At 42.8% G+C, this 230,339-nt stretch overlaps 1 protein-coding gene and 2 pseudogenes across 3 annotated transcripts; 1 reads left to right on the forward strand and 2 right to left on the reverse strand.

Moving 5' to 3' along the window:
* Positions 1–37,268: 37,268 nt before the first annotated feature.
* Positions 37,269–218,563, reverse strand: RNF144B (ring finger protein 144B). 3 transcript variants are annotated; one of them, XM_060614710.3, is made up of 8 exons: positions 218,408–218,563; positions 105,980–106,177; positions 78,751–78,855; positions 66,117–66,177; positions 47,779–47,983; positions 45,600–45,744; positions 42,143–42,232; positions 37,269–40,991 (listed from the first exon to the last, which is right to left on the reverse strand). In XM_060614710.3, the coding sequence occupies exons 2-8, from the start codon at positions 106,142–106,144 to the stop codon at positions 40,851–40,853; spliced, it is 912 nt and encodes a 303-aa protein (XP_060470693.1). In that variant the 5' UTR covers positions 106,145–106,177; positions 218,408–218,563; the 3' UTR covers positions 37,269–40,850. The 3 variants fall into 3 exon arrangements, with proteins under 3 accessions (XP_060470693.1, XP_060470692.1, XP_078302726.1); XM_060614709.3 differs by lacking the exon at positions 218,408–218,563 and adding an exon at positions 117,629–117,973; XM_078446600.2 differs by lacking the exon at positions 218,408–218,563 and adding an exon at positions 117,389–117,582.
* Positions 51,010–59,026, reverse strand: LOC132666518 (large ribosomal subunit protein eL32 pseudogene; annotated as a pseudogene).
* A 381-nt stretch (positions 218,564–218,944) lies between the features above and the next one.
* Positions 218,945–219,048, forward strand: LOC132668156 (U2 spliceosomal RNA; annotated as a pseudogene).
* The last annotated feature ends 11,291 nt before the right edge of the window (positions 219,049–230,339 follow it).

Below are 230,339 nucleotides of genomic sequence, written 5' to 3' on the forward strand. Positions count from 1 at the left end.
ACTGGGATACAGGCTATGGACTTCTCATAGGTTTTGTTTTTGTAATCACTCTCCTCCCTTAAGATCAATCATAAGCACCTTAAGTGCGGAGACCACATCTCATTTATTTCCAGCCTCCACAAAGCTTGGCGTAATATTCACCATGTAACAGGGAATCGATATGCATACAATTTATTGGTCAAATAAAAAGCAACAACTTTGGTGGTCTGGTGAGCCATTTGTTGCTTGTGTCAAGAGAAGGTCCGCCTTCTTTTGCAGAAAAGGTAAAGATCTCTGCTCTTCCTCATCTTTACACCTAATAGCGATAATTGCTCCTATCACAGCACGCACACTACCTTCAGACATTCCCGAAGGTTTCCTCCCACAGATCTGACAAGCACGATCCTCAGATGGGAGACTCTCGGGGTGGAGGGGATCATCGAGCCCACTTCACCAAACATCACCTGTCTTTCTCCAATCCCCTCAAACGTTACAGGTTTGAGACAACCAAAGCTAGCAAAATTTCCATGGTTGAAGCAAAAGAGTGCCATCTTAAAAGATCTACCTGCTCACGGGTAGGAGTCCTAAGGGAGAATCTCTAAGTGCCTTAACAAGACTTTTTCTTGCAGGCGCGGTCAGGTTCCTCACATTCAGAACTCCTTGGTTGAGGGCGAGCTGGAGTCCTTGGTCCCCAGGAAGGTTCCAGAAACAGTCAATCCTGGGGTATAACCCTGCCTGCAGATTAGAGTGAAAATCTACTGGAAACCGATAAATTACCTATTTCTTTTATAAATAGAACCAGCTTTTATGGGAAAAGTAAGCCATGAAAGAATAATATCATGTCCTTTAGGCAAAGGGGTTGTATGCAAAAAAGGAAGGCGGTTGTCAAAATTCCTTTGTCCAAAGCTACGAACAAATCTCCAATTTGTTACACCCAGTGAGTGCTTTCACTCTGCAGGCAACCTCCAAATTAGAGGGTCAGGACCAGCATTGTTTAAAAGTTGAACAAACAGAACAGATTTACTTCAATAGGACAGAGCACTTCACACTTAGGAAATGGGAAATGGCTTCATGAAATTTTATGTATGAAACTGTCCCAGGTCTTCCTGTCAAATCCATTTCTTGCCACAGCAGTGGGCAAAAAAGTGCAAAAGCTCTGCCCTGGCAGCAGCAAGGTTGTTGGTGGCATAGTACTGTTTGCACTTTCTCCTTTCCCGGTATCAGCACAATGAAAGAACGGCATTGTTTGTTTTCTGATAGAACAGCCCTCGACCTGCAACAGAGGAGGGCGGTATGAGCCCTGGATTCCGGCCTGTGAGTCATGACTGCATCACTGCTGAGCAGAGAGGCCTGGGGCAAGTTACTTAACCTCTCCGAGTCTCCATTTCTTCACCATGCTCTGGGCATACTGCCTATTTCGTTTAGGAGTCCCGAGGACTAACTAGAATAGTGCCTGCAAAGTACTGAACACGGTGGGTCTCAGTAGATATTCAACAGATGGGACTTCCTCCTCTGTCCACACTCCCCACCCCCAAACCAGCATTTCTGTGGGCTTGTGGGGTCACCTCTGCATTTCTCCACTTTCCTTAGCAAGAGCTCTGCGAACCCTGAGAATGCCACCCTAACAATCCGACCAAGTCATCTGAGGGGCAGTCACTGAATCAAAACAAGGCGGGCATATAATTTACTCGAGCTTCTGGAAACACATTTCTCAAAGAATATGTGACACAAGACATCGAGAGCAGGTATTTGTCTTGGTTGGCACAGACGAGAAGCCTAAGGGAAATATTTCGTTTGATGGTTTCGGTGCCTTTGGGGGGGGGGGGGGGGGGGGGTCTCTAAAAAACATCAGGGTCCTATGCTAAGCACTAAAATGACTCTGCATCACCTGCATCTGGGTCTATGCTCCCTGTGATCAGAAGGTTTCCACAACACCCAGGAAGGACTCTCAATAAATATTAACAAATGAAAACCGGACCAGTAAAACTCTAATCTTCTTTCCTGGCTTAGCCATTAAAGCAGAGACTTTTTTATCTGTTCCTATGGAAACCACCGGCTGCCATTGTGCCACGCCCCCCACAAGCCTACCATAAGGATCAGGCACTACTTAGCTGGTTTCAAACTCTGTCAGGTGTTAAACTTCTTTAACTAGGAAAGAGCAGCTGTCCTGAATTCCAGAACCCTGAGGGAAGCAAGTTAATGCTAGGTGGTCAACCACCCTGGCTGAGTTTGCACAGAAACACCACCCTCTCCGAACCTTCTACTTCCCCGCCAGCAAGAATACTATCTGTTCTCACTGTTGCTAACTTTCTCTCACACTCTCTCCAAGTCCATTCTTTCCTGAAACCTTCCCCATGTCTCCTGTGCAAATACTTGTATTCGTCTTTGCACTGCCCGCTATTTTGTTTATACCTTTCCCAGATCACTATATTAGTTTTTTTTAATGTTTCTTTTTATTTTTGAGAAAGAGAGAGCGCTAGTGGGGCAGGGAAGAGAGAGAGGGAGACACTGAATCCAAAGCAGACTCCAGGCTCTGAGCTGCCAGCACAGAGCCTGACATGGGGCTCGAACTCACGAACCACGAGTTCATGACCAGGGCTGGAGTCGGACGCTTAACCAACTGAGCCACCCAGGCACACGTAAGCCACCCCCCCCACCACCACTATGTTCTGACAGGTGAAACAATTACTTAGAAAGATGCCTTCACCCCCGCCCTAGACAGTGGGCACCCTGACAGCAGACTTGATCTCGTTTGTTATCACCCTTCCCATGACCTTCAGCTGCAACACAATGCCTGGCCCATCATGAACATCCAATATAGGCTGAATTGGCTTGATCAGAATTCTCCAGCTGTATCTAAAAAGCAAGTCTTGCTTCGCCCCAATCAGGAGAGAGCAAATAATAAACAGCCAAGAAACAGAAAGGCTGGGGAAGAAAGGAAGCCAGAGAGAAGGCTGAAAAGCCTTCTTCTGCACCGTTCACAGCCCTACTTTCTATCTCTGCCTGCTGCACCCACCCGTCTACCCATTCAGCCAGGATGGAGGGACTGGTTTTACCTGAAAAGCAGCTCACCCACACTGGAGCTTTCAAAGGCTTCCTGGATCTCTAATGAGAATGACAACTGCATTTTAATTTAGACTCCTTTTTACCACGGTCTCAAAGCATTTTCTAACTAAAGAACTAACCTTTACTAAATCATCGGTTCCGCCCCCCCCTCCCCCACCCACAATTCCTAACATGCTGGTCTTTGGAGCAGAGACCCTGGAGGAGGAGAGGGTGTCCTGCAGGGTCGTGACTGCCCACACGATCTCGGTGCATCGACTGGCCCAGCAGCTGCTAGTGCCACCAGTCTAACGCAGAACGTTGTCTGGGAAGAAACGCTGGGAGCCCTTCTGCCCCAGTTGCAGCAATGTTTTTGACAGATGTTCTCACAGCCACAACAATGACAAGGCTCCTTTCAATTCCCTTTCTTCCCCCGCAGGTCTGGAGAATGCTCTTTATGAGGCTTGGCTGAGTCCCAGATGGACACAGGGCTCTGGACTGGCCCCCTCATGTCCCTCACCCATTGGATGCCTATAGCATCTGCATACAGCGAACCCGCAGGCCAGGCTCTTTACTAAAGCACAAGAGAGCCATTTTTTCCCTCTAGGGCTGATGGTGGCTCTGGCCATTAGAACATGTTCCATTAGCAAGTGCAGCCAGAGAAGATTAGAGAGAGAGCCCAATGTCCCTCCACAATGATCCCACCTAGTAGTAATCTGAAGGGGCCAGCACCCTCTGTTTCGCAGAAACAGCAGGAACCAAGACTATAACCTGGTTACAGACACTTGCAGAGAGACTCCCACTCCCCGCCCCTCCAAACCCCCGACTTGAACAAGTAGGAGACTATCTGGGAATTGTTACCTCTATTACAGTTCCTTTCATCCCATAGGAGGATACACCGTACATCCCAGATTGAAAAATACACAGTTCCTCCGACTCCCAAAACAAAGGTGCAGGAATAGGTCTATTCCCCCATCACGGTTGTTGTACCATGCAGCCAGTTGCTAGAATAGAAGCCCACCAGTCATTCCCGTGGCTTCACTTTTCCCTGTATCCAGTGGGTTAATTCCACCTACGTGACTCTTACTCTTCCCTCTTCCTGCCTGCCACTGCCACATCCAGCTGACCATGTTAGGTTCACTGCTTTTCTCCCTGAACCTCCTACCACAAAGCTGTCATGGTAACTTTCCTAACATTCAAGTCGGATTTCCTCACTCCCTTGCTCAGTGGTCTTCAGCAATCCCCCATTTAACGTAAAGACTGACTTTTTCAGAGGACTTCGGGATTCAGTCCTTCCCTACCTGTCCACCCACCTCGTATCTCCCATTCTCCTGTGACTGCAGGGACTCTAATTGGTTTTGGGCAGAGCATAGCTGCAAGACTCATGCACACCTCCAATGGGGTTCCCTTCCCCAGAATGCACCTCCTCTCTGGTTTGTTCCCGGTTTTTAAGACCTCCTAATACTCAACCGACTTGCCTAGTTGCATTCTTATTCCCCACATGCAAACCAGGACACGTCAGTCCATTCTTCTCGGTTTCTTTAGCCAGCCGAGGTCAGCAGAAGTTTGAGGAGAAGTTCATTTTCCCCACTCCACCATTCCCAAGCAAGAAAACTTTAAGGGGTGTCCCACAGAGTGGAATCTGATAGCGAAGATTAACATGGTAGGCCGAACAAAACAGCAAAGCAGAAGTGGGTTCTTGGTAACTTTGAGTGGCTAAGCCACGCCTGAGTGGAACATAACCTATATCTAGAAGTTTTAATGATGTCAGCCAACAAATTCCTCGTATTGTTTAATGCTGTTTGGACTGGATTTTCCATCTCTTGCCAGAGCACCTTATCTGATAAAGCAGAAATTAATAGTATTGTCTTCAAAAAAATCAGGTTTCCTTAGAATAAATGACAAAACCCAGGGAAGTTAGTAAAGGCAGTATTAAATACAGTCAAGAAGCTTGAATTCGGGACACCTGGGTGGCTCAGTCGGTGAAGCGTCCGACTTCGGCTCAGGTCATGATCTCACAGTTTGTGGGTTCAAGCCCCGTGTCAGGCTCTGTGCCGACAGCTCGATGCCTGAAGCCTACTTTGGATTCTGTGTCTCCCTCTCTCTCTGCCCTCCCCCACTCATGCTTTGTCTCTGTCTCAGAAATAAACATTAAAAAAAATTTTTTTTAACATTTTAAAAAAGAAGCTTGAATTCTACCATCTGATTTCATTTGTATGTGGTATCTAAAAAAAAAAAAAAAAAAAAAAAAAAAAAAAAAAACCAAAAAAACGAATGAATAAACAAGAAAGAACAATCAGACCCACAGACACAGAGGACGAATCGATGGTTGCCAGGAGGGAGGGAGGTGGGGGGGATGGGCAAAATGGGGGAAGGGGAGTGGGAGATACAGGCTTCTAGTTGTAGAAGAGTAAGTCACGGGGATAAAAGATACAGCACAGGGAACATAGTCAATGGCACTGGAATCGTGTTGTGTGGTGACAGATGGTAGCTATACTTGTGAGCACAGCATAATGGACAGAGTTGTCAATCACTATGTTGTCTCTCACTATGTTTATTTCTCAGAACAGTGATTGGATTTCAAGAAACTATAGCCTAGGACTAGAAGGGAAAAATAAACACCAGCCCACTTCTAAGTATTAACGCAAAAGATGAAATCTAGAAATTAAGTCCCTGGTCTATGGTGGTCTATGGTGGGTTTTTTCTATGGTGCCCCAAGGTTAGCTTCCACCTGAAACTAATGTAACATTGTGTGTCAATTAAACCTCAATTTTGAAAACTAAACAGTAAGGCTAAAGTGTGGGGGAAAAAAAACTAAAAGCAGCTTGAATTCTAAATGAAAATTCGCCTACAACTTTTGGGGTCCTTCCTACTTTCTCGTGCTTCATTTTTCTAACTATAAATTGAGTTTCTTCCTACCAACTCCTAATTTATAACACAGGTAACAGGAATAAACTCTGGAAAGATAGCTTAGTCTGTTTGGTCTGCTGTAACAAAATACCACAGACTGGGTGGCTTATAAACAACAGAAATGTATTTCTTACCGTTCTGGAGAGTGGAGGTCCAAGCTGGCATGATCTGGGTTCTGGTGAGAGCCTCTTCCAGGCCGCAGACCACCGACTTCTTACCGGGCCCTCACGTGGTAGAAAAGGCAGGCATGCGTTCTGGGGTCCCTTTTATAAGGGCTCGAATCCCATTCGTGAGGGCTGCACCCTCATGGCCTAATCACCCCCAAAGGCCCCACCTGCAAATACCATTGCTTCAGGCATTGGGTTTCCAACACACGATTTCAGGCCATAGTCAAAGAGTTCTGCTGCTCCTTCATATATCTGCATTTGGTCCTTTAAAAACCTTATTGAGTGTTCATTATGTGCTTGGCAGTAGCTGTCACATCTAGGGACAAACCTGAGATATCCTCTAGGCTAGGGTCTGACAAACTACAGCTCATATAGCTCAATAGGCCCTCCTATTTCCGAAAGTAAGTTTAATTGGGACTCAGCTGTACCCATTTGTTTACAAATTGTCTATAGCTGTTTTTGCCCTATAACAGCTGAATTGAGTAGTTGCCATAGAGACCACGTGGCCTGCAAAGTCTGAAATATTGACGATCCGGAGCTTTACGGAAAAAGTTTGCCAACCTCTGCTCTAGGCTATTCACCACAGCTGAAAGTTCCGGTTACCATACACCTTCCTTCCCTGTAGTGAAGTATATACCTCATCAACTTTTGTGTAACACAGTCCCAAATATCAAATTGCACACCTCAAAAATAAGCACAGGGGAGAAAAAAAGAAAGTGTTTTTAAACAAACATTCGCTCGAATGAACTTTGAGTTTCCAGAATTAACTGGTACCGCAAATGAGATGCAGGCCCCGTGAACGATCATCAGGATCCTCCTTGAGAGACAGGCAAAACCCATCCCCACTGGTATCAATGAGAAACCAAGTGTGGACAATATGACTCATTAACAAAGAAGAGAGGTTTGCTTTTTCTCTCCTCCATCTTTTCCCCTGGTGCAGTTCATTTCTCGGAACAGTGATCTGATTTCAAGAAACTGTAGCCTAGGACTGGAAGGGAAAAAGAAACACCAGCCCACTTCTAAGTATGAATGCAGAAGATGAAACCCAGAAATTAAGTCCCTGGTCTATGGTGGTCTATGGTGGGTTTTTTCCATGTTGGTCTATGGTGACTCACAGGTTAGCTTCCACCCTAAATATCCTGATTTCCATTGTGTCCTTGAGGCTTTCTCAAAGCTCATTTCAGGTTCCAAAGGGATTAACACCAAAATCACTCACGTTATTGTACAGTGGGGTGGAAAGAGCACAGGCTGTTGAATCCAACAGACAGCTGCGTGAATTTGTTTGGCCACTTATAACGTACACAATACAGAAGAATGTATGTTTCTTCTCTGAACCGTGGTTTCCTCAGCAGTATGCAGAACACGAATTCCGATTTTCTCGCATTGTTAGAGAATCAAATGAGGTCCCACCCGACAGCATCTAACACAGTTGCAGGCACAGCGCTGCATTTCAATAAATGCGGCTTTAGGGGCGCCTGGATGGCTCAGTGGGTTGAGCGTCTGACTTCAGCTCAGGTCATGATCTCACACTCCGAGAGTTCGAGCCCCGCGTCGGGCTCTGTGCTGACAGCTCAGAGCCTGGAGCCTGTTTCAGATTCTGTGTCTCCCTCTCTCTCTGCCCCTCCCCTGCTCATGCTCTGTCTCTGTCTCAAAAATAAATAAAAACATTTTAAAAATTAAAAAATAAATAAATGCGGCTTTCCTTCTCTTCCCGTCATCCTTCGCCACATGAGAAAATAAAAAGCACACCCCACTCTGAACAAGAGAATCACAACCTCCTATTGTTGTGAGTCTTTCCTGTGTTAAGAGAAAAACAAAAGTTAAGAGTTGAGAGGTATAAAGAGATTTAATTGTGCTTTGGGACCTTCTCCTCCCCATTACTTCAACTCCCAGCCCCAACATTAAAGATGGGAATAGGTTTCTATTTGTAAACGAACAGAATGCTGCAGGCATCAATCAGTAGTAACCACTAATGGAAACTTGGCCACTAGTACCTTCTCCAAGGCCGTCTGACACATTTGGATCTAATTGGCAGTCTGCTTCAGAGCAGCCAAAAAATATAGTGTCATACACATCACAGATCAAAGCAGAGACAAACTTGCTATAGCAGGCCACAGGGCTTGGATTGCCAAAATCAGGCGAGCAGGTCTGTGGGTTTTGTTTGGGGACAGGTAAATGCTCACCAGCTTATTTCAAGAAAACCTCTAAAAGACCCTGTTTTAGCTAGCTTGGACCCAAAACATGAAGGAACAAGAAAAAGCATTCAGGGTAGCTGGCAGCTTGGGTGGCCAGAAAGAGAGACCGACTTATTTCTATCCCGCCACAAAGTACATTGGAAATTAATTAATATTCTCTTCTGGGCTTTGACATAATGAGTGACTTAGACTTTTCAATAAGAACTATGCCCCAGCCTGAAGCCCAGGAATGTCAATTATACTGAAAAGTGCTCTTGAATCCATTATCTGTAGGAGAAAACAAAATTTCTCCTTCTACTAAAACCCAACAAAAAGAATGCGTCTCTCTAATTCCAACATTACACAAAAATACCTGCCCCCAAGAACTTAAATGATAAATGTTCCCATTGAACACTGTTTATCTTTTTAGTGTCACAGCCCCATAAAATTTACAGAACTTTATTTTCAGATAAATACATGCACAACACAATTTTGCACACAATTTTGGTATTCACAGACTTCCTGAGGACCTCCCAGGGATTCCCCAGGGCTCTATACCTCCTAGATTTTACTTCCTAAATTAAAGATTCCTGTATCAAATATATTAAACAGAAGGACAAAACTATTTGCTAAGTGATGGTTTACCTATGTAGGTCTGTCATTACTTCCAATTTATGCCAGTCATTTTCAATTGCCTGCTAGTACAAGGACCTCCAGCTCACCAACCAAAGATTATTACCTTCTTCTAGTACCTTCCCAGCCTCAGAACCCCATGGAATATCTGCTATACAGAACTAAGAGGGCTATGGCCCAAACTCCTAGATAACCTTGATACAAAACAATGAAAAGAAGATAATGGAAAGCATTCACATATGGGAATTATTCATTCACTCAACAAATATTTGCTGTACACCCATTATGTGAAAGGCACTTTCTTTTTAATTTTTTTTTAACATTTATTTATTTTTGAGACAGAGACAGAGAGAGACAGAGCATGAGCAGGGGAGGGTCAGAGAGAGAGGGAGACACAGAATCTGAAACAGGCTCCAGGCTCTGAGCTGTCAGCACAGAGCCCAACGTGGGGCTCAAACTCACGGACCGTGAGATCATGACCTGAGCCGAAGTCGGCTGCCCAACCAACTGAGCCACCCAGGCGCCCCGTGAAAGGCACTTTCAAGGTACTAGGGGTACCGAGTGATTTCTGCCTTTACAGAGCTTCTATACCCAGGTTCAAAGCTTGGCCCTACATTTGCCATATCAAGTTATCTGAAGATATTCTAACACTTCGTTTTGTCATAAAAAATGCACTTGGATTATAATTTCCACCTTGTTAAATGGTAGTAAATATTGTTTCAAATGGTCATGCCAATGCACCTGGAACACAGTGGACATCCAAGTATTGTCCATTACTATTATTATCACTACTGTTAATAATGGGAAACATTAATTAATTAATGTTCAGAAACATTAATTCTGTCACTGCTAAAAGAGCTTACAATATCCCCACCCTTACTAGATTCATACATATTACCAAAGTATTGCACAAGCATTGGGGGAAATGCCAAAGAGGAGGTTTGGGCTCAATTCTGTAGTTCTGGACCTTCTTCTAACAGCCTCATTTGGGTCACTGTTTCCAGGATGGGCTTTGATTATTAGTCATTCATCACTATGCAATTTCTCCTTGGTTAAGAAGGTTCTTTCAGCATGAATGCCATTCTGTTTCTCTTTAAAGTCTGCCATCTTCCCTCTTCCAAGACATCAATGGCTTGGCTCCTATATTTGTTCAAGAAAGCCCTTTTGAATCAAGTTGCCATTGCATATTTTCCACTTCAATCTCTCCATCATTGAGATATCCTATGTCACAAGGTAGCTTTTAACACATAGGTGACTCCATACTAGATCACATCACCTGCTAAACTTCCTTGAAACCAAGAAATGGCAAATTTATACCACAACAAAAAATCCAACTGCCAGGAAATTTACAGTATTTTGACTATAGGAAGTAAGGCTGTCTCATATCTATATTCAACACCAGACACCACACTTAGAATGTGTTCCATTCTATAAAATACTTCCAGAGAAGTAAAGTCAATCCTGAGAGACTATAAACTAATTCTAACTCCTACCCATGAGAAGTCCTGGGTTTTTTGGACTGTTGAGATGACTAAGGCTACAAATACGAGAGGGGAAAGACCAAAGAAAGATAATGACAACCAGAGTTACAAAGAAGTGCTCAGCGAGAAGTTGGACAAGCTAACCAAGGAACCACAACTCTAGGATTATAGAAATAGAAAACACAAAATCCCATCATTCTATGGGGGCAGAGGATCAGCACCTTGAATTCATACATGTCTCTAAATTTTAGTCCTCAAGGGAAATGCCAAAATGGAATGGTTAAAATTTTTCTAAGCAAATATTGGAGGAAAGTAAAAAAGTAGACCATCTGTAGAACATAAGGGATGAACACTGAAATGTGATGTGAATTTTCAAAGAGATGATCCATGTCAGAAAGAGTCACAAAAATCTATCCTATTGTGTCAATTATCAATGTACTTGCCCCTAAGCTCCAAATTCATCCTTCATTGTCCGTTCTACAGAAATGGATATGGGCCCTTTAAATATTTCTTGTCTGCCAGTTGGCACAATATCAAGCTTTGCCAGTGGACGGAGGTGGAGGTCCAATGAAGGAAGAGAGATATTTTTCTCTTCATGGTTTGGTAAGCTCCTTTTGCCAGGCTCCTACAGCTCCTGATTTCTCCAGCACGGGCACCTTCAGTGCCTGGCTTCTGCATCTCCAGCTCGTACAATGAACTGTTCCTACAACGAATGGCTTTTTCAGCACCTGGCTCCTACAGTGCACGGGGGCAGCCAGCAGCACTCAGTGGCCAGTTGCTTTCCTAGCACTCCCTCAGTTGGCCTTGCAGTGAATTGCAGGACACAGCACTCCCTTGGGGATGGCTCCCCAGCGCCTTAGAGGGCAGATCTCCTGCAAGACCCACAAGCACAGCATCTTTGTGACTCTTCCATTATCCAGGGAGCCAAAGCTGTGCCCACTCCAGAGAAGTCTGTATCTCAGCCCTGATGGAGAGGGAATGCTCCATCTCAGTCCTACATGTAATGGCTGCCCCTTATAGCTGATTTCTGAGTTCTGCTGAGTTCTCTCTACTTAGGGCCAGTTCCCCATTACTCTAATCCTCTATCGAAGATTCTAAGTCTTTATGTTAAACTTCCCTTTTTCTAATTACTGTGTGGCTCTGTCTTCTGGTTGGGTCTTGACTTATCTATTTGGGTACCATCTGTGAATTCATTCAGGTGCACAAAGGCCATTGTTTTAAGGCAGTAAGGTGCTATTTCTCCCAGGTACAGTACCACAGACCTAGCATGCCAGAAAATACAAGAATCTTTGCAATCAAGATAGAAAATTAGAGGCACAATTATGTTAAGCGACTTCTGGGCCTATTCAAGGAAAATTGATGACTCCCTTATTTGTACCATCACTCCACCCAGAATACAATTATAGTTACAACACTGCACTAAATTATTTGATTATAGGTCTATCCGTTTGGAGCAGGTTCAGGGCATGACTCATATATTACTTGTTGTATCCTAGACACCCAGGAAAGTGCTTAGTACACACCAGGAGCTCCATAAGCAATTTGTCCAAGGTAAAACAACTACTTAGTTTCAGAACCAATGTATCCTGTTCTTCTTTCCAAAGCCATATTAACATTTATCCTTTCAATTTTCAGGGAAATGGACACTCTATAATTAAAATTACTCTGGGATGGGTGATATATTAAGTCTTCTCTATTTTTTTCTTTTCTTTTTTTTTAAGTAGACTCCATGCTGGGCTTGAACTCACGACCCTGAGATCAAGCCCTGAGCTGAGATCAAGGCTCAGACACTTAACTGAGCCACCCAGACACCCCCTATTAAGTCTTCTCTATCATTAAAATTGGACTCCTCTTCCAAATTGGTTTGGGTTAATTCTTTCCTGTGAATATTATTACTGAACTTTCCCTGGTTATTTGCTAGAAACCATAGACCATCTTGATCAGATGTTGTATTTACCTTCATGTGAAAACTCTGAAGATTTAACAGTAGACGAAACTCTGTATGAGGGAGGAAGGGAATAGAAAAACTCTTTGTACCCTCTACTATACACATAGTAAATAAAAGAAACTCTAAAGATTTAAAAATTATAGCCCTTAACAAAAAGAAACTGAAAACTGCAATATTAATAGCAAAGTTAAATTCAAGGCAGACAAACCTTCACGGGGACAAAAGCTATATTATTTTTGTATGAGGTAGAATGTAAAGGTAGGTGTAACAGTCATAAATGTTTTGCAATAAACATAGTAGATGTGTGAGCTTAATTATATAAACCAGAATTTCATTTCAGAACAGGAGGCATGCAAAAATAGAAATATCCCTTCCCTTCTTTTTTTCGAGAACCCACTATAATTAAAGCAGTCATTTTTAAAAGTATAAGTCTTCCAAAATAAAGAGTGATGAGAAGAGGCCATCAGTGCAGAAGAGAGTTCAATAAATTGCTAAAGAACAGAACATCCATTGACCAATCGATGAAACAGAGCAAAAGTAGCCAATTGATATATAAATAAAGAGGGAAAGTGCTCCTGCAATGAAGGGAATTACCTTATTTGATGGAAGCCAGAGGGGATTTTGACTGAGAAGCAGCACATTTAACAGAGATGGGGTCTCAGAACTGGATCCAGATGTAGGGAAATTGGTTGCAGACCTGTGTAAGGAACAGCCAACTACAGCTTACTATCTGCCTTCCCCACTTCTGCTAGAAGCAGCTGAAGAAGGCATTTACCCTGAGGCCAAAACAAATAGGTTAGATAGATGATGATGATAGATAGATAGATAGATAGATAGATAGACAGACAGGCATATTCTTCTCTAGACAAAGTCAATAAAATGTCAGGGGAGAAATAGGGCAATTAGGGTGGAGGTTGGTACCTTAGAGAAATAACTCATAATTTAGCACTCAGAAAGTTACAATGTTAACGTCAACTCCCTGACCACTCAGCTCAGAGAAGCCTCTCAGTCAACAGAACTCAGCCATACATACCCAGCTCCTAATCATCCAATTCACTCATCCTAAGTATGAACAGACAACCAAGAAACATCAAACATTCAAGAGAAGCCTTGGCATCAGAGGCTCTGGCAAACTTTTTTAAAATTAAAATTCTAATTACCATCCTCAGAGAGATTAGAATAGATATAGCCTCCACAGCAGGATGCTATGGAAAAGGAAAGTCTGTAAATAAAAATAAGCTCTCGGAGATTAAAAACAATTGTCAAAACACCCATTAAAATGGAATGGTTGAAAGACAATGGAGAAAGTCTCCCGCGAAGGAGAATGTAGATGATATGAGGGGTAAGGAAAAGTACGTAGGGTGAACACAGAGGACTCAGTATGTGATAGGAGTGTTGGAGAGAGAGAATGGGGGCAAAGAAGTCTCCCAGGCTCAAGAAGAAGACTTGTCCTACCATCGAAAGACTTATGAACTAATAAGGACAAAACCAAAAGGACTCATAGCTACAAACATGACTATGAAAAAGCTAAGGACAGTAGAAAACAAATCTCCTGAAAACTAATGAGATATCGGAAGGTATGGAATTAACGTAAAATTCCGAGCGGGAAGAATTTATCACCTAAAATTCAGTACTCAGCGAAATTCTCAGTTAAATGTGAGGAAAGACTAAAACGAACAAACGAACAAACAAAACGAATTAAGGCAAGGAAGGGCTCAGAAGGTTTGCCTTCTGCATATATTTTCGTTGAAGATGTACTCCAGCAAAACAAGGGGATCAACCAAGAAAATGAAGACCTGGGATTCAAGAAATAGCAGATCAGAACCAGGAGCGGGAAGAGACGTCTCAACATGACAGCTATGGAACTGGCCTAGAGGTACAAGTTGAGGCAGGAAGACTTGAATGTAAAACTTAAAACCATAAAACTCCAAGAAAAAAAAAACCAGGTGGTAAGCTCCCACATGTCCATTCTGGCAATGATTTGGGGGTGGTATTTGACCCTAAAAGCAAAAGCAACAAAAGCAAAGTAAACAAGTAGGACTACATCACACTAGAAAGCTTCTGCACAGCAAAGCGAACCAACAACAAAATGAAAAGGCAGCCTGCAGAATGGATGAAAATATTTGCAACATCTTTATTCTGATAGGAGGTTATTATCCAAATATATATATTTAAAAAAAAAAAAAACTCCTACATTCAATAGAACAACAAAAACAGAACATACAGTTTAAAAATGGGCAAAGGACCTGAATAGACACTTTCCCAAAGAAGAGACACAAATAATGAACAGGTACATGAAAAGGGGCTCAACATCATTAATCATCATGGAAATGTAAATCGAAACCATAATGAGCTATCACTTCACACCTGTTAGAATGGCTATCATCAAAAAGGCAAAAGATAACACATGTTGGCAAGAATGTAGAGAAAAGGGAACCCTGATGTGCTGCTGGCAGGAATGTAAATTGGTGCAGCCACTGTGGAAAACAGTATACAGGTTTTTCGAGAAACTTAAAAATAGAACTACCGTATGATGCAATGCTCCCATTTCTGGGTAGATATCCAAAGGAAAAGAGAACAGGATACTGAAGAGATAATCTGCACTTCGACGTCCATTGCAGTATTATTCACGAATAGCCAAAATATGGCAACAACCTAAGTGCTCATTACCAGATGAATAAAGATGTAATACACACACACACACACACTGAAAATTATTCCATCATGAGAATGAAAGAAATCCTGCCAACATGGATGGATCTTGAAAGAATTATGCTAAGTGAAATAAGTCAAACAGAGACAGACAAATACCGCATGGTATCACATGTGGAATTTTTTTTAAAAGTCGAAGCTCATAGAAATGGTATGTAGAAAAGTAGTTGCTAGGGGTTGGGGAAGGAGGGAGTGGTTGGTAAGAGGGCATAAACTTTCAGCTATGGATGAAGAAGTTCTGAGTATCTAATGTAAATAAAGGGGACTATCGTATAATTTAAATTTGCTAAGAGAGTGTAACTCAAATGTTCTCTCACACACACAAAAAGATAAATATGTGAAATGATGGATGTGTTATCTGAACGGGAGGAAATCCTTTCACAATGTACACATATATTGGTATCACATATACTTTACAAATCTTGGAATTTTTTTTTGTCAATTGTGCTTCAATAAAGCTGAAATTGAATAAGTAAAAAGCTTTGTATATTTCAGAGAAAACACTTGTTTATGGAATATCTTCTAATTATTTCCCACAAAGAAATTCTCAGTAAACTCCCAAAAGTGGAGGTTGTACAGGCTACATGACCCAATGCAAAGACAATCCTAGAAATTTGTCATAATTTTAAGGAAAAACAAAATACAGCTGGAAACCAAAACTACTTTACCAAAGCATTATCGAGTGAAAATGGAAATCAATATGATGGGGCTCCTGGGTGGCTCAGTCAGATAAGTGTCCGACTTTGGCTCAGGTCATGATCTCATGGTCCGTGAGTTCGAACCCCACGTTGCGTTCTGTGCTGACAGCTCAGAGCTTGGATCCTGCTTCGTATTCTGTGTCTTCACCTCTCTCTGCCCCTCCCCTGCTCATGGGTCTGCCTCTCAAAAATAAATAAAAGTTAAAAAAATTTTTTAATTCTTAAAAAAAATCAAATCAATATGGTGACTATATTGCAGAGAAAACCAACAATGACAACATTATTTATTAAAATTTGTTGGATTCTATTAAAGTTATATGGAAAGGAAAATTCCTAGTTTCAAATGCTTTTAAAACTAAACAAGAAACAATAAAAATAAGTGAAAAATTCAACCCAAGAAGTAAAAAAGAAAAAAATTAAAAACTTAAAAAAATAAAGCAGAGGGAAAATTACAAAGATTTAAAAACAAATTAATGAATTAGAAAGCAAAATAATCCAAGAATTCATTGTTTGAAAAAACTAAGAAAACAGACAAACGTCTGATCATTAAGCAACAACAGAGAAGAGGGGTGCCTGGGTGGCTCAGTCAGTTAACCATCTGACTTTGGCTCAGGTCATGATCTCATGGTTCATGAGTTCGAGCACTGCATTGGTCTCTGCACAAGTGCAAAGCCTACTTGGGATTCTCCCTCTCTCACTTGTGCTCTCTCTCTCTCTCCCTCAAAATAAATAAATGAACTCTAAAAAGAAAAGAAAAGAAAAGAAAGAAACTACAGAGAAGAAACCAGATAAAAGCATCATTCTGAGAATCAGAGGTTTTTTTAGTTAGAAGACTTCTGTTTTTAACTTTTTGACAACCCAGCAATTACACTACTAGGTATTTACCCAAAGGATACAAAAATACAGATTCAAAGGAGTACATGCACCCCAGTGTTTATAGCTGCATTACCAACAATAGCCAAATTATGGAAAGAGCCCAAATGTCCATTGACTGATGAATGGATAAAGAAGATGTAATATGTATATATTAAGAAGATGTATATATGTATGTATGTATATATATATATATATATATATATATATGCACATATATATATACACCCACACACACGCAAACACATACACACAATGGAATATTACTCAGCCATCAAAAAGATGAAATCTTGCCATGTGCAATGACGTGTATGGAACCAGAGAGTATTATGCTAAGCAAAATAAGTTAGAGAAAGACAAATACAGGATGATTTCACTCATATGTGGAATTTAAGAAACAGAACAATGAACATAGGTGAAGGGAAGGAAAAATAAAATAAGGCAAAAGCAGAGAGGGAGGCAAACCACAAGAGACTCTTGACTACAGAGAACAAACTGAGGGCTGATGGAGGCAGGTGTGTGGGGGATGGGCAGGATGGCTGATGGACATTAAGGAGGGCACCTGTGATGAGCACTGGGTGTCATATGTAAGTGGTGAATCACTAAATTCTACTCCTGAAATCAATACTATATGCTATATGTTAACTAACGAATTTACGTAAAATCTTGGAAGAAGGAAAAAAGTCTTCTCTGTATGCCTCAATTCTTCACCCTCTCACTACAACGACAGTATTAGCAGGATTGACAGAGTGACGTTTGTGTGTGCCAGTATCTACGGATGACCTTAGGATAAGAGTCCACACATTCCTCTGCGTTACACCTTTCCTCCCTGCTCATCAACTGATCAGCACAGAGGTACGGGGAGCTGAGCTCTGCTATTTGTTACATGGAAGGGCATGTAGGTCTTCGATCATTTTATGCAACTATTCCCTTTTTTTTTTCTCCTAAAATAATGGGTATTGATTAACAGAATCCAAGTTGGCCAGAATTCGGTGTTCCTCGTCTCTGTTCTCTGATCTCTGTTCAGCTGTAATTAAACAGAGCTCCCAGAGCCACTATGTCAGACGTACAGACAGCAAATGGTTTAAATGGGCAAAGGGCAAAAGAATACTCTAATGAGGATGGGCTCATCATCAATTATAAAATAGAATCACCGAGTTAAGAGGTTTTGCTATGGGGAGCGCCTGGGTGGCTCAGTCAGTTAAGCGTCCGACTTCAGCTCAGGTCATGATCTCACGGTTCATGGGTTCGAGCCCCACGTCAGGCTCTGTGCTGACCGCTTGGAGCCTAGAGCTTGCTTCGGATCCTGCGTCTCCCTCGCTCTCTGCCCCTCCCCCATTCATGCTCCTCCCTCTCTCTCAAAAATAAATAAACACTAAAAAAGTTTTTAAAAAGAGGTATTGCTATAAACTTTAGTTTTTCACATACAAGACAGACGTATATAACCTAAAATTACATCTGTTTATCCTATTAGCAGACAGAACGGCAGCCATGTAAGGGGAAAGACACACTTTACTGCACTTTCAAAGGGAATTCCTTTCCAAGTAAATGAAAACAACATGGTCAATTGACTTCCTCAGAGCACTTGCAGAACTCAGCTCCGTTTCCGGTCTTTGTTAGGCTGGTTGTGTACTACAGTGTTCCCAGCTTTCCCCAAAAAAGGAGAAGGTAGCTGGGTTGAAAGCCATTTCTTAAACACTAGTGAATTCATTAATACAAGAAATTTTCCTGTGCCCCTTACTTCGTAAGAATCAAGAAAAGTTATGAAACCAAGTAGAAATCCATGTCCCACACAACTGTTCTACGTTCGATCAGGTTGCCCCGTTCTCATGCCTCACGGGTAATTTTATTTATTCTCTGCTTTGTTCCAAAACGGACGTAAGAGGTAAAACCCATGAGTAAGCGTCACAGTAACAAAACCCTTCTAACTGGGCTCTGGGTGAAGACTGAGAGAAACTGCATGGGGACTTTCAGATTTCATTCAGTAATATGTGCAAGCGAGAAAACAGGAGTAGGTGCCCTTAAAAGGCACCTATCTGTAAATGATATGATCACCAAAATGCTATTAAATGTTATATGTATGGAACATCTTTCTCATTTGCTCCCCGCCCCCGCCCCCCCCCCCCCCCACCTGCTGCCCCACCTTTCTCTGTGGACACTACTTTGGACCAGGCCTCAATTAAATAATACCTGCATGACTGCCATAGCCCTCCAACTGTTCCAGCTACTCCCTGAAAATTCAACCAACACGCTGCTGGCAGATTAACCGGCAAATGTGTACCTTTGCACAAATCACCCCTCAAGCTTACAGCCCTTAAATGGCTCCCACCAACTCCTGAGTCTGGGAGTCAAATCTCTTTTCTCACCTGCATCTAGCTCTCCTGGGCCCTACAAGTGCTTTGTTTCACCTTAATTAGGCTATTTATCAAACCCCAAACCACCTTGCTGTCACCATGCCCCCTCTCTGAAATGCCCTGTCCCCTTCTTTGCAATCACGATCCTAACAATCTTTCAGGGCCTTGACCAGGTATCAGCTCTGTGAACCCCTGACCAAAAAGCTTCAGCAATGTCTGTGCCCCTCCACATGTGTGCTGCCGTATCTGCCACTCACCTGGCATTTATCAGGCATGACCGGTGTGCTTTTTCTCCTAAACGAGTAAGCCACCTGAGGCGAGTAATGGCCACACATTGGTCTGTACAAAGAAGGCTCTGAATATGTGCTTCATAATTAGAAGGGGAGTCTGAAAGACTTGCCTTCTCCAGTGGGTTCGGTCATAGGTCCGTGCTTCTCAAACGGGCTTTGGTGCAGCCCAGGGATACATAGTGGGTACCAGAGGAAACAAGGTAAACATGAGGCATCTTCAAGAAGTTTATTTTATTTGATAATTTGCAATGTTATCTTTAAAATGAAATCAAGGGGCGCCTGGGTGGCTCAGTCGGTTAAGCGTCCTATTTTGGCTCAGGTCATGATCTCGCGGTTGGTGAGTTCCAGCCCAGTGTCAGGCTCTGTGCTGACAGCTCAGAGCCTGGAGCTGCTTCGGATTCTGTGTCTCCCTCTCTCTCTCTCTGCCCTTCCCCTGCTCACACTCTGTCTCTCTCTCAAAAATAAACATTAAAAAAATATTTTTTTTTAAAGACGATAAAATTAGAAAACAAAACCGGAGATGTTAAGTGAGTTTCTAGGCCTCAGTGATTCACTTTGGACAACACTTCCGGGTCCCCTCCTCTTTCTTCCAGGGGTGAATTTGTGTTCCTACACCAGCTAAGGGTGTTTATGTGGAAACATCTGAGAAATACCCTGCAGATTATGAATGCGTAATCGGGAAAGAATACAATCATTTCCCTTTTTTTTCTAAATTGTTTCCATTTTAGGATGCAATCAATACAGATTTTTGTTTTCATTAAAAGGGGTAGATAATAGAGGGGTGCCTGGGTGGCTCAGTTGGTTAAGTGTCAGACTCTTGATTTCAACTCAGGCCATGATCTCACGTTTGCATTCATGAGTTTGAGCCCCTCATTGGGCTCTGCACTGACAGCATGAAGCCTGCTTGGAATTCTCTCTCCCTGTCTCTCTGTCCCTTTCTCCTCTCTCTCTCTCTCTCAAAATAATTAAAGTTTAAAAAAATTATGTATGAAATTAAATATGAAGATTTTTTTCAAGTCTTTGTTTTACTTCCTTGGTTATGGCATCAGCTAGACCCTAAGACCCCAAGACCTGACCTTCACTGCCCAACTGCTTGCACTCACCCACCTTTGTCCCCCAGATTTCCTTAAGCTCTTCTTTCCAGCTTACCTCTGAACACAGGCAAATGCAAAGTAAAACCATCCCTCCCTGCTTCTGCCCTAATGGGACCTCCCACACCAGTTGGTGCAGAACCCCTGACTCGCACCTGTGCAGATGGACCAAACAAGGAATGACCTTTAGAAGACCAGTGACCACCTTTACCTTGTCATAATACTAAAATCTTCACCCAAGGAGGAGCGCAAGCCTCATTCACATAACGGGCCACGTATGGGTAAGCACATTTCCTTAAGGCGCATGCACGACCTTCCACCTGCTTCTGCATCTGAGTACAAGGCTTCCCGTCTAAATATTCACCCTAACCCTCTACAAGAGGAACCCATACAGCTTTGCTCGGGGAGTCCCAGCTTTGGAAGGTATTCTCGGTGATCCTATTTGCTGCAAATAAAGTCTCCTCTGTGGGACAACTCCACCTGCTGTGTCTGTGACTTAGCAAAGAGGGAAGTCACAGTGGTTCAGTTACAAATTGGTGACCCAGATGGGACTGTTGGTCCTTCCGAGGTTCTGACCTCTGGCTCCCTGGCTTCCAATGGAGGGAGCAATGGGCAGTGACAGCTCACAGGGCATAACCAGTTCAAGCTCCAGGGTCCAAGGGCAGCTTCCTTGGAGAGGACTCTCCATTCTCAGTGCTTGTGACCACTGGCCTGGAGTTCTGTCCTCACCTGAAATCCAGTGGCCACTCTGATTGCTTTTACTCAGAAATATTTCTTTTGGGATAACTTACACCAGATCTAGGGCACAGCTTTTGGAGATAAAACTAGAGAAGTCTCACAAAGTCTGAGCAAGCTGGCATAACAGAATACTCCGGGTACACAGGGCCTCTCTGGTAAACACTCTGCCAGATGAACACTCAATTAGTATAGAGTCTAGACAGCCCTGGGGTGACCCAGGGTCACACAAGACCCAGCCGTTCAGAAGCCTGGATGTTCCATCCTGGTGAAATGGGAATAATCTAACAGAGGCTAGTCTAGGGTCTGGGAGATTGAAAGAAATCTCTGTCCCACCTAGTTGTCTGGTCTGTTTGTTGTTGTCCTGTTTGTGCTTGTCCCCTGTTGAAATGTCCACGCTGGCTGCCTGGCCTTGTGCCCTTTCTCCTTCCCTTACAACCCCAGAAGAAGGAGGCAACAGCTCTTTGGATAGCATGCACCAGGAACAGGTAAGAGCTCTATGTCATTGGTTACAAGATAAGCACTTGTAACAATTGGGCATTCTAAAATTCAGAAAGGTAAAAACAAACCCAAGCATTTTTCAAGTTCATCTGATCTGGGATAATCTTTGGTAAAGTAAAATAGACATGGTTTTGTGTGGTTTCAGCTTTTGGTTGTTTGTTTTGTATGTTGGATTTCTAGTAATCTGTACATCCAACATGGGGCTCGAATTCATGACCCCAAGATCAAAAGCTGCATGCTCTACTAACCGAGCCAGCCAGGCACCCTCCAGCAAAGCAGATTTCAAACACTTATATGGTCAATCACTATTCTTCCCAAGCTTATATAAATAATTAGGCTAAGTTTGCTAAAACTGGACTTGTTTTACAAACAAATTAGTCTTCATTTGGCTATCTTTGTTGGAAATGAGGGCGATTTTAGAGAATTTATGTTTCAATAACACGTCTTTTTGGACATTAGATTCTAGTTCTGATTATCTTACTATTTGTTGTTTGCCAATAAAACTGGGTTGGCTCCTGAATTCCCCTAGTTTCCTTGAATATCTGGCTCTGACTCTGCATTCTGATTCCATCTGAGTTGGAATCACTGACAGCTAAAACTGCCCTTTTTCCCGAAGCCCTGCAAACTGAAGCTGGAAAACACAGAGCCCTACTTAGGAAGCCTCCAGTCTTAGCATCACCTGGTTTTGACAAGCTGTTTGATTTGTATGTGCATGAAAGACAAGACTTAGCTGTCGGAGTGTTAACCCAAAGGCCGGGGACCTGAAAAAGGATAGTAGCTTATTTTTCTAAACAACTGGACACAGCGGCCAGGGATCGGCCCCCTTGTCTAAGAGCTGTGGCAGCCACATGCTTCTTGATAGAAGAAACAGAAAAACCATCAGCCAACCTATGACTATTTGGACCCCATGCCGTGTTTCAAGTTTGTTGGAATTAAAATAGAATGTTACAACAGCAGGCCATGCTGACGGATACCCACCCAGAGAGAGCTGCCACCCTACCCCCCACTCATGAAGTACTAGATCAAATTTACTCGAGATCTCCAGAGTGAAGCTTCGCTCAAAGCAGAGGAAATCTGGTGTATAGATGGCAGCAGGTCCATGGAAAATGGACTAAGGTCAGGATAGGATAGGCACTAATATCACTAAATGTTCTCACTGAGACAAAAAGACAACTCCAGGCACCTGAGCCCAAAAGGCAGAAATAATTGCACTAACCAGAGCATTATAATTGAGTAAGGACAGGGTGTTCACTGTTTAGACTGATGCTAAGTGTGCCTTCTCCGTAATTCAAGCCCATGGAGCCACATGGAGGGGAAGGGTCTGCCAGGTCTGGGGGGACTCTGCAATTGCCACTAATTCCCTCTCTACTGCTGTGGACGTTCACTCCATCCTACTTCCAGGATGAGATTAAAAACAAAAAAGGCTGTAAAATGGGGCTATTAATGGCCTCCAACAGTCAGCGGATTAATGATAAGCAACAATAGAAGAATCTGGGTACATAAGCAGATCACTGAGATCCTTAAGAGTACACACGACTCAACCCATTAGGGTAAGGAAGTTTCATACCCACTGTCAATAAAGATTATGAGCACCCAGCAACGAAGGGAATTATTGAGAAAATAACAAACCAATCTGCCTACTGTAGACCAAAGTACAAAGCAGACTGCCAGCACCACTTGATTTACAGCAACTCAAATCTGGGGGTCAAATGCCAGGGGAGGATTGGTGAACAGGCTGCACAGTAATGCCAAAGGCCCCTGGAGGGTTCAAATACCTTTTGGTGTTTGTAGATATATTTACGGGATGGAGAAAGGCCTTTCCCTGTAGGACAGAAAGAGCTAACAAAGTAACCAAGGCCTTAAACATCAAGTTGACATTACACTCTGCCTGGAGGCCTCAGTGTCCTGGGAAGACAGAAGGTGCTAACAGAACCCTGAAAAACACCCCTGGAAAAACTGTGCGGGGAAACACAGGAAAATTGGTTAAAGTTACTACCAATAGGTCTCACTAGAATGAGAGCTGCCCCAAAGGGCAACTAAAAGCCCAGCGCATTTGAAATGACTTACGTGAGGCCCTTTCCAAAAGGCTCTGACTCCTTCTAACCTCCAGAGATTTCTGTGGCCATTAAGCATACAATTAATCTCCAACAGCTGGTGGGGGCATTCAACAAATACGGAAATTTTTTTTGCCTCCCGAAATTAAGTTTCACCTGTATGGACCCGCGATATATATCAAAACGTAGATAAAGGGGTCACCCCAGGATCAACTATATCCTATATGGACAGGCCCTGCCTAGTGCTATTAGCCACACACTCTTCCTTAAAATGAGAGAGAGCTACACCTTGGATCCACCAGACTAGAGTAAAAAGTCACGTATCTGCACCAGAGGCCCGGGAGGAAACGCCAGCACCACATGGCAGCAAATACTCCCGTGAACCACTCCCCGGCGTGAAAACTTCTATTCCGGAGCCAACTCACAAGGTAAGTAAAGCCTCATTAAATAAGGATCGTCAGATTTAAACTAAGAGTCGCTACCCGTGTAATACTCGTTCTCCTATTCTGGTTTCTTCGGACTTATTGTTTGCTGCCAGCCCCGTTAAATAGATTAAATCATTGTCTCTTGACCCTTCGGTAACACACGCCACCGCTTACTGTCAGTACGTGGCAAAACAGACAATACTCTAGTCCCCTCTACCTTGGTCTGATTTTCCAATGAACACCTCCTTGATGTTAGTCCTGGTCACTATTATCCTAGAGATGCAAAAAGCTATGAACACGCCAGAGCATGCTGGCGAACTAAATTCCCTGGTAAATCTCAGTAGGACCACAGCAAAGGGAAACAAAGTAAAGATGGCCCTTACTACTGATTGGACCTCGAATACTTAACTGTTCTGTAGCGTTTGGCTCTGGCGCATAGAGGCTGTCAAATCACTAACGGTGGTAACACAAGCATATGAGCATCTTGGGGTGAAACCTGGTGACCCCGAGACGTATCTAAAGCTGGCCGAGGGGTAATCCTGCTCCTTTGCCAATTCCTATGACCCTGTCCACGTCCGGCACGAAGTAACTACAGAAAACAGACCCTCCCCTCGAGCCCCTCAAGAACGAGAAGCAGAATAACACCACAGGAGGAATGTGTCACCAGCTAGACGCCAAGACCTGACTTTTAATTCCCACCCACCTCTGTCCCACTGATTTCCTTACCCTCTTCTTTCCAGCTTACCTCTGAACGCGGGCAAATGCAAAGTAAAACCGCGCCTCCGGCGATGGCCTCCGCCCTGAGGGGACCTCCAGCTGACCCGGGCCTCCCACCCCAGTTGGCGCAGAACCCCTGGCTCGCGCCTGCGCAGATGGACCAACCAAGGAATGACCTTCAGAAGACCAGTGGCCACCTCTACCTCGTCGTAATACGAAAATCTCTGCCCAAGGAGGAGCGCAAGCCTCATTCACATAACGGGCCACGTATGGGTAAGCACGTTTCCTTAAGGCGCATGCGCGGCCTTCCACCTGCTTCTGCATCTGAGTACAAGGCTTCCCGTCTGAATATTCACCCTAACCCTCTACAAGAGGAACCCATACAGCCTTGCTCGGGGAGTCCCAGCTTTGGAAGGTATTCTCGGTGATCCTATTTGCTGCAAATAAAGTCTCCTTTGTGGGACAACTCCACCTGCTGTGTCTGTGACTCAGCAAAGTGGGAACTCACATTGGTTCGATTGCAGTTATGATATATTTGTGACATCGGATATAAAAGCTACAAAGAAGTTTAGTGCGACCACTCTTAACAACGTTACTGTCAAATGTTAAAAGCCCTAAGTGGAAACATTTTGTCCCAAAGAGAATGATCGTCTGTTAAGAACAGCTTATTGCAGGTTTCAAGCAACCCATGGAAAAAATAAATACATTTTAGTTCAAAAATCAAAATGTTTTTTAAAGCGTTTAAAAGTATTTGTGTAGCTTTTACTTCTTAATTTACTGTCTGAAATCCGGAAGCAGTTTTGTGTTCTACTTTTGAAAATAAAATGTATTATTTTAGCCTGAACAAAAATATCATTGTACCTAAGTAGATGTAGATGTGCCTATCCATCCATGTATTTACTACTCATTCACACACACACACAGTATCACATACTATCCTATGCATTAACACATGTACATGTATACCTTACATTTAATTCAATTCACGGAACATACAATGTGCACCAGAAACAGAGAAAAATTAATCAACAGCAAGCAACTGGATGTTCAAAATCTCCTCAGACTGACACACTCAGAATAGATAATCCGTTGTATGCTTCAAATAAGGATGAGGTTCTGATGTTTCTAATATAAATACGAGAGGAAACACGTCCCTGGAAATTCTGCCAGCAACTTTTGTTGTAAGCCTTTTCAGCCATGGAGAGCTGTAAACAAACCATGAAGTTCAACCATTGTTCTTTAAATCTGCTTATTTTAAATAAACTGGTAATATTTTTCCCATGCTTCTGGAACTATCCACCATTTGGTGCCTGGAAGCTTCTTCTGGCAATTACCAGTTCCTTGTCTATAAGTTCCCTTGTTGGGGCGCCTGGGTGGCTCAGTCGGTGGAGCTTTTGACTTAGGTCATGATCTCACAGTTCGTGAGATCAAGCCCCAAGTCGGCTCTGTGTTGACGGCACTGAACCTGCTGGGGATTCCCTCTCTCCCTCTCTCTCTCTGCCCCTCCCATGCTCGCTTGCTCTCTCGCTCTCTCTCTCGCTAAATAAACTTTAAAAAAAATAACTAAATTCCCTTGTGCTAACTACTCTCAAGCATACGAGGCTCACAGCAGGTGCAGGTGATCTCCTCCACCTTACACAAAAAGTTAGATTTGAATTGGACCTAGAGAACAATCACTTCCAATTTCCTAGATGAGGAAACTGGGGCCAAGATAACTTGTATATTGTCCAAAGCTCTCACATCTTCTACTCGTCCATCTCCACTCAGAAGAATGGCCACTCTGGCTGAAAACATCTAAAGCACTTGCTTGGGGTCTGCATTCCTGCACGGGTCAGGAAAGGGGTGGGGGGGGGGGTGATGGCCTTGACTTCTGGCACAGACCCCTCAATTACAGGCAGCAATGGATTCACTCCAATCCCTTGCTTTCATGGTCTGACTTGAGTGAAAACACCATCATGTAGTTTAAACCAGCTCTTACTAGGCATTGTCCCTTCTGAAACCAACACAAGATTCAATCCAATCCTGGATTCTGAAGCTTTTTTGTTGAAAAAGATGAGATCGGGGTTTCCTCTAAGTCTATTTGGGAAAATCTGTGTCACATAAAGGCCAAATGGCCCTCCCAGCCACAAGCAGCGATGCCGTTCACACCTTGGCTGCATCAGGTTTTCAACTGAAACTTTGGATCCACGGTCCCCTCACAGGAAGCTCCCTATTGCTCTGAACTCTTCCCTGAGTTTGTGGATTCTTCACTGGACACCATCATATCTGCAGACTGTGTGGCTCCACGGAGCAGGGAAACCGAACAGCAAAAGGCTAAATTTCCTACTGAGAATGACCAACATAAAAACATGTTCACCACTTTCAAATTTGAAATGATGGAAGTCAGAGAGACGCAGCAGAAGAGAAAGCCAAAGAGATCTGGAGGATGAGAAACAGTGGGTTAAAACAAAATGCAAATGGAAACCAGTCTTGAAAACTCCCCTGAGCAGATAAAACCAGTTTAGTCATACAAACAAAGCTTAATTTAGCTTATTTTGCAAGGCTAATTTGACCAGGGTCATTTCTTGCTTATGCCTCTGAAAGTCACAAGCAAAACTTAAACCGTTTCCTGAGGTTGATATGAGGTAACCACTGACCAATTCCCTATCATTTAAGAAAATTCTACTATTATAACCAAGCACTGCTTTCTTGCTCTATAAGCTTCCTTATAACAATATACCACTTAGCCTCATTCCATGTTTTAGTCTAAGTGCTCCTGGTGTGCAAATTGTCTTTTCGGCGTGTGCATAATAAACTTTTACTCATGACTACTTTGGCAATTCACTGTTTTTACTTCTGTTATTTCTAAGCTTTTGCCACTTGGTGGCATCAGAAGTGGGATCCACAAAAGACCTCTGGCCAGTGAGCAAACAGGAGGGGGGACCCAGAGAGCCCACCATCAGCCCTCTGCTTTCTCATCAACCCTGGAATTTGAAGGTAAGTCTCTCTTGGATCTGAGCTCCACTATCTTTGCATTCTGAGGCTCCGACTTTACTGTGCATGCTTGCTTTCTGATTTCGTTTGTTGAAGTTTCTTGGGAAGTCACCCTTTTCTGTCCAGAAATGGGGGAAACACGTGATTCCCTGTGTTTTGTAATAGCTGTTGGAAAACAGGGCTCCTCGTACTTAAAACATCGTAGGGTATCTAAAGACAGAGACGGATTCCACCTGTCGATGGACCAGGATCTTGTGCCTTTTTGGAAAAATGGGTGAACTTTTGGGTACATAGTAGCTATTCTGGGGAGTCTTTAAGTAAGTCCCCATAAAGATCATTCTTTTTTTTTTTGAAACGTTTATGCATTTTAGAGACAGAGTGTGAGCAGGGGAGGGGCAGAGAGAGAGGGAGACCCAGAATCCGAAGCAGGCTCCAGGCTCTGAGCTGTCAGCACAGAGCCCAACACGGGGCTCAAACTCACAAGCTGTGAAATCATGACCTGAGCTGAAGTCGACGCTTAACTGACTAAGCCACCCAGGCGCCTCTAAAGGTCATCCTTAAAAGATAGAATTCAAACCTCTCAGAGACAATGAAATGCAGTCTTTGATTGGTATGGAGGTTTCTAAAAGACAAAATAACTCTAAAAACAGCTCTAAAACCTTACAGTGTGAAAATAAAGCCAAATAAAACCTTACAGCATGCAAATAAAAGTAGTAAAAAAAAAAATTTTTTTTTTTTTTGACCATCTAAGCAGGTAACCATAACTTAGTCTACCTGCTGGAAAACAATTTAAATACAACTATTCTTTGGAGTTTTATACCTGGGACATGGCTAAAACTTTTAAAACAAAAGCTATAAGATCTCTGTTTGCATTTGTCTGTATGTTTAGGTATGTCTATATATGTGTGTTATAGATATGATATTTTTTTAACCTCTAGATGACATTGCCAAAATTTATTTGTAAAGAGCTCCACCTAATTGGCTTCAAGAAAATTAAGTGTTTATATAAATCTAGTATATTCTCAGAAATACAGAAACTAGCCCAAATGTTTTTCAAGTTCATATGATCTGGAATAATCTTTGGTAAATAAAAGGTAGTTTAACTTTATTGGTTTCATAAAGCAGGCATGTCTTCAAAATTTGTCAGTAAGAAAAATATCTTAAGGTAATGGTTAACTGTTTAATGTCTAATGCAAACATAATTATTAAAAGCAAGTAATTTAAAAAATGCAAGAAGAAAAACTAAGTTGAACCAAATAATATATCTCTTTTGAATATCTAAGTCATTTAAAAATAAAATGAACAATGGGGAGGCTGGGTGGCTCAGTCGGTTGAGCAACTGACTCTTGATTTCAGCTCAGGTCATGATCCCAGTGTCGTGGGATCGAGCCCCACATTGGGCTCTGTACTGAGTATGGAGCCTGCTTAAGATTCTTTCTCTCTCTCTCTGCCTCTTTCCCCCACTCCCATGCTCACTCTCTCTCTCAACTATAAATAAATAAATAAATAAATAAATAAATAAATAAATAAATAAATAAAAGATTAACAGTAAATGATAAACATTAGTATATTTACTTTTGGTTTAATTTTTTTTTACAGAGAGACAAAAGATATTTGAGTTTATTAATAAACATGTTTTATGCCACACTGAAAATGTTATTATGAGAAAGAACACACTTCTAGAAATTATGAAATGTATTTATAAATTGCTAATCTACCACAGGATGCTAATATATGATAGTGCACAGTTGCTTGCTTCTAAGGTTTCTCTGGAAAGTGAACATTACTAAGAGTTAAAATTTATAATCAATATGTAAAAATAAGATCACTAGAAACAATAAAAATGAAAGAAAACAATTATGTATGAAAAGCAGGTGAGGAAAGCAGACCTTTTTTTTTTTATAAGGATAGGTCTGAAGGACGTGAGGTTTGTTTTTTGTTCTTGCTTTTTTTTTGGCAAAGGAAAAAAGAAAGCAATTTTGTTCTAAAGTGAAATGATTGTTCTACAATAAGAAAAGAAAAAGAGGACAAGAGCTGAATGGATAGAAATGGATAGAATGGATAAATGGATAGAATGGATAGAAAGTTGTAGAAAGTTTGTGGAAAAGGAATCTTGAGAAAGGAATTTTATGTGCGGTCAAGTCTGACTAAGATTTGAATGGCTTTATTTAAGTTAAAAAAAAAAAGGAGAGTTTTAATGTTGAAGGTACCCTGCTGTAAAATTAGAATTTGGTTTTCTCTCTGTTAAAAGGACAAAATTTTCTTAGATTATTGGTCTTCTCTTAATAAGAAATAATAAACAAAGTTTTTTTTAATAAAAAAAATTTTTAACATTTTTTTATTATTGAGAGACAGAGGGAGACAGAGCATGAGCAGGGGAGGATCAGAGAGAGAGGCACACACAAAATCTGAAGCAGGATCCAGGCTCTGAGCTGTCAGCACAGAGCCTGGCGCAAGGCTCGAACCCATGAACAGTGAGATCATGACCTGAGCCAAATAGGATGCTTAACATTAGACTGAGCCACCCAGACGCCTCACAAAGTTTTTCTTTACCTTTAATGTCATCTGCTAGAAAGCCAAGATTCTGTGTTCTGTCTTTGTCAGCTCTTTGATTACTTAGGAAAACGGAGTCTTCTCTATTAAAAGAGCTAAAAAAATTTTATTGCAGCTATGTAATTTTTTGTACATGTTAAATTTGATAGGAAATAAATAAGAAGTGATGCTAAACTTTCTGTAGGGGGTGTTTGTATGAAATTCCTAAAAATCTGATATGTCCTGGTATAATGTTATCAGTCATAATGTTAAGATGTATGTCACAGAAACAACCAAACAACTGCATTATACTGAACTCTCATCAGATCTTTAACCGTGGTCATTTTTAAGTCCTTCTGTCCTTTACTTATAGTTATTGTTTTACTCTTGATTCTTCTCTGAAAGCATATACAATGAGCTAAAAAAAAAAGTATGAGTCTTCAAAGAGATTCATGGAAAAGACCCTGAAAAGTACTCTAAAGGGCAGGATTTTGATAACTTGAAGATCAGAACACCAAACTGGGTAAGAATTTCTAAAACTCTGATGGAAAACCGATTCATAAAGCTGCTAACCCAAAATGAAGCAACACAAGAATGATTACAGGAGACAGAATAAACTGATGAAGATGGTTATAACTTTTTTAGGATTTTACTTAAAACATCGCCAGTTCTTTAATGGCTTGTTTTCCAGATTTATTTTACTTTCTTATTTTAGAGGGTGAGAACTCGTGAGTGTGCACATCAGCGGGGGAAGGGCAGAAAGAGAGAGAGAGGGAGAGAGAATCTTAAGCAGACTACGTGCTCAGCACAGTGCCTGTTACAGGACTCAATCCCACGACCCTGGGATCAAAACCTGAGCAGAAATCAGAGTCAGACACTCAACTGTCTGAGCCACCCAGGTGCCCCTGTTTTTACAGATTTAAAGGACCCGTTTTTCTCCTCTCTTCTAAGCTCTCTAGAACTTACAGCAATTTGGTAAAGCATATCTTTGCAACAAAGGTTGAAATGTTTATCTCTTTCTCCCTACTTGATCCATGAAGAGTTCAGAAACTCTTATTATATATTCTTATTTTCATGACACAATGTATTATATAAATAAAAATAAAAACAATAGGCACCTGGATGGCTCAGTCAGTTGGGCATCCGACTTCAGCTCAGGTCATGATCTCACGATTCGTGGGTTCAAGCCCCACATCAGGCTCTGTGCAGACAGCTCAGAGCCTGGAACCTGCTTTGGATTCTGTGTCTCCCTCTCTCTCTGCCTCTCCCCATCTCACGCTTTGTCTCTGTCTCTGAAAAATGAATAAACCTTTAAAAAAATTTTTAAAAATAATAATAATCAGGACAAGTTTACTGAAACGACTTAATTTGCAGACAAAGAAGACTTACTGTGGTTATCTTTGATGAAAAGAAGGATGAGTACAAAGAGGAAAATTATGTTTCAGTAATACACCTTTATGGATATCAGATTCGAAGTTGCTCATTGTCTTTGAGGTTTTCTTACCTGTAAACAGGGCTGAATTCTGAATTCCCCCACTTGCCCTCAACATTTAGCTAGAACTCGCCAAAAGTTAACATATCCAATTTTCTCCCACTCTTTTGACTTGGAAATACTATGGAATTAAAATTGCCCTTTCCCTGAAACCAGAGAAGCTAAAGCTGGACTATTTGATATAAACTTCAGAGAAAATCACCACAACAGCTTATGGGCGGACTTCATGCCTGTTGCAATGTGGCCACTCAGAAAAATGATCAGAAACATTCACCTTGCAAACCTGAAAATCTGACAGATCACCACTGCCCGCCCTCACTCCATCTGAAGATACTTAGAATCCAATATCCAGAAATCTTCTCAATGGGTTGCTCTCCAAACTCAGAAATCAGTTTTATAATTTGCTTTAACCATTAACCTTTGTTTACCTTTTATTCCCATAGAAATGTCTCTCCTTAAATTACCTGATTGCTCACATCTAGGAGCCTGGGGGGAGGGGGGCTACCAACAATACCACCTCCTGAAATAAAACATCCTCATGTTTATCCTGTCCTAAGTAATCATGAGGCTATTTGATTGCTAATACATCGTGTTGTGCCTATGTAAGTAAGTTGAAAAATTATAAACCATTTGAGTTATTTAATTGGCTAAATCTTGGCTCCTGGGAATCTCTGCTCTGGAGAATTTTTCAATCCTTGACTATTATTCTTTTTGTAGACATCATATCAACCTTTCCAGTGTGGTATGTATTCTCTAGAGCTTTAAAATTTTTTTAAATTAATGTTTTTTATTTATTTTTGAGAGAGACAGACAGACAGAGCGTGAGCAGGGGAAGGGCAGAGAGAGAGGGAGACACAGAATCCGAAGCAGGCTCCAGGCTCCCAGCCGACAGCACAGAGCCCGACGCGGGGCTTGAACTCACGAACCGTGAGATCATGACCTGAGCCAAAGTCGATGCTTTACCAACTGAGCCACCTAGGTGCCCCTCTAGAGCTTTAAACATCCGTCAACAGCCACTCACGTGCCAACTGGATCTGTCCGGATCAGACAACTGGATGAAATCAACAATAAGGACAAAAATGATGATGTTGACTATGTGGTCCCTTGGCCTGACAACTCAACTGGATGAAAACATCGAATGTGTGATTCTTCAGCCTGACCACATCAACAGTGCTAACAGGGACTAACACTGCGCTGAGAGAATGACCAATAGGGGGAATTGTTAAAGTAAAAAAAGAGAGACGAGTCTTGAAAGTTCCCTGAATTGCAGTTTAAAACCAGTTTAGTCATTCAGACAAAGCTTAATTTAGCTTATTTTGCAAGACTAACTTGACCTGAGTCATTTCTTGCCTATACCTCTGAAAATTACATGCAAACTTGAACTACCTCCCGAGGTTGGTATGAGGCAACCACTGACCAATTCATTTTCATTTAAAGAAATTCTAAGATGAGAACCAATCTCTGTGAAGATTCGTAACTGCTCTCTTACCCAAAAGCTGCTTTACAACAGTATAACCTGATTCCGTGCTTTGGTTTCAGCGAGTGCCCCGATTTGTAAACTTTTTGGTGTGCACTCAATAAACTTTTAGTAGTTACTATTTTGGCGGCTCACTGGTTTTCTTCTGCTATTTCTGAACTTCTGACCACTCAACATGGCTTGAAGGTACAAGGGACCACGAGGAAGACATGAGAAAGAACTGAGTTCTGCCAACCATCAGTGAGCTTGGGAAAGAACTCTGGGCCCCAAATGACGACATACACAGCCAATACCTTGATCTTTAGTCCAGCCAGTTGCTGAGCAGAGAGCCCGGCCACATGATGACAAACTTCCGGTGTACAGAAGCTGAGGTTAATTATTGTGTTCTTTCAAGACACTTAAAAAAAATTAAAATAAGGCTAAGAGGTTCTGGGCTGGCTCATGAAAGATGTTTCTAACTTTGCCACTAACCCATTGTACGTATGACCTTGTGCTATATCATCTAGCCTCTGAATCTCACCTCCAATCTGTCAACTGGGGGAGGGCCAAAGTAATATGTACTTGTCAGAGTAGTATAAAGAGCAGAAGAAAATGTGTTTGAAAGTACTTTGCAGGGGCACCTGGGGGTCAGTCGGTTAAGCGTCTGACTCTCGGTTTCAGCTCAGGTCATGATCTCCCGACTTGTGAGTTCGAGCCCCTCATCAGGCTCTGTGCTGACAGTGCAGAGCCTGCTTGGGATTCTCTCTCTTCATCTCTCTCTGCCCCTCCTCTGCCCACTCTGTCTCAAAAATAAACAAACTTAAAAAAATAAATAAAATACTTTACATACCACATGGCATTGTGTAAATGTGAGTTTTTACAGTAACCCCCCCTCGGCCAAAAATTATTGTGTTGATATGAATTCTGCCTCTCTTCACATAGCCTCCATTTTAATTGAGCATACAAATAGATAAATGTTTGTGAAATATTTGTGAAAAAGCAACATAAAGGAATTTTTTTTAACATTTTTTGTTTATTTATTTTGAGAGAGTGCGGGGGAGGGGCAGAGAGAGAGGAGAGAGAAAATCCCAAGCAGGCTCTGTGCTGTCAGCACAGAGCCCAATGTGGGGCTCGATCTCATGAGCCATGAGATCATGACCTGAGCCGAAGAGTTGGACACTCAACCGACTGAGCCACCCAGGCGCCCCAACATAAAGGAATTTTTTTAATCTAGAAAGACCACCTTTTTTCTGAGGAGACCATTCCTCCCTCAACACGTACTCACAAGCTTGAAATGAATTAGCCCCCATCTTCTCCTTTGGGAACAGTGTCTGGTCGCAAACTCGTCACCCACACTCACAGCCATAACACACACAGTGCAATGGCTCCCCTCCACTCACCTCCTAAAAAACAATGTCCCTCTGACATTCATGATCTCATCCGACCCTCTGTGCCTGAGCCATGACATGACATGATGTTGTAGATAAATGGTTGGCCCCGGACCACACCACCGATCCAGAGCAAAGGGACGCCTAGAACTGCAGTCATCTTCTTGCAAGCTGGGTATCTGTCCCCTAAGCCCACACCGTCTGGACCGGTAGAGGGCAGGGAGAAGAGAGGACACCACCTGCTTGTTCTGTGCCCAGGGTGACGTCAGATTTGCCAACCCTCTCCTAACTCTCCATTCACATGCCCTTGTGGTACCAAAGTCCCAGGGCCAGGCCGGAATCGGGACACACAACATGCAGGGCAGTGTGTGGATTTCTGGACTTGTTTGCTTTTAGTTAAACAAACGGGCTGGCCTCAAAAAAATAAGTCCAGACTGATCAATAATCAGTAGTCTCCAAAAAGAAAATCTGCCCCTCCAATCACACCAGATCATTAGGGAACTACAAATGGCGAACGTTAGACTTAATTCCTTTCTCACCTAAAGCCTGAATTCTACTTCCAATATACAAAAAAAAAAAAAAAAAAAAAGAAAAAGAAAAAGAAAAAAGAAAAAAAAAAGGAAAGCTGATAAAATTGTACTGATAAAATTCAAAAACATAAAGACAGAAAATGGAATTCAAAGCACAACTTTAGACACATCAGAAATTCAGTCAATAAGTTCATCATTTAGAGCCCCATTTCTCATTTTTAAAACTGCCAATTGACAGATTTAATGATAAGTCACAAATACACATTATAGCACAAGCTGTCAAAGTTAATTTATTCTGAAAAAGAGAGAGAGAGAGAGCAGCGGAGGGGCAGAGAGAGAGAGGGAGAGAGAGAATCCCAAGGAGGCTCCATGCTGCCAGCAAGAGCCAGATGCGGGGCTTGATCTCAAGAACCATGAGATCATAACCTGAGTTGAAATCAAGAGTCAGATGCTTAACCAATTGAGCCACCCAGATGCCCCTAAGCTGGTAATGTTAAAAGGAAAAAATTTGGATTTGAAATAACAACCATGTTGGGTGTTGATTGTAAATATTAAAGGAAACCGTGAGACCATACTTTCTATTGTGGAGAAGAGCCAAACATTTTGGCATCTGAGGTAAGTACACAGACCCACCTGTGATTCTAGTCCCAACGTTAGCAAGATACGCAAACCCCAGGGAGTGACTGGGGTTGGTCTCAGGGGTGGCCACCTGCCCCAGGCAGGCTGTCAGACACACCAAAACACAGGCTCTAAGTGATTACTTGAACTAATAAATAATTCTCTTACATATACCTCCAGAGGCAGGTAATTGAGGGTGGAGTTCATTCTCTCGGTACTCACAGATCCAGGAGTGAAGGCAGGCTCAGAATTTCCAACTAATGAAAGCACAAAAGTATCTCAAGGGAGTCTTATGTTCATTTTCTGGCTGCCGCTCATCAGTAGTGTGGCCCTTGACCAGACATGAACATAAAACCACTGCTTCCTTGATGAAATGGATCTAATATCTACTCCATTTATCTCATAGGATTGTTTTCAAAAGTCCTTTAAGGAACATGTAAAAAATGTATCTATCTATCTATATCGTATTATAATTGCTATTGAATTATTTGAAGAAATTCATTTCTTGCTCATAGAGTTGGATACCATCTTTGGGGTCTAAAAAAATAAATTTATTATCTTACAAATGAAAATAATTGAATTACAGAAAAACCTAATTGTAATTCTCCTTCAGATTCACTTGGCTTATAATTTACATGGCAATGAGTTTGCTGGTTGGGCACTGATTAAAATCACCACTGTATAAAGTGGTTCATTCAATAATTCTTTGGGGATACAAATTCAAGTTTAGCAAACAATGACACTTTAAAAATGAAGTAATGTTGACATTTTAGGAAATGATTAAGGAAACGAAGAAACCATAACCCAAAAATCTTTTAATATGATCTTACTGATTTCCTCAAAAGTGAATGATTACAAAGTGAAATTTGAATTGTTAAGTCAGTCCTAAGTCTTTATACTCAGGTATCCAATCACAACCATTGAACCAATGTTCAATAGAAAGGCATCAACCCCAGGAGACAGGAATGTGAGCTTTCAGTTTTGCATAAACATAAGTTCTAGTTGTTAACCAACTTTCAGCACTCAACCTTTGGTGAGTCCTGCCTTGAATACTAATCAAATGGAAATGACCTTAACACTAATGTAAATCCTTTAAAATTCATCACGAGGAAATACATTCCTCCAACAGACTTGTGAAAGGTGAGAGCGGACCACAGAGAGCAGGCAGTCCAACCCTCATTTTATAGAACTTTGATCCCTGGCAGCATTCATTAGAATGATCAAAGCCCTAAATTATTGGTTGTTTCTCTGGATAATTACCAATGCCCATGCAGTGACCGTGTGGGATATCGCACATACAACAAAAGTGTCTGCAACGAGTGAAGGCATTATACTTCTCATTTCTTTTAAGAAACAGGGTAGCAAGAATTATTTCCATGAATGGTATAACAGATTTGGGTGCTTTTTGTAAATTCAGAACCTAGGATTTAATAGTGCTTGGTGGCTCCTGGAGGATAAAATCAAACGTGTCTAGAAACGTGCAGCACAACAAAGGTTAACCACTTGCTTTCTTGCTCCACGTTTATTGGGGCAACAGAGACTGAAACAGCTATTTTCCTCTCAAATAATCGGAAAAATATAATACAACAGCAATTTCTTAAATACATAACAAAACTTTCTGGATCGTGAATCAACATGAGATGTAATAGTCTATAGATATCAACTTGACAGCTTTATAAAATGTCATTCATCTAAGGCATTATGAAATTATCTTCAGAGCTGCACATATATACATGGGTCTATATACATAAAGGCATCCATTCATGAACACAAGAGTCAAGCACTGTGCAGAGAAGGGTAAAATAAGACGCATTTAGATTTTGAGTAAGTTTTAAGAGACAATTTGGGGTTTCAAGAAACAGTGATTTACATTCAAATAAACATGTACGTTTTGCAAATCTGGATAGGTAAAATTTTCATGATGCAGGCTACAAGAAAATTCACACTGTGAATTATTTGTTTTTCAAAGGCCTCTTTATCTAAATAGAGATTTCAAGTCCAGAGCTAACACCCATCGTGTGAACAAACAGAATGCCTATGATTCTAAAATTTGCTTCCCTGTGGCCTTCCCCCTCACCTCCCTACCGGATAAGAAGAAAAAACTTCCCAGAAGGGGCAACAGCTAGTTGTCGGCCCCTTACACCTGCTAGTGTTTCCGGGTGGGGGGTTATTACATCCAGATTACAACTGGGTGAAGGAGTTTTGATCCTGTTTCAAAAAAACTACACTACTCCAAACACAAGAGTTTTTGCCACAACATCCAAACATTGTCACATAGACCCATATCTCTTCCTAGTCCGGAAAGAGAATCCCTGGAAGACAGAGCTCATGGACAGAGGAAGGAGACAGGTTAAACTGTCTCACTGGCCAGTATGCCAAACAAAAACATCAGTCTCTTTATCTAAGTTGTCAGTTCCCTCCTTTGTAAACAAGGTTTCTAGACTGGCTTGCTACTCACCCTTTGAGGCACCGGCGATGTATCTGGGTTTAACCTACCAACCTATTCCTGTTGATTCTGACAGTCTTACACAGGCCTATTCGTGTAGCTATTTAAGGAAGAAGTCACTACTTTCCAGGCACTTTTCAACATTTAAAAACTTAAATCCAGTTGTTTGAAATCTGTTTCAAAAAAGCAACCCCCACACCCTATCTTGTATTTAAAAAAAAAAAAAAAAAAAAAAAAAGGAGCTGCTTCTGTTACAGTATCTCTGTGAGAAAACAAGTTCCTTCAATTTTGCCAAGGAGACAGTGTGGATGTTCTCTCCTACCTTTAACTCCAAATTCAGGAGTTCCGCCTCTGATAACACAGGATTTTAGGTTACTTGAAATCAGCCCCCGTTTTAGAGATTCTTTGCGGAATAGAAGCTTCGAGAGTTCGCTCATGCCAGGGTAAACTGCCACTCCTGACACTCTTGATACAAAAATTCATTTTCAGCTGAGTTCCCGTGATCCCCTGAGCAGTTATAAATGCCCTGTGCTACAATGAGGCAGTGTTAAGACAAAGCAAATCACTCAAATATATGTACACTTCTATTTATACTAATAGGGAATACATTGATCGAAGAGAGTATTCTTGTTCTGACATGTTCAGAGTTTCAAAGGAAAAGAAAGACGCTTAACATTGAGAAGTTTCCAAATAAAAATGATTAAAAATGCTTTGGGTTGGTTGCCATTCTAAAGTTTTCCGAGAGTCCACATCTATGTTCTGTACAAATGGTAAATAAAAGTGTACACGACGTAGGGATGGCCTATACGTAGATCAGGTATCAACATGTATGTGGGAACCAAAGTTCCTTAAATGTACACATCCCCACTTAGGACACATTCCATTACACAGGCAAAGCATCGTTCCTTAAGAATAGGTCCAGGATAGCAGCAATTTAACAACCTAGTTACCCAGTTACCTCGGGAAAACATCATAGGTCCAGACAGTCCCAACGCACTGTCCCTCGTTCCAAGGACAGCTCTCTAGGAGCACTTTACATGTTCCCATGAAGCACCAGACTACGTTGCTAATGGCAATTATGACATCCTGTCATTGGAGAAAAAGTTACTGTCTTTTCAAAACCCGTGTATTCAAAAATCTCACTAACGGATGACGGGAAAACTAAGTCGCAACGGGGCTATACCAACCTAAACTATTTATGATACGTAAAGCAGTTACAGTTTCTTTCTTACATTTTTTTGTTGTTTGATCAGTGCCTTGTACACACAGGAAGTATCTGGCTCGCCCTAACAGAGGCTTCCAAGAGCAATATTAAACTTTGTTGAGAGCTGCTTGCACTGCGTTTGAAAATAGGTAACTAGCTTGATTATCAGTGTTTTTACACACTGACATGACATGACACCGTGCTAGGGTTGTTTTAAAAGAGTTGGGTTTACGAGTCTATACCTTTTGTTAAGTTAGGAACTTGCAACCAAAATTTACATATTTAATATGCAAAAAAAAAATCATTAGGTTGATTTCTAATAAAGTGTATTAGTCCCAGAAGGAAAGACAAAATGGCTTTGAGGAAACATTTGTTTTGTGTGTACCATGGGAAATACTCGCACGTGCCCAGTGGACGGGAGGGTCTAGGTAGGTGGCAAATTATATGGATTTCTAGATGTACACATGGGACTTTGATAGTCACTCTTGCTATGGACTTTCAGGTCCAGTCCTAAATGTGCTGGGTGCAAGAACGCAGGGCTCAGGAAAGGTCTCTGTTATCTACGGTGAAGGATTTGAACCTCTGCCCCCTGACCCGTATTTCACATCAGACAATCCTGCAGACCACAGCTACTGGCTGGAGGAGAGTCTATCACCTTCACCAAGCTGCACTTGCCCAGGGAGAGCCGCTCCGTCAGACCACATTGTTTTACAGGCTGTAGTCCTCGCACTGGGAAAAGACACCTCCCTCTGCACAGCAGTTTTGTGCTGGAAGCTGAGATCACACAAGGAGAAACCCATTGTGTTTCTGCCAAGTCACCGTGGGAATGCCGGCAACAGCACGCCCGGTGGCTGGCCGAGGCCGAAGCCAAGTACCCACTCCTGAGCTAAGCAGCCTGCTTTGCAGCTCTTACAACAATCTCCTCTTAACCGGTGTTATTCTTTCCCTCCCCCAGGGGGGTCTCTCCCGCGTATCTCTTGGTGGTCAAATTGACACAGAATGGACGCTGGTGCTCAGTTGTGATGTGTGTGGCCAACCGCGACAACACATTTATTACACTACAGGTTCACTCGGGCTCCTTGAATCTGGCCAGCAGTTGAACAGTCCGGTGGGATCCTCCGGGGTGGGGGGGGGGGGGGGGGGAGGTGGGTAAAATGATGATGGGTTAGCAACCCATTCCTTCTCAGCAACCCCAAAGCTTCCCGACGTGCTCCACAGACACAGCCTACACCGCACAGCCCGGTTCTCTTCACACGGGAACACGTGCACCAGGGCTGGGCCTTGGTGCCAAAGGCAAGTTCAAAGTCTGGACACAGGCACTTTCGAAGGTTGGCAAGGAGGAGGCAGGTGCGCTAAGTGGGGCTTTCTCACTGTGCTTCTCGTTAGAACCCCAGACATCTGTGGCACGTGGACGTGAGCAGAGACCTCTAGGTTGTGGATGGGTTGTGCTTTTTCTTCTTGCCCCGACAGGACTTGCAGACACAACAGATGATGCAGGGGGAGGCCAGGAGCAGCAGGGGTGAAGTCACCAAGGCGATGATGCCCAATCCCACCAGAATCCCCACCACCTGGAAATGTGGAAGAAAAGGCTACTTCAGCAGTTAAACCTTCTTGTATGTTTACTGTACCATCTGCTAAAGACCGAATGTGTGTTTCCCCCTCAGCCCCAGAATTCATATGTTGAAACCCTAATCTCCAATACAATGGAATCCGGAAAGGAGGGTGGTTGGGAGGTAATTAGGACACGAGGGTGGAGCCCTCACGGTGAGATTAGTGCCCTAAAAAAAAGATATTAGAGAGCTTGCTTCCATTCTCGCCACTCTCTGCCATGTGAGGACACAGTGAGAGGAAGGCCATCTACAGACCAGGAAGAGAGAGGGTCCTCACCAGAACCCAACCATAAAGGCACCTCGAGTCTCCAGAACAGGGAGAAATACGTTTCTATTTTTTTTCAGCCACCCAGTTTATGATAATTTATTGTAGAGCCTGAACTAAGACACCACCTCAGGCACGCAAAACAGTTACCAATCATAGGACCTTGTAGCCCAGTGCCTGCATGATCTGAACTGGATACTAACCAGGGAGACGGCAAGAACTAGATCGGAGGGGAGGGAACAAAACAGACATTAACTCGAGCAAAAGCTCTGTGTGACCCCAAACTGTTGCTCTTGGCGCTCTGGCTCTCTCCCTGAGTTTCCTAATAGTCTCATAGGGATATTAACAATGATTGCTAGGCTATTAACACTGGCACCCTTAAAAGGAACGCAGCCTTTAATGAATATGAAACGCTATTAAAAATAAACCAGGACTTCCTTTGAACCTGCCACGGAAACACAATGGCAGGTACAGAGGGATTTAAGCCCCAGCAGCGGCTCATGGGATTTTAGAGCACCGCCTTTTATAGAAAGTAGGACTTAGAGGGTTTTAGGAAAGTCGTTCTACCATTTTTTCGGGAGGAAAGAAGACCTGCCTTCGTTCTGCAGGTGGCTGTTAATTACCCGACTGCTCTGGGCCCTGCCCTTCCACTTATCCGCAAGGGGGTCATGTTCATGAACTTCAGGCACTTGCTGCATTCCCTTTCCCTGGCCCTGCTCAGGGGCTCCCCAGAACCTCCAGGGATGGATGCGTAAGCAGACAACAGGGTGGGGAGGAAGAACAGGTGGGCTTTCTAAGCCCTCCCAAGTCCAGTGTATCTCGTGCTTCTTAAGGGTCAAGGTACCTGTGTTCGGTTCCACATCACTGAGGCTCTCGAGTGGCCAAGCTTATTCCTACACGGCCCTTTGTCATAATGCCTGAGGAAAATGTCATTCTGAAAAACAAGGAGAGAGGTCTCAACAAACACGCTGTTTTGAATTGAGAGACAAATACTAACCACACTGGATCTAACAGATGCGAACCATATTTTGCTTGGTGGAAGCAAACGCTCTTTCGGGCGATACTGATGAACAGCCTCCCGGAATCCCGAGGCCGCGATCTTTACGATGTATCTCGGTACTTTTACAAAGCACTGAGTGAAAAGAGATTATAATCAACAAGACTCTCGACTGAGTCTTGAAAGGCTCCGTGTCCTGACCGATCCTCTTTGAAAGGCGGCTCTAGAGCAGGTGCGATGTGGAACGAAGAGCAGTCTTCCTCGGCTGGAAGGCGGCCACAGTAGAGCAGGAGAGGAAAAATGCCAGCAGCTGAGGTGGGAACTGCAGGCATGAGATACTGAGAAGGTAACTAACCAGGCGGGGGAAGAAGGAGAAGAAATCACAGGTGAGGGGAAAGGCACTGGGGAGAAGCAGGAGCCTGACCAAGAGAAATGACAACGGAGAGATGAACTTTGTTGGGACGATGACGGCTACGGTTTGGACAGGCTGAACTTGAGAGACACTTGAGCCATCCAAGTGGTACTGTCCAAAAGGCAGCTGATTCCACAGATCTGAACTTTGGGGTACTTTGCCTTGGGTACTGGCAGATGTCGGGGGGAGGGGCAGGAAACAACACAGAAGTAGATGAGATCACCCGGGAGAGAGTGTAGACTGGAGAGCAAAGAGGATGTTGGTCACAAACATTTGGGTCACAAAGAATGGGTCAAGGGGAGCCCGGGAAGGAAACGGAGAAGTGGCCAGAAATGCAGAAGGGAAGCCAGAAGAGGTGTCATCACTGAAACAGACAGTTTAGGTAGGATGAGGACTGAAATATCCCTTGCATTTCACTCAAGGCCTTAGAAAAATACAGCTGGGGAGTGACAATGTGGCACGCTGAGTGTACTTCAATTCCCGGAGGCAAGTCAGTGTCAACGACAAGAGGTGACTATGTTGTTTTGAGGCCTGGCTCAAAGAGGAGGCTGGGGGAGAATGGGAGTATGGGAGACACATAGGTTTGAGAAAAGTGTGATTCGTTTTCAAATGGGACACAGCTGCACATGTGATGTTAGTGGAAGTTGAAGTCACAAGAGAGAGAAGAGGTAACAGAAGGGGACAGGTCTCTGAGGTACCCACAGCATAAGATGAAGAACACCTCGCCCTCTGAAGACAGCAGGGATGGGGACGAAGGCAGGAGCAAACTCAACACCCCAGTAAAGCTCAAAACCACGCTGGGTGGCTGTCTGTCTCACGCTTGGCTCTCGGACAACCATCCTGCTCCCAGACCCGCTGCTCTGAAACTTTCCCACAAACAAAGATCAACACCACCATCTGACACAGAACACTTGTCGAGGGGAAAACGTCATCACCAAGAGGCCAATGCCCCTGGCTAAAACCGAGAAAATGGGATCTCAAGAAACAATGACCAGAAAAAGATGCTTCAGTATTTGAAGCCTGTGCATCAGCCTTTTAACATCTGTACCATTTCATCTCGAGCGTCAGAACAGTCCAAGTAACAGAACAGTGTGTTCTTTGCAACGCCATACCCCAGACATATTCCAGCCAAAGGATGGACAGATCTGGCACACATATTTACTCCCTTACATTCTTGCCGCTTAAAAAGAACCTCATGGGCTCAGCCTCCTTGTGGCTATGAACCCAATTAATATTCTGGTTAAACCTGAAGGAAAACAGAGAAGATTTCTTCCCTTTGTAAAACATGAGGGCTGTGCAGTCAGTGAGAACCTCACTCAGAACATCTCACGTTTGGAATCACGACAGCTCTCAAATATCACCCTTAATTGTAATTCGGGGGGTTATGATAGAATTTTTTTTAAGTGGAAACATTTCTTTCAACCTGAGCTACTGAGCTTCTGAAGTCTAAAATGTCAATTTTCTTTTCCCCAATTTATACCTCTGCTTGAAACACTGAGATCGGGCTGATTAAAATTCTTACTCACAGATGTCGTCTGAAACAACCTATCTAGTTTTCAGTTAAAAACCAGGCATGTGGGGGGCGGAACGCATCCCGTATTCACTGCACACGGACTCGCTGGGTGTGTGTGACACTAAAACCCCACACTAACTGCTGATCGAATTGAAGCAAACCAAGCCAACGAAATGAGAAGTTGAGAGAAGAAGGTCCCTGCCCCCCACCAACATGACGGAGGCTCACACGGATATGGACGCATTTTCTTCGTCTGGATTGCCAAAATAGTGAATATCTCTTCCTATTTGGGGCAGCTCACATGTGCTAGAGTAAACGCTTGAACTGAAGCAAGATTGGCTCATCCAGCCTTCACATCACCTTTTACCTCTGGGGTTACCATTAGCCTTGGCCCGGGACTGAATGAGCTGTACTCGAATGGGCAAGACGTGCTTCATGAATGGTGAGGGAACAGAGTGAGGGGGGCAGACCCCTGTGTCTGGGAAGGCAACCCTAATAAAACAATAGCAAAACTGCTGTCATGGCAGTGAATGAAGTGGTTATTGAAGACATCTCATGGATTTGAGTGGCTTTTTTCTTTAAATTCAGAAAGAAGACGACAACCAAAGTACAGTAGGCAGAATGGCGGCTCCCCTACAGACGCCCGTGGCCTAATCCCCAGAATTTGAGACTATGTTGCCCTTACGTGGCAAAAGGGACTGTACGAATGTGATTACATTAAGACCTTCATGGGGGAGTGTAGTCTGCATCATCCAGATGTGGCCAACCTAATCACAGGGCCTGGAAGGGCAGAGAAGCTTCCCCAGCTGTGGTCAGAGGGAGCCGTGAATTGGAAGAAGGGTCGGAGAGATGGGATGTGGCTGGCTTTGAAGACGGGGAAAGGGGCCACAGGCCAACGAATGCGGGCAGGCTCTAGACACTGGAAAAAGCAAAGAAGTGGATTCTTCCCTAGAATCCAGAAAGGAATGCAGCCCGAAAGACCCTGTGATTTTAATCCAGTGAGACCCATGTCAGCTTTCTAGAAGTAAAGATAATAAATCTGTGTTGTGTTAAGCCACTGTGTTCGTGGTGATTTGTTACAACAGCAGTGTAAAATGAACACACGGATGATTCTTTATGGAACAAGAGGAGACAGTGCTCCCAAAACAGGAAATGTCCCTAAAACAAAAAAAAAGCTTGCTTGCCTTTAAGGTTGAGGTGACACAGTGAAGGTAATCAGAGATTTTATAGACATCTAAAGTGGAGAGTATCACTGAGAACAGTAAATGTCTTTTACAGGACAAACAGAGGCTCATTGTTTCCAAAGGAAAGGCCATAGGGTCCCGGTGGTCACACCGATACAGAAAGACCACGTGAGAAGACTTCCGAGTGGAACTTACATCCAGGTTCTGGAGACAGTACCAGCAAAACGTGTGCTTGCAATTCTTGCACATCATCTGAGCACAGCCTTCGTTGCGTTCGATATAAACCCGACAAACAGGGCATTGCTTAATGGGGGCTTCTGTGTCTGTCCCAAAGAGGGCCCTAGAAACAAAATGGATGAGAAATTATAGGGTGCGGATCAAGAACTCTGCCTGAGTTTCTTAAAAGCTAGAACCACAAGGGGTAGACTACCAGAGCTGGGGAAGAGTGAGCTGAGTGTAAAGAATTAAATAGTTAACTAACACCTTTCTAGATTCCACTTTATGGTCACCAACTGAATTCCTGGGGCTCCTGATGGGTAGGTAGTGAACCCTTCCTTATCCGTGCTGAATTCACTTCCATGGAAGAGGGTGGGGGTAAAAATTGGAGAGACACAGATTATTAGTCATTCAGATAACTCCAAACAGAAGAGAACCTTTATTTATCTTTGGCTTGAAGTGAATTATATAATTGTATTTTCCACACCTGGCTTAACTCATTATTTGGAGTATTTCATTCCCTGAGCACACACTGTCTAAATAGGAAATGCAAGCAGTCCACTATACAAGAGAAACAGGAGCTCAGGATCTGAGAGGGCACAGATAAACCTCTTATCTAGTGATCTGTTCAGACAAACAAATGGCAGAGGTTGAGGGAGTCAGTGATCAAGACTTTAAAGAAACACCTGGGGTGCCTGGCTGGCTTAGTCGGTACAACATGCAACTCTTAACCTTGGGGTTGTAAATTCGAGCCCCACACCGGGTGAAGAGATTATTTTAAAAAAACAAAATCTTTAAAAAATAATGAAATAAAATAAATGCCCAATATCATTCAAGAGACCTGCTCCAGATGGATGAATAGGTCAACACAGGCTCACAGCCTTAAGGGGCACAGAAAATAAGTGGAGCTAATTGAGGTGGGAGGGTTAGGGAAGCCACAGCCCGGCGCTGCACTTCAGCCACTGTTCATTAAAACCAGCACCCAGCACACGGAGACATCAAGTTCACAAAGTGTTGTTAGATCCAGGATCGGAGCTGGTACTCACCATAACCTTATAGAGCACTGGGACAGTTACTATTTTAATTCCTACCCTCCCCCTTTTTTTGCAAATAGAGAAACAGACTCATAGAGGCTGAGTGACTGACATGAGGTCACACAGGCACCAAGTGACAACGTCAGATCTCAACCCCTCTCTCCTCTGGGATCTTTGCACTATCCTGTGACACCCACAGACCTTACTGCCATGGCAGTGAAAATGCAGAAGGTACTGGCTAGGAAGGTCCACGCCTGCCAAGTGCATGAAGATCTATTTTTCCTCTTGATTTGTTTGGTCTAAGATTCCAGCCCAGCATCATAGCCAGGTAGTGTTGCTATTCCTGAAGAATGGTTCTACACACTCGGAGGGTGCGGGGTGAGTAAGCCAACTGGACTCTTAACACTGGTACGTCTGTTCTCACTGATGCAGAACAGCCATAGCTTTGAGCAGAGCAAGGGATCAAGCACAAAGGTCTCTCACTCTGGGCCCTTCTGCTGCCGTAAAAAGTACTGAAAGGTACAGATTTAATTGCTGCTCGTTGTAACAAAATCTGAACCTTGGTGCCATCTTTTCAGAGCATAAAGTATCGAGAGATGAGTTCTCTTCCTCTTGGACCTAGGAATTGATTACTGCACTGTCCTGCAGGGCTGCTGTTTCTACTGCTGTGCTCTCTTTGACGTGACTGGCACACCTCACAAGCTGGCAGCATAATCAGGTAAGAAAATAATCCCAGCACCACTTTGCAAGCAAGAAGAATGAGGTCTGTCCCTAGCAGGTGGCCAGCACTCCTTGGCAAATGGTTGTGGACAAGCCGTGACTTCCTACTGAAAACCAGTGGTCTCTGTGCCTCCTGCCTAAAGAGAAATCAAAATTTATACAAGCTCTAATTTCAGCAGTGGCTGGAAGATCCTCCAGGGGTAAATACCTAAATTCCCTTTAGAAATTCTTCTTTCGTTATTGTTTGTTAACAACTTACCAATTCTGAGACGCTTCTCAGGGAAGCTCCACAGGGAAGTGACTGATCTCTACATTCCATCACCAGATAACTCCTTTGCCAAGAGACATATTTGGGGTTTCTGAGAAAACTAGTGAATAATCCCCAAGGCCATTTCCCTTCTTACCCGTGCTCTGTCGGCAGGACAACAGGCTGACTATCTCTACAGGAGACTTCTGCGTGCCAAGCATCCTTGCAACAGGAGCAGAATTTCAGGTGACAAGAAGGACACTCCACCAGTACGGGCTGTCCCGGGTCACTTGATGCAACAGGGCACACTGTCTGACAGTCTGCGACAGGACACCATGTTCGGTGGGGGTCCAGGTGAACTTCTAGAGTGTAAAAAAAGAAAATGTGATGGTCTACCTGTCTTGCGCGCAGGCTTGCGGTTTTCCTCCCCTTCACGTTTCTCTGTTATAGGCTAACATCTATGGAAGCTTGGTAAAATCAAGGGCAGCGATTTCTACCACTGGTCTTCAGAATGGATCCAAACGTACAAGGTCACTCAGCCCTGCCGCATTTCTCAAAGTAGGTACTAATGGAATGCCCTTCTGAATAGATAAGGAGTGTTCTCACCAACCAAAATCTGCGATTGTTTTTGGAATACTTCTCACCGTTCGTTCAGTACTCAAAGTAAGCAAACATCTCAAGTCCCTGCTATCGTTATTTTGGGTATCATCTTAGAGGAAAATTGGACCTGAAGGGCCCACCAAGGCAAAAGAAAAAAAAAAAATACACAAAGGATTTTGTCCTTTCAGGCACTGAGAAATAAGTAGTTAAGTTTCTTCTGTTTCTTAGAGGGAAATGAAAGAACAAGGAAGAAATCGAATAGTTTAGGGACCAAACAGCATCTGTCTGGTGTGGCTTAGCAAAAAAGTCAGATTACCTGTCAGTTTGTATATTCCATTGCCCTGCCATATGCTAGAGACATTTGCAAAAGACTCACATGCTCCAAAAACAAAAGGTATGGACTTTCACAGACCACAAAATGATAGTCGGTTATATACTACCCATGAGCTAGATCCACGTGGCATGTAGGAAAGCATATGGAGTTGGGGGTAAGGCCACTGTCATTCTATTCAAATGTTTACAAATTTTGTTCAGTCTTCTATTTTCTATTTCCTAACAGACCCCATGTTCTTGTCACATAATGTGACCTTTAAGGGAACATATCATGCAAAAAATGATGTTATTTGAGTAGTTGAGTGGCCCGTTTTTTTTTTCTCTGAACCAATGTATTCTGCAAATTTTAAACCAATGAGATTCCAGTTTTAAATCTCCCAAGGCTTGTGATTCTTTGTAATTTCCACACTGGAGACAAACAGACCCAGAGAGTGGTGCAAAAAGGAAATGAAGGCATTAAGTCTGAGCTTAGTTTTAAAGGTGATAATTTTACAAATTCAGTATCAGGGGAAATAAGTCCAAAATGTTCAAGTAAACACTGTCTGCATTAATCTCTCATCCAGAAAATGCAACAATCAGATCTATGCTCATTATTCAAAAAGAGCATCCTTACACATAGTGTCTTATCTAAAAATTGGGGGGAGCTGGGGTTGGAGAATTATAGGCCAAATATAATCAGAAAAGGGAAGCCTATTATGATTCACAGGTCCTCAGACCCCAAGAGAGATGGATCCTTGAGAAGTCCCTAAAACTTTGGGACAGCCTGGTTAGAAAGTCAAGGGGACAGTGACACACACATGCTCCAAGGTCTTGACCTTTTATTTCCACACCATTTATACTTTCTTTCAAACTCTTATTACTGCTTCACAAACACTAAACACTAACACACTAAAGAAATGAAGGTTGGTATGTAAATTAGAGCTAAGGACTCCCACATCACATACCTACTTACCACCCATTCTAAATCAGGGGTCTTTGAAAAGTCTGAAGATAAAGAAGGAAAAGGAAAGGAAAGATACATAACATAGTTAAATTTATAGCATCCCTGCAGATCAACCTAAAGAGATACAAACATACAAACTGTCCACATAACTCTAATCCAAATTAGTTGGTAGACATTATGACCTGTTTGTTCCTACCAACTTATTATTTCAGGGAGCTGGGATGCCACAATAAAAGCAGGATCAATAAATATGACAGCAGTTAGATTTCGAGAGATTCCCGTAAGGAAAAAAATCTGAGGAAGCAATGCACCGGCAGAGCCCAATGCAAAAAGCAAGGGAAGAGTCTGAGCCACAGAAAACCGTGATCTCGTGTATTTTTGTCCACTTTGACAGCACAGAAATGACCAAGCGAAGGAGCGTGGAGGAAGGGACCAAAGGGACACATTACAGCTTTCTACTTATTTCGTTGTTCTTTAAGGATAGCTTACAAAACTTAACTAACACCCAAAGTAGGGTTACCAAGAAATAGATTCTTACTCTATCCAAAAGTGATATTGGCCACTCTAGCCACTTCTAGAGTCCCTCAATATCTGCCCCAACCCCTTTCAGCCTGCTGAGAACACTCGTCTTATCTCTTCAGACGCAGAACATGGCGGACACTCGCTTTCCCAGCCTACTGCGCAACCGTAGCTTGATCACGTGACATGGTCTAGCCAGTGGGAGGGGAGGGGAGGTCCGACAAGGGGCTTCTGGGACAAGGTCTCCTTCCTGATGTGCGGGCAAGAATTGCCCTTCCATCCAGCCACCTTTGAACGCAACCGCCTGAAGTTGGAGGTCCGGGAATATGATCTGGGAAAACTGTGAGGAAAAACTACATGAGGTGGAGAAACCGAGCGGCTTCATCAGCCAAACCTGCAACCATCGACCTCTGGATTCCCTGTGTGTGAGGTAATTCACTGCCCTCGCTGTTTAGGCTCCTCGAAGTCCGGCGTTCTGCTCCTTGCGAATGAAAGCATCTCAAGTGGTAAGGCCACCTCTAGCAATAGTGAGCAAATGCCCTCTTCCAACAAGGACCGCTCCTCCTGGGGAAGCAGGTATTGTACAAAGGGGATGAACGCGGCATGTCCGAGACGACCGTTAAAGTCCTTTCCAACCCCAGGATTTTATCATCTCTGTAGGTGAGGAACGTGGAAATGTGCGTACAGAAAAAAATACACACGACACACCTCATCCTGTGGAAAACGTATGTACCATAATAAAAATTTTTTGTTATTATTAAAGTTTTTTAAAAAATGGGGTGCCTGGGTGGCTCAGTCGGTTAAGCATCTGACTTCGGCTCAGGTCATGATCCTGCGGGTGGGAGTTGGAGCCCCGCATCGTCAGGCTCTGTGCTGATGGCTCAGAGCCTGGAGCCTGCTTTGTATTCTGTGTCTCCTCCTCTCTCTGCCCCTCCCATGCTCATGCTCTGTCTCTCAATAATAAATAAATGTTAAAAAAAAAAAAATTAAAAAAAATTAATACACTATGCCAGATCCATAAGGTTTTTGTGTAGTTCAGCAGACAAGTAATGTACATCCATATAGTTGGAACAGTACGAACTTTAAAATAAGGTGACTCAAACGTGACAATATGGAAAGATCCCAAGGATATATTACCAATTAAAAAATGCAGATTCAGGATGAGTATAAATGAACCATGTTTATAAAAATATGTTTTAACATTTTCAGAAGAAGGTGCCTGGGTGGCTTAGTCAGGTTGAGCGTGAGACTCTTGATTTGGGCTCAGGTGATGATCTGACGGTTCATGACTTCAAGCCTCGGATCGGGCTCTCTGCTGTCAGCTCAGAGCCTGCAGCCTGCTTCGGATTCTCTCTCCCCCTCTCTCTGCCCCTCCCCCACTCATACTTGCTCTCTCTCTGAAAAAATAAACATTAAAAAACAAAACAAAACAACAGGGGCACCTGGGTGGCTCATTCAGTTAAACATCTGACTCTTGATATCAGCTCAGGTCATGATCTTGCAGTTTGTGGGATCAAGCCCAGCGTTGGGCTCTGTGCTGACAGCATGGTGTCTGCTTGGGATTCTTTCTCTCCCTCTCCCTCTCTCCCCTCCTCCATTTGCTGTCTCTCTCTCAGTCTCTGTCTCTCAAAATAAACACATAAACATTAAAAAATTTAAAAAAACATTTTCAGAAGAATATGTAAGAAACACGAAAATGGTTATCCTTGAGTAAAAGGCGATGGGGGGGGGGTGGTTGGGGAAGGAAGCAAAGATTTACTTTAATACTAAACTTGAATTTAAAAAACAGGAAAAAATACTACTTTTATAATTTTTAAAAGCTAGTTGGTTTTTTTTTTATTTTTTACATTCCTTTTGAGAAAGAGAGTGCATGCACACAATGGGGGGTTGGGAGGAGGGACAGAAAGTGAGGGAGACAGAGAATCTCAACCAGGCTCTGCGTTGTCAGTGCAGAGCCTGACACAGGGCTTGAACCAAGAACCATGAGATCGTGACCTGTGCAAAAACCAAGAGTTGGAGGCTTAACCAACTGAGCTACCCAGGCACCCCTAGAAGCTCGTTGGAAAAGGCTACTATCAATCTGGTATATGAGCAACAGACTAATAAAATAATTCTGCATCTAAGCTGTCCCCTGGAAAATCATCTACTTTTTGCAACACTGAAACATATTTAGATTTCCCCTTTGTTTCACATTCTCCATACATACAATTCTCATACTATGTTTTTCCTTCCCCCTAAAAATCCTCTCTCTTTACCAAATTATAGTCTACCCCCCCTTAAAGGACCTTCATTCAAGGACCTACTGTGTACTTGTCTTAATTTTGATGTCACAGAATCAGCATCTTGTAGACCCTAGATCTCCACCCACCTGGATTATGGCTCTCTGCATTTGGAAAGGCATCAACTTGGCAAAACATGGAACTTTACATACAGCACTTTCAACATTAAACCGCCTTTATGAAATGTCACTTATTAAGGGTGACAATGAAAAATTTTTCTAACTTCAAAAGGAATAATAATTACCCTTACTGGACCCCTACTTACTGTCTCTCTGTACCTAACACCCATTTCACTTCTTCTCTCATCCCAGTCCTTGGATGAGTGATCCAGAGTCACCGATTCTCATTCCTATCCCCTCCTACCCTCCTTAAATCTCTAAAGTCAAGTTTTTATTCCCAACTCATTAATAAACTGCTCTCTGAAAGTTAAAACTGCCATGCCCCTACTCATATCCAGCAAGTGGTTTTTTTTTTTAATGTTTTATTTATTTTTGAGACAGGGAGAGACAGAGCATGAACAGGGGAGGGTCAGAGAGAGGGAGACACAGAATCTGAAACAGGCTCCAGGCTCTGAGCTGTCAGCACAGAGCCCGGCGCGGGGCTCAAACTCACGGACCAAGAGATCATGACCTGAGCCAAAGTCAGCCGCTTAACCGACTGAGCCACCCAGGCGCCCCCAGCAAGTGTTTCTTAATGCAACTTGTATCAGATACTCTTGCAGCTCCCTCTTCCATTTTCCATGGCCTATTTTCTTCCCCAAACCTTCCTTCTCCTTTAGCATCAAAACTGGTTCCGTTGGTCCCATCTATGAATGGTGTCTAAGACTTGGCCCTAGATTTCTCCGTTATTTGACTTATTTACACAACCCTTGCCATGATTAAGTCTCAATCTCATTCTAATTTGTACTATTTCAAACTTCTTTTGGCCTCATGTCTTGTGATGATATGCCTGAAAACTAGGCATTGGTCATTCAACAACTGATCAATGTCAGGTACTTTTTAGAGATCATGGGCTCAAAAGAGGTGAAAATAGAGGTTTGCAGGGCGCCTGGGTGGTTCAGTCGGTTAAGCATTTGACTCTTGATCTTGACTCAGGTCATGATCTCATGGTTTGTGAGTTTGAGCCCCACATCGGGCTCTGCACTGACAGTGTGGAGCCTGCTTGGGATTCTCTCTCTCCCTCTCCATCTGCTCCTCCCCTCCTCACTTTTTCTCTCTCTGTCAAAATAAAGAAATAAACATTAAAAAAAAAAAAAAGAAAATAGAGGTTTACTTCTCAGAGATCTCAGCGCGAAAAGAACCAGAGATGTTCAAAATTAATAAAATGTAAAAAAAACACAAGCAATGTAATAACTGACAGAGCACCCCACAAGATAATATAAATGAAATTATTAACAAATAAATGTGAGCAACTCTTAGAGGTGGAGGTAAGGAATGTCTGATATACAGAAACGTTTTTTAATACAGAAATATTTTATGCTTCTCTTATCCCAAGTATCCATAATGAAGTTTCTCCTTTTAATCAGCTCTAAAATCAGGAGGTAAAACTGGTCCCTCCTAACCACAGTACAAAGCAGATGGCAAATGCTGAGATAAAACACAAAGAAATTAAGTTAGAGCTAAAGCACCACAGAAGCAAAGATGAAAAACAAAAAAAACCCAATCCCCGTAATAGCAACTCTGCAGGCAGCCAGAGTCAGGAAGGCATAAAAGGAAAAGGACAGTCTCCTTCCAGATAGTGGAATAAAGATTCTGCACTTAAGGAAACACTGAGCAAGGACACTGGCAGTCGCCTCCTGAAGAAGGGTCCCACCAGCTCACAACCTACTCCATCTCGTCCCAACGCTGCATTCAGTGACACCACATGAATCGGCTACTTGAGAAATCAACCACGGTAAAGTACTTACACCACAGAAAGCGGCAAACACTGTAAATCAGAGCCTCCCCCGCCCCCACCAAAAAACCGTTTGCCAACACATCCCTGAACACTGTCCACCTTGAGAGTAAAAACATAGACGTAGAGACCCTACCTCAGCATAGTCAAGTGTGGGGCACACAGCGGGCAACCGAAGAACAGAACTTAGCATGAGAAGAGAAGTGAAAACTACGATAGTGACAGTTGTAGCCATATTTGCTGACCAGCCTTTTCTACCTCCTGAACATCCCGCATACAGACAGGTACTTACATCTGAAGTAATCCTCTCATGTCTCCCACGGGTATACATCTTCTAAAGAGTGTTTGCTATTTGATTATATGTTCTAGTTTATTGTTGGTTAATTGCTTCTTGTACATATGTCTGGGATCATCAACTCCAGTGAGAGCTCTCCTAGAAGACAGGCTGTTTCTTCTGCTCAGAACCACGGCATGTGTATGTATGTTATGAGTATGTAGTTTTGGATCTGCCCACCATACTTCTAAGCACCCCTCGCTATGCCAGTCATATGGGATGCACTCAGTACATTCCTGACCACCCAGCAGATGGAAATTTTTTCCTTTATAAATACAAAGGGTCACGGGGGGAAAAAAAAAAAAAAACATAGAACAGATATCTACTAATTTAAACCAATTCCTTCTCTTGAACAGAGCCCCCCCTTCTCCCATCAGCCATTCTTTTAAAGAATCTAAATAAAATGGAAAGCGCTGCTAGGTAGAATCTGACATGATTAAAGCCTGGAGAAAAGTCCATCAATACAGGAGGTACCCACAGTAGCAATATAGTACCATGTGTTTATGTAACGTTTGCTTTGGGGCACAGCTATTTTTTACACAGGTACTTGAGCTTGTTCTACACCTTTTAAATATTATTCTGGTGGGGCGCCTGGGTGGCTCAGTCGGTTGAGTGTCTGACTTTCGATTTTGGCTCAGATAATGACCCCAGAGTTGTGGGATCAAGCCTTATGTTGGGCCCCATGCTGAGCGTGGAGCCTGGTTGAGATATATTCCCTCCCTCCCTCCCTCTCTCTCTCTCTCTCTGCTCCTCTCCCCACCCTCATTCTTTCTCTTTCTGTCTCTCAAATAATAATAAAAAAAAAACACATACACTGTTCTGGTTAATTAAAGGACACTCGTCAAAGAAGTTATGCCATTGTCTTCTTGGTAAAGCATTAAGAGCAAATAACTATTCTGAGGCAAAAAGACAAATCTATCCAAATTTGACAGTCCCCTCAGCTTTATATTTCTGTGTTAACGAAAGGAGCTGAATAAGTTAACAAGGAGTTAACATTCAAAGGAGTAGAGACTCAGTTTCTCACACTGGTGACGGAGACGGGACTAAAGAGATTTATCGCTTGCAAACAGTACACACAAGCCTTCTGTAGAAATTCACGAAGGACATTTGAATGAGAAGAAAAGGTATATTTATACTTCTGGGCCTGAATATATAGAGAATACCTGAATGATTTGGTTTTTCTCTGCCTTCTTCATTTTTGTTTTATGGCAGAGACCTCTCAGCTCAAATGCACACTTTCTGCTCTCTCAACTGGGTATTAATTTGGTTAGAATTGCTAGAGATAAGCCTCTGGGATTGTTACATTTGTGTGAGAACCAGATGACTCTGAGCAAACATTACTTCTGCTTTTGAGAGTTATTTATAGCTGTATGTTTTTTAAAAACACATTGAAGTCAATAGGTTAGAACCATGAACAAACAGCTAATCTACGCATGGTTTTGATCTGAAAGATTTCCAACTTACATCCAAATGATGCAGAAGAAGAGACTTAACACGTGTAATAGGGCAGGGCAATTTCACATGGAGCTAAGTGAGCAGAGGGGAGGGTCACAGGACATAATGTGGGGATAGTCATCAAGGACCTGATTCTAGAGGATGACGATAAGGCCTAAGCATGCTGAGAAGCCGCTGGAGGGGCTTTTTTTTCTTCGGTAGTATAACACAAATACGATGTGCACATAAGCTGTCTATTCACGTTCGCCACTAGGCGGCCTGGCATTGGGAGCGCTGAGTCTGATGGCCAGCTGGGCTGTGCTTTCCACAATGGCTCTATGGTTCTTAGAGAGACATTGTAAGCAATCTCTGCACAGTAAGATTTGTTGCACATCTGCAGCTCTTCACGCTCCTTGACGCTGTGGACGAGGAACTTCTGGAAGCCACCAGGCAGCACGTGCTTTGTTTTCTTGCTGCTCCCGTAAGCAACGCCGGGCATCAAGATCCGGCCCTTGAATCTTCTGCGCGCCATATTGTCAGTGCCTCTGGGTTTCCACCAGTGGCGCTTAATTTCGATATATTGGTCTGACTGGTGCCTGATGAACTTCTTGGTCCTCTTTTTCGCAATCTTGGGCTTCAACAGAGGGCTGAGGGCGGCCACGATGCCGAACAGGAGATGGCCGCCACCCCCACGGGCAGTGCCGAGGAAGAGAGGGCAGTGCCACTGTGATGAGGGGAGAGCCGTGACACGATGACCACTCTCAGAAGACTACTCTGGCGACCGTAGGGAGTAGAGCTGGTGGCGGCACAGGGTGACGACAGAGAGCAGCGATCTAATCCGAGATGACGCGCTGGATTCTAGGTGAGAAGTGGAAGTACTGATAATTCGGAGCATATTTTGAAGGTGAAACCGTCAAGATTTCCTAGTGAGGAGGCAGTTGGATGCAGTCATCCCAAGCTGACAACCACTGATCTAGAAAGCTTTCTGAAACTTCGTATTTGTTGAATAAATGAATGAAGCAATGTAACAGAAGTGTAAGAAATGCTATCTGTAGATCAATTCCCCGTGGCAATAAAGGATAATTGATGGTCTACACAGCAAGGTTCTGTCTTACTCAGCCCTGCATTCAGATATTTCCAGAGAACAGGAATAACCACTCAGAGAGACTATTGCACAGGGTTTCTTGGACTCTCAGGGAGAAGAGCATCCCCCAGCAGAACAGGGATTCCCACCCGCAAGTCTGGCCAGATTACACTGAAAAGGTATCTGAGCACAGCACGGCATCTCCCCTAACCACTGTGCTTCGGCCCAGCTCCTAGAAGAGCAGCTACAGGTAAACATCCACAGAGGCTAAGAGAGGCATTTTTATTTTTTAAGAATTAGAATTTCAGGGGCACCTGAGTGGCTCCGATGGTTAAATGTCCAACTCTTGATTTCGGCTCAGGTCACGGTCACGCAGTCCGTGGGATCGAGCCCCCCTCGGCACTGAAAGTGCGGAGCCTGCTTGGGATTCTCTTTCCCTCTTTCTCTGCACCTTCCCTGCTCACATGCGTGTGTGCACGCACTCTCTCTCTCTCGGAATAAATAAACATTTTTAAAAAAGAATGATTACAATTCCAATATGCTATTAAGAGCACAATTTTGCTTCCTATCCGTCAGGTAACAGAGTGTACCACAAATGGGTTTTTTCCTAGAGGAAAAACCACTAAAGGGGTGTCACATATTAGCAATCCTAACCCCACGCCAAAGAGGAACCGACTGATGGACACCAGTTGGAAGCCAAATCATGTCCGTGAACAAGAGCTTCTCCCCCTCACGCCTGACTCCACCCCGTTGACCTGAGAGGAGCCTGAAGGGAGGGGAGCTGTACGGGGTTAATGCGAAATTTTTAAAAACACTTTTGATTACTATTAGAGTGAATTCGATTCTAACTCCTGGCTCTTGGCCTAGGAGATACAGTTATCGTGGAGATAAACAAAATGCGCACATCCAAAAAAACATAAGATTTCGTTTCTTCCCCCTTCAAATTGCCATTCCAAAGCTGGAGGAAAATGCACTAATGCGTATTCAGCTAATTTTTTCTGCATCCGCGGTGACGAAAGCTTCATGTAGCTCTGAGATGGGGGAAAAGTTCAGGAATCTAGAAAAAGAGAGCCCAGGGGCCTGTACACGGGCTAGGGGTATTCCCAACACTTTACCATGAACGTGATTTAGCAGTCATTAAACGTAACATACTTACATCAGAGACAGACAAATTCACCAACTGGAGCCAGGATTTACTTAAGAAAATTAACACTGATCACTGAAGTAAAGTTGCATGACTGGTCTTAAGACTGCTTGTTCATAGAAATTAGGCAAGGCAGGAAATGCTATGTAAAGCTATCTCTACTTCTGTATTCTGACAATTCTTGAGAAATAGAAACATTTTAAGAGAATAAAACTGCCTTGAGCCCTAAGGAGCATGTCTGACCCCAGCGACTGTTTTCAGTTTTCAAACCCTGATCTCGAGATCCACTGGAAGCCATCAGTATCACATAGGTAGAGCTTGGTTTTTATTCTGTTGTAAATTGTCTTAACTAACATAAGTGGGTTTTCTGCCATCCTCTGCCAGTGTGAAACTGTGCCAGAAAAGAGATCCCATGATTTCATATTATGGTAGGAAACATCATACAGCCAAGCTAATTTATCAGCTGAAATAAACCAAACTGGTTTAACTTTCATGACCCTCTGCATTTTTAATTATGCCAAAGTTAATTTGCTTTCTGATATCTCAAAGAACAAAGGTCTTCTGTAGACAGTTAAAATGCAATTAAACTGATCAGAATTAACATCTGCCGTAGTAAATAAAGTGAAAGAGACGTGGCCTTTAGCAGCCCTCTGTCAAGATTGCTGAGGAGAACCAACAGAATTTCAGACCCGGAAACAACTTCTGAGGTTATCCAGTCTGACGCTCTTACATTATGACCCACACAAGCTAGGAGCGTGCATAACCCGCAGTTCATGAGTATATGCTGGGATCCGGCCTTTTTTCCTCCTAGAATACCATTCTCCATGTAAACGCATAACCATGCTGTTAAATAGATTTCCATTTCCACTATGAGCATGGGAACGTTTTCTCTTTAGAGCAGCCACTTGGCACTCTCTGGGTCAGCAAGTCATGATCTCCTTGGAGGTGCTGGAGAAGGTGGGCTCATGATTCAAGGAACAGCACACTGTATGATGGTGCCGTACGATGCTTTAGAATCTAGGACAATGTGGATGGAAACATACTGAAAAAGATACGGGTTAAGATGAAAAGAGGACAATAGTCGTATTATTGTGCTATACCCTCAGTCCAAGGTAAGATCTGGATTCTAGAAGATGCTCTTTTCGTTTGGTTTAGAAACCTGGGACAAAGGTAAGATGGGGTGGCAATAGTGACGAATAACAAAAACCACAACAACAATTTACTGAGCACACACAGTGACAGACACACAACACTGACTCATTCTTCACAACACCCCAGCTGTTACAGGTACGGGTGGAAGTGCACACAGGGAGAGGCAAGACGTCATACTGTGCCTGTCACTTGGGGCCCCTTTCAAAAAATCACCCTATCTGGTGATAAGGGTCTCTTCTTACGGACACTTTAGTTTTTCAGAGGAAAGCTGAACCACCTAGAGGGCGCTGTTTGAGATTTAGAACTGACCTGCAAGAAAGAGTTGATGGTAAAGGAGAGGAAGCAGAACGCTGGGGAGAAAATGTTACCATCTGGAGGCACAGGGTAGCTTTGTAAGGAAACCCTAGACTTAGTCATACATTTACCACAAAACACCAAAAAGCAGGCTCAAAGGGAGAACAGGTGTGCACACGCACGCACATGCATGATAAGAATGGGCTTAGGGTCAGAAACTATGAAAAGTAAGATGACTAATAAGAGACGGGAGCTGTTGAAAAATAAAACTGAAGGTTTTGGAAGGTCATGGAAGTATCGCACAGCCCTAACAAAAACAAAACAAACAAAAAACACCAGGGCGCCTGGGTGGCTCAGTCGTTGGGCATCCGACTTGGGCTCAGGTCACAATCTCGTGGTTTGTGGGTTCGAGCCCCGCGTCGGGCTCTGCGCTGACAGCTCAGAGCCTGGAGCCTGCTTCGGATTCTGCGTCTCCCTCTCTCTCTGCCCCTCCCCCATTTGTGCTCTGTCTCTCTCTCAAAAATAAAAAAAAAAAAAACATTAAAAAATAATTTTAAAAAAATGCCAAGAGAAACCAATTAACTACACACAGAGCCCCGGTGACATAAAACCTTAAATGATTAAACACAAAGGAGGGGCGGGGAGCATTACACCAAAGACAAATAAAGAAGCGAGATGAAACTCAAAGAGCCCCATCTTCAATGTTGAGACTTTTGTTGCAGTGTGGAAAGGAGGCTTGTGAAAAATGCTGAGAACAGATGGGCTTTGGAGAAAGACGGGGCCGCGGCTTACAGCAGCATCGGGAAGTGACCCTGGCACACAAGAGATTCTCAGTCCACAAAAACGTAGATATTAAATACGTGAGTGAAGGCAGTAGGATTAACAGATAACAGGAAAATAAATTCCTATTTTACTTTTTCCAACAGAGAACAGTGTGCCGCTGGCACCATTTCTAAGAGTTTCCAGCCACTCTGAAAATACAAATAGCCAAGAACAGACCAATCAACCACGAGGGAATTGAAGCAACATGCAATTACAATAAATAAAAAGGGGTCACAAAAAATAGGAAGAGTGCTTAAGGACTAGAGATGGAAAATCTTAATTTAATTTAAAAAAATATTCTGAAAACGTAGACTCCAGACAAGCAGACTCGAAAGACAAAATTCTAGCATTAATCATCAGGCACGTGCTTTGAGGACCAGTAGAAAGTACAACAGTGATCACTAACACATGCCAAACTTAGTATTCTCTTTTCTTTGTTAATATTGGAAGACTGACACGGAAAGGGAAAGCCACAAATACAGTAGTAGCCAACAGAAAGTCACAGATGGAAGGAAAGTGGATTCATCGAATAACCCATCTATGCCAAATGCTGTTTCTCTGCTTTATGTATACAGTGATGATTTAGGCTTGTTCCTATTCAAAATATTTTTTTCCCCACAAAGACTCAGATGAAAACAAAGCTATAAAAGGCAAGTTAATCATATATGTAACATAAAGCAGAAGACAATTAAAACACGGGATGACAGACTAAAAACTGAGTACTTGGTAGACAATAAGCATGGGGCAAAACTAATGGAAACGTGTATAACTAAGATACAAGGCCACCACTAATCTGAGTCTTTTTCCAGAGCAATGGCAGTCTCTACACCTCTGAGAGCCCAGTCAGTGAGTTTTACTTTCCACAAGTTAGCCCTTTAGATCATTCGCATCAGTATTTAAAGCATCCCAAGACCCCCTTGTAAACAGTTCCACATAAAATATTTTTGTGGCATAGACCCCAAAGTGACCTAGCTGGTAAGTCTTGAGTCCGAGGTAGATATGAAGTCTATTGAGTAAAAACAAGATATACAATTTAGATAAAGATTATCCCAATCAAGTAAATTCCCTTCCATAACACTGTATTGATTTAAACTTACTCTTACTTGGAATGCCTTTCTCTAATAACTCTGTATCATGGATGGATAAAGAAAAAGTGCATGAATTGATACTAAAGAATTATAGGGGCACCTGGGTGGCTCAGTCAGTTAAGCGTCTGTCCAACTTTGGCTCAAGTCACGATCTCATGGCTCATGAGTTCGAGCTCCACGTCAGGCTCTGTGCTAACAGTGCGGAGCCTGCTTGGGATTCTCTGTGCCTCCTCCACTCATTCTGTCTCTCAAAATAAATAAACTTTTAAATAAATAAATAAATAAATAAATAAATAAATAAATAAATAAATAAATATAAACTGCCTTCCCAAATCACCTCAGATCAAAATGTCTCTGGACTTTGGTTTCCTTTCTTATAAAACAAGGGAGTTGAACCAAACTCCCAGATTTAACATACTTCCAAATGTAATTGTGGTTCCATACTTTATGATAGTAAAAATATACAATTAAATTTATATTTAAATGACAGAGCTTGGGCAGTTCCTCAAACACCAAATACAGAATTCAGCACATGACCAAGCAACTCCACTTCTAAGTATACACCCATAAGAACTGAAAGCTAGGACTCAAAAAGATACTTGGTCCCCAGTGTTCCCTGTAGCATTATTCACAGCAGGCAAAAGGTAAAAACGATCCAAGTGTCCTATAACAGATGAATGGATAAACAAAATGTGTGATATCCATACAGTGGCATATTATTCAGCCATAAAAAGTGCTGATACACAGCACCATGTTTTGAACCTTCAAAACATTATACTAAGGGAAGTAAGCCAGACCCAAAAGGAATATAGTGTATGATTCCACTTAAATGAAATATCTACACTAGGCAAGTTTACAGAACAGCAAGCAGATTACAAGTTACCAAGGACCGGGGAAAAAAGGGAAATGCGAAGTTATTATTTAATGACTACAGTTTCTGCTTGGGGTGATAAATACACGGTAGTGATGGTTACACAACACTGTGTGTGTTCCTAATGCCACTGAATTGTACACCTAAAATGGATGAAATGGTAAGTTTTATGTTTTGCAGATACATATTACCCTAGTAAAAAATTATGCAATTAACACAACACACAATCTATAGATGAGGAGGCTTAGACACAGTCTATGTGAGGCTGGGCAAGTCTCAACCTCTCCAGTTTTCACTCTCTTCATCCACAAAGTAGGAATAATAAAATCCATTATCAATTCGTGGGATGGGTAATGGGACATCCACCTGGAACTTGTAAGAAAAAATAAATTCCATGTATGAGTAAAACTGCTTGATCAATTTATAATGCATCAAAGCAAAGGTATGCAAGACTACCTATAAACTGGCTCTAAGGCCTCCCCAACTTGACTGTAACTGGACCGAATATATTAACACACCTGATGAATAAATAAGCCAATCAGAAGTAGGGCTGAACACTACAAGAACATCAAAAAGTCCCAATCACAAAGTAAAGTGTGAGGACATCTATCCAAGCTTTCTGGGGGAGAATGACAGTCCTGGCCGATGATTTTCCATGTGGACCTCTCCCGCAGCAAGGCTTTTCCTACCACAAGCATGGATGTAGCACTTAAGAGCGTATTGCTCAGTGAAAGATGCCAATCTGAGAAGGCTACATATTGCATGATTCTAACTGTAGGACATTCCAGAAAAGGCAAAACTATGGGCACATTAAAAAGATCAGTGGCAGCCAGTGGGTAGTGGGAAAAGATGAGTAAGTGGAGCCTAGAGGAATTTTAGGGCAGTGAAATGCTGTGTATGATACTGTAATGGCACATGTGTGTCATCCATTTGTCCGAACTCAAGAATGTATGTACACACACGATGTGGCCAATTAACTTCACATGTTCTAATCCCACTAACAACAAGATAATCGTATTCTCTATTTCATTTTTTTTTTTAATTTTTTTTTTTAACGTTTATTTATTTTTGAGACAGAGAGAGACAGAGCATGAACAGGGGAGGGTCAGAGAGAGAGGGAGACACAGAATCTGAAACAGGCTTCAGGCTCTGAGCTGTCAGCACAGAGCCCGACATGGGGCTCGAACTCACGGACCACGAGATCATGACCTGAGCCCAAGTCGGACGCTTAACTGACTGAGCCACCCAGGCGCCCCTATTCTCTATTTCAATATGGGGATATTTCCTAGAGAATGTGAAGATTATCCCATTTGGGGAATAAGACGAGAACACTGCATATGCGTCAATGTAAAAGGTGCCCCTCTGAAATTATTAGTATTTTTATTATCAACAGCTGTTGACATTTTGAACACGGAGACGAAGTACTCAAGGAAGTGCTTTACATGTTTTAATTCATTTAGTCCTCATCCCAACCACATGGGAGGGGAACCAACATCATCTGCATGTTGCAGCCGAGGAAATCCAGGTACACAAATTAAGTATCTTGTCCAAGGTCACGCAGCTGGTAAGCCGTAAGGCCTGCGTTCCCAACCGAGGCTCTTAGCCACTGTTTTAAATACACTAAAAGCTTATATTCATCAGTGAGAACCAACTCACACAAAGTTTTAATTCCTAGTACTCTTAGAATTTGTCTCATGAATTACAAAACGACACTTCAGCTAGTAAGTAGTCTGTAAAATGTAAACAATGAGGAATGAGGCCTGCCCCTGACAGATGGGGCCGCAGGCAGGTGAGGAGGAGGTCCAGGGCAGGAGAAAGCAGAGGTGCGTATAGGCCAAGGGCATACCAACAATGGGCAGAGCCCCAGTTACTGAGTAGGACTAGTGAGACTGACAGAGCTCACCAGTTAAGAAGACTGAAAATGCAGTCTAACTTCTTTGACTTTCTCCAGGTAAGAGCCCTTAAATCATTGCACTGGCTACAGCCACATCCATGTGTGGGGTGAATAGTTGGAATGTCTGTGTTCCCACAGTAATTTATAACAGAGGATACTGGGATAAAGTGGGAGAATGGCAGGCCAGGTGTTTGACATTATCATCTCTGGCCATCACACCCAATAAGCACCCCGGGCTGTATTAATCAGCCAGCATGGCTAGATCTGAGATGTAAAGTACCCCATCATTAATTCTCCATCTGGCTGAGAATCCACACAGGACTGATTCACGGGGCTGTGTCTTCATGAATCAAACCTAAAATTCACCTGACTTTGCTGGTTCAGATTCCACATTCAACAACATCTTAACTATTTCCTCACCCGTTATCTGCATTTTCCTATGAGGCAAAAATGTAATTCAAGTAATCTAGTCCAAAAATTGTTTTAGTAATTTCCATTTTAATACTTCAGCCTTAAAAATGTAGTTAAATGATCTGCCCAGGAGAGATGAATCTGCTTTTGGCTTGCTAAAAAAAAAAAAATTAGCCTATGAAACTGGCCAAACCTTGGTCCTAGGTAGTGAGAGCCATCCCATGACTCCCCCGCTGATCTACTCTTGTCCCCTCATATTCTGCATGGTCTTCTTTTCTCATGTAAGAATCATCTGTCAGGGTGACTGCAAAAACTATATGAGGTAAAGGTAATTGTGTTTATCAAACTTACTGGCACCAGAGACATAAACGTACCTCTTTCCCCCTACCCTCACCTCTAAACTTTACTGACACAGATTTAAAAGTTATCAATAGAAAACTGTATGTTCATGCTGTATGAGAGTTTATTTGGGGTACTCAATGAGACCCAAAAGCAATTTTCTCCTATTTCTCAGATATGGAAAAACAGACCATTTAGTTCAAGAATGTACAGGGTGTCGGGGCACCTGGGTGGCTCAGTCAGTTGAGTGACTGACTTCGGCTCATGTCATGATCTCGTGGTTCGTGAGCTCGAGCCCCACGTAGAGCTCTGTGCTGACAGCTCAGAGCCTGAAACCTGCTTCAGATTCTGTGTCTCCCTCTCTCTCTGCCCCTCCCCGCTCGTGCTCCATCTCTCAAAAATAAACGATAAAAAATTTTTTTTAAAAATGTACAGGGTGTGACAGCAGGGAAAGGGCTCCTTAAAAAAGATCTGCAAGAAGCCAAAAGGAGAATGAATGAATGAATCCTACAGGTAAAAAGACAGTACAAAGAAAAAAGCCCTATCAATTACCCCAAGGCCAAAGTGAGAAAGAAAATGAGCCTGATGCATTGTAGATCGCATGGGAAGGACACACTCAGCCATCACTATGATTACTAGTATCAAAGGAATGAATGGTGAGTATCACAAGCAGCAGTAAAAATGTTTGGGTTGATTCATGTTTTGAAGTGATCTTCAGGAGGGGTAAATGGGTGGTAAAACCCATTTTAAGGAACATGTTCTTTTGTGAAACTACCCCAGCTTTTGTAGAACCTCTCTTCACGTGAGCCAAATTAAAAATATAAAGCAACCAAAATAAGGAAGCTTCTAGTTCCTGCTCGTCCGCATTTTTTCTGCCTCTGGCTGAGAAAGCTGAAATTTTGTGTTGCAATTACAGTTTTTCCCCTTTTGGCGTGTCCTTGTGGCTCTGTTGACAGCCCACAGCCGCCCCGACCTTACACGATGGTTTCAGGTTAATGCGCAGATGACATATTGTAAAGCCACAACCCACCATCGGGACAGACAGGAGCATGCATACATACCTCGTTCAAATTTTAACCGTTGATAAAGCTGAAACTGGTCCACAGGTACCAAGCAGGCAATCTGAAACCAGAGATATTAAAGAGATGAGGTCTCTGTCATCAGTGGAGCCCAGAATTCCAGCCTTCTAGGACCTCTCCTCATCTGGCTGACTTTATACCAGTGGATCTCCGACTGCTTTTTCTCCCCACAGTTCACATGGTAACACAAAGAGCAATTCCGACATCCACCCCAGTCCTCTGCCACGGATGGGAGTCGCTACTCAAAGCACCCATGACCGGACCCACCAGTCAGCTTCCGTTCTTCCGTCAACAGCTACTAAGACCAGACAACCAAGCTTTTGGACCACCTCAATTATTTGTGTACGTATACAAAAGATGCTCCTTTCCTCTCCACATTCATTTAAGAAATGTTTAAAAGATTATAGTCCTAGGGGCGCCTGGGTGGCTCAGTCGGTTAAGCGGCCAGCTTCGGCTCAGGTCATGATCTCGCAGTCCGTGAGTTCGAGCCCCGCGTCGGGCTCTGTGCTGACAGCTCAGAGCCTGGAGCCTGTTTCAGATTCTGTGTCTCCCTCTCTCTGACCCTCCCCCGTTCATGCTCTGTCTCTCTCTGTCTCAAAAATAAATAAACGTTAAAAAAAAAAAGATTATAGTCCTAGCTTCAGAACTCCTAAAAACTAGGATCAGGTAGGTAGTGCCTCAGGAATTATAAAAACCTCATTAGTTTCCTGGGGAATAGAACCTTTGAAGCAATATAAAAATCATTCCTTCAGGCAAAAATCACTTCATGGGGCCCGTGGTTTCACTGATTGCCATCCATGCCGCAGCAGAAAATGCTAAAGGGGAGCCTGGGTGGTTCAGTTGGTTGAGCATCCAACTTCAGCTCAGGTCGTGATCTCACAGTTCATGAGTTCAAGCCCCGCATGAAGCTTGCTGCTGTCAGCACAGAGCCCGCTTCTGATCTTCTGTCTCCCTCTCTCTGCCCCTCCCCCGCTCATGCTCGCTCTCTCTCTCTCTCCCCCAAAAATAAACATGTTTTAAAAAAGGAAAGAAAATGCTAAAGATGCTAAAATGCTACAGCTATTTCTTGTGGCTAGACTCCTCCGTTTCCATTTCAGATGGCAATATGAACTCAAAGGTTTACTGGTAAATGACAATGATTCATACCTGGCCAAATGACATTTCAGATTAATCTTCTTAAATTGCATTTCAAAGTCAGATGCAGGAAAAGCCAAATGCTCTTAAACTGGCATTCTAAAAATAATAGTTCCATTGACGTCAACTCTATTGACGTTGCTTAAAAGATACATAACTGAGGGGCGCCTGGGTGGCTCAGTCGGTTAAGCGGCCGACTTCAGCTCAGGTCATGATCTCGCGGTCCGTGAGGGCTGTGAGTTCAAGCCCCGCGTCGGGCTCTGTGCTGACAGCTCAGAGCCTGGAGCCTGTTTCAGATTCTGTGTCTCCCTCTCTCTGACCCTCCCCTGTTCATGCTCTGTCTCTCTCTGTCTCAAAAATAAATAAATATTAAAAAAAAAAAAAAAGATACATAACTGAGCAAACCAAAAGATGTGATACTAGGCTTCTAAACATTTGGCAAGTTGATACAGGACACAGTCTTAGCCTTAGCAATTCTGACTCTAACACACTGCATATTCTTTGGTATAAGATATATCTAGATGGAAATTCATTAGTTCAACTAATGAAAGGAAGTCTGCGTTAAGAAAACAAGAGTGAATGGGGCGCCTGAGTGGCTCAGTCGGTTAAGCGTCCGACTTCAGCTCAGGTCACGATCTCATAGACCGTGAGTTCGAGCCCCGCATCGGGCTCTGGGCTGATGGCTCAGAGCCTGGAGCCTGCTTCCGATTCTGTGTCTCCTTCTCTGTCTGCCCCTCCCCCGTTCATGCTCTCTCTCTGTCTCAAAAATAAACATAAAAAAAAAAAATTAAAAGAAAAAAAAGAAAACAAGAGTGAGGCAGTTTAAAATTGTACATAACAAATATTTTTGAAAAGGTATCCAGAATCTAATCCTCCTTCTCACACACAAAAAATCAATTTGTTTACTTTGCAAATGAATTAAACTAAGTTAGCTAAAATCTATGAAGGACCACGAAACAGGCAAGTTCAGTCTTCTCCATCCCAAGTATGGTAAAACATTAATTTAATTTAATTACAGAATTTTTTTCTCCAGCTAGGGGGGAAGGTTGCATTTGCATCTGCCGCCTTAAATAAAGCTCCTGAGAAATCACTGTAAAAAAAATTATGGTTAATTTTATATGATGGGTGTTAGACTTTTACTACATTGGAAGCCACTTTTGTTTCATCTGTTAGAATACATACCACTTGGGCATCTTTCCTAAAAGACAAAGGTGTCTCAAAAACAAAAAACAAAAAAACAAAAAAAACCCCTCTGAACTGGGGACAGAAGACATAAGCAGCCAAAGGCATGAGAGGCATTCAGGAATCTGAATTTAGTTCCTTAGTTGTTGATTCATTGTAGGCAGAGGACAAATAATCTAATATTACTTCAACTTCGGGCCAAGGTGACTTGGAGATGCTGTCATCCGGACCCAACAGACCTCGGTGAGGATCTGTGTCTCTATTTTCAACCCCCACCCCCAAAAAAGATCTCATTCTATGGGACAGTCCTGTACTCAATTCGCCTCCATCTAAAATAGTTTCTGGACTGATGAAGAACTTCTTCAAACCCCTCAAAGTCAACTCTTAAAAATTGTTTGTTTGTTTGTTTGTTTGTTTTTCAATGACATGCAATTTATGTAACAGCTAAGGTCAAATACAGTTTCTGGAAGACAAAGCAAACAGAAGATGAAGTATTTTAGACACAGATGAAATGCTAATGAAAAAGTGACACAAATTAATGCAGCAAAAAGTCAACAACAGGAGAGATGGATGTTTAATTTTAAATTAGAAAAATAAATGTCATCAGGGGACACATTACTGCCAACGGGGAAGTCAGAGGTCTCTAATTTGTTTTTGGGTTTTTTTTTTTTTTTTTGGTCACTTACTCTACTTTAAATCTATTTATCATTTTTCAGAGATCAAAGATTTTTACGGAATTAAGCCTTAGTAAGGCAAATCTAATTTTTTTCTATTGAAATTTGTGATTAAAAAAAAAAAAGTTAGTTCCATCACACCGTTCTCTTCCCAGTCCCCCACCACTTAGAGGTGCACTTTCTCCATATTCTGCTCCATGATCCAGGAAGAGTATAGCACTGGCTGGAAGCCAGGGATACAGATGAGGAAAGGAGACCCAGAAGGTCCCCTCAAGGAACTTAAATTACTCAGAAGGCAATACCGACACATAAGGTTTTTTTTAATCTGCTCCTTGGGGAACAAAAATCCACATCTTGATCTTACAATTTGTTGGATATTAAGATTAGACTAGTTTTCTGAAATGTTTCTATTATACCCATGGCTTTAGGTCAGAGAAAGCCAGACCTTGTTAAAAAAAAAAAAAAAAAAAAAAAAAGATGGCCCAAAGAATTAAAATCCTGGTTCCATTGCCATTTGGAGAAAGTCACCATTGCTCAAGCTTTTTACCTGGAAGTAAATATGTGAGGATAATTATTAAAGGCTCTATCAGGTCACAGGTTAAAGGGCTACTGCTTTAAAAACAAAACAAAACAAAACCCAAAACAATCACAATTACTCTAAAACTGATTGCAAAACTGAAACCCCAACAGAAGAGATTATGAAGAGGTGTCTTTTGATATATCACTCTCCTCTTCCTGCCAAAAAAGAAATTCCAAATTGTTCAAAATCATATCAGAATGCTCCTTTTCAACTTTTCTTTTTGGAAATAATTTTAGACTCACGAAGAATTGCAAAACTTAGGTAGAGTTCCTAAATCCCATCCTCCCAACTTTTCCTTCTGTTAACACCTTACATAACCATGGCATGCATGCATGCATGCATGCATTTATTTATTTATTTATTTAGGGAGAGAGAGAAAGCATGCTCGAGAGGCAGGGGCACCGACAGAGGGGGAGAGAGATTCCCAAGCAGGCTCTGCACTCGGGCAGCGCAGAGCCCAACACAGGGCTCGAACTCATGAACTGTGAGATCATGACCTGAGCAGAGATCAAGAGTTGAACACTTTAACCGACTAAGCCACCCAGGCGTCCCATGGCTAATAATTAAAATAATGAAACTTACATTGACACAAAACAAACAACCTGCAAGTCTTATTCAAAGGTCAAAAACTGTCCCACTTATGTCTTTTTTTTTTTTCAGTCCAAGATCCTGAATTGCATTTAATTGCTGTGCCTCTCCTTAGCCTTCTCCAATGTGTGGCAAGTCCTCAGTTTGTCTTTGTTTGTTTGACATGTTGGAAGAGTCCAGGCTAGTTATGTTGTACAGTGTTCTCTGATTTGGGTTTGTCTGATGCATTCTCATGATTAGGTTGAGGCTGTGCATTTTTGGCAAGAATATCACAGAAGTGATGTTGAGCCATCAGGAGGTACATGAGGACACCCATCTCATTACTGGCGGTGTTGACTTTTTAGCTTGGTCAAGGTGGTGTCTACCCAATTTCTTCACCCTTTGTCATCAGCAAAGGTTCTTGCAGGGATACATTTTGAGATTCTGCAAATATCCTCTTTCTCATCGTACCTTTGCTCCACTAATTGTTGTATCTATTGATAATTCTCGCCTACAATAGTTATTACTGTGGTAATTGCTTAATGATGATTTTCTATTTCTACCCTTCATTCTGTATTTGTTAATTAGAATTCTACTAAAAGAAATTTCAGAAATTAGAATTTCTACTGAAAGAAAGAGCTGTCCCTTACTTCCCCAAAGAAGACATCCAGATGGCCAACAGACACACGAAAAAATTCTCAACATCATGCATCATCAGGGAAATACAAATCAAAACCACAATGAGATACCACCTCACACCTGTCAGAATGGCGAACATTAACAACTCAGGCAACAACAGATGTTGGCAAGGATGCGGAGAAAGAGGATCTCTTTTGCATTGTTGGTAGGAATGCAAGCTGGTGCAGCCACTCTGGAAAACAGTATGGAGGTTCCTCAAAAAACGACCCACCAGTAGGTATTTATCCAAGGGATACAGGTGTGCTGTTTCTGAGGGTCACATGCACCCCAATGTTCACAGCAGCACTATCGACAATAGCCAAAGTATGGAAAGAGCCCAAATGTCCATCAGTAGATGAATGGATAAAGAAGATGTGGTGTGTGTGTGTGTGTGTGTGTGTGTGTACATATACACGCGTGCGCATGTGGGCGGGCACACACACACACACACACACACACACACTGGAGTATTACTCAGCAATCAAAAAGAATGGAATCTTGCCATCTGCAACTACGTGGTTGGAACTGGAGGGTATTATGCTGAGCGAAATTGGAGACAGACATATCATATGACTTCCCTCATATGAGGAATCTAATATACAAAGCAGATGAACACAAGGAAAGGGAAAGAAAAATAATGTAAAAACAGGGAGGGGGACAAAACATAAGAGACTCTTAAATATAGAGAACAAAGAGGGTTGCTGGAGGGGTTATGGCGGGGGTGATGGGCTGAATGGGTAAGGGGCACTAGGGAATCTATTCCTGAAACCATTGTTGCACTATATGCTAACTAACTTGGATGTAAACTTAAAAATTAATTAATTTTAAAAAAAACAAAGAAAGATCAGTCCCTTCTCTCCCATTTATTATTCATTTATTTATTCAGGTCAGTATGGACTACTGATATTTTTTTTATTCAGTGGGTTCTCATCCACTAATAACCAGACCTACATTCAAGCCGTGGAAACAAACGTTCCTAAGTATCTTCTCAACTACCAACAGGACGATTGCCTCAGATCAACTACTAAAAAATTCTTATCTTGATTTAAAGTGATTTTTTTTTTGCTATTTCTCCTTTGAAATTTATATTAATCTGCCTGTTCAATAAAAAAGAAAAACTTCTCTCTCCTCCTATGAAAAACCACTTTTTCTCATCCTCATCATTCTAGAAATTCTTTCCAAAAAGAAAGAAAATTTAATTCAAAGATAAAATAAGTTCACTTTCATTTTAACAGAACAAAAGCAGTAACATCAGAACAATAAGAACAAAAGCCACTAATTGCCCATAATCTCTATCTTTTTTTTTCTGGTAAAAAATTAACCTGAGGATTCAGGTCCTACTTTGCTGAAAGTCTTCACTTTTCCTTTCCACTCCAACTGTAGCCGAGCGTAACCAGGGCTCTCAGGATATACATACACGTCGGGGGGGGGGGGGGGGGGGGGGGGGAGGGGGCGTGCTAGAAATGTTACACATGAAGGTTAACTGGATAGACCTAACATTCGCAACTGAGAAGAAATTAAAGGTGAGGCACCCCCTTGTTTACTATATTAACTATGATTATAATATTTGAGCAGACACCACCACCTACACCGACATTAGCCCTACAAAAACCAAAGAAGAAAAAGGGGGGCAGAGAGTGGAGCCTGTTTGCCAGAGAAACATTTATGCCGAAAGCGGTGTATTCCCATAATACTGACAATTGTTCAATATCTTGCAAATAAAATACTATATATGATTAAAATACATATTGTCTTTTAGTCAGGAAAATGAAATGGTTCCAACATCGAAGCTAGGAGTGGGCTTCATGTAAGTACCTCTCATCAAGGTCTAGAAAGCCAGGTGAGAAGAGAAAAAGAAAAAAGAAAAGCCTAGTCTTTACTTGGGTTTGGCCTTTCAAATCATATTTCTGCTACAGTTGCTTTAAAAAATCAAAGAGACCTGGGGCGCCTGGGTGGCTCAGTCGGTTGAGCGCCGACTTCGGCTCAGGTCACAATCTCGCGGTCCGTGAGTTCGAGCCCTGCGTCGGGCCCCTGTGCTGACAGCTCAGAGCCCGGAGCCTGTTTCAGATTCTGTGTCTCCCTCTCTCTGACCCTCCCCCATTCATGCTCTGTCTCTCTCTGTCTCAAAAATAAATAAACGTTAAAAAAAAAAAAAAAAAATCAAAGAGACCCAACAAAGAATACAAGGGACCAGTATATTTGAAGATGGAATTGACCACGAGGAGATCATTATAGCATGTCAAGGCCTTGGCAATTTTTGAGGGGCTATGACTTGCAAAAATACCAGCAAAAAAAAACAGTCCCAGTTTTATGGATAAGTGCCTTACCACACTTACACAAAAATTACCAATGTTTCTTATCTCGACCCAGAAAATAAGAACTGCACTTTCTACCCAAAAAGGAAAAATGGCACATCCATCGAGTGTACTAACCAAGCTCACATCTCCTTCCCTACATACAAGATATGGAACCTGCTGGAAAAAACAAGAGGGTATAACTGTCCGAGAAACCAGAAGGCAGGGCCCTCTGGGGACGTGGAAAAGATGGCGGAAGCTAGAACTCCAGGGCCAGAATTATCCTCACAATTCCCTCAAGAGGGCTGCCTTTGTTACTCTTTATTCACCTGTCTACAGAGGCTTCTGTGCACCTTCCCACACCGTCCCCTGCCTCTCTCCCCCGCCTGCCTGCTCTGTGGGTAAAAGGGATACGCCCATGAGCACATCCACATGGCACATTCAACCCGTTGCTGCTTATTCTTCTTATAGCTGCCTTTAAAGGAAAAGCTCAGAATCAGAAACGTTATTCTCCATTTATAATCGGTTTTTAATTTTTTTTTAATGTTTATTTTTGAGAAAGAGAGAAGTACAAGTCGGGGAGGGGCAGAGAGAAAGAGAGAGACAGAGAGACAGAGAGAGAGAGAGAGAGAGAGAGAGAATCCTAAGCAGGCTCTGCCCTGTCAGCACAGAGCCCGATGTGGGGCTCGAACCCACAAACCACGAGATCACGACCTGCGCGGAAATCAGATGCTCAACCGACTAAGCCACCCAGGCACCCCCATTTATACGCAGTTTTAAAGCAAAGCCTTAAATACATTCTGAAATAAAATTCAACTGGGAATCTCAAGAATATCTATTAACGCCGGCACAGCAGATTTCTTTATCTGTCGCCACCCCAAGTTTCGACTCTTCTCGGGCTAACATGCATCGCAGCCAAAGGTTATGACAGACACACTTTGGTCCCTTCCCGTGCAGATCTTTCAACCGCAGCAACAGGGCTCTGGCTGCCTGCCTGGGCGTCCTCCTCCTCCCTCTCTGCCCCACCTCGCACTGATGATACGAAGGAAGAGTGTGAGAAGAGATGGCGAGTGGGGGCTGTGCTGACGGGGACTTTGTGGGGAACACATGGATCGCTCTAATTCCAGCAACCTTTACCGAAACCACCCCAATAAACATGCAACAGGAGTAAAAACCGTATTTATTTTGCAAACGTAGCTTCAAATTCCTTAGCACGCCACTGCCCCCCGTTCCTCTCTCCTGGTCCTCCACGGTGCCCCACCCTAAAGCTCCTCCTGTAGAAATTCTGCAGCCCCCATTCTTGGTGCATCCTTGCTCTGGTGCATGTGGGGGCTCTAGCAGCCAAATGCAGATGGGTCATTTCAATGCCCCAGGAGCTAGGGGGAGGGCTGGTTGTTGAGAAGCTGTTCTCGGCCCTCCACTGCCAGCTGGCAGAGAGAGGAAGCTCCATCATTCAGGCCATGTAATGGTAGGTATGTGCTCACCACTCCAAGTTTACAGGCCCCAGACACACGGCTCGGGCTCCCCCAGCAAGTGGCGGGTGCTATTTCCCTTCCACTGTGAGGGAAGGGCTCCATTAGTCATCGCCGTTAGAACAGGGCTACTAACTCCCAGGGGAGGACTTGCCTGAAGTAGAGCTATGAGCAAACAATCTGCGCCCCACCTCTCGTAAGTCCACGGCCGGAAGTACCTGATGGTGCAAGGAAGGCCAAGTTTTACTCGTCCGGGGCCCCCAGCGGGGTGACCTGTAGCCACCGCCTCCCACCAACTTGCATGACGTGCAAGCAAAGATGCCTTTTCTACTGTTTCCTCCATAAGCCAAGGGTACTTGGATGGGGCATTAAGTGTCTCGCTAATGAAGCTACTCCTGATAAACAAAAGTGCAAGGGCAGAGCCACAGCTGAGCTCATAGGAAGCGGTAGGAAGGCAGGCAGGACCCACAGCGAACAGGAGGCGGACGCCAGGAGCACAGGCAACCACGTGAGTGAGATCTACCCTGGAAAGCATTTGGACAAAAGAGCCTAAATTGCTGGCGTCCCCTGAAGGTAAAGAAATGTTACGCTACCATGCATCTTAGAAGACAATGGATGATGAAGAACCACGCACATGGTAACATAAACAGCAGCAGCACCAAGGGAACTCGAGTCTTAACCATCATTATTTTTAACATGCAAAGTATGTCTCCGCGTTACCTGTATGATTAAACATTTTTTTAAAGGCACAGTAAGTAGTTATAGAGACAGAATCCAGTCAAGCAATGAGTTGGGTGACGCCATTGTGATATACTTGACCATATCTGGATTAAGAGCTATCTATTATAATAATAACTATGTAAGAGAAAGCTTGATATAAAGGAAGCCAGAAAGGAAGATGGTCCAGCCCAAGTTCACGTGTATGTGGTATCTGCTTTGAAAGGAGTGGTCCCAGGGATGCCTGGGTGGCTCAGTGGGTTAAACATCCAGCTCTCGATTTTGGATCAGGTCATGATCCCACAGTTGAGATGGAGTCCCACGTTGGGCTCTGCATTGGGCATGGAGCCTGCTTAAGATATTCTCTCTCTCTCTCTCTGTCTCTCCCCTGCTCACACTCTCCAAATTAATCAATGAATTAAAAATTAATTTTTAAAAACAAGTGGCCCCATATAAACTGATAAAGCTACCAAATATCTCTAACATAATACCCTATTCATGTCTCAATTCAAAATGAGAGACCGTCACTACTACCCCCACAATATTTTACTCTGCGGGAAAACACAAGTGGCCAGTTGGTTAGGAACTTTGATTACTACACATCCGTGCCTATCTTTAGTCAGGCTCTTCAGCAAGTGGGTACAGAAACGGTCCTTTAATGCCTTGGGTGCCTTCTTGCTCACCTAATGGGAAACAGACTTTAAGGAATTGAAGAAATAACCATAGTTTTTAGTTCGGAGGATGTTTTTGTTCTGTTTTTTGTCAAATAGCCTTTGGTAATTTCTAAGAGACACTATGGGTTTGTTTGGTTTCCGTACAGCCTAAAAGTTAAAACCGTTTTGAGAGTCAAACTGGGTACACAGAGTACCAGGGAAGTGTGAATGAGGATGTACAACAGGAAAAGGGTAAGAAATAAGACAGGGGTGAGAACTGCAGGGGAGTGTGAAAAGAAAATTCTATACTAAGAAAATCAGAAAAGTCGAACTCTGTTCTAGAGAACGGCAAGACAAACCACGGACCGTCTTCACTCACTTGCCTAAACACATGGGCTCTAACATTTGATAACCCAAGTATCCGTGGCTAGTGGTTACCATCCATTTTTTTAAAAGTCTAGAACCCGCCATGCCACCGAACTTTCCACAATGGTGGAGATGCTGTATTCTGTGGTGTCTAATCAGGCTACCATGAGCCACGTGTGGTTACTACCGAGCACCTGAAACATGACTAGTGCAACCAAAGGAATGAATTTTTAATTTTATTTAATTTTAATTAATTTTAATGTAAGCAGCCACATGGAGCTAGCAGCTACTGGACTGGAGAGCTCAAGGTCCAGAACACAGGAATGTGGCTCATTTCAAATGCCTTTGAAACTTCATCAAACTCTTCATTTCACTTATTTTTAATAGACTTTGCATACATAAATTAACTAGGATTTCCTATGAGACACAGCTCTTGCTGCCTGCTTCATGTCAGGCATTTGACTTACTAGAACTATCTTACTTGTCACCAGGTTAATTGCCACTCTGCTAGATCAGAAGCTTCAGGAGGGCAATGCTGGGCCGGCCTTACTCGAGTCTCTATCCTGACCTGACACAGGTCACTGCATGCTTAGGAAACACAGCTCACTGATGAGAGTATCAGAGAAGCAAATCAAAGAGGAAGTATCTTTTCTAGAAGGACTGTGCATAGAACGATGCTCCTGAACCCCCAAGGCTTATTTTAAAACCCATTTCCAAGTTGTACAAATCAATAGTATCCTTGGTAGCTAACTCAATCTTTCTCCACTTTAATTTCCTTCCACCCTTTCCTCAAACAAAAGTAACCAATATTTCTCACCTCAGGATTATGTATTCAAGATTACTTTTTTATCAAAAAATTCAATTATTTCATGGTTTTCCTAAAATGAATCACTTCTAAACCATTATGTATTCTTTTCATTTTTCCCTAAAAACCATGTCAAGCTTACTTGCACCACCTCAGTGATAGTCTATAAGCCAAACATGGGAGACCCAGATGCAGAATGATTACAAAGGGTCTATTAACATCTTTTGGACTGTTTAGCTTACAGATCAAAGGATATGTATGTAACAGAATATGTATTTGTAAACAAAGCATATCCACACACGCATACATATCCACACACATATACGTATATATTTCCACATATACATATACATACCACTGAGTCTCCAAGTCCTTTATCATATCATCTACCTACCTCATTCCACTTTTTTTTTCAATGTTTATTTATTTTCGAGAGACAGGGAGAGACAGAGCATGAGCATGGGAGGGGCAGAGAGAGAGAGACACACACACACACACACACAGAATCCGAAGCAGGCTCCAGGCTCTGAGCTGTCAGCACAGAGCCCGACATGGGGCTTGAACCCATGAACCATGAGATCATGACCTGAGCCAAAGTCGGATGCTTAACCGACTGAGCCACCCAGGCGCCCCTACCTCATTCCACTCTTAAAGCCAAATAGTTATGGTGGCCAGAAAGAACTGGATTAGAATTCTAGCTCTTCTACTTTTTAGATACGCACTCTTGGGAAAATTACTTAAACCCTCTGGGCTCCCATTTCCTAAGTTTGGTGAAGGGATTGGATGGTATACCAGCTACGAATGATTCCAGAAGAGCACCTGATGCACAGTGTTTGCCGAACGAATAACTGATTTCCTCTGTTTCTTGGGCCCTCTTTCCCAGGCTTACAAATTTCCCCAAAATGGGCAAGAGCTGGTTATCCTCTGATTTAAAGTGAGCAGGACTTGAAGATTAAAAGCAGATTCAAGGGCAAGCTAATGATCAGGGATTGAAGAAACGAAGCAAAGAGACAGATCACAGTCTTAAGAAAATGGGGGAAGAACTCACTCAAAAAAGACATTTCTGATGCCCAACAAAGATCAAACGAAACTCCTGTGGAAATCGTCCGACTCAGTCTACCTTTGTAGGATGGCACTATTTCTAATGTCTATAACTGGTTGAAATCTGTCATCTGTTTATCTTTAAAGTATTAAAGATCACAAGACTCCTCGTTACTCAGCCTCCATAGCACACATTTGGTAAATGTGGTTTCTAGCACCTTCGCCCATTCTCGAGCTTCTCCAACACTCAGACGGCATTTATAAACAGATCTGAGATACAGCTTTAACACCTTATATGAAGGATCCATAGGTATGCAGAAATCAAGTACTCCTTTAAAAAGTTAGCCTCTGTATTTTGTGTCTAGACTCCCTGGTGGGGAAGTACATAAAGAGTCAAGATCCTACGGAATAATGTCAACAGGAAAGGGGGAAGGGCACGGCACTCATCCGTACCTCCGCTTCCTGCAGGATCCCGCGGCCGAGGCACACCGTGTCGGGGCAAGAGATGGGAGACCCGCATCCCTCTCGGATTGCCAGCTGCAGGTACTGCTTCAAGCACTAGAAGTTAAGAAGAAAAAAGACAATTACCCATCGCATTACAGTAGCACCAAGGTTATGTAACCGCTGCTGCCTCTTCCTTCCTTCCTTGGCAGTCCTGGGGCTCTTGGACTCAGGAAACATCAGTTATCCCAAGTGTGAACAGTAAGAGCCATCACTTTGGAAAGAAGGCAAGACAGGCGGTTAATTATGTATGACCTCAATATCGAGTTTATTCAAGGCCACAAGTCAAACTCCTGTAAGCTCACACATTTTATCCCCCACAGGTTTGGCAAAGAAGAACCACTCTTTTGCACTAATGGCAAATGCCTTCTCTTTACTTTTTCTCTTTTTTAACTTCTATGACTTCCTAATTCCGTTCTTACCTAGTAGTCCTTTGCCCCAAAGTAGAACCCTGTGACTCTCATGCAGAGAGAGCCAGACAGAATCAAAATACAGCTGATCCTTGAACAACACAGGTTTGAACTGCATGGGCCCACTGATATGTAGGGTTTTTTTTTTAATAAATACGGTACAGTACAGCAAATGTATTTTCTCTTATGATTTTCTTAATATTTTCTGTAGCCTACTTTATTGCAAGAATACAGTATATAATACATATACAAAACATGCTAATCAACTGTTTATCAGGAAGGCTTCTAGTCAACAGTAGGCAAGTTTTGGGGGAGTCAAAAGTTATATGCAGATCTTCAACTTCATGGGAGGGGTGTCGGGGCCCCCTAACCCCTGTGTGGTTCAAGGGTCAATTGTAAGATTAAGGCACTGACTTATGTAGGAACACTCATAATAGCAAATACACCTGGGAAATATAATGTCAAAGACAATTTGGGAGAATGAGACCTTCCCAAAGCTATGGGCTTTGGTGGATGCTTTGGTGAGGAGGTTTGAGTAGAACCTGGGGAAAGAAGAAACTGGATTGAAAAAAGAAATCCAGAAAGAAGAGGGATAATACCAAGAACAAATTTAGTCTTCTCACTGCCTGTTGTACCTGGATCGTGGGTAGTGGATGAAGACGGGGTCAGACTGAGAAGGCAGGAGAGGGGCTGGCAGCATTAGGGAAACCTCCGACTCCCCCCTTCTCCCTCCCAACCCAGCCCAACACACCCACAGGAGATTGAGGGCCACCGTTCCAGAAGACGGAACTCTTAGGAAATCCAGAAGTTGATCTTCTCAATTTTGCTCATAATTGGTGAGCTCTGTGTGCATGACGAAAGGTCAAGCACACATGTTGGAGGACAACACCGAAAAAATACATAAGCTAGTCGATGAATTAATGATTCTTCTAAAGTGGTGATCATTTAAAACTGAGTTCAGATTTTTCAAATTTATACACTTATGTATCAACCTGCCTCATTACAAATATTGCTATGGTACCAACCTTTTATAAAAGCTTAACTACTGGGGCACCTGGGTGGCTCAGTCTTCTAGGCATCCGACTCTTGATTTCAGCTCAGGTCATGATCTCAGGGTTCGTGAGTTCGAGCCCCATGTTGGGCTCCATGCTGACAGTGAGAAGCCTGCTTGGGATTCTCTCTCTCCACGCACCGCCCCAGGGCCTCCGTCTTCCCTTCCCCCGCTCACAGGCGCACTATCTCTCTTCTCTCTCTCTCTCAAAATGAGTAAACATTTAAAAAAAAAAAAAAAAAAAGCTTAATAGGGGCACCTGGGTAGCTCAGTCAGTTAAGCGTCTGATTTTGGCTCAGGTCATGATCTCGTGGTTCATGAGTTCGAGCCCCATGTTGGCCTCTGTGCTGACAGCTCAGAGCCTGGAGCCTGCTTCAGATTCTGTGTCTCCCTCTCTCTCTGCCCCTCCCCTACTCGTGCTCTGTCTCTCTCAAAAATAAATAAACATTAAAAAAAAAACAAAGTAAAAAAATTTTAAAAAGCTTAATATTAAATAAATTCTATGGTCAGAATACTGATGCTGTAATACTGAACCCATTCTGAACCCAATTATAAATGATCACCACTTTATAAACTATGCTAAATTCTACAATGGAATACTGAGGAATCATGAAAAATGTTTTCAAATGGTGTTTAAAGACATGGAGAGATGCTCAGTATGAATTGGAAAAGAAAAGATGATTTGGTATGAACTGGAGAATAAAGACATCTGGGAACAGGGGTCCTTCTAAGGAGTTCCTCCGGCAGTGGACTGCATATAGGTACTGTATTTTAGCTCTTACTTTCTTGTTGGAGACAACGGTGAACGATCATTTGCTCTAGGAGTTACTGTGCTAATCATGGTCTCTTGTACCAAGAAGAAGGGGAAACACAGGAGAGCCAGAGCAAGGAAATGCGGGGAAGAATTTCAGGGCACAGGCCAAACTCGAGAGGAGCAGCAAAGCTGGCTCACAGAAAGGAGGGCCACACCAAGGGACGAGTGAATCAACGATGCGAAGGCCTGTCCACCGGCTCTGCTCCTAAGGACCTCTCTGCCATCCCTGTGCCACACAGACTCCAATGTGACCACCCTGATACCCACAGCTGCCCCTTGACATTTGAGCAGAGAGACTCTGAAAATGTATGGTCTCTAGGCTCAGGGGGGAGGTATCTGAGAAAACAGAGTGAACTGTGCCGTGAACGCCTGTCAGAATATCTGGGCCCTAGCCATGGTTCCACTCCATCAGGTGACAAGAGGAAAGTTACTTAAACTGCTCCCCAGACTTGCTTCTCTTAATTGAAAAAACAACCAACAACAATACCTGTTATGGTTACCTCACAGGGCTTAAAACCCTCGTACACACAAACACAAACCTGTAATACTGTATATGGGAACCCTTTGAAAATTCTTAAATTGCAGGGTATTTGGTTTTATTTCTACCTCCACATGATCTTAGACTTTCTAGCGGAAGCTTTCTGGGGAAATGTTAATCCTTTGGCCTTCTGAGATTACCCTTTCTCCACTCCCTTCAGAAAACCAGTTAAGTCACTGTGGTACAGAAGCTCCATAAACAGAACAGTTATTTGTAACAGAACATCATATATACCTCTATTCAAGCCTCTCCTCAGAACTATTTGCATCCAGGGGCACCTGGGTGGCTCAGTTGGTTAAGTGTCCGACCTTAGCTCAGGTCATGATCTCCCAGTTCGTGGGTTCGAGCCCTGTTTTGGGCTCTGTGCTGACAGCTCAGAGCCTAGAGCCTGGAGCCTGCTTCGGATTTTGTATCCCCCCTCTCTCTGCCCCTCCTCCATTCATGCTCTTTCTCAAAACTAAACATTAAAAAAAATTAAAAAAGAACTATTTGCATCTACTGAAAAAGCTTAGAGTTAAATACAAACTATAGACCATGTGAACCTGTACAGGCAAAAAAAAAAAAAAAAATCATTTCAATGTATATTGCAAACTTGTAAAATTGAACTATAAGCTTTCCCAAGAGTTTACAACAGATTTTTTTTTAATTTTTTAAGTTTATTTATTTTGAGAGAGAGAGCAAGTGAGCAGGGGCGGGGCAGAGAGAGGGAGGGAGAGAATCCCAAGCAGGCTCCCCACTGTCAGCACACAGTCTAATGCGGGGCTTGAACCCACGAACTGTGAGAACATGACCTGAGGCAAGATCAAGAGTCAGACGCTTAACTGAGGCACCCAGGCACCCCTGCAACAGATATTCTATTTGTTAATGTCATGTTCTTGGGTACGGCAACCACGACATGTAAACCCAGTAACTTCTCAAGCTGCCATCAAGGACTCTTGTGGCCACAATACCACGTGAACCATGATTTTAGGAGAGAAGTTACAGCTGTATACACTGACTACAGGGTATAATATATACGTATATACCCTACACGCCCTTTTAATTCTGAGAAACACTGGTCTGAGACGGAGGTATGTACCATAAGCTGCCAAGTGTTGCGATGACAGAACCTGACTCCCCATCACTGTGAGCCTGCATTTCTAGTCAAAGGCAAAGAGGGACAAGACCCGGTGATTGTTTCTTATTGAATTTTCAAGTGCCTTCAGTTCGTTGGATGTCTTTCGTTACCTTTCACTAAAAATTGAACCTCAAACCCTCCCTCTCTTCCTCAAGACCTCTGGCTGAAGCATCTAGACTGTAAATGAAGGCAGAAAGAAAGAGAAAAAAGAAAACTACCACCATGGAGTCACATTAAAAAACAAAAACGACATTTCTAGGCAGACAGCCCCTCCTCTGCTATCCTGCCTGCCGCTCCCTCACGGTGTATTCTACAAACTTCTATCTCCTAGTCCTGCCTCAGGTGAGTTCTTTCACCACCCGCGACTCGGGCCTCCATTGGATGGTCACCCCACATCTGGGGGTCCTCCCGGGGAACCTCTGCCAGGATGGGGTCAGGGCTCTCCCCCGGTTCTGGGGACTTTCTCTGGTGGCTGGACTGTAGCACTCCTTGCAGAACTGACCACCTCCCGCCAAGGTTACTCCTGGGTGAGGATCTGAAGCCCCAGGGGGAACCACCCTGATGCCCAGGCCCAAAACGGTGAGGGTTTGGTCCTCTTGCCCTTCAGAGGGATCCTTCCCTCCCTCTCCTTTCTCTCTCTGCAGCCCTTCCTAGGCCTCCCCCTAGTCCTCCTCAGACAACTGAAGGTCTCTGGCCAAGGCAGCTCCCTGGTGTGGCCTGAAGGTCTGAGAGCAAACAGGTCAGCCTGTCCCCACCTGTGAGGGTCAAAGACCCCTTTTCTCCCCCCGCCCCCACCCGCAAGGGCTCCATTCCCAGCTGGCAAGAGCAGCTCAGCCAGGGCAAATCCACACACGCTGTGGTCTCATGGCTGACTCGGGCCCCCAAGGTTCCCTTTACCCCTCGTGGATCTGGCCACCATCTTGATCTACAGGCAAGATCCACCCCTACACGTCTGAGTGAATCCCACAGTTCCACAGACAAGTGAAGATTCACCAAAGATCCCAGCCCACACCACGAGGGTCCCCTCCCGCTGTATCCCACGGACCCGGGCACCACAAAGTTTCACCTAGCTCGCCTATCAGCACGTTAATCTAATACCATGCTCTGATCCCTAACTGCACAGAACCCTTGGTGGACGGACACATTTAGGGAGGGATAGTGTGTACATCCCCGCCCCCTTCCCGAATGAAGCAGCTAGTGAAGAGGAGACCTCCATCCAAATGCCAAAGATCTGTCATTGTCCATCTGTCTGGGGGGAACGCGGAGACTGCCTTAGGCAACAGGCTTGAGCAATGGAAACCTGGGTAAGAGAAAAGTGCCCACGGTGACCACTGAGCTGAACGCAAACAGGCTCCTTAAGTGACCCCCTCAAAACAGCCAGAAGCCCTAGCTGACCAATGGGCTACTTGCAAGCGGGTACTGGTACCAAAAAAGGAAAATGCCAGATGTTCCCATACCCCCCACCTCTCTCCTTAAGCACAGCCCCCACCACCTCTGCCTCCTGGAAGACCATCTCTCCCTTGCTGTCCTGCCCACTGCTCCTTTGCAGTGTATGCAATCAACTCTCATTTACTTTTTTTTTTTAATTACATTCCATTAAGTAATAGCATTAAACAGACGCCTAAATATGCAATATTCCTAACAGCTAATAAATTCTAAGGGAAATGTTTTAAACAGTACTTTTTGAAAATACTGATGACCCAAAAAAAGGAAACAGTTTTTTCTTTGAAATAGTCGACATTCCACTTAATGTGGTAGAACACAGAAACATTCTCAGGCCCTGAAGCGTCATGTGTAATGATAAGGATTGTTCTGTCCCCCAAATCCTGTCCTTGCCCTGCATTCTCTCGCTCTGTGAATGGCACGTGATTCCACCCAGCCGCACCCCAGCAACGTACGGATCCTCTATGGCACCTCTTTCTCTTACCCCTGCATCCAGTAAATGCCTAGGAGACGTCCTCGTCAGGCTGTCTAACCACACCCTCACAGCTACCAGAGCTTCTGAATCCCCCTTCTCCACCTGACCTGCTGCCCCACATCCCCGGTCTTCCCCATCTCAGTAAATGGAACCAAGTACCCAGTTACTCAGCCAGAACAAAAACGAAGACGTCCCGGATTCCTCTCTTTCTCAAATGCTACAACCAAAACGTGCCCTACATCTAAACATCTCTCACCACTCCAAGGCACAGTCACCCCTTTCCAAGACCTCTGCGATAGCTTTCCTGCTGGCCTCTGCTCCACACAGAAGCCAAGGTGCTCTTTCTACACCTTTCTAAAATATAAATCATGTTTTATTCTCCTGCCCCAAACCCTCCAATGAGTGTGCATCTCATGTAGACGGCCTCTCCGACTCCTTACCATGGCTCACAAGGTCCTACCTGTTCTAACTCCCAGCTACTGTTCTGAGTTCATTTCTACCACATTCCTTTACTCTGGGAATAGGAATCTGCTCGCTACATGTCCGACCTGCTCTTGATGTCTTCTCCCTGGGATGCCCTTCCCCCCAGATGGCTCGGTCTTGCGTCCTTCAGGACTCTGCTCAGTGGTGCCTCCTCAGATAGGCCCCACTGGCTAAAAAGGCCCACCTTTCCTTCCCATCAGGCCTTCTCACCCTGCTTGGTTTTTCTTCACAGCACTTACCATTACCTGTGTATCATCTTGTTGGCTCCCTAGAAATTCAGCTCCAAGTACAGGGACACTGTCTTATTCTCTGATGGATCCAAAAAGAAAACACACGTAGAAGGTACTTACAGAACACATGATTGCACAACTTAACACATTGCGAAGTCCTACCCATCCCTTTTCTGAAGTACTGATTAGGACTGTTCAAATCTCTCAAGCTCTTCTGCCCTGCCCCTAGGCCACTTTCCATTACCCCTTACCTGGGCTTCGGCCTTCATTCATCTATTAGTTTTCGCATATCTGTTTTTGCCTCTCGTTAATTCTCCACACTGATGGCAAAAGGAACCTTTATAAAATCTAAATCTGAGGGGTGCTCTGGTGGCTCAGTCGGTTAAGCATCCGACTCTTGATTTCGGCTCAGGTCACGATCTCACAGTTCATGAGATCGAGTCCCAAGTTGGGGCTACACTTGGTGTGGAGCCTGCTTCAGATTCTCTCTCTCTCTCAAAATAAACAAACTTAAAAAAATCTAAATCTGATCCATTCTGTCACCTGTTTACAACCTTCCAAGACTGAAGACACTCTAGGTCTCCTTTGTAGCACTCATTATGATTAGGACTTAAAAATTAGGTGTATATAATTACGCAGCTACGAAAATCTCACTCTCTCCACTGAGAATTGACAGTTCACTTTGTCAACGTTACAAGAAATTTCAACCTTTACATTTCTTTCATGAAAACCTTGTCTCTAGAATGATCCGGTCACCATTCACAAATAATTAGTGCAGGAGGATTTTAACACAGGCTAGTCAGATAAGGCAGTAGTTTCCTAGCAGAGGGCAGAGCTTTGAAAGGATAGAAGACAGGTATGTTTTGATAGATAAGAAACACTGGAAACTAGTGCACACTGATGGGAAGGGCAGCTGTGATACTGTGATTTCTAATAAGAAACACAAATACATCCTTCCCATTTCCAGCACAGAGCTGCTAAAACCCTTGGAATCTCCAGAGTAGCGAGAGAGATAAAGGTGTCTTTTTGTTAATGAAGTGATTCTGGGATGCCCCTGGGTCACCTGCGGGCTGGTTGCTAATGGCACCAACCCCATGAGTAGAGGCCCGGAGCTTTTAGTCCTACTCATCGAGCTCCAGGAAGGGGAGAGAGATTGGAGGTTACATCATTGGCCATTGGTGATTGATTCAATCAGTCACACCTATGTAATGAAGCCTCCATGAAAACCCAAAAGGCTGGTTTCAGAGAGCCTACTGGTTGGTGAACACACAGAGATTTGGTAAGAGTGATGCACTTCAGGGGCCATGGAAGCTTCATGCTCTTCCCCCACACCTTGCCCTGTGTGTGTCTTCCTTCTGGGTGTCCCTGAGTTCTGCCCTTTTATCATAAGCCAGTAATCTAGTAAGTAAAATGCTTCTCCGAGTTCCTCTGGCAAATCCATTGAAGCCAAGGAGGTCGTCATGGGAACCTTGGATTCACGTCTAGTCAATCAAAAGTGCAGTTAACAACCAGGGCTTGTGACTGGCACCCAAAGTTGGGAGACTTCTTTGATCCAGACTTGTTTGGATAAATGTCTATTCAGATCCTTTGCCCTTTTTTAATTGGGCGATTTGTGTTTTTATTATTGAGCTATAAGAATTCTTTGTATACTCTGCAGGTGTCCCGTATCAGATATGGTTTGCAAATATTTTCTCCCAAGTTGTGGCTTATCTTTTCATGTTCTTGAGGATGTCCATCATAAGGGTTTTTAACTTTGATGAAGTCCAATTTTTTTTCTTTTGTTCATATCTATCTGAGTTAATGTTTGTCCAAGGTGTGAAGAAACAGTCCAACTTGATTCTTTTGCCAATGGACATCCAGTTATCCCAGCACCATTTATTGAAAAACTATTCTTTCCTGCTTTGAATTGCCTTGGCACCTTCGATGGAAATCAATTGACAATGAACATAAGAATTTATTTCTGGAACTGTCAATTCTATTCCATTGATCAACCTGTCTATCCTTAAGGCAGTGTTACATGGTTGTGATTATCATAGTGCTACAGTTAAGTGTGACATCTGGGAAGAGGGTTCTCCAACTTTATTCTTTTACAAGATTGTTTTGGCTATTCTAGGACTCTTAATTTCCCATGTGAAATTTAGGATAAGCTTATCAGTTTCCACAAAGAAGATCTTTGGGATTTTGATAGGAATCCTACCTCCAGATCCATTCTGCTGCCATTTTAACAATACAGGCATACGTCATGTATTGTGCTTCACAGATATTACATTTTTTACAAACTGAAGGCTCATGGCAACCCTGTACTGAGCAAGACAATCAGTGCCATTTTTCCAACACCATTTGCCCACCTGATGTCTCTGTGTCACATTTGGGTAATTCTTGCCCTATTTCAAACCTTGTCATTAGTATTATATTTGTTATGGGGATCTGTGATCAGTGATTATGACTTGCTGAAAGCTCAGAGGATGGTTAGCATTTTTTGCCATAAAGTATTTTTGTTGCTGTTGTTGCTGTTTTGCTTGTTTTGTTATGAGACAGAGAGAGTGTGTGAGTGCAAGCAGGGGAAAAGTGGAGGGGGGGGAGGAGAGAGGAGGGGTAGGGAGGGGAGAGAGAGAGAGAGAGAGGGAGAGGGAGAGAGAGAGAAAGAGACAGAGAGAATCTTGAGCAGGTTCCACACTTTCAGGGTGGAGCCCGACCACAGGGCTCAATCCCACGACCCTGGTATCATGACCTGAGCTGAAATCCAGAATCAGATGTTCCAGCAATAAAGTATTTTTAAATTAAGCAATGTGCATAGCTTTTTTTTAGATACAATGCTACTGTTCACTTAAAAGACTACAGTATAGTGTAAACATCACTTTTATATGCTCTGAGAAATGAAAGAATTTGTTTGACTTGCTTTATTGCAATATTTGCTGTATTGTGGTGGTCTGGAACCAAACGTGCAATATCTCCCAAGTATGCCTGTATTAATAAAGTCTCTTAATCATGAATATTGAGTGTCTGTCTGTTTAGTCTTCTTGAATTTCTTTCAGTGATGTTTTGTAGTCTTCGGAGTATGAATTCTGTACCTCTTTTGTTAAATTTATTCCTAAGTATTTTATTCCTTTTGAACTTATTGCCAATGATTGTCTTAATGTGCCATTACATTATCCTTTGCTAGTGTACAGAAAGACAACTAATTTTTGTGTACTGATCTTGCAGTCTTGCTAAACTGGCATCAGTGTTTTCAAACTCTCAGTGATTCCAATATGCAACCAAGTCTGAAAACCTCTAGTTCAATTCAATCCATGCTCTCAAGTCTAATCAAGGAAGATGTGTCCATTATCACTGCCTTTAAGTTATTTTGTAACAGTCAGAAATATGAGCTCCACAGGAAGGAAAGAATCTTTTTTTTGCCTTATTTTTTTAATTTTTATTTTATTTTATTTATTTATTTAAATATGAAATTTATTGTCAAACTGGTTTCCATACAACACCCAGTGCTCATCCCAACAGGTGCCCTCCTCGATACCCAGCACCCACCAAAAGAATCCTTTCTAACCAACATGTCCATAGGGAATACCTGCATTCAGCTAGTTCCAGAAGAAACAGTAAAGGAAGCCTAAGAAGGAAGTTACATGTGCAAAAGTTAAAGCTCTAATTGAGATCCTTTAAATACTAAACCCAAAATAGTGCTGTTCCTGTTTTTGGAAAAGGGTACTGAGATCCACCTTGTAAGTTTGAGAACAGTCATTCAATATGGGAGATTAAGTCTGGTCCCCAATAAAAAGTACCTCCAGTTCCCACCAAGCAAGAGTGATCAAACACTTCTATCTTTACATCAGGTGACCATGAAACACCTAAATTAAGAAACTCAGTGATGGAAATAGCCCTGAAGAGAAATGCACTGGAAATGCTGCAGACCGATCCAGGCTGCACAATGAAGGGAATCCAATCTGCTAGACTGTAAGCACCTTTTGATCAGAGCAGGGAGCAGCCATTAGCCTCGTAAAGATCTGTTTTCAGCACAAGTAATCCAATAACTCTCCGACTGACCTCTCAGAGGCTTTCCCTTCTCTCTGCCCAGGGTTACCTTTCTTAACGGAGGGAGCCCCAGTTTTCATACTAGTTCCAAAGAAATCTGTCTGTGCCAGGTGCTCTCAAACCTTATACCCGTATACCCAGAAAAGCAACCAATGGTTCCAGGAGAAAGCAAGCAAGAAGCCTGGCCAAGTTTACATCCTTCCATTTCCTCCAAAGAAACATTAGCCCTCAGAACTGCCAGCCCTCAGCTGGCCCCGAGGTCCCAGCCAACAGGCCTAAGAAAGGCAGTGAGAATAAACACAGCCCAGATGAAACATCGGGAGATTCCACTGAACTCATTTATCGCTGTCTTCCTCCCTTCCTCCTGTGTACCTAAAGAGTCCCTACTTGAACTCTCAGGCAGCCTTTCTGACTCTCCCAGAACACACGTAAGGCCTTTAGCAATACAGAAAGAAGCAAACACCAAATTAATAAAGGGTCAAAAAAACCTTGAGCCATGATATAGGGCTATGCAAGTTATCTGCATAAAATATAACCATTCAACCAATCTGCATCAACCAATATCTGCATAAAATATAACCATTCAACCAATCCAAGTAAGCCTAGTAAAGAATGTGGTCCTCACATTTTACTAGAGAATTAACAAACGAGCATCCATATCCATTTATCCATACGATGGGTGGGTGGACAGATGAAGGATAAAGCAAGTAGAGTAAAAGTTTAATGTTAGAATCTAAGATATGGTGGGAATATGGATATTGTTAAAATTCTGTACACCTTTGTTGTACGTTTGAAAAGTTCCATAACAAACTGTTGTACCAATTTTTTTTAAGTTTATTTATTCTTGAGAGAGAGAGGACAAAGGAGCAGACAGAGAGGGAGACAGAGAATCCCAAGCAGGTTCCCCAGTGTCAGCACAGAGTCCAACAAGGGGCTCAATCTCATGAACTGTGAGATCGTGACCTGTGCCAAAATCAGGAGTCAGACACTTAACCAACTGGGCCACCCAGGCGCCCCTGTTGTACGAATTTTTACGTTAAAAAGAAAACAAATTACACCGTTCACCAAATTTTAATTTTGGTGAACATATTTTAATGTTCCTTAAAGTTAGAATCATCTGTGTTACAGTTTATATAAAACCCCAGTATCTGTATTACTATTTAAACCAGAGTTTGAATAAATTAGAATGAAATGCAATCTTAATTAAAATCAATGGCAGAAATATTATCTAAATTTTTGAAAGTTTTCAAAAATATTTACATTTGTATAAATGAGATAAGGAAGCTAACTCATTATGAGCTACATTTTTTTTCTACAGGGTATAAGCTACAAAGCCAGCATGCAAAAGAGTTCACATCAATGACCAGAGGTTTGATAACAGTGATGCTTAGTTTTTTTTAAGAGGATATCGTTTCTCTGCATAGAGTACTAGTGAGAAACAATGTACTATCAGTTTAGAAGAGATATAAACCTTAAGCCAACTTCCTTGGCTACATTTACAAAAGAGAATTTATTAGATTTAAGAAATGTGAACTCCAGGGGTGCCTGGGTAGCTCAGTCGGTTGAATGTACAACTCTTGATTTCAGCTCAGGTCATGATCCCAAGATTGTGGGATAGAGCCCCACATCAGGCTCCGTGCTGAGCATGGATCCTGAAGATTCTCTCTCTGTCTGTCTGTCTCTCTCTCTGTCTCTGTCTCTCCCCCCCCCCCCCCCCCCGCCGCCGCCCTTCTCTAAAATAAAATTAAAAAAGTGAACTCTGAACAAGTAGAAAAGCTTGGATTAACGGTGACTAGGTTGAATATGAGCAATCTTGTAATATTCAAAATTAATTCAGATGATGTAATTCAACTACTGCATCACATAATCAGAATATCTTTCTACTTATAACTGAAGTGGTACCAGGTTGCAACTATTTCCTCATCTCATAATTTTTCCCCAAGACTTTATTCTGCAAAAACGTGAATGTTTGACATTCCTGAAAAGCAAGTTTCTAGAAATCTGGGGATTTTGTACGTGGTGCTTACTTTTCTTCACATTAATTGCCGTAATTGGAACCAGTCTTCCTTTTCTTTCACTTAGTAAATCCACAGGCTTGCACAGCCAAGACTGCCCTTGACTGTCTTGTTAAAAATCTAACCCAGTTACGATCCTTCAACAGCCACTTTCCAAATATCGTGAGTTAGCACCATATTCTAGCAAATTAGAAGATTAGGCAAACATCATAAGTCAAACCCATATGACCAGTTGTTTCAGAAATGTGTCAGTGGTCACAAATGAGACAGAGAGAGCAAATGTATTTGACAGTACATGATGGTGAGCAATTCATTTGTGCTTCACCATAAGAGAGCTCTGCACAGACCCCCAGGCCAGGGCATCAGAACCCCTAGAGGATGGACAGAAACACAGACAACTGGGCTCCACCCCCAGAGTTTCTGTTTTAGTAGGCTGAGGATGGGGGTCAGCTACAGAGAGAGAGACAGACAGACAGACACACAGAATCCGAAGCAGGCTCCAGGCTCTGAGCTATCACCACAGAGCCTGATGCAGGACTCAAACTCAAGAACTGTGAGATCATGACCTGAGCCGAAGTCAGATGTTTAACTGACTGAGCCACCCAGGCACCCCAAGAATTTGCAATTCTAACAAGTTCACAGCTGCTGCTTTGAGGACTACCCTTTGGGAACCAATGGCCTACGACTACAGAAACGAATTTGATGGGGATGACAGTATTTGTCAAACTCCAGTGGTAGCTGTGATAGGTGTCTTAAAATTATCTCATTTACTCTTCACAGCAACTCTGGGACTAGTATTTCCCCATTCACACAAATGACTAGTAAATAGAGAGGGTTGGATTTATATATTTTATTTTTTCTTCATTTTATTTATTTTAGAGTGTGTGACAGTGAGCAGGGGAAAGGGGCAGAGAGTGAGAGAGAGGGGGAGAGAGAGAGAGAATCCCAAGCAGGCTCCACTGTCATTGAGGGGCCTGATGTGGGGCTCAATCCTGTGATGCTTAATGTGTAAATTGGAGAGTAAGAGTAAATGAGGGAAAAAAAATAGTCTCATACCTATTACATGGCAGGTACTTAAATGCCTTGTCTTTCCTCGATTTTTTTTAAATTAATGTTGATTTACTATTAATCAACTATTGAGATTGAGAGACAGAGAGAGAGCATAAGCAAGGGAGGGACAGAGGGAGAGGGAGACACGGAATTAGAAGCAGGCTCCAGGCTCTGAGCTGTCAGCACAGAGCCCGACACGGGGCTCAAGCCCACAAACTGTGAGATTGTGACCTGAGCTAAAGTTGGATGCTTAACCGACTAACCCACCCAAGTGCCCCTCCTTGATTTTTTTTTAATAGATGAATAAACTGAGGATCAAAGAGACTGAATAAAAACCCTACGTTCCAGTGGCTAATAACTCACCAACACTTACCAAAAGAGTCAAACCAAAAGGATCACCCTACTGGGGATGGGAAATGATTCAAAACCATTGAGGTTTTTGGCGAACACAGCCATTTATCTCCATGGAAATGAGGCACCGACTGGGTCTAGCCTGATTCCAAGAGGTGCCAGGCATATCTGAAAAACGTCGCATAACCAATCCTTGCTGATACACTTAAATACCCAGAAAATGGAGGTTTAACGTTAACTAACTTTTCTAGTTAGCTTACAACCTCTTTGGGTTCACCTTGTCTAAATTTTTATAAGTTCTTTTTTCCTACATGGCAACATCTTATCAGTGCAGGTAAACACTTCTGTGGTATAATGCATCTCCCACCAACGTGAGGACCAACGTTATAAGCATAATGCTTTCTCATTCATTCATGTCTCCAACATAGAACATACTCCTCTTGATAGGACCCATTTTTCTAACTTAACAATACTGTGAGTACCATGGTTTAAAATCAGCTGAAACTGTACTGGCACTAGATATACCATGTATTTTTTAAAGATGGATTCACGAGATAGGATTCTTTTGCCACAATTTGCTTCCTCCTTAAAAGAGGAAGCCCTGATTCAACAGTGAGATGTGTTCTTTGCACATCTCAGATTAGGGAAGGTAAAAAATTTGAAAATACCCAGAGCGTCAAAGAAGGGGGCTTTCCTACCTATCTGGTGGGGGCTGTTGACACAACAGTTTGGGAAGGCAATGTGGCAATACGTATTAGTTTAGAATACACATGCCTTTTTATTAGGTAATTCCACTCCTAGGAATTTTTCCTTAATAGGTACAGCTTGACATTTATACAAATACAAACATTTTTATTTATAACAGCAAACACTGGCCATTAGGAAGGGCCTCATTAAATAAATTTTGACACAGTCATCCCACAGGACACTATATAACACTTAAAAATGAAGGTGGGTCTATATGTCGTTACATAGAGGCATGTCCACAATAGGGGGCGCCTGGGTGGCTCAGTGGGTTAAGCGTCCAACTCTTGATTTTGGATCAGGTCATGATCTCATGGACTGTGAGATCCAGCCCCGTGTGGGTGCTGTGCTGACAGCATAGAGCCTGCTTGGGATTCTGTCCCCCTCTCTGTCCCTCCCCTGCTCGCACGTGTGCGCTCTCTTAGAATAAATAAACTTAAAAAAAAAAAAAAAAAAGAGAGAGAGAGAGAGGGTATGGAAAAATGGGGTGAGAAGGAAGAAAAACAGAAACTGAGGTTTCACTGTATTTCTAATTACATTCTCTACCCCATCAGCGTACAAGGGATTGGTCACCAAAACCTTGGCGCTTTAGTTGAAGTCAAAGTCTGGGACCAAAAGCCCTTCGGGATGCACAGTGGAAGAGAAGTGAGAAATCAGCCATGTGCCCTCTCCTTCTGACTCGTCCCTTGGGGCCTTCATTTGCCTGTTGACTTCCTATTTCTACAAAGACATAAACAGAGGAACTAAAACCCTATACATCCCACCCTGAAATTACTGCAAACTTTGCAGAAGTCGTCACATTAACGGAGTAGCTCTCTGTTTCCGGCAAGGTCAATGTCCCTGCCCTGAGTACTTTAGGGACTTGGCAATCGGGTAAATGATTTGCTTGGGAGGGAGGGTTGAGTCGACTTCAAAATGTGAATGCACAAACCCCAAAATTTGTTACACTAGTAAACAAGGGATTACTGTATATCTACTTCATGATCTTTAAAGTAGGGATATTTTTTTAATGACTGATTTGGGTCATCATTTTATGGATGAAATGCCTCGCACTGAATGAGATGGGTAAGGGGAACCTGGGTGGCTCAGTCGGTTGAGTGTCTGACTTCAGCTCAGGTCATGATCTCACGGCTCATGGGTTCGAGCCCCACATTGGGCTCTGTGCTGACAGCTCGGAGCCTGGAGCCTGCTTCGGATTCTGTGTCTTCCCCTCCCCCACTCATACTCCTTCTCTCTTCTCAAAAAATGAACATGAAAAAAAATTTTCTTTGAAAAGATAAGGTGGGTGAGTGCATGCTACTTTACTATGACAACACTGATCATTGGTGATGCCTTTCTTCTTGGGCTTCTGTCCTCAGTGGACTTTGAATGTGGATGGAGGGATAAAATGGATCTCGGTCAGATGGCTGGAAAGTAAGGCAATGCGGAGATTTGTATGAAATCTATTCAATTTGATTTTAATAGTGAATGCCCTCAGGAAAGAGATGCTCGTTTTACACTAGGGTAGCCAATGCCACCCAGGTAAGAACCATGTTTGAGTTTTTCACCAATAAATGCCCCCAATCTAGTATTCTCTTGTCATAATAAGTGTTTGTTGACTTGTAACTGCCCTGACCAGGCAACGAGACTGCATTAGGAATTAAAGGAAGAAGGGACGAAGATTCTGGAAAGAAAAGACATGAAGGTATGCAATACCTCATGTGAGAGGCACAGCAGAAGGTGGTCTGAATGGATGTTGTGCGACAGAACTTGTGACAGCCCCAAGGAAGATGATTCAAACAGGAGCACATGAAGGAATAACAGGAGTGGCATTTTGACAGCAACATTTTAAGAAATCTGACATTAGTATCCAAATGCATAGGAAGGAGAAACTGGGACACGAAAATAACTTTCATACTCCAGACCTCAAAACGGCAGTCTACCATAGTCAATGCAGCATGTGTGGATGAGGGGGGTGTTCTCTGAGCTCTCACCAGCCTTTTTCCTTCACCCTACCCGTTTGCTCCCTTTCAGACCATTATCCACTCTGTTCCAGAGCCACCTTCCCTACGCCACTCCCAGACAAAGCCTTTTGTGGCTCCATAATGCTCTGTAACAAGGTATACAAGACCCTCCCCATCCAGTCTCTGCTCGCCTCTCCAACCTCATGCCCAAGCACCCCCATGCCTCCCACAGTACTTTCCAGGGCTTTCTGTCAGTTCAGTGCCTCAGTATGCCCCACTTTCTTGGCTCTGTGCCTTCATACATGGCTGCGTCTCCTCCCTATGGTACTCTTCCTATCCCAGCCCCACCAATACTGCCATCAAGCAACCCCTTAGTCCTCTCTTGGTCTCAGCCATACAGGAAACCCTCCCTCACCTCCCCAGGTCTAGTTCCAGTGGCTTCCCTGATGCTCCCATAGCACACCGTACTCCCCCATGCAAGCCAGACTAATCATGGGGGATGCACACGGCACCCATGTGTCTATGCCCACAGCACCGTGGCTGGTACGTGCCAGTGTCAAATGGAAGAATAGCATCAGATCAAGATGGGAACAGACTTGGGGGAAACTGGAATAAAGGTGTAACAACAAAAGAACAAACAGATAAACTTGGGTGACTCAGTGGATGTAAGGGTAACTTCTATCATTGTGCTCCCACTTTGCCTGCTCTCTCTGGTGGTGATTTGCATGTTTGGCCAGCCTATTGCATTCCAATATGTGGTTTGAAAAATTAAACTTTGGCAAGGTATGCTTTGGGAAAAAAAAAAAAAGAGAGAGAGAGAGAGTCTCCATAACATACCAACACAGACTGCCAACATACCATCTTTTTATAACCTTCTTTGTGAAAAAGAAATCAAATCTTGTTCCAGATCCTAGTACCGCCCCCCTATCCTGATACCATATGCTTTCCTAAGAGAATATAGAAAAGCCTGAAGTACTTGTTCAACCTATGATCAAAGGCAAGAATGTTGTGCAAATGAATCTTGTTCCAAAGCCTGTGTCAACAAAAAGGGGTGGGGGGAGGGGAATGAAGTACTATTTATTAATATTCCCACAACAGATGGAGCACTGTGGGACTTTTTAATGAGTAATCTTATCCTAAACAGTAAGATAAGCCTCATTCGAACATTACAGAGCTGGTGAGTAGAATGCAAATTAGATTTCAACAGAACCAGCACTAATAGGTAGAATTTATATAGAAATAGGCTTCGGGGTGCCAGGGTGGCTCAGTCAGTTAAGCGTCCGACTTCAGCTCAGGCCATGATCTCACGGTTCATGGGTTCGAGCCCCATGTCGGGCTCTGTGCCGGCAGCTTGGAGCCTGGAGCCTGCGTTGGATTCTGTGTCTCCCTCTCTCTCTGTCCCACCCAGCTCACACTCTGTCTCTGTCTCTCTCAGGAATGAATAAACATTAAAAAAAAAAAAAAAATTTTTTTTTAAAGAAATAGGCTTCAAATGGATGTAGAAGAAAAAACAGCTTAGGGTTTAAAATTCCATAATTGAATAGTCAGTGTTATCCTGGAGGTTTTCAAGCAAAATCGTGATGATCAGACTAAAATTTTGATGATCAGACTATGTAGAGAGCTACATACACGCTAGCTACATTATGGGCACTGGTCTAAATGCTTTACCCAGATTATCTACTGCAATCTCCTCTATAACTTTAGGTGATTTATTATTATCCCTATGTTATATAAAAGAAAATGGAGCCTTAGACTACCCAAAGACATGAGTGGCTACCACCTGCTGGTCCAAGACCCTATTACCTCTGGTCTGGATTATTATATTTGTCTTGTAATTAGTTTCTCTGCTTTCATCCTTGCTCCTGTAGTTAATTCTCTATGCAGTAGCCAGGGTGACTGTGATGGTTAATCTTATGTGTCAACTTGACCAGGCCAAGGGGTGCCCAAATATTTGGGCAACATTACTTCTAGGTGCATCTATCAGGGTGTTTCCAGAGGAGATTGGTTTTTGAATCGGTAGACCGAGGAAAGCAGACTGCCTCCTGATGTGAGTGGGTCTCGTCCAATAAGCTGAGGGCCTGAACAGAACCACAAGGCAGAGGAAGGGAGAATTCATTCCCTCTGCCTGACCACATGAGCTAAGACACTGATCTTCTGCCCTCAGGAAGGAACTTACACCAGGGGTTCTCCTCATTCTCACGCCTTCAGACTCAGACTTGAACTATACCATCAGGTCTCCTGCAGCCAGTCTCCAGCTTGTAGGCAGCAAATCATGAGACTTCACCTCCATAATTGCACAAATTTCTTATAATAAATCTCTCTCTCTACACACACACACACACAATCTCATACTGAAGATATGTACATCTATCTCCTATTGGATTTGTTTCTCTGGATAACCCTTATTAACATAGCAATCTATTTTTTTTTTAATTTTTTTAATGTTTATTCATTAAAAAAAAATTTTTTTAACGTTTATTTATTATTGAGAGCCAGAGAGACACAGAGCATGAGCATGGGAGGGGCAGAGAGAGGGGGAGACACAGAATCCGAAGCAGGCTCCAGGCTCTGAGCTGTCAGCACAAAGCCCAATGTGGGGCTCAAACTCATGAACCCTGAGATTATGACCTGAGCCAAAGTCAGACACTTAACCGACTGAACCACCCAGGCGCCCCACAGTGATCCATTTAAAACATGATTAAATCACATTAACTTTGTGGGTTAAAATCCTCCGAAGGCTCCTGTTCTCACATGAGACTGAGGCCATAATTACGATAGTCTGCAGGGTCCTCCAGACAGACCCCACTACCTCTCCGACTTCATCTCCTACAGTCCCCCCTGCTAGACAGACAGACAGACGGACACAGACACACAGACACATACACATACACACACACACACACACACACACACCTCCTTGCTGTACCTGAACACCAAACACAACCCCAGTTTCAGACTGCCACACTGCTCCCCTCTGCCCAAAACTCTCTTCTGCCTAATATGTATACAGCCGGTTCCCCAGGCCCTCCATGTCTCTGCCTAGATAATACCTTGTTGGTGAGATTTCCCCGACCATCCAATGCATAGTAGGAACCCCTCTCCTGCACCACTCGCTATCCCCTTGCCCTGCTTTAACTCAGAGCATCTATCATCATACCAACAAGTACCTGCTTGTCAGTATCTGTGCCCCGCACTAAAATCCGAGCTATCTAAACAACTAGGCCTTGATCCAATTGCTCACGACCGTATCTTGACCGTCAGAACGATCCGTGGCACAATAAATATTTTTGTGTCCGTTGAATCAATGGAGCCCAAGCAACCAGATTTGAGACCCAGTCTCAGATGTGAAACCATCCTGGCATCCAGAAAGGAGCTACGACAGAGATGCTCAGCCCAAAGAGTGTGGTTTCCTTTTGCTGCTCTTCAGTCTTGCTACATCTCACCACTTGCCTTGAGTAAGTGAGTGGTGAGCACTAGGCGTGGATGAGATCATGGGTCCAGAAAGCCAACTCCTTCTTGAGTCATCCTGACTCGGTTTCTCACGCTCTTACAATTTGCTCCTGTTTCTCCGATGCTTTCTGGCCTGCAGCAGCTCCCTCCATGGTAGGAAAATAGAGTATCGAATTTGCATTTCAAATCAGTGACTTGACTAATACAAAGTCAAAGTCATTATCCTCGGAACCCTTTTAAGTTTCAGCAGTGAGAATACTGAAGTCATTTACAAATAAACGATGTCAGATGAAGTCACTGAAAACCTGGCACAGATCATTTCACTTTACCCCAAAGTAAAGTGAAGGGAAAGCCGAAAACTAACCTTGTAAACTGAAATGTTTTAGTAGCAGAAACCAACGGAATCAGAGAGGGCTTTAAGTTGGCAGAATTTACTTCTGTGCATTTAATAGTACTACAAGACGGGAAGGCAGAGAACTGGAGAATTTTAGTGCCTCAGGCCACGACTAGAGGAGGGGACAAAAAAAATGTTTGTGACATTGCTGGCGTACGATGCCTTGTTATTTCCTGCAGCTCCAGAGAATTCTCAATAGAAAATACTTAAAATGATACTAGTCTATACATATCAAGCCAACAAGTTATTCTATTACTATATTCCTATTGGGGGTAATCAGCTTTTAAATAAATGGTAGCCTGAGATACTGGGCCATCTGATCTCTTACATCCATCAGAAATGTGCATATCTGTTCACTGTTACGGGGTTTTTTGAAGGTTTTATTTATTTTGACTATTTTAATTTTAATTCCAGTATAGTTAACAGACAGTACCATATTAGCTTCAGGTGCACAATACAGTGATTCAACACTTCCATACACAACTCAGGGCTCATCACGATACGTGTGCTCTTAATCCCCGTATCACGTATTTCACCCATCCCCCACCCACCTCCCCTCTGGTAACCACCAGTTTGTTCTCTGTAGTCAAGAGTCTGTTTTTTTCTTTTTTTCGTTTGTTCATTTGTTGTTTCTTAAATTCTACATATATGTAAAATCATGTGGTATTTGTCTGTCTCTGACCAACGTATTTTGCTTATCATGATACTCTCTAGATCCATCCATGTTGTTGCAAATGGCAAGATTTCATTCTATTTTATAGCTGAATAATATTCCTCGTGTATATACACCACATCGTTTATCCATTCATCTATTGAGGGACACTTGAACTGCTTCCATAGCTTGGCTATTATACATAACGCTGCAATAAACATGGGGTGCACATATCCTTTCAAATTAGTGTTTTCATATTCTTTGGGGAGATACCCTCATCTATTCACTTTTAAAGTTGTGCTGGTTTTCCTCGAAGTCCTACTTCTCGCTCTTCAATCGAAGCCCCGAGCCATTAGCCAATCTTTGGACAAATCCAACAGAGAAATCTCTCTCTCTACCCTAATTGCCAGTCTGTGGGTGTCTCAGAATAGTAGTAAGGTTGAAATCACCTATAAAACCATCTTCTTATAAAAGGCTAAAGAGGAAGCTGGTCTAGTTTTCACAGGATTTCCTTTCTCTAAAACATTATTGAAAAACAGAACAGCTCAGCACACAGTAGAACTTATTAGGAAAGAAAGGACTAAAACAGCCCCAACTTAAAAGAGACTCAGCACTTGACTGGAGTTCTCACTCAATGCCTCCTACCGCTCTCTGAGATGATCATCCCCTACCTCCCTCCACCCCACAGGAGAGGAAAGGAAGGTTCAGAGAAGCCGAAGATTTTGCCTAAAGTCACACACGTTGATGGGAAAGCCTGAACCTGAGCCTGGTCTTCCTACCTCCAAATCTGCACTCATGTTTAAATTTTTTTTTTTAATTTTTAATGTTTATTTATTCTTGAAAGAGAGGGGGGGGGGGGGGGGAAGGGGCAGAGAGAACTGGAGACACTGAATCCAAAGCAGGCTCCAGGCTCTGAGCTGTCAGCACAGAGTCCAACACAGGGCTCAAACCCACAAACCATGAGATCACGACCTGAGCCGAAGTCGGACGCTCAACTGACTGAGCCACCAGACACCCCCAAATCTGCACTCTTAACCACCACGCTGCACTGGAAAGGGAAAATGGAGGTGGTAGTCGAAAAATGTCATTCGTTCTGAAATCCTAATGTAGTTATCAGTTAGAATCCAGGCACAAACACCCGCAGGTTCTCTGCTTCATTTGGAAGCTACCAACCCGTGCGGGTGCACATGTGTGCACGGGTACACGCACACACACACACATGCACCAGCGCACGCACGCACTGCAAATCTTTCCAAACTGTAAATGTCTCCAAGGCCATATGTGGGCTTTTCTTAAAGGTCACTCAACAGGCCCCAAGGAAAAGAAGGGCTTGGTCTAAAAAGTTTTATATTTCCTCTCACTTTTTTAAACATTGGAAAATCCATTTGGCTCAGAGAAATGAATAGTAAAAGGAGTTCTAACTACTTAGAGCCAACAAAATGTAATGGAAAAAAGTCAAGAATACGGCTGGACGTTATTTTCTTTTTGCTCAGCACATCCTGTCTTTAATCTGAAAGGTAAATAGGCCATGCCCAACATACCGACTCTTTTCAGGTGAAATTATCTAGGTTATAAAAACAAGCAACAACTGTGTCTCCATTATGCTTTAATTCGTGGCTGACAGAAATAGCTTCCAGAATAAATCAGAGAGGCAAAAATTGCTCACAGGGGAGCAAACCCACAAATTTTCCCTCCTTTGATAATGGACTTTTGTGAATTTTTTTTCTTCCACTTGAATTATAACAGTGTGGTATCATTATCTGGTGGAGTATGTTGCAAATGCCAGAAAAGGAAATTTTGAATTTTCATGTTTGAGTTATTTAAATCCACAGGAGAGAGAAAGAGAGAGTTTTTGCATATCATCAGTAGACGAACATCCCTGGGATATTTAACCTCCAAGTACAAGAGCAAGTGATTTTGCAACACCTCTCTCCATAACCCCACAGTATCAACTTCTTGACTCCACAACGCACGTAATGGTCTGTGAGTTCAGCCATGCTAATGAGAGCTAGGCCCATCTCTGTCCTATATACTTAGCCTTCCTTGCTCCTTGCTTTATGCCACGCTTTCTTCTGTATATTACAGCTGAGCAAAGAGTCTAACAGAAACTGTCATCAGAAATAGAACACGTTAAGTTTCCTTCAACAAGAAACGAGCTACACTCATGGATTATTTGAAGCAAAGTCCATCACATTCCTTTCTCTGGATGTCATTTAAATCAAGAATTACCTACAGGGAATAATTTGAAGCAGTGTTCTCCAGAGCCGGAGTTGTGGGGAAGTTAATGGGTAGTCCCCTAAAAAGGTGGGGTGGTCAAATGGAAATGCTTCCTCAGGAGAAGTTAAACATGGTCCCCTTGCTTTTCTTTTAACCACAAGATTTCACAGAGCCTCTAGAATGCATTATGATCCTTCCGAGAAAGGAATGGAGAACATACCAGTTTCTGAGCTAATCGGACCATGGGACAGTTTAGTCAAGGACCACCTCTGTTTCACAGCACTAGAGGTCCACAGAACGCACGTGGGTTGGGGGCACCTATCGGAAGGCCCAATCTCCCTAAAGATAGGGAATGACCTGGCTCACATCCAATGGTCAGGTCAGACACTCCACGTCTATCCACACTGCTCTCCCAGAGCACACGGATCTTGGGAACAGAAAGAATTTAAGCTCACAGCAACGTGGTCAGGGATACTTCTTAGGGAAAACAAGAATGTCCTTATACATTCTTAAGGACAGAATGTATAAAAAGCTTTATTAAATTACGAAAGTATACCAGTATAGTACCGCATCCAGCAGGGGGACCATTCCATTTGACCCCTCTCATAATGAGGAAGGGAGGGAGAAGGATCTTAGCAACACCATCTCAAAGACACGGTATGCGCGAGAAGTCTTTCCCAGCCAATACTTAGAAGATGTCATGCAATCATATTTAAAGTCAGAAATTAGTAGTATATGGCTGATTTGAATGTGTCACATATTTCTCTGCAGCCTTGAAAACGCAAAACACATCTGACACCTTTACTACTAACATTGAATATCTATACTAGAGTGCAAATTAAAATATGCAGGATTGGACACATTTTTTAATAGTTTTTTAAAAGTTCCAGCGTCGGAGGGATATAAAAACTACCAAGCCATTTGACTTTCTGGTTTGGAGTACTCCCCAACAATGAGGAAGTCTGATCATAGATGACAGAATACTCTCATTGTCCTAACTCCTACCCTCAAATTGCCAAAGGGGAACCGAGAAGCCGTTGTGTTGTTTTTAACTGGGAACTGAGATCTCGTGCACCAATCCTTGTGACAGCGTGAACTCCTTGTCAATACGAGGTACCACCTCTGCCTGTGGACCCTCTACCCAGCGCCGACAAGCACAAACTTGAATCCTGAACTATTAGGTCTCATGGCAAAACCTGAACTCCGTATCCTGCTTTTCAAACATCAGTAACCCCCAGACAAAAATTTCCCTCCTGCCTTTAACCAAATGCTGCTTCTGACTCCTTTGTTTCAAAGATTAGCAAGGGTCCAAAAATTATGTGAGAAGGTCAGAAAGAATCCTTTCAGAAGCATAGCATTCAGCAGCAAAGCAAGACCAAAGGAAACTGAAGCCACCCCTCAACAACAAGGTCACTTCCTTAAGCAACACACACTGATAACATGAGGAAGGACCAAGCACAGACGTCACTGAGCGAGGCGTCCTCTTCACAGCCTGCTACACCTGCAACAGCCCCCACCTGCACTCCACCCTCCTGGCCCTGCTCTGCCTTTTCTCTAAGCCCTATTGCCCAATCCTCTGTAACTCACCCAGTTATTATGTTTATTGTTTATTATGCAACTGCCTTTGATAGAATATAAGCCCCTAAAAGCGAGGACCTCTGCTGGCTTTGTTTCTCAAACTGATAAATCCCAGTGGCTGGCACAGATCCTGGGACACTCGTCATCTTTGGATCCCAGAGTTCAAAACTTAAGGAAAGGATTATAGTCACTTTCCTTTTTTATTTTATTTTTTCATTTTCTATAGGGGAGAGGGGGGAGAGGGAGAATCCTAAGCAGGCTCCAGGCTCAGCACAGAGCCTGACATGGGGCTGGATCCCACCACCCTGGGATAATGACCTGAGCCAAAATCAAGAGTCAGACGCTCAACCAACTGAGCCACCCGGCCATCCCTAGTCACTTTCCTTTTTACCCAAAAATCATTCCAAGGCTTCTCCCTACCCTAATCCTCAATCAAAAAAAGTTTTTTAATCAATATAAATGAGCTTGAGAACATGACATTTTGATGAAATTAACAAGAAAGAGCAAAATTTATTTCACCTTAAATTGTTAATCTATTTTTTTAAAAAGTATGCTTAGTAAATACACCTCTTTATAAATGACTCTACATCCTTAATGATTCCTCTGTCCTTGCTTCCCTTGATTTAAGCACTGGTCACTATACCTGAACTATTCAATTTCCTTCTCTAGTCAGGGCATGAAACCTAGATTTGTCTGGTGATTATTACACTTTTTGTCTAATAAATAATAACAGTCTGCCCAGACGAGGCCCTACCAAAGCACAGATAAAAGGTAAATATTATAACTTGGACATCAGGCCTCTGCCTTGCTGAGACGCCAGTCTGCATCCCACGTGACTCTTAATTCATCCTTGGTTTAAGAGAGTAGTTGATTCATGGGGCACCTGTGTGGCTCAGTCGGATGAGCTTCCGACTTCGGCTCAGGTCATGATCCCATGGTGCATGAGTTTGAGCCCTGCGTCAGGCTCTGTGCTGACAGCTCAGAGCCTGGAGCCTGCTTCAGATTCTGTGTCTTCTTCTCTCTCTGCCCCTCCCCTGTTCATGCTCTCTCTCTGTCTCAAAAATAAATAAACATTAAAAAAAAAATTTGTTTAAGAGTAGTTGATTCAAATACATACAGGAGACAGGAAGGTAATATAAACAGAGGAAAGATCGTCTCTTTGGGGCCTACAAATACAGGCCTGGATGGAGTCGCTAGATCTTACCACTTTTTCATTTTTTCATGAAATTTCCCAATTGGGGATCCAAATAAAAAATGTGTTGAGCCCAGACGTGACCCATGAGCGTCAATTTGCAACTCTTGTTTAAAGCCTCAGCTCAGAGATCACTGCCACCAGGATGCCCCCTCCCATCCCCAAGCAGGTGAGACAGTCTGCTGGTATACTACATCTAGCTACCCCTGACTTTGCCAAACTTGGACAGTTCCTTCAATGAGTCCATCTTCCCTATGGGACAACATCCAGCAGAGTGCCTGGCACACGGTAGGAGCTCAAAAGATATTTGAATAAATGAAAATCTGAATAGGACCACTGGGTTCACACTTGCAGTAGCCACCTTGAATTCAACAGTCTGTTTCCTATCTTCACACCTTAATCAACCAGCCTCCAGGGAAATGTGCCATCAAGGTCACGACCATTGACACCAAGTGTCACACTAAAAGAGGAAGGCCCACTCCTGGAGATCTACCTACATACTCTCTTTATTATGAGGAATAAGTACCATTCAGCATATTGTGAAGACAGAAAAAAAAAAAAGGGGGGAGATAAGCACAAAGTAAAAGAGTTATGTATCATGTGCTTTGTAAGAGACGAGAAAGTATATGAAAGAAAATTCAGTTAACGGCCACCTGGTCTATCATCCAACACCGGATGAGCTCCTTACAGATGGGAGTTAACTAAGATGTGTGAAAAATATTTCTATTTTGTTTCTTACCTAGCACTTTAAGAACAGATCCTGCTTATTCAACCAGTAATTAAAGATCACATACACTTTATGCTTTGCCTAAAAAACAGTAAATACGGGATTTACCATTCCAGACACTATTTGGAAACAGACCCAAACGTGGAATTGCTCTCCAAAACAGAAGGCTGTTGTAGCAAACCCTGGTTTCTCAGAAAGCCACCAAAATCTATCATGTGCTTTGACAGTTCTCCCCGTTGTATTTTCTCAGGCTCGTGATGAAAGCTTCAAGGAGAACTTACATCTGTGCAGAAGAGGCAGTGGCATTCCTGGAGTGTGGTCATCTTGTCCAGGGACCGTTCACACAGGCAGAGTTTGCAAGTGACGAGGGGGGACGGAGCCAGGTCTCCCGGCGTCGGATTTTCGGTGGTCATGGTGAGACAGTGGAACCTACCAGCTGAGCCCATCAGCCCATCAGCCTTCTTCAGTCTCCTCAACCCCTACAGGAAGGTCCAAAGCAGAAAATATTGCATTCATTAATACAGCTGTTGTTTAACCAACACATTTGGGCACCAACAGAGCAAACCTTCACCTTCCGGGATATCTAGGCATACATCAAAGTTCATTTCTGAGACCCATGGCCTATAGAGCGTGCCACCTTGGCAAGGTGCTCCTGGAGAAATTGAAGGTGACCTCACCATCCTGACTCATATAATGTAAATTATGGGAACGAAAAGACCACAAGGAATAAACACGCCATTTAGGAGTCGCATACTATAATCCAACAGATTAAAAAAAAACAACAACTTGAAAATAGGATGCCCCACTCAAAAAATTACACAAAGAATTACTATGAGATCCAACAATTCTGCTTCTCAGCATACACCCAAAAGAATTGAAACCAGGATGGAAACCGATACTTGGCACACCAATGCTCACAGCACCATTATTCACAATTAGTCAAAAAGTGGAAACGCTCTAAATGCCCATCAAGAGATGAAGGAATAAACAAAATGTGATATGAACATTCAATGGAATATTATTCACCTTTAAAAGGGAATAGGAGGATGAACCTTAAAGTCATTATGCTCAGTGAAATAAGCCAGACACGAAAGGGCAAACATCGTATGATTCCATCAATAGGAGGTATTTAGAGCCATCATATTCGGAGAGACAGAGAGTAGAAAGGTGGGGTTGGGAGAGGGGGGAAATAGAGAGTTACCATTTAATGGGTACAAAGTTTCTGTTGGGAATGATGGCAAAGTTCTGGAAATGGAGAATGTGATAGTTACACAACACTGTGAGTGTACTTCATGCCACCGAATTACACACTTACAACAACTGAAATGGTACACTTTACGTTCTATAGGTTTCATACCAATCAACTTTCTTCAAGGGGGGATCAGTGCTAATTGTGTCCTGTCACATATGTCCTTGCATTTACTCTTTTGCAACCACGATGATTATTTCCTTCATCTTATAGACATGCTAAGCAATCATAACTTCTTCTGAAGAGGAGTTAAATAATCTGCCTGGGTTCTCAGAGCTTGTATAGAGCAGAGCAAAATTCGAACCTCCATCTTCTGAGACCAAGCCCAGTCCTGGCCCCTTACACCAGAGACTGGATATTATGTGGAAGGATGGAACGGGGAGAGAAAGAAGTTAGAAGGGGTAGGGAGAGAGGAAAACCGAGACAAAGAGATAAAGAGACAAACAGCCCATGACTACAGCTATCGAAGGTCACCGAAAACTGTGCAGAGTAAAATCTGTCTCTAAATATGGCAAGACAATAGGATTTTCCTACACTGAAAAATAAAAATTATAACTGAAACCCTTCTACTTGTTTTTATTCAGATTATCTTTAGAAGAGGTAAATAATTGTGAAAGTAATCTTCAATAGTTTATAGCACATCAAGAAATTTCATGTTCTAATTAAAGAGAAGGAAAATCCTAAAGTTCTTACCATTTCAAGAGCGTATGGCCAATCCTAATAAATTCTGCCACAGAAATAAATGTAAATACGCTCTCCCCCTACAAGAACTAGACTCTTCTCATCCCCATTTTGGAGCAAAAGAAAGGACATGTTTGGCATTTGTTATGTAGCCCCACAGTGGCTTATGTCTCAACATACAGGTACAAAAGTATGACAAGGGAGAAAAAAACAAATTGTATTGGATGGACAGAAAAAAGATCTATGAGATCTAACTGCACTTTCTTAATGTCATACCAGAAAGAATCAACAGTTATTATAAACTCTAGTAACCTGAAATATTCAAGGCTTTTTACCTACTCCCTCAGTAGTAGACTTGATTAAAAATAAATTTAAATAGGAAGCTAACCAATGATTGGCTTCCATGATAGTATTTCTTGGGAAAGGCCGTATACGGCTTAAGATGTGGTGTTCTTATTTACCTATTAAGGAGCTATCATCCAAGAGCAAATCAACCTACGTATAAAATTCAGGGTTTTGAAGTTAAAGAAAAAAAATCTCTCTTTAGGGTCAATTAGTGATTTTACCTCTCTCCTCTTTCCAGGTGATGCTTAGACAACCATCACCTGTTTGTTTCTCCTAGTAACACACACATCACCAATTTCATCCAAGTGCTGTCTTCACATTTCTATCTTCCCAACATGGTGTATACACCACATTCTGATGATCTTTGCCCACAAAAAGAGAAATCCCTAGTCAAACATTAAGAAGAAACGCAGCCAGTACACTTAGCCTGATGAGCACTGAGTAATGTATAGAACTGTTGAATGACTTCAGTGTAGCCCTGAAACTAATATAACACTGTACGTTAATTACACTGGAAATAAAATGTTAAAACTTAATAAAGTTTTTTTTTTAAAGGAAGGAAGAGGAGGGTGAGAGGAGGTGGAGAAGGCCACAGCAAAGAAGAAGAAATGTAGCCAGTAAATGCTTCTGGAGGGAAGAGGGGACTGACACAGACCAGAACCTCCCCATGCCACAAATGTCAAATACAGGAAGAGCCCATTTGGAGGAAGCTGTTAGGAACAGGTTAGTCCTGCTGTTCCAACACAGCAGGAGATGTAGGAATTCTTCAGCAAAGTCAATTATTTCTTATAGTCTCAAACCACATTATTTTTTTTTAATTTTTAAAATTAAAAAAAAGTTTTATCTCTACCCGCAATGTGCCAATGTGGGCTTGAACTCACAACCCCAAGGCCAAGAGTCTCATGCTCTACTGCCTGAGCCAGCCAGGTGCCCCTATAGCATTTTTTAGAAAGAGACATAGGACACTCACAAAATGAAGACATAATTGCATACTCCTTAGATTATCTCTTAGAAATGGTCTTTTGAGGGCGTCTGGGTGGCTCAGTTGGTTGAGCGTCCAAATTCGGCTCAGGTCATGATCTTGGCGCTCATGAGTTCGAGCCTTGTGTCACACTCTCTGCTGTCAGCGCAGAGCCCGCTTCAGATCCTCTGCCCCCCCGCCCCTCCCCCACTTGCACTCTCTCTCAAAAATAAATATTTTAAAAAAGTTAATAGTGAAACATGGTCTTACCACCTGCCATATCCATAAGTTTGCACTCCTTACTTTGTGAGTTACAAACCAAAGTTATAAAAATATAAAAATATCTATTACCTCCAAGTTTCTTCCTGTCCACTTTATTTGTCATTATTTGTGTGTGTGTGTGTATGTGTGTGTGTGTGTGTGTGTGTGTGTGTGTATGTGTGTGTGTATGTGTGGTAAGAGCACTTAACAGAAGATCTCCCCTCTAAGTGGGGTGCCTCGGTGGCTCAGTCGCTTAAGCGCCCGACTCTTGGTTTTGGCTCAGGTCTTCACTTTGCAGATTGTGGGTTCAAGCCCTGCATCAGACTCAGTGCTGACAGCACAGAGCCTGCTTGGGACTCTCTTTCTCTCTCCCTCTCTCTACCCCTCCCCTGCTGCACTGTCTCTGTCTCTCTCAAAATAAATAAACTTAAAAAAAAAAAAAGGTCTACCTGCTTAGCAAAATTTTAAGCATACAATGTAGCATTGTTAAGTACAGACATTATGCTGTTCCTGAGGTACATATTTATCTCCCAATTCATCAAGTTGTATACATTAAATATATACAGCTTTTGGCCATCAATCATACCTCAATTAAGCGGTTTACTATATATACATGTACACAACTTTTTAAAGTATATTTTATCTGTAAAAATATTTTGATAAAAGCCTTTTCCAAAGCAGAGACCTGTTCTGTTAAAGCAACAACAACAAAAATTCCAAGCATTCCAAACGAGGCCGTACTTGTGACTGAGAAAGAGGAAGGAGGTCACATATTTCATCTCTGAGATATGCACAATTCAAAATGATTCTTCAAAAAGAAGTGATTTATTTTTCTGTGGGCAATAACACCGACTCCCTGAAGTGATGGCATTCAAACATGTTTAAGGCGATGGAATTTTACAAAAACAAAATCTGGAGTAAACTGCCACCGTGTAAAGGAGCTAAGGTGGGCCAGTGCTGGTGGAAGAGGATGGGGAGAGCCAGGCCAGGTCCCCTGGACCTGTCCCTGGGCACCTGCCAGGCACCATCACAGATGCTCAAGGCTTCACCAGGCACAGTCTGAAAACCTGCTCTTTGAGTTTTCACTCTGGGCAAAATCAATTAATAAAGGTTTTAAAAATGAATGACTCAGGGCACCTGGGTGGCTCAGTCGGTTAAGCATCCAGACTTTGGCTCAGGTCACCATCTCCTGGTTTGTGAGTTCAAGGCCTGTGTTGGGCTCTGTGCGGACAGCTCAGAACCTGGAGCCTGCTTTGGATTCTGTGTCTCCTTCTCTGTCCTCTCCCACTTGTACTCTGTCTCTCTCTCAAAAATAAATAAACATTAAAAATTTTTTTAAAATGAATGACACATGCTGAGCGCTTCATAAAAAGAATATGAATCCAGAAAATCCTTTCACCCTTGATTCATTACATACAGAGCTCTTCAAGGAACAATCAGGACAGTCCTGAAGTTCTCTCTCCTTTGAGATGTCGGGAATGGCTCCCAGGTGTCCTAGTGTCCCTTCACTTACATCTTATTCGGATCCCCCGGTCTCTGCAACATGGAACCACCAAGAGAAGAAATTCAGCCACCCACCCAGACCATAAGCAAACAGCATGAAGTTCAGAAGGGGTGTCCAGAGGAAGCTGACCCCCCCCCACACACACACGCACGCACACACACGCACACACATGCTGACAGCTCCTGACCCTTTCACCGCACCATGTCTCCGCAGGTGCACTGACGGTTCACACCAGCTCCCTTCTAGGTTTTGGGGAAAGCTATCCACCCAGAGAGCCGGTAATTCATCTCACTGCCTTGCTCAACTGGTTCTGCCTCATACCTCACGTTTCACCTGAAAGAAGAAAGTGACCTGAATGGTCCACCCTCCTGCTTGTTTTAAAACGGTAACGAGGATCCCAGCTTTTACCATTATTGCAGATGTGACCCGGCCGAACCCAATGAGGAACGAATTTTGGCAGAGAGGACAAGGGGCATGTTGGGGAAGAAAAAAGAAACTGGACAGCTGCTTTTAGGTTTAAACTCGCTAAAGTTAATGGCATGGGTGGGGGTGGAGCGGCGAGGGCGGACTTCACCCAGATTCTACAAGTACCACTTGCTTAAATATAACTAACCACACAACGGGGCGCATGCTAGAAGCACAGGATGTAGAAGGACTTTTCGTATTCTGCTGGCGGCCTGGAAAAGCAATCTGCTCCAAAAATGCAGAGGCTGGAAGAGCCAACATTCAAAGTATTTTTAACTAATGTCGTCTACGCCTGCCTCACTACCCAGAGTCTCGGTGATCGTTCCACAGCACAAAAGGATAATGTAGTCGGAAGGGACAATGTTTCACCGGGATACTTACCTAGTTATTTAGGAATTTTTGCACCATTCAGCAAAAACTTTAAAATTCAGATAAATGGATGAAGCAGAATTAAAGAGACCCAGAGAGATAGAAAATAAACAGAATGAATCACCTGGATATCACTGACAGAAGAGAATATGAATGCGTGTAAGAAGCCAGCCGATCTGTGCTGAGGTCTTAATTCCAAACCGTGCTACGGAAGTCTAAGATCTACTCAAGAACAAGGGACAAAACAGAAGAGGAGACACAGGAATACTCTCAAAATGTTTCCATGCCCATGTAAGGCACTGAGTCATTCCTGTGAGGTAGCTGGAATAAAAGATATAAAAGCATGACTCAGAGAAAGCTTACAAAGGGAAAGGTTTTCAAGAAGGGTAGGTGGTGGAGAAGGTACGTCTGAAGTGTTGCCTTCATAATGGAGAGATTTTCTCAGGAAGCCAATATTCTAATCGAGTAGAATGAAACAGCAATCCAAAGATCCCATCTCTGCCTTGTTAGGAAGCTCTCCCAACACCAACCAAGAATGACATGTCAGGCAACCAGATTCCACTCAACATAATCTGAAAAATTAGTACTGTGTTGACCCTGGCACTTCTGCCCAATGCAACTATGTAGCCCTAGTTGATGTTCTTAACAGAAGCTATTAACGACTCAAATGGCACAGACTGAGTCTAGTGAAGTGCTGACCATCATCAGTCACTAGCCATTTGCTGAAGTTCTACCCTAAGCATAGTCTGGAATGGAAGGTAGACCAGCTGGCTGGTAGAGTAGCAAGGGCAATGGGTATTAGTGCTTAGTGGGGTAAGGACTTAGGGCAGACCTCCTTAGTGGCCAGGGCTGTGGTTCTCCTGTTTGCATCCCTGACCCGCTCTCTGGCCATTCGGGGACTAGATGGACCAGTACAAACCCAGTGATATCAGAGAAACAAATATCTTCTATCTACTTATTTTTTAATGTTTATTTGTTTTTGAGAGACAGAGTACAAGCAGGGGAGAGGCAGAAAAAGAGACACAGAATCCGAAGCAGGCTCCAGGCTCTGAGCTGTCAGCACAGAGCCCAAAGTGGGGCTCAGACCCACGAACCACAGAATTGTGACCGGAGCTGAAGTCGGACGCTTAACTGATTGAGTCCCCCAGGCACCTACTTAATTATTTTCTGAAAGAGTAACACCCAAGGCCAACAACAGATACCTGGCATCACATATGGGACACTTGATCATTATATGCAAAAAACAAGACAGATTAGACACTATTCTCGAGTATAAACAAATCCAAGCCATTCTTAGTTCTTAGGTGTGATGGAAGCAAATATTCACCTACTCGGGCTTTGTGAGGTAGCAGCATTGCTGTAAAAGACTGTTTACCATCGTGCCTCGTGCAATAGGAAAGCAGACTACGTCTTCTTCCCTCAGGAAATGAAAAAGTACTTCAGTCTGTAATTCCTTAGCTTTAACATATTCATCCCAACAGTTACCAAGATGTCAACAAGATTATAAATGTGTAACCCGGAGACTGTAATCTTCTAAAAATGGAACTAATGTGCAAATATATCCCTATTAACTCGTATGCAGGTGAAAAGGACAGACACTCCATTAGGAGGAATATCTTTTTTTTTTTTTAATGTTTGTTTATTTATTTTGGGTAGGGGGGAGGGACAGCGAGCGAGCGAGAGAGACAGACAGAATCCCGAGCAGGCTCCGTGCTGTCAGTACAGAGCCTAACGAAGGGCTCGAACTCATGAACAGTGAGACCATAACCTGAGCCGAAATCAGCAAATATTAATTATTAGCATTGTTTTCTAAACAGTCTCTTTGCTATTTGAAATTGTTATGTATAAAGTCTGTTACAGCTATTACTAAGATCTAATTTTCTTCCAGCTATGTTGAGATATAATCGATATGTAACATTGTATAAGTTTAAGGTATACAGTGTAATGATGAGACACAGATGTGTGTATATACACATAGATGTCTACACAAGTTTCGAAACGATTACCATAGTAAGGTTAGTTAACACACCCATCACCTCACACACTTGCAATTTTTTATGGTGAGAACAATATCTGATTTTTATGTTTTTTCCTACAAAATATTCAGGAGAAATACACGGAAAGATTTATGGGGACAACGGCTAACAAAGCAGATGACTAACTCTAAATCCTTCAGGGCACAGGCATCTGGGACGGCAAATTCTAACATCTGCACAATGCTGATCCTTTTTCTAAAAAGTACATTCCTTTTTTTCTTGCCCTGTTTCCACATTCTCATTACCGCTACAGGGAAAGGCCCAAGAGGAGAAAATCCGTCCCTGGCTTTTCTAACAATGAAAACTTATCAGAGAAGGCAGGCGTGAATAGGAGAATAACAGCTTCATGATATTTTCAGCACTGTAATTTTACACTCTTCGTGGGAGCTCCCCACTCAACACCGCCAGAGTGCCCTGCCCACCCCGTTTTTTTAATCAGTGCTTCCCTGCCTCCCACAATTATTCATGCAGCCCTGCTGAATAATTCGTCTTCCCTCTGCCTGGCATAACAACAAAGCTCAGAAGCAGGAAGAACGCCACTTAAAGGCAGGTCAGACAATGATGTAATGAACAGATCAAGGAGACGTGTTATTTCAGAAAGCCCCATACAGAAAGAAAGAGATGGGCTGACTTCTTGGGTCGTGACATTACCAGGAAACTACAGTTGCTAAGGCACACATAGCTAAATCAAAATGTTTGCTCCAAATGGATACAAACATGTATCTGTATTACCCTCTCTTCTGAATGTCAGAAGTTTCCTATAGAAACTTTAATTAGAAACAAATTTAAAAGCAGCTTGGGAGAGGACTCCCTTCCGAAATCCCACACTAAGCAAGGTGCAGCAGGTATGTTTTCATTCGCCTTTGCCAAATCCTTTTCTCAAAAACCCAGTAATGTAGGAAACAGAGTCAACCCCACAAAGAACTGAATTCTGAATTCCACACATTAGGTGCTAGTGATGTAAAGGTGACCGAACCCAGTCTCCACTTACAAGGAGTAAACTCGTTGAGGAGGTTGTCAACAGATAATGTTCTATAATGATAACAGAGGACAATTTGTGGGTTTCTATGAAGCTTTGACCACAAGTCCAGCAAAGAGACAAATGAGAGATGATGTGTTCTTTCTTCCCCCAAAGACAAAGAACCAGTTGAGTAAAAGTCTGGCCCTCAAACTCATGACTGCAGAGGAGATGGGAACCAAGGAGACACGGCTTTTAGAGTATGTTCTTTAACAGATGCTACAAAAGCCATGTGATCAGCAGTATCCCCAGCTGTGAACAAGAGAAGTATTTTGCACTTAGGTTGTTGTGCTTTCAGTTCAAGGAAAGAGGTCTCCTCGTAAACGAGACGTTTCTCATTCCGTGTTGCAAAAACGTTGGCCGCTTTTACTTTCTTTAATGTATAGCCTCCCGTGTCTTAATAACCATTGAAATGCGATGTGCTGGGTTTAGAAATATGCATCGACCCAGCAAAAGCAAATGCCAGAGTTAATAAAAATAGAACATTAGTACAGACCTCCTGCCTGTACCTAAAGGTGAAAAAGCAAATTAAAAATTAAATAATTAAATTAACTTTGGTGAGGTTATGCCTCTTCAGGTTCCTTAACACTCAGATGACATATGGGAAACATTACCAAAAAAAAAAAAAAAAAAAAAAAAACAAAAAAGTCAAGATGACAAACATCTAACATACTCAGGAAAATAACATGACTTAATAGAAGCTTCCAGAAATTAAAGCAGGCATCCCTGGAAAACAGTCCCAGCACTCAGGACTAATGACTGCAGATGCCTACTCCCGAAAGCTCAAAGTGGAAAGGAGGATTTGTGTGGCATTTTGGCTCCTTTCCCATATCCAAAATAATCAGTTGCACAAAGTAGGTTTAGTCCCAAAACTGTCTGGACTTTGTTCCTTCACCAACATCTGGGTTCAGCATGATTCCTGACCTCTACCTCAAACTGGTGATTTCAAACACGAAGAACCTCACTGAACAAGAAAGTAATGTCATAAGTCAAGGCCACGGGAAACACAGAAGCCAGAATTAGCAGAAACACCACGGAGCAATGATTCTGAGGTCCTTATAAATGCTCCTAAATACTTAACACATTAAACCTGCTTCTCAAAATCGAAAATTTAAATTTACCTTCTCAGATTAAAAGTACTCATCTTCTTGAAGAGAAAGGTAGTTTTCAGGAAGCTAAGTGGTCTTATCATATAGATAAAACAAGCTTTTTTCCTCTTTCTTTCTAGATAAAGGATAATTTTTCTCTCTGCTGTCAAGTTTGGCTCAGAAAACCTGGTTCACAATCTGGGAGACCCAAAAACTAATTATTTAAAAAAAAAAAAAAAAAAGACGTGTCTTAAACTGACCTACTTTGAAAGCCTGGATGCCTTTAAATTGCCAATGAACTAAAGCCATTCATGAGAATGGAGCTTTTGAATGCTGAGAATGTTCTGTGGGGCTCAGTGCAAAGATATTTGGCACAGACGACTATAAATATTTGTAAAACTCTGGGTAAATGGACAGCGCTTGACCACACTCACACCTCGCTTCCAGCACAGTAGTGTAGGAGCAAGTTATCTAGGGTGATTGGTTTGGGGACTTGGGGGGTTATGTTTTCTCCTGTTTGTTTTAAATAAAAAGTTCAAGCAGCCCGATTCCGCGACTTGACATCTGTTTTACACTTACATTCTCTATATACATGTGTACCTTGTATTTGTTTACTCATCACGACAGTTTCAATTCATCAGAGGCTATTTTAGAAACAGAAGGGTTTTTCTCTTTCCTATTTCTCCAAGTGTGTGCCCACCACAAGGGAAAAAAAGAGCAGTCACAGGTGTGCAAGGGTAAAACAGGAGGGCTGTGAAAACGTGGCCTTGGATTTAATACAATTATCCCAATGGGGCCCATGGTTCTGCTACATCTATCTTTCTTGCCCCCTCCCCCTCCTCAAGATCATTTCAGAAATAGTTACGGGGCTGCTACTTAGGAAAAGGACTAGGGTTGGGAAGAGGGGGCAGGGTCAGCAGATGGAGGGACCAACAGAGCAGTGAGATCTGAAAGGGACCAGGAGGCTCATCTCAGTGCACACCGCAGCAGCCAAATACTTTAATTAGCCAGCAACTCTGTGAAGGCTGACTGGGTTCCTTTTTCCTCTTACCCACACCCTAAAAACTGAGTCATCTCAAACTTCATTTATTTTGCTTCTGGGCCTAGACCCCCCCCCCTCCCGCCCCATCTGCTGTTTCATAAATGTGAGATACATTGTTCTTTAATTCAGATCTTGCAGACTTCAAACAAACATCCAGAAATGCCACCTTAGAACACTGATAGTCCTTTGGGGACTCCCAGCTAACGTCTAATCAGATACCTGCAGCAGAAAGAAATAAGAAAGTGACCCACGGTAGTGAAAGCATGAAGACAGAGGACATTTTCCCAGACAGGGAAATGCATTTCTGAGAAATCTGAATGTAAGACGTGCATGCATCAGGAGGAGACTCACAGCAGGATCCCCCAAAGTCATAAGGAAAGCAAAAGGTGCCCCGAGAGGAGAAAGCTCAAGATCCCTTTGCTCCTCTGAAACAGGAATCCCTTTCATTTTAACCTAAAACTTGGGAACGGCAATACAGGATCCGAGTTTCACTGTCTTATCAGCAACTGCCTGACAAAATAATCACCATAACGCATGGCCAAGATCCCATCTCATTCCCATCTGTGCGTGTCAACACCGTGCTGTGTGCGTTTCCAAACAACGGAAGGTCGACATCTGAGATGATGCCAACTTCTGGTCTCCCCTTAAGAAAGACACCGGGGAGGTCTGACCTAATCTTGCGTTTGCCAATCGGTACATTTCGCAGAGGCCGTTTTACTGGAAACGACACCGGTTTCTCTTCTACCTTTGCGTCTATTTTTCAAAGTTAACAGGTGTCTCGGGCGTTCGGCATGAATCCCACTCTGCGCGCTGTTAAGCAGAGGAGGCAGAAAAGAAAGCTACAGACCATGGAGTCCGGGTCTCTCCGTCCTCGCCCGCCCGCGGCGGCTCAAGCGCTCGGCGACACCTACCTGGCGGGAGGGCTCGGTTCCTCCGGGCGCCGCCGGGGCTTCTCAGCAGCCTGGCCCGCGCGCCCCGGGGAGGCGGAGCCGGCTCATTCCCTCCGCGGTCCTCCGGGCTCCGCGGCCCCAGCTCTGCACCCCCGCGGGACGGCAGCGGGACCGCGGCCGGAGGGGGGGGCGGGGGGGGTGCAGCCGCGGGCGGGAGGGGGGAGGCGGGGAGGCGGTCCGACAGGCGCCCGCTGCCCCCCCCGCCCCCCGGCGAGCGGCCGCGACACCCCGGGCCCCGCGGAGCGTGGAGCGCAGCTCACCAGCGGCGGCGCCGGGAGCCGCGCGTGTATTTATACAGGAAGCTCAAGCGCGGCACTTCCTACTTCCCATCTGGGTCGCCCTGGAGCTGCAGGTGATGCTCTTTTAACCCCGTGCGGGCCCGGCCCCCAGCGCGCCGCCCCCCGCCCCCCACCGCCGGCCCCTCCTGCGCCCGCTCCGCCGCCCCGGGACCTCTGCCGCTCGCCCTTCTGGGGCGGCTGCCGCCGAAATCCGGGGCAGGGAGTGTGGCTGCAGCCCTCCGCGTCCTTCATCCTGCCCGGACCGGGGCATTTCCCCTCTTGGCCTCCCAAGCTTGTTGCTTCTCTGCGCCTGTCCTGCCGGGACACCTTCGCCCTCCCTCCCGATCCCGGCTCTTTAACTCGCCTTCTGCTGCTGCCGGGAACCCCCGACCTGCCTTCCCAGAAAACGGTTTTGTATAGACACGCTTCCCCGCGCGCGTCTTCTCAAAAAACACCTTGTACCTGATTCTGGCCTTTGGGGTCTGGTGAGGAAGTCAGAACGCAGGCAAATCGAATCAGCACAGGCTTCGTTTACCTCCTAAAATTAGAGGCACGCCTTGATGACTATAATTTTGCTTGAAGTGCTTTACGGAAAAATTATGTGGGAGCCCATTGTAACCTAACAGGTTGTATGACGTTAAAGAAAAGGTGACACAAATATCCAGAAACCGTAGGGTATGCTATGGTGTGCCTTCCTCACTGCAAAACCTTGGACACTTACTGTGTGTGATGTGGAAAACATGATGATCTATCTGTTCGGTCCCTGCCAACCAGGCCGCCCCCACTCCCACCCCCAGCCCAGGTCACAATCATAGTCCCAAATCTGTCTAACGGCTGCAATTTAGAAATGTCGCTGCTCTGATTCAGGAATCTTTTTGTACTCGAGACTCAACCTCACTGTGCTTTTACAAAGGCAGTCAGGAATGTGCTTCCTAAAAGGAAGGGACCCACACGCCCTTTGTGGAAGGGATCTGAGCGTGCCAATAAAGTAGTGGCAGTGAGCTCCGTGCCAGCCAACACAAGTACACTGCTTCTCAGCCCTCTGTGTTCAAGAAAACCTCCAGGTCGAATCCAAGTGTTGAAGAACACAGCTATCTAGGTGCGTGATGGCAGGACAGGCCTGGACCAGTCCCTCAGTAGGGGAAGAAGGGAAGGCAGGCAAGGGAAATAAGACAGTAAGAGAACACAAAGTGAGGAGGGACCCAGAATAATAGAATCAGGGAACGTTTGAGATTGAAAAGTTGTTCTGGCTACTTTCATCCAAATGCCTAATTTTCAAGGCAAGGAACCCGATGTCCAGGGAGATTTAAGTGGTTGGCTAGAACCGGATACGGGCAGAGCTGGAATGAGACCTGAATCCCTGTTAGGTGAAAAAGGTACCTGTGAATAACCACCCCCATGTGGTCTAACCTCAGATTTAGCAGAGTAGCTCAGGTTCTAAGATAACCAACCTCCGGCCGTTTCCTTAGAGGAGTGACCACTGCCGATGGACTGGAGTCGGGGAAGAGAAACAAAGCTCCTTCTGAGAGGTTAGTTTATTCACTGGTGTCCATACAAAACTTTGACGCCTTAAACCAAAGTTCAACACAGAATCCACTTTTTAAATTATCATGCAGTTAAGTTAGAATCTTTTGTCAACTGGATAAGGCAAGAGACTGCTGTCATGAAAACATACATTAAGCGATAATCATGCTGCCTGTTGTGCCAAATGGCAAGAAGAAAGGGGAAAAAACGTAGTTAAATAACATCTGCATCGATTATTTTCACCATGCAGGTTTATAAAAATCACGTGAAAATTTTAATCCAAGTAAACATGTAGAACACTACAGTATTATGTGAACAACTTTTTCAGATCTGGAATAACATACCTAGGAATAAACGTAAGCAAGGAGGCGAAAGCCCCGTATGCTGAAACTAAGAGATGGACGAAAGAAACTAAAGGCACAAAGAATGGAAAGATGTTCTGTGCTCACGGACTGGAAGAATAAATACTGTTAGAATGTGCATCCTATCCAAAGCAATCTACAGATTCAGTGCAATCCTATCAAAATTCTGACGGCAATTTTCATAGAAACAGAACCTACAATCCTTAAATTTGGGTGGAACCACAAAAGACCCCCAAAGCAGTCTTAAGACAGAACAAAGCTGGGGGGCGCCCCAGGTGGGTCAGTCAGTTAAAGCTTCTGACTTCAGCTCAGGTCACGATCTCATGGTTTGTGAGTTTGAGCCCCGCGTTGGGCCTGCTTGGGATTCTACGTGTCCGTCTCTCTGTCTCTGTTCCTTCCCTGCTTGTGCTCTCTCTCTCTTTCTCAGAAATGAGTAAACATTAAATTTTTTTTTTTAATCAGTTGAGCAAATTTGAAAAAAAAAAAAAAAAAAGAACAAAGCTGGAGGCATCACGGTTCCTGATTTCAAGCAATATTACAAAGCTCTACTAATCAAAACTCTTTCAGATCTGCCTAATGCGTCTATAGTGTGCATTCATTGATTCTCTCTAGCATTTCTTGATCTCCTCCCAGACAAGCTGCTAGATGCTAGAAAGACAAAGGCAAATCGGTTCCTGTCCTCAAAGAGCTCTTAGTCCAGGGGAGGAGTCAGACAAGAAAAGCAATGATCAGAGTACCATGATGAGTGAAATGATAAAATGATGCTCTATGGGAGCACAGAGAAGGGCAATTCAGCTAAAGGAAAGGGTTGGTGAAAACAATCCAGAAAGGCTTCCCTGAGAAAGGGACTCAAAGCTGTGTCTTCAAGCAGCCGAGTGGGGAAGGTGGAGAGAGAAGAATGAGCCAGACGCAACAGACAGGGCAAGGAGCTAGGTGGTGCTTGTCATAAGTCAGAGCAGATGCAGTCAGAATGGAAGAACGATGGCCTGAACCCACATCGTAACAACTGGCACAGAAAGGAAGGGGACGAACAGAGAGAGATTTGGGAAAGAGAAGTGATGGGGCCTGATTGGATGTGGGGGTGAGGGGGCGAGAGGAGCCCAGGTTACAAGTGCCACCAACTGAGAGTAGGAATGGAGGAGAAGCAGTTATGTGGAAAATGATGATGCACTTTGAATCACTCAGAATCTGAGGGGCCTCTGGTACATGCTGGAAGATTTGTCTCATAGGCCATCAACAGAGAGATCTGGAATTATCATCATTTAGGTGGTGGTATGGATGAGCTCACCAAGAGCTGAGATCACCCACAAAAGGTAGCATGCTGTGGGGAAGCAAAGGCTTTGGACCCATCCAAACTCCATTGCCCACTCATTACTGTGTAACCTTAAACAAGTTTTAACATACCCCAAACTCAGTTTTCTCTCTCATCTATAAAGGAGGAATGATGATATTCATCTCCTAGGTTGTTATGAGGGTAAACAAGGGGTTTGTAAAGTAGCGAGCACAATGCCTGCTGACACCACCCAAGTCTTGGGGGCAGTGAATGTCACTTCCTGGAATTGTGCAGTACACAACCTGTTCAGCTGTACAGCATGGCCCTGTCCTGATACATCATAAGAGCTCGGTCAATGTTATTCATCTAAGGAAGGAAAATGGGAAGCAAAAAGAAAGGGATCAGAAGAGAACCCAAAGGAACACCAGGATTTAAAGGGTAGGTTAAAAAAAAAAGCCCTCAAATAAGGGTGAGAAGGAACTACTTCTTTTAGACCACAAAAATAAATATCACATTTGAGAAGTAAAACCCAGCCACTACAATCTATAAAAATATTTTTTTCTGATCAGTAATGACACGATATTACAACCTGTCCACATGAGACAGCAGTCCTGTTGATATTCATAATAGAGAATCATTTCCTAGTCTGAATTACATACCTCCATAAAGAAAAAGCAAACAAAATGTTCACATTAACAGTAAGTAATCCAAACTGTGACAGGAATCTATTAGCTTGTAATATACCTGAAGTCATATAAAAGCAAAACCAAAATAAATTCAAAGCATATTCTCCCTACATATGAGGCCAAAAATATATCTAGAAATAGAATTACTAGCTTTCTCAACACGTACATGTAAGATGTTACATAATAATATATACCATACTATATGTAGTATATAATAGATACATATTATATATTATAAAATGCACTGAGGTCCTACATAAGAAGAGAATCAAATGGAATTTCTTTTCAAAAATTTCTTTAATTAATATAAAGAAAAACCGGGGCACCTGGGTGGCTCAGTCGGTTGAACGTCAGACTTTGGCTCAGGTCATGATCTCTCAGTTGGTGAGTTCAAGCCCCACGTCGGATTCTGTGCTGACAGCTCAGAGCCTAGAGCCTGCTTCATATTCTGTCTCTGTCTCTCTCTCTCTCTCTGCCCCTCTCCTGCTCACACTCTGTCTCTCTCTTTCTCTCTCAAATATAAATAAACATTTAAAAATTTAAAAAAAATCAAGATTCACTTATGCAGCTGAAATTACTCTTCTGATACACCGTAGTAGGTAAATTAGTAACACATACCTTAGATGTGACACCTTAATTACATCCTGTGTTAAAACCTAAATTAGGGGTGCCTGGGTGGCTCAGTCGGTTAAGTGTCCGACTTCAGCTCAGGTCATGATCTCATGGCTCGTGGGTTCGAGCCCCATGTCAGGCTCTGTGCTGACAGCCTGGAGCCTGCTTTGGATTCTGTGTCTCCCTCTCTCTCTGACCCTCCCCCATTCATGCTCTCTCACTGTCTCAAAAGTAAATAAACATTTAAAAAAAATTTTTTTTAAAAACCCTAAATTAAAGGAAAAGATTTGTTCACTTTCAAAAAGTCAGATGAAAGAACACAAGTATTGAGAAACCAGCTTCTGCAATAAAGTGCAATTCTGTCCACAGGAAAACATTTAAGGCAAAGGTCATGGTGTCCTGCTGCTGACAATTTGGCCATTTCTCCTTTCCGAACAGCTATAATTTTATTTGCATTTTTCTGGCGCATCTAATGGTGCTCATTTATACATTCAATCAACATTTACTGAAAGTATTGAGCACAGAACTAAGAGTGAGACACAATACAAAGTAAGACTTAACACTACAAAACAATATGATAGAGACTATTCCAGAGATACACCCAGGATGATGTCCAATTGCCTCAGACTTAATAACAGAAGTTTTCAAAAAGCTAAAGACATGTCATTTGGTTCTACTTCATCCATACAAGAGCATCTCAACATCTCACACAGCAGGTCAAAAGCAGCTGAGCCCCAACGAGAAAAATCTGACCAGAATAATCTCAATCCCATTGCCATTATGCCACGCAAGAACCCATCATGACTCGAGATGGAGAGCTCAACCAGACAGCAAGACTCCAAAGGATTCAGTCGTTCAAGACTCTTAACATCCCACCTACAACAACCACTAGCAAGCTGGGGTTATGGGCCAATGAGAAAATGGAATTCAGCTCTCTTGTTCATCACCTAACTGCAGAAATAATTACTGAATTAGCCCTGCCTTAAGATTCTGTACTAGACGGGCGCCTGGGTGGCTCAGTCAGTTAAGCGTCTGACTCTTGATTTCAGCTCAGGTCATATCTCACAGTTCCTGGGATCAAGCTCTGCATCGGGCTCCATGCTGACAGCCCAGAGCCTGTTTGGTATTCTCTATCTCTCTTTCTCAAAATAAATAAATAAACTTTTTAAAAAAAAGATTCTCCACTAGAAAGTCTGACGAAATAGCCTTGAGGATCCTCATATTTGCAAAGATTGCATTAATCCTTCTAATACTAACATCTCTTCCAAATTCCTACATATCAGTCAATGAAAAAAAAAAAAATTCCAAGCAAAGTTCCCATAAGTCATCATCCCAGCCACTGTACTAGTTCATTGCCCCCTTTCCTCTTCCGACAAAATGGTGAATCATAAAGTCTCCAGTGGAACCAGAAGCCAGGTTGAACTAACACATACTATCATCTGCAATAGATCAAAGAAACCAAAATTAAGGTTGTAGAAGTCATGGCTAGATGAATGCTGGATTGGGACATGTGGGTACCTTGAGGCAGAGGGCTCCTATTCTGTATCCTGCAAGAGAAAAACATCCCCTACACTTGGGAAGCCTATTTCCTTTCCACATCTACCACCTTACACCTGAAGTTCTCCAGATCTTTCTCAGCATATCTTCAGGGGGTATAACTTCCCAGAGCCCAGGCCATAGTACCATCCTCAGGAGGAGCGGGAGGAGCGGAAGGAGTGTCTCAAGGACTCTGCTAGGTACTAACAATTGTAGCAAAAACCATAGACTCTGTGCAACAATGTTTGCATGGCCAACAGAATGGAATCTGAGAGATCCTTCTTACAAACCCATGTTCCTTAAGTGGATCCTTCCCATTCCCCTTGGACTTGCAGTGGCATCATTGATTATGAAATACACGAAGATCAGTTTAAATAAGCAATCATCACGGTCATGTGGCAGGTCTTTGCAAAATGCTTCTTACCAAGGGCCTCTCAATAATTTTTAGACTCATGTGATGCCTGACGTACGTAACTATACTGATCTCATGGAATTACTAGTTACAAGTAATTAACGATCTTGTAAGGCCAGCAGTGAAGAAAATAATTTACTGCCCAGAGTCCTCTCTGTTCAGATACATACACATTTTCTCTTTATTTCTCTAGGGCACCTAGGGAGCACTCAATGATTTCTTTGTCTATCTTCCTCAGTAGTCTGTCAGAAGTGTGCCATAGCATCTTTTCCTTCACTTTCCACTCACATCAGCCCCTCACTCACCATGTACTAAAGCTAACAGACTATGGTGTCTTACAAGTATTTTTCTCGATGCTCGTTTAATCACACTGTGTATGCGCTCTCTCCCTCTCTCTCTCTCTCTCACACACACACACCATTTATCTCAGTTCTGTGAAATGTCTATTCATATTCTTTGTCCATTTTCCCTTAGAATAGTTAATATTTTTCCTGTTTGTAGGAGCTCGGTGTAAATTACAGATTTTGCCTGAAATATATTTTACAAACACTTTTTCCAAAAACAAAGCTGATGTGTTGACTTATTTTATGTTGCTACTTCTGTAAAAATGCTTTTTGAAGAGAGCCAAAGCATAAGAGACTCTTAAAAACTGGGAACAAACTGAGGGTTGATGGGGGGTGGGAGGGAGGGGAGGGTGGGGGATGGGTAGTGAGGAGGGCACCTGTTGGGATGAGCACTGGGTGTTGTATGGAAACCAATTTGACAATAAACTTCATATATTGAAAACAAATGCTTTTTGATTGTACATATTCGGATATGCACCTCTTTTTTCTTAACTAGCTTCTGGGGTTCTCAGGGGTTTTTTTAATTAATTGAAGTACGGTTGGCACATATTAGTTTCAGGTGCACAGCACAGCGATCTGACAAGTATATCTACAAAACGCTCACCACAGTAAGTGCAGTTACCCTCAGTTACCATATTACAGTATAATGTTATTACAGCAGAATTGACTACGTTCATCCCTGTGACTTCTTTACTTTGCAACTGGGAGTTTGTAGCTCTTAATCCCCTTCGCCTACTTTGCCCATCCTCACCTACCGCCCTCCCCTCTGGCAACCACCCCGTTGTTCTGTGTCTTTAAGAGTCTGAGTGTTTCATCTGTTCATTTGTTTTGTGTTTTAGATTTCACACCTAAGCGAAATCATATGGTATTTGTCTTTCTCTGTCTGACTCATGTCACTTAGCATTGTGCTCTCTAGATCTATCCATGTCATTGCAGATGGCAAGATTCTGTTCTTTTTTACGGCTGAGTGATATTCCATTGTGTGTATACACCACATCTGCTGTATCCATTCATCTATCAATGGACACTTAGGTTGCTTCTGTATATTGGCTATTATAAACAATGGTGCAGTAAACACAGGGGTGCATATCTTTTCAAATTAATGTTTTTATTTTCTTCAGGTGAACATCCAGAAGTGGGATTACTGGGTTGCATGATATTTCTATTTTTAATTTTTTGAGGAACCTCAATACTATTTTCCACAGTGGCTGCACCAATTTACATTCCCATCAACAGGGCACAAGGGTTCCCTTTTCACGACATCCTCGCCAACGCTTGTTACTTCTTGTCTTTTCGATACCAGCCATTCTGACCGGTGTGATGAATCTGAGAACTCATGACCTTGTCGTGGTTTTGATTTGCATTTCCCTGATGAGTGATGTTGAGAATCTGGATGTCTTCTTTGGAAAAATGTCTACTCAGGTCCTCTGCCCGTTTTTTTGGTGCTGAGTTGAAGAATTCTTTATATATTATACCTAATATTAGTTAATTAAATTAATGTATTAATAAATTAAACACATTAAATTAATGTATAATGTAATAAATTAAGGTTTCCCACGCTTTAGGTTATACATGTGTGCTTTCCTAGATATCCCTGTGAGATGTTTATGGATTCATTTTTTAGATCTGTCTTTAATCCATTAAGGAATTATCTTTAAATGGTATCAGTTCTGTTATACTTTAACCAGATAGAGAACTACCTATACCAGAACAACATATTAAGTAATCCAGTATTTCTCCAAGGAATTGGACTGCAACATGCATCAGATATTAAGTATAATGTTTTCTGTATTTTGAATTATCTATTCTGAATGATCTATCTCTGAATCGATTCTGTTCCAGTGGTCTATTTGTCATTTGCTAGGCCAATATTGTCTTGATTATAGTGACTTTATAATATCCTTTTTTTAAAATGTTTATTTACTTTTGAGAGAGAGAGAGAGAGATGGCACGAGCAGGGGAGGGGCAGAGAGAGCGGCAGACACAGAATCCGAAGCAGGCTCCAGGCTCTGAGCTGTCAGCACAGAGCTTGATGTAGGGCTCGAACTCAGGGATCACAAGATCAGACGCTTAACCAACCGACTGAGCCACCCAGGCACCCCATGACTTAATAATATTCTTATATTTCATACTCTTCCTAGTTTTCAATAGGGTATAATCAATGTAAAACTTTATGATCATTTTATGCAATTTTTAAAAGACCCCTGTAGCTATCCTATTTTTGAACTGTGGGAAATTTATATATTATGTATATTTTTATGTTTTTATTATTTAAGGGAATGATTTTTCCATTTCGTATAACTCATTACTTAGAAAAAAGCTTTCAATTTCTACATTTATCTCTCATCCAGCCATCTCTCTGAGTAGCGTATTAATCCTACTAGAGTGGCTGTTCTGTTTCTGATTTGGTCTCACTTTTGGGGGTGTAGACACAGTCATCTCAGCAACAAGAATATGTGTTTTCTTTCTCTCTTCCATTCCAGTACACATGTCAGCAATATAATTTGTTGTCTTGTCACATTTCCTACAACATTAAAGATGATGTAAATAAAAATGCTGGTCATAGGCATTCAAAACTAGATCCTTATTTAATTGGTTTTAGCATCTCACAATATCAAGTTCGTTGTTAGTTTTACACAAATAATCTTTATTATGTCTAACAGTTCCCTTCTATACCTCCTTAAGAGTTACATTAGGAATATACTGAATTCTACTTAGCAGATTTCTCATCAACAGCTCATATGCTCGTACTAGTTGTCTTTTAGATTTTTGATACAGTGGATTCAGTGCTGCTGGATTTTCTTAAATAGAACCATATTTGTAACCTGGAATAACACCTTCTTAATCACATCGTATTGTCTTATACTGATATCACAGGTGTGCTGGCTTCACAAAGTGAGTTGGGGAGATAACATCTTTTTCTATGATCTGGAAAAGTTTAAGTTAACAGTGCAATTACCTGACTCTTAAAGACAGAATTTCTCATTCAAGCCAGGACGCTGTAAGAATGAAAGAAGATGCTAATAAATAGTTGACATCATATAACTTTTAAAATATATAGTGATGGACAAAACAGTCGGTTTCATTATATCGGCGGGCTGACAGAATGGTTCCATTCAAAAAACTGTTTTCAGAAATAAAACCTTAAACACATAAAACAGCATGCTTATGAATACAAGCATTTAAAACAATTTTTAAACTTCTTTATATTAATTTATCTTAATTTTTAAAATACGGCAAAGAGGGGCGCCTGGGTGGCTTGGTCGGTTAGGCGTCCGACTTCGGCTCAGGTCATGATCTCACGGTCCGTGAGTTCGAGCCCCGCGTCGGGCTCTGTGCTGACAGCTCAGAGCCTGGAGCCTGTTTCGGATTCTGTGTCTCCCTCTCTCTCTGCTCCTCCCCTGTTCATGCTCTGTCTCTCTCTGTCTCAAAAATAAATAACGTTAAAAAAAAATATATGGCAAAGAAAATTAGTCTTGGTGCATATTCAAGTTCTTTAATCAGCTTGTTAGTAACACAGCATCATTGCTATTTTTATGAAAGATGTTATATTTTCATATATACAATCTTTTTTTATTTTCTTAATAAAAATTCCTGCAATCTTGTGGCACCTGGGTGGCTCAGCCAGCTGAGTGACTTCAGCTCAGGTCATGACCTCACGGTTCATGAGTTCAAGCCCTGCGTCGGACTCACTCCTGTCAGTGCAAAGCCTGCTTAGGATTCTCTGTCTTCCTCTGTCTCTGCTCCTCCCCTACTCACACTCTCTCAGTAATGAATAAACATTTATTTAAAAAAAAATTACTACAATCTTCTTTAAAGGTACATTTCATAGTTAATATATTTGAAATTATTGACCCCTTCAATTGATTCCTCTCTGTAGACCATAATATTTTTAATCGAGAAGATAACTCGTCTTCAGTGCTCAAATACCTGGTAAGCTCAGAGAAAACTCTACTACATGAAGTATATTCTTAATTTTTATTTTTATATTGAGACATACAAATATTTAAGCCACGGTATTTTAAAAGACACTGTATTTTTTGTCATACCTTTCTTTGAGAAATACAAAAAAAAAAATTCATCAGGATGAATTGTATCCACTTACGATTCTTTTTACTGTTCCATCAAAGTTAGATACCCTGAAAACACAAACTTTCTAAAATTCAATCTATTTTGAATTCTTGAGGACAACACAAGTGTATCCTATAAGAATAGTATTTGCATCAAAAGGATCTTTCCATCCACAATTCTAGATATCCCAAGTGCCACTACAAAATTTCAAAATTAAATGCTGCATCCTGTGTTTGACTTTCTTATCATTGACTTGGCTCAGTTCCTACCTTGTAAGGATAGATTCTAGTACCTTCCTGTTTGCGACCTTTTTTCCCATAATTGCAATTTGCAAAACTTCAAAACCTGAATATTTATTTTGCTTGTTTCATTAACTAGTACTTTGATTAAAAATCTCTAGGAGCACCTGAGTGGCTCACCCAGTTAAGTGTCCAGCTCTTGGTTTTGGCTCAGGTCATGATCTCATGGTTCCTGAGTTCAAGACCCACGTAGAGCTCTGAGCTAACAGCGTGGAGCCTGCTTGGAATTCTCTATGTCCCTCTTTCTCTGCCCCTCACCTGTTCTCATTCACTCTCTCTCTCTCACAAAAATAAATGAGTAAACTTAAAAAAAAAATTCTAACTGGTTTCAAACAAAACACAACCCAAACGATTTCAAACAAAATACAACCCAAATTTAGAGGACTCCTCTGCAAAAAAACAAATGTCAATACAATCAATTAGGGCTGATTTACAAAGTAGTTCTTCAAACTATTTGTAAAATCTGATCGGTATTGGGCTGCAAGGACAGAAAACCCATACTCGGCTTCATCACAAAAATATTCTGGTTCAACAACTTAGCGTATGAAGAAAAATATTTGTAAAACTTGGCTATTTCTCCTATTTCCCTTGCAGTTTGTTCAAAAGAGATAACGACTTCTCTGTGAAATTATATGTGCAAATGTCTGTCCCTCAGACTTCTCATTCTAGCAATTCCATTGTGTGTACTCTGACATTGTGCCCCACTAACATGCTTATTTGTGTTCTCGCTGAAAAATAAATCATTATCGGCACTCCCAGGGGCCGAACGTGAGTATGGAGATTGACTCCAAAGAGGCACCAAGGAGCTTTTGCAGGGATGACAGTGACAGAAGCGTTCTAAAACTGAGTGGCAGGGATGGATGCACAACTGTACAAATTTACTGAAAATCTTCCAACTGTGCACTTAAAATAGGTAAAACTTCTGATTTATAAATTTTACCTCAGTAAAGCTGTTAAAAAGATAAATTTCATTTTTTAAGGTTTATTTCTTTATTTTGAGAGAGAGAGAGTACAAGCAGGGGATGGACAGAGAGAGAGGGACAGAGAGAATCCCAAGCAGGCTCCGTTAGCAGCGTGGAGACTGATGTGGGACTTGATCCCACAAACCGTGAGATCCTGACCTGAGCCAAGATCAGGAGTCGGACGCTTAACCAACAGAGCTACCCAGGCGCCCCTAAATTTCATTTTTTGATGGTAAACTTTTTCAACAAATTTATAATAGAATTCACGGTAATATTAAACCTGTAAACTTCCGTGGAGTGATTTTCCTAAAAGCTTTTCTGAATTATATGAAAATAATGAAACCATTCAGGTAAAAAAATTAACTGATTTTCTTTGTGAAGCATGTGGTAACATTTACATGAAACTGGCACAGTTGGGGTGTTAAATTCTCTTCTGCTGTCAGAGCCAACAGATCAACAGCGGTGACTTCACCTTTCATGTATGTGTAAGCAACCAAAGTTGAAAATGACTGGAATTTAGAAGAGCCATGCTTCACGGAATAAAATTTAAGGACACGGTCTGAGGCTGCAGGTGTTAAATCTTGACCTTCGGGCAAAGTATTCTTAAAATAATTGCAAACTTGGGGCACCTGGGTGTCTCACTTGGTTGAGCGTCTGGCTCTCAGTTTCAGCTCGGGTCATGATCTCGCAGCTTGTGGGTTCGAGCCCCGAGTAGGGCTCCATGCTGATGGTGTGGTGGGTTCTCTCTCTCTCTCTCTCTCTCTCTTTCTCTCTCCCCCCCCCCCACCCCTCCCATGCTCATGCTCACTTGCTCACTCTCAAAATAAATAATTTAAAAAATAATAACTGCAAATTTTTAAAGTAGATATGGATGTTGCTTCAGTAGGTGTGTGAATTACACATTCATTCTTATCTTTCTTAAGAAACAGAAAGCCAATACTCAACTTTTCTTTAAACTTTGCACTTCTTTAGCTCATTTTCTGCAACGGGGGATTCTTCCAAAGTAAATTTCCAAGTTAGTAAACAACAAAACAGAGAGTTTTCGAGTTACACTGCACAAAAATGACGAAATCACCACCCGGAGAACATTCAGACTTCCCACACTTCATGCCGACCACACCCAGGCCCAACCTGGCAGCTTCGTGCTCTTGTAGGCCACGGGGGCAGAGGGGAGGGGAGGCCACGGCGTTGCCGACCAGTAGGCCACATAGCTGGCAGGGCCAGCAGCCTGGAGGACCTTTCCCGCCAGCAGCAGGACTGGGATGAGTTAGTTGTCCTTAGCCACCAATGTAGGAGCATGTTTCATCTTGTTAGCAGGGGCTCTGCAGGCTGCTCTTTACAGAGAGATGTAAGTGAACTTGCATTTGGAGAGAACTTGGTGGGGGCGGGGGGGACATAGGGTTATACGTAAGCATGCGTTAAAAACACTCTTCACCACACGCACTACAGAGATCATACGAAAACCCGTTCTCATGAGGTCGAGGACCACTACCCCGTCTTATTTTAGTGACTGTGAAAATAATAAAGTCCAGAACCAATGCCAGGTGGGACAGGCCGAGCAGGCACAAACTGAGACTTCTGGTGATCTAGCTGAATTTTCTACACGATCCAATTTGGGTCACTTACGTTTTACTTCCAACATTTTCCATTTCTTCTATATTTTCAAATTTGTTTCTACAGAGTTCCGCACAGTTTCCACGTGTATTTCTTATAATTCTTTCCGACTCTCCTGCCACTGTGGTTGGGTCTGTTTCCTTGTTCCTAATCTTGTATATTTTTACTTTTTCCAATTTTTTTGTCTTATTTAGCCTTTCTGCTTTTTTTCTATTCCATTAATGCCACTTTTAACTTTATCAGTACCTCTTTTTTTTTCTTTTTGAGGGAAGCAGGGGTTTTGTCAGGGTTGGTTTTTTTTTTTTTAAGTTTACTTGAGAGTGAGAGAGCACATGTGAGAGCAGGGAAGGGGCGGAGAAAGAGGGAGAGAGAGAGTTTCAAGCAGGCTCAGTTCCATCAGACCCCGACACAGGGCTTGAACTCATGAACTGTGAGATCGTGACCTGAGCTGAAAGCAAGTCGGTCACTTAACCAACCGAACCACCCAGGTGCCCTGTCAGTCTTTTCCTCATGAATAATAATATATATTTACTGTTTTACAGGTTTTCCTTTGAGTAAAATTTTGGGTAATATACCTTAGAAATTGAGTATGCAAGTATAATTTGTATTGCTCTCTAAAGAATCACCATTTGTTAGTTTTATTTTTGAGAGACAGAGAGAAAGAGAGTGAGAATGAGCAAGGGAGGGGCAGAGGAAAGAGGGAGAGAGAGAATCTTAAGCAGATTCCATACCCAGCATAGAGCCTGACGCAGGGTTCTCTCCAACAACCATGCGATCATGACCTGAGCAGAAATCAAAAGTTGGAGGCTCAACTAACTGAGCCACCAAGGCACCCCTGTACAATTTCTCTTTGATTTACTCTTTGATCAAAGGTTTATCTAGGAGATTATTTCTTAGTTTCAAGTGGCATTTGGGGGGGGGGGTCATATCTTTATTATTAATTTCCAATTTAATTTTTTTAAGGTTTATTTTTGAGAGAGACAGAGCGTGAGTGAAGGAGGGGCAGAGAGAGAGAGGGAGACACAGAATCCGAAGCAGGCCCCAGGATCCGAGCTGTCAGCACAGAGCCCAATGCGGGGCTCGAACTCATGAACCGCGAGATCATGACCTGAGCCGAAGTCAGACGCTTAACCGACTGAGTCACCCAGGCGCCCCTATTAATTTCCAATTTAATTGGATTATAATTAGGGAATGTGATCTTAAAAGTCTCTACTTTTTGTACTTGGTATGCTTTTGATTTGTTTTTATCCAAGTGGGTTAATAAGTGTATTACTTAGTACACTTAGTACTCTAGTAACTGGAGCTTGGAAAATCGCACATCTCCAAAGAAATGCTCCCTTATATGTGTCTTGGTGATGTGCCCTGGTAGCCTGCCCTGCTCACCTAAAGACTAAACCCCAGGGACAATGGTCACGTCCCAGTGTCCCACTGCAAAACCATCCTAACTTGCCAATCTGGAACCATCACACCTCTAAGTAGAAAACAAGGCAATTAGTTATCTTTAACAGCCAGATGATTGTATCACTTTGGAATTTAATCAAAACAAACCAAAGGCATGCAGTGCTCCTGGATGGTGCCCAGCAAACATCTAGTTCAAGTTTTCGTTTTCCAACCTGGGATCTCAACTCCTCCCCAGCATAAGTAGGCACTGGGAGACACCAGACAAACCCGCTGCCCGCCTACAAATCCAGGAGGAAAACATATTTATACATGTCAAGGGTGGCTCGGCATGATTCACAGAAACCCTGAGGTGCCAAGGGGCTAGAACTATTTTTAAATGTAAGCAACTGTTAAAACAGGTAGTCCCACCAAGGCTTTGAAATGTCTGTGCTTGCATCAGATCGGCCCTGGTGATCTAAGACTCATACAATGAACACACGAAATAGAGGAAATCTTGTTTAAAATCACCAAGGAAATTCCAAGCTCTCACCAAAGAATTAGCGGATATTTCAACAAATATACACTTGGAGACAGGGTGTTGGTTTGTTTTTTTTTTTGTTTTTTTTTTTGTTTTACAGTTTCTCCCAAAAGTTCATAAAGTGGAAGCTTCCTGAGGACTGGCACCATTGGGGGAAGAAACACATTATACTGTTGAGTGCCTACTGTGTGCCAGGCAAGCTACTTTGTACTAAGTATTTTGCGTATATTATCTTTTTAAAATTTTTTTTAATGTTTACTTTTGAGAGAGAGACAGAGACAGAGAGCGAGCATGAGTGGGGGGGGGGTAGAGAGAGAGGGAGACACAGAATTCGAAGCAGGATCCAGGCTCTGAGCTGTCAGCACAGAGCCCAGTGCGGGGCTCAAACTCATGAACCATGAGATCATGACCTGAGCCGAAGTCGGATGCTTAACCGACTAAGCCACCCAGGTGCCCCTATTTATTATCTTTTGTATTTTCACAGTAGTCGTTATAGAAAAATGTCTAAATTTAATCACGTTTTTTTTGGTGGTAGCATATTTTTTGTTTTTTTGCTTTTAATTTTATTTTTTATTTTTTTAAATTTACATCCAAATTAGTTAGCATATAGTGCAACGATGATTTCAGGAGTAGATTCCTTAGTGCCACTTACCCATTTAGCCCATCCCTCCTCCCACAACCCCTCCTGTAACCCTCAGTTTGTTCTCCATATTTATGAGTCTCTTCTGTTTTGTCCCCCTCTCTGTTTTTATATTATTTTTGTTTCCCTTCCCTTATGTTCATCTGTTTTGTTTCTTAAAGTCCTCATATGAGTGAAGTCATATGATTTTTGTCTTTCTCTAATTTCACTTAGCATAATACCCTCCAGTTCCATCCAAGTAGTTGCAAATGGCAAGATTTCATTCTTTTTGATTGCCGAGTAATACTCCCTTGTATATATATACCACATCTTCTTTATCCATTCATCCATCAGTGGACATTTGGACTCTTTGCATACTTTGGCTATTGTGGATAGTGCTGCTATAAACATGAGGGTGCATGTGTCCCTTCAAAACAGCACACCTGTATCCCATGGATAAATGCCTAGTAGTGCAATTGCTGGGTTGTAGGGTAGTTCTATTTTTAGTTTTTTGAGGAACCTCCATACTGTTTTCCAGAGCGGCTGCACCAGCTTGCACTGCCATAATCACATTTTTTAAACATTTTTTTGAGTTTATTTGAGAGACAGAGAGACAGAGAGAGAGAGAGAGACAGAGCACGAGCAGGGGAGGGGCAGAGAGAGGCAGAGAAAGAGAGAATCCAAAGCAGGCTTCACACTGTCAGTGCAGAGCCCAACGCAGGGCTCGAACTCACCAAGTGTGAGATAGTGACCTGAGCCGAAACCAAGATTTGGATGTCTACCGACTGAGCCACCCAGGTGCCCCTACACTTTTTTAAGTTTATTTATTTATTGGGGGTGGGGGGTAGGTGTGGAGAGAGAGAATCCTAAGCAGGCTCTGCACTGGCAGCATGGAGCCCAACATGGGGCTCCAGCTCATGAACCATGAGATCATGACCTGAGCCAAAATCAAGAGTCAGATGCTTAACCGACTGAGCCACCAGGTGCCCCTCCCTGTTTAATCACATTTTTAAATGATTAGTAGCTGATGTATTAGAAAAGCCTTGTTAAAATACTGATTCAGCTATAAAGTTTTCTTGTGATATAAACTATTTAGGGTTATATTATGACTCCAATATTTTGTCAGGTAGAATCCCCTAAAACTTTTAAGATCTGTTTGTGATTTCAGCAGACTTTCACTTCGAACACCGACCAGTATATCTACCCAATTTACTTTGAAGTCATCGTTACATAAAATTAAGTAGTAACTCATCTAATCCAATGACCTTATGAGATCCAATCCCAGCTGGTATTATATCATGCATTAGTGTATCACAGAAGTAATTCTGGCCAATGACCCAAGTGATTTTTTTTATTGGGCACAAAATTCAAAGGAACGTATAACCTGCCTACCTTTTTTAGATTCATCTTCTGCCCCTTTCACTTTGCATCTGTGTCCCAGCCACACAAAACTATTTTCAGGTGCTCCAAATCTCCCATTCACTAATTCCTTTGGCTCTCCATGTGCCCATTTTCCCCCACCTCTCCCACCTGATGAACAGCTCCTCCGTCCCCAAAACGTGACTCGAGGTATAACTTTTCGGGGACACACCCTCTCCATTTCCACTTGCCTCCTCCCCCATGAGGACAGCTGGCCTCCCCTGGTTTTCCATCCTTAGTACACACAATGCTCTTACCCTGAATGAAGCAACTCATTCGGCAAACTTTTATTTAGCTCCTATTGTCTACGGAGATCTTTATTAGGTACTGGGAACACAAAAATAAACAAAACATGCAGTGTAGGAAAAGTCAGACACGTATACCAGGCAGGGCAGTGCCCCAGTGTTGTGCCATCCGGTTCCCGGAAGGCGGCTTTGTGAACCCCGCCCTGCAGAACCCGGAGAGCCTGGGCAGAAATGTGGGGAGCCAACAGAGAGGGGGCTGGGCAAAAGGAACTGCATGAGCGAAAAGAGAGAGATGGATGGCAGATAAGCTCTACTGATGGCAGAAAAAATTTCTCCAGCCAAGGCATTCCATTAAAAATTAAAAACATTAAAAAAAAAACTTTAAAACTACTCATTTATAAACTTTCCAAGGGATAATAAAAGCAGTTAATCATCAGAGAAAGTCACCTCTAGCTTTATTCCTGATTGTTATCACACCCAGTGCTTTCTTAAACACAATGAGGCTCATTAGTAATATGTTAAAACTTTCAGATTTTCTCCAAAGACAAAAAGGTGATCTTATGACTGCCCTGAGAAGCAGGAATGAATAAAGATAAATAGTGCAGTTGTGTGAGACAGTAATGCGGCCGACCGAGGAACAGGGTGAGGAAGGAAGACTCCTTCACCTCCCCGTGTAAAGGGGAGAGAGAACAAATCAAGACAAATGATAGAAACTTTGGTGCAAGGATCCTAGATCATTCTACTGGGATCAGGGGTCCTCCGGTCAATTTGGCTTCCTTTCCTATGACCTAATCTGCAAACATAAAGGCTGAAGTTCTCCTCGGTGGTTATGTGGAAAATCACCAATCCCGAATCATATCCTCTTTGACCCACAGAAGACAAAACTTTTCAGTCACCCATATTATGTTGTTGTTACATAAATTCTGAAAAACAAAACAAACAAAACACTTCCGATCTTTCCAAACTTTAATTTTTACGCATCCTCGTACAGGATGTTGTGGTACCTACCTGCGGCTACAAAAATCGGAGATGGGGAAGCAGAAATCAGAGCTCAAAAGAACACGATAAACTTGAGTGGCCGCCTGTCCTTTCCATGCTCATTGTTTCCGTTCAACAGTTCAGACCGGTCAAGATGTTCTGTTGATATCACATCAACTTAGGCCTCTCATCCAAAAACATAACACATGATCCAAATGAGCAGGATGCAGACGTTGTGATCTACACCATGCCCTGATTTATACAGTGCCTGGTTCTATACTGCATTCAGAAATTCAGATGAAGGCGGAAATGACAAAGGCGTGGACAACGTACACCTTTTCTGCAGGGATTGAGTGAAAGGCATTGAGTACAATGCTCCAGGTTTAGAATAAACAAGTCTTTAAGCAAATTACTGCATGCCCATTATAAACTGGTTATAGAGGAAGGATAGTTCCAACCCCTGAAAACAAATCAGAACCTGTTACTACAGCAATGTTACCGCATCGGACGCTCTCACAAACATCATCCCACGGAATACTCACAGTACCCTTTCAGTTGGCTTTATCATCCCCCTTTCATAGATGAGGAAATTGAGCACTGAAAATTGAACAGACTTCCCTGGGGTCAAACAGGCAGGTACCGGCCCCACATGGACTAGCGCCTAATAACCCGGTCAAGTGACTCTCTGCCAGTGCTCCTGCTTCCCCAAATAAAGTTACAGGTGAAATCAACCCCCCTTGTTTTCATACCAGGAACTTTTTTGTAAGGAAGACAAAAATAGAAGGTTGGTATAAAACATTTTAATTCTACTTCTTAAATATCTACCAAAAGGCCAGGTGTTTTGCCCGAGCAAACCAGACAATAATCCTATCTCAGTGGAAGCCCCATCTTAACCAAGAAGAAAGATACCAAATATACATCGGGAAGAGAGTCCAACAACTCTGAGTACATTAATTGTCAGCATTGGCCTCCTGCAAGGAGGAGGAGGCAGGTTTCCTGGAAAAGTGAACAGTCAAAGTGTATGACTCAAAGACTATTTCAGTACAAGATCCTATTTCAACCCTGTTGTCCATCTGTTTGCTGAGAATGTAAAGTTGTCTGGGTCCAAGTCAGAGAAGGAGATGAAATCATCTACTAAAAACACTTATGCAGGATCCCCATGAAGGCACGTTGTGATTACACAACAACCAGAGGCCGGTGCCCGCCTTCCTGTTACCTGTCAGGGCTTCCGTGCAGTCACGATGCCTCACCCCAGGGAGGTTAAGTTCAGGGATTCAGCTAAACAAATGGGGAATGCTGTAGAATTCATCATGAATTTTTTGCAGGCTACTCGAGGGGGGAAAAAAAAAACTCAAGTACATGCAAGAAAGAAAAAGTTAATAAATATTTTACACACAGGCACTCACAACAATACCTATTTATCAAATGTGGCAGTCAGTCACTCTTCTCTCCCTGGTCCTCCTCCCCTGACTCCCTTATCCTTTTGAGAGGAGTCACTAAGGACATTAAACTCTCTACTCTCTACTCCTATCCTTCCTTTTGTGACATCTAGTTCACCTGCATTTTTCAATACGTGGAGCCACCCTCAAGCCATCCCTTGCATGCCTCCATGGTTTCTCTCTACCTCGTTTAGAGTGAGAGGAAGTGAAGGTTCCAGAGAATATCGAATTTTAGAGAAGTTCAGGAGAACTAGTATTCAGGAAGCTAATGAAGTCAAGGCTTTAGACACAAAAGAGTCCAGACCCCAATTTTAAGAGCAAGTAAATTATGAGATAATAATTAGCATTTCAGCTATGTTGTAGACCAAATGATCATTTACGGTATGGCTAGAAATGTAAACTACCAAGTATAATATCGTTTCCATAGTAAAATGAGTTCTAAGTTCTAAACAACTGACCCACAAACAAACTTTCGGAACACTTAGCATTCATTAGTTTGGGTCACTTACCAGAAAATGTAACAATAAATTTTTCCCCTTGAGTTTCTCCTCACAGCTGCAGAAGAATATAGAAAGTATAGGTGTCTATAACTGGGTGATTCTATTTGACCTCCTTCCTTAGAAGCTCCTTCAGTTGAGAAACAACCTGGACCATTTGTTCCTAAGAGCCCCAGGTGAATTTCTTCCTACTGTGCCCAATGAAAGTAACTGGACCCATTTCTAGATAGGTAGCAACTATAGGGGAAAGGGCTCTCAACATTATCATAAAGAGATAATAAGGACGACAGGTTGGGAGAGGGTTTTATTCACTTTATATTGGCAAAGAAAGTCAGTAGTTTGCTGCTACTGTAGCCCAGGGCAAAAGGTGAACTCCGATGGCAGATGATTTCTTCTGAGCAGATACTGCAATGGTACTCCTGTGTGAGTGAGGTGTGTGTGTGTGTGTGTGTGTGTGCGTGCGCGCGTGTATGTGTGTGTGGAAAGGCAATTAAGGTATAAGGAACAAGACTGGAGGGACAATAATGACATGATGTACTTCAAAAGGGGGAAAAATTGACATGACAACACATCACCCAAGTCTGTCATAGACTTCTTTTCTCTCCAAAGAGCTATAACCTTGGGTCAAACCTGGAGTAGAGGGACTCTTACACTTCTCCATGTAATAATTAGAGTACCCAGAATGGGCTGTAGTCAAACCAGATGAGTGAGAAAAGACAAGAGTTAAACATTCCTACCAGTAAAGGATGTTGCCTTCAAATCCCATGGCAGCCATGTCTGGACGATGTAATTCTGCCTCCTTGGTTAAAGCTGATTGGACCCAGAATAGATGTCTGTCTGCAGCAGAGCCAATCAGATTCTCTCTGCCAGGAATTCGGAATTCGGATTTAGGAACAGCTAATCTGTGCACTTGGTTGAAGCCGTGCAACAGCCATATTCTATCATCTATATGAGCTACAGAAAAATCCAGAGAAAGCACAATAAAGGAGATGCAGTAGAGGGGGTAACGTAAGAGTCAGAGAAAGAATGATGGCTTTCCACTTCTCAGTTCCAGTTCCTTCCAGAAGCCACTTGCATTCCTATCTTTGAATTCCTCAAGACACTCCTGGTCCTTAAAGCCAATTGCCCGTTTTTGTTAAAGCTAATTCAAATTTACTTCAGTTATTTAAAATCAGAAACACCTTGAGTAAACCACATTACCATCAAGTAAGTCAGTATCATGCTATGAAAAGAACATAGACTTTTGAATCTGCCAATGCAGTGTTCAGATCTTGGCTCTACTAAATACAAGCTGTCTCGTCGAGACTACATTTTCTAACCTCTTTGAGCCTTGATCTCCTCACCCACAAAATACAGATAATGACTGCCATGTGTAGTTGTAAAAATCAGAAAACACATATAGAGGGGCACCTGGGTGGCTCAGTCGGTTAAGTGTCCAACTTCAAGCTCACGTCATGATCTCATGGTTCGTGGATTTGAGCCCCACAACAGACTCTGTGCTGACATCTCAGAGCCTGGAGCCTGCTTCAGATTCTGTCTCCCTCTCTCTCCGCCCCTCCACTGCTTGTGTTTTCTCTCTCCTTCCCTCTCTCCCCCCACCAAAAATAAAAAAATAAAACATTTTTTAAAAATATCTAGAGCCTCTGGCATGTGGTAAATACAAATGAAATGATAACTCTTAGAATTCCTTGGGACAGTAGTCATGGTGGCTGTAATGGCATCACCATGGATATCTCAATAGGAAGGTTATATATAGAACTTATGAATACAGAAAAATGTTTTCCTTAAATTTTTCAGTTTACAGAATAATTCGATCCAAGTTTTTTTTTTGTTTTTTTTGTTTTGTTTTGTTTTTTACTGAGATACTCCAGTATAGGCAAGTATAGCTTGATTTTAAAATACTTTTTAATGTATCATCTATTACAGATAACTTCTGTATTTATGGGGAAACTCCTAAGGAAATCCCTCCAGGAACTCTTAACCACAGGATCACTTTTTTTTTTTCTTTTTAAGGAAACTCTCCACCCAACATAGTCTGGAACTCATGACCCTGAGATCAATAGTTGCATGCTCTACCCACTGAGCCAGCCAGATGCCCCCACAGGATAATATCTTTACCAATTCATCTTCTCCATCAGCTTACACAATAGAGAAATGGTTCTAATCCCTGTGGAAATCATAGACCCTTTTGAGAAAGGAGAAAGCTATGAGTTCTCCCTTTAGAAGATTCATGTCCATATGGAAAATGTTGCACATTTCCCAGTGTGCATGGTTTTGTGAATGTCATGCATGAATCCCTAAGAACTGAACAGTCCAATAAACCTCTTTACCTGGAATTTCTTTAAACAAGTCTGCATGTAAGGAGTCAGCATGTATCCCTAGATATACCCCCACAGACAAGAGATAACTTGTATTAAGCCCCCCTTCCACAACTCCCATGCTAATACCCTTACTGAAATGCAATAGAGCAGGTCCCCACTTGTCTGGGAAGGGGACTTGGATATTCCAAGGTCATCTTTACATACTCTACCACAGCACTTACTCACCGTATTTTAAGCACTGACTTACATGTCTCCCATCCTAAGCTGTGAATGAAGGCAGAAAATGTCTTTCATTTCTAGGATTATACTTCATATAGTAAATATTCAATACATGGAAAATAAATAAGCATATGGTATCTTATAAATACAAACTATGATTTGTGCTGATCTTTGATATGACTCAAGAAATAGAAAATTCAAGATAGTGTGGGGGCGCTTTGGTGGCTCAGTCAGGTAAGCGTCAGACTTGATACTGGCTCAGGTCGTGATCTCGTGGTCGTGGGATCCAGCCTCGAGTCAAGCTCCATACTCACTGGGCATGATGCTGCTTAAGATTCTCTCTCTTCCTCTCCCTCGGATCCTCCCCCGCTCTTGTGCTCTTTCTCTCTCTCTCAAAATAAATCAAACTTGAAACAAAATTCGAGATACTGTGCAAGCAGTAAAAGGACTTGAATCCAGTTCAGAACATTCCCCAAAACATCATTTCTACAACCCTACTGGGGCTGAAGAAAGTTTCTGCTGGGTCGATTCTAGAGAATTAAATTTTTGGCAGTGGAGCTCTACCCAAGGCACAATTTCTGGTGTTCTTTCTCTTCTACTCTAAGTCATTTGTAAATTATATACCACCATACACACAAACATGTGAGCACACACACGTACACAGCACAATTAAGTGTTGGATCTTCATGGAATTGTCCTGCACCCCAATCAGCCAAAATATATTCACTTGTTGTTTCTTATATCTGTTAAGAGTAATGTAGTGGTAGCAATAAGAAGGAGAATTAGAATAGGGGCACGTGAGTGCCTCAGTCGATTAAGCATCTGACTCATGTTTTGGCTCAGATCATGCTCTCACGGTTAGTGAGTTCGAGCCACACATGAGGCACTGTGCTGACAGTGTGGAGCCTGCCTGGGATTCTCTCTCTCTCTCTCTCTCTCTCTCTCTCTCTCTCTCTCTCTCTCTCTCCCTCTCCCTCTCCCTCTCCCTCTCCCTCTCCCCCCCCTTGTAAAATAAATGAATAAGCTTTTTAAGAAAGAAGAATTAGAATACAGACATCTCAAGGCACTGCCCTCAATAAGATCTTGGATGAAAACCAAAAATAAACTAGAAACAAGTTAAAGATAGGTAATAGAAAACGTCAGCTTTATCTCTATATTATTATTGCCTTGAGTTGTAGATCATCTAGATACCACCTTCTTACTCAAACATAGCCTTTTATTCATTCATTCAACAAATACTGAGCAAATCCTTGTGTGGCGGGCACAGTGCTAGACCTAGGGATACAAAGGTAAACAAGAAAGCCAGAGAGCTTCACTTCACAAAGAGAGAACGGTCTTTCCTTTCTAGCAGAAAAGATCATTTCTTAAAAGTGATAATAATAAAACATTTGAGTGCCATGCTAAGAGATGCACAGATACTACGGAAGCACTTGGCTGGAGCCCAAATTTAGTCTAATTTGGAGCAATGGTTTCCAAGTGTGTTTCTCATAAAGGCAGCATCAGAGCTACCTGGTGGTTTTAACAAGACCTCTAGGTAATTCTGATTCACACCCTATCCCAGCACAGGTAAAGCGGATCATTGATAGTTTAACATGTCCCCAGGTGATTCTATTGTGGAGCCACAGTTGAGATACTGGTCCATGGGGGTGAGGAGAGACCTCCCTATGGAAATGACCTTTAAACTGGGACCTAGATATAAATAAGAGCCAGGAAATAAATACTAAAGTAAGTAGAGTTATACAATGAAAAAAGTGTTTCAAGGTAGAGAAAACTGCATATTTAAAGGGCAGAGGGCAAAAAAAACCCTGATGCATTTGAAGAATGTATAGAATTATTCAATGGGGCTGGATTATAGAGAAGTTAAGGAAGAGTGCTTTGAGATTAGACCAGATGATCGAGAAGGAATTTGCAGGCTTAAACGTTGAACTAAAAACCCATGGGAAGCCTTTGTAAACAGCTTCACTTCACCAGATCTTTACTTTTTAAATAGCACCCCGACTGCAGTGTAGAAATTGGTTGAACAGAAGCGAAATTTAATATAGGTGCTTCTAGGTAAGAATCTGTTTCAGTAGTCCAGGTGAGAAATGAGACTGATGGTAGCAATGGGGTTGGACAAAAGTAAACAGCTTCGCCATTATTAAGAAATACGATTGACTGGGGTGCCTGGGTGGCTCAGTTGGTTAAGCATCTGACTTTGGCTCAGTTCACGATCTCATGGTTCATGAGTCCAAGCCCTGCATTAGGCTTTGTGCTGACAGTTCGGAGCCTGGAGCCTACTTCAGATTCTTTGTCTCCCTCTCTCTCTGCTCCTCCCCCGCTAGCTCTCTCTCTCTCTCTCTCTCCCTCTCAAAAATAAACATTTAAAAAAAATAGAATTGACAGAACTAGGGGATTAATAGAACTGAAAGTTCTGAACTCAGTACTTGAACTTGTTGTTTCTTATATCTGTTAAGAGTAATGAAAGTTCAAGAACTCAGTGCTGATCTCCATGTTTCTGATAAGAGCAATTGGGTGGATAAAGCCAAGTTCATATTTAAGCACAATGAATTCAAGGTAGGATATACAAGTGAAAACAACTAGTAGGCTCTTGACAAGAGGTGTATGAAAATACCAATTTAGGAGTGTCTGCTTATTTATTGAAGCCATGGATGGTAACGGTATAATCTACAGAGTAATTCAAGTCTGAGGTGAAAAGGAGTTAGAACCTAACCCCTTGGGGGCACTAGTGAATAAAGGAAAAAGAGATAACAAAGAAAAAAAATAGTGAAAGATAAAAAAAGAAATAGCCAGAGAGGTAGGAGGAAAACCAAGGAACCAAGCAAATGTAGTACCTGAAAGCCACAGTAAGAGAAAGTCCTGAGAAACCAAGAGAAGACTACAGAATCAAATGCTGGTAAAAGCTGAAGCAAGGAAAAGACCAGATGGTTCCACTGGATCAGTAACATTAAAAGTCAATATTGACTTCAATAAGACAAGTTTCAGAAAGTGGAAGGAATGAATGCTGCTTGGAATCGGCTGGAAAGCAAGCAAGAGGTTAGGAAATGGAGGTAGCAAGGAGGCAGCATGGTCAAGTTATCTGATTATAAAGATGAGATAAATTGGTACCCAGAGAGGCATGTGGAATTCATCAAATACTTTTTTAAATGCATGTTCAAGAGCAAATGTGAAAGAGAAGATCCTGAAGAGTGTAGGATAAGTTACAGAAAAAGGCCACTGAGGAGATAGGAAGGGACTGGACACGAGTCCAAGAGTAGAACTAGCCTTAGGTAAGAAGGGGCACCTGTTCCTTAAACTCTGACCACCAGGTGAGATTCTGCAGTGGGGCACGCACATCTGTCCTCACTTTGATTCCAGGTTCTCATCAGGAAAGCGATTACAAACCCTGGAGTATTAGCAAATACTATTGGTTACAATTATGATGGGAGTTGCTGAGAACAGGTCTAATTTAGAACTCAGAGAAATGTCAGAGCCGGTACCCGGGTCAGACCAGCCAGATAGTGATCGACTTGGCCCAAGTTTGCCCAGGACTTTCCCTGTTTTAGTACCGAAATTCCTGTGTCCCGGAAAACTTCCCAGTCCCAGCAAACTGGAACAATCGATCAAACTAGACCTGTTTGAATGTTAGCAATATGTTACTTCTCCATAATAAGTCAATAAGCCTCTCAAACAATAAATTATCAAACTTACCTATTTATATTTTTAACCCAAATTACATCTGAGTTTGCTGCTTACAGGGTAAAGAATACGTACTCCTTTTTATTCCCTTTGTAGACCCTGTAAGAGGCAATGCTAATGACATAATTCCTTTGCTCTATTTCTGATCTCGTTCTGTAAGAATGTGCAATGCCCTAGAGTACAAGTCCAGCTTATGGATCTGCTGGGATTTTTTGCCCTTTTAAGAAAACTAAGTGATGATTCAATGCAAAGTAAAAAAAAAAAAATTGATCCACAACAGAAAGAAAGAATTTTATTCAGCCCTTAATAATTCAAATGTTTGCTCGTTTTGCTAACTGGATAGACTCTGGAGGAATAAATTACATTAGATACATAAATACGCAAATATGAGGATGATTCAGCATTTTTATTACAGTACACAATATAATCTTGAAGGAGCCATAAAGTTAGGCTACTAATAAACCTAATGATTGCTGGGTGATGGGATAAGATACCAGAGCATTTTAAATAAGAGAGCAGAGGGGCGCCTGGGTGGCTCAGTAGGTTAAGCCTCCGACTTCGGCTCAGGTCATGATCTCGCACTCCGTGAGTCCGAGCCCCGCGTAGGGCTCTGTGCTGACAGCTCAGAGTCTGGAGCCTGTTTCAGATTCTGTGTCTCCCTGTCTCTCTGGCCCTCCCCCGTTCATGCTCTGTCTCTGTCTCAAAAATAAATAAACATTAAATAAATAAATAAATAAATAAAGAGAGCAGAACTACATTAGGATAATCCAGCCTAAAAATAATTAGCTAAAATTAGGATGCTTTTACAAATATAAATTGTTAATTCATACATTTAAAATAAACTGCTAAATGACAATTCACCACAAAATAAGTCTGAAGAGGAGAGACTATTATGTACAAAACGTAGTGCTTTTTGGAAGTACTAATGTAGTGAGATTTCTAAAGTAATATATTTCCATTTTTCCAGCCTTATTAAGTATATGACATATAATATTGTATAAGTTTAAGGTGCATAATGTGTTGATTTGATACACTTATATATTGCTAAATGATTACCATGTAGCTTCTGCTAACATCTCCTCTAATTTACATAACCATTCCTTTTTTTTATGGCAAGAGCATTAAAGATCTACTCTCTTAACAACTTTCAAGTATATAATACAATATTATTAACTATAATCACCATACTGTATATCAGATCCCCCAAACACATTCATTGTGTGTGTGTGTGTGTGTGTGTGTGTGTGTGTGTGCGTGTGTGCGCGTGCACCTCACATCTCTATTCATTTATCCATGAATAGGCCGTGAGGTTGTTTCCGTAGCTTGGCTATTGTCAATGATGCTACATGGCAATGCAAATATCTCTTTGATATACTGTTTTCATTCTTTTCAATAGGCACCCAAGAGTGGGATTGTGGAATTATACAGTAGTTCTATTTTTAATTTTTTGAGGAAACTCCATACTGTTTCCATAGTGCCTGCACCAATTTATATTCCCACCAACAGGGCACGAGGGTTGCCTTTTCTCCACATCCTTACCAACACTTGTTATTTGTCTGTGTGAGCTCAGCCCTTCTAACTAGTGTGAGGTGACATTCCTTGTGGTTCTGATTTGCATTTCCCTGACAATGAGTGACGTTGAGCGCCTTTTCATGTATCTGTTGCCCATTTGTACGTCTTCTTTGGAGAAATGTCTATTCAGTTTCTCTGCCCATTTTTTAATCAGACTGTTTTTAGGGTTTTTCTTTTTTTTTTTTTTTTTTTTTTTTGGTTTTTGTATGAGCTCTTATCAGATGCCTCGTTTGCAAATATTTTCTCCCATAGGTTGCCTTTTTTTTTTTTTTTTTTTTGCCATGAAGAAGCAGCTTCCCAGTTTGGTACAGCTCCACTTACTAATTTTTGTTTTTGTTGCTTGTGCTTCTGGTATCATATCCAGAAAGTCATTGCCATGACCAGTGACAAAGAACTTTTCTCCTATGTTTTCTTCTAGGACTTTGCAGGTTTTAGGTCTTGGGTTTAAATCTTTAATCTATTTCAAGCATGTAAGACAGGGGTCCAATTTCATTCTTCTGCACATGGATATCCTGTTTTCCCAAGTCCCTTATTGAAAACCCTATTATTTTCCAATTGAGTATTATTGACTCCCTTGCCAAATGTTGACTGTACATGTGAAGGTTTATCTCTGGGCTATTCTCTTCCACTGATCGATGTGTCTGTTTTTACAAAGCCCAGACCACATGGTTTGTAGTAAAGGTGTGAAGCAAGGGGGTGTGATGCCACTGGTCTTGTTCCGCTTTCTCAGGATTGCTTTGGCTATTCAGGTCTTCTGCAGTTTCATACAAATTTCAGGATTTTTTTTTTAATTTCAGTGAAAAACGTCATTGGAATTTTGATAGGGATTTGAGTTGAATCTATAGATGGCTTTGAAGAGGATGGACATTTTAACAGTATTAATTCTTCCGATCCCTGAACATAGGATATCTTTCCAGTTAGCTGTGTCTTCTTCAATTTCTTTCATCGAAGTCTTAAAGTTTTCAGTGTGAAGATCTTTCACCTCTCAGTTAAATTTATTCCTAAGTATTTTATTGGTTTTGGTGCTCTTGAGAATGAGATTGTTTTATTTCTTTTCATAGTTTATGGTTAGTGTATAGAAATGCAACTGATTTCTGTATGCTGATTTTGTATCCAGCAACTTTACTGAATTTGTTGCTAGTCCTATTTTTTGATGGACTCTTTATGATTTTCTGCATAGATAATTTTATTTCTTCCTATCCAAGAATTTTTATTGATTTATTTTTATTTTTTTGCCTGATTGCTCTGGCTAGGACTTCCAACTATGTTAAATAGAAGTGTTAAGAATGAATGTCATTGTTAAATTACTGAGCTTAGAGGAAAAGCTATCAGCTTTTCATATTTGAGTATGATGTTACCTGTGAAGCCGTCATATATGGCCTTTATTATGTTGAAGCACATTCCTTCTATACCTAATTTGGTGAGAGTCTTTATAATGAAAGGATGTTGCATTTTGTCAATTTCTGTGTATTGAGATTATAATTGATTTTTGTCTTTCATTCTATTACTGTGGTGTATCACATTGATTGATTTCTGTATGTTGAAACATCCCTGCATCCCAGGAATAAATCCCACTTGTTCATGTGGCTTTTAATGCACTGCTGAATTCAGTCTGCTCATATTTTGTTGATGATTTATGCATCTATATTCATCAAGGATTTGGGCCTGTGTTTTTTTGTAGTGTCCTTACCTGCCTTTGGTAGCAGGGTAATACTGGCCTCATAAAATGAGTTTGGGACGTGACTGACTAGCTCAATCGGTAGAGCATGTGACTCCTGGTCTCAGGGTTGTGAGTTCGATCTCAACGGTGGGTGTACAAATGACTTAAAAATAAAATCTTTAAGGACCCTGGGTGGCTCAGTCGGTTAAGCGTCTGACTTCAGCTCAGGTCATGATCTCGTGGTCTGTGGGTTTGAGCTCCACATGGGGCTCTGTGCTGACAGCTCAGAGCCTGGAACCTGCTTCGGATTCTCTTATCGCCCTCTCTCTCTGCCCCTCCCCCACTCACACTCTGTCTGTCTGTCTGTCTGTCTCTCTCTCTCTCTCTCTCTCAAAAATAAACATTAAAAAATTTCTTTAACACTTTCTCACACCATTCACAAAAATAAACTCAAAATGGATAAAGGACCTGAATGTGAGGCAGGAAACCATCAAAACCCTAGAGGAGAAAGCAGGAAAAGACCTCTCTGACATCAGTCATAGCAATTTCTTACTTGACACATCCCCAAAGGCAAGGGAATTAAAAGCAAAAATGAACTACTGGACCTCATGAAGATAAAAAGCTTCTGCACAGCAAAGGAAACAACCAACAAAACTAAAAGGCAACCAACGGAATGGGAAAAGATATTTGCAAATGACATATCAGACAAAGGGCTAGTATCCAAAATCTATAAAGAGCTCACCAAACTCCACACCCGAAAAATAACCCAGTGGAGAAATGGGCAGAAAACATGAATAGACACTTCTCTAAAGAAGACATCCGGATAGCCAACAGGCACATGAAAAGATGCTCAATGTCATTCCTCATCAGGGAAATACAAATCAAAAACATACTCAGATATCACCTCATGCCAGTCAGAGTGGCCAAAATGAACAAATCAGGAGACTATAGTTGCTGGAGAGGATGTGGAGAAAAGGGAACCCTCTTGCACTGTTGGTGGGAATGCAAATTGGTGCAGCCACTCTGGAAAACAGTGTGGAGGTTCCTCAGAAAATTAAAAATAGACCTACCCTATGACCCAGCAATAGCACTGCTAGGAATTTACCCAAGGGATACAGGAGTACTGATGCATAGGGGCACTTGTACCCCAATGTTTATAGCAGCACTCTCAACAACAGCCAAATTATGGAAAGAGCCTAAATGTCCATCAACTGATGAATGGATAAAGAAATTGTGGTTTATATACACAATGGAGTACTACGTGGCAATGAGAAAGAATGAAATTTGGCCCTTTGTAGCAACGTGGATGGAACTGGAGAGTGTGATGCTAAGTGAAATAAGCCATACAGAGACAGGTATCTGTCTAGATACCATATGTTTTCACTCTTATGTGGATCCTGAGAAACTTAACAGAAACCCATGGGGGAGGGGAAGGAAAAAAAAAAAAGAGGTTAGAGTGGGAGAGAGCCAAAGCATAAGAGACTCTTAAAAACTGAGAACAAACTGAGGGTTGATGGGGGGTGGGGGATGGGTATTGAGGAGGGCACCTTTTGGGATGAGCACTGGGTGTTGTATGGAAACCAATTTGACCATAAATTTCATATATTGAAAAAAAAAATAAAACAACTATGCAAAAAAATTTTCTTTAATAAAAATAAAAAAATAAAATCTTTAAAAAATGAGTTTGGAAGTGTTCACTCCTCAATTCTTGAAAAAGTTTGAAAAGAAATGGTGTTAATTCCTCTTTAAATGTTTGGTAGAATTCTCCAGTGAAACCTTCTCATCTTGGACTTTCCTTTGCTGGGAGGTTTTTGATTACTAATTCAATGTCCTTTTGGGTCTGTTCAGATTTTCTATTTCTTCATAATTTAGTTTGGCACCATGTATGTGTCTAGGAATTTATCCATTTCTTCTAGGTTTTCCAATTTGTTTGCACATAACTGTTCATAATAATCTTTTCTCATCCTTTACATGTCCGTTTTATCTGTTACAATGTCTTCTCTTTCATTCCTGAGTTTATTTACATGAGTCTTCTTTTTTTTAAGTTTATTTATTTGAGAGAGAGAGAGAGAGAGAGAGGAAGTGGGGAAGGGGCAGAGAGAAGGAGAGACAGAATCCCAAGCAGGCTCCACACTGTGAGTGCAGAGCCTGTTGTGGGACTCGAACTCACAAACCGTGAGATCATGACCTGAGCCGAAGTCAAGAGTTGGACACTTAACCAAGTGAGCCACCCAGGTGCCCCGAGTCTTATTTTTCTTTTAGTCTAGCTAAAAGTTTGTCAATTTTATTTACCCTTTCAAAAAACCAGCTCCTAGTTTTATTAATGTTTTTCATGGTGTTTCTGGCCTCTATTTCATTTATTTCTGCTTTGATCTTTGTTATTTCTTCCTTTTGCTCACTTTAAGCTTAGGCTGTTCCTTTTTTCCCCCTTGTTTCTTGAGACATAAAATTATTTGCGACCTTTTTTCTTTAATTTTTTTAATGTTTATTTTTGAGAGAGAGAGAGAGAGACAGAGTGTGAGTGGGGGAGGAGCAGAGAGAGAGGGAGACACAGAATCTGAAGCAGACTCCAAGCTCTGAGCTGTCCGCACAGAGCCTGACGCGGGGCTCGAACTCATGAACCATGAGATCATGACGTGGGCTTAACCGACTGAGCCACCAGGCACCCCTCTGTGATCTTTCACCCTCATGTAGGCACTGATTGCCATAAAGTTGCCTTGTAGAGCTGCTTTTTCTGCATCCTATAGGTTTTGGTATGATATGTCTCCATTTTCCTACATTTTAATATTTTTATATTTTCCTTTTTTTTTTTTTTTTTACCCATCAGTGTTCAGAAATACATTGTTTAATTTCCACATGTCTGTGAATGTTCCAGCTTTCCTTCTGTTACTGATTTCTAGTTTCATACCACTGTGGTTGGAAAAGATAGTTGGTATGATTTCAATCTTCTTAAATTGGCTGAGACCCGTTGTGTGACCTATTGGATGATCTATCCTGGACAGTGTTCCATGTGCACTTGAGAGTATGTATGCCATCTGTTGGACAGAATATCCTATTTATACGTTTGTTAGGTGCATTTGGTCTAAAGTATGGTTTAAGTCCAATGTTTCCTTGTTGATTTCCGTCTTGCTGATCTATCCATTGTAACGTGGGATATGGGAATCCCCTACTATTATTGTACTGTTGTCTATTTCTTCCTTCAGATCTGTTAGTATTTGCTAAACATATTTAGGTGCTCTGATGTTGGATGCATATATATTTACGACTGTTATATCTTCTTGATAAATGACCCCTTTATCATTATATAATATGTCCAAACTCCTATGTTTTTGCCCCAACAACGGGCTGAAATTTTTCCTCTGAACACGGAACTTTCACAAAAGCTTCCCCATCTATGGGTGATTGTCTAAGACAGTGTTTTCCAGAGGGACCATGGCTGAGAGGGGCTGGAGCTGGTTCACAGACCACTGCACCAAGGTTTATACGCCTGTAACCTGACGCGCATGGTGTCAAAATTCCTCCTGGTTCCCTTGGCCTATGATGCTGAATCCCATGGTCCCCACAAAGGCACTTTTGTTTCTCACTACATTGCTAACCTACTGGTTATTTTTAACGTAATAATACATAGGTCATATAATGATCATTATTTCTAAAATACTAAGAGGCTCAGATGGAAACTGCTATCAAAAGAATAAAACACAGGGGTGCCTGGGTGGCTCAGCTGGTTAAGCATCCGACTCTTAGTTTTGGCTCAGGTCACGATCTCACAGTTCATGAGGTTAAGCCCCACATCGGGCTCCATGCTGACAGTACAGAACCTGCTTGGAATTCTCTCTGTCTCTCCCTCTCTCTCTCTGCCCCTCCCCCACTTGCTCTGTGTCTCTCTCTCTCCCTCTCTCTCTGCCCCCCCCCACTTGCTCTGTGTCTCTCTCTCTCACTCAAAGGAAATAAACTTAAAAAAAAGAATAAAACACAGTATGTTAACTTTCTTCATCATTCACAGTCAAATTGATCACACACACTGCTTGGTTATTCACTTCTCACTCTAGAATTTCTTGTTGAAAAGTTATAGCAAATAACTCAGAAGAAACTGAGAGGAAGGGGAGTTTTGACATCCTCTTCGCCCCTGAAACTTCTCTTACCACAAGACAAAAACTGATCTTGCCGTTGACAAACACAAAGTCAGGAATATCAGTGATCTATATAAATCACTATCTTTATGGTATGAATTGTGAAATAAAACTAGGGGTCAGCAGTCTTATGACCTTGAAAAAAGGATCGGAACTAAACACTATAACAAGGGAGAATTCATTGTCAAATAGTTGTAACTGATATTCTGAGAAATTAGGTTGGGATTTTATCCCCATTAATTCCCCTCAGAGACCTAAGCATCAATAGTATTAATGGAAAATAAAAATCGAAAGCTGCCCTTGTTCTCCCTCAATCCAGCTCAGCTTTAAAGGAATGTATTTACCTCCCTACACTCTGTTGCTAAATTCCTCGTAATCCCCAGGGGAAGCATGGTTAGATTTGGTAAAAGGAAAGGAAGTGTGGAGGGCTAGAGTTTCACTCTTTCCTCAGAAATAAAGGCACATTGTGTAGCCATCACAGATACTGCATTGTGATGATGCTTTATGGGCTCTCGGAGTATGTCCATATCTGCATTATCATCCCAGTCCCCAAAATTGTTTCAAATTAGTTCTCTTTCAGATTATCCCTAGTATTGTTCCTTTCCCTAACAGAGCTACAGAAATAGAACAACTGCCCCAGTGATATCAGAAATCACAATTCTTGGGGCGCCTGGGTGGCTCAGTCGGTGGCATGTCCGACTTCGGCTCAGGTCAAGATCTCACAGTTTGTGAGTTCAAGCCCCACATCAGGCTTGGATCCTCTGTCCCCCTCTCCCTCTGTCTCTCTGGTGCTCTGTCTCTCAAAAATAAACATTTTTAAAAAAAGAGAAAGATATCACAATTCTTAAAACACAGTAGTTACTTAGAGAGACACAGTGTAAGTGAAGACAGTGGTTCTCAACCCCAGGTCACACATTAGAATCACCTAAGGGCGCTTTTTAAGAACAACACTTGTCTGTCTTTTTTGCCAGACCAATAAAATCAGAATCTCAGGGGGTAGGGCCCAGGCAGTAGTATATTTAAATACATTCCCTAGACAATTTTAATGGGTACCCAAGCTTCATTAAGAATCAGGTTTGGGGCACCTGAGCGGCTCAGTCGGTTGAGCATCCGACTTCAACTCAGGTCATGATCTCGTGCAGGTCGTGAGTTCAAGTCCCACATTGGGCTCGCTGCTGTCAGCCTGTCAGCGCATAGCCCCCTTCAGATCCTCTGTCCCCCTCTCTCTGCCCCTCCCCCATTTGTGCTTCACCAAAAATAAATAAATATTTTTTAAAAAAAGAATTCAGTTTGACAGCATATAAAAGAAAAAAATAGCAGTATCTTAAGACAGAAGTGCTTGTTTTCTTCTGTATTAAAAATGGGTTTTTTGAAAGTCTGCCCATACTAGTACATGTATAACAGCTCCTTGGGTTCTCCAGGGCTTGTGCTCAATCTGTCTTCTTGCTCTATAATCCTAGGTTGGGCTTCTGCTTTCAAGATCACTTCCTGGTCCAAGATGGCTGCTGGCACTCCAGCCATCACATTCAAGACTAGAAGGGGGAGGGAAGGAGAAAGAGCAAAAGAATGTGTGTCCCCCTTTTTGAATGGCCTTTCTGGAATTTTCCAAACACTTACACTCTATGGGTAGGATATCATCATCATGTGGCCACACTTGGCTGGAATGGAGGCAGGCAAGCATAGTTTTTTGTGGGGTTTTTTTGTTCGTTTTTTTTATGTTTATTTTTGAGACAGAGAGAAACAGAATGTGAGTGGGGGAGGGGCAGAGAGAGGGAGACACAGAATCTGAAGCAGGCTCCAGGCTCTGAGCGGTCAGTACAGAGCCCGATGCGGGGCTTGAACTCACAACTATGAGATCATGACCTGAGCCGAAGTTGGATGCCCAACTGACTGAGCCACCCCGGTGTCCCAAGGGTAATTTTTAACAGGACTAAAGGTGTTTTATTTTATTTTATTTAAATCCAAATTAGTTAAGGACTAAAGATTCTGTTGCTAAAAAAGAAGTTGCAAATGGAATTTGGGAAGGCAACTTGTAGACTCTGGCACAGCTGAATAAATCAACAACACAGCTCAGGCTCCCTACATTCCATCTTGCTCCCTTTTGCTTGAATCAACCTCATTGTTGTACGGCGCCCCAAATTGTTACCGGCCTCAGAAGATGAAAGCGACAGGAAACACGAAGCTCTAACACTCCATTATCTTCCGCCATGGTTGAATCAACTGAAGACACCAAACCACATGCACCAGCGGGGTCTGTTGTCTACGATGTCACAATGGAATCAGTTAGCTTCAGAGACTGGGTTTAAGATCAAGGGACATACATTCAGTGCACAATACCCATCCCCTTCTGGGTAAGGTACACATCAAGTCGGGTTTTTTTAACCCAAGCCTAGGCTAAAAATAGACACCGAGGTTCTTTTACATCACATTGAATAGCAGGTATACAAAGACGCAGACACTCTTGAAATATAAATCACCCAATTTTCTTACATATATTTGACCTTGAGGCCATTCTTATAGACTTTGTGTGTGATCGAGCAGCTAAAGCAAGATGCTTTTCAATAATGGGCAGAACCATGTTGCACAGAAAGTAGGTCACCGCAAACTTCCTATTTTAGGGTCCCACTACCTACTTTATGCAGCTTGCCCTGAACTTCTCTCCTTATCCCATAACCACCTAGGCCCCCCGTGGCCTCATGCTGCCCACAGCCTAGGGTCCCAAATCATAGCATCCTCATTGCAAACCGGCTGACTCCAAATCCCCCACCCCCAACTGCCAATTTTTCAGACCGTCCTAGAGGACGTACACTATTGCTTCTTGGTGACAATGGCAGTGTTAGTAAGACAAATGGGAGAGCATATCCAGTGGTGCCTCTTCTAGGTGATGCCTGCAGGAAATGTGTATCTATTTGAGACTCCTTTAAGGAGTATAATGAGCTGAATTGTGTCCCCCCACCCCCAACTCATATGTTGGTGTCTTAACCCCCCCAGTACCTCGAATGTGATGTTTGAAGACAGGATCTTGAAAAAGGTAATTAAGTTGAAACGAGGTCATTAGGGTGGGCCCTAATTAAATATAATTAGTGTCCTTATAAGACAAGATTAAGGCATACATAGGTACAGAGAGAAGACCACGTAAAGACACAGGGAGAAGATGGCCATCCATGGACTGAGGAAAGAAGCTTCAAAAATAAATCAACCCTGCTGACACCTTAATTTCAGACTTCTAGCTTCCAGAACTGAGAAGATTAATTTCCGTTGTTTAAGCCATGAACTCTGTCATGGCAGGTCTAGCAAACAAATATGAGGGTGACTAAGTTTTTCAAATGGCACCAATTTTTGGATTGGTGTTAAGACCCACTGAAATCATACCAGTTACCAGTTATCTCCTTTGCACGCAGGCAGGCCTATACTATCAACTACAAAGTCTTATATTTCTAATGGACCTTAAAAGAAAAAAATGGAGCACCTGCCTGGCTCAGTTGGTAAAGCATGTAACTCTTGATCTCAGGGTAATGAGTTTAAGCCCCATGTTGGGCAGTAGAGTTGACTTTAATTTATTTTTCATGTTTATTCTTTTTTTTAAATTTTTTTCTTAACATTTATTTATTATTGAGAGACAGAGAGAGACTGAGCGTGAGCAGGGGAGGAGCCGAGAGAGAGGGAGACACGGAATCTGAAGGAGCTCCAGGCTCTGAGCTGTCAGCACAGAGCCCGACGCGGGGTCCGAACTCACAAACCGCGAGATCATGACCTGAGCCAAAGTCAGGCGCTCAACCGACTGAGCCACCCAGGCGCCCCTATGTTTATTCATTTCTGAGAGAGAGAAAGAGATAGAGTGTGAGCAGGGGAGGGGCAGAGAGAGAGGGAGACACAGAATCCGAAGCAGGATCCAGGCTCTGAGCTGTCAGCACAGAGCCCGATGTGGAACTCAAACTTGTGAACCACAAGAACATGACCTGAGCCGAAGTCGGATGCTTAACCAACTGAGCCACCAGGTGCCCCTAGAGTTGACTTCAAAAAAACAATCTGTAATTCGAGGGGTGCCCGGCTGGCTCAGTCAGGTAAGTATCCAACTCTTGACTTCGGTTCAGGTCATGATCCTGTGGTTTGTGGGTTTAAGCCCCACGTAGGCTCCACACAGTGGTGCAGAGCCTGCTTGGGATTCTCTCTCTCTCCCTTTACCTCTCTGAAAAATAAATAAATAAACTTAAAAACAACCTATAATTTGAACAACAAAAGAAAGCAGTACTATGTTCTAGCACAAAGCATAAAATAGTCACTCATGAGTTCATACAGAGAGAAATAAATGGCTGAATGAATGAACAATGGAGAATAGTCCAATCTCCCATACAGAAGAATTCTAGATAATTGAGGTAGATACTCTGCCCTCAAGGAAATGGACCATGACCCTGTAGTCCTTAATTGTGGATACTGCATAATAACTTCCTTCCAAGAGTACTTTAGGGAAAGGGGAAGAAGAGAATAACTTCCAAGTGGAGAAACCTCGCAAACACTACCTCAGCCTGGTAATCAAGGCCCATGTCAACAGTGAAAAGCCATGGTTATCTTATGCACCACTGACAGGATATGATGAGAATGATACCTTACTTCTGTCGTCACCCACCTAAAAACCCATAATGCCAGTTGATGTATGAGAAAAATACCCGACAACCCCCAAATCCCAATTGAAGGTGATGTAAAAATACCTGATAGACCTTGGGGCACCTGGGTAGCTCAGTAGATTAAACATCCGACTTCGGCTCAGGTCATGATTTCATGAGTTCAAGCCCCGTGTCGGGCTCTGTGCTGACAGCTCAGAGCCTGGAGCCTGCTTCGGATTCTGTGTCTCCCTCCCTCTCTGCCCCTCACCTGCTTGCACTCTGTCTCGTCTCACAAATAAACAAACATTTAAAAAAAAAATACCTGATAGTCTTCAAAACTGTCAAGGTCATCAAAACCAATGAAAGTCTGGGGCACCTAGGTGGCTTAGTCAGTTGAGCATCTGACTCTTGATTTCAGCTCAGGTCATGATCTCACAATTCGTGAGTTCAAGCCCCACATCAGGCTCAGTGCTGACAGCACAAAGCCTGCTTGGGATTCTCACTCTCTGCCTCTCCCATGCTCGCTCTATCAAAAATTTAAAAATTAAAAAATTAACCTTAAAAACAAGATAAATCTGAGAAACTGTGCCAAGAGGAGCCTAAGGAGAGGTGAACACAAAATATAATGTGTATCTTGGATGAGATCCTACAACAGAAAAGAGGATGGTAGGTAAAAGCTAAGGAAGGCTGAATAAAGTATAAACTTCAGGTAATTAAAAAAAAATAATAATAACCTATAGACAAATGTGCCCTATAGACTTTCCACAAGTCCAATTCCTTTCTTCACCATCGCGGAGATCCTCAGGACCTGCTGGAGTCCTGGCTGACTGCAGAGCAGGTGGAGGAAGGCAGCTCAGGCAGTTATAAAGGAGGAGAGAGCACTGCAGTCTATGTGCCAGAATGGAGATCAGCCCCACACGGTTATCCGAGGCAACAGCATGGTGGGCATCAGTGCTGAAATTAAACAACAGCATACAACACAAAGGCAGGTCACCCAAAGAAGGCCCACTGGCCACCCATTCAGCGCCATTCCCTTGGTGAATTCTCCTCTGCCCTGGGTCAGCTCTCAGCCTTACAGGTTCGGCAACTACTCCATCAGTATCTTGAAGTCAAACTCAGGGATGCTGAGTCATCCCAACTAAACATCAGTGAATATGATATAGAAAAACAAAATGCCACGTTGTCAGGCAAACCCAACATGCTGGGCTTGATGGGGTGTGGCCTGGGAGTCTGCATTTTTTTAAACTTTATTTATTTTGAGAGAGAGTGTGTGAGCGGGGGATGGGCAGAAAAAGAGAGAGAGAGGGAGAGGGAGAGACAGAATCCCAAGCAGGCTCCACATGGTCAGCACAGAGCCCAACACAGGGCTTGAGATCACAAACTGTGAGATAATGACGTGAGCCAAGATTAAGAGTCAGACACTCAACCGACTGAGCCACCCGGATGCCCCAACAGTCTGCGTTTCCAATAAGCTCCCAGGTATGTCAATTCTCTTGGCCCATGGACCACATTCTGAATAGCAAGGGTGTATACAAGCTACATAGGAAACCAAAGCATCAGATTTTATTGGTGAGCTGAATATGAATAAATCAGATCATGGGAGAAGTTGACCACTTAACTCCTTAAGGCCATCAGGCTTCGGCTGCCTGATGTGTCCACTTCCGTGATAGAGAGAAACCCACTGTGATGCCCAGTGGTTGTTCATTATCCTTGGCAATTCGGCCTTTCCCCTGATGGGGTCTGCATAAGTACCACCTATTTACAGCTCCAGAGACCCTTCTTATCTACATTTCCACACTTAATCCTCTCCTCCTACCTCCGGTGGGAGCAACAGATTCTTGACAGACGCAAATGACATGCCTGCCATTCATTTCTCAGCTGGTTTTGCAGACCTAGGAGCCATTCCCTCCAAAGGAACTTGATAAATCTTTGCACTGACCTCGTGTGTATCAATTTCCTAGTTCTCTCTCTAAAGAAATGTTACTTCTCTTCGTCTTAATGGAAAAGGGGAAACACCATACTTACCCTGTGGCCACAATAGAAAGGATTCTCATTCCTCAGCTATTTATGGAGCCACAATTGCGTGCCAAGCACACGTTAGGCCCCAGGGACACAGTGGTGAGCAAAAGCAGACCAGATTCCAGCCCTCATGCCAGGTGGTCCTCTGAGGAAAGCAGTGGGCTTCCCGTCATTAGAACAGCTACACAAAACGTTTCATCTTACAAACTTCTACTTTCTCCTTTTGGCCAGCTTCAATCTCTTCTGACCCTTGGTTTTAACAGGCACTCCATGCCATACTACAAACTGCATTCAACAGCATCTTCCCTGGTTCCGTGGTCTGGCCTGTTACATCCACGTGGCCATGCAAAAACCCCAAAATAACCTCCCATCAATTTCTGCCAGGTCAAATCAAAGCATATTGGAAGAGACAACCATCCAGAAACGCTATACCAATCAAAGGAGAGCAGGCAATGAAAACTCATGTAACCACTTACAGCTTATGAATAAGCAAGTTTCTAACAGATTGCTCTAGCAAGGAAGTAATGATTCCATTTCGTTCATTCAGCCACTTCAACACATGCCTACCAAGGGAAAACCCTGCTCAGTGGGTGGTTCTCAAAGTCCAGCATGCAAAAGAATCATCTGGAAGGTCTGTTTCTAATGCAAATTCTAGGGTCTCACTCCCCCTATTCCCCTCTCACCCCACCTCCTCCTACTAGAGTCCCATGGTCGGATTCAGCAGGCTGGGCTAAGGCTTATAAATCTGCATTTTGGGAGCACCTAGGTGGCTCAGTCGGTTAACTGTGTGACTTTGGCTTAAGTCATGATCTCACTGTTCAGGAGTTTGAGCTCCGCAGCGGTCTCTGTGCTGACAGCTCGGAGCTTGGAGCCTGCTTCGGCTTCTGTCCCCATCTCTCTGCCCCTCCTCTGCTCATGCTCTTTCTCTTTCAAATATAAAACATAAAAAAAAAATTTAATAAAAAAATAAATCCACATCTTCAACACACACCCCAAAGATTCTGAGAAATAGTGACTTAAGTTTGATTCTCGATGTTAGTGGATTTCAACCGTGGTTCACATTCGATTTCTGTGAGAGGATTTAAAAAGAAAAAAGAAGAGTCCTCATGCCTCATGCCTGTACACCAAGACCCCAAAACAATCAAATCAGAAAGTCAAGTGTATGAGACACAGCCATCAATGTTTCCTCAAACTTTTGGGTGATTATTTAGTGTTTCCAGGTGATACTGTATGTCTGGGTTGTTTGATATCAGATTCCAAGTCCCTCCCTGAAGATTCTGATTCAGCAGGTCTGTCTGGGGCAAGACCCTGAGTCTGTATGTCTAACAAGTGCCCTCCGGGTGATTTTTATACTGGGGTTTGGAAATGAATCTATCTTAGCTGAGTCAGAAACTCTCAGCTCCGGGAAGGCTGCTCCAATGGAGCTTTTGAGTACAGTTTTGGAGCCCTCATTCCATGCATCTATTGGCCTGGGTTTTCCCAAAGGTAGAGAGAGAGGAATTCATCTTACTTGATGCTTTCTAGTAATGAAAGCCCACTGCTTTATACCACAGTGACCTTGTTAGCCTCACTTCTTACCAATATAGCAGGATGTTTCTCCCACTTACTTAGACTATGTACCAGGCACGTGGTCTTAACAGCACCTAATACAGTAACTAATTTAATGTTCATGACAACGTTACGAAAAGGAACTCTTCTTAGTGCTAATCTAAGAGTCAGGAAATTGAGGCATAGAGGTTAAGCAGATCACGTAAGCTCCCAAAGTCACCTGGAGGACGAGTTTGGACCCAAATAGCTGAGAACCAAGGTCCACTCTCCCACCCATAATGCTGTAATGGCGCTCACCAAACAAGAGTTGAAGAGCCTACGTGCACATCACTTGCTGCCAGAAAAAGAGCACAGAAAGGATCAAATCAGGGAAGCTAATGTTTATTGAATCCCCACCTGTGTTCCAAGTGCTAGGCTAAGAGCTTCATGCATATCACTGCATCTAGTCCAAGACTCAGATATCATCCCTACTGTCGTGGGCACACTAGGTATACTACCTTACTCAATAGTGGGAAGTTAACACTTGAATAGCATTGTGCAAAAACAACAACAAAAAAAAACAAAAACAAAAAAACATATAAAGCAGCCAAAGAACGCTTCAAAGGGATTTGGCAGGCTGGACACCGAAGAATGAGCCATGGGAGGGAGTGGGAGGTGTTGGGCTAGAGGAAGCTGAGCACAGGGTGACCAGGACTGGCTGTGGAAGGAGGAGGCGTGGGGAGCTTTGGCTCAGAGAAAGGACGGGGCTGCCTGAGGTCCTGGGAAGGGAGAAGAGTTTCATTCAGACATTCTGCTTCTCAGGGCAGATCTTAACAAGTCAGGACAAATGGTGAGGTCCATCCACTCAGAAATAACATGACACAACACTGCCTTTAAAGAGGAGCCAATGCCTCCAACTACTGCGAGGAAACACAGAGGCAATTTCTTCTGTCCTGCCTGAGACTTCTCCCTGCGTAGCAAGCGGTACAGGAGGGAGAAAGGGGTGCAAATCCAGCGCCTTTAACCCTGAGAACTTTAAGGATTTGGCAAGTGGCACACGTTGCATGTTTCTTGAGGGAAAACAGTGGCAAGGGGCTGCGAAGCACCACCTTTTTCCGACCTCTGTTTGGGGATATCACGTGATGCCAGTCCCGAGCAGCACATCTAAGAAGAGCCACGAGGAAATCTGCCTGGCCTCCAGGGTTCCAGACATCCAGTGCTACCTGCCAGGTCACAGGGCACACACTGAGTGAGGTCTTGGAACTCTGTGCTGAACAGGTGAACAGAAAGGGTCTAAAAGACACCGGGACTCAGACACACAGACAAATTCCAATGAGAGGTCCAGGAGGTCTGGTAAAGAACGTACCCAATGGCATAAGCATTCCAGATACACGGCTCTGATTCTAGAATATGAGCTACGCAGTCTTTTTATGTGGGCTATGGACAGCCCTGAGCCCAAAGACATTAACTGGAACTGAAAAAGGCAGGCAAACTTCTGCAGGTGAATGAATCCCACCCTTAACTGCAGCAGGGATGGAAATGCTAGAGTTTCCATGAAAGATGTGTTCCCATTCAAGGCCAAGAACAAGCGAGTTAGGTACAAGACAGTCACAGAATCCCAGGAGTGAGGAGAGTAGATAAGGAGACAAAGTGTAATAAAGTCTACAAGAAGGTCCAAAGGACAAAAAAAGCAATGCAATGATTTTCATTGAAGGCAATAAATCACACGAATAAATGAACATTTAAGCTATGCTATCCTTCATTCCTGCTTCATTGAGCTCCCACCATGATTTGTCAGCAAGTTTGCAAAACAAGCATTACCAATAGGAAAAGAAAAAAGGGAAAAAAAGCCTGATTGACTGCTTGAGGAGTTTATCATTTTTGGAAACTTCCACTATGTGTTTTATTTGCCCTGGGCAAGTAAAGCTGAGCAGACCACATGTGTCAAGCAAACCAGAATTAATGGTTCAAGTTTTCTTGTATTTTTACTTCCCGGATCCAAGAAATAGTAGCTGAGGACATCTATAATTTAACATTGTTTCAAGGCAGACTGCACCCACATTTCCCATCTTTAATATGTTCCATTTAAAATCCATACCTACTGGGGAGCCTGGGTGGCTCAGTCGGTTGAGCATCTGACTTTGGCTCGGGTCATGATCTCACAGTTTGTGGGTTCGAGCCCCACGTCGGGCTCTGTGCTGACTGCTCAGAGCCTGGAGCCTGCTTCAGATTCTGTGTCTCCCTCTTTCTCTGTCCCTCCCCCGTTCATGATTTGTCTCTCTCTGTCAAAAATAAATAAAGATTAAAAAAATAGTAGTAAAATAAAATCCATACCTATTGTTTTCTCTTTGTACATCGTAAGGTCATAATCTCCTTTATGCGCTGTCCTGAGAATGACTTCTTTATGGGCAAACCACGCACAGCCTGCTTGCAACCCACAAAGCCTTCAAAGCTGGCCACACCACCAAATGTGTAGCACGTTCTCAGACACACCCAATGAAAGCCAAGCCTGTTGTTTCTAAGAATTATTTGTGCATGCCCATGAGCACAAATGAAGTGAATTCCCCCCACCCCCGCCAAAAAATGTTTTGTAAACACCTATCAGCGTAAGGAAACGGCACACTGGACAAAAGCCTACGAGAGCAAACTGCACCGGCTATCGTGGGGGCGGGGGGACTCTGTCTAGTGTTCTCACCCGCTATGCCTCATGTTCTGCATGGAATATCACAAAGCCTCCGTAAACGCTGGTGAGAAGAACGGAAGTCGCCTGAAGTAGAAACAGGATTTATGTGCATTTGTGAACCGTCCTTGCCTAAAACCGCAAATGAAGATTCGACTTTGATTAGGCTGTCAAGCAAACACTTACATGTCCCTCTACATTCACATTCACCTGGCACTGACCCCGTACTTGGCTGAAAGGAAGACACGTAGACAGCCATCTGACTTAACCACACCGACGCTCATCTAGGAAGCTCTGCGGCCCAGCGTGGTGTTGGAACTCCCACCCAGTATCACGGAGTCATAAGGCACAGTCTCCTAGGAAATGTCTTGGCCTTTCTAAGACTCGTGTCTCTCATCAATGTGACAGGATTACCTTAAAAACTTCGTATAGAGGGGCGGGCTCAGTCGGTTGAGCGACCGACTTCGGCTCAGGTCACGATCTCGCGGTCCGTGGGTTCGAGCCCCGCGTCGGGCTCTGGGCTGACAGCTCGGAGCCTGGAGCCTGCTTCGGATTCTGTGTCTCCCTCTCTCTCTACCCCTCCCCCGTTCATGCTCTCTGTCTCTCAAAAATGAATAAATGTTAAAAAAAAATTTTTTTTAATTCCTATGGAAACTAAATATGGTTAGCAATAGCTAACGCTTATTGATTATTTATTATTTGCCAGAACCGCACTAAATGATATGTACATCTTTCCTATATTTATGTCATATACATATATAATCTCATCTAACCTCCCCAACAACCCTGTGATTATTGATTCCATTCTACGGATGAAGATATCTAGACAATTAGCTAGTTGGTCCAGGTCACATGTAGCAACCAGCAAAACCAGGACGGAAATGCAGGTAGTCTGGGCCCAAAGCCAGTGCCCCCGGCCACTCTGCCATACATGCATATGGGCCTGGATGTTGTCTAGGCCCAGAAGATAAAGTGGCAATATTCGTTCTTACCCCACAGGAGATGAGCTGGGTGTCTGGAGTATGAAAGGGATAATTTTTTTTTTTAATGTTTGTTTATTTTTGAGAGAGAAAGTGTGAGCAGGGGAGGGAGAGAGAGGGGGACAGAGGATCCAAAGCAGGCTCCATGCTGACAGCAGACAGCCCAACGTGGGCCTCGAACTCACAAACAACGAGATCATGACCTGAGCCAAGGTCGGATGCTTAACTGACTGAGTCACTCAGGAGCCCCAAAGATAATTTTTAACTTATATACCCTTATGTGTTCCTTGAACTTTATACTTTATGAATATATTCCCTGTTCAGAAAAATAATATACTAAAAAGAGGTTTTTTGAACACTAAAATTGGTACAAGAGTCGACAAAAATCAGTAATAATACTATCCCTTATGTAAAGAGGGGAGTGTCCTTTCCACAATTTAAAACTTAAAGCATTATGAAGTCTTACAATCACACAAAGGCCCACCCAGGAGCCTGCTTAAAACACGCTGAAGTTTCTAATATAGTCATTGCATTGATTCTTCAGGCCTCTTGTTTTCCACTCACAAAGGTTTCACTGACTGTGCCAGGAGGGCATCCCACGCAGGGCCTTTGCACTTGCCATTTTCCCTGCCAGGACCCTTCCTCTCCTGTTTATTCAGAGGCTCCTCCCTCACCTGCCTCCTTCAGGTCCACGCTCAAGTATCATCTCAATCACACTCTTTAAAAAACTGCAATCCCTTTATCTTGTCCCCATAGCACAGATCCCCATCTGATGACACATTCTGTTTTTACATATTTATTCTATTGTCTGTCTCCCAACCCAGACCCTTAGAAGGTCAGCTCCCTGAGAGCCGGGATTTTTGTCTCCTCAGTTCATTGCTATTTCCCCCGCTCTGAGAAGAGTAAGATAGGTAGACCTTCATTTAATTGTTAAATGAAAAAATTGACTGTGGCCCGTGGACTCTTCCTGTGTTGAACATTTTGAAATTCCTTTTTTTTTTTTTAAGTTTATTTGCTTTGAGAAGGAAAGGGAATGCACAAGCAGGAGATACACAGAGAGAGAGGGAGACAGAATCCCAAGCAGGCTCCACACTGTGAGTGCAGAGACCCATATGGGGCTTGATCCCACAAACTGTGAGATCATGACCTGAGCCCAAATCCAAAGTCAGATGCTTAACCAACTGAGCCACCCAGGCGCCCCTAACATTTTGAAATTCTTAATTTAAGTACATATCACATTTATTTTACGGGGCTAGCTTCAACAAAGAGTGAGGACTGACCTACATAGAATTTTAAGAAAGTCCAAAGTGTCACAACGTCTACAAATTCATTCTTTGGGGTTTCTCTTCCAAAGCTCTTTTAAACTGGAAAAAGGGATGTGTCACAGCTGATTTGAAGGGAGCTGGTAGAAGGGGAAATCCACAGAAGCTGAATTCAGACTGTGGGTCTCCGTGCCAACCTGTCCGGCAAGTTCCTTAACCATCCCACACCCAAGCTTCTTAACCAATAAAAAGTTGGTAATTGTAACAGTGCTTAACTTATAAACATGTTGTGAGGCTTACATTGGTTTCAGTGAGGGTAAGTTTAGGTATGAGCTAAGCCCTTGGTAAACTGTTAAAATGTAATATATGTGCTCAGAAAATTGGTAAGCAGTTAAAATGTAATGTATGTGCTCAGTAAATTGGTAAACTGTTAAAATATATTATATGTGCTAAGTAAATGTAACATAAAGAAACATTCCTCTCCACCTTACCACCAAAACAGTAAAAATTAAGTGAAATTTAAAGAATAGAACAAAAAGTCAAATTTGATAGAAAATATAAACTTAAAATGTCACTTAAACAACTAATGTCAAGTCCCTGGGCTTTGCATTTTTAAGGATTCCAAAGCAAAGTAACAAAATCTAAAGAAAATAGTGCAGTGTGGCTGCCAAAGGGCACAAATTAAGAATTTGCAGATGAGAGAGAAGTGCCTGGGTGGCTCAGTGGGTTAAATATCTGACTCTTGATCTCAGCTCAGGTCTTGACCTCAGGGTCGTGAGTTCAAGCCCCGTGTTGGGGTCTGCACTGGGCATGAAGCCTACTTAAAAAAAAAAAAAACGAGGGGCACCTGGGTAGCTCAGTCAATTAAGCGTCTGACTTCGGCTCAGATCATGATCTCGTGGTTCATGAGTTTGAGCCCAGTGCCGGGCTCTGTACTGACACCTCAGAGCCTGGAGCCTGCTTTGGATTCTGTGTCTCCCTTTGTCTCTAATCCCTACCCACTTGTGCTGTCTGTCTCTCTCTCTTTCTCTCAAAAGTAAACAAACATAAAAAAATTTTTTTTAATTCCAGCAAGGGGAAAAAAAGAAGTTTTTAAGATAGCACGTTTTTTTTTAACAGAGCACATTCTATCAGAGCAAGTCATAACAACCTCCAGAAGCCACTCAGACAAAAACCCAGTGGAAACAAGCATTTACTGAACTTCAGTGAAGAAGCATCACTTGTTTGTTGATAAAATAAAAATGAATGAAAAATCTAAATTCTCAGGGCACCTGGGTAGGTTGAGCTCTGGAATACTGATTTCAGCTCAGGTTGTGATCTCACTGTTCATGGGATCAAGCCCAGCATTGGGCTCTGCACCAACAGCAAGGAGTCTGCTTGGGATTCTCTCTCTCTGCCCCTCCCCCACTAGCACACACATGCACTCTCTCTCTCTCAAACAAATAAACGTTAAAAAAATCGAAGTTTTCTTGCTGCCTTTTTTACCCTTGGAATGTTAAAAGTATACAATCTTGGGGCGGGCACCTGGCTGGCTCAATTGATGTAGTATGTGGCTTGTGATCTCAGGGTCGTGAGTTCTAGCCCCACATTGGTCTCAGAGATTACTTAAGGAAATTTTTAAAATAATAATAAGTATACAATCTTCTAGAAGCCAGTCAACCTTCCTTTAAAGGGTATGGAGGAACTGACAGATGTTCAACCATAATTAAATCCTTTATGTTTTGCCTTATAAAAGCAGGGCCTGTGAGACTGAGATCTGTGTGCCTGCACAACTCCCTCACTTTATAAAGAAACTGATACAAGGGGCCCCTGGGTGGCTCAGTTGGTTAAGCGGCCGACTTCAGCTCAGGTCACGATCTCACGGTCCGTGAGTTCGAGCCCCACGTCGGGCTCTGGGCTGATGGCTCGGAGCCTGGAGCCTGCGTCCGAATCTGTGTCTCCCTCTCTCTCTGCCCCTCCCCCGTTCATGCTCTGTCTCTCTCTGTCCCAAAGATAAATAAACTTAAAAAAAAAGAAACTGATACAAGCAAGCTAAATGGTTTTGTTGGCTCCCATGTTCATTCCTTACAAATGGACACCAGACTCTATTTCATTTAATGTGGAAATTACTTTCTTGAGGAAAAAATCATTTTCCTCTTTAGCCCAAAAGAATTAAAACACTGGATTAAAGGGTTAAATAAATAAACTGGATTACCTTCTTAGGGTTTTTCATCAGAGGCTTCTAAAGCTCCTTACTATTTCAGTCAGGGTTTTTCATTATGAGGGGAAGGAATAGACTTTTTCTCCTTCACAAGTTGAAAAGGCTTCTACTTTAACATATATTAAGTTATGATTGTACATCTCCCTTGGGGTTGCCACTAGACCCTGTATATGTAAATGTAAGAGACTCATCCGAAACAATATTTTCTTACCTTTATTGTGACCATACATAAAACCACCCCCATCTTGAAATGGCAAACTTTGACCCTCTTTTGGAGAGATATTCCTGCTTCAAAACTGAATGCATTATCTGTTTAACCTTCAAATCATTCAGTGATCAGCATCACATATACTGGAAGAAATGCCAATAAATTCAAAGGAAGATGATTTAACAGTAGTAAAACAACCATGGGGCACCTGGGTGGCTCAGCTGATTGGGCGTCTGACTTCAGCACAGGTCATGATCTCACCGTCTGTGGGTTCGAGCCCTGCATTGGGCTCTGTGCTGACAGCTCAGAGCCTGGAGCCTGCTTCAGATTCTGTGTCTTCCTCTCTCTCTGCACCTCCTCCGCTCGCTCTCTCTCTCTCTCTCTCTCTCTCAAAAATAAACATTAAAAAAAAAATTTTTTTAAGGAAAATTCCAGGGACACCTGGATGAATCAGTCAATTGAGCATGTGACTTCGGCTCAGGTCATGATCTCATGGTTCATGGGTTCAAGCCCCACGTTGGGCTCTGTGCTGACAGCCCGGAGCCCGGAGCCCGGAGCCTGGAGCCTGCTTCGGATTCTGTGTCTCCCTCTCTCTCTGCCCCTCCCCCAAGCACACTCTGTCTCTCTTGCTCTATCAAAAATTTAAAAAAATAAACACAAAAAATTAAAAAGAAAAAAGAATAATAAAACAACCTACAGGAAGCAAATGATAAAACTAACATCCAGAGAGATAATTCCCAAGTGTTCATATACCATTTTCAATTAAGAGTTTTCCTACTGACTCTGAGGAAAACCAGTGCTCTGTACCAGTTCTCCGGGAAGAAACTCACCCATAGGACGAGGCTTCAGAGAAGCCTAAACTGGCCCCAACTATCACAACGACACCTGCCAACGAACAGAGCCTAGTATGTGCTAAGCATCCTACCATTTGTTATCCCACCAACCCAAATGCTAACCCTGCCAACTGCAATTATCATCCCCCCCCACTTTTGAGATGACAGTCTCGAAGAGGTCAGTCATTTGCCCCAAATCACTGATCTAATAGATTAAGGAGCCAGGATTTATATACGCTGCTCTTTCTGATGCTGAAGCCAGAATTCCTTCTCCTCTCCAGAAACATCATGTGACTTTTCTCTCCCACTAGCCTGAAACTTACGACTTTGTGCTCAGCAAACATCTCCAGAAAATGTCTTTGGTTTTATCTGAGGCAATGATACGCTCTCTGGCTAATGCACTCAGATGAGCATATCGGACCAACAACTGCTGTCATCCAACAGAAAGAGGACCTGTAAGAAGATGCCACAGGACAGGGAGGTTTTGCCTGTGCCAAAGAAAGCGGGGAAATTTAAAGTTTTGGGGAGCTGGCTGGCCTCCAACAGCACGACCACGATTTCCAGATGGCAAGCCACCCCATCATAGGTGTCTTTTTCGTATTTGAATTAACAGAATGAATTACGGACAGGTTTGGTCCAAGCCATTCTATGAAAAGAACTCTTCTGTAAATACATTTGGGGAAACTCACAAGTGAATATATCCAAGGGTATGGATGTGAAGAGACCCGCAGAAGTTGCTGCTGATCCTTAAGGATTAGTTAAGGAACATTCAGAAGTTCCTGGTTGAGTTTTAACATTAAGTCTGAGGAGCTCATCCATTTCAGCAATATATCCAAGTGCATATTATGTGCCTGTGGCCAGATATGATTCCATCTACCACGTCCCCGGACTCCATCAGGGAAACCGGAAACGTCTTCCTCTTTGGCCGGAATAGTTCATGGACTGTCTTTGGGAGGGAACGTTTTGCTGTTTTGGTTCAAGCTGGGTAAGATGATGGATGGCCTGTGACTTCAGGGTTAAGGGAAGCAGAGTCTTTAAGCCCAGAGAGGACCCATGAGGCTGACGCAAAGTTGTTTCAGGGCTGAGAGGAGGAGCTGTCTCTCTTAGTCTGAGCAAGAAGTAGGGTGGGTGAGAAAAGCATCTAATGTTTTCGCTCAGAACACAGAATATTCCTTCAGAGCTGCTTCCTGCTTTGTTTGTAAGAGTAAAAGAAGAAAACATGTAAATGGGGTATAGAAGCATACTGGGAAAAAAAATGGGTAACATGTACATTTGAAAGAACAGATGTTTAATATCTCAGTTTCCCAAAGATTATGATTTCACATGGGCTTTTCAAGAAAGTATTGTTATACAGAAGCAGGACATGCTTATTGAACTAAGTACAAAGAAAATTCCTATCAGAGATGGTAAAGTTTAGGTGGAAAATTATCCCAGAAGCAATGACATACCTAGCAGATTTGACCAGGAGTAAATCACCCAACACCACCTTTCTCTATACGACAAAACTATTTTCAGTAATAATTGCGAAAGGAAGCAAATAAAAGTGATGGCCAGAAAAGAAGCATAGACAGGAACACTCTTATTGTACTTCGAATGTGTGTAATCATGCCCCCCAAAAATAAAGAATAAAAAGGAAAAGAATGATAAGGGAGAAAAGTAATGGACCAATGCCCTTTAATTATTTTAATGTAGTTTGGAATAAAAAGGGAAAAGCTTATATTTATACATACGCTTATCTTTATATATGAAAAATAATGAATATTAATTTACCTATGCATAATATTACAGCAACCAAACAAGCTAATGTCAATAAAAATGAAGTGTCCAGGGGCACCTGGGTGGCATAGTCAGTTAAGCATCCAACTGTTGATCTCAGCTCAGGTCATGATCTGGTTTGTGAGTTTGAGGCCCACAAGGGGCTCTGCACTGACAGCATGGAGCCTGCTTGGGACTCTCTCTCTCCCTCTCTCTGCCCCTCTCTCACTCTCTCTCTCTCTCTCTCTCTCTCTCTCAAAATAAATAAACATTAAAAAAAATCTTCAAAAAAAAAAAAAGTGATGCGGGATGCAGGTAACTCAGTGTTTAAGTAGGAGTTCTCCAAATTCTACATAGAAACAATGTTTATTTAAAAAAATAATACAAATACACTAATTTTCAATTTACATAAATATTATTCAAATTCAATGATAACCACAATAATTGTTTAGAACTTAGGCCCACGGGGGCGCCTGGTGGCTCAGTTGGTTGAGCATCTGACTTCAGCTCAGATCATGATCTTGCGGCTCCTGAGTTCGAGCCCCACACCCTGCTTCAAATTTGGTCTCCCTCTCTCCTGCCCCTTCCCCCTCACCCTCTGTCTCTCTTTGTCTCTCTTTCTCTCTCTCTCACTCATAAATAAATTTCAAAAAATTTAAAAAGAAGAACTTAGGCTAATAAAAGAGCTTTGTCAGGAAAGTATATGTTATCACTGACATTTAGAATTGCCATTACATGCGGATATTAAAAAGCAGACCAACTTTTAGTTGGTCTTTTTATCCTTTTCTAATTATATAGACAATGCATTCAATCCTTTCAGACAGTATCCCCAGGAACACAGTTCCTGAGCTTGTACTGGACTCTTTACTCCCTATTATGACACTGGCCATCTTTTCTTAATTCCAGTAGACTGACCTGTATGACTGCCCCTATCCTAAAGAAGACCCAATCCACCGTAAAGCTTCAAGAAACCTGACATCTGCTGGCAGCTGGATCAGGCCACACTGTCTGTCTGCTCTCACACTCATAGACCTGAGTGCCATCAAATGTGAGGTGCTAAGCTAAGACTGGGATCCTAGAATCAAAAGCAAGACTGTAAAAGAAGACACCTCACAGACTTAGGTAGTAGTCTTGTGAGCCCCAAGTATTTTTGCATGGCCCTGTTTCCTAGACAGGTATTCGATTTAATGACATTCAATCCATGTGAACCTGAGTAACAGTTACCTCTGTGCAGGTCCTGTGCTAGACAGTAGGGGGGCTGGGCTGGGGGCTAAATATGAGTGAAACAATCCCTGTTTAAAATGTTCACAGCCCAAAAGGGAAGACCGTAAAGATAAAGATGACAACAGACAAGCACCTGAGTGGTTCAGTCGGTTGGGCGTCCAGCTTCTGCTCAGGTCATGATCTCGCGGTTTGTGAGTTCGAGCCCCGCGTCGGGCTCTGTGCTGACAGCTCGGAGCCTGGAGCCTGTTTCAGTTTCTGTGTCTCCCTCTCTCTCTGCCCCTCCCCCACTTGTGCTCTGTCTCTCTCTATCAAAAATAAATAAATGTAAAAAAAATTAACAACAAAAAAAGATGAGAACAGAATAGTGGCTCTGGTACAATGGAAACACAAAGGAACGGGAGCTTGTCCTCTCGAGGATCAGGGAAGGTGATGAAGATCAGGGCTTAGAGGCCCTTGCTTCTTTATCTGATAACATGACATGGTTTTGTTCTCTGTTTGCCATGCTGTGGGACTGGAGCTGATTCCTTCTCATGACTGCTTAAGCCAGAGCCCCTCCTTCGATAAGGCAAATGCTAGAATTCAATGGGGAAGTTGTCTGGTTTACAGGACTTGGAATTGCAGTAGAGATTTCGTGGCTTGGGGAGTCCCACATCGAGTCCCACCCGCAGTTCTCTAAGCAGCAAAAGGAAGAGAAACTACAGCTGAAAGGACTCAAGAAGGAACCTGAGATAATTTAATCCTTTTCCGTGCTTCACTCTACTTCAGGTTTTTCTGATGAACACAGTATGAAAACAGAGAACTGAATGGACCCAACGGACTGAACCCAAAGAAAATGTCTCTCCAAAGTTCAGAGTGCACCCAAACATTACCAAATTAAAGAAAAAAAGTCTGTATAAAGAAAAGATGGGGAGGAAATGGGGTAGGAGGAAGAGACCATATAAAAGCCAAGATCCAAGGAAATGCTCAAATCAAAAATGGTGGATCCCGCTCTTGCCAACTCTTCCTCTACGTTGACTGAGACTCAGCCCTCAGGTCCCAGCCCTGCTTCTCTCCACCGTGGATAAAAGGAAATTGTATATGGTGGGCCATTTCATTTCTCCCACTGTCAGAAATGGCCCCTAAACAACTAAGTCTGGGGTCTGGGAAGGTGGCACAACTTCCTTGCTTTTTAAGGAAAGTATCTCAAATTGTGGTTGGAGACAAAAAATGGCTAAGCATTCTTTTTAAAGTTCAGAACAGTCTAAGGATTTGGGTGCACAAGAATTTAATCTGATTTTAAACTAAATTAGTCAAAGTTACTGCAAACCAGTTAACGGAGCTCCAGCAGAGGGAAACAGAGTGAAGGACAGAGACCTGAAAGCTTTTCTCTGCTTTCTCCACTAATGTCATTTTTCTCTTTGCCAACAGGAAGAGAAAACATAAATACTATATTGCACATTTAATATGCAAACCTGTCATTAGTTTTAAAATTACATTTCTTGGGGCGCCTGGGTGGCTTGGTTGGTTGAGCGTCCGACTTCGGCTCAGGTCATGATCTCATGGTCCGTAAGTTCGAGCCCCGCGTCGGGCTCTGTGCTGACAGCTCAGAGCCTGGAGCCTGTTTCAGATTCTGTGTCTCCCTCTCTCTCTGCCCCTCCCCTGTTCATGCTCTGTCTCTGTCTCAAAAATAAACGTTAAAAAAAAATAAATAAATAAAATAAAATAAAATAAAATAACACTTCTTACCAGATGTAAATGTTATCACTCATTGCAAAATAAATTTACCCTCTTTAGGGGAGAAGGAAAATTGTTCCTTAGAGCGTTACGAAATGAAGTGATTTACATTCAACAGAGGTTTCACACACATAAACCAATCAGTCACAGGACATGTAACAGGGAGGAATTCTTAAGACTGATTGAAGAGTCATCTTTTTTAAATGTCCTGACCTTTTCAAATAATTATTAAGTAACGATGTCCTCCTTATTAAACATTTTTAAAAGCCATGCTTAATCCATTTACTATCTCCACTAAGGTTTTCGGTCTGAAAAGAATCGCAAGTTTACAAAGGAGTAAGGTGGAGGGTACAAAAATCACATACACATAACACGAGAGTCTTTTTCGCAGGTCATACCAGCAGAAATTGGGCATACCTGAGCAAGTTTTAGAAACAAGAAAGTCCTGATGCCCATGAGTTTGAATTCAAACTTAGAACACCTCTCCAATACTCAAACTAACGTCAAGATAACACAAGAGTCACTGTTTCAGGGGCACCTGGGTGGCCCAGCTGGTTAAGAGCCCAATTCTTGACTTCGGCTCAGGTCACGATCTCACGGTTCATGGTTTCCTGCCTGGAGTCAGACTCTGCTGTGCTGTCAGCACAGAGCCTGCTTGGGGCTCTCTCTCGCCTTCTCTGCCCCTCCCCCACTCGCTCGGTCTCTCAAAATAAATAAATAAAAACAAATCATTGTTTCAAAATATGAAGAGAACATATATTTTTTAAAGTGATTTGTTTTCATGTGCTCATCAAAATCAAAACACAAGGGGTGCCTGGGTGGCTCAGTCTGTTGAGCGTCCGACTTCGGCTCAGGTCGTGATCTCATGTTTCAGGAGTTCGAGCCCCGCATCGGGCTCTGTGCTGACAGCTCAGAGCCTGGAGCCTGCTTCGGATTCTGTGTCTCCCTCTCTCCCTCTCTGCCCCTCCCCTGCTCGGGCTCTGTCTCTTTCTCTCTCAAAAATAAACACTAAAAAATTTTTTTTTTAAAAATCGAAACACAAAAAGCAATGCCAATAATTACAGTACATGGTGAATACAACTTAAGGGAACAACTAACTTGTTTAACAAGAAACCACTTTTCAGTCAGTGAAAGGAAGGCTCTAGTGACACATATTTAATCACTCAAGGAAGATTCCATTGGTACATTAAATACTAACACGCTACCCCAAGAACACAGTTCTTTCAAAGCCTTGACAATAAATAGTAACTTATGCCTCATACAAATTACGGGTAAGACCAGGGTGTTCGTAATAGCAACAGCAATTCTGCTGTTCAAACATTTACAGGGACTATTGCTCCTGCAGGGTTAAAAAGAATGAGAAAGAGCTTAAGAAGGGGATTTTCAAGTGCATATAAAATGTGGTAAGGAGCTGGAAGTTGGGACGTGGAAAAACTGAAAGCGGTGAAGGTAATTCACTTACCAGGAAATGATATAAAAATAATCAACTCATTCAATGAAAACATAATGCAGAATTAGGTCAGCGACACAGACCTAGAAACCTCCTTCCTGTCTCCCCACATCCCTCAGTCAATGCTGGCTACCTTTTCACTTGCCAACCCAGTGCTAAAAAGCTAAGAAAGAACCACACCGAGGGGAGAGGAGGTCCCCCACTCCTACAAGAGTGTCCAAGTACGTAGGGGCGCCTGGGTGGCCCAGTCGGTTGAGTGTCCGACTCCGGCTCAGGTCATGATTTCATAGTTTGTGAGTTCGAGGCCCGCATCGGGCTCTGTGCTGACAGCTCAGAGCCTGGAGCCTGCTTCAGATTCTGTGTCTCCTTCTCTCTCTCTGCCCCTCCCCAGCTTGCACTCTGTCTCTCAAAAATAAATAAACATTAAAAAAAAAAAAAAGCTGTCCAAGTATGCAACCTCTGCAGGAGCCTTTTCAAAGTCACGGCTGTAGAAATTTCGAGCCGGCAGTGAGCATGTGAGTACAGTTGAACAGAACGTCAACGTCCCCACAAAGACCTTCTGTTCTGCATTGCCCATGACCCAGAGCCAGCCTTGGAAATTCTTCCGTGTCTCCATCACCAGAGAGTCTGCAGAGGAGGGAGGGAGGTTGAAAACTCCAGCTCTTCCCAGGCCCTTTCAGGACTCCAGGTGGCCCAGGGACATCTGCTGCTTTGCGTGACAGCTACCGAGGGGACGGGGCCATGTCCCATCTGGTCCTGGTTAAGACTAGCAAGAGTAAGGCTTGTTCTTCCCAAGTCCAGGTTCCTCTTCTCTAGCTTCCTTCCCTCCAGGGGCCCAGGGCTTTGATGGTGCGGGAACAAAGCTGCCATCCACATGCTCCCCAACGTCAGTCTTACTCTTCTCCCCACCAACTCCCCTCTGCAGACTTCAGTGGCGGGGGACGCTGCTCTGCATCAGTTTTCCCCACCTTGACTGCCAGCTCTCTCTCTCTCTCGGTCAAATTGAGTCAATCTGCTGGACTCTGGCTTCTAGGCAGTAAAGAGAAGGATTTGGGGGACAGGTGGGGGTGCGACTTGTGTCCCTGATGCCGGATCAATCACACCACTTGCTGGCCTCAGGACATGGTGAGGAAGCACCGGACGAGGGCTTGGAACTTCGTGAAGGGCAAATGCCCCTTTGCTCTGCTGTCTCCCACGGCCACCCAGGGTGGGCAAGCTCAGACCCCCTCATGCCACCTCCTTGTCAGGCTTCTACTTGTCACAAAGAAATGCAGTTCTGACACAGCCTTCCACAAGGATGAACCTTGAGCACATGACGCTAAATGTAAGAAGCCAAGTGCAAAAGGGTCAATATGGTACGGTCCCACCTCTGCGAGGCACCCGAAACAGGCAAATCCATGAGAAAGTAGAACGGAAGTTTCTACCAGGGGCTAGGGAGAAGAGGGGACGAGGAGTTTCTATTTCGGATGATTGAAAAGTTCTGGAAATAGGGGCACCTGGGTGGATCAGTCGGTTAAGCGTCCAACTCTTGGTTTGGGCTCACGGTTCATGGGATCAAGCCCCACGTTGGGCTCTGCACTGAGTATGAAGCCTGCTTAAGATTCTCTCTCTTCCCCTCCCCTGCCCCTCCACCCACTCTCTCTCTCTCTAAAATAAAATTAAAAAATTAAAAGTAAATGTTTTTAAAGGTCTGGAAATGGTGAACATACCTAATGCCATCAAATTTTGCACTTAAAAATGGTCAATCTGATGTTACGCATATCTAACCACACCAAAAATTTAGAACAAAAAAAGGAAAAAGATTAACAAAGGGAGACAAGACAACCTCACACATACCTCCCCCCACTGCCCACCTCACCCATCCCTCACTGAAACCAGTCTCAGTCCATTTGTCTTCTCTGGCTCCACTAGGGGTGGCCACATTTGTCAATCCAAGGAGGTTGGGCTGCAGAACAACAACGCAGAGAGACGCGGAGAGGCTCTACTGTTTCCTGACTTGGTGTCAGGGCAGAGCTGTGCCGGGAGTTCAAGCAGTGTCTCCTATGTGCAGTGCAGTGGACCCCATTCTGGTTCCCCATGCTCCTTGATCCCAACCCTGAGCCAAATTCCCAAGGACTAAGTTAGTGGGTAACCTGGAACCCAAATTCACGTTTTCAGGTAAGCCTTGACAGGACCCAGGAAAACCCATCCTCAACCCTGAGTGTACTCCACTAGACTTGGGGGCCAGGGTTGGGACTCCCTTGGGCTAGGGGCGCCTGGGTAACTCAGCTGATTAAGCATCCAACTCTTGGTTTTGGCTCAGGTCATGATCTCACAGTTTCGTGAGATCAAGCCCCACAACAGGCTCTGTGCTAACAGCATGGAACCTGCTTGGGATTCTCTCTCCCTCCCTCTCTGCCCCTCCCCAACTCACGTGCACACACGCTCTCTGTCTCTCTTGCTTGCTCAAAATAAACTAACTCAAAAAAAATTGGGCTAGGTGCTGAGAAAAAGTAGGAAGTGAGTTTTCCTCTTTCCTTCTTTACCATGTGCTTGTTATCTTTGTAACACAGTATTTAATCGCTTGTGAGACATTACTCACTAATTACTACGCTGTGTAGCTGTAACGGTTAAGACAACATGTCCAAAGATAAGCTCCTAGGCACTAAACGTGTGACCCTGGGCAGTCTCCTCAACTCCCGGAGCCTCAAGTTTCCCCATCCGTGCAGTGGAGATGATAGTCTTGGCTATGTCACAGCACTGTGATCATTAAATGTGCTACACGTAAAAGGATGAGGAAGAATACCTAGGACACATCAAGCAAAGTAAGTCACTGTTCCGGTTATCTGAATCACCCTCAATTCTCATTGCTCATTACTGACGCGTGACAAGTTTTGTTCCCAACATTAAACACCTTTCTCTTCTACAAAAGTAGAGGAACAGGATGCAAGAGGATGAACTGACAGTGAATCCATTTCTCTAAGGTGTTTTCATCACTGGTCCTGTCGTGGCCAAAACTTCAGCCAGCCATCTGGCCCATCTCATTTAACTGAACTCGGCCACTTCTCTAAGTTCTCCAGAAAGACCCTTATTTTTAAATAAATGGGGGGGGGGGGGAGTGGTGCCTGGGTGGCTCAGTCCCTTAAGCGTCCGACTCTTGAGTTCAGCTCAGGTCGTGATCTGACGGTTCGTGGGCTTGAGCCCCACATCGGTCTCCATGCTGGGCGTGGGGCCTGCTTGAGAGTCTCTCTCTCCCCCTCTGCTCCCATCCCCCCGCTTGTGCTCTAAAGTAAAATTCAAAAACAAATTTTTAATTAAAAAAAAAAAAACCTGTTGTGTTTCAAAGGGACACATGCACCCGCATGTTTAGAGCAGCACTATCAACAATAGCCAAAGTATGGAAAGAGCCCAAATGTCCATCGATGGATGAATGGATAAAGAAGATGTGGTATATATATATACAATGGAGTATTACTGGGCAATCAAAAAGAATGAAACTTTGCCATTTGCGACTACATGGATGGAACTGGAGCGTATTATGCTAAGTGAAATTAGTCAGAGAAGGACAAAAATCATATGACTTCACTCCTATGAGGACTTTAAGAGACGAAACAGATGAACATAAGGGAAGGGAAACAAAAATAATATAAAAACAGGGAGGGGGACAAAACAGAAGAGAGTCATAAATCTGGAGAACAAACTGAGGGTTACCGGAAGGGGGGTGGGCTAAATGGGTAGGGGGCACTAAGGAATCTACTCCTGAAATTATTGTTGCACTCTATGCTAACAAATTTAGATGTAAATTTTAAAAAATAAAAAAAATAAAAAAAAAAAAGACCAACCATCAGAAGAGATGTACCATGCAGTAAAGCAGTATCTGCTGATCACCAATAAAAGCTTGGGCTCCACTGTTAAAAACAAAACAAAAAAAAAAAAAAACCTGTAGGATCCAAAACTGTAAGCAGAGGTGACTGGAGATGAGGGTCACAGAGGAAGTGTTCTGTGGCAACATTTGAAACTCTGGCCCAGCTATTTCTGTCTCCACCCCTTTATACTTCCCAGTACTGTGAGCTTCGAAATTCCCTTTTCTGCATACAGTTTGGACAAAAATGATCCTATTAAACATGACAGTGGAGGGGCACCTGGGTGGCTCAGTCAGTTAAGCATCCCAATCCTGATTTCGGCTCAGGTCATGTCTCGTGGTTCGTGGGTTCAAACAAGCCCCTTGTCAGAGATTCTGTCTCTCTCTCTGCCCCTCCCCTTCTCACATGTGTGCTCTCTCTCTCTCAAAATAAACTTAAAAAAAAAAATGACAGTGGAAATACTGATATCCATTTGATTTCTCTCTTCCCCTGGTATTATTTCTGACATATTTTCCATGAAGAGCAACATGGTTAACTTGGGGATAAATGCCAAGGAAATAGTTGCACTCCTTCGAAAGCACATCTTGAGGGGCACCTGGCTGGCTCCGTCAGTAGAGCATGTGACTCTTGATGTCAGGGTTGTGAGCTCAAGCCCCACTTTGGGTATAGAGCCTACCAAAAATTTTTAAAAATATATTTTAAAAAATGGAAAGAAAGCATATCTTGAACTGAAGCCAGCATGTTCATCAGACTATGAAATGTTAGAAGAACTAAGAGCTTTGTCCCCTACAGGCACTTCAGCCATTCCTTAATGTGTACCCTTCCCTCGGCCACCCTGCACAAAGGGGCTCAGGCTGCCTCCACTCACACCTGGGAAAGACGGCTGTCCATCTGGGGTACCTGTCTTTCCTTGGAAGACATCAGGCATGACCTCTTCGGTGAGGTCTTCTCCTGCTCATAGCCCAAACTCCTGGGGCTCCCACGGCATCCTCTTAGCATTTCTGATTTTCATCGTGGTTGATTTGTATGCCTGTTCTACCCACTATTCCTTAAAGTGCTTGAGGGAAGAAACTTCCACATTCATTCCCCTGTTCGCAGCACCGGGCACAAACCAGGTGCTCCAGACAGGGCTGATGAACGGATGGGCTGAGGCTTCCTGACACTGACCTCGTCAGCTTCCCCTGGTGGCCTCCCGGAACAGTCCGCCACTTATTCACCTACCTGCCCCAGGTCTGTGGAGGGACACCACCACGGCCCGCCCCACCTCGCCCCACTCTCTGGTTCAGCCTCTCTGTCCTTTCCTCCCCCACTCTGCTTTTGCTCCCAAGGCGTTCACACATTACGAGTCATCGAGAAATTGTCCAGTGATGCGAGTTCCCTTTGGGATCTCCTTAATTTTGCGTTCCCCATCCCAGAACCATGAAAGGTAGGGAAACTTTGAAGATCTAAAACGAGTTATCATCCAGGAGTTACCGATGGTAAATGACCGTACACGTGAAGCATGAGCCCAAAGACACACACCAACACATGCAAAAGATTACTGACAATTGTACAAATTTAGAAACATGCTAGGGGTCGCTTTTTTCTTTCTGTATAAGACAGGAGTGGTACTACTCCACCCACCAAATTATTTTCCTGCCAACAGAGATGCACGTTGCTAACATTTCATCTTTCCATGCAATGAGGACACCATTCAACATGTTTTAACTTTCTTAAATTTTGTATTATTTATTAGAGAGAGAACAAGCTGGGAGGGGCAGAAAGATAAGGGGACAGAGGATCTGTCTGGCACCTGGTTGGCTCAGTCAGTAAAGCATCTGACTCTTGGTTTTGATTCAGGTCATGATCTTAAGGTTTAGGAGTTTGAGTCCCACATTGGGTTCTGTGCTGACAGCACAGAGCCTGCTTGGGATTCTCTCTCTCTCTCTCTCTCTCTCTCTCTCTCCCTCTCTCTCTCTCTGCCCCTCTCCCACTTGTGCACCATTTCTCTCTCAAATAAAAAAGAAAACTTTTTTTCAATCATTAAATAAAATTTTAAAAAGAAAGAAAGAGGCTTTGGAGTTATTTAGTTCAAGCCCATCACTTTACTAAGAAACAGACCCAGAAAGATTGTAAAATTTGCCCAAAGTCACAGACATGGGGACAGACCCCCAGGCTCGAGACCAGATGTGAGGTCAAATGTTTTCTGTTTTCACTGCTTCCCTGAAGACCACAGGATTTGCCTTAATAATCCACCCTCACTTATCAACACATGATTAGAACAATAGGTGCCCCATGTATCTCAGACAGTCACATTAGGTTCATCCATAAAGAAGGACAATGCTATAGCTGTTTTCAATAGCTATGTACCACTTCCTTTCTTACCCCGCCCCAAGAAAAAACAAACTCTCAGTTCGTGAGGGCAAACTGCAACCCTATCTTTAACCTTGATTTTCTTTTAAAGAACATTCTGGAGGAAAAAAAAAAAAAAGAATATTCTAAAGTAAAACAAAAATCCTATGCACAACCACCAGCATCCAGGGAAGGGAGAAAACATACCATAACATTTGTAATGAGTTTGTTTATGGTTTTGGAATATCAAAACTGCCTCATATTGATTTATCTAAGTTTTTACACGTCATTCACTACTGAAATATATAACCTCATTCTGGAAGAGTGCTTCCTTGTGTAAATTAAAGCAAGATTCTTAATTAGTCTAAAGCGCCCTCTAGTGTTCCTGTGTAAAAATTTCTTTTCAGATAAGGTGCCAATCTACCTAATAACGCCTAGGGTCCCTTTTTGGGAAGGGGTGGGAGAGGGGATCCTGGTTTAGGCCTATTTATTGTCCTGCCATCCTGTTTGGATATTTTCACTTTAATAGAGAATTACTACTAATAGCTACATTAAAAGAAGCTGAAATTGGCTGAGTAGCCCTCAAGTTTGTATTTCCAAGCTTCCTCATGGTCTTGGTCAGTACTGTGTGAGGCACACGAGTATTGCTTTGAACTGAATGTTTGTGTCCTCCCAAAAGTCTTATGTTGAAGTCCTAAACCCCAGTGTGATGGTATTTGGAGGTGGACCTTGAGGGAGGGAATCAGGTTTAGATGAGGTCATGAGAGTAGAGCCCTCACGATGGGATTAGTGCCCTTACAGAAGGAGATCAGAGCACGCTCCGGCTCTCCTCTCACCCCCTCTCCTTCTCCCTGCTTCCACACATCAAGGAAAGGCCATGCGAGGACATCACAAGAAGATGGCCATCTGCAAACCAGGAAATGAGCTCTCACCAGATGCGGAATCTGCTGGCACCTTGGTTTCGGACTTCCCAGTCTTTAGAACTGTGAGAAATACGTTTTTTATTGTTTAAGCCACCAGGTCTAGGGTATTGCGTTGTAGCACCCCGAGCTGCCTGAGACCAGCAGCAAACAGAGAGGTCACTCTGACATGTGGTTAGACCAGCAATGACCCATCTCCATTTTCCCCGATCTCTCCCAAACACAGCGGAACACTTCCTTTTCAGAACACGGGGCATTTGCTCACAAAAGAAAACACATTCAAAATGGAGCGGCCGGGGACCGCTGACCTGGCTGGTCTCTGGCAGCAGCAAGAGAAGTGTGATCACTGCTTTCCCGTGCCGTTTGGGTCTGGCAGGCGGGTGTGACATGCCCACGCTGACGTGTGCAAGACACATGAACTGCCAGGGCACGGCTGGCGGGGCCCGCGTGAAGGCGGGAAATTACGGTTTACGGGTGTGTGAGATGCTTGCAGGGAAAAGAGGACGAGCACGCTGCCTTAGAGCACAGAGACCAATCCGGACGCTCCTGCCGTGACGATGTGGTCATTTCTTAGGTGATGCAGGTCTACAAGTAATTGTGTTCTTGTTTGGTGACGCTTTACGTTGCAACCAGCTCTTTGAGAAGCATTAAGCTCAAAAACGGAAGCTTACATTTAGTAAAATATGAAGTGTTAAGCTTCTTATTCTCAAGTAAGTTAATGATGGATGCGAAATTGCACAAAACTCGAAACAGTATGGTACCGGCACAAAAACAGACACACAGGTCAATGGAACAGCAAAGAGATGCCGGAAATGAACCTACTCTATGGTCAATTCATCTTCGACAAAGCAGCAAAGTATATCCAATGGAAAGAAGACAGTCTCTTCAACAAATGGTGTTAGGAAAACTGGACAGCGACATGCAGAAGCACGAAACTGGACTATTTTCTTATGCCATACACAAAAATAAACTCAAAGGGGGTGAAAGGCCTAAATGTGAAGAAGGAAACTATCAAAATCCTAGAAGAGAACACAGGCAGCAACCTCCTTGACCTTGGCCAGAGCAACTTCTTACTAGACACATCTCCAGAGGCAAAGGAAACAAAAGCAAACATGAACTACTGGAACATCATCAAGATAAAAAGGCTTCTGCACAGCAAAAGAAACAATCAACACAACTAAGAGGCAGCCTACGGAATGGGAGAAGATATTTGCAAATGACATATTGGATAAAGGGCTGGAATGCAAAATCTACGAGGACCTTATCAAACTCAACACCCCCAAATATATAATCCAGTTGAGAAACAGGTAGAAGACATGAACAGACATTTCTCCAAAGACGACATACGAATGGCTAACAGACACATGAAAAAAATACTCTACATCACTCATCATCAGGGAAATACAAATCAAAACCACAGTGAGATACCACCTCACACCTGTCAGAATGGCTAAAATTAACAACTCGGGCAACAACAGGTGTTGTCGAGGATGCGGAGAAAGAGGATCTCTTTTGCATTGTTGGTGGGAATGCAAGCTGGTGCAGCCACTCTGGAAAACAGTGTGGAGGTTCCCCCCAAAATTAAAAATAGAACTACCCTACGACCCAGCAACTGCACTACTAGGTATTTATCCAAGGGATACAGGTGTGCTGTTTCGAAGGGACACATGCACCCCAATGTTTATAGCAGTGCTGTAAACATTTGGAAAGAGCCCAAATGTCCATCAATAGATGAATGGATAAAGAAGATGTGGTGTGTGTGTGTGTGTGTGTGTGTGTGTGTGTGTACATGTACATACATACAATGGAGTATTACTCAGCCATCAAAAAGAATGAAATCTTGCCATTGGCAATGACATGGTTGGAACTAGAGAGTATTATGCTAAACGAAATATGTCCATTAGAGAAAGACAAATACCATATGATTTCACTCATTTGTGGAGTTTAAGAAACAAAACAGATGAACATAGGGGAAGGGAAGCAAAAAATAAAATAAGATAAAGACAGAGAGGGAGGCAAACCATAAGGGACTCTTAAATACAGAGAACAAACTGAGGGTTGCTGGACGGGTGTTGGGTGGAGGGAACGGGCTAGATGGGGGATGGGCATTAAGGGGGGCCCTTGTTGGGCTGAGCACTGGGTGTTACATGTAAGTGATGAATCACTAAATTCTACTCTTGAAACCAATAGTACACTATATGTTAACTTGAATTTAATTAAAATCTTGGAAGAAAAAAAGGGATGAAGAAAAAGAAACTGAACAAAATATCATCATCGACACCCCACACAGCATGGGGACAAAGTACAATCAATAACTGGGTGAAAACCCAAAAACGTAAATCTGAAGAAGCATTATACCGGACATCAAAAGTTAGTAGCCATCTTAAGAACCTTGTTCTTGTAGTTTATGATTTATCACATACAGCTATAAAAGGTGCTTGCATAACATACAGATCCGGGGAATGTTCTGCTAAATTGACTTTACCAATAATTTTGTGTGTTTACTTTTGAGAGAGAGAGGGAGAGAGAGAGAAAAAGCGTGGGAGAGGGGGCAGAGAGAGAGGACAGAGGATCTGAAGGGGGCTTTGTGCTGACAGCAGAGAGCCCAATGCAGAGTTCAAACTCACAAACTGCGAGATCATGACTCGAGCCAAAGTCAGATGCTTAACCAACTGAGTCACCCGGGCGCCCCAACTATGCTTATACTTTTATTCCAAGTTTTTGTGTTCATGTACAAAAATGAAGCAAAAGCTATAATGTGTTGATAGTGAAAACAGAAGATTTTTATCAACAGTTCAATGTTGCTAACTTTATTATCAGTGTCATCAGGGTGGCTTCGCCTAGAAAGATCAATTAATTCTAACGGTTTGAATTTTTTATCATGGAATCTAAGTAAAGCTTTTGGAAATTTAGTGTGTTTAAGGTGAAACATCTGACATTGTGAATCTTCCTGTAGATTTGTTTTAAAAGTTCAACGTTAAAAAATAAAAGTGTTGGAGCGCCTGGGGGGCTCAGTCGTTTAAGCGTCCAACTTTGGCTCAGGTCACGATCTCGCGGTTTGTGGGTTCGAGTCCCGTGTCGGGCTCTGTGCTGACAGCTCAGAGCCTAGAGCCTTCTTCAGATTCTGTGTCTGTCTCTCTCTCTGCCCCTTCCCCACTTGTGCTCTACCTCTATCAAAAATAAATAAATGTAAAAAAAAATTAAAAAATAAAAGTGTTTTTTGGGGCACCTGAGTGGCTAAGTCGGTTGAGTGCCCGACTGTGGCTCAGGTCATGATCCTGCAGTTTGTGAGTTCAAGCCCCGCATCGGGCTCACTGCTGTCAGCGTGGAGCCCACTTTGGATCCTCTGTTCCCCTCTCTCTTCCTCCCCCACTCACGCTTGCTCTCTCAAAAATAAAAAAATAAAATAAAATAAAAGTGTTTCTGAAGTGATAACATAAATAATTTTAGTGGAGAATGTTGTCCATGGTAAAATCAATATTTTACTAAATTATCTCATTTAAAAAATTAAGATATGGAGAATTATCATTGGAATTGGCTACCATTGTAAACCTAAGTCATAATTTCAGCCAAAGAAGTTGCAAACAGAAACTCTATTTGTCAAAATTTACAAGTTTTGAATATGCTGAGTAATTAAACTACATAATTTTTGTGATGAAGTGGCTGTCAAATTAAAAAAACAAAAAACAAAAACAGTACCAGATGACCCAGCAATTCCACCTCCCAGAATATACCCAAAGAAAATGAAAATGCTAACTTGAAAAGATATCCACACCCCTGCGTTCACAGCAGCAGCGTTTACAAGAGCCAAGACAGGGAAACAACCTAAGTGTCCATCAGACGATGGATGAATAAAGAAGATGTGGGTATACATGTGCAAGAGAATATTATTCAGCCATAAAAAGAGGAAATCCTGTCATTTGTGAAAACATGTATAGACCCTGAGAGCATTATGCTAAATGAAAGAAGTCAGTCAGAGAAAGACAAATACTGTATGATATCACTTAAGTGTGGAATCTTGGAAGGAAGGAAGGAAGGAAGGAAGGAAGGATTGTTTGCAGTACAATTCCATTCTTCGTGTTTATTATTTTTTAATTCTGAGAGAGAGAGAGACAGACAGACAGAGTGTGAGTGGGGGAGGGGGAGAGAGAGAGGGAGACACAGAATCCGAAACAGGCTCCAGGCTCTGAGCTGTCAGCACAGAGCCCGACGCGGGGCTTGAACTCACGAACTGCAAGATCATGACCTGGGCCAAAGTCGGACACTTAACCGACTGAGCCACCCAGGTGCCCCTCATGTCTATTTTTTTAATGTTTACTTATTTATTGAGAGAGAGAAAGAGCTTGACCACAAGCAGGGGAGGGGTGGGGGGGGAGGGGAGAGTCCCAAGCAGGCTTTGCACTGTCAGTGCAGGAGGGGAAGAGAAGGGAGAGGAGAAAAGAATAAGGAAGGAAGGAAGGAAGGAAGGAAGGAAGGAAGGAAGGAAGGAAGGAAAGGAAAGAAGGAAGGAAGGAAGGAAGGAAGGAAGACAGGGAGGGAGGGAGGGAGAGAGGAAGGAAGCAAGGAAAGAAGGAAAGGAGGGAGGGAGGGAGGGAGGAAGAAAGAAACTCATAGAAAAAGAGATCAGACCTGTGGTTACCAGAGGCAGATGGTAGGAGGAAAACAAAACATGGAGGGAAGTGGTCAAAGATACAAACTTCCAGTTATAAGATAAAGAAGTATTAGGGATGTAACATACAACATGATGACTAACATAACTGCTGTATGGCACACAGAAGATAAGAAAATAAATTGTGTTCTCATCAAAGGAGACATTTTTTTCCTTTTTTTTTTTCTTTCTTTTTATTGTACCTATATTAGAAGATGGATGTTAGCTGGAACTACTGTAATCATTTCACAACATATGGTAAATCAAACCTCCTGCTGTGCACTTTAAGTTTATACTGTGATGCACGTCGATCGTCTCTCAGTAAAAGCGGGGGAAAAACAAACACTTCACCACAGCAGTAATGAGACTTCTCTCCTTGCTGCTATCATCAAGTGGAATTCGGCAGTAAATCCATCTGTAATGTCCTGATGGTATTGATTTTTTTTTGTAAATGAACCCTCTAGTTTTGGGGTGCGCTTTGTTCAAGATCAGCTAGAACTTTTCATCAAAGAATTCAAGGAGTACCCAAAATCTTTGGCTTCTTAAGCTTTTGGAGAATTATAATTATTGAAGAACAAAACGGGCCAAAAACAAAAAAGACTCAAGGGGCGCCTGGGTGGCTCAGTCGGTTAAGCAGCCGACTTCGGCTCAGGTCACGATCTCGCAGTCCGTGAGTTGGAGCCTCGTGCCGGGCTCTGTGCTGACAGCTCAGAGCCTGGAGCCTGTTTCGGATTCTGTGTCTCCCTCTCTCTGACCCTCCCCTGTTCATGCTCTGTCTCACCCTGTCTCAGAAATAAATTTAAAATGTTTAAAAAAAAAAATTTAAAAAAAAAAGACTCTGAAACCTCTCAATCCCAAGAAAGAAATAAGTGAACAGATTAAATGATGAGCATTCAAATCATGCCCAAGATGTTATGTTAAAACTCCATCATTGCTCTTTGGAATAAATCCACTTGTGGAGAGAAATTTTTATAATGTCCACTGGAATGGAACAAAATCAAGAGGGCCTATGATTTCATACGATTTTATAGCATCTCCGTTTGGGGAAACGTTGAAAGAAATCATATCTGCACACAACTTACTTGATAATTTTGTCTTCTAGAAATATTTGTCAAGAAAAGGGACTCTAGAGAGATGGGTGGGGCATGGGCGAAATAGGTGACCGGGATTAAGAGTACACCTACAACGAGCCCTGCGTTAACGTACCAAATTGTTGAATCACTGTATTGTACATGTTGAAACTAATACAACACTGTAGGTTAACTATATAAGGATTAAAATTAAAAACTTAATAAAAAAGGTACTCCAAGCGGAGGCCAAAAAATCAGTATCAAAAATCACATTTTATCTGATTACTTACACATTTTAATACAAAAATCTTACAAATGGGAATATTCTCCATTTAGTAGAATTCACTTAGTTTTTACCAGATAACTCAGTTCTCCTAGAGAGATTATGGGTTTTTTTAAGATTGTTTTTAAGTAATCTCTATACCCAACATGGGACTTGAACCCACAGCCCCAAGATCAAGAATCACTCACTCCTCCAACTGAGCCAGCCAGGTGCCCAAGAGATTATGTTGCTTAAATAAAAACGTTATGGTTTACAGGTAAGAGTGAAATGAAGGTGTCAACAATTTTCAACTTTATTAACAACGTACTTCAAGAAATATTGCAGACATTAAGAATAACTAAAAATAGTATGTCCATAGTAAAAAATGATCATTCTTCACAAAAATGCCAGTGACCTGCACATTAAAGCCAGATAGGACTAAAAAACTGTTTAAGTAAGTGAATACGTAACAAAAATAATCATTCCACTTATTTTTCATGTTCAAATAAGATCATATGAAGGTTTTATTTTTTTATTTTGCTTTACTGCACCTGAATATTTATTTTTATTTTTTGGAAAGAACTGCATTTTAAAAAGTTTATAAATAGAACTACTCTAGAGGCCTATCCATATAAGACTAATTTATTGGTCAGTATATAAAAAAATTGTAAACTACATACAATATATACATCAGTTATACAATAGGTATCATTTTAGCACCTCCTTTCATATTTGGAAGTGTACTGATTTGAACAATAAGCTACCCTAAACACAGCTAGCATTAACCAAGAGCTTATTATTTATCAGTCACCGTGCTTTATCGCTTTATCACTTTAATCTTTACAAACACTGAAGGAGAGGGATTACTGCATTTTACCTGCATTCTTAAGTCTCCACTATGTTTTGCCCTGGACCTCCAGGTACCTCGTTCTACTGCCTGTCTCCCCATATTATGGGACACAGTGCTGGCCCACACAGAACATGCTTCCAGCCAGTGAGTATGAACTGGGTTCCACTTTGACCTCTGAACCCATCAGCCATGTGGCCAAGGCTATGCATTTTCAGCATAGCAGCTACATTTAGGAGCCCAGACTCCAGCTGAAAACCCAAGCAATTAACTGTTCCCAAGGAACCTAGGAGAGTCACTTACCCCATGTCTTTCAAGGTGCTAGTGACGTCTGAACATATGATCCTCAGTTCTGCCTTCAGTGATATCCTAGACACTAAAGGGGAAAACTATAATGTAGGACTCTTGTATTAATGTGAATTAAATGGTATTTGACCTCAGACTTTACAGTCACTAAAATTACAAATTCTTTTTTTTTTTTTTTAACGTGTATTTATTTCTGAGACAGGGAGAGACAGAGCATGAACAGGGGAGGGTCAGAGAGAGGGAGACACAGAATCTGAAGCAGGCTCCAGGCTCCGAGCTGTCAGCACAGAGCCCGACGTGGGGCTCGAACTCACGGGCCGCGAGACCTGAGCTGAAGTCGGCCGCTTAACCAACTGAGCCACCCAGGCACCCCTCTTTTTTTTTTTTTTAAGTTTATTTTTTAAATTTATTTTGAGAGAGAGATAGAGAGCAAGTGGGGGAGGGGCACAGAGAGAGGGGGAGAGAGAGAATCTCATGTGGGGTTCAACCCACAAACTGTGAGATCATGACCTGAGCTGAAATCAAGAGTCGGACACTTAAGGACAGAGACTGTCAGTTCACTTCCAGATTCCAACTCCCAGGGGTATATATGGATCCTGTATGTAGAAAATTTGAACAGATATTTACTGAATGAAGCACTAATATTTTAAAATTGTAGTAAGTTAGGAGGTGAAAATGGTATCTCACTTGTTTCACTTTGCCTTTATTCAATAACTAATTAAAATGAATTGTTTTCATTTAAAAAAAAAAGTCAGGTATTTAACCAACTGAGCCACCCAGGTGTCCCCAAATTACAAATTCCTTATAAGACCCTAGCTATCCTATAATATAGAAGATGCTATGAAAAGCAATAAAAGTTTAATTATGAGTTTAGTCATTAAATTTATCGCGTGTTACATATTCTGCTCTCTTTAAGGGTCACTATTGAGACTGGAAAACTCTTCAAACAGGATTGTGTTTAACCAAGGTACTTATTTTTCTGATGCTTTCATTGTATTTTAATTGTCTTAATCATGTTTTAAAGGTACAAAAGCTTTCTCTTTACAAAGAAAAATAATAATAAAGACATCATTTAATAGACAATTAACAATATGTGCTACCAGATAATGAAAATATAGAAAGTACCTATTGAGTGGATTAAGCTAAGAATTTTTTTAACCTACCAAGGATAAGAGATTAAAATGTTGCCTAAAGCAAGAGATTTGATGTAGATTAGGTATACCCCAAAGTAGGGATGTGGTCAAACCTGAGATGAAGGTTTGATTGCAAATAGTTTATTAGGAAGGTACAGAATTGTACAGCAGCAGAAAACATAAGATGAGTAATAACGGCAGGTTAAATCATGACTAGAAGTTTACTCCACCAGGAAACTCAGAGACAAACACAGTCTCACAACCATCTCACTCAAAGGGTGAAGGAGCTGTACCCTAACTGCCATCAGCTATTGGTTCAGGGTTTCTGGGGGTTGGTATAAATTCCTCAGCATTTCCAGATACCTGCAGGTGAAAGTCTGAAGCCAGTGAAGTAAATGATAAGGTCTTAAAGGAAGTGGGCAGGGAGCTGACAATGTCTGCCATAGCCTTGCCAACATAAAATATATTCTCACATCAAGTAATTAGGCAAATACAAACACGCTAACTGCCTGCCCCCTCCCCACACCAAAACAAACATTCAAAATCTAATAGTGTTGGGTTTCTAAGCATTTATAGCCAAGGAAAATACCATAGTTCTAATTTTAAACATCTTTTCCCAAACAAACAAAAATTCTTAGATTATCAAATAATTTAATATTATTATGTGAAAGGAACAGAAATAAAGATTTAATTTAAACTTCTATTGGGCTTTGTAGTTGCAAAAGATTTTCAGAAGATCCAGGAAATCGGCCCTACCAGTATAGAACAAGGATTTCTCAGCCTAGTCAGATCCCAAACCAGTGTCAATGAATCACTTATTGATTGAGCTGGAGGTGAATGTAAACAACTAGAAACACAATTCGGCTGTGTATTTCAACGCTGCAAAGAAGGGAAGGACTTGCCCGTGTGTTTTTTTTTAATCTCCTTTTTAAAGAGAAAAATCAGGGTCTTTCATTTGGTTTGTTGGTTGATTGGTAATTTACAACAGTGCTATACTCAAATACACACACACACACACACACACACACACACACACAGTAGTGAACAGACTATGTTTCTCTGGGAAGCACACTGATATTAACGGAGTCTCTAAAGCATCCACATCCAGGCAGATGAGCATTCTGAGTGCCACTTGAAGGAATGTACTTGTCTCTAGATACCAGATGGCAAGTCTACAATGCGTTGAAGAATTTCTCACCTAATTTTCACCGCTGCATATCACTCACCATTTTACATCCTTCCCCCCAACCCCCTTGCAAAAAAACGACAAGCATTCCCATGGTCACATCCTGGGTGGATCTCAAAGAGTATTGCAAATAGCACATGCAGCTGTTAGCTTCTCCAAATACACAGTCCAAGGCATTTAAATGCCCAGTCTGCAGTGCTGGCAGTGAAAGACAAGAATAACAGTTACTTTTTTTTTAACCAAAGATAAATGCCATATTATGCCTGAAAAAGCCAGGGTCAGCCTAACTCTTCGGCAGAGAATAGCACCAATGTCAACGGAAGGAACTGGTTTCTGGGAAGGATGCACAGATTTGACTAATTGAAGGCCTTTTAAAGGGAAAACAACGTGGTTCTGTTAACATTTTGGAAAGAAAAGTATTGATTTCAACTTCTTTTTAAAATTCAGAACTAGGGGGCGCCTGGCTGGCTCAGTCAGTTAAGTGTCTGACTCTTGATTTCGGCTCAGGTCATGATCTCACAGTTTGTGACATCGAGCCCTGAATAGGGCTCTATACTGTGCATGGAGCCTGCTTGGGATTCTCTCTCTCCCTCTCCCTTTGCCCCTCCGCTGTTTGTTCGTTCATTCTCTCTCTCTCTCTCTCTCTCAAAATAAATAAATTGAAAAAAAATAAAATTAAGAACTAGATTTTAAGTGTATACAATAAAATGTTAGCTCTGGGTTTTCCCTGGTGATGGAATTTCAGTGGTTTTCATGTTCTTCCTTGCATACTTAAGTATCACTTAATTTTTTTGACTTTTACAGTCAGGAAAAAATTATGTAAGCTATACTGACTTAGAAAAAAATAAGGAAAAGACAAAATAAGTAGAGACAAGAGGTGGGAGAAGAGAAAAAAGGAGGAGAAGGGATGTGAACTCCTCCTCCATTCATTCGACAAAGAACTCTTTAGTCAGACGCCATGCTAGGGCACAGCAACTGCAGATTGTGGTTGTGGTCATTAGGAAACAAGTCAGGTGCTAAGACCAGGGGCAGACCGTGCTACACGTGGAATAGTGAAAGAAAGCCTGTCTGAAGGAATATGAGGGGTGTCTGGGTGGCTCAGTTGGTTGAGCATCCAACTTTGGCTCAGGTCACCATCTCACAGTTTGTTGAGTTCAAGCCCCACATCAGGACCTCTGGGGTCAGTGCAGAGCCTGCTTCAGATCCTCTGTCCCTCTCTCTGCCCCTTTCCCACTTGCACTCCCTCTCAAAAAATAAACAAACATTAAAAAAAAAGAAGAAAGAAAAGAAAAGAAAACGCTTAAGCTAAGCTCCCAAAGAATCAAAGCTAACCCTGTGAAAAATAGTGGGGAAATAGGTTTCTGGTGCAGGAAAACCTTGGTGACCCCTGGCTGACGGGTGGGGCTGAAATTCAGAAGAAAGAGGCACAGTGAATGGAGGGGGCAGATGAGAGAAAGAAGCAAGCACCAATCCCCTCAGGCACCTGAAAGCCCACGATAAGGAATTTGTATTTTAATGTCAATACAGAGAAAGCCATTAAAGGATTTGAAGCAGGGGAGAGAAGGCTTCCGGTCACATTTTCAGCCCACTCACAACCCTGAGATAAGACCTGAGCTGAGATCAAGAGTCAGGTGCTTAACTGACTGAGCCACCCAGGGGCCCCTGGTTTACATTTGAAACTGGCTGTTCTCACTGCCCCGTGGACTGGATGGGAGACAAGAGGCCCGTTGCTGTTGTATTGGGAGGACTAATGCCACTTTCACCCCTGCATTTGCCCCCTACCAAAATTCCCGGCAGCCTTAGACACTACCCACCAGGCAACACTGCCCCCCAAAAGTGTAATAATCCTATTCACAGCTCCCAGACATCCCCGCAATCGTCAGCCCAAACCCATGAACCCATCCAAATCAATGGCCCCAGTTTCTAGGGGTCCAGACACACGGGCCTCTCCTACCTCCTGCCCTGTAGCAACCATGTGCTCTCCTCCAGCAGGATGAAGCCCAACTCCCCTGTAATCACTATCCTCCTTTTCTTTTTTTTTTTTTTTTATTTTATTTTGAGAGAGAGAGAGAGAGACAGAGAGAGAGAATCCCAAGCAGGCTCTATGCTGTCAGCACAGAGCCTGATGTGGGGCTGGATCCCACAAACTTGAGATCAGGACCTGAGCTGAAATCCGGAGTCAGACATTTAACCGATGGAGCCACCCAGGCACTCCCATAATCACTACCTTCTTTATTCCTCTACTTACCTCCTAGTCCAAACTCATGCCACATTCCATATGCCCGGCACTAGGTGTGCCACAGTGTTTTCTCTGCAAATGATCTTATTTCATGGATTCCAAAATACTGGGGTTGAAAAGGACTTTAGAAATACTCAATTTCAACCTGCAGGTTTTTAGGACAAGGAAACAAGCCTGCTATAATTAAAAGACTTTTCCAAGGTCTCAAAGGTTAGGATTTCTGATTTTTTTTTTAATGTTTATTTATTTTTGAGACAGACTATGAGCGAGGGTGGGGGGGTGGAGGGGGAGGCAGAGAAAGAGGGGTACAGAGGATCCCAAGCAGGCTTCAGGCTCTGCGCTGAAAGCAGCGAGCCCGATGTGGGGCTTGAACTCACGAACCGTGAGATCATGACCTGAGCCAAAGTCAGACACTCAACCGACAGAGACAGCCAGATGCCCCTAGGATTTCTGACTTCTTACTTAGAGTTCCTTACAGGATTTCAAAGCATTTTTTTACAAAAGGAACACTTGGCAAGTGCTTCATGTTTCACGGAACACTTCTGTACACCCACCTTATAGAATCATTAGTAATAGAAATAAACGGTCATCCAAGTGTGAATACTGTATATCCAAGTAATAGATACAAATGGCAATCCAGGGGTGCCTGGCTGGCTCAGTCAGAAAAGCATGTGACCCTTGATGTCAGGGTCCTGTGTTCTAGCCCCATATTGGGCATAGAGATTACTAAAAGAAAAATAAATAAACTTTAAAACGTAAAAAGAGGGGCACCTGGGTGGCTCAGTCGGTTAAGCATCCGACTTCGGTTCAGGTCATGATCTCACAGTCCGTGGGTCCGAGCCCCACATAGGGCTCTGTGCTGACAGCCTGGAGCCTGCTTCAGATTCTGTGTCTCCCTCTCTCTCTGCCCTCTCCCGCTCACACTCTCTCTCAAAAATAAACATTAAAAAAATTTTAAAGAAGAAGAAAATAAATGGTAATCCAAGTTCAAGTATATATGAAAATAATACACACAAACTGGAGGCAGAGAAAGATGAAGGGCTGAGAGAGAAACTCAGCCAAGCTCAGACACAGGACTTCTGGCTCCAGGCACAGCAGAAGCTACAAAAAATGTCCCCATTGTTTGATACAATTAGTCCCGGGGCAAAGTTAGAGGTTTCCTATTTCTGCTCGTTTTTATTGGTTCATTATACTTTTGTGTGCATTAGTTTTACAGGTCTTCTGAAGATCAGACTTGCTTACTGTTTAAGGAGGGACTTTGTCCAATATTGGGAGTTTATCTGCAATGAGGGTGAGGGCTTCCAAGAAGAGATAATGTTTAAAGAACAAAGAAAAGGAAGAAAAGAGATGCGAACTTTGCCAACTTACGATTTAGGCTAGGGTTGGATGTGAACGCAGACCCCATGCCCTTACGGCAAATACCATCGCCAAAAGATGCTCTCTAAAATTAGCCTTATGTTAAGTGAAGCTTACCACAATTCCAACATAGTAAAAGAACGTGGATGGCTTCATAAAGTTCGTTACTAAAGGATCTGGATGATATACAAGTTGGATTATGTGTACTAGGTTTTTTCAGTATTTGAGGTTTAGAATTTCAAATCCGATGTCAAAAAAAAAAAAAAAAAAAAATGAGTGACAAAAAAAATACGCCCTTGATGGCTCTGCAGGACGTGGAAGAGATCACTGGTTCAGGGTAAATGTATTTTGGAATGCCTTGCATCCTGATGCTACAATTAGTTCTATTCTTGTTCTGAAAGTGGAAAGGGGGTCAGGGGCCCCACATAACTGACACTTCGCGGCAGCAGCTGATTCGAGCTGGGCACCCGACGCTCACCCAGGAGCAACGGCTCACTCTTGACCTCAGAACCCAACAGAGACACGTTTTTTTTACAGATCACGCATGCAACAATTACTGCTTCCTTGCTCTTCGAATATGCTTTCATTTTGAGGAGCCCAAACATTTTTCTCCCAAGTATCAAACCTCTTATTATCAACCTCTCCTGAGGGTACGGAGGTACAGTTACTTAAGTGCGTTGCAGAACCTCTCCGGTGTGAATGAAAAATAAACCTGCACTTACCTCAGACGCTAAATGCCGTAAGAATGTAGCTCATTCCCTTGTGAAGAGTTGGTGAGCTAAGAGAAATCACAGAGGTCTATTAACTGGAAGTCCAGAGTAATGTAATTGTTAGGATTTTCCTTTTCTCCACATTTTGTAGAGAAGTAGCTGACATACCTCACTGAATAAGTTGAAGGTAGACAGCATCATGGTTTGATTTACATATATTATGAAATGATTACCACAGTAGATTCAGTTACATCCATCGTCTCCTAATATTATCCATTGGACTTGGAGAACATGGCTGATCACAAGTCAAGCAAACAACAGTACTTGCTTTCAGAAGGCTAAGAAAGCACGTCTAAAACAGCAAGTGTTCCACCAAAAATAATGATGCAAAATGCACATATCTCTCATGCCATCAAATCTGAACATATTTCAGAACATCTTCTGTGCATTGCATTCCATCCAGTTTACTCTCCTCTCCAGTTAAGCCACCCAAGTTGTGACATGTGGATTCTGGCTTAGCTGAGTTGAGTGCTGTGAGCCCGGTGGCAGAGAAGAGTCAGTAAAATACCTCACCCTTGCATACTTTTCATACTTATGGAGAGACCCCAAGATTGTGGCTCATAAACATACAGAAAACTTACAGTGCATTGCCTTGGACTTGGGGGCTGATGCATTCCTTAGAGTCCACTGAAATCTGAAGGCACTGAATTGCCTTGCTGACACTGCACCTCACTGTATCTAATGGTTAAGGTCAGGTAAGAGGACTGACCAAAGATGATACCATGCTACTAAAATCAGTCTTCCCCAGCTTTTAAAAGCCCTGAATGGTGCTTTTGTACATGAGACTTAAAGCTCAGTATGCGTTCTTGTGACTGAGTAATGTTTGTATATGTGTTCTTTTTATTTCTTTGAGTAAATGCACAGAGCTAAGATATTTAATGCGCTGAGCTACATATTTAAGATTCAGATAAAAGCAAAAAATGAAAGTGGTTTAGGAATACAAAACAGGTAACACTAGTCAAAACGTCACACCTCTGCTTTCTTCAAAATTGAGTTTTGCGTAAAGAGCATTTTATTTGCCATTGAATTGAAAAAAGTGCCAGGAGCTCTGTGCGATTCTGTTGGCTTACATTTTTAGGCAATTTCTGATTCTTAGAAGTATATTTTACAACTAAAAGAATGACAGTCATTGTGAGTAACTTTCTTCGTTATTATATGTCCCTGAGATCAAAGAATATCATGTGACAATACTAAGTATACTTAGTATACTCAACTTGTGTTACAAGTATACTCACTTGCAACACACACAAAAATAATAAATAAAAATGAACAAACCAGAACATTGCATATATGAAAGAAAACCACAAACTGGCTTTCATAGATCCCTTCGACCCTTTATCAATCCAGAAGTACAGCAATGAAATCAACATATCTTGGGCACCTCCCAGAGGCCAGTGGCTATGGCTTTATGGTTCTGTGACCCACCTACTTTTGGCTCTGGGAAAACAAAAGTCAAAAGTGAGAGCAAGAAACCAGTGACGGTTTCCATCATTAAGGAGCCTGGCAACTGATCCTGAAGGCTTTGTCATGTGAGCCTTCCATCCAAACTGACTGCAGAGCAACCTGAAGATTTGAGAGCTGAACCTTTAGATGGACCCACTGCTGCACTCCCATCGAAATGAGAGGGTAATGCTCACCTACCAATAATTTCCCAAAGTCCTAGAAATAAGGGAAAGCAAGGCAAATTGGATAAAGTTGACAGATCTCATGACGTCTCTATAAGAAATTGGAGAGACTGAGAAAACAAATCAGGCCAGATAGACATATAGTTGCATTATACCCTGGGAAACTTTTTCTTGAGTGTCAAAGAAGAAAAAGGTTCTTAAATACAAGGAAAGTAATTTAAATATCAGAAAAACCTGGAAAATGCATTTTTGAAAAAACATGGGTGGCGCTTACAAAAGAAGGAAGTAGGGCTCTGAAAACACAATATAGCATATTCCAAAATGGTTCACGATTTGGATGATCTAAGCATCATTTACTCCTTGAATTGTTGTTATTTTGAGATATACTTAGATCTCATTCTTATGTTTTAAAATTTTGTTTAAGATTCCTAGACCAAGGGACACCCGGGTGGCTCAGTCGGTTTAGCATCTGACTCTTGATTTCGGCTCAGGTCATGCTCTCACGGTTTGTGAGTTCCAGTCCCGCATCAGGCTCTGTGCTGACTGTGCAGAGCCTACTTAGGATTCTCTCTCTCCCTCTCTCCGCCCCTTCCCCACTTGTGCCTTTGCTCTCTCAAAATAAATAAACTTTAAGAAAATTTTTTTAAAAAATCCCTAACCCAAAATAGTTAGCCAGCATGTTACTGATTTCCTGGAATCACAGATCAACAGAGCTAGAAAGATGTTCAAGATGATATAGTTCAACATCTATTTATAGATGAGTGTCCTGAGACCCAAACAAGATAAAGGTCATGCAGTGACAATATGAAAACTAGGACCCAGATTTCCTGATTCTTGGTTTAATTTACTGAATCTTCATTGTGACTTAAAGTGACAATTATTCAAAAAACTTTGAGATTGGTTGCAGCTGTCATTCCCTGCATAGATTGCTACCCAAGTGATTCAAAAAACCAAACTGGTAAATCAAGATAATGCTACAGAAACAACCATCCATGAAAGAAAGAAAGAAAGAAAGAAAGAAAGAAAGAAAGAAAGAAAGAAAGAAAGAAAGAAAGGGAGGGAGAGAGAAAGAAAGAAAGAAAGAAAGAAAGAAACCCTTGATAAGCAAAAAAATCATTTCACTGTTTTTGCCCTAAAGTGTCACATGTGTTGCCTAAATTCTTCATTCCCCTTTAATGCTATATCCTAAATTAGAAGCATTGTCTTCCTTAAAAGAAGACACCCCTTAGGAGGTTTTTACCCAGGGTTTCCAAATAAGCCCCCAACCTCAGTGGCTTAAAACAAAAAGGGTTTTTACATTAGGTCACAGGAATAAAAGGTACAGCACAGAGAACACAGTCAGCAAGGGTCTTGTAATCCTGTTCTATGGTGACAGAGGGTAGCTACACCGTGGTGAGCAGCGCATAATGTGTTGACTTGCGGAATCACTATGTTGCATTCTTCAAACTAATGTAACCTTGTGTGTCAATTATACTCAGATAAAAGTAATTTTTTTAAAAGGTTTTCCCACTCATGCGAAATGACCACTCCCGTTCAGCAGTGGGGTGCTGCACATCATTATCACTCAGGGACACAGACCAATCGGACTGCTACCACAGACCCATTTCCACAGGGTTTTATACCACGGATTAAATGCTCCCTCCCAGAAGCGATATGCAATTCTGCTGGCAAATCATTGGTGACACTGGTCACATGAACGCACCCAACCATGAGGGGGGGCCGGGGGAGGGCTCAGGAAATGCAATATTGAAGGCAGAAAGCCAGAAATATTTGGAGAAGAGCATGACTACCACACTCCATTTTTTTTTATGTTTGTTTATTTTTGAGAGAGAGGGAGCACCCGGGGGGGGGAGGGGCAGAGAGACAGGGGGACAGAGGATCTGAAGCGGCCTCTGCACTGACAAGAGAGAACCTGATGCGGGGCTCAAACTCACAAACCATGAGATCATGACCTGAGCCAGAGTCAGACACTTAACCGACTGAGCCACCCGGGTGCCCCCACATTCTGTATTTCTGAAAAGTGAAAAACTGGAGACTGATCTTCTCTGAATATACGAATTTATTAAGTACCTAAATTTTTAAATCAAAAGCAGAAAGAAGCTACAAAGAATGTCACTAAGCATCACAAACCTTCAGCAATGGCCTTTGTTCAACACGCGCCCCCCATAACCAATGACCCTGGAAAGCCACATCAGTTTGCTGACTTGTAAAATAAGCAGATGGGAAAAGGTGATTTCAGAGGTCTCATCCAGCCTTATGCAACCCACAATGCTGATTAAGTTAATGAGAATGTACAGGAAGACTGTTCACTGGTTGCATTAGCAATACTAAAATCAAGATCTATTCTCCTGAAGATCCAACATTCAAACACAGAAGCCTGTTTCAAAAAACCATACAAAAACGGTGATCACTTGGTTGCTTTTACTTTTTTTTTTTTTTTTTTTTTGGCTTTGTTTTGTTGTCTTTTTCAAATAGTCACAGAAGTAGAAAATCTCACTTTGGAGCGCCTGGGTGGCTCAGTCGGTTGAGCGGCCGACTTCGGCTCAGGTCACGATCTCACAGTCCGTGAGTTCGAGCCCCGCATCGGGCTCTGTGCTGACCGCTCAGAGCCTGGAGCCTGTTTCAGATTCTGTGTCTCCCTCTCTCTCTGACCCTCCCCCGTTCATGCTCTGTCTCTGTCTCAAAAATAAATAAACGTTAAAAAAAAAAATTAAAAAAAATTAATAATAATAAAAAAAAAAAAAGAAAATCTCACTTTGCTCAAGGAATTATGGCATGTACCTTGCGTAGCATTTGCCCCAAGGATCCTACACCAACATTTAGGAATAGTTTCAGTAACCAAAGCAAAAGTTTTCTGTTCATTCGAGAGCTGACTATACTATGCTTAAATGCACTTTCTTCTTGTTACTTCTCCCTGCTTATATTTGTGCCTTTTCCTACAGGGTTGAGAAAATTCTAAATTCTACAAGGCAACAATGTAGCATTATACTTCAGCTGGCAACATTTTACCTGAACCAAGGTCACTCTGTTCAACGAGTTGAGGAGATAGACATTCATATTTACTCCCTGTCATTAAGAATATTAACAGAAAAAAAAATTCGTTTTACATAATACAGAAAGAGGAGTATAAACTCCTCTTTGTGAAAGGAAAATGTAAAATCAGAAATATAACTCCCTTTAGAAAGTGAATCTGTTTTAATAAAAGGCAGATTATAAAGCAAGCCACTGAAACCATAATACTTCATTTGAATCCCACATTATTAAATATCTTGATCTCTGCCGTTAAGAAAGCTGGGTTTGGGGGGGTGCCTGGGTGACTCGGTCAGTGAAGCGTCCGACTTCGGCTCAGATCATGATCTTGGGGTTGGTGGGTTCAAGCCCTGCATCAGGCTCTGGGCTGACAGCTCAGAGCCTGGAGCCTGCTTTGGATTCTGTGTCTCCCTCCCTTTCTGTCTGTCTGTCTCCCTCTCTCAAAAACAAACATTAAAAAAAAAATTTTAAGAAAGCTGGATTCGCAGCCTAATGAATGAAAACAGAGCCCTGGTAAGCTACTGATCAACTAAGGAGGATGGTCTCAACGAACATTATAATCAGCTATGCTCTTTTCTCTTCCACAAATGATAGATTCTTCCATGTGCTTTTTTCCAACTATCCAATGTAAGCAAAAGATATCCTTGCTTCCCCTTTGTCTCCAGGAGCCTGCTTCATCTACCAGCAAAAATAAACTTTTATATTCCCATAAACCTCAAGATTTGTGAAATCATGTTTCACAGTCACTAAAGATGACCCCAGGGGGACATGATGGCAAGTCATAAATCGTACATGCTGGTAATCACTTGGGACATATACGAATGTAAGATAAATATAGAGGGTCTAAAGAAATTCTCTTCCTGCTGGAGCAAAGTCTTGGTCCCACAGACACCATACAGACTTCAGTGTGCCTCCCGGCATTGGACCCTGCAGCTCGCTCTGTCTCCCCCTCCTGAAGCTGTTTGCAACCAACTTGAATTATTATCATTAAAGCGCTTCTCACGATTTCTGAACCCAAAGCACAGTGCGCAGCATTGTTCATTCATCTACGTTACGGAAAAACAGAGATTTGTTTTGAAAATAAAAGTCTACCTAAAGCCCCAAGTCATTAAATCAGAATTGCAAGTTGTTGGGTCTACGGCCAAACCACCCTGAACGCGCCCGATCTCGTCTGATCTCGGAAGCTAAGCAGGGTCGGGCCTGGTTAGCACTTGGATGGGAGAATTGCAAGTTGTTGGTGGTGAAATAGGAACTCAGAAAGAACTGGAGAAATCAAATCAGTGAGGCTCACATTTTCTAACTACCTACATTAACCGAGACAATCTTAAATTAGAAGCATTTGTCTCCCTTCCAAGAAAACTCTCTCATCGCCACAATTAAGGGGTTAGACCAGAGAAAGGATTTCTTAACCAGAAAAGTATATCGGATTACCCCAGGAAACGCTCCAAACACACAAACCCATCCACAACTCAGACCTACGAAATCAGAAGGCAGCACGTAGGTTCTGAAAATGTTCCACAAAAGGATTCAGATATACGCCTTTGGTCTGTAAATTCTAACCTCCACAGTCCCTTGCAGCTAGCTCTAAACTCTATGTGAATAAGCAGAGCCAATGAGGAGAGAGCTCCACAGAGTTGAATCAATAAGGCTCTGCAAGCAATCATGATTTATTGATTACCTGGTGGCATCGCTGGGAAAGAGAAACTCCACCTGGTCTCCATGTTGAGCTGCCCTTACAGCAAAGGTTCTGATGCTAGATTTGCATTTCACTGATAGTCTGAGTAGACAAGGGGAATACACTCTGGCCCAAGTGCAAATTCTTGCTTCTTCATTAGTAGCTGGGCAACTACCCCTGCACTGATTAGTAAACTTAAACCTCAGGGCACCTGGTCAGCTGAGCTGGAGGAGAGTGTGACTCTTGCTCTGGGGTTGTGAGTTCGAGCTCCCTGTCGGGTGTGGGGATTACTTTAATAAATAAAACTTTAGAAAAATAATAAAAATTTATGGGGCACCTCAGTTGGTTAAGCGTCCGACTTCGGCTCAGGTCATGATCTCACAGCTCGTGAGTTTGAGCCCTGTGTCGGGCTCTGTGCTGACAGTTGGGTGCCTAGAGCCTGCTTCGGATGCTGTCTGTCTCTGTCCCTCTCTCAAAAATATAAAAGCATTAAAAAATTGTTTTAAAAAAAATAATAAAAATTTAAAAAATAAACCTTTTTGAGCCTCAGTTTTGTGGTATATAAAATAGGAACAAGAATATCTCTCACTTGCTCGAGCTCTGCATCGGGCTCTGTGCTGATGGCTCAGAGCCTGGAGCCTGCTTCGGATTCTGTGTCTCCTCCTCTCTCTGCCCCTCCCCTGCTCATACTCGGTCTCTCTCGAAAAATAAACAAACATTTAAAAAAAAATTTTTTTTAAGAATATCTCTCACTTGTGCACAGGGCCTCACACACAGCTTGACATAGAACAGGTTCTGGCTGAATGTAATTTTTTTTAAGTATTTTTAATGTTTATTTTTGAGAGACACACACACACAGAGTGTGAACAGGGGAGGGGCAGAGAGAGGGGGAGACACAGAATCCGAAGAAGGATCCAGGCTCGAACTCACGGACCGTGAGATCATGACCTGAGCCGAAATCGGACGCTTAACCGACAGAGCCACCCAGGCACCCTGATTTTTTTTTTAAATAAGTGGGTTTTAAAAAATTTGTTTTAATGTTTATTTACTTTTGAGAGAGTCAGAGACAGAATGTGATGCGAGTGGGTTAGGGGCAGAGGGAGAGGAAGACACAGAATCCGAAGCAGGTTCCAGGCTCCGAATTGTCAGCACAAAGCCCGACGCGGGCCTCCATCTCAAGAACCACAAGATTGTGACCTGAGCCGAAGACGGACGCTTAACCGACTGAGCCACATTCAGCGTGGCTGAATGTAATTTCTAAAGGTAACACACCTCCTACTTGTGGCTCATTTTGCTAAAACTAAGCCTTTTCTCCATTGTAAAGCCAACGGAAACATTCTGACTTGAAGAGAAAAAACTATAAAGTCTTAATTATTACCAAGGACGGAAAGGTGTATTACAGGGAGATGAAATACTACACTCAATAATCCACAAGCCTCAGTTTACTGATTACTATTTCCCAAACCCCACACCTCACTTGAGTCACTTCTCTTTTGGGTCAAACCCTCCAGTTTTCTAAATAGAAGGCCTCGGGCAAGACACTTTTCTCAGGGGCTTTCATTGCACCCAGTAGGAGGGCTAATATTGTCCACATCTGCCTCAGAGCATCTGAGGGAGCCCAGTGAGATCCTGTGTATCAAAGTGATTTAAGGCACATTTAACATTACGAAAATATAAACGGGGGCTATTACATAGCAGGTCTTACCAGCTTTCGGCCAGGCTTTTCAGATACGACAGAGGCAACTTGTTTGACTTGTTTTCTCTCTTCTTCCATCCCCATATTACAAGGAATTCAGTAAAAAACCAAACCAACCAACGTAATGTGAAGAAAGTATATTTATCCAAGGAATCGTTGATTTGTGACCATAATACCGTATACAAGTTCTAGCCTCAATAATGCATATCTGATGTGCTTTTCATGTACATATATTTTGCTTTAGTGTATCAGGTACTGAGGTTTTTTTATTTCCCACTACACCCTAATGCTGCTCTCAGAATAGTTTTGTAGAATCACAATTAAATATGCCTATTTAAGATTCTATATTTTAAATGTTTTCCAGTAACTTGAAAACAATAATAAAAGTAAATAGCAAAGGTACAATTTTCTAAAATGAGCAAATTTTAATATAGGGTGCTATCTCGGCATGCCAGAATAACTAAAGATAACAGAATATTGCAGCACAGAAATCCCTACTGTATTTTATGATTTGCCCATTTAGTCCTGGTTGATTTGGGGGTGCCTCCTTAGGATCTTAGATCCCCTGACCTATAGTGCCCTACATCTGTTCTTTAATTAAAAGAAATGATAAATTTTCACAACAATTTTGCAGAAGGCTTTATTTTATTTTATTTGAGAGAGAGAGAGCAGTAGCAGGGGAGAGGGGCGGGGGGGAGAGGGGTGGGGGAAAGGGGGGGGAAGAGAGAGAGAGAGAGAGAGAGAGAGAGAGAATATGAATCTTAAGCAGACTCCACGCTCAGCACAGAGCCTGACACGGAGCTCGATCCCACAACCCTGGGATCATGACCTGAGCTGAAATCAAGAGTTGGATGCTCAACTGACTGAGCCACCCAGGCAGGTGCCCCACAAAATCCTTTAAAACTGAAGGTCACTGAAACCACGGCAGACAGTTATAAACCTGCCAACAGAGAGGGCTGTCCCAGAGTTAGCACTGATGACTGTAAGAGGCGTCTCTAGGACCGTAACATTCCTCTTGTGTCTGAGCTGCCTTTTACCACATCCTAGCAACAAAGACCACACCACTCACTTACTGTCTGATGCCGAAAGCCGAGCTCCCCAGTCTAGCAACAGAGCCGACCTCCACAATTTCCATCTTTCAGCCAATGGTTTTACAAATCCTGACTCTGGCATGCATTAAGTAACAAAACCATACATATTCATTTAGTTGACTGCTGGTAGTTTCTAGTTTTACTTACACGTCAAAAAGTTTTACTTACAGATATTCTGAGTGATTTTGATAAATACATATTTACAGTCTCTGAACTACAACATAGTAAGACTAAACTCATGAATGAAAATGTTAAACTGAATTATCCCATAAGTTTGTCACTTTATATTCAGTAAGTGTCTGAGTTAAATAAGAGCGACTAAACCGTTCAAACCAAATTAAAACTATAATGATTAGATAATTTGCTTGTGGTTATTCAACAAGCCAGGAATAATACCTAGGAACAAAGCATAAAATCTAGAAGTAAATTTAACAATATGTATATAATACTCATTTTTTTAATTGCATAATTTCAGCAGGACATTAAAGAGAAGTCTCAAATGAATGATGAGGTATAAACAGATTCATAGGCGGAAGGACTCAATATTGTAAATACATAAATTCTCTCCAAATTAATCTATAGATTCAGTGTAATTCCAGTAAAAAGTAAAATGGAATTTGGGGGAGGCAGGTCACAAGATGCATGTCAGGACCAGTCTCTAGGGCACGCCAAGGTGACTTGAGAAGCCCACTCCACTCCCCAACTCTTTCCGTCTCCCATCCCAATTCCTTTTCCGCTAACACTTCTATGTTCTGGATAAAGTATAACTAATTATTTTTAAGTGAGTAGCTGGGTAGAAAGCAAGAAAGGGAAATCTTCCAGAAACGAAAAAGAAATTCAAACCCCGCAAACGTGATTGAGAAATGAAGACCCAGGAGGAGAGCGAGAACAGACATTCACCTTGGAGTATGGGGCCTCCCTACCCTGCGGAGCTGGAGGTGAGCCCCTCCCATCGAGTCAGGAGGGTGGAGGACTACAAAACTCCATCCTCCCCGTGGGGAGGCAGTACAAAAGCAGGGCACTGGCCCCGGGCTACAGATGGGAGAAGGATCGGCAGTGAGAAATCAGAGATGTTAGCCTGCTCAAGGCACAAGGAAGGAGTTCAAGTGCCCCGTCACGACACAGGCCTGGAAACCAGATCCCAGACTGAGGAAGCAGGCAGACCTCAACAGAAGAAATGGAAAGCTGGCTCAGAGGAACACCTCCATCACCCAGGGCACGTGGAACTCATGTGACGCACTCACCGGCAAAGCTGAGAAGGCACACGGCGAGCACGCCACCGCGAGACAGGGAACTGACTGAGGAATCAGGACAATTTACTCCACCAAAGGTACAGGCAGGAGGGCACCCTAGGAATGTGAAAGTTTTTAAAAGGTTTCACCAGATCAAGGCTGGCATAGCCAGCACGTGTAAGTCAAGACCAAGATATCATGAAGTAAAGGAATGAGACTTAAAAAAGAACCACGTAGAGATCTAGAATTTAAAATACGGTGAAGGGAAAGATCAAAGTACACCATTTTCAGATGTGGTAGTGTTTACAGTTTTTCTTTTCATCTTCCTCTGGGGAAGGGTCTAGTTCTCCATGTCAGTCATGGGCTGGGCCACTGACTTGTTTCTGTCGACGGGCTAAGTGACGCTGCAAGTTGTGGGCAGAGGCTTTCGGGGACGCTACAAGCCCACCAGCCCTCATGCCCAGCACGAGAAACTCACACTGCGTGGTCTCACAACGGGGTGGGCTGAACCTGACCCTCTGTCTGGAGCAAAGATGGTGCCCCCGACTTGACACCACGTGCCATGCGGTTTGAAGGTTGTCTGTTCTACTGTGTTATTAAAGCAAAGCCAATCAATACGGCCAGCTGAAGAGAGAATCAGTGAAATTCAAGACAAATCCGAAGAAAGCCCGGGACACAATACAGAGAAATTTAATGGAAAATACAGGAAGTTGAGAGACACGAGAATAGACGAAGAATTTCCAGCCTGTGCTCATATTAACTCCCAGAGGACAGACTAGAGAAAATTGGGGGGGGGGGGGGGGGGAGTGTTAGTTTTCTGTAGCCATGAAACAACTCACCACAAACTTAGCAGCTGTTCGAGAGTCCTAGTCACATGACCCTTTCACAACATGGCAGCTTGCTTCTTCAAAGCCAGCAGGCGAACCTGTCTCCAGTCTTTCTTTTCTTTTAATTCCATAGTTAACACACAGTGTTATATTAGTTTCAGGTATACAATACCTACAGTTCTCTCCAGTCTTGATAATGTGGATAATGGAACATAATCATGGAAGCAACTAGACCATCCTCCAACCACACTCAAGGGCTCCAACCACACTCGAGGGGAAGGGATTTACAGGGGTGTACAAAGATCTTGGGAGACAGCTTAAAATTGTGCCTATCGCAGCAAAATAGCAATACTAGGACATGTAATATGCCCAAGTCATGCTACCGCTAGTTTTGCCCTTACCACTGAGCTAAAAGAGCTGCACATAGCATTTAGCAGAGCACTAGAACAATGCGGCACTGCCCTCAGAACCCTGAGGGCACAGCAGGGTTTCCTCCAGACCCACAGGACACTGACTCACATCGCTGTGCTAAGTCAGGTCAATCCACTATCCAACTTCTGGATCCAAAATTCCACTTCTACGGAATAAACCGCACTCGTTCTCGGTCAGTGTAAATACTTTACGGGTGACTCCTATGCGTTTTTCAAGTCGTCTTTTCCACTTTTAGGAACACATTAATAGAAATGTTATTTAGATTGTTCCCTTGGCACTCCTTTACAATTAAAGACTTCGACTGAGGGGCACCTGGGTGGCTCAATCAGTGAAGCGTCTGACTTCGGGTCAGGTCATGATTCCGGGGTTCGTCAGTTCGAGCCCTGCATTGGGCTCTGTGATGACAGCTTAAGAGCCTGGAGCCTGCTTTGGATTCTGTGTCTCATGCTCTCTCTCTCTCTCTCTCTCTCTCTCAAAAATAAACATAAAAAAAAAAATTAAAGATTTCGATTGAATAACTTCACAAATTCAGGGAAGATAATATGGAGGCTAATAGTTTAAAATTCCCAAAAGCTAAAAAGAGAAATCCATTAGCATTTTTGTTTATTCTGGAGTTTATTGGTTTATGGGCATCATCTTTATTGTTTTACAGGAAAGCACACTTTTTTTTTAATTGATCAATGGCAGAATGCAAATAGTGAACAATTAATCTTAGCCATTTATGGCTTCTGTGATTCTTTGGAAACAGAAAGGAGCAAATGTCTTATGGGCCTGTTTCACAAAGGCAATAACTCAGATCACTTCCCCAGCTGTGGAACAGATTGCAAACCTTATTCTTAAATTACCTGATATATATTTTAACCAACTAATTAAAATTCTCCTAGCATCCTTTTAAGAAATGAAAATAGTTATCATGACATTTCTGTTTAATCCCTGTAATAACCTGCATTTCCTCTCCATCCTCTTGTCAATTACGTATCCTTTAAAAACTGCAGACGGTTTTGTCTGTATGACCCTTACAGTGAATAAGCAGGACTCATGGGATATAATCAGAAGATGACTTTATCTGTTTTCTCCATTGCCTCTTTTAGTATGTGAGGCTTGTTCTTCCCTTGTCCTTGGGTGAAATTCAGGACAGTTGTCATGACTTTTCCAGGTCCTCATAAATAATGAAGACACTTCAAGTCACTCTAAATCCAAAAAAAAAAAAAAAAAAAAATCGATCACCATTCTGTAATTAATACACCCAATCATCTGCAGCATGCCAAGTCTTCCAACTTCATGCAAAGTTAAACTTCTTCCTTCGGCTCTGGCCCCACTGAACACCTTCAATGAACATTTTCCCCTCGTACCAGAGAAGGTGGACAGGGAAAGATTCTTCTCTCTTGAGCCAGATCACTAATATATAGAGGTTATGCCACTTTCTGATACCAAAGTAGGGGTGGGATGGGCGGGGGAGGGGAGAAGAGAGGCAGAAGGAAAGGTCTCCCTTGAATAATAATCTAATGCTGGTGATGTGTGAGCTTAGTGGGTATTTAAAGCTTACTTTTTCCTCTTGAGCCAGCGTTGGGATGATGGTGAGAGGAACAAGGGGCTGTGAGGCAGAGAATCCCAACTCTACCTTCATCACTTGAGGGGGAGGGGGGGGGGTTTCACCTACAACCTACAGATCCCCTGGTGAACATGGTTACTGAGGGCCATTTCCTCAGTTTACCTTGCTAGGGTCCAGGTGGCCCTCTTGCACATGGCCTGAGATGACTCCAGGCTAGGCTAGCTAACTCTCCAGAATAGTCTACCCTAGGTTCTTGGGGAACAACCCGACTGCTAGTGCTCTATCAAATTATAGCACAATGCAGCCACATCTCTTTCATCTATCAGTAGTGGAACTAGCCAGTCTCTTGCCTTTTAGATCTCTCATCTACTATGCCTCCCAATCATTAAACAGTCCACATGGGGGCACCGGGGTGGCTCAGTTGGTTAAGTGTCTCTTGACTTCAGCTCAGGTTATGTTCCCAGGGTTGTGGGTTCGAGGCCTAAAAGAGAGATTCTCAGGGCGCCTGGGTGGCTCAGTTGGTTGAGCATCCGACTTCGGCTCAGGTCATGATCTCACGGTCCGTGAGGTCGAGCCCCGCGTTGGGCTCTGTGCTGACAGCTTGGAGCCTGCTTTGGATTCTGTGTCTCCCTCTCTCTCTGGCCCTTCCCCTCTCAAGCTCTGTCTCTCTCTGTCTCTCAAAAATAAACAAACATTAAAAAAAAGAGATTCTCTCTCTCTCAAAATACATAAACAAACATTAAAAAAAATAACAACCCGGGGCGCCTGGGTGGCTCGGTCGGTTAAGCATCCGACTTCGGCTCAGGTCATGATCTCAAGGTCCGTGAGTTCGAACCCCGCGTCGGGCTCTGTGCTGACCGCTCAGAGCCTGGAGCCTGTTTCAGATTCTGTGTCTCCCTCTCTCTCTGCCCCTCCCCTGTTCATGGTCTGTCTCTCTCTGTCTCAAAAATAAATAAACGTTAAAATTAAAAAAAAAAAAAATAACAACCCTTTCTCTAGACTTGAGTTGCAGAGGCATTACCTCACACTCCTCTCTCAGGAGCGGGGACTCAAACTCACTACAAACTCTCTAAAGACTATCTTCTGATCATTATTTCCATAGCCTCTCCAGCCTGTTTTATCAGCTGCAAGTGGCCAGTGAGCTAACCACAAAGTCTACCCTGTAGTCTTAGACCTGACTTTGGAATACGGCCTTAACGGTCTGGAGTCACAGCTTAAAACTGAAAACTCAAAAGGTTCCATCTTGACATCCTGTTACGGGGGACTTCTATTTCTATCATCTGGTTCATTTTTACTTTTTTCTGTAGAAAATACACGTAGTCTGTTAGCTTGCAAACTCCTGCATGCAGGGTTTGGACTCCCAAGAGTTAAATAATTGTAGACGCCAAGGTTTAGGCACCAACCGATGAAGGATAAAAAGACAATGGCAGAGGTGGGGTGGCTGGGTGAGGTGGGGCCTAGTTGGAGGATGCAGGGGAAGAGTCAAAGATACAGAGTTCCCAACTTGTACAGCCTACTGTATACTGCACTGAGCCCATGAGTTTTTGTCGTCCCAGCCCTCTTCCTCCTTTATGACAGCACCACGTAGCACAGCCATTCTGCAAGCTGGACATCACGTTAGGTTCCTCTCACTCTCCCACCTGCCACCTCCAATCAGTCACCAAGTCCTACTAATGCCATTTATAAGACCTCCCTCCTGTCTGGCCTCTCAGCCCATCCTCTCTGCCACTGTTTCCGTGTAGGTCCTCCTATGTTTTCATGTAGGTCATGTTTGTTTTAAGATGGAATGGAACGCACTCATATGATCATGGAAAAGAGTCAACAGAGAAGAGACTGAAAATATTTGAGAGAGAAGACCACTGGTGAAGCCAGATCTCTAAAGAAGAGATAGAACCTTGAACCCAGGGAGAAAAGCCTAAGTTGGACAGGAAAAGAAAAACTTTACCAACGGAGATACTTTCTCACAAAGCTAAATTTATTCCATGTTTTCACATTAGTATTTTCTCTCTTTTCGGAAATAAGTTAATAGTAGATGGTACCATATTTAATGTCCTTGCTTGAAAAAAAATTTTTTTTTTACTTGGCAAACGTTCAGTTCCTAATTTTTTCTTCACCTCTGAAATTGTGACATTCCTTCAAATCCAAATCTGCAGTCTTGAGTATCTGTCTAGCTACTGACTTCTCTCTCTTCTTTCCTAGCTTATCCCTTTCTTCTAAGGGAGAAACATCTTCTCACTGGCTGCTTCCACTTCCTATCTTCTTTTCTACACGTGTTAACTCTCTCCCTGCATCTCTACTCACAGGGTCTGTGGCTGAGGTCACGCTAGCCAACCGCCAAACCCAATGTTCAGGATGCTGATGAGAGTTCTTTTCATCTGGAATTTCTAAATTCCCTTTGATTCCCGGATTCCACTCTTCTGATCTTTGTTCTTGGCTCTGGCCACTCCCGCTTGGTCTCCTTTGTTGGCTTTTTCCTCTGTGCCCTCAGGGGCCTCTTCTTGTTCTGTGCCCTCCGGGGGCCATCTCATTCATGCCTTCTACCACAAACTATATTCTGGCAATTCCTATATAATTATTCCCTGTACCCTGTGCCACTCTCTGAGGTAAACATTACTTCTTCTAGGTGAAGAAATGAGGCTAAGAAAACTAATATGCAAAGCTTCCATTACTGATGTTAAGGAATGTATTCAACCCACAATCTCCAAAGGCCATGGCGCTGGGACTCTGTAACAACTGTTTTAAGGATAAAATAAGATAATGTCGAAAAGTGTTTGAAAACTGAGACAAACATTTCTATCTTATTTTTCTTTAAGTAATCTCTACATCCAATACTGGACTCAAACTCATGACCCCGAGCTCAAGAATCCCATGCTCCACTGACTAAGCCAGCCAGGCATCCCCAAAGTGTTCCATTTTAATCAAGTTCAGGCACTGTATAATAAAAAACATTTAGTGAAGAGCTAAATTTCTTTTATTTAATACCATCTGTCTCTTGCTCTCTCCCATCTCTCTGAGGAGCTAAAGTAAATCACAGTACATTTCAACTTCTTCTCCTTTTGCTGTCCATGCAGTCAGCCAGGGCTCTACTCTGGATGTACAGGACCCATCTTAACTCCTGATTCTCAACCAAGAGAGAATACTTCTCCAAGGCAGAGCAAACTGAAAATACTAGGCGTCTGGAAGGACTGTATTTCTTATTTTTAATGTTTTATTTATTTTTGAGAGAGAGTGAGCAGAGGAGGGGCAGAGAGAGGGGGAGAGGATCCTAAGTGGACTGGGCTGACAGCAGCAAGCCCAATGTGGGGGGCCGAACTCACAAACCGTGAGATCATGACCTAAGGAGAAGTCAGATAACCAACTGAGCCACCCAGGCATCTGTGAAAAGACTATTTCAAAAGAAGACTCTTCTAAAAAAATCACCATAAATGGTATGAACTGGAATAAAGTTGCTGTACGGTAGAAATTTGGATAGGTCTTCTGTGTAATGGACCCAGTAAGAAGCAAAGGGCATCTCAGCTATGAAGCCAAGGTAAAAAACCACAAGGCAGGAAGGATTGGAGATTAGAAAAGACAACCAAAAATACTACGGCCAAATCAAAAGTTGCAACGGACACAGTAACATACTGGAAATAACCGATAATCTCAACAGAGTAGATGATAGGCTTGAGAAATTCTGCCAGTATTCAGAGAAAAAAACAAAAAGATCACATTTATTAAATAAACAATGATATGAGAGATGAATACATAAATGTATGCATAACTCCAAAAAGAAAAAGATCAATAAAGAAATCAGAAGAAAATAATTGAATACCGAGACGAAAAACAGATTTTAAGTCTTCAAATCAATACTAGTCAAAGAGTACCAGGAAAAAATAAAACAGACTATCATTATGATATAGTCTGGTAAAAAAAAAAAAAAAATCTTTTTTAGTATTAGAGAAATGAAAACAATGCTTTAAGCATCCAGACAGAAAAACAGATTACCTATAAAAGAACAGCAATCAGACCTCAGACTTCCACAACCCTCATTGCTAGAATTCAATCTAGAGAGCCTTGAGATAAAGACTATGACCCAAGTATTTTTTTAAGAAAATTTTTATGTTTATTTACTTTTGAGAGAGAGAGAGAGAGAGACAGAACACGAATGCGGGAGGGGCAGAGAGAGACAGAGACACAGAATCCGAAGCAGGCTCCAGGCTCTGAGCTGTCAGCACAGAGCCCAACATGGGGTTGAACTCATGAGCCATGAGATCACGACCTGAGCCGAAGTCAGACGCTTAACCAACCAACTGAGTCACCGATGTGCTGCCCTCCCTCCCCCACCAAACGTTTTCTATGAAGAAAAACAGAAAGTAGTCTCATCTGTACCAGGCTTTCTGAAAGCAATTTCTTAAAAACATCCTCAGCTACACACAGCCTCCTAAAAAATTTACTGGGTCTATACTTAAATTTGTCATGATATGAATTTAAGAGTGGAGGAACAGTAATAATTTTAAGTGGGTATAAGCATTAATTAAACAGAATGAAGTCTAAATAAACTTGGTCAATGTGGGCATAAACCTTAAATAAAATGTTAAAAACAATTCTTCAAATAAAAAAATAATTTTAGCATTTATGAATAATTTGATTTTAATAACCTAAATTATGTCAACAAAAAACTAGAACATAGAGGAGTTGGACAAAGAGAAATAGTATATGTGTCCTATTTCTCACCTTACAGAAAGAAAACTGTCAAATATCATTTCTTCCTGGCATTAAGAAAAATGAGATCATGCCTATATTAAAAAACAAGCAAAAGCCTTAAAGGCATCAATAGTTGGGTTTTTTTAAAGAGATAATCTATACCTTTTAAGTTACCAAAGAAAAATGAGCAAATAAAATATAGTCCAGACAGCCAAAGGAAAAATGTTAAATAGCTCAGGCAATTCTTATATTGTTAATTTAAAAAAAAGTAAACATGGGGCGCCTGGGTGGCTCAGTCGGTTGAGCGTCCAACTTCAGCTCAGGTCACCATCTCACGGTTCGTGAGTTCGAGCCCCGCGTCAGGCTCTGGGCTGATGGCTCAGAGCCTGGAGCCTGCTTCCGATTCTGTGTCTCCCTCTCTCTCTGCCCCTCCCCCCTTCATGCTCTGTCTCTCTCTGTCTCAAAAATAAATGAACATTAAAAAAAATTTTTTTTAATTAAAAAAAAATAAAAAATAAAAAAAGTAAACAGTACACAGAAAACAAATCTTAATTAGGGGGCCCTGGGTGGCTCAGTCAGTTAAGCATCTGACTTCGGCTCAGGTCATGATCTCACAGCTCATGGGTTCGAGCCCCATGTCTGGCTCTGTGCTGACAGCTCAGAGCCTGGAGCCTGCTTTGGATTCTGTTTGTGTATCTCTCTGTCCCTCCCCTGCTCACACACTGTCTCTCTCTGTCTCTCAAAAAATGAAAAATTAAAAAAAAAAAAAAAGAATTAGGAAATTCCAAATGAAATGCCAAAATGAGCATACTACCATCTATAGATTCAATCAACAGCTTGGACTCATTAGGGGAAGCAGTGTGGGTGTTGATAGTGATAGGTGTCCTGGATCAAGATACTTAACTTCTCTGAATCATAGATCTATATAAAGGGGATAAAAACAACTACCTCTGAAGGCTGTGGAATTTTCTTAATGCGGGTAAAGCAACTCAATAAATAATTGGCAGTGAGATACAGCCCTTGTAAGAATGCTTCCCCAGATTCCATAGGATTTCTTAAGATTGGTGCCTACGTATCAGGACAAATTCTTTTACAAGTCACAAAAGAAAAATGTCTCAACACTAGGAGCGTGGGAAGATAGATTTTTAAGACAGATGATCTTGAAAGACACAGACATCAAGAAGTGGGAATTCTGAAAGTCAAGCCTTAATTAAGTAGGGTTTTGAAGTCTAGAAACTCCAGTGGTTGATTCCATTATTTCAGACTGCAATCTCTGGGGAGGGGTCTGAAGGCTAACCATTCCTGAATGATACACTGACTCAGTAAGCCCCCACCACGTGCACCACCAGCCTACTCTTCTATCTATACACTCATCCTTTTTCGGATACTCCTTTCCTTTCCATCTGCCAGTGGAAGCAGTCCCCACCCAGCACAATGAAAAACCCAGGATGCTACTTTAAAGTACTTCACCGCCTTTGTAAATGACCGACAATTGCCTTTAAGGTCACACTTTAAGGGGCACCTCAGTGGCTCAGTCAGTTAAGCGTCCCACTTCGGCTCAGGTCATGATCTCGCATTTCATGAGTTCGAGCCCCGCATTGGGCTCTGTGCTGACAGCTCAGAGCCTGGAGCCTGCTTCGGATTCTGTGTCTCCCTCTTTCTGCCCCCTCCCCGCTCATGCTCGGTCTGTCTCAAAAATAAATAAACATTTTTTTAAATGCCGTTTAAGGTCACACTTTGAGATTCATTGGAAATCTAGCTGAGGTTTGCAACTTACTTTGCTGCCATTCCTACTTTAGTGAACTCATGTATAAATTCATTTCAAATGAGCAAATTCCTCATTACTAGAAGAACTGGAAAGAATATAAAATTTAATGTCTTCTTTCAAAGTCTGGATTATGGCTAGGAGTGCTTTAATATTCATCTGTAGAAAGAAATTATTAGAAACTAGATGATTTCTAAAATGCCTTCCAATTTTAATACTCCAGGACTCTATTATTTCTACATCGTTGAATCAAGGGAAATTAATATAGCATGACTAAATAAGGCAATTTGTGATCTAGGCTACACTGAGGTTACTCTCTTTGTGGCTAAAGGTATTTCTTAGAATACAGTGCTAAACATGTAACTGCATTCTGCAACCAATGCAAACATGTTCTAATTGATCGGAGGGAGAAGAAAAAAAAATTCAACGCGGGGTATCTGTGTGGCTGAGTCGGTTAAGCTTCGACTTCAGCTCAGGTCATGATCTCACACTTTATAGGTCGAGCTCTGCATCATGCTCTGTGCTGACAGCTCAGAGCCTGGAGCCTGCTTGGGATTCTGCGTCTCCCTCTCTCTCTGCCCCTCCCCCGTGCACGTGCTCTCTCTCTCTCTCTCAAAAATAAATACTTAGAAAAAAAAAAATTTTTTTTAATTCAGTCCAGAGCGCCAGCAATTCCTCTGTGAGCTAGCGTGGCAGGGAGTGTGTGGGGTCAGTGAAGCATCAAGTTACAGAGCAAATTAAAGGTCTGAAAGAGAGTGGCAGGGTCTAATCATCTACTGTCTGAGGCTGCCAGAATGGGACCCATCACCCTTCCTCACTCACAAAGGACTGTTCCACGTATGCTAAGCATACAGCTAAGGGCTCCAACCATCTTTTATTAAAAAGGCCTTCAGTTCCAAATAGATCTTTATGGAATTATTTCCTTCAAGTTTTTAGTTCTGTCATATTAAAAATTTCCATGAAAAAGTAATCAAAACCTAATGCTTACAGTGTTCTGCCACAAAGAAAAATATTGTGGGTTTTTGTTCCTATTAAAAACATGTGTTACATATATATACATAATTATGTAAGTCCCAGACCCAGCGTACACATATCTATACAAAAACCTTAGGAAAATAATGATAGTAGTTTTGCCTAAGCCAACGCAAGTCATAACATCATATTGTACTCTGTCCATAACACCCCTCATTAAGCCAATGCTTTGAAAAGGTCAGCAAGCGATGACTATTTCTGCATATTTTGTGGCATAGGTTGCAAACACGAGATCCATAGGGATGAATTAAGGTCACTTTTAAAATTCAAATAGTACTTTCTCGGCTTGGTTGGCTGAATCGTGTGAATCTGCACTATTTTTCCTAGGGGAAAGTTAATTTTAGAAAGGAGAAAAACTTTGCCAGGAAAACAATCACATTGGCTCAATACCTAGACAGTGACTCTTTTCTTAAAAGTTCAAAACGCTTCAAGTCTCCTACTTGTCCTTAATATCCTTGAAAGCAGGTACCCAATTCCAGCCCCATTTCATAATGAACATCTCATTCCATAAAAAGTTGGAGGATTTCATAGGATACCTACTGAATGGTATTTTTAAAAAATTAGCCCTTTACCTCAATTTTCCAAAGACAGACAAAATAAAAATATTTTCCCTGGGAGGTAACTCTGAGTGTTTGGTAAGTACTTAGAATGGCTCAGATACAGATATATATGAAAAGCAATAGAGGTACATCTATGACAAAGTGCAAGACAGAGAAACATTTAGTATTTTGTGCAAGTTCAAATACAATATAACTTACAGACACTCAACCAATTCAGGGTAGAAGAGCTTGGTTCAAATAATTAGGAATGTAAGCAGAATCTAAATTAACATACATGATAATTCTTCCTTCCGGTTCCTAGAGATAGAGTGCATTTGGATGTTCAGCTTTAAAGGAACCAACATGTAAAAATTCCAGGGGCCACTGGCAGAAAGTCAGGCAATGTAAGCACAGTAGGGGAAGATTTTCTGATTTCCACGGAATAGGCCTCAGTCCTTTCTAATCGCCAGAGTACTTTTGAAGGAATTCTCACATTTAAAAATGTGAGGTTTCAAAGCTAACTCTTTAACAAGGGCCCTCAGAAGTATGGTATTTCTCTCCACCCTCTATTTGAATTTCAAATGCACGTTAACCCTCCCTTCCCAAAATTGCCAACTCAAAACCCACCACCCCACCAAATTCATCAACTTGAAGGAAACTAGCCTTCACGGTTTTTATTCTCCGGGCACGCTACCATTTCCAGGTGATGCTTATCATCAATTGGGTGCCCCTGTCCCTCGTGTGCCGACCTTTCGGACACTTTGAAGTGATTACGGGGGGGAAAGAGCACGTCTCCATCACCTGGATTGATTTTTCAAGACCCAGAAGCTCGCGGGCGCGCGCGCACACAGCCTTCCTCCCATTTCGGAATCAGGATCTCCGCGCTCCAGCGGGACCTACTGCTTTAGGCTGCGATCAAGTTCTAGGGGCACCGCAGTCACCCAGAAAACCTTGTAAACTCATCACAGTATTTAATTTTCGGGGAAAATAACCCCCAAAGCGCCTCCGCCTATTGTTTCGTGCAGACAGGGACGATAAGACGGTTCACCTACCTCGACCGAGGGTTATTACCACCCCCACCCCCACCTCAAAGTTAGGAATAGAAACAGAAGGTGGGGGCGGGGGGGGGGGGTTATGTTTTGGAAGGACAGCAGCTGCGATATTTCAACCTGGAAATTACTGCGGAGTCCAGGGGAGAACGGCGCGCCGGAGCTTGCGCCATACACCTGGAGAGGGTGGACGACCTCCCGCCTGCGAGCCCACCCGGTCCCCCACCCCACCCCCCGCCGCCGAGCCCGGTGCGGGGTTTCGGGGGCTGCCCCGGGGAAGGCGGATGAGGGTCCGGCGGGCCGCGGGGTAGCAGCGCAGCAGGCGGAGGATCCCGTATCTCTCCCCCCCACCCCACCCCCCAGCCCGGGGCTGGCGCGGTGCGCAGGAGACCGCGGAGGGCGCAACGAGGGGGTCCGACCGGCACCTGGTGCGGCCGGCCCGGCTGCGCTCCGGGGAGGGCGCACCCCGCGCCCCTGCTTACCTTGCGCGCGAGGTCCGAGTCCGGAGCAGGGACACCGGGAGGGTCCGCTGTCAGCTCCTGCGGGCGACGCTTCAGGTACCAGAGGCGCGCGGGTCTGCCGGCTCCCAGCCGCCCCGCGCGCCCCGGGGCCCCCCTCCTCCGGCCCGCGCCCCCGGCGCCCGCCCGCACGTCGCCCTCCGCCGCGCTCCCCTTCTCCCCCTGCTGTTTATTCCGGAGAGCGGTGGCCCCTCTCCCGAGCCCTCCCTCCCCCCGGCGCGTGCACGCACACACCTCCCCCAGAAATGCGCTCTCTTTCGGAAGGGGCAGCGACTGTGGTCCTTGAAATTCTGGGGCTGGGCGACTTCGGAAAACCCCTTTTAAAATCTTCCATCTACCCAGCGAGGTTCAGGGCAGGCACCACTTCCATTCGTCCCTGCCTCCTCCGTCCTCCCTAGCCTTAACCACATCACTTAACGCTTGATTGTGCTCTGAGAATCGCCTGCCAGTCATCTTAATGTTTCCAAAATAACTCCTTCCATCTTACTGTTTTAAAAATGTATCGCTTCTCGGCCTTTTGGCTAAGATCAAGTGTAGTATCTGTTCTTATCAGTTTAAAAATGTAGACGTCCCCACTACTTAAACTTGGGTTGCCAGGACTTTAGATTGGCCTCGAGAAGGGTATGTTCAGCTATGCAAGACAAGACAGGTCAGGTCTCTTTTGCCAGCACTGTCCACACCTGCCACCTGTCAGGGCCCCAAGTCGAGGCGAAAGCATTTAATTATACCTGGCTTTGGTTACTGAGCATGTCTGGAGCCTCCGTTTCTCAGGAGAGAGGCAGTTCTGAAGCCAAAGTTCTGGGAGGGAGCAGGTGGATGTATTGAAGGAGAGTTCTAAGGCCAACGAAGCAGCAATGGGCAGAGCATACTGAATAATATAAAAGATAAGAACGACGGGAAGGGATCTGTGGAAACATCACTGTATCATTAACATGCAGGAGCTGGGAGTGGTGACATAATCCCTACTGGGAATGTGGAAGGTGATTTGTTAACTGGCACTCCATTTATTCATTCATTCATTTACCTATCAATGTGATGTATACTTATGGAATAGGTTAGAGGCATCACAACATTATTCATTCATAGCCAGTCATGTCACTCATAACTTTAAGGATGCCAGGAATCAACTGAAGAAACAACAAGTTTGTAACAGAGCCCTGGACAATGCAAATGGCTATTAAAGAGACTCCGGTTTTTTGTTGTGTTTTGTTTTTTTTTTTTTAATTCTGCCAACATTTATTGAAAGCTTGCTGGTTCAAGACACTGCTGGGTGCTAGGGGTAGAAGAATTAATAAGAACAGCAACATGGTGTGCCTGAGTGGCTCAGTTGGTTGAGTCACCAACTTCGGCTCAGGTCATGATCTCACAGTCCGTGACTTCGAGCCCTGTGTGGGGCTCTGTGCTGACAGCTTGGAGCCTGGAGCCAGCTTTGGATTCTGTGTCTCCTTCTCTCTCTGCCCCTCCTCTGCCTGCACTCTGTCTCTCAAAAATGAATAACCATTAAAAAATAAAAAAATAAAAGAACAGCAACATCCCTAACCTCACAGAGCTGAATAGAGGGATACACAGTGAACAGCTGTTAAAATTAGATGCTCGGGGTGCCTGGGTGGCTCAGTTAAGCATCCGACTTCAGCTCAGGTCATGATCTCATGGTTCCTGCATTCAAGCCCCGCATCGGGCTCTATGCTTGAAGGTGCAGAGCCTCCCTGGGATTCTCTCTCTTCCTGCACCTCCCCCACATTCTCTCTCTCTCTCTCAAAATAAATAAGTACACAAAACAAAACAAAAAACTAAGTAGATGCTCCGATGCTGATGCATGATTCTGGTGCACCTGGAGGGTAGTCTACAACAAGCCCAGAGGCAGTGGCTTTTAAGCTGAGACCTGAAGAATGAATGTAACTTGGCCGGGGACAGGAGAGTAGCAGGAGAAAGAGTTTTCCAGTAGAGGAAAAGCGTGGAGGAAAGCCAAAGGTATGAAAGAACAGGGCAATTCAGTGAATTTCAAGAAGCTCATGATGGCTGTTGGATTCTTTCTTGGGTGAGGGAGTGCCAGTGGTTCGGAGGAAGGCTGGAGAGACACAACTGGAGAGGTAAGCAGAGGCCAGATTATGTAGAGTCTGCCAGGCCATGTTTTAAAAAACAATTTTTTTTAGCTTTATTTTTTGAGGGAGAGAGATAGAGAGAGTAGGGGAGGGGCAGAGAGAGAGGGAGAGAGAGGGAGAATCCCAAGCAGGCTCCACACTGTCAGCACAGAACCTGACACAAGGCTCAAACTCACAAACTGTGAGATGATGACCTGAGCGGAAACAGCCTGGCTGCTTAACCGACTGAGCTACCCAGGCGCCCCTGCTGGCCGTGCTTTAAAATTGCACTTGATTCCACAGATCATGGGGAGGCATTGAAACGTCACAGGCAAGGTAACAAGATCAGATTTTTGCTTGAGAAAGACTGCTGGCTGCAAGCAGAAAACAAATGAGGAGGGGAGGTAGGGACGGACGCGGAGAACTCTAGAACGGGCACTACTCGGTGCATACCAGTGTGCAGATCCTCCTGCCTTTGTGGCATCTAAGTTCAGTCCTATGACAAGTCCCTAGAGAGACAAACTTTCCCTGAAGGGACGCGTGGAGGCAGAGGAGGGTCAGTGGTGGTAAACACTGAGAAACAATGGAAGTAAATAGAAATTAGAGAGAAAATGTTGTTTACCAACAGTTATTGACGTTCTTCAATCTGAACCCATCTGTCTGAAATCCAAGTTCACTGTGCTTCTATGATGCCATGCTTGCAGACACGTATGGCTGGGAGCTCAGCTACCTTGCTGCAACCACTGTGGGCTGTAATCAGATCTAAAGGAAAGCATGAGTGCCAGGGCTGGGGTGCCGGGAGGCACCGGGGCTCTTGCTGGGTCCTCTCACCAGCCTCTGAGAGCAAATGGGCACAGGTGAAAGCAGTGGGGGTAGGGGGAAGCAGGCTGACCTTAGGACAGGAGAACAGAGCACAGCCAAACATTTTTATTTTAAGTAATCTCTGCCCCCAAACGTGGGGCCAGAACTCACAACCCCGAGATCAAGAGTTGCATGCTCTTGCAACTGAGCCAGCCAGGTGCCCCAAGACAGCCAAATATTTTACCCCTAGAGCACTCTCTTCATTTTTCTTTGTTTTGTTGTTTCAAGGTGATGTACTGCCTTCTCTCTCTCTCATTAGAATTGTATTCTCCTCAATTTTCCGTCATATTTTTTCATTTGTTTCTCCTTTTACTTTCTCTTCATTTCTTTCTGCTTTCTTCCTTTCCTCCTTGCTTCCTTCCTTGATTCATTCCACAGATATTTTTGTAGCTACTGTGTTTTGTATCTTGATAGTAAATACTGGATATACAAAGATAACCAAGGGCGAGTCTTTGTCCTTGAATTTCACAGTAGGTAGATATATGAATTAGGATACTATGGTTGCCAGTAACAGAAATGCAGTGGAGACAACAAAGGGGGAAAAGGGAATTGCTTAAAAGGTAGCAGGGCTCTCACCTGGAAACTGCATGCATGGATACAGATGGGCTTTCTCAGCAATCTGGAGCTGCAAATTGAATATAATCATGATTCTTTGTTCCTCCTTTATCCTAATTGACTTTCATCTTCATATTCTCTCTCTCTCTCTCTCTCTCTCTCTCTCTCTCTCTCTCTCTCTCAATTCCAAATTTTCAGGGAGGGAATTAACCAGCCTTACCTGGGTCAGATGCCCAGGTCAAGGAAGAGAAGGTGTCAGGGTCATGATGTAAACACATGCCCACAAGAGTTCTTCATGTGACTATAGAGATGGTGGCCAGCACAGAACTGGGGATGAAGAGGGAAGGGTATTTGTGGAGTTGGGGGTAAGGCAGCTCTTCAGAAAAAGCTCTAGGCAGACAACTTAATAAAAGTTTATTATAAAGGTAGGCACATAAGTAATTACAATGTAATTTCATAAGTACTGTAATAATGATAGGAAGGAAGCAGTAGAGGAACATACAGCAGGGGGAGGAGGAATCTCAACTTCACAGAGACACAAGGAATGTTTCACAGAGAAGGCAATGTTTTGAGTTTTGAAAGCTTAACCTGTGTTTGCTAAACAAACGCAATAGTTAGTCTGTAGAACTTGCAAGATTACTCCTTGTTTGGTTTTCAGTAAGGATGAGGCTTCAGGCAGAGACCAGGAAGGATTCTATTACAGCATTTAGGGAGAGAGGTAATATGGCCTGAAAGATAAGGTGTGTTAGAAAGATCTAGAGATTTAGAATCCAGAAAACTTGATCTGGGGAGTTGGGGAAAAGGGAAAAGCCAAAGATAACTTCAAATATTCAAGTCTGAGCAACAAGGTGGACAACAAAGAGATGAGATGAATCCGTACAAAGGGGAGAGATTTGTGGAGAAGAGAATGGGTTTCGTTTTTGATTTATTGAGTTTCAGATATCGACAGGATACTGAGTGAAGAAATCTAATAGTGGATAAGAGTAGGATACTCAAAGAGAAAGTTGCTAAATGCATTGATTTGAACTTTATCAACCTAGAGATCATTCATACTATGGATGTGGAAGAGAGCACCCAGAAAAATCACGTGTAAAATAAGAACCAAGAGCCTATGGGGATCCCTGAAGGACATCAACATCAACAGATGCAGGATAGCTAACAGAGGAGGAGAACCAGGAGAAAGCAATGCCATGTGAGACACTGTCATGCAAGAGAAAGGGGTTTTGAAAGAAGGGGATGATGGGGTGCCTGCCTAGCTCAGTCAGTAGAGCATGAGACTCTGGATCTCTGGGTCATGAGTGCAAGCCCCATACTGGGTGTAGAGATTATTAACATAAATGAAATAAACTTTAAAAGACAGAAGAGGATGGTAAAGAGTGTCAAATGCTGTAGAGAAGCTAAATACTATTCTAGGAGCACTCAGAAGAAGCCTTTCAATTGCCTATTTGGGGATGATTGTTGGGTCTTTATGAGAGCAGTTTTGGGGAGCACAAGTTAAAGAAAGTACATTGCATTTTATCAGGGTTTCTCAGTCTCAGCAATGCTGCTGTTTTGAACCAGATAATTCTTGTTGAGAGGGCTGTCTTGTGTATTAGAAGACATTTAGCAGCATCCTGGGCCTCCACCCACTAGATGCCAGTAGCACCTCCCCAAGTTATGACAACCGGAAATGTCTCCAGACAATGTGAAATCCCTTGGGGGCAAAATTCCCACACCCATCCCACTTGAGAACAACTGCATTAACTTGAGATGTGGATGGGACAATTTTCTTTTCCTAATTTGCAAATATGTGTTTATTCTAAATTTAATTTTATAAACCCAAAATGCCTACGGGATAAATACTCACCCAAGCCTTCTCTAGTTCACTTAGAGAATAAGTTCATAAAAGGCTATACTCAAAACAAAATTTATAGGACTATTTTAGAGTTAGGTGTATTTTTTTTCTATAGTGGCAGAAAGAAAATCAGTCATTATCCAGGGGTAGGGATTGGACAGGTGACAGGAAGGATAACAAAGGGGCACAAAAAAACTTGGAGGTGGTGGATATGTTCCCAGTCTTGACTGTGGTCATGGTTCCATTCTGTAAACATATGTCAAAACTCATCTGATAGGATACCTTCTTTTTATTATTATTTTTTTAAGTAAACCCTGCCCCTGCTGTGCGGCTCAAACTCACAACCCTGAGATCAAGAGACTCATGTTGTACCAACTGAGCCAGCCAGGTTCCCCTAGGATATTTTATGTACATTTTATTTCATGCCAATTATATCTCATATAAAATGTAAGGAGAGAGACACAGAGAGAGAGAGAGAGAGAGAGAGGAAAGAAGGAAGGAAGGAATGAGGGAGGAAAGAAGGAGAAAAAAAGATAGGTTGCCTGTATGAATGGCAAGGAAGAGTAGGTGATAAAGCTGGGCAAGTAAAGGCTCGGAGTGTCATACATTTTGTTGCAGGTTTGAATTCTGTCCTGTGTGTAATATGGGAAGCCAACTGAGAATGGTAAACATGGGTGTGATCTAGATATATCTATTGCCTAAGACAACACCCCATTTGGATACTCTTGTGACAATGTTGATGATTTCTAGCCAACTTGTAGTAGAAAACACTTCACTGCCTCTGATGTTATGACCTGGCCAACAGAGATGGCACTAAATATAATCTAAGCACTGAATATTAGTCCATAGGTACAAAAGCCCCCTTCGCCACAGATGATCTTAGTTGACAGTCAACAAGGGAAATAATACCAAAGCTCCATGCTTCGCTATTTCTTTGGTCTCATTCAATGGAACAGCTGATAAGGATATACTCATGAACTATGTTACAAACAATACTTGCTAAATATAGAGCAAAATTACATACCAGGGCCAAAATCTGGTAACCACTTATCCTTGGTCCTCCAACTTTTATAATCACACCACTATTTCCCTCGACTTCTCCTACTGCTTACCTTGAACAGCCTTCCCTGGCCATTGTCACAGCAAGAATATCCAGTCTATCAACCAACTGGATATTGTTGCAGTCACATATTTTCAAACCTAATCTCAAATTACTAAACTGTGTACTTTGGCCAGCTTCTTTCTACCAAAATAGAGTATGATATCTTGTTTTTAGAAGGACCAAATGGGTCACTATATTTATATTTATGACGAGGTTTAAATAAGAATCTGGTCATCAGTTTATTCAAGCCATGTTAATTTACTGAGTTGATATATTGCTGGAAGGTCTTTAAATAGCATCCAAACAATAGACTCATGCCACTAAGAACCGAAAGGGTTCATTTCAATTAAACAAATATTTTTAAAGTATCTACTATGAATCAGGCACTGATCCAGGAACTGGGAGAGAATAATAAATAGCATGGACATGTCTCTGCCCGCGAAGCTTATGGTCTGGGAAAGATAGATATGTGCATGTAAGAGTTAGAGATGTGTATGAGAAAGATAGATATATGTGTGCAGTGTATGTAAAAACTTTCTCAAGCCAAAATGAGAAAAAAAAGTTTTAAGAATCAGCGTTGTTAGTATTTCCAAAATAAAACCAACACACAAGCACTGTTCATCTCAACTGTGCCTTATCTGGTTGCAATTATCAGACCCTTATGTGCAGAGACAGCAACGCTCACCAATTATTCCACATGTGCCCCCATGTTGCCTGGATTCCTTGCAGTTCAGTGGGGTCTTATGACTAATCTGGCCACTGGCCAGTGAGCAGAACCCTAGAAGAGCAGGAATGAGTCCTCCTCCTGGTGTATTCCCCTAGCCCCGTGAACTCCAAGCACTTGTGCAGAGATGGCGGTTCAACAAGATCAAAGTAGCCTAGAGCAATGAGTAAACCACTTGAATAGAAGCCCTGGGAGTTGCCTCAACTGATGGAAAGCTTTATAGCATAAGAAATAAACTTTTGAGGTTAAACAAAGTCGCTAAACTGCTGTAAAGTGAACTTTTGCCGAATTAACCTGCCCAGTCCTAACACATCATCTCGTCACGTTAAACGAAAAGCGTTCTGAACCTTCGTGATGAGCGAGTAATAAGAATTAGGTGTGCATTCCTTTGGCAAATATTCATTAACCGCTAACTATGCGCGGGCGGGGGGGGGGGGCTGCTTCAGAGGGTGAGAATACTGCGATGAATAAACCAAAGTGCCTGCGGCTACAAGGAGCTTACGTTTTAGTGGGGAAGACAGTAAAACTTTTGGGTAGTGAAATTCTGGATCTTGACCCATTTTCACTAAGTCTCACCCCTTTCATTGCCTGACCTTCTTCCCTGCTCAGCTCAGATTCTGTGCTCCATCATTATATCCAGTGTCCTGTCCATACCCTCAACTCGCTCCTCCCTCTCTCTTTTCTTCGTACTTGCCTGGCAAAATCCCAACCTGGTTGTACCCAAACCTTTGCCATATTCCCAGCTACTCCCAAGTAGATGAATATAGCTGGAGGAAAACCATAAGCCTAACTGGTGCTTTGACCTCATGAACACCAATGTCACTGGGTCCTTCTTGAAGCATCCTGGCAACCACACTACCTTCCCTAATCCACTCATCCCCATTCTCCAGGACTAGCTCACATTTCCTCTCTCCTGAAACCTCCCACGATCTCCTCCCACGCTCGCTGTCAGTGATTCTGCTCCTGCCTTCACTGAGAAACGTAAAGGAATAACTTCTAAAACTCCCACTTTGTGTGCCAAACCCCACCCAGCGCCTGGACCCATAGGCTCTACTTTCTCTCGTTACTGTGTAGAAAATGTCCACTGTCCCATCCAAGGACAACCTCTCATTTGTGGTCTACATGGAGATGTGCCACCCAGATCCCCCGTCAAGGCAGGACCTGCTGCGCAGCCACAGAGAGCCCATCTATCAGCTCCCTCCAGGTCTGCTGCAGCCATGGAGTCACTTGGCCTGAAGTCATGCCCTTTCTGGGGTGGCGTGCACGCAGTGGCTAAGCAAGACGGGGTTCTGAAAGTCCGACCAGGAAGGACACTCTGAAGAGCACTCCTCGAGAGCTCCCCACGGGATTGGCAGAGGCTTCATCAGTTCTGCCTAGGTTTGACCTCTTCTTCTGCCCAATCTTGCATCCCTCCCTTCCTTTCACAGGTATTGATCTCCCATAACTATCTGCACCCCAACTTCTGGTTCAGTATCCACTTACAGAGAAGCCAACTTGATATCCCTACCGTACCTACCTTAGATCAGCTCCAGCTCCTGTCCCCTCCCTCTCTTTCACCATGAACTTTCCCCCTCTCTACTGATTCATTCCTATCATCATATGAACATTCAGTAATCTCCTCCTCCTCCTTCTTCTTCTCCTTCTTCGAGAAAGAGAGCACACATGAGCAGGGGAGAGGGGCAGAGGGAGAGGGAAGAAGAGAATTCCAAGCAGTCTCCGTGCCCAGTGCAGAGCCCAACGCAGGGCTCAATCTCACCACCATGACATCATGACCTGAGCTGAAATCAAGAGTGGGATGCTCAATGGACTGAGCCACCCAGGCGCCCCTCTCCCTTCTTAAAAACCAAACTCCTTTTGAGCTCCCGCTCCATTTCTCCACTCCACTGAACAGGAAAATTCCTAGAAAGTGTCTAAATCCATTTCTTGCCTACCTGTCTCACTATAGCCTCACTCCTGGCACCTTCACGAATATCAGCCCTACAGAAACAGCTGTTGTCACTGATAATGCATCATCGTGATAGCCAATGGACAATGCTCAGTTCTCTTGTCACCTGATCGTTTAGCAGCTTCTGACCCAAGAGACACTTTCTCCCTCTTAGACAATCATCTGGCTTCTTTCCGAGACACAGCTTTCCACGATTTTCCTCCTCCTTTCCTGGCTGCAGTAGCTCCCTCTCCTTTGCTGGTTCTTCTTTCTCTCCTGAATTTCTAAACACTGGAGAGCTCCAGGGTACAATCCTGACCCTCTCCTCATCTTTACCATATTCACTCTGTTAATAATATCAGCCAGTCCCGGGGCTTTAAATACCATCTACATGTTGACAAGTGCTAAATTTATATCTTGACTAGAGCTTCTTCCCCTGAATGCCAGACTCTCACATCCAACTGCCTATTCTGAATCTCCATTTAGATTAATAAGAATCTCAAACCTAGTAGGTCCGAAACAAAACAACTGATTCCCTTCCCCACCTCCCCCATCAAAGAAAAAGGAAGCCCTGTCCCCCACCCCTCAACCAGAGGTCTTCCTCATCTAGGTAACCAGCTACTCCATTCTTCTAGTTATTGAACCAGAAAACAAAAGTCATCATCGACTCCTCTCTGCTTCTTATACCCTACATTCACTACGTGAGAGGATTCTTGAGAATCTCCAGTCTTTCTCCAGCAATCTCATTTATTTAAGGTCTCTTTTCAAATGTCATCTTATTAACATCTTATTAACATCTTATTAACATATTATCAAATATGCAAAATAAAGTCCCGTCCACCTTACTGGTACTTCCTATCTTCTTTAGCCTGCTTTACCTTTAACAAAATTAGTCACTCAATACAGTCACTTATTTGTTCATTGTCTCAACCAGAATGCAAGCTTGAAGACTGCAGGGGCTTAGTCCTGATCCCTAGCTCCCAGTGATGGGCAGGAGGCAGGTGCTCAGCAAATACTTCTGAATGATACATGAAGGAATGGAAAAGGATGGAAAGGGAACAGTGATGGCGTAGGGGTAGCAGAAGCACATGGGCATAAAGCTAAATGATGTGAAGGTGCAAACCATTTGAAGATGGAGGGAGAAACGATCCTGGCAGGAAAAAAAGTAGAAAGCTCAAAGGTAGGAATGAGCCAGGCTTTCTGGGGGAACATCAAAAAAGGCTTGTGTGGTTGCAACAGCCAAAGGTCTCAGAGAGGTGAAATGTCAACAACTAGATTACATAGGACTTTGTGAACCGTAAGTATATTTTTAAGTTTATTTATTTTGAGAGAGACAGAGCAAGCAGGGGAGGGACAGAGAGAGAGAGAGAGAGGGAGGGAGAGAGAGAGAGAGAGGGAGGGAGAGAGAGATCCCAAGCAGGATCTGCATTGTCAGCACACAGCCCCATGTGGGGCTTGAACTCACGAACCATGAGATCATGACCTGAGCTGAAACCAAGAGTTGGTCGCTTAACCGGCTGAGCCACCCAGGCGCCCCCACCCCCCACCCCAAACCATAAGTATTTTGAATTTTCTTCCAAGTATGGTAAGAAACCACTGAAGAGTTTTAAGCAAGGGAGTACCCAATCTGAGATTTAAAAAAAAAAAAAAAAAAGTCACCTTGGCTGCTGTGTGACTAGCAGGGGGGTGGGGGTGGTAATGTGGAAACCACCTGAACAGTGAGGCTGTGTGGAAATCCAAGCAAAAGAGTGAACAGAATTTGAGTGGCATCAGTAAAGTGGGGAAAATAGTATAAGATTTGAGGGTAGAAACGACTGAATTGGTTTGTTCTCGTTAGGGGCACAAAAGGAAAAGAGAGGATTCCAAGAAAACGTCTCATTTATGCCCTGCAATCTGGAGTCCATTCAGGCAAATTTAACTCATCCTATTTCCATGAAGTCCATTGAGTAATAGGATCCTTTGGACAGCTGTGGTTGAGTAGGGGGAAGAAACGAAGGGCATCACATACAGAAAGGGGCAGAAATACTACATTCGGTTTTGGTAACGATGAGTTTTCAAAGGTGTCTGCGGAGCTGGCCTAGAACTCTGGGAGGAGGGTCTGGAGTGGCCGATACCGTATTTCCTGTTATCTCCCTCTCTCTTTCTCTCTCTCTCTCTCTCTCTCTCTCTCTCTCTCTCTCACACACACACACACACACACACACACACACACACACACACTACTTTTAGGGGCCTAGAATGGGCAATACCGTACTTCCTGTATTATCTCACACACAATTCCCCTACATTTACGAGCGTGGATTGGGCAATACCGTATGTCCTTTATTATCTCCCCCATATTTATGGGTCTGGACTGGGCAATCCTGGACATCCTCTATTATCTCTCTCACACACACACCCTACATTCACGGGTGTTACTGGGCAATACCGTATTTCCTCTAGTATCTTTCTCTTTCTCTCTCTCTCTCACACACACACACACACCCCTACATTTACAGGTCTGGAAATCGCGCGCACAAACACACTCGCTACATTTACAGATCTGGAAATCGACTTGTCTCTGGTGACGTGAACTTCGAACGTGGTTGGGTCTTTTTCCCTAGGGCGCAACTTAAACAAGGCATGGGGTCCTCCGAAATACAGCGGTTTCAGGGCTCACCCCCAGCACGATCTCTGGACCCTAATGGAGATCACTCATTTAGCAATCCCTTCAACCTCTGTGAAATACTGCAGGTGGCGACTTCCTGAGATGGAAACTTCTCTACCACCAGCCGCCCGCCCCTCCCGGGCGCAGGCTGCCCCCCTTTTCCGGGCA

The sequence above is a fragment of the Panthera onca genome, chromosome B2, assembly GCF_046562875.1.
Source record: "Panthera onca isolate mPanOnc1 chromosome B2, mPanOnc1 haplotype 2, whole genome shotgun sequence".
Lineage (NCBI taxonomy): Eukaryota > Metazoa > Chordata > Mammalia > Carnivora > Felidae > Panthera > Panthera onca.

Coding starts and splice junctions, on each gene's coding strand:
- RNF144B (XM_060614710.3), bottom strand. CDS start 106,144: ATGGGCTCAGCTGGTAGGTTCCACTGTCTCACCATGACCACCGAAAAT. Junction 66,178..78,750: donor GGATCCTGCAGGAAGCGGAG/GTACGGATGAGT, acceptor CTCTGGTTTCAG/ATTGCCTGCTTGGTACCTGT. Junction 45,745..47,778: donor GTCCTGCCGACAGAGCACGG/GTAAGAAGGGAA, acceptor TTTTGTTTCTAG/GGCCCTCTTTGGGACAGACA.